This window comes from Scleropages formosus, chromosome 23, assembly GCF_900964775.1.
Source record: "Scleropages formosus chromosome 23, fSclFor1.1, whole genome shotgun sequence".
In the NCBI taxonomy this organism is placed as follows: Eukaryota; Metazoa; Chordata; class Actinopteri; order Osteoglossiformes; family Osteoglossidae; genus Scleropages; species Scleropages formosus.
The window spans coordinates 14,258,916-14,535,903 of record NC_041828.1 but is presented as its reverse complement, the minus strand read 5'-3'; the positions used below and the strand labels follow the sequence as shown (position 1 = coordinate 14,535,903).

At 43.8% G+C, this 276,988-nt stretch overlaps 4 protein-coding genes across 6 annotated transcripts; 1 reads left to right on the top strand and 3 right to left on the bottom strand.

Annotated features, from left to right (window-relative positions):
- Positions 1–21,299: 21,299 nt before the first annotated feature.
- On the bottom strand, positions 21,300–47,291 carry kcnk9 (potassium channel, subfamily K, member 9). Its single transcript, XM_018731824.2, has 2 exons — positions 46,640–47,291; positions 21,300–22,304 (listed from the first exon to the last, which is right to left on the bottom strand). The coding sequence occupies exons 1-2, from the start codon at positions 47,235–47,237 to the stop codon at positions 21,490–21,492; spliced, it is 1,413 nt and encodes a 470-aa protein (XP_018587340.1). The 5' UTR covers positions 47,238–47,291; the 3' UTR covers positions 21,300–21,489.
- An 18,695-nt stretch (positions 47,292–65,986) lies between these two features.
- trappc9 (trafficking protein particle complex subunit 9) lies at positions 65,987–263,322 on the bottom strand. 2 transcript variants are annotated; one of them, XM_018731819.2, is made up of 23 exons: positions 263,211–263,322; positions 261,373–261,974; positions 257,724–257,869; positions 257,089–257,214; positions 255,491–255,517; positions 252,419–252,540; positions 250,301–250,426; positions 249,159–249,375; positions 243,000–243,143; positions 231,864–231,990; positions 230,301–230,446; positions 219,772–219,857; positions 212,303–212,429; positions 209,352–209,484; positions 206,069–206,232; positions 192,164–192,316; positions 184,571–184,689; positions 156,593–156,735; positions 149,739–149,849; positions 134,398–134,551; positions 128,073–128,163; positions 67,597–67,820; positions 65,987–67,289 (listed from the first exon to the last, which is right to left on the bottom strand). In XM_018731819.2, the coding sequence occupies exons 2-23, from the start codon at positions 261,957–261,959 to the stop codon at positions 67,122–67,124; spliced, it is 3,441 nt and encodes a 1,146-aa protein (XP_018587335.1). In that variant the 5' UTR covers positions 261,960–261,974; positions 263,211–263,322; the 3' UTR covers positions 65,987–67,121. The 2 variants fall into 2 exon arrangements, with proteins under 2 accessions (XP_018587335.1, XP_018587336.1); XM_018731820.2 differs by lacking the exon at positions 255,491–255,517 and having other exon boundaries at positions 263,211–263,321.
- Positions 263,323–264,057: 735 nt separating this feature from the next.
- Positions 264,058–266,099, top strand: chrac1 (chromatin accessibility complex subunit 1). Of its 2 annotated transcripts, none has more exons than XM_018731835.1 (3): positions 264,058–264,378; positions 264,489–264,615; positions 264,706–265,569. In XM_018731835.1, exons 1-3 carry the CDS (start codon positions 264,238–264,240, stop codon positions 264,753–264,755), a joined length of 318 nt encoding a protein of 105 aa, XP_018587351.1. In that variant the 5' UTR covers positions 264,058–264,237; the 3' UTR covers positions 264,756–265,569. The 2 variants fall into 2 exon arrangements, with proteins under 2 accessions (XP_018587351.1, XP_018587350.1); XM_018731834.1 differs by having other exon boundaries at positions 264,063–264,378; positions 265,487–266,099.
- A 2,125-nt stretch (positions 266,100–268,224) lies between these two features.
- LOC108922012 (uncharacterized) lies at positions 268,225–271,365 on the bottom strand. Its single transcript, XM_029248353.1, has 3 exons — positions 271,287–271,365; positions 269,175–269,676; positions 268,225–268,648 (listed from the first exon to the last, which is right to left on the bottom strand). The coding sequence occupies exons 1-3, from the start codon at positions 271,297–271,299 to the stop codon at positions 268,507–268,509; spliced, it is 657 nt and encodes a 218-aa protein (XP_029104186.1). The 5' UTR covers positions 271,300–271,365; the 3' UTR covers positions 268,225–268,506.
- Positions 271,366–276,988: the final 5,623 nt, after the last annotated feature.

The following is a 276,988-nucleotide window of genomic DNA, read 5'->3' as shown; positions in this document are numbered from 1 at the left end:
AACGTACCGGAGAGCACTGTCCTGGGAGTGGTTTGCTGCATTCCCAGCGGAGACCTCCTGCATGTTACAACAGGGATACGTGAACAGCGCCACCTACTGGCCATTGTGGGGAACCCAACATTATTTTGAGGCCGATGGAAAAAAGGCTTCACCACGTTCGAGGAACCGCACGAAGAATCATACTTTCACAGTTCAGTGACACAATGCTACTCACACACACTCTGTCAAACATGCTCTCACACACTCACAGACTGTCACAGAGGAGGTGGTAACATGGTTCTCACTGACTGCAGTGACAGTTTAGATTGGCAGGTTTCACCGAAAGCGAGACACCGACCTGACCGTGGGTGATGAGACGTTGGCGAGGAGGGCAAAGTTGCTTCTTACACATCGCAGACTTGCCAGAACCTGGAAAGAGAGGAGAGCCCGATGAGTGATTGTGAGCGACGCTCTAGGCTGGATGAGTCGTCCTCAGGGATAAACCCAGCTGGAATTCAGGGCTCAAGAACCGAGGGACTCGGATCACCGACTCCGTGTGCAAAACAGCCTCACCTGAGCAAAAGTGGGGACAATGAAGTCTTCTGTGAGCCTGAGGAGAGGAACGACAAGAACATAAAAGTCAAGCATGCAAACAACAATTAGTGAATAAAACAGAGTACATAAAATTTCCTCCCACACTGCAAAGACATTCTGTTCAGGTGAGCTGGGAACTCCAAACTGACCTTTCTGAACATCAGCGCATGTGTGAGAAACGTCCAAAGAAAGGTCAAGAATGAGGAAGGTGATGGCACGTGAAGGTACAAACAATGGGACTTCAAAGTCACAGTGAATGAAACACACAGTATTGGAGGAGAAGTGATTACTAAGCATTTTATCCATAGGCTCCTCAGATTTTGGATGTCTGAGCCACAAATTGTTAAAGGCAAAAACATCTTCCAGTTTATTTGTGATTGCACTTTTCTTTAACTCTTTTTTAAAAACATCTGTGGAGCAACAACTATGACCTGCGTTTACCCTCTGAGTTGAGAGATGGCAGTAAAGAGCAGCCAAATGGAAGAGGAGTGTGGGACCACCTGAATTCAGCTCACTTCCACAGTGTTTACAGCTCCTGCCTGGGGATCCTGAGTGTCAGCGATCAACAGCATGATGAGGAACGCTACGTATGCTTACGGGATCAATCAATCAGTCATTAACTGGCATTCAATGGGAACTTGTGGAGGTCACATATTTTTATTTACATTTATTCAATTAGCAGACACTTTTCTCCAAGGCGACGTACATCCCAGAGAAAATACAATGTGCTCATTACATTAGGAGAAAGAGACGCGTGATTCTTAAGCACACTTAGTTTGTTTCTTTCCACCATATGAACCAATGTTCAGTCATATTCTGAGTCATTGTTAAATTCTGCAACGGAGTGTCATCACATGCAGAGTGTACCCTGCCTAGCCTTGGGCTCTGTGCTTCTGGAACAGGCTCTGGACCACCGGGACCCCAAACTGGCCAAGTGGTTAACAACAGGAAAGGTGAAGTGGATCATTTTTCAATTGGAACACATCTTGAAGTGCATAAAAATATTAATGTCTCTAGAGGTTTTTTTTTGTTTTTTTTTTACCTGTTATAGCTATCTGAGACATTTACAGAAACCAATCAGCAAATCAATCAAGTGACACCTCAGTAACAATTAACCTTCCATGGATTGTGACTCAGTGGTGAAAAATGACTTTGGACTTACAAACAAAAATTCCAAGGCCTTCGGAAATTAATCAAATACAATAAAATAATACGATCCATCACATACACATACACACAACCAAAAACGTAACCTCAGCCTTAAGGGGGGGGGGGGGCAATACAGACACTAAGGAAAAACAAACACATACTCATTAAACTGGCAGGCAAAGGTTCTGCAATCGTAATAATGGACGCACAACAGGACAAATACGAGGCCACACGACAACTAAGTAATACGGAATATTACACTCCGCTCCCGCATCCACTGGGACCGGAAACGAGTCGAGATTTTAACACAGTTACAAATCAAACAGTACATAACAAAGAAACAAAAACATTACTTAATGGGACCTGAAATTCCGCGGGCCCCAAATTTCGACCTCCTCCCAAAAATACACGCAGACCCCGAAACATGGACGATCCCTGGAGAGATCCCCAAAGGAAGACCTATAGCGTCAGACTGCCATAGTGAAACGTACCATAAAGCAGAGTACATTGACAGCTACCTGAACCCTCTGTCCCAGCTACATCCCCGCTACCTGAAGGACACATACGACTTCATTAGCAAACTGGAGAACGTTTCCGTTCCAGAGGATGCAATTTTATTCACTATTGACATCAACAGCCTGTACACAAACATTGCCCCAGATCTGGGCCTAGAAGCGGCAGGAGACTCTTCAACAAGTATCCAGACCCGAATAGACCAGATGTGGAAATACTAAAACTACTGGACATAAGCCTAACCAGAAACGACTTTGTATTCGACTCCAAAAGCAACTTACAGATCCAGGGCACAGCAATGGGCAAGAAATTTGCAGCAGCCTATGCTAACATATATATATATATATATACATACAGACAGAACACACTGGACGATTCTGTGGAACCTGATCAGCTGCAGTTTTATTAGTCCTTTGAATGTGTGCTTAGGGTGATAACTGGATTTGTGTAACAGACAATGTTTGTCTGTTTTTTTGAGAAAGACCTTAGTTTTTCGTGATTTAAGGCCATTCTGAGTTTCATATATTCATATATTTATATATGGCAGACTGGGAGCAAACATTATTTGACAAATGCCCAATCAAACCACTTCTCTACTACAGATGTCTAGATGACATTTTCGCAGTCTGGCACCACAGCCTTGCAGACTTCAACACTTTCACAGCTATAATGAACACACACCACCCAAAAATAGCAGTAAAACAACACTGGGACACACGTGAAGTAAACTTCCTGGACACCACTGTATATTACAGTGAATCTCAGCAGCCGACCGCTGCAAAACACACATACATTGACATTGTGCCTGAAGCGCTCGTCCCATACGGGGTCCCGGGGAGGCGGAGCCTAACCCGGAAACAGAGGCGTAGGCTGGAGAGGGAGGAGACACACCCAGGACGGGACGCCAGTCCATCACAAGGCACCCCAAGCAGGATTCGAACCGCAGACCCGCCGGAGAGCAGGATCCGGTCCAACCGACTGCACCACGCCCCCGTGCTATAAACAACTTTTTTTTAAAAAAAGTTCACATTTTTTCCAAGAACTTAAACGTGTATACATTGCAGCATATTTAAAATACACAGAGTTCGAATTCCGAAGCGTTCGAGTTCCGAGGCTCCACTATAGCTGTCACATACTGTAATGTGTATTTTAAATATCCTGCAATGTATACAGGTTTAAGTTCTTGGAAAAAATGTGAACTTTTTGTTTAAAAAAGAAAAAAATCTATTTATTCCACGGGGGCGTGGTGCCTCAGCGGGCTTGGCTGGATTCGAAGCGTTTGAGTTCCGAAGCGTTCGAGTTCGGAGGCTCCACTGTAGTTGTCATACTGTACATTGTATTATAAATATACTTCAATGTATACACGTTTAATTTCTTGGAAACGTGAACTTTTTTTTTTTTTTTTTTTTTTTAAAAAATGTGTTTATTGCACGGGGGCGTGGTGCCTCAGCGGGCTTGGCCGGGTCCGATGAGTACGAGTTCCGAAGCGTTCGAGTGCCGAGGCTCCACTGTAGTTGTCATGTACTGTACTGTGTATTATAAATATGCAGTGCATACACGTTTAAGTTCTTGGAAGAAATGTGAACTTTTGTTAAAATATAAATCTATTTCTGGCACGAGGGCGTGGTGCCGCAGCACAGCAGGCTTGGCCGGTCCGAAGAGTTCGAGTTCCGAAGCGTTCGAGTTCCGAGGCTCCACTGTAGTTGTCAAATTCTGTACCGTGTATTATAATTATGCTGCAATCAATGTGTACACGTTTAAGTTCTTGGAAAAAATGTGACATTTTTTTAATATTCTAGTTACAGCATGGGGGCGTGGTGCCGCTGAGGGCTTGGCCGGGTCCGATGAGTTCGAGTTCCGAAGCGTTCGAGTGCGGAGGCGCCACTGTAGTTGTCATATACTGAACTGTGTATTGGAAACTATGCTGTAATGTGTACACGTTTAAGTTGTTGGAAGAAACGCGAACTGATTTTAAAAAAAATCGATTTATAGCACGGGGGCGTGGTGCCGCAGCGGGCTTGCCGGATTCGAAGTGTTCAAATTCCGAGGCGTTACAGTTCCGAGGTTCCACTGTAGTTCTCATATACTGTGTATTGCAAATAATGCCTCAGTGTATACACGTTTAAATTCTTGGAAAAAATTGAACTTTTTTTTAAAAAAAAAAAAAAATCTATTTATAGCACGGGGGCGTGGTGGGGCAGCGGGCTTGGTCAGGTTCGAGTTCCGAAGCGTTCGAATTCCGAGGCTCCACTTTAGTTGTCGTATAATACTGTGTACTGTGTATTGGAAACAATGCCTCAATGTATACGCGTTTAAATTCTTGGAAAAAACTGAACTTTTTTTTTTTTTTTTTTTTTTTAAAAATCTATTTATTATTGCACGGGGGCGTGGTGCCGCAGCGGGCTTGGCCGGGTTCGAATCGTTCGAGTTCCGAGGCTTCACTGTTGCTGTCATTTACTGTACTACTGTGTTTTGGAAACAATGGCAATGCCTCAGTGTGTACACGTTTAAGTTCTTCACTTCAGTGAATGAGGCTCCCACATTTCCAGCTACAAAGGCAGTCAAGACGACTCTGCTTTATTCCCAGCAGGTTACTCGGACTTCCTTGCGTCCCCTACTGCACACATGCTGCACTTACAACTCAAGAGACTACTAACGTTTATTTATGAACTGATCTTTATTCTTTAATCCTTAGTTAATTGCTTTCTCTATACTTCTAGCAGGGGGATGCAGGGGTGCGGTGGTGCAGCGGGTTTGGGGTTCGAGTCTCACTGGGGGTGCCTTGTGATGGACTGGCATCCCGTCCTGGGTGTGTCCCCTCCCCCTCCAGCCTTGCACCCTGTGCTGCTGGGTAGGCTCCGGCTCCCCCCAACCCCGTATGGGACAAGCGGTTCAGAAAATGTGTGTGTGTGTGACTGCTAGGTAAATAAATGTATATGTGAAGAATGGAAGCAAATGAAAGTGGAGGTGAGTCCAAGCAAACCTGCAAAAACTCCTCTGGCTTGTGTGACAAGGCCTTTCCTGGAAAGAAGGTGAGGTCATTCAGGGTGGCCCTGCTCCATCCACACATGGACTGACTATAGCAAACACCGGACGCCTGCTGCAAGAGCACCGATGTCTGCGAGCACACGCGCTGGCTGAGGGACAGCAGGCACACTATTTCGAGTTATTTAAATACGGTGCACAGTTATATGATGTTTTCATCATGTTAATATAATAAAATATGTATTTGTAATAAAGTACATGTGTTATGTTTAAGAATTTTTAATAATTTATTAAATACTGGAAATCCTATATGCACCTGCTAAATAACTGTATGTATTGGTTCGTACAGCAGTATGTGACAAATGGACTGTACTCTAGAATCATGTGTCTGCATCCGGGTCTCTCCTTCATTTCGTGTTGTTCTCTGGGATGCACTTCGCTTTGGAGAGAATCATCTGCTAAATGAATAAGTGAAAATGTTATAATTAATATATCGTATTGATATAATTAATTAAATAATTGAAAAGCGCAACAGTGACACCGACGGCACGTTCGCGGTCACTGAGCAGCTGTGAAACGCACGGGAAACCTCTGCACAGCGTGTATTTATGACTTCGGTTGCAGCAGCACACGTCATGTTCAGGTCCTTGCTGCGGGGGGTCATATTTACGTGTGCGTATGTGTTATGTGTGTGTGTGCGTGTTGTACTTTTGCATTTCCATCTCCGCCTACTGTAGTGTAATGTGTTTGCGTGTCTATTGACAGCGGGTTCAAATGTACATGTCCTTCTATTGTTGTATTTCCATCTGCATTTACACTGCGGTGCATCGTATTTACATGTCCATTTACGGAGAGTGTGTGTCTGTCGCTGTATGTTTACGTGTGTGTCCCTTCACCCTTTCCTCCGCACATGTGCGCTCAGTGGACTGCTTGCTGCACACAACTAACTGCTGCAGCCTTTCTCGTTGCGTCCAGGATGCTCCTGCACTCGGAGGACTTTGGGTTCTTTCTGGACGCCTCGTCCACGACCGGGCCGATGCCCCTCGGAGCCCTCTGCGTCTGCTGGCCCGTGCCAGTGGCGCCGCGGGAGCGCTCGCCCTCATCCCCGGATAATCCGCCTGCTGTTGACGAGCTGCGCTGGCCCTGATCTCCGTCAAGGCCCTGAGCCCTCGTGAGCCTGCGCCGCCTCCTGCTGGCCTCCTGCAGCACGGGATCCTTGTCCTCACGTGTGCCCAGCATCCTGCTGTGGGGGTTGGGGAAGTGGGGCAGGCTGGGGAGGGGGGATGCCATCTGCGGGACAACATTGGGCTGCACCTGTGGCATTGGGACAAGAGTGGTCTTCTGAGTCTTGACCGCCTCCGCTCGCTCCCTCCTTGCGGGTCGCTCAGGCGTACCTGGCTTCACCTTCTGGGGACCTGCTCCATTTCCCATGATGTCCAGCTTCCTGGCGGCAGCCTTGGCCTCCCGCTGGACCACCTTCATCTTCTCCTTCTGGGCCTCTTTCACCTCCCTGGGGAGGTCCAGAGGTTCCAGCCTCAGCGGACGCCTGAGCGGCTGGTTCTCGTACTCTTTTTCCGGCTCCGTACAAGGACCTCTGGACACGGGGCCCTCCTGCGAGGCCTTGTAGCTGGTGAGTGGACCCCCTGACTTCTTCCCTCCCCCAGGTGACAGACGCACGCCAGCCGTTCTTGAATCAGTGCCATTCTTAGCCACCAGTCTGAGGTTTTGGCAGCTGAGGTGAGTCACTGCATTTTTAACCTGTGGGGGCAGGGGCTCCTCATGGCGAGTTGCCCCCTAGTGAACAAAAAGGATTAACACAACGTAATGAAATCAAAACGCTCAAACATACCATTGCATATACAGTACCATTCCTTTCCCGTTACTCGTACTTTTTATTTATTTCTTCAGCATTTCACAGATGTACTGCTGAGCTCCTTCCTATTTTAGCAGCAGTAGTATCACCGCAGTGTTTCAAACCCACACTCAGAAATGGGCCACTTGAGCGGTCTCTCCACGATGCTCACTAACAACCATGCTTCGTTCTGACCCGCTGAGTAGCCCAGCGGTACCACCACATCCAACAGACCTTATGATGCACGAGCAACACTCCGGAACAGGACACCGCAACCCCTTCGGGCAAGTTTCCAATGTTAGTATTTGCTCAATAATTTCCTAATCCTCCAAGGGACAGATCAGCAGAATGCAGATGGTGTCCTGGTCATTCTTAGTCCACTTTCAGAAATGATGCTTAATAGAAGTGTGACCATCACTGCAGGAGAGCTGAGATGGAAAATAGTATCTAAGAGCCAGGCTTCATTGTGCTGCACCAGTGTTCAACATCACTTGAAATTAAAAGTGCATTGGACATGTTAATCATGTTTTTGGTGAAGTAGTTACAGTGTTCTGACTCAGTTATTATTAGTTGTTAAGTTTATTAGAGCCTTTCAATGAAATAGTTTAAAGAATATTGGTTTAAATGGTGCAGACAGACACTGTGTGTATTTAATATATATTGCACAATTTCCAGTGCAATACATAAGTTCTAAAAATCTATCATTTATAATATTTACACATTCCCCATTTATGCCCTCATTTGACATTATTTGTATTAATAATTTAAAGCTTTTCTTGTTAGACTAACTTTTTCGTGAGCAAATTTAAATTCACACATGAAGCAAGGCAAAAAAAATCATCCCTTCATTTCAAACAAACTTCACCCATTCTGGTCTACAATTTTGTTGACGTATTGCACTCAAAGTTGGACTCTACTTACAATTTCATCAGGCACCTCTCGTCTCAGTCTTTGCCGAATCATGTCGCAGGGCCTGAAGCTGAAGCTGAAGCTGGTTCCCTCAGTCCTCTCCTGCCTGATGCTGGTATCACTTGGATTTGGAGAGTGACACAGCGAGCAGCAGAGGCTTAATACTGTACCAGCAGGTAAGATAATTACAGAGATTGGGGTCAGTGGGCAAGCAGGGAGATCTTGGCTCATTTACAATCCTCAAGACAGCTAAGACACTGGAAAGTACTTGCTATAACTCTTATTTTAGCATAATTCTTGGAGTGTTAACTATTTTCTGTTAGAAGCAAATTATATACAGTATATATAGACACACATTGACTGAAACTGCTTGCCCCGAGCAGGGTCACGGCGAATTGGAGCCTAACCCGGCAACACAGGGCACAAGGCTGAAGGGAGAGGGGACACACCCAGGACGGGATGCCAGTCCGTCGCAAGGCACCACAAGCGGGACTTGAACTCCCGACCCACCAGAGAGCAAGACCCGGCCATACCCGCTGCACCACCGCACCCCCCCATAGTACATTTAAAAAAAGATAGATAGATAGATAGATAGATAGATGAAAGTTTATTTTCTGGGTGCAGATATTATTTGACCACTAGGTGGCGACAAAGTCCACTAATAAATCAGTTCTCATCCTCTATGAACCTCTTGAAAAAATAAAATCTTCAGACCTTCAGTTTTCCATTGTAGCTGCCTTAAATAATCTTGGCTCACTGTATTCTCGCCAGAAATATCTGGTTTATATAATTTAACAGAAATCTGTAATGTAATCTCATAGTATATGATGTGCATAAAATGTTGGTGCGTACAATTTTTGAGGCAATATGAAGGATATATGTAAATCTACAATTTAATGACCACATTAGTGGAAAAGAGTATTCTACATTACATGTATTCATTTAGCTGACACTTTTCTCCAAAGCAACTTACAACATCCTTACAATTATTTTACCCATTTATATAGCTCTCTAAGGTTACTGGGGCAATTTTAGGGTAAGTACCTTGCTCAAGGGCAGCATGGTGGCGCAGCAGGGTCCTGCTCTCTGGTGGGTCTGGGGTTTGAGTCCTGCTTGGGACGCCTTACGATTGACTGGCGTCCGATCCTGAGTGTGTGTCCCCCCGCCAGCCTTGCACCCTGTGTTGCTGGGTTAGGCTCCGGTTCACCGTGACCTCGCTCAGGATAAGCTGTTTTAGACAATGTGTATCTATCTCAAGGGTACTACAGCTGGAGGTTAGGATCAAACCTGGGATTCTTGGGTCCAAAGGCAACAGCTCTAACCACTACGCTACCAGCTGTCCCCATATTTCAGTGCTGACACTGGACACTGTTTGAGATCCCCTCCTGTAGCAGTGTTCCACATGCACACATTGTATACACCTGGATGCTTTTGCGTACATTGCATTCACTAAGGTCCGTACAGTATAGTAGTGACATCATCTTATGTCTCATGTTTTTTACTGCACATCATTTACTGTGCTTTTGTCGTTTAGTTTTAATGAAGGCCACAGCTCTCCGTAGCTCCACGGCAGCCATAATGTCGAACCACATAGCGAGGGTTACAAATGTGTACACATCATATTGTGTGTATGTGTCAATGTCTACAACAGACATTGTGTCTCCGTATTTCAATTTCAGCTGTGAACTCTGAAGTGATCTTCCAGCTCTTTGAAGGCAGAAAAAATCCACTTGTTTCCAGATATCGATTGATTTCCTTGACACGCGGGTCAAATATTCCTCCGCACATCTGATTTGATGTTTTCACTCTACACACAGCTCTACATGGTATCGCGGACCTCACCCTGGAGTCCTGCCCTGGGGCCAGAACAATATATTATTCATGAGGGTAAATTCTCTGTACTTTCAAACAAACTATTAGTATCCTGTCTGTGATTTTTCACATCCTGTGTGAGAGAGAGAACGAGGTGTGAAGTCAATGCTTTGGCTATATATAGCGCTCTATCAAGAGGCTGCAAAGTAGATTTTTTGGCACGACAACCAACACTAGTGCTGACATGTACAGTGTATCACATATGAAGTTCAATTATTATCCGAATAATTAGCAGACACCCTTCAGGCAGGTGGGCGAGACCCCGTCCTTACCTATAATTCTAGTCATCTATAATAACCAGGAAAATCAGATGGCAACACACACACAAAAATAAAGAAAAACAGTAGAAATAATAAATAAAATAAAATATATTATTTTTAAATCTAAATTCAGTGCTTATGCAAATGACCTCGAAAACATTGTGGAGAGATGCAGCAGCCAGTAGAATATTATCATATTTCAGATCAGTGGATATGACCGCGAAGGTGATAAAATACATAAAAAAAAAAAAATACAGTGAGTGTATCTTTGATGTATTGGTGGTGATGCAGTGCTCCTATGACCTATGAATACACACATTAAGCTGTGTCCTATGACATAAACATTTTCTATTCCGAGAAGCATTTTAGAAAAAGAAATTGCTTTGTTTCTATAAAAATATTCAATTCATTCCAGTTTAATTTATTTTCACAGAGCGCTCCTCTGGCAGAGTGACAAAGAGCACCGAACAAGGTTACTGAAAATGAATCAAGGTTAGAGTTATAACCCCATATATGCAACATATTAGCAATAAATCGAGTTCAATTTTTTTATTATAGAGCACTTCTCCATGTAATATATGAGAGAGCATACTGTAAATAACAATAGACAACGGAGTATATCTGTAACGATGGAGTAAAGCAGCTGGCAACAGCGGAGAGGAAAAGAAAAATCTCCCAGACAAAGACAAGGCTTCAAGGCTTCAAGGAAAGCGAGAAAATTTTTACTGTACTAGTAGTTATCCGTTCCTCTTCCTTAAGTTAAAGAGAGCTGAGGTCGCACGCACGGAATTATTGCTGCTTTCTTTCTTTCTCACAGTTACAGTAACGTCATTTTCTGGCGGGAAAGCTTTAAGTTAAATTAAGCTGCAGCGTGAACCGTGCGGTCGGCAGCCCCGCTCAGACGACTACAGCTGAAGTTGCATCGCCGAACGCGGCGCTTCTCCACCAAATCCGGAGCCTACGCGCCAATTAGTGCGCTTCAAGCGCGCTCTTCAAAGCGCCGCGGCGCCGCCAGCACCTGTTTATTAAACGAGCCGCTCGTGGCGCGCGGACCGTCCTCTCCGGCAACGGGTCCGGCCAACGTGATCATTTGGGATGTGCGCAAATTACAGGCTTAATGCTGAGAATAGTCTGCGCTCCCTCCGCCACTGTTCTTATGGTGTCCCCTCTCGGTCCCGCGCGTCCACGCCTGACAGCTTAATTGCCGGGGCCGAGCGAAAGGGACGAGTGAGGGGCGGCTTTGCGAAGCGCCCGCCCACTGAACGCTCGCGGGGGATGGCGACAGCTGCTGCAACTCCTCCCCCGAACCCCCGGCCTCCTTTCTGTCAGCTGTCGATGCCGGAGATCTCCATCCCACCCACAAGACCTCTGCCCGCCCCCCCCCGGCCGTTCCCACCTTCGTAACCACTGACATTAAGGGCGGCGACAGTGACTCACTGGTGTACATAGGGGACACCTGCAGGATCAACGCCCCCCCCGACCCCAAGTGTCTGTGCTGGGGAGGCCCGTTGTCAGTGTTGGAGATGCTGATCATTCTGTACAGATGTGCATCGCCAGCATCCCAAAAACAGCACCTGGCTGCCTGGCTGAGGGACGGGACAGGGACGATACTGCTCGTTCACACTTAACGTGACTTGAAACGTTTAAAAGGAGAGCGAGAAGGCGCCAGGTTCGGCGGCCTGCTTTCATTCAGTCGTGAGGTGACGCGGCTAGATCAGCGCCGGGATGACTGGGAACAGACTGAGCTCATCGTGGCCGTTACAGGTGCGGCCAGGCCTCCGCATCAAAGCGCCGAACGTACTCGACGTTCCACATTTTACTCTCGGTTGAAAAATACCTCTGTGGATGTAAAGCCTTTATCAGACACCAAATACTGAACAGATATAAAGAAAATGTTTAAGTGCAGAGAGACAATTCATTCTTTATGCAGTGACTTTATGTTACCTTTGTATACTAAGGTATCAAAGTTAATTTACCCCTTTATCGGCAAGATCATTTTTACTCTATCAAGTTAGGGTAAGTACCTCGATCAAAGGTATTACAGGGCGAGCAGGGTCCTTCAGGTGCAAAGCGACAGCTCTAACCACTACTCTACCCCAGTTCCACGCAGTAGCAATACATAATGCATTGACAGTATATTATATTTTATATGACCATTTTATCCAGTCTTCCCTCTCTTGCATTTAAATGTTTGCCTATTCATTCACTTACTAACTTATTCATGTTTTATTTTCATACCTATTTGACTTTCTACTGTTAATTAATTTTAATACTAATTTTTTTGGCATATTTATGTGTTTGGTTACTTGACTTGTATCTCTAGGTACATGTACATACACACACACACACACACACACACACACACACACACACACACACAGCCTGAAGCCACTTGTCCTGGGCGGGGTCACGGCGAACCGGAGCCTAATCTGGCAGCACAGGGCGAAAGGCTGGAGGGGTAGGGGACACACCCAGGGCGGGACGCCAGTCCATCGCAAGGCACCCCAAGCAGGACTCGAACCCTAAACCCGTCAGAGAGCAGGACCCTGTCTAACCTGCCGCACCACCATACCCCCCTATGTACATATACAGTATGTCATATATGGCAAAGTAAATGCATTTCCCTCCGGGATTAATAATGTTTCATTCATTCATTCACTATAAATATTGTAACTATGTTCCTTTAGCTGATGCATTTGTCCACAGCAACTTATTGTGTTATTCCTATATTTAATATAGCTCCAGTGGTAAAAAGGGAAGGAAATTTCTCTGGGGGGCCACAGCACATTGCTACAGGGACGTACGCAGTCGAGGGACCAGTACCTCTGAGGTCACCTGTTGGACAGGAGCAGTTATGGTGATATCCCTCTCAAGGACCTGTTGCTTTGCATTAGCCTGATTCTTCGCTCTTTGAAATGTCGAGGGGCCAGGCTGACTTTGTCAAGTAATGCGTACAAATAGCAGCGAAAACACTATTTTGTGGAACATCTACAAGGGTTCTAGTTATTCTCCTCTTGCACTTTAATTATATTCCTTTGATGTTTCTTTTTCGCTCGCTGGTTGTTTGTTGCCGGCCTGATGCTGAGTGACTTCGCCGCGTACACCACAGTGGCTTTATGAGTTTCCACAACCTCGTCACATAAATTAAATCCGGGGGAACGAATTTCATCATCCTCACTGTCGCTCATTTTTACACCATCTGGCAGGAGTCGTCCCACAATGTGTGTTTGATAGGAAGGAAATTATCCAAGAATACGAGACGTGCTTTGAACCATCAGCATAAACAATTACTTTTCGCTATCACAGCCGATTTCATTTTGTTTGTGTCTTCCGAAGTTAAGCGAGTCTGGCATGCAGCACGGATTTGCTTTGTCTAATAGCTGTACTCCGTGTTTTTGGGATGGAATACATAAATCTCCTCTCTAAGCAACAAAAAGGCTTCTTCGGTGTGTACAGTGCTGACAAATGTAAAGTAATGAGAAGCCATCCGTTCACGGAGGCCTCCTGCGGAAAGATCAAAGTCTCCACTTGAAAACAGGCCTAAGCATAATGAAAAAAATGGGATCCGAGCACAGCTTTCATCTTTGTGCCCAAAACACCGACCCAAGCCATTATCATGTTAGGACAAAGGGTCTGAAGATAATAGATTAAGTCAATCGATTATTACACTTATTTATTATATAACCCGTTATTCTCATAGCTGGTCTTGTATGTTACCATGGCAGGATTTTGGAGGGTGTTTGCCAAAATATTTCTTTAATTGCTCATTAATTTTTAAATTAATCAGAGCTAAAAATTAATCAATCTGAGATTAATCTATTAATCTTAGTTTGAGCGAAAAAGAAATTTCGTAAAAACTTCCAGAACTCTCATAGTAACCCTACTAACAGATTTTTCATAAAGATTTACACATTTTAATAAACTGTATATGCTCATAAGTGGTACGTTCTTTCTGGTTTTACATTTGCATTATTCATTTAGCAGACATGTCTCCAAAGCGATGTGCAACTGAGGCTAAAAAAAGCAATTTTGCAGCAGATAAAGAGCCTTAAACACAGACACATGATGTCCGAGGCACAGCCGGTCCATCCAATTCCATCGTTTTTGCCTGTACACATTACCCCTGTATCTGCATATAGTAAATAGAGAGGTGATCATGATGGATAGCGTGATCCAAGTTTATGGAGAGGAAAGAAGTGGGTCCAAAAAGACCGAGAACCAGTGGACTTTTGATTTTGGGTGTGTTGTGAGGGGGACCACCAAAGCATACTTTCTGGGGGTGCAGGAAGTGATCAGTTTCTATAGGTGTCAGGGTGTACATCCTTTGACAGTCTTTTAGGCTGAAACCACAGTGTTGAACATGCTGTAGGCAACTACAGGAAAGCAATGGAGAGAAATGAGGAGGAGAGATGCATGGGAATATTGTGACAGGTCAAACACAACTGGTTCCATGGCATACTGGACCAGGCTTGAGAGGCTCCACGGCGAAGGCCAAAAGAGCGACAAGAGGAAGTTCCAGCAGTCCAGGTGGAATATCTTGATGGCCTGTACCAGAAGCTGTGTAGAGTGTGTGGTGAAATTTGGGCGGATCCCATGGATGCTAGACAGGAGGTTCCTGCAGGGTCGAATTATGACTTCAGCGCGCTGGTAGGAGCAGGCGTGAGTCGATCATCATTCCCAGGCTCTTGAGCGATGAAGCAGACAAAATGATTGAATTTTCCCGACAGATGGGACGACCCTGCTTGTTAGATGGAGGTTTGATTCTCAGTCTTCGAAAGACTTGTTGAGGAAAGTTGTGGATGTTGACGGTCAACCAAGCAGAGATGTCTAAGAAGCATCAAGCCAACATTCCAATCTACAGCCCAAGAGCTGTGGAGCAGCAGAGTCACCAACTACACTATCCCATCGCAGCCTCATCTTTTCACATTATCATTAAGATAAAGCTATAATATTCATTGCATATTTCTCTAGTGCTGCTATTAATACAGAAAATGTGTGGCACTATATTTCTTTTGAAATATGAACAGTTTAAGACGCCCGGTGCGCCGTTCCTGCGTTGTCGTACTGTGGTCTACAGAATGGCGCCTGTACAGTAAATCCTAAGAAACTAATCCCTTTGGTACCGTCAATGTATCGGATAAAGAAATATTTACTCAGACGAGGCTCAAAATCTTTGCCTCGTAACCCTCGCAATTCGTCCGCTTTTAAACGCTCAAACTCGACTTGGCTTTTCAAATCCATCCCGTTGCAATGCTGCACTCGATTAGCGGGTGGTAATAAATGCACCACATATTCTGAAATGATATTTAGAGGCCACATAGTACGGCGGGATCATTTTATGCGTGTGCGTTTTAGGGCAGCGCTAATTACACTTAATTACTGCCGTGTCGTCCCTGGGCTCTGGCGTCCTTGATCATCTGGTCATCATCTACTGTGTGCTGTAATTGCTTGTTAGAATGCTGCATGGCACACACCTCTGCCCGTCTCCCCCGTAGCGCCCCCACCCGAACCGCCCGCCAGGGGTTCCACTTGTACTGCCGAACACCGTTCAAAGGGCCTTGTCCTCAGAGCAGAATGTAGAGCGCGCTCACATTTACATGTATGTCTGCTCATTCCGCACACACTTCTCTCCAAAGCGACACGCGGCTCGGAGTAAACAAGAGCGCACGTTTACGGCGACACCCTGACAAGCAGCACCCGCACGGTCCCGCTGCGACGCTGTGCGCTTTTGAGTCTGCAGAGCCATCGGAAGAACATACATTTTTCATCAGGCTAGAGGCACAGAGAATTCTGCCGAACATATATAGTGTGTAATTTTCGACAAGAATTGGTACGTGTGCTTAATGCGAGAAAGCCCTGAGCAGGGAAGGAAGGGGGTGTCATTGCGACGACTCATTAATGTTTCAACGTTTCACCTGCTCCTTCGCTTTTCCGCAATATGAGTCGAAACCTGCCTAAGACTGAAAAAATTACCTCCAATTAAGGCCTGGCGTCCTTATGTTCGCACTGGCTGATATTTCATTTCTGTGGGAAGTCATGCCTTTCAGATTTAAAATGAGTTTTTCAACTCAGTCGTGTGCATAAGTGTTTAAAAATGTGGAAATTTCTCCTTAGTTTATTAAAATGTTTCCTTTCCCGCGGCTCTTACGAACACAAGTAGCCAAAATAATGGAGATTTAATGTGGTCATTTTTACAGCCGGTTAACTTTTGTTGAGAATTGATCCTTTAAAGCAGAGTAGTTTGATTCAGGACAATATTAAACTGCAGAATAAGGCGTACAGTTTGGAAAGATATTATTTTTAGAGCGTTAAACACGTACAGTACGGGGTGTTAACTCACTGCTGTGACAAATCTGTTTTAATAACAGCTCCTTGAGATGTGTTACTTTTTCCAATGGCTTCTGCTTCTTCCTTTTTTTTGGAAATGGTTTTTTACTGTTAAGAGCCACTTATATGACCAGATCAGCTAATAGTGACTGTTATGGTACTGTGTTACGTCTTCATAATGAAGCTACAGACAATCTGAGCAACAATTTGTTAGACCAGTAAAGTCTGTATTATCACGTAACTGCAAATTCATAAACTCATAATACAGTGTTATATTGTCCGACAACTGGGTTACATATGCAATACATTGTCATATATAATTTAGCTGCGTTTTAGTCATGAGCGTATGGATCCTGATAAGGAAAGAGGGTCTGGAAACCTGGATCCTCCTTTGGAAATGCAGGTGCTTAGACAGGTCATGCACACACACGTGACCGGTGAACCGGAGCCTCACAGAGTACAAGGCTGGGGGGGGACGACAAACACCCAGGGTGGGATGCCAGTCTGTCACAAGGCACCCCAAGCAGGACTCGAACCCCAGACCAGCCGGAGAGCGGGACCCAATCAAACCCGCTGCGCCACTGCACCCCCTACAGGTTATGTAAATTAAGGAAATGAGTGATTCTGTAGCATCTCATTTAATTTACCTTCTGCTTGGTCCATCTGATAGAAGTGAGCCAAGTGTTTTTTTTTTTCCCTTTTGTCTATTTTTTCAAAACAGTTTCACAGGGATAGCAACGACATCAGTCAAACAATAAGAAACGTTAATGTGCAATTAATGTTTAAAAAAGATAAAGAGTGAACAATCAAGAGCTGATATGCCTTTTCACAAGCAGCTGAGGTAGGGAATAATACATAAGCATAATACAGAAGGGCTTTTCTTTTGAGAGAAAAAAAAATAATTTAAGACAGGAGCCACAGGAGGACTCTTCGGTGTGATTTAAGTAGTGAAGATTGACTTTTAGTGGGGCATGTTGTTTGCTTCCTCTACATAAACTCGCACTTCTCAAAAAGGCCCAGAAGCAGAAGCGATGAATGTGCTTCTGATTTCAAGAGTAAAACACATAAATGTCAGTAAGAATCAATAATGCAATGATATGTAGCATATTATATCCAGATATGAAATGTTCTGTGTTTCTTCAAATGTCATAATGTTGAGGGTTTCATTTCCGCACTTGGATTCATTCCATGTTTGTGGAACAGCGTTTTATCAGAAAACGCAACGGCTATACCAAAGTTTCATTACGTTTGCATTAATTTGCTTTACATTGTTTTTTCTTCCAGAAAATTGTTGATGTTTTTGTTTTTATGGGAGCTGATGTTGCTGTTAATAAGGATTTTCTTCCGCTCCGTTTTTTCATTATATGTTTTATTTCTAGTTGTGCGTTTCACAGTGAAGAAAAGGCCCCTCGGCTTGTTCTTCTTACATTTGTTCTTTCGATTCGATAAATGTGCCCAGTCTGTGGTAACTAGATGTGCTTGGCTTTTTGCAATATGATTTGTTGCCCATTTCCAAATAGACGAAAACGCTTGAAAAATACGGTTCTCTTCCAGCTTGATGTGAAGCAACATGAGAATAGAGATGTATTTGAGACCTGCTGTATGGACTTCTTTTCTCCTCATCCTGCAGCTCACTGACTTGAGACGTCAGGGTTTCAGATAAGAACACGGAAAACAGTGGCAAAACAACACACAAGGGGAATAATAATAATGGTGGGGGAAAAAAATCCATAGATCAGTTACCTGTTTTTGAAGAATATTTTGGGTTTTAATCTCAACAAACAAGAGATGATGCAGCTTTTACCATTGCTGTTTGTGTCCCAAAGGTTGTTCTCCATCCACAAGGCGACGGAGCAGTGTCTCTCGAGGCTGTCGGTTAAAAAAATACTGTACATGTGTGGAAATACCGTTTCCTTCACATTTGCTCCGAAGCAGAGAAAAAGAAAAAAGTAAAAGGACACTGAAATATTTACACAGTAACCTCAATCCAAGCATTCCAGAAAACAAACTTCCAATTCATGCACAGAGCCGAGTAACAGCAATTAATAAGCAAAACAACCGAATGTATTAATAAACAGGTACTTAAACAAAGCAATTAGCATTTGACAAAATAAACATTGTCCACGCGGAGATGGTGAACCCTGCACCACAGTGGTAAACTATGGCATCTCGTCGTTTTGGATCTTAATGCCCGTAAGCGTAAAGCACAATTGTGTTGCCTTGCCTGTCTGGAGCTCAAATGACAGAGTGCAAAATGAGCAATCCTGTATCGCTGAGTGACGACTCGTCTTCCCCTCACTACGTTATTCCATAAGAGAGCTGTGATTTCTTTCCCACACGACAGCGAGAAAAAGCCACAAGTCGGTGCCGTGTTCTGAGGGGTCACGTTCGTCTTTGTCCGAATGAGTCGAGTCTCCAGATGGGTACGGCTACAATTTTGTACCAAAAGCGCTATAACGTAAATTACTTGAATTCCCGGTGACATTAAGGGACAAATCTGTGAACGATCCAACATTTATGTACAATTACAAACATGTATTTTTCACCGAAATGGCGTTTTACGAAAGAAAGCCAACAGAATCATTGTTTGAAGAAAAAAAAAGCATCATTGTTGGAAATGATGCCAGCTTCATCGCTTGTGTACAATACAGGAATTTGAAGAATTAGTGAATATGACATTCACTTTCAAGGACACTCAGCATTAGGTAGTACTGGCTTTAGTTCGATTGTTAAGCCATTTTAAATTTAAATCATAAATATATATGTTCAGATAAAGTGTATCTCGTAAGGCAGCAACAGTAGTTTCACTTAGAGTCGTGTAAACCATACAAAAGTTTTGGTGTCCTACAGCAAAGGCCTTTCGCAAAACTCATATTTACATCATTATATTACAAGTGATTCTACATTAGCCATGCACAATCTTGTTCTGTAGTTTTGGTGAGAGAATTTCTCAGCTGCGTGCGGTGACTGAATGCACGTTGCGTACAGCATGTTTGTACTCTGCACATTTCGAAGAGGCTTTCATGATGATTCGGCATCTACATTGTGAGGGTATCGGTCTTTTGTTTTAAATTCTCCGGAAGCTGGCTACAAGGCTCTCTGATTTTTTTTTTTTTGTTTGTTTGTTTTTTAAATCTTTTCTTTTTGGTAGAAACCTCTGTTTAAATCCCTGCGGCAACAACTTATTTGCAGCTGAGACGAAGCACACGATCAAATGTGAAACAGCGCGAACGGACATATTGTGAAGAGGATCTCTATGGTGAAGAACGCTGGCCAGGTCAAGTTACAGAAACCTCAGCAAGGCAAGAGCATTGTTAACAAAAAAAAATTGTATAACAAGTGAAAAAAACGACATACGGGGGACCAAACGACCCGCACCAGGACTAAAGTGTGGTAAGCGTGAAATTATCCATTTCTCCCAGCATCCTCTCCCATCACCAGAGAGCATTTAGGCATCAAAAGATAATTACAACATCATTAAGCAGAAAGGTGGGCTGCTCCTTGCAGCCGATGTAATGTGATGGGGGGGTCGGCCGTTAGCGTTCGGCTGCCGAGATTGCCGGCGGCCTCGCAGGATCGCTCGTAAAGCTCGATCCTCGCTTCCATGGGGATCTGCAACACTGCTGTGCTATGGAGATGGTCCCACTTTATCTGCCAGGATAGGAAATCACTCACATCACAATTTGATGGGAAAATGTTTACATACTCAGAAGAAAGAAAGAAAGAAAGAAAGAAACTGATACACGAGTGTGTAGGTACGTGTATGTATATATGTATACACATATTTATGTATGTGGATATACATACATAAATATAGGTATAAATATATATACTGTATATATTTCATGATGAAGGTGCGAGACCCCTTTATTATTACTTTAAAACACAAGAGCCTTATGCCCCCACAGAGTTTATGAATGTACTTGGGAGAAGTTGAAACGTTTTCTCACTCTTTTTTCTCTGACCTGAGAGCAAGTATCAAGTAGCAACACCCCCATGACGAATTGTTGAACTCTTAGAGAAACGAGATGCTGTAATCAGCACTCTGGAAAATCACTGCTCATAAGTACAGTGTAAGTGATACTCTTCCCATTATCCTTAGTTGTTGGTGTTATATAAAATGGCAAAAGAAATAAACATCATTGTTCTTTTTAAGAAATCATTCCAAGGTTATTTGCTTTTAATATTTAATTCAATTGCGAGATTTCAGTTCTTTTATTTCCTCTTTCTCAGTATGCATACCAGTTTAATAAAGTACATGCATTCATTAACTGGCAAGCTTTAGAAAACCTAAGATCCCCCTTTTGTCTATTTTACACAACTTGAAAAAAATCATATGTACAATACTTATTCCATATATATGAAATCTCCTTTTAGAAAATTAATGATGACTTGAAACAAAATCTAATAAACATGGCACACGCTTCATATGTCATTTAATGCACATGCTCCAATGAACCAGAGTACTTTGACATGATCACTTTGTCATGTGAAAGAAACCAGTCCTCTTTTTTTTCTAAATATAATTGCTTGTAGAAAATAATACCTGATGCTTTAAGTAATTTTAAAATTATTATTTTTCGGCTTCCTCTGTGGCACTGAAATCGCGCAACTGCGATCAAATTCAAGTCATGGTAAAACAGGCATACAACCTTTAAAAATAATGCACCCCACCCCCACCGCAGTGTTTCTCAGTGTGCAAAATTTGGTATGACAGATAATGCATCGTTCTCGAACCCGTCCCAAGCGCAGGCCGGAGGGGTAGGATGAAGAAGTTATTTTCTTTTTTTTTCCCCAAATCCTATGAAAAAATAAATAAATAATAAGTATCCATGCTTCATGCTTTGTATCCACCAGGTCTTCAAATGAAGCAATAAGAAAGTCAGTGTTGGTGCTATTTCAGCCCGTCTTAAATTTCCGCCCAGTGCTCCGCACCTTCCCAGTGAGTGTACATATACATTTAACAAAAAAAAGTGCTAAAATGACATTTGGTGGGAGCAGCATTTGGAACCTAATTTAATAATTAAAAAGCTAAATGTTATTGGAGGCTCAAATGGATTTCCTTCTCTTCATTAGTCGGTGGTTGTCCGTGAAGCTGTGGAGGCCGGGCGACACGGAACTGACGGGCGAGGGGAAAAAGCTGTTCTTCAAGGTGCTGGGGGAGATCTCCTCGATCTTGTAGGAGACAGAGTGAAAGTACTGGGGGTTCAGCTGAGAGCTGAAGGAGTTCTGCTGGGAGCGATAGCACATGCAGGAGCAGACAGAATGCAGGTCCGTCACCTCCCCTTTGTAGCGCGGCCGCCCCCGCTGCCCGTCGTCCTGCACGTGGACCACCGTGCTGTTGCGGTTTCCCGCCAGAGAGGCCCGCTCCTCCGCGTCCCGCCGCTCATCCTCGCTGTTCATGGTCAGGAAGCGGAGGACCACTAGGTTCAGGAAGGCCCCGATTACCGTGAGGCCCACCAGGATGTACATGAAGCTGAAGGCCACATAGAGGGGCTTCTTCTGGAGAGCCCGGTTCTTCTGCAGAGCCACAAAGTCCCCGAAGCCAATGGTAGTCAATGTGATGAAGCAGTAGTAATAGGACTGGAAGAAGCTCCAGTCCTCATAGTGAGAGAAGGCAGCTGCCCCGATGCACAGGGTGCCGATGCAGGAGAAGAAGCCCACCGTCACCATGTTCTCCATGGAGACCTCGGTGATCCGCATGCCGCAGCACTTCTTGATGCGCTTCAGGAGGTACTTGACAAAGGTGTTCATGCGCTCGCCGAGGCTCTGGAACATGACTAGCGTGAGCGGGATACCCAGCACGGCGTAGAACATGCAGAAGGCCTTTCCGGCATCCGTCCCCGGGGCCGCGTGCCCGTAGCCTGCGGGTACAGAAACACACAGCGGTAATGAGGATGTATCTGCTGGAGGAGAGACGCACGGCGGACACTAGAGTGGGAGGAAAGACTACTCAAATGATCTGTCCTTCAGGTATCAATAACTGCTTCTACGGTGCAAGGTTCAGATCCAGAGCCTATCCCGGAAGCACAGGCTGCGAGGTAAGGTGCACCCTGTATGGGATGCTAGTCCATCACAGGGCAATCACGCGCACACACACTCACTGACGGATACACACACTAATGGCTATTTAGAGTCAACAATTCACCTATGACGCGTGCCTTCGAATGTGGCAGAAAAGCGGAGCACCGGGAGATAGCGCGCGCAAACGTGCCGAGGACACGGAAACTCCACACGCACCGAGACACAGTCAAACCTCCACTCGCACTGTCCAGGCGGTGGTCAACAACGGCACTACCCACTGCGCCACTGCACCGCCTTTAAAAGTATTATTGAACATATTTAAGAATGCCAATGTTCTGAGAACACAGCACAGCATTTTGTTTTTGAACAACGCGTTGTTGTTGCAGCGCTGGTCAAATTCATCTCCTCCATTTGCAAGGAATCAAAGATCCACTGACAAGAGATTGAAACGACCCATTTATCTTATTGGGGTTCAAAGTTTAGGAGCATGTTCAATTAGTCGGAGATTCCCTCCTTCATTCAGTGCTGCGGGTGGACAAAGGGGCAGGAAATGTAGAAGTTACCGATGAAACAAAGTGGTCAAGTAGCCAGTAAAGCTTTTACACTAATTGGAATTTGTTCTCAGGCCTCCTGGAGCCCAGAAAGAAAAATGCTGACTCACAAGGAATCATCATCATGATATATATATATATCTATATTATATATATATATATATTTTTTTTTTTAATGAAACTGCTGCTGATATGAAAAAATAAGGGGCATGTATAAATACTAATTCTAATAATAATAAAAAAAATAAAATAATAATAATAATAATATTGTATTGTAGAAGTACATGTGACGAAGATTGCATCAATTATCTAAATCACTATTTTATGATTTCTCCATTCCCAGTGTATCCCAGTCTTCCCATTGATGTATAAACATCTGTGTGATATTTTGTGTAAAGTGTGTCATGTTTTAAAGATACTCAGGTTTACCTTCCACAATTGTATTAAATGAAGATTTGCGGGCTCCCCAGGAAAATTATGATCTTGCTGCTCGACAGGGAGAAGATGGTTTGTTTTTGTATGATTGCGTATGTGCACTTTAACACATTTATGTAAATTATAGATCAGTGTAAGAGCCTGACAAATTTTCCATCATTTTAAGTTATAGAGCAACAAAGAGAACAACAGTACAAAAAAAAAATCACATAATTTTGCTACCGACCGCAATATGATTCAAAGACTTGCATGCATGCAATCGCAAATTTACTTCAGTTCATAACATATTTATTAGCTCATACTTGAACTCCCAATCTTTTTCAGCCCTCTGGTGCTAATAAAGTCAGCTTTATTATTAATCCAACATTTGCCACATTTCTTTTCTATATTTACAGTCCTCCCAGATCCCTCTCCATCCACCCTGGGATGTAGACACGCGTACTCAACAATATCTTTGTCCACCTTTTGACAAACATCTGCAGAGTAACGTGTGATTATGTGTTGTTTTTATTTCGCTTTCAGCAAACAATGAAAATTTCAAACTTTGACTTTTATTACTCTTTCTCAATAAAGAATTCAAGGGAAAGCTTAACGACTCACAAAGGCGATGGCTGACCATCATACAGGAATAAAAGGCAATTATCAGAATGTCACTCTTGGTTAAAGAGTAACGGTGAAATGCTAAATAAAAACATGACACAGTTATCTTTTTCTTTTTTTTTCCAAATCGGAGGGTCAGAAGCAGAGGTGTTTAAAGCCAGGCTAATTATACATAAACTACAGGGTTACCACTGAAACTGCCGAATATCTGTCTGTTAATATTAAGGTTTTAATATTAGTGTTGCCCTGTAAAAGGACTCAATGGGAAAATGTTACAGCCCGACTTGTGGAAAAAGATCTACAATCTATGGGAAGATGTGGTTATTAGTTCTCAAGGTATCCAAAAAGATAGTCAGCAGGTGCAGTAGTGATGAGAGTCATCTTATCTAACCTGGGTCTGATGGGGGCAAGTTTGAATCTCCCTTCCACTGTAGCACCCTTGAGCAAGGTATTTACCCTCAGCTGATACAGTAAGAATACCCTGTTGTACAAATGGGTAAGTCATTTTAAGTCACTTTGGAGAAAAGCATCGGCTAAATCAATAAATAATTGTCAAAAAATAATAAAGACATTGAGCTGCCTCCTGTTCACCTGCTCATCTCCAGTAATGGGTCATGTCCACTTTTAGTGCTGGAGGTCTGGGGCATATCTTAATATTCTGTAGGTACCCAACCCACAAATTGTGTAAATGGTGTGTGATGTACAGGTACCATCAGCGGGGCTTTGGGGCCAGTGGACACATGTACATTGGTATGGTGGGCCAGCTAGAGTACAAAGATAAAAACTCGAACCTGACACATTTCGAAAACTTCAAAACAACTGCATTAAATGTCTGTTGGAGGGACCTAGAAATCTAGTAAAAAAAAAAAGTAGCAGCTGGGAGTCTCACAGAGAAAGTTCTATGGAAATGATGGTGACCACTGGGCCAACAGGTAGCACATGCCAAACTGCTTCTGCTTTTTTATTCATCAGATTAGCTGGCCCATCTTTGCTGGCAATGCTTGGACCCTTCCCAATATGTCAGCTCACGGTAACTTCAAGGACAAGGACCTGCCACAGATATAAACAGCGAGGAACGAAGTCCGGGGATCCAGCTTGGACCATAGAAACCGTGTCGTAAATTTTGATGCATTTCTGAGACAATGGGGTATTTTGATGGGGAAAAAGATTACAGGTCACAGGTGGTAGAGAGGGATGGGAGCCAACGAGATGCTGCCGCCGGTCCTGTGGGTGCTATCGGGAGATCGGCAGGCAACGTGCGCAGCCAGCTGCTCGCGGTAGCGGCCCGACGTGACAATCGCAGCCACATGCCGGCAGCTCCCGGGGGCGGGCTGTTATTAATTTGTTTTTTCCGCTGGGGAGTGAATTCAAGATGCCACGTTCCCCGAGGAAATCAGCCTCCTAGCTCCAGCGATTGTCTGATAAAGTGCAAGGTCATCAGGGCCACGACATAGAGCCTCCTTCGCTCCGCACTCAACGGATCCGCCATGGAGTTATCTGGTTTGTTTCTGGCGTAATTACAAAACCGATCCCAAAGGGGTTATCGCTTCTAATAGTTGCCCAAGAAAGCATGAGCCGTCAATCGTTACACATAAAATCTAGGATCCAGAGAATAGCCCCCGGTGCACTTCACCTCCTGGGACTCTTTGTCGTGAAATGTCACAGTCATGAGCTCACTTCAAACCTTGTTTGACAGCTTCTGCAAGCCGTGATGCATATGAAAGAGTAACGAGTGGGTACGTACCGCACTCTCCAGCCTGCCTGAGATCAAACTCTGCTTTCATCACACCCGCTGACCACACGGTTGAGTGCAGCCCTCGGCCTCCAGGTACAAAGCCTGGGGCGAAGGTACTCTGCGGCTACCCGCATGGCAGACAGCCGTCCCACCCACCGTACGGTCCTGTTCCTCATTCCGCGAGCACCGGCATCGGTTGTCCGGCACCCATCATCACACAGGAGCGGGATGGTTCACTCGGCTCATCCTGTCAAGCAGGACAGCGCCACCCTTTGGAGCAGCAGTTCTGAGACAGGCGGATCTACCGAAGCCTACGAATCCCTGCCTTACAAGCCCCTGGAGCGCTCAAGGTGCCGGTATCCGTGGAGTACTGACACTCTTAATGACATCATCGTATTCTTCAGCATCTCGTTCAACCTTGCTCTCAGTAGCTTCAAACAAGAGCGAGATCCTGACACGCCTGCTGCGGCAGCACATCTCACCTTCCGGAAGACTCTTTTCATGAACGCTTAATGGTCATGAAACAGTCGTTGGAAAATTGTTGCGAAACACCCACAGTGCCACATGATAAGCTCTCGTGAGCATTCTCATATTTGTTCATTAACATCATTTTATCTCTGACAATTAATTAAACATACCTGACATCGATTTTTTTTTTTGTTCACAGACTCATTAACCACAATAATTATTATTGATTATTATGGTCTTTATGATTCCTGAGCAGCACGTATGGCTTAATTAATTATCTTGACATTTGTAATGAAATGAAAAATCATATTTCGTTGGGGCTCAATCACGACTGGCATTCACAGCGCTTCGACCGCTCACGACTCGCAGCCGTAAAGATGACGCGTCGCCTCTCGTTTCTCCCACCGCTTGCTATTGTTCAAGTGGTGCTTGCGGCGAGGACGTCGGCCCGTTCTTCCCGCTGCCCGCGCAACAACAGCTTGCGTGTTTAAAGTTGCTCTAATGATCGTTTGCCTCGCAGGAGCCGACGACCCCCCTCCATCCAGAGCATTCGTCATTGCGTGAGACACTAGACCACGTGCGCTCGCTGAGTGGACGGGCTGACACTGAAGCTGGCCTAAGTGCTTTCTCACACCCAGCACTCTGACACCTGCAACGTCCTATAAGAAGGATGAAATAAGATGCACTTTTAGATCTTTATTACACTGAGGCCATTTACCAGGTGTCATTATGGTGACAGGCCTTACAGTGGCACAGCAGGTACGGCAGGTGTCTCACATCTCCCGGGCCGGGGGTCCAGATGCGTTTCGCTTTGGCTCAGTCCGTGTAGCGATAGCGTCTTCTCCCTATCTTTGCGTGGGTTTGTTCTAGGTACAGCTGCTCTGGTTTCTTCCCACAGTCCAAAGATGTGTTTCAGGTGGACTAGTGATTCTAATTTGCCCCTAGTTTGTTTTGTGTGTGTGTGTGTGTGTGAATAAGAATGTACGACTGACCTGTGATGGACTGGTGTCTCACCCAACCTACTTCGAACCAATGCCTCCAAGTCCCTGGACTAGCAAAACCCTGAACTGGACAAGAAGTTACAGAAGACCAAATAGCAAGGCACTGGATACTCACACACAGTAAATGTATTTTTCCCGCTACTGCTCGGAGTTCATGGGAACGGGATGCTCATGGAATAAATGTTAAATATGAAAAAAAAAAAACAGCTAATGAATAAAAGCTGGAATGTTCTGGAACGTACTTAGTGCTGCATTTAAAGAAACAGGGTATTTAGTGTAAACAGCACGGCCGTAATCCCATAGTAAAACGCGAAGGCCCAATTTAAGTAATGAAAGGTAATTTGATTACTTCTTTCTACTGTCCTCATGCATTTGGCAGGTGGTGTAATTATACCTCCATTTATCCTTGCTTCTGCTGCCTTCCTAGGAAGCATCTGATGTTGTGGATCAGCACGCAAAGTTTCCGTTGCAGAGTTGCCGTATTGTGCAGGTCCTGATATTATAATCCTATTCCCCGTTGTCAAGGGAACTGAGCCGTTTGTGCTGCTAAAAAAGCCATCCCTAGACCTCAGGTGCGTCCGCAGGTGTTAGACTGAATTAATAGAATTTAAAGCGCAATCGCATGCAGGAGCCCACACACCCTTCTTCTACACACAGTGCATGCGGACTCATTCTTATATTTTCAAAAGTATATGGGTAGCAGATACCGATCGCAAATCCTTCCTGAAAGCACCATCAGTGTGTTGTTAAAAAAAATAATGAGAAGAATAATTCATTCCTCCTAACATCAGCATTGAAAGATAATGTAGGAGAAAAATGCGTTCATCGGTTTACCGACAAACAAAAACCGTCTTTATTTGGCTGAAAAAATTTCCGTTGACAAACACACCTGAAATTTGCGCTACGAGATACTTTCTCTTTGTTGTCACTTTTCATACAGTAGTTAATTTTTCACCCGGCGGGTTTACTCAGTTTATCTTTTACCCTTGCATTTGTACTTGGGCTAATGAGTGTGACCAGCTATAGTGCACCTCAAAGTGTCTATCTATAAAGTCCATCTCTGTATTTGCTTCCACGATATTGCTAAAATAATAAATAGTGGCTCAGCCGAACTCGTACAATGACGTCCGATATGCCGGAGCCGATGCTGAACTTTGTAAATAAATCTGACAGTTTAATCACGTTGAAATAATGATACACAATGCATCGAATATCACAAAAGTTTTATTCATTAAGACCGCAGCTGCCAGCGATGATACATATTTCAACGTTCCTCCCACTTAAGATCTACAAATGAGCAGAGAAAGAAGAGCAGACAATTGTCTAGGATGCATGTTTCATAATTGATGTTCTGTAACAAAGAGAAAACGGGTTTGACTGTGACTGAAACATATTGTAGACTAAGCTAATCTGTAATACTAACAAAATTCATTTCTAAAATTTATTACAAGATTAATGTAAGATTTCCAATTTCCTCGACTATTATGTTCAAGGATATTGACACCTTAGAGTTAAACTGCAGTTATCGTATGATTTTACTGACAACAAAACACGGATTTAACAGGATATTTAGGTGTCAATGACAATCAACCTAAACGGTATATATATTTACAGAAGTTTAAATACATACAGTTTCATTAATTTTTCCCTTCCTTGGCACTCTTATTCTTTTCATCAGCAGGCTTACTAACGACAAGATGGGGGTTTGGTGTATTTTTTCTTTTTTTTTTTTTTTGCATGTCTATTTCAGAGGTCATGTCAACTGTAATTTTCATAATAACCGAGTGACATTAATTGCAGTGTGACCTCACATTAAAGTGAGAGATGAGAAAAATAGGGACTTGTATACTGTTCTTGTGGCAGAACAGGCTACATTACTGACAGTGGCAGCTCCTTCGCCACACTGAATGCAGAAAGATCCCTTACACACCTCTTCAAAAAAGATTATGATCTCTGTTCCTAAAATTACATAGATAGATAGATGTTTTATTGCCCAAAAATATAATGTAAATGTTTTCACATTTTTGTAAGGCAGAACAATGCATTCATCTTTCTATTGTATTTTATTGGGTGGTTTAGCAAATAATAGTTTTGTTAAATGGAACTACAACGGTTCTAAGCAAATTAAAAGCTTAAAATGAGAGTTTTTCTGGGATAGGAGTAATATAAAATGAACATGTTGTATGTTCATTGCTGTGAAACTTCAGGTGTTAAATACAGTTAACATTTGCAACTATAAGGTTCTGCGGGTGTTTCAATGTAAAATAAGTCTAATGCTGGTAAACACTACAGAGGTGTGTGGTAAACAACATTTTTCAATTTCAACACCACGTATTTAGTGATTATTGTCCATTTTGTATATTGATTTTAAGGAAAGACATGTTAAGATACTATTCTTTAATTCCAAATACTACAGCCTAATTTCTACTACTAGAACTCCAACCGTAAACCCTGCTACTAAACAATAACCGCAGATATATTACATTTCGATTACACCTTTCTCACCCAGAGAAATACTGGTCATATGACCACAGTAAAACCGTTTATGATACAGCAACTCATTTACATTTACATGTATTCATTTAGCAGACGCTTTTCTCCAAAGTGACGAACGTCTCATAGACGATACAATTTGTGCGCTACATTATGAGAAAGAGACGCTGCTGTAGATGTGCGACTCTCTTCTGCTCATTTCAGCGTTTACTCCTGCTGCGTCCGGGAATTCTCCTTGACAAATAAATGTTAGTGGAAAATCTTATTTGCGCGTCATCGGACATGTTCGCGTGCAGCGTGGCGTGAGATTTCATACAACTGCATACAATTCTGCATGTAAAGAAGAAGGTGTTGAATACCGAAGTCCGGAAGAGACTCGTACAATCGCACCGACTCTTCCCTACACCGCAAAGGAACACTTTTTTGCACAATGGCCTGCTATACGTCCTGATCTTTCCATTTTGGCTAATTCAATTTGTGCAATTTACGATTTTAATTCACGATTAATCTGTGAGTCATTCTGCTGAACTTGTACTATTAAAAGTCCTTGGCTCCAGCACTTGGATGTAATCAAGAGAGAGAAAACACATCTTGGGAATCAATGATGTGTAATTCTAACAGGAAACAGTTCTGACGCGGGGGAGCGGGGGTCCTTTCGCTCGTTGGCGCGCTCGGGGTGAAGGTTTTCGACTCGCTAAACGGACGCTGAACGGCACGGCGCTGCGAACAAAGAGGGGCGACTCAGCAATCCGTCCGCGGTGAGAAAAGCTCTTCCACGCCAGCTGGTCCCGGGAGGGGGGGCGGGGGGCGACAAGCCGCAGTGCACACACATCAATAACGGCCCATCTCCCGTCACACCCCGTTACATCACTTATCGGCCGTTGGAGCACTTCCGAGGAACGTCCGGCGACGGACCCGGTAGGCAGAGCATCTCTGAAGGTCCCCGCCGCTGCGCCGTCACGTAGGCGGCATTTCCCACCTGCTCCGTACATTTCCTAACTGTCATTTTTTGCTGAAGACACAAACAAAATTAGTTGTGCCCCGCTGAGATATTTTGCCTTTATTTAAATTTTTTTCCCGGCTGCGCAACTCTTATTATTCCTCGTCTCCATCGCTGCGAATGAGAGACCTTTCTTATCCTGAGTAACTTTCCCTCTGTCGCATCATGCGGAGGCCTTTAAGTACTGCTAAGCAGCGAGGATTAGTGTGCCACCTCCCGTGACGTGCCACGAGAAGCTCGGTGCCTCTGCACATTGTTTTTTCCCCTCCGTTTCTCAGTAATGAGAAGTTGCGCGAACTCAGCTTCTCCGCGGTCGGCCCGCCCTCCGACTTGGCCCGACACGGATTCAGGGCGAGACTCCTGGAAACCATCGATTAGAGCCTGCTTTTAACTCCACGTGGCACGTTAAACATTATACCACTCGGCCTCGGCGATGCCCCTGCAAGCGTGCGCATGCACGCGTGCGTGTCGGGCACCGTGCGTGTGACGCAAGGTTCTGCGAAACCCATTGGAGCGCTGCTCTTCGCCATATCCCAGCAGCCAGATCACTTAACAACATCTACCCCCATTGACCTCCGTGATCTAGTCGTTTATCTTATCTTGGTCCGCCTGCCCTCATGAGGACAAAAGCTAGAAACAGAAAGCATAGCCAAAAACTGGCAACACAGAGCATGATCCACTGCGAGACAATCAAAATGTCCCATGTGTCTCCCCTCCTTGTCTCTCTCTCTTGGCTTCCTGTAGCAGCCCAAGTGAAGTCCAACACTCTAGTTCAATACTCAAGGACCATCAACGGATGTGCTCTCTGATAGCAGCAGGACCTGATCGCTCACTAGGCTGCGCTCCTCCACCTCTGGGAGCTTGGCGGTGAACACCTGAGATCCATCATCAAAATCCTGAAGGTTCTAAGTTTGGGCTGCAATGTGGTGGAATGGGCTCCCTCTCTCCCTCAGAACTACTGAATCCCCCTCAACAAGAAGTGTCTTAAAACACTTTCAGACACACTTCTCTCCGGATCTCGTAACTTCTACTTGTTTGCACTACATTACCTGTCATAATTACCCCTGTATGTTCTATTTTTCTATCAATTCTATATGCAGCTACTCATGTAATGTGCACCGGTAAAAAATAATGGCATTGGACAAACTGACAGTGCTTCGACATTCGCATATCTGGATTTGTAGCTCTGTGTCAGTGAAATGCACTTCTATTTATTCTGAGTTGTATGTTGATTTAGTGAAAAGCGTCTGTTAAATGAATAAATGTAAAAGCGGTGTAGGTTAGGGACAAGGGGAAGTTCACGGTGTTAGACCTGTATGCCCATCACACTATATTACCTGTCACTCCATGCTCTGTGTTCTTGTCTTCAGCTGCTATTGTTATTCCACCGACAATGTATAAGAACAGCATCGCTATTTTAAAGTTTCCACAGGATGCCTTTCAGTAAAGCAGGTCAAGTTTGTGTCAAAACCTCCAGCATCGCATAGGCTATCGTCTAGCATACCTTGTGAGATTCCACCTCAGTGTTATTCTTTCAGTAATTAGCTAACAGCGCTTGACCCGTGTCATAGGTATCATATTGGATCTGTTCAGGACGATCTCCTTTCTCAGGGGTACTACAGCATTAACGGGAAGTTTAAAAAAAACCTCTGAACCAGCAAACATCAGGCTGCAAGTTCATGCCTTTCAGAGAACGCTATCAGCCAAAACTGTTTTCAAACCACAGCTGTTGGAAAGGAGATGTGTGATAGGTAGGGGGCGACCGGTTTCATATCACTTTTTCACCAGGACTCCAGTGATCATCATTTAAACGGGCAGCACAGTGGCACAGCAAGTAGCGCTGCTGTCTGACAGCGCCTGGGTGGTGCAAGAGGATATGGGTTTGATCCCCGCTCAGTCTGTGTGGAGTTTGCATGTTCTCCCTGTGTCTGCTCTGGTTTCCTCCCACAGTCCAACAACATGCTGTTCAGGTTCCCCATAGTGTATGAGTGACAGAGAGAGTGTGTGTATTCCACTGATTTATGGATGAGTGACCCATTGTAAGTAGCATATCTAGCAGTGTAAGTCTTTAGGTGCTCTGGTTTCCTCCCACAGTCCAAAGACATGCGGTTTAGCACCCTGAGTATGTGTGTTCCACTGATGTATGGATGAGTGACCCATTGTAAGTAGTGTATCTAACAGTGTAAGTCACCTTGGTAGATAAGGTGTGTGAGCTGATAACACTACATAGAGTTCATTAGAAGTTGCTCTGGAAAAAAGCATCTGCTAAATAAGCAAATGTAAATACACAGGTATCGATGATCTAGCAGAGCAGAAAAGTTGACTAATCCTGATAATGATTAATTTCATCAGCGAAATGAGCGAGTTTTCCATCCCTTGGCTAAATTGAGTCATTACTTCTCCTTACAGATATGAAACCTTACAGATGTGCTTTGAATAAATAGGGCACTTGTGCTTTGCCAACCAGCTAAATGAATGTAGTTAGTCAGTGTCCTCTACAGTGATCAATGAGTTTGAAGACTGTGACAGTGATGACTGTAATAATGACTTTAATTAATGTTTTCATTCAGTGCAAATCCATCTGTTGCAATATAATGTGCTTGCGGTCCACTGTCTATTATTATTATTATTCAGAGTCTGTGTCTTGTGGACCTTCTCCAGGATTGCTACCCCAAAGGAAGACCTTGCAGCGCTTTCAGAGGTCCTCGTGTTCCACCTGTCACCCCTGAGCCGTGATGCCATTACGCTGATCCCTCTCCCACCCGGACCCATACCGCTGACACCTCCCGACTCCTACACTCCCGTCTCCATCTGTGCTGTAATAACATGCTGAGTGACTGTGACGAGGCCCCAAAAGTGGGGCTTCTAGGAATTGTACAATCAGAGGTTTGAACCCACAGCGTATCTCGCCGCCCGCGAGGCGGTAACTCTCCGGACAGCTATGAAAAGTCCGGAAGTCTGAGCGAGGTTCGCGTGGCCTATCCTAGCGCAAATTGCTGATTTTCTTTTAGCCACTTTGGAACTTGTGCTTATAGCATAACTGTTCTCATAACTCCTCAGATCACAAGCATCATCTGAATATGTCCGTTTTTCTTTTCAATTTCTGTAAGCAAGATTTCTTTATGAAGCTTTGTCAGTGACCTTCATAGACATTTCCTCTCGAGTTACTCTACAGTCGGCGAGGAGCCGGTTCCCACACGCACAAGTAATCGCAGAATAACGTCTAAAAGCGGGTGGGACGACAGGTGGCAGAGAGGTTACAGCTACTGCCACGTGCTCAAAGGACCCAGGTTCAAATCCCACTTCCTGCTGTAGCACCCTTGAGCAAGGTATTAGCCCTAAAGCCCCTCCACTAAAAAGTACCCAGCTGTATTAATGGCTAAATCATTGTAAGTAGCTTACTTTACAACCCTATCGCTGTAAGCCCCTTGGAAGAGGGTGCCAGCTAAACAGATGTGATGTAAAACAAGGGGATCCCTGTGATTCCAGGAGCGGTTCGGCTGGTTCCGAGCACCGATGGCGGCGGCGGCGGCGGCTCTGTCGCGTTCCGACGATTCAACGAGGACGGGCTCGCTGCGCACAGTACCCAGGTACCAACAGCAGGGAGCGCTGTGAGCCCAGTCTTCGCTCCGCTCGCGTCCTATTGGCCGTGCCCCGCAGACAGACGTGCAAAGCGTGGCTTTTGTCCGGCTCTGCTTCTGGCTTTTTTCTTTTTTTTTCCCCTCTTTTTTTTTTTTGTTAAACAGGGCCTCAAGGACATGCAACAAACCTGCAGGACATCACTGTGGGAACGCAAATAAGGTAACCTGAAAGGCTAATCTCCGCGCTCTGCTCTGGCTCTGCGCGCATATCTGATTACCGGCTCCAGGCGCTTGGGCCGCATCTCCATCTCATCTCCATCTCGCCTCCATCTCACCGCGGAGCCTGAACTTTAACTCCCCCCCAGACCCATCCGAGGAGCACGGGGGGCGGTGTCCGGAACATGCCGACGGCTCTCCCGCGGGGCCGACGTGCGGTTTCCCCCTCTCCGCTGCGCTCCCGCACTTGACGGCGCCGGGAGCTTCGCTCCATTACCCGACCTTTTGTCGGAAAGTTTGGCACAAACTCAAACCAGCATCCCACACGCAAACTAATAATTATTGACAAGAAAAGCAAAACTATTCCTCGCTGTGCTGAAACCTTTACAAGAAAACACAGAAGCTTCCCTAAGACTTCCTTCAGAAAAAAAAAAAGGAAAATCAAATATTTCCTATAAAAACATGACGGGGTGGTGTGCTGGGTCTATTTTCTCTGCACATATGGTGTATGATCAATGTAGGCAGTAAAAATATGGCAAAGAAAGTCAAGAGTCTCTAGAGGAGATACTGTCACCGTGGTAATAACACCACGGCCTCTCACTTCTCCGTTCTGCCATTACTTTCAAATAAAAGAGAACCCCCTAAATAAAATAGGGAGAAGGGAATAGAACATTTCCTCGCAGCGATCGTCGCTCTACAGACCGGGGGATCGGGGGATCGGGCGAGGCCGTGCAATGGCGGGGAAGAAATAATAGAGAGCGAGACGCACACAAAGCGCAACGGTGCTTTCTTTCTTGCGCTCGCTTTCAAGCCCTTCCACACGAAGTCATTAGCGGAGCAGCCGCACATCCAGACGACACGTTCCGTCGAGGGGCTGTGAATCAGAGGCATGCCGCCATGACCTGACAGCAGCGCCGACTTATCAACTCATTTCTGTCATCTCCACTGAAGAGCTGCTCATCGCTTCTTTATGTTTCTCTACTTTTTGCGGGTTAACGCTCCTGCCAAACGCACACACACGCACAGTCTGAAACCGCAAGTCCGGAGCGGGGTCGCGGGGAGCCGGAGCCTAACCTGGCAACACAGGGCGTAAGGCCGGAGGGGGAGGGGGCACGCCCAGGACGGGACGCCGGTCCATCCCAAACAGGACTCGAACCCCAGACGCACCAGAGAGCAGGACCCGGCCAAACCCGTCGCATCCTGCCGAACGGAATACCACAATGGGACCGTACGTCTCCGATGCCGTTTGAATTTTCTTTTCATCGCACTTTTCCTTTGAGCGTCGAACGAAGCCCGGGGCGCAGCGGCCGGCGGACAGTTTTACCGTAGTCCCCCGCCCCACCCCCTACTCCTAGCCGCACGGATGCTCGGCCAGAACAGCGAGGCGTGCGGCGCGGCCATTTGGCAGGTGGACCGCGCGAAGAGCGAGCGGCACCGAGAGAGGAAGCGACAAGGTCGAACCCTAACGGCGGGCTACCCGTCAAGGACGCGCACGCGTGCAGGGACCGGTCGCTACGTGCGTCCCGCCTCCCTGAGCGTCTGCGAGATATTAACTTCACGGATCGATAAGTCGCTTGAGACAACAGGGCAAAGGCTATCAAGGGCACCGCTCCTGCCGCTGCTTCCAGTTGGTTTAAAGGTTAAATACTGCACGCGAGCTTTCTTTTGCCAACAATATAACAAGTTGTGACGGAAGAACCAGATTGGCCTATAGACTGTAATATAATGCTGTAAACGTAATAAGATAGGATGAAATAACCTCCGAAATGCGAGGCCACGGACGCAGCCGCGTCGCAGGACAAAGACCGCTGACGGAAATGAAAGGCACACCTCAGGAAAAGGCTGTTAACACGGGCGACGGGAAACGTTAAACGTGGAAATCGGCCTTAATGGAAGAGAAAAGGCTTCGTCGACCGAAAAAGCGGAAATCGCCCCCTTTTTTCGGTTCCGAGAAAAAAATCTGGTATTTTTATCGGTACTTATTTGCCTGGAAAAGGCGCGAACAGCTTCGTCATGAGATGAATGCCAAAGCCTGAATGCATTATGTACATTATATGTAACTTCAATAGAGTGTAGCCTAGGCATCTTTAGTTTGACAAACATCACGCTGCTTTAAATACTCTATCTCAGCGTCCGAATACAACATTAAATATGTGCCGATGACTTTCTAATCTCAGTCCATTTCTGACTCTATACATGCATATTGAGGGAGTCATAATTACACAATAGGTTTTTAAGTGCCTCCGCTCATAATTTTTGCTTCTTCTTGCAACCTGAAGGTCTCCACCGTGAAACCCATTCCCTACCGCGGCTGCAGTAGCGCCCGTGATCAAGGTACTTACTCGCAATTACTCCGGTAGAAATACCGAGCTGTAAAAATGGGTCACGCTCCATAATTTGCTTTGGATGAAAGTGTCAGGCTAAGGAATAAATTCATAATAATAATTACTACACATGTTAAAAAGTATTGTAAAAATCTGGAGTGCATATATGAATATTTAAATGTAATAAGTGCGCACTTTATGTATTATTTATCAGCACCCTTTCCAGCTAGCGCAGACCACGGCATAAAAATGCGAGCACACGTCAAATGCGTTTTCGATAGCAGCGCTCAAACGTTTCCTTGCGATTTACCGCAAGGGCCGCGGTTGCTCGAGGATCACGGGAGCGCTCCGCTCTGCGAGTGCGCAGGCCTCTCCTTCCGTAATCCCTTCGCACATTTCGTTATGTCGCTCTCGCCCTCGAACGGGATCGGGGAGCGGTTTTGCAGTACCGCACATTCGCGTGCTTTATGATCTTGCCAAATCCCCAATTACCTCATTAGTTTATTTAATGTGGTGCAGATTGCTGCGTTTAAAAGCGCTCCAGTCCACGCTGGCCGGCGCGCCATAGGGCCTGCTCGCTCCCTCTAAGGCCGCGGTGCACGACGATGATCTACGGTGTGCTGAAAGGTAGAGGGAAGCGTGCGCCGTTCCAGGCGCTTGTCTTTTTCTCTTGTTTTCGCTTCTTCTTTTGAAAATTTAATGACGGCTTCTCGCCGCTTCAACTTAAAACCCGTACCGTTTACGTACACGGAAGCGGTGGCTCAAGAGTTCACCTTGGGGGAGCAGCGCTCGGGTCTCTGCTTAGGTTCTTCCCCCAGACGCACGCATTTAAATGCTGAATAAGAGGCAGGGCTGAAAAGGCAACAACTTACGGTCTGGACTGCAAAGTGGATTTTCAAAACAATACTAATTACTTATTTAGCACATAAGGTGCTCATAAATAATGGCGCGGCAATGTATTGCCAACATGATGCATTGCGCAACTTCTTGAAAGTTTTCTTTGAAAAAGCTTCTTCCGTTTCCTTCCTTTCAGTTCGCCGGCACTTTCGCCGCTGCATCTCCTCCCACACTTTTCAAGTTACAAGTTGAAACCTGGCCAGCAGCTTCAGCAATTTAGGAATTTGATCGTTTGCCAAATGTTCTTAATATTACTTCTTTTTTAGATAGTTATGATTTAGGCGTTTTAAAAAATCCCATTATTTTTACCGCTGTAATGCTCATAATAGTGTACTTCACCTTCCGGGCCAACAAATGTTTGTTTTTACACTTTTCATTTCTAGTTCAGCTCAGCAAACGCACACTTTTCAGTACATGGACAAGTTGCGCCCCGTTTCTCAAACTTCTTATTCAATGAGAAAGTAAAACCGATAGTAAAATCAACCAGTGAAATCACGTACCATGGTATATTTGCAAAGCATTAATGCAAGAGCGACATCTCAGAATTAAGCGCTAACCTAAGCGTGTTCTACATTCCTTTGTCAGTGAGACCTGGCAATGCATCCGTTTTTATATCGTTCGGAGAATCCGCCACGAATCTGGAGAAACGACGAAGAACCGCAGTAATTTTCCACGCAACGTACACAGCTGCACCTGCGTGATCTCCCATCGCTTGGGAAGAACGCAAAGACGATATACAAATACATGCAGCGTCACTTAGAGATGCCTGCTCGTGGTGGACGTTGCTTCCGGTCTCTCCTTACTTAGCAAATGACTGAGAAATGCTTGCCAAAAATGATCAGCAAAATTCCCGCGATGCTTTGTAAAGAATATTGAGCCCCCCTTAATATGCCTCAAGTCAGTGGTTTTCAAGAATTTGCTGTTAAAGGTTACAAGGCGCTGATTTAACCTCGTGCTGTAATTGCAGCGCTTAGGACACACACACACACACACACACACACACACACACACACACACACACCGTCCAGGTTATGTTTCTGCGGAGCATTCTGTTCGGCCCACTGACATCCTGTGCCGCACACACAGCGTCAAGCTTGAAGAGGGGAAAAAAAAAAAAAGAAAAACCCACTGTGGCTGAAAAATGGATGATGGTCTCAGTTGGAATTTCGCAGCGTGGACGAGCAACTGGTAGGAGAGAGATTCTCACGCTTATAGCAGGCCTGAGCCGCAGACAGAGGGGCTCGGGATGGGCCCGGGGTGTGGCGGGGCCCCCCGAGGACGAGCGCGATCGTGCCTCGAGGGCAGTCTGCCGCACCAGCGGGGGCGTCTTTACACGCCTACCCAATCTATAGCGCTACACATAACGACCGCAGCATTTCCCATGCTCTCCGAAGGCCAGCAGGAATTTTACCGGCGAGAAAATAAAGGTCATTTTTGACAATAAGGTGCTAGGTTCATGACCTCTGTTTCTGACTGCTGTTTGCCCTCTTAAAAAGAAAAATTATTACTCAGATGTTAACAATCCACACAGCTATAAAACTATTTTCAGTGGAGATCCATTTCTCTTTTAGAACATAGTTTATTTGTAATATAATAAAACAGTAATTCATAGTGTTTTCATTTAAAAAACATAACAATAAAAATATATATTTGGCACAAGGTTGCATGGCACTGGAATATATTATTGTAAGAACTTCTCTGAAGATCCCTGTATGTTGGGGAAAAGGGAAAATGTGGGGGGGGGGAGGAAGGCCAACCAAAATGTGGCAGGAGGGGTTCCTACAATCAAGGCTCTTCGCCTGAGATGAAAGCGGCACAAACAGGTAACGGAAGAATGCGTTAAGTAAATGAAGACGCTCTAATGCGGGCGGTGACAGATGGCAAAGCCGCGACGAAGAAATGTCAGGATAGCCGCGATGCTCCGCCGGAGACATTCTAAGTGCAGTCGGCAAACAGGCCAGCCTTTGGTCTGAGGGTTTATGGCATCTGGCACCTGAACAGCCGTGCAGAATGAGCCACTGAACCCGTGGTGTCACACCAGGAAATATATGGACTGCTTTTCCATGAAGGTAAAAAAAGGTAAGGTTACCTCAAAGACTGTAACATAATGACAGCCGCCATGTCTGACTTCCTTGGTTAGTGAAACATCCAGCAGACCCCCTCAAGTTATGAGAGCTGGATAAATAAAGGATCACGTAAACCCCGCCTTACCTGGGTAAACTTGACCTTTTTTTCCTTTTCACGTGGGACTGTTACTGTAACGATTCCACAGAGCACTTTGTCGGTGAGCTCTGCGGCAAGTATTTGAATTCAGACGAGGGAATCCAGCAGAAGCTCAGATGATGGACGCAGGTTCGGTAACAGTCTACATCCACCACGACCGCAGCCGAGCTCGTGAGCACGAAGCGCGAAACGCGCCAAACACAGCGGCCTTAAAGTGAAGCTTGCCTCAGCCGAACTGACCCCCTGCTTCTGGGGTCAGTAGGGTGTGTGTTTTTCTTTTTTCATCCGCCGGGAAGCGCGAGCTGTGAAATCAGTGCAATGAGCAGTGAGAGGGACACTGTCAACATGCACAGTGCATACAAGGCAAACATAGCTCATTACCTCCAGACTGCCAAACGTGAAAAAAGAAGTGAGTGGCCACCTCCAAATTATGTTTGGAATTTTTTTTTTTTAAGGAACATACTACAAAGTGGGGGGGACACGGTGGCGCAGCGGGCTTGGCTGGATCCCGCTCTCTGGCGGGTCTGGGGTTCGATTCCCGCTTGGGGTGATTGCGGCGAACTGGTGTCCCGTCCTGGGTGCGTCCCCTCCCCCTCCACCCTTACGCCGTGTGTTGCCGGGTTAGGCTCCAATTCGCTGCAACCCCACTCGCGACAAGCGGTTTTGGACAGTGTGTGTGTGTGTGTGTGTGTGTGTGTACTAGAAAGTGTTTTCTAAAATCCAGCTCTAAATATCTACAAAGGTTTCATGGGAACTTTCCAGAACGCTGAAAGGTGTCATTGCAGCACAGTTTGCACAGCATCTGCTTACAGGGTACAGTACTTTCTTTGAGCGAACTCCTTAACGCACACAGAACCCGCCTGAGCTATTTTCAGTTTGACGGCATGTGGAGCGCACACTTCTCTGCATGATTTCTTTACCCGAACCTTGACAGCCTATCTTAGCATCAGTATCTTAATCCGCGTGTCATTTTATATACGTCACTTCTCGACATTAACATTTACAGCACATGTCTGGTGCGAGTCAACAAGAAAAAGGACTAGACCGCAATGGGAAATGTCAGACTTCATAGACGGAAAATGTATACCCTCATACAGTCCAAGATGAATCACAGGGAATGCTACTCATTTATCAGAAAGTTATTATATGGTTTTTTTTCCTTTTTAAACTGCAATCACTGCACTGATGTTTAGAAAATAAAACGGTTTTAACATCACTTACTTCCCCTTGGAGTCTCTGCCTTGTATCACCGTTGGCTTGCTCATCCTCAAACCATCTCTCAATAATTTCTAGGAACATCATACCACCCATCAGAGCATCACCTCACCCTGGATAAACTGACTCATTGCTTTTTGCGAGCAATAATTTTATTTCAAACGACTACGACAAGCACAAATTTTGCTACAAATCCAGTAATGCTTTAATAGCTCCATATTGTCCTGATGTTTTCTGGAAATGGTAACATATTAAACTTCCATTTCTTTGTATTTTTTGTCCTATATTACCACAACTCATTTCCATTTCATATTTAGGGCCATTTGCTCAAAATTAACACTTCACCTCTCAATAGCTGCCATGGTCGATTGGGTATCAAACTGTTGTTTCATATTAGACAAAGAATACACTTTGATTATAGACAAAGGTTACAGTGATGGTAACATGCAGATCAAGCAAAAACAAAGCTAACCTTCAACTGACACATAATCATGTTTTAAAGTTGCTGTTCTTATCCATTTTGGCTTAAATGAATGAGCACTCCAGAATTTACATGAGCGTATATGTCTCAGTACATGATCTCAGTCTGTTCGGTTTAAGAAAACACACTTATTGACAAGTGAATTTGCATTCATTAAGAGTCTATAAATGACCTAAGAAGCGAATGCGAATGACCCAGGAGACAAAGGTCAAATACCGCTCCAACAGCTGGTGCCCTCTTGATTTTAAACCGGGACGGAAACAAGCCGATCGCTGAACACCGAACCCCCCACCTTGGAAAAATTGATTAAGTTCACCATGTTCCTCTCAAAGCAGTCGTGGCTGATTTGTTAAGGCAACAATAGGAAGACTGTTTACACAGCATGTGCGCCTCTGTATTGGCTGTCACGTGGACAGAGGACGTCAAATAGACGTCTCGGTTTACCATATACGTGCCCCCAAGGTACAGACGTTTAGGAACCGCAAAGCTGACTTGTTCACTTATTCACCTGTAGCGGCTGAAATTTAGTGAAGAGAGTGGGAAAAAAAACATAAAAATGATATGTCACACAAGCCTTTGGCGGGGACAGCACTTGAGTTTAATGGCGAGAGAACGCAGCTTGAGGCATGTTCTTCAGACGGTCACAATAGGACTGCTGGGAGCGCTACGAAAATTAAGCAATCCGCCCTGTGCTCAGAACTAGTGACGCCGTCACTCTGCGTCTACAGGCAGAGAGCGGAGATGAAAACCCATGGCGATGGGCTCTTAGGCCCATCTCCCAGATGATCCCGAAGCTTTTTAAAGATGGCCAGTGGGGTCCGTGAAAAGGGAACCGTGTGAGTGTGCCACGTTTGCGGGAGATCCTGAATAAATGAGCTTACAACTATAACTGGCTATATCACACACACACACACACACACACACAGGTCCCCTTCGGCATGATTAGACGCAGTGCCATGTAAGCACTGTTATTATACTGACACTAATACATTACCATTACTGTTGTTAGTAGTAGTACGTTTACTTTTATTCTCTTAGCTGAGGCTTTTCTCCAAAGCAACTTACAATGTTAAGCTACTTACCATTATTGACCCATTTATACAGCTGGGTAATTTTACTGGAGTAATTTAGAGTAGGTACCTTGCTCAAGGGTACTACAGCTGGAGGGGGGATTCAGACTTTCACCTGTTGGGTCCAAAGGCAAGAACTCTAACCAGTACACTACCAGCTGTCCCTAGTAGTGCTGTGGAATGCCATAAAAACAGTATCAGATTATTACATATGCTGTCAAAAACTTTCATGAGGCACACAACTAGAAACATCATTGCTTTGGCCAAAATTTTCCCTTATGATCTCCATTATCATCATCATCATAATTATTATTATTTATAGTAGTAGTAGAAGTAGCAGTAGTAACGGCAGTAGTATGAGAGCTGTGCAGTGGCACATGGGAATAGTCCGTATTAATAAAGTTGCTATCATCTCATGGCACAAGGGAAGTGAAATAATGGCTGAGGGAATTGCGTTTTTAAAAAGAAATTCTTCAGGTTTTCTTCCCCCAGAAACTCATAACACATCGACATGTTAGCCAAATATATTTCAACAGTATTTAATCAAACATTAAACGATTACATTGGCCTACAGCATAATAATAATGATAATAATAATAATAATGAAAGAGGGACAAACGAAGAAAGAGCCCTTTAGACAGCAGCGCGGGGGGGGGGGCCTACGCGGGGGGCCCTACGCGGGGGGCCCTGCACGAAAGTGGCAGACGAGGCAAACGCGCCACCTACGGCAGGGGGCGCAAGACAGGAGCGCAGCTCCACTGCGGGGGGTCACGGGTGACGCTCCGGCCATCGCAGCCCAAGCACGCGCTGCACGCAGGTGTCCCAAAGCTCCCGGCATGCAGCACGGCGGGGGCTCAGCGCCACCCATAGGCGGGGCAGCACAGAGGCAGGTGTCCCCTGTGGAATCAAAAAGTATCTATCTACCTGTCTGTGGATGAGACACTGCGACGCGGGAAGGTGTTATGCAACGTGGTGCCTCGAGTCACCGCCTTGCACTCCATGGACCCGGGTTCGAGTCCCACTTCTTAAGTTACTGTGCGTGTAGCATCGCAGAGTAAAGTTGTTACCTGGCAGCTGGCTCGAGTAAACGTAGGGTGCCGAACAAAACTGGGGTAAATCGCTGTAAATCGCTGTGGAGGGCGAACAGATGGATGAGGGAAGGGAAGGGAAGGGAAGAGGACGGAAGCAAGACGCAGCGCATGGAGACACAACCACACAACGCTGCTTCTGTCGCCGTGTCCGGGTTACATGCACCGACTGCGTGTTTCACGTTCATCCGCTCTTTCCTTTTTCCGCGCTCCTGGTCCAGACCCTGGAAGCGGCGGAGCGCTGCTCGCAGTTCGAGAACATTCCTCCGTTTTATATACAGGGATCCGCACCGCCGTTTACTTCCCGCATCGACAGAGTCGCGTGTGAGTTTTAGTGCGAACGGCGAGCCGAGGCGCCACACACACACACACACACACACACACACACACTTGTTGACTCCTTTCACCAAGAAGTTCTCCCTCGGGTAGATCAGTGTGTTCATGGGCCAACTCATTCATCATTGCCTCCAAGTGACACGAAGGAGCCCACGAGCCATGCGTTCCCATATGTACAACTTGTACACTAGAGACAGTGTCAAACTGTCTCGAGAGATGTCTTCTACATGTCCCCTATGTGTCCTTTTCCCACTCGAGTCCTTCTTTTCTTCACTGAGACTCTGCACCGTGAAAAGAGACCAGAATCACTGCACTGCTCATGAAACAAACATCTCTCCAGCAGAGTGAGAGGCACAGAAGCGCAGTTCCAGGCAAACCTGCTCAATGTGTACATTGCTAAATATATATAATCATAATATATAATATGTATTAATAAATACATCAGAGCCATGGAAAAGCGAGCCTACCGCGGTCGACATAGACATTTTCTTTTCAGGTAATAAATTAAAGTTGAAATTACAAAAGTGAGCTAGAAGTCTTATGTTTAGAATACCAAGGGACTTGGAGAATAATAATAATAATAACAATAATAATAATAAGGCAGTGTTAACTGTTCAGTCCCTGGTCCTTGATGTGCTCCTCTCCAATTAAATTTTATTTCGCTCACAACCAAAAAGGACTCTCCTATATGACATATCCAAGAAATAGTTAGAAAAAGTGCTGATTCATTGTGAATAAAGGGCTATTTAGAGAGCAGCTGGGAAGGAAGGGTTCGAGTGCGCTGCGTTTCAAGGTCCAACAGCCGGTGACCACTGAACAGAACGACTAAACAATGATTAATTGCTCCACTTTAGTAAAGAAACGGGCGCATTCAAGTCGTGTTCAAGAGAAGCTCCCCTTCCCTTCTCACTTTCTCCTCTCTAAAGCGTGGAGCTTTTACATTTGGTGGCGGGAACAGCGCAGCCTTGATGGCATCACGTTGGAAGAAACACACCTGTGTCCTTGATGCTGCTCTTTACATCCTTAAGTCCACGGAGCGTTTAAAGGAGCGCAGCTCATGGTGCCGCACCACACATGGCTGCTCGGAGCACAGCAAATGGCAAATGTACTCTGACTTTACCCTATTTCGTTCTTCTTATGGATTCTGATGTTTCACAAGCTCCGAGTAGTTCACTTGGTGCGGTTCACTTCAGTGGTGGGAGCGGAAGGAAGGGGAACGTGCGGTGTCGGTGTCCTCATGTGAACTTCTAAGGAAGAGGCAAAATGTGACATTTTTACTGTGTTTAATGATGTCTCAGTGGGCGGGCTCAGCCCGAGGTTCCTCGTGGAGAGCCGCGATGATGTGATGATGATGATGATGATGGTGGTGGTAGTGGTGATGATGAAGGAGCTGTTCTTCAGCACCACGCTTTTACTGCGTCGTTTTGTGTTTTTTTGCGCCTGGAGCCTCTTGTCCCCTCACACACACACACACACACACACACACACACACCCCTCTTACTCCCAGATTACGTTGATGGCCGTAGGTCAAGGGCATTTACAGCGTCCTACTATTTTCACAGTTTATTTAAATATTAATTATTTGCGATTGACATTTCTAATAATAATAATAATAATAATATGAAGAAAGCCTGCGGACAGCCGTGAAGTAGTCTTGCCTGGTTTTAACAGTGCTCCCTGAAGAACGCACTATGTTACGCACTGTTATGCTTATATTAAATAATTTAGAGCGCACATTTAGACATCTGCTACTGTACATTATTCATATGGGCTGTGAAATACGGTCAAAGGACGCGTTCGCGTATCTGCGTAATGAAAGATGCGTCCTCTGAAGCTGTTTACCAGGCTTTTCTCCTGCTGTAAACTTCAGACGCACCTTCACAAATTCGGAAAGAATTGCCAAAACACGGCCGAAGTGTCATATTGACGGCTGTGCCTGTGATTATTATGTTCTTATAGATGAGACACGAAATATGCGCAATAATGGACACGTGGCATTGCCGTGTCCCTGGATACAGTGTGTTCACGTTACTTTTTTCTTTTTTTTTTACAAACCTGTTTATAACCTACAGTTCCTCATTTGTTACGATACTCGTGGGATGAAGAAGAAGAGCAGCAATGACAACACGCTTCAGACCACGCAGCAGACAGAAGCACCTGTTAAACCTAAATACTGAGCTCCGTCTCAGGAGCAGTTCGACACAGACAGACCAAGCAGTGCTCGGCCATAACCTGCAGGCCATAGGCGGCGGGCTAGAACATGATATTCCGAGCACCACGCACCTTGGGTGACGCTTCATCATCGCTGAGATCGCTGAGATTACAGATCATTATAGGCGCAGAGAAAAAAAAGCCCCGCAGAAGCGACTCTTCCCGAACTCCAGCAAGACCGGCGCGCCGACAAAGAAAGAGCGAATAACAAGTGAGCAACAAAGGCGAGAAACTTGGAGAGCAAACTCACCTATAGTTGTGATGACTGTGATGGCGAAATAAAAGGACCCCGCAAATTTCCACTGAACCCCCGCTCTGTGCGGCTCGGCCTCCATGATGATGCTCTCCAGTTTGCGGTAGTCGTCCTCGCTGATGTTGTATTTCCCTTGGAGACGCTTCTCCTCGGCCTCGAGCTGCTCCTTCTCCCTCATTTCGAAATCCGATTCGAGGGCATCGAAGACCGCAGCCCCGACCAGCAGGTAGGTGAACGTGCAGATGATGAGGGACAGGGTCCGCACGTTCTGCCGCTTCATGGCCACCAGGAAGCGCTGAGTGAGGGGCTCATGTCCCCTCGGATGCTCCAAGAAGGCGCAGCAGTTGGGAAAGCTCTCGCAGCGGTGCGGACCAGGGTGGCGGTGCTGGAGATGCTGGTGCTGATGGTGCTGATGGTGGGTGTGATGCGCGCCGGAGCAACGCGTGTGGTCCCTGTGGCTGCAGCTCCCCAGATCCTGCTCCTGGTTGGAGGACAGACACAGGAGGCTGCTGGATCTCCGGGACCAGGTGCCCTGCAGCCGCGAGACTCTGCGCAAGACCTGGCCAAACCAAGTCCTCCCGGTGCGCAGTGCCATCAACAGCCAGCCGCCAGAGCAGAGGGGCTGGATCTGTCCTGGTCCAGCGGTCCGCGGGGCAGCGAAAGGAAGAGGAGGCTCCGGACCCGTCTGTTATAATATCATATTAATCGCGGAATGACTCATCTTTAGACCACTTTCCTCGTGTCGCTTCCAGAGGCATCCCTGCGAGCTCGGAGGCGCTTTGAAGGACCCATGCCATGCGTGCCACGCCACGAGCCGCCAGGGCGGAGAACGCGCTGCGTTTTGCCCCAAACTTCCTGGCGCTGTGCGTTACGGGCGCGTCGGCGCGCGACACATCGCGCGCTCTGGGAACTTCAATGAACTTGGGCTCGGAAATGTAGGGATGGAGCGCGGGCGGCGTCCCCGGATAAGAGGAGATGGATGGGGAGATGCGGAGATGCGGAGATGCGCGGTCCGCGTTCAGGAGCTCATGTGGAGCGAGTGCAGATGGCCGATGGAGTTAATGGACGAAGAGCGGGCTGGGAGACCTGCTGCTGGCTGGAAGGCGGCTGGGGTGGGGGTGGGGGTGGGGGTGGGGATGGGGGGTGCGATCGAACACCACAGCCTGGGGACCGTTAGTCTGTCCGCTCAGCGGTCCTCAGTCCTCAGTCCTCGCCCGGGGGTCGCATCACTCACAAAGTACAGAGAAAGAAGGAAATGAGCAGGAGCCAAGACCAAGTGGCGGCTTCTCAATCCGGGACCATGGGCATGCATGGCTTCGGGCGGCTGAGCAGGTGTGTCTTTCCAGGGCTCGAGCGCAGGAGCCTCGCACGAGACGGGAGAGCTCAGAGCATCCCTTCAGCATCGCTGGGGGTAGCGCGAGAGTCTCCTCCGCCTCCACCGGGACTTCACGGATGTGACCGCGGCCAGCGGGACCTCAGACATGAGACGCGAGTGTCCAGACTCTGCCGCTCCAGCGCGCGGGGAGCCACGAGGCGAAGGACAACGTCACTTTCCCGCAAAGAGAAGCGCGTTTCTTTTCCAAAGCGCATGATGATGATGATGATGATGCCGCAAAGTGCCCCCCGTGTGTCTCGCCATTTCTTCGCTTCTTACTGGGAACAACCTGCCTCGTTTTTCATCTTCCCTCCGTCCGTCCCTCCCTCTTTCCTTCCTTCCTTCCCTCCTTCCCTCCCTCTCTCTTTCTCCGTCTCTCCAGCCGCTCCCGTCGGACCTGTTCAGCGCGCCGCTTCGCCCGCTTCCCTCGGCATCCCGGAGCGTCGCAGAGCGGAGCGTCGGAGCATCAGAGCGTCCCCGTCCAGCGACACAGCCCGAGCAGCCACTCCCACCTGCGCGCAGACACACACACACACACACACACACACACACACACACAGAGTGTCATCGCTGGGGCATTTGGCCTTATAATATATGCACAAACACATCATGTATGTACAGTACAAATAGAAATCACGCACATTTGATTTGTACTATAATGTGCACTAACAGTCAGGGACGTAACGACTCTTGGGCACTAAGGGCACCTGAAACATCACTGGTGCTGAGATTTCGAGGAAAAAAGCCCTACAACATAGACTCATATACATGACCACACTACTTACCCATATGTGCTACAGATGCATCAGATAGATATTACAAATGTGTATCACAGTTATATCGCAAATGTTTATATATGTCACAAATGTGAGTCTGTATTATGCATATAGTCATGGAGACAAAGAAGGGGTTTTCTACAGTGCTGCTGAATCAGGTGTCCTCACTTTTTATAGACTGATTAATTGATTTTGTATTTTGCCTTAATTTGTGTTGAGCAACAAATTTCAATTTATGTGTTATTTCACTTATATTTGCCTACTTTTAGATCTAGATTAGGGTGAGTAGTGCCATTTCATTTTCATGTTACTTAACAATGCATATACGTGCCTTTTTAATATACACCCATACTAATTTTTGTAATAACACACACAGACACACCCAGGGACAGAGTAAATATAAGTCCCAAAAGAATTAATGGGGGATTAAGAGTTTCATTAGTATTCAGAGGAGTAATAGAAAAATATTGAGGGAACAGTTACCATTTTTTTCTACAAATTTGTCTCCATATTACATCTTCTGTATGTTGTTTAAATATATATAGATACACACACCACACACTAAAGAAATAACTGCCTAGTTTGCAATTCTACTTTTAAAAGCGACACAATGCACAAATATTCAGTACGAAGGATCCAACTAGTACTATGGTAAATGATGGTAGCTGTATAGCTGTTGACACAATAACAATCATAAAAAGAGCGCATTTTGGCATTTCAGTTCCACTTTGACAGGTCTTTGTGTTGGCTGACAAAGCTTTTACAAAAGGTTAGTAGGAACAGATAATCAAATAGGTGGGATATTAATTCATTCAGTACCTTTTTCCAAAGCAACATACAACAATTATTAACTAGTATTAAGCTGAAAGTTTTAGATGCTACACTGAACTCCCTGCAGCCGTTGACCAATTTATATAGCAGATCGATGTAACACAAGCACACACACACATAGTGGACAATTTAGAGTCACCAGCGCACCCGAAACAAATGTGTTCGGGCTGTGGGAGGAAATCCATCCAAACACAGGGATGGAGAAACTCCACACAGACTGAGCAGGGATCGAACCTACACCCAACAGCACAGCGGTGTGAGACACCAGAGCTGCCTGCTGTGCCGCTGTGGGATATGACAAAGTTCAACAACATCCAAGAGGCTGGATTAAATCAATTAGGTGCTAATTTGGAGTTTTGAGCTGGAAATCCAGGCGGAGACGATTGGGGCTCACAGGTGAGTCGTGGACCTACCTCGCATCTGGGCGCCCAACAGTCAAGCCTGGTGTCCATCAGCCTCAGAGGAAATCAAAGGTCTGCACTCTGAAAGAAGCAGCGCAGGAACCACAGGGCTCCCTAATTGAATGTCTCACAGACACTTTCATTTGAAATCCATTCCTCTCTCCTAATTACTGCAGCCTGGATCTACACACACTATATTTAGCTGTTTTTCTCACATTCAAGTTCCCGCATCCCACCCACAGAGTGCATATTTGCAGATAAGTGTTATAAAAAAAGTTGAACCACAGCAAGTATTTAAAAGCTTCCTATGGCTGCGGATGATACGGTGATGTTCTCGTTGTGGGACGTGCGCTCCAAGTCGATAACGCGCCTTAAAACACCATGTCAGGTTCGGTTTCCTCTGACATTGTCACCCCCCTTGAGAGTCACACTTTTAACAGAAGATTAATCTCATTCCAGCTGCGTAGGACCCGGTGTTGTAGAAAAGGGAAGACTTGCAGCTGGAATGAGCACAGCAATAGGACACACACACACACACAAGTGGCATACGGTATAGTGCAGTGCAGTGTAAACACGCGGTGTCATGTTCAGGGCACACACGATCTGCATCAGATGACTTCATGCAAAAAGAGCAGCCAGCTGTGTTCAAACTCTGGTGACGTCAGTCAACAGATGTGTTATGAGATGGCTTCATGCAAGGACGGCGCGTGTGCATCCGAAAGAAAAGCATCGCCAACAGGGCACTTAACATTAATTTCTTATAGCCGAGATTTCACTCATTCCCAGTGCAGCTCTGCTGTCCCAAATTCTGCACGTGATGCATCACTTTTTTGTGGATCTGAGCGCCCGCAATAAACACTTCCTGTATGACGTGGAAAACGGATAAAAGTTCGGATTTGCTCGTGTATTTTTGCACAGAGAGCTAATGATCAACACAGTTGTAAAGTTTTTACGTGCCCACTTGACCCCAGAGACAACAGGATGTTTGCTTTCCATGCATCTAAAACAGTTCTAAACAGTTAATCAGCGACACTTGAGCGAAATCAAATTTAATTCACCACTGATGAAGCAACTACGGGACATGTGACATAGAAACAATAAATCTTGAAAATAATATTGTGGAGCGCTTCATTGTGGGTTCAGATGTGGCGAAGAAGGACACACACACAGCGTTCATAACAAACATTTATTAGAACACTGACACACAGGGAAATAATGCTCTCAGTCCATGGACCCCCTTTCCTCAAGGACCTGCCTCTCAAGCCAGCATGCCTGACTCCCCTCAGGTTTTCTCTCTCTTTCCTCCTGGCAAACAGTCACTCCCTTAAATTCCCTGTAAGTCCCGACAACGGTTAAACACAATTCCGTTTTACCCATAATCCAACTATTTACACACATACACACATTGTCTGAACCGCTTGTCCCATACGGGGTCGCGGGGAGCAGGAGCCTAACCCGGCAACACAGGGCGTATTGACAATAAACCCATTTTCCTGCCCATACTCATGGTAACGCAGGTCGTTACAATACGATGCACATTTTTAAAAACTTTGAAGGGATGGAACGTCACTTGCACTTTGTGGAAGGAATTAAATGGCCAGACAGTGCATTTACAACACTAGCCACGAGGAATGTGGAAAAAGTACAAATATAATCACGGTAACCAATATCTGCTTGGGTGATGAGTATGAAAAACATGCAGTGCATTAATCTATGTGAAGATGAACATTTCCACGTCATTAGCTATGATTCCACAAATGTGATAATTATCTTTAATAATTCAGCTCTGATAACTAATTTAAATGTTATTGTTGTTCTATTGACTTGATGAAGGTGCACTCTGCAATCTGCGCTTGATGAAGAAAGACGTTCACGGGGATAATAATGTTGACAGCAAATAGGCCTTTGTGATTCCTGTGTGCCTTAAATGTCAGCAAAATTATGGCGTGTCACAGTTGTGTGCCAGCTCAGCCTTTGTTGCGCGTGCTGCTTCATAGTCAAGGAGGAGAATACATGAAGATGTGTGTTGGTGTGCCTGCAGAGATCTGATAGTGATTGATTGTATTAATAATGCCAAAGATAGCCGGCCATTATTTGTTTAATGCTCCGTTGATTAATCTGGACGGTTAAAGGCAGAAGATTGAAAAACTTTATCAGCATCTCACAGGCAATAAACTTTTATCACTCTGTGTATTTACATACACACTATAAGCCCACGCCCATTAGGTAAGAGCTGTAAGGTGATCGCTGCAGTACCGAGCAACTGGATTTTATCAACGTACTCTTTATGAAAGTATGGGCTTTCAGTTATCGGAACTATCGAAATCAAATCCGCTGCGTTTCAAGTGTACATCTGACATGCGGACAAACAGATTTCACACTCGCACCGTATTGTTCCAATGGCAGCGACAAGTCATTGATCATCTGAATGATCTCACTGGCAAATGGGAATGTAGAGGGCTCTACTTCATGCGATGAGCAGGGTGCATATAGTGGAAGGAAACTAACTTTACTTAATCACATGTTTCTTCCTCCTAACGTAATGCACACACTGTATTTTCTCCGAGACGTACGTCGCTTTGGAGAAAAGCATCTGCTAAATGAATAAATGCAAATGTAAATGTAAGTTGCTTTGCAGGAAAGCATCAGCTAAATAAGCCAATGAAATAAACACCTATGAGATGTACGTCGCTTTGGAGAAGAGCATCTGCTAAATTAATTAATGTAAATGTAATGAAAGCTTCAACTTTTAGAACTGTAACAAGGAGAACTGACTTGTTAATGTTGCTCAGACGTGGAATTTGAGAAAACGTACTTTAAAGTTTGGGAACTGCAGCAAGAAACAAGGAAAAGAGTGGCGCGTGTGCAGCGCAGGGCACTCGGTCACCCAGGCCAGGGTAGGGCGATCGCTTGGCTTCAAGACGTTCCGTATTTCTATCAGACACAAAACCACTCCTCTCTTTCAAATGGTTGGGGAGAGAAGGAAATGTAAGTATGAGCTGGTGTAACTATCAAGAGAATCTCTCCTAGGATTAGAACACATTAAATTCAATTTCTGGGGATGTAACTTTTTAGAGCTCATCGTGGATTTCCTAGTTATACGAAACGACGTAGTCGGGCACGGATTAATACCGAGAAAATAGTGTCGCGAATCCGTATCGGACCGAAATGTCTGACACGATACGATTTAATTCCGATTTGCCACCTTGACACCATGTCAGAACAATATATTTCGGGAATAGAATCGCCTTTCCCATTTCAAATGCATGATTCCGTTTCATTTTTTCATGGATCACGACATGCACTGCAAAATTAGAAATACTGGAAGTGCCTCTCAGCCTGTGTGTGAAAGTGCCAAAGTACTGAAAATAAAGATGAATAAAATATACATCTATAACATCCTTATGGTAATGTATAGCATTGGCTCAAAATTCATCTTTTCGAGAGCGCGTCTCTCTCATTAAAATGTGAACGTCAGCGGCGCAGTGCATTTTGCGGTGTGTTTTGCAGTGTGTTTCGTGTGCACGTCGTCTGCCGGTACGTGACGATAATCTGAATCTCGAGGCTCCTGCGGCTCCATCGGCTTCGGCTCCGGTACCCACGTCCCATCCCATCCTACCCCATCGCCACGGCAGCCGCTGCCTCCATTATTCATCACTCTGATGTCCCGTTCATCTTTTAACAGGGCACCGAGCGCTCTGTTTGTCAGGGAGTCATAGACCTTGTCTGGGATTTGAGTCCCAAGCGTGTCCCCTGCAGCGCAAAGACAAACATGCCTCCACCAAAACATTATGGTGCCCATTTGTTCCTTGGCCGGCAGCAGTCCGCCGGGACTCTCGCAAACCGAGTGGCTTCAGGTCGGCGTGCGTCACACGCGACGGCGGCAAAGCGATTCCTGCCTCGGTCGTACCGTGCTGTATTACAGAGTCCCATATGCTTGCTCTGCTCACCACTTCCTGGTCGACATTTATCTTCTCTACTTAAGAGCAGCGGGGGCGCCGAGATGAACGGAAGCTCTTCCTCTCATGTGCTTATCACAAGTACAGATGTGATCTCTGCGTCGCCTCAGGCCAGGACACCACTTCACCTGTGCGTGTCACCTGCAGATCACTGGAGGAAAAGCAGCTCCCCCGCAGGAGGTTTGGCAGCGGGGCTTCGCAAAAACACACAACGAAGCTTCAAACCTGAAACACCCAAACAAGAAATGTTATTCACACGATGAATTTCACTCTCTATCCTTGAAGGGCTTCGATGCGTTTCTTTGCCTTGCTTTTCATTGCTCACTTAAGACTAATGAATTGGAAAATAAAAGGAAAGAAATGTGTCTCTTAACAGTGTTCGCTCTCAGCCAGGAAGAAAAAACTCAAAGAGCTAAGAGTTAAACAAATGATCATCTTAAAATAATGCCCATTTCATTTACTCCTGGTTACCTGATTAAAAACGCTTTGCGGACGCTCCGTATGTTTAAATCAATTGCAATTATTCTTCATCCATGAGACTGCACACATTTCCCTTGGGAATTATAAAAACATCCATTCATTTATTCACCTGGTCTCAGGAACAATGAGCAAAGTTTACATTTGTGTGTCTATTGGCGCACGAGTAGGAAAATGCCATGGAGACGCCACACAAATCTGCAACAACACAGCTGGGCGAGTGGGAAACTTTCGGTTCAGTCGCGGCGACGAACAAATCACTGAAAAGGCACGTTTTTTGATAGCGGAGCCCCTGATGGTTCCATGTTCCACTTACACTGAGCCTGTTCGCCGGAGAAGCTGGGAAAAGAGTTTCGCTGAAATTGACCAAACTCGTGAGAAGCAAACGAGGAATCCATTTCATATCCAGCTTTGCAAATGGAACCGCGTTGCAAGGATATTGCAGTGGTTTCAGAGAGACGTTAAAGGAAAAGGAACCGCCGAGGAAGGAGGTCTCCGCAGGCATTCGCGGGGCACACGTGAAACGGTGGTGTTCTCCTTCCCAGATTTCAGCCCTGAAATAAGAGCGTGACCCCGATGCAGAGCTGGCAGTGACAGGGGCGTGAAAGCGATGGAGTCCACGCGCAGGACTGGGACTCCTCAGCGGTGGCGGACGGGTAGCGAGTCTGAGCGGCACCGCGAAGGTCCGTCACACTCCTAACCCACAAACGCACACTCGGCGGAGAGATTCAGCTAGGCCTTTTCGGTCGTTCACGTTAAGACGTGGGATGAATGTGGAAATACGAACACTTAGAATCCACGCACTATTGGCACTGTAGCACCGGCTGACCACTCAGCCTAATCAAAACGGAGACAAAACTGGAGATGTTCAAGTCAAAGACGGACCGTGATCCACAGCGATCTGTGGAAACCTGTAAAACATGTCAGTCTTAGACAAGGAGCTTCACTTTGGCTGGATAAATTATGTAAACCCTTATATTTAGTAACCGACGGAATGTCCTTTGGCAGCAATACACACACACACACACACACACACATTTTCAGAACCGCTTGTCCCATACGGGGTCACGGGGAACCGGAGCCTACCCGGTAACACAGGGCGTAAGGCCAGAGGGGGAAGGGGACACACCCAGGACGGGACGCCAGTCCGTCGCAAGGCACCCCAAAGCAGGATTCGAACCCCAGACCCACCAGAGAGCAGGACCCGGTCCAACCCACTGCGCCACCGCGCCCCCTTGGCAGCAATAACCTCCGTTAAATGTTTCCTGTAGCTGCTTATCAGACTTGCAGAGGAATTTTAGTCCATTCCTCCTTTTGAAACCTTTGCAGTTCATAGATATTTCTTGAAGGAGGTATTTCTAGCATCTCAATGGGGTTCAGGTTCAAGGTCTGGACTCTCATTGGTCATGCAGAAGTCCAGGTAATTTCAAAGGGGTCACAAAGTTATTCTTGCATCTGTATGTTTACAGGTCCCCCACAGGGGGGATGGAGGGACGTGACCCCCTAAAGTTCACAAAAGACTAATGTGCCCCCCAAAATGATGTAACTCCAATGAGTACTACCGCTAGGATTATTTGGCCCTAACATGCCGTCGCACTGCATGATGCTCTTATGTGTCAGCGTGGCCTTGGGTACAACGTTCACAGTGCACAATTCCATCAACAGTGAGCTGCATCCCAACACAAAAACAATCCTTTATCGTCTCATGTGTTAAAGCATTAAGCAAAGTACCAAAACGGTGAATATTCCACACTGAATATAACTGTTCAATATTTTTAGTTTGCTAATAGTGCCTCTTAGTGATTTGTACCACTTTTACAAACACTTGCAGCACTTAAATACACCCACAAGTTTTGCACCCACTAGCATGAATTTCATTGAGAAGGAAAAAAAAAGACAAGACATTTTAATATTTTAAATTAAGTCAACAAAAGCCTCGCCATTTCAGCTCCACACTTCTTACACGTTATTCCGATGACACATTCCGTGAGCAATAATGCAATTTAATTAAGTGATTCCTCTCTACGAGTCGTGTGGATAAGGTCTGGAGAATCAATCAAGATAAAGTGAAAGGGCAGTTCCCTGGTGAGGCGAGAGGCTACATGGAAACCGCAACGCTTTGAATGTACGGGGTGAATTAGTTTCATTCTCATTTCCAGAGGCCTTTGAAGAAGATGAATGTGCCTTATCTGCACACTTTTTAAAGGGAGCTGGTCATTTACAGTATAGGGAGGCGTGAAATGACAACCCGTGGGGGTAGCACTTAAACTCAGCGGTTGTGGGTTTGACCCCCACCTCTTGCTGTAGCATCTTGGATTGAGGTATTTGCCCTAACTTGCTGCAGTAGAAAATACCCAACTGTACAAATAGGTGGATAAGAGAAAAGGCTATAAACATTTTATAAAAGGACATCAATAAAACCTTTGGACCAAGAGTGCTGGGAGGATTTTGGAGCCCTGAAACCTTACACAGAAGTAAGCGTATTGTAGATTGAACCCAACCAACAACATCAAGAAACGCTTGTCCCAAGCGGGGCTGCGGCGAGCCGGAGTCTTTCTAGGAGGCACGGAGCGCAAGGCCGGAGGGGGAGGAGATACACCCTGGACGGGACATCAGTCCATCGCAAGGCACCCTACGCAGGCCTCGAACCCCAGACCCGCCAAACCCCCCCTAGATTGAACCTATTCTATTCAAATACATCCAAAGCTCGCTTTAACAGTCCTCATGCCTGACTACATGAACTTAATTAGTACCTGTTCGACTTGAATAAAAAAAAATCATTTGGAAGCTCATGCTACCATCAGCTTAGCAAAGAATCGTGTACTAAAACCAACATATGACGGTATTCAGGGATGCATTATTCATTTAAAAGTTTCAACCCAAGAGGGAATCAATGAGAACAGTTTTTCACCCCTCACTTCTATTTAAAGGCTTTTTAGTGCATTCTGGAGTGCAGGATGTAAGAAATGCATTTAAATACAGGATTAAATACACTTGGCATACAATTAACCTCTTTAAAGCAATTTATTGGTAATTACCTGCACCAAAGACAAAGAGCTCATTAAAACCCAGTTAGAATTCTTATCTTTTTAAATTTAATCTAAATATTGTCTGTGGCTTTCTTATGCACACTGCGTAGGGGTTGGACTCATAACCAGAGGTGGGACTGTGCAAACTGAGACGTTTGGGACCAAGAATGACAGTGCAAGTAAACATCTGTGCCATAGAGGGTAAACAGTTTTGCTTCAAAGTGAATTCATCTTGTGCATGTCTTCTTTCATGCACTTTTTATTTCTATAATTCATGCCCTACAGTTTAAAATGTACATTTTAAACTGTCAACCCCCCTCCATTTCTAATATTTTAGAAATTTTGCCATCAAGATATCGCCTTACTCACTCCCTTACCAAGATATTTCTCACCTGTGTCCATCACTGGTAGTGAAACTTTGAGGGTGTTTCTCCCTGACATCCTGGTTAAGTCACAGACGTGGTCACTGTCAAGAACTTTAAATCAAACCAGATAAGAAAACTGTTATAATAGTGAGAATCATTAGTATTTTGCTCACATTGTTGCCATCTATAATGATGCAGCAAAAATTTTGCTCATATCGTCTTGGGCCCTTTGATTTCTTTCAAAATGATTAATCGTTTTATTTAACTTCCTTACGGTTTTCAAAAAGAGCCCGTTACAGTGATGAGAACCCGTGGTGTAGTAGGAGATACAGAAAAAACAGAGGTGGCACAAAAAAACAACAAAAAAAAAAATTCAGCTCATATTGTCTTCATCTTTAATCTTGGCTACTTGACGAGGCATCAAGGAAGAATGAAACTGTTTATTTAAACCTTGTCTATAACTGTGACTTGAACAAATGTAATGGTAATGAGAATTGTGTCCAGACACCATCACTTCACTTAGAATATTTTTATTTTTAATAGCGGACTGAGATTTTTAACATGCATGTATTATTTCACATTATTAACAAGAAAAAAATCTGGGTTGCCGTTAAAAAAAAATAAATAAATAAAAAAAAAAACAGTTATCAGAAAAAACTACATTCATTTGATCATAGATATTTAAAATCTGGACACATATCAACAATATGATTTTTAGCTAAAAAGTTACATTATATATTTTAATATTAAATTTTATCAGTAAAAATATGAAAGGTTACAGTATGAAAAGTTTGTTTTCAATATAATGTTAAAGACTGGTAACTCGTTGAAGGCCCAGTAACTGAAGTCACCACAGACGTCATTTGTCACTGGTTCACGGGACTGGCTAAACCTAGATCGGCACGCGTGGAAGCCCCAGCGGAGCAGCGTTGGCGGGACCTCTGGGGGATGTTGCACAGTAAAACTGAGCGCAAATGGTTCCCTGCATTAGGAAGATAATTAGTAGAAGATGTAAGACGAGGTAAGGCGAGGTGGTCTCTCTCAGCCGCCGGAAAGTTGAAAAACCAGAGGGGCGTCGCCTGTGTTGCGGAACACATTGTTACTGATGTCACGGTTGTTCCATAGGCATTCGAGATGAAAACATCAGACAGCATCCAAAGTCAATCGCATACATGCATTTAGCACCTCAGTGGAGGACTTTATAGAGGACATTATTTCTGCAAAAAATTAGAGAATTGAATGTGAAAGCACGTCAAAGCTATTACAGCCATATTCAACACAAATGTCTTTTATAACGTCTCTTTGGCATCACATTATCAGCTGAACGTTCAACAAAACTTCCTTCCATGGGAAATTTCTGTTGAATTTATCATTTTCACATATCTTTATTATTACTGTTATTATTATGTTTCACAATTTAGCTTGCATCATTAAACAATCATGCATCTCACTAAGAATTGGGTAAAGTCTCAGCAATTTAGCATAAATACACAACATTTACTGACCATTACAATAAATACAAGTATTAAAGCTGGTATGCAAAAATTAGCAGTTATGTAATTTCAGGGAAAAAAAAAACCCATTTAATAAAACTCAGAATCTGAACCAGATGCAAAACCTATTTGATGGTGAAAACTGATAATCAAACATATGCAACCACGAAGGTCCTGCGAGCATATCCCAGATGCGCGCGTTTCTCGGAATGCCGGGAAACACGGCCGCGGAGCCGACAGACCGCCGCGGTCCCTAGCGGACTACCGAGAAGTGGCACTTGTACCAGGGACGCAGACACACAAGAGGGGGAAGCGGTTCATTTGAACCCAGCGCAGGCCCCCCCAGCTGTTTGAGAGTCTCTCGCTCATTCGACACACATTTCATCCGTCTGGAACCTTGCCTTCATGCAGTACACCTGCAGGCCAAGCTTCAGCAACAGGAGGGCTGGAGGAGAAGGCTACGGGTGCAGCAGCCCCTTACGTGCGCTCAGCACTTGTGCGCTTGTAGCTCTTTTCTACAGTTAATCACACTGTCAATATATGACTGCGAGTAGAGTTACTATAGTAATCTCACCATCGTTCCACAGCGGCAAGAGCTCATGAGAGAGTTGTGAAAAAGTACGGTCTGTCGGCGGTTTCTATTACGCTCCGTTCTGGTGAGCACGCGTGCTTTTTTTTTTTTCCATCGCTTTTCCTGATTAACCGCAAACGGAGCCTCGGTGCTTGAAAACTACCATTCATCCGATGCTTGATTGTGTTTGATTGTATTAGACTTAATTTTTTAATTAGGGTTATATTAAGCAAGTCGTCAAAAATGCTCACGGTTTGCACAATGACGCATCAATTCCTGCACGAAGCTCGTAAGTACTCAAAGGTTTCAGAGCCGAACAAATAAATGCCTGTGCGGCAGCGGGAGAAGCAAACATTCGGTAACACAGCACTAGCATTCGTCAACATTCACCAACACAAGGCTGAAATGCGTCAACACGACACTAACATTCACTAACACGTCAAAATACCCAAACACGACGCCAACATTCCCGAATACGTCAACATTCGCTGACACACCACCGACATTCACCGACACGACGTCCACATTCTCTAACATAAGGCCAACATCCGCTAAGGGCAAACCCACGTCCGCTAACGCGTCGACGCTCGCTAACACCAACGTGACACAAACGCTCGCAGTAGAACCGACCTCATTGAGAAAGTAACAAGGTCAGCCTTAGCACCCTTACTAAACCTAAGGTCGTCGTCATTTTAGAGTCGACAACACTTTCCTCAAACCCTGGCAGCACTGTCACATGCTAAAAATGCAAAAACAAATGTTCTTGTCTAGGAAATTTGGAGATATGAAGATAAACCAAATCGACGTGCACTGCAGAATCCACGAAGTCTGAATTGCGAGCCATCTTTTCTCAAAAACACTTCTGGCTTCACGAGGTGCCGAGATGATGCAAAAAGAGATCTTTACGCGAACGATCAGTTTGTCACCTCGATACCCCGATTCGCGTAGCCTCATATTTTGACATAACAGGCAGGTAATTTCCAGATCATAGGGTGGGTGTGTTGACATCTTCAGATGAGAGCTTCCATCTTTTAAATAATTAACCTCAACAGACATCTAAGTCCTAGTGCTCTCGAACTTAGATGAAAGAAGGGTATTTCTGAAAAGATCTCTGGCCAAAAATCTAAAAAAAAAAAAAAAAAAAACAACAAAAAAAAAACAACACACAATTATGCTAATTATGGTAACGCAAGACTTTCTGTGTCTGAACCAAATGGGGCAAAAAATCTGGAGAGAGAGAGAGACACAGAGGATTCAACACGAAGTGATATGAAAAATCATCTCCGCAATGCTCAACATCACATTTACACCCTTAAGCTAAGGACCATCAGGGACACGTCTTATTTCAGCACAGGCAACTGACAGGGTCTCATTCCGACTTGATGATGTTTCTATAGGGTACAGAATAACATTTTACTATTTGTTTGTTTGTTTATTGACTGTTTTATTTACTTGCAGAAAATAAAAACACACTGGGATAAAATTAAGGAACTACAAACAGAATGTGGCAGGGAGGTCAAACAGCTGTCAGAGGACCTAAGCTGAAAAGCAGAGAAGGGGTAGAACTCAAGACAATGGCAGCGACTGTGGAAATTATATCAGCAATTCATAAATAATTGCTTGTGAAACAGCTCCGTAACAGTACATTTAAAATAAACGCATCTTAATTTTTATTTAAAAAAAAAAAATAATATATATATATATATGTATTTGTATAGACTCTTCTATACAGGCTGGTCATTTCTTAAGTATTCTGTACGATGCCTGTGACTTTTGTTGAGCAAGTCATAAACAGGAGGTGTACTGTACATTATTAATTTTTTATTACAGGGTGCACTATCTCAGTAATCCCTTTTACCATTAGCGCGCTTATTAGTCTGCAAAGGGGCTGTGCAGAACCCAGCAGCCCAAATCAAAAGCATGGCTGCAACTGATAAGGGCTTTAATGTTGTTTAGCTCTCATTTCCAAGCCAGCGCCATAGTGCGTGTTTAACTTCGGGTTCAGAAGAGCACATTAACCCCTTTCTGTCAGCCACGGGGTCAAGGAATAGGCACCGACCCAGTTGGGCAGGTGAACATCACAGCTTCTCTCGCCCGCTTCTCTTAGCTCCGCATAGGAGACGCAGGTGCCGGAAGAGAGAGGCAGCTCGACGGGTGTCAGAAAAGACCGCAAACATCAAGCCTGAGCAAATTCCTTAGAGCGGCAGGTGCTGTACTTCAAAGCCGTAAAAGCCAAAGAGAAATTCCTGGTGGCGCAACGGATGCCCCGAGGAAGCTCTGGGAGACTGCAAACGAACAGGAAAGGTTAACGCCCGTGACTTCGGCATCGTTAAAAAGAGCGCGGCGAAGACGGACCGGTCGGCCCACGAGGGAGAAGCGTTTGCGGCAGCAGAACCGGAGTATTGTGCACGCCCCCCGATTGCACAATCTTTCTTCACTTTTTCACTCCGGCTTACGTATTTCACCAATATTTTTATCATCTCATATCCAGATACATATCCGTTATCAATAACCGCTTATACAGAGGAAGGTTGTGGAGGCCTGGGGTCTATCTAGAAGTGCGGGGTGTGAGGAAAGGTACGCCTTGGATGGGATACCAGTCCATCACAGGGCAACTAAAGCCACACAATCATTTACACGCTGATGCACACATCAAGGGTAACTTAGAGTCACCAGTTTACCTGAAACTCATGTGAACATGAGGACAACACGCAAACTCCACACAGACTGAACCACATTCGAACCCATGTCCAAAGGGGCTGTGAGGCACCAGTGCCACCTGCTGCCTCTCTCTGCTGGCCTTATCACACGATAATACAGCATTTCTGAGTTTTTCAGGCCCATCCGTGGGTCGTGCTCCTCGTTCCAGGCCTAACGTGATTAATCGGGTCTAATTTTCTTACCGTGCAAAAAATGGCTCTACTCTCCAACCGTCCATTTTTTTCATTCAGCGCAACAGCGCTCCGTCCCACACAGCTGGAGATTTGGCCTTGGGGCTCAGCGTCTGTCCCAGCGGACCTTGCTGGCAAGGGCCATTTCACTGTGCACTCCTTTGATAGCGCACACAGGGACACTTGCACTTCATCTCCTTATGAATCCATTCACCTCCAGCTACGAGGGGCTCCTCGTGTACAATAAAGCGCCGTTTTGAATTACGCCTAATTTCATTCACAGCCCACGGCAGGTGTTGCCTCTCTTCCGCGTGTCCGGGGCTGTTCCGTTTCCATAGTGGCTCCTTGTGCGGCCCTGAGGTCCCAGGTAGCTCTTAGTCGAGGACACTTTTCTATTATTGAGTCTAAGTATCCTGTTGACATTTTGTGCGATTCGTAATGAACACAAAACCACATCGGGCCTCAAAAGGGAGTCAAACAAGGGGATCGAGCGCATCTGCCGCGTGGGCGGCTCACGCGCTAATGTCTGGGGTTTTCTCATCCGCACGCCACCTACCTGCACCCCGCCGCGGCCCGGCTGCTCAGAGCGTCGCGAGCGATTCCGACGGCGGCGGGTGACCTTGGCCGAGGGCTGCGGCAACAGTGGCGGGGAACACCTACAGTTTCATTTACGTGTGTGTGTTTTCATTCAGCTGACAGTCTCGGGCAGCAGTGAGACAGAGAACCCTGGAAGCAAACTGTCCAGAGAAAAGAGACGCCGCTCCGCACACACTGCACACACTCGCCGTGCCGTACGATGTATTGACATTGCCGTTTCTCTGGCGCGGAGGACATCCCAAGTTAAACTGGGACCAGCAGGTGGCGTGGTGATCGGAGCACCGTCTTACTCCAGATCCAGGTACTTACCCAGAATCGATACAGTAAAGGTAACCTTGCTGTATAAATGAGTAAATCATCGTAAATACAGGTAATCCTCGGCTGAAGACGGCCTTCCCATTAACCTCATATCGTTTTCGAGCCCCAAAGCTTGGCTGTAATCTCTAACAAGAACGTGCCGTATGATAACATCAACCGGATGGACACTTTGTGTCTGACAGCGACGGCATTTCATTTAAAAAACACATTGGTTTATTTACTGAACATTTCCTTTGCAAATCCATCCCATTTGCTTTTTTCTTTTACGAAAATGACAGTGCTCTGGTGGCGGTGCAGAAAAAACGAAAAACAGATTGAAAAAGGGAAAGTGAAAATAGTGCAGCATGGAAATATAATACTGTACTGTGTTTATATTATTATTATTCTATATTAGTATTATTCTAACACAAATGTGTGAAATCAATGGAAAAACATAACAAAAACCATACTAGGGAACACAGCGTTCAGGCATGTTAATTGTTTTCGTATCCTTATGGTTCCTATAATATAGTATAAGGGGATTTGAGACCTACAACAAGGTCATCGGAACAGAATCCCGTCACAAGTCAAGGACGACCTGTAGTTCAGCACACAAGGCTAACATTGAATCAGGCTTTGAGAAGAGTGTCAGAGAAATTAATATGTACTATTACACGAGGCAGCTGGAGGCACGGTGGATTAAAGGCTATTGTTCTCATAAGGAGGGTATTCAACTTAAATAAGCAAAGTAAAATTTTCTGCTGTGTAAAGAGGTTATAAAAAAAAAAAAAAAGTGAAATTAGCTAGGACACCATGCGACTTCTGACCTCTGGGGGAGTTTACAATCTTCTCACAAGGTAAATGTACGTAAACTTTCAAGTGGCTTCAAAGTGGTTCAACTGCAGTGGGTATTTTGAAATAGGGTTTGTGTACCATGCTGGCAGGTGTAAAAAGCCTTTCCTACTCCCCAGTGCCCAGAAAGAATAACAATGTGATGGAGATTGTCTGTAGTGGTCTGTGTTCAGAGCGAAGGCTCTTAACCACATACAGACAACTACCAGCAATTACCCAAGATCCTATGGCTCGCTTAGTATCCGTACTGTTTCTGATCGTTGCTGAAAATCGCTCGGCACTTGGACCGGATGAACGAAAACACTGCAGAGAAAATGGCTCAGAGCACTTTCCTGCTGAACGGATGGCAAGTATCTCTGAAACTTAAACACACCGTATGATATTGACTCTATTCCGAAGCATCCTGACAGACAGATGTGCATCTAGCAGAGAAAAGCGTGCGCTGACAGGGAGAAGTGGAACAGGACAAAGCCCGTGCCACTTCTATTCTGAAGTGCGGCAATCTTGGTGGCGATGGTGGTGTAGAGCCTATCCTGGAAGCACAGGGAGTGAGACGGGGATCACCCCGGACAGGGTGCCAGCCCATTGCAGGACGATCTCTCTCGCTCGCTCTCTCTCACACACACATGCACATAGACATAATTACACAACTGGAGTCACTAATCCACCTGAAACACGTGTGCTTGGACTGTGGATGGAAACCCATGTGAGCAAGGGAGAACATGCGAACTCCACACAGACTGAGCTGGATTCGACCTCATGCCCTAAAGCACAGCTCAGGAGCTGTGAAGCAACAGCATTACCTGCTGTGCCACTTGGTGTCTGTTTCAGCCAAATAACTTTTTTGCATTTAAATCCAAGTTACTTTCCAGAAGGTCAGATCTTACGGCACTAATAACTTACTAGGTCTAAGGAGAGAGCATTTCAGCTTCAAATCGATTACTAGAAGAATGCATTATACACAGTGAAAGGGGAGAGTGAAGAGACAACACCAATCTGAGACAGAGCCAATGGACATGTTCTTACTGATAGAGTAAGGAGCGCAGTAAAGCAAGATAAACTGTGCCAGGTCAGCCCTTTTGGGTGCCAGGTCAAGCCTTGGACAGATAATGTGGATGTTGTGTTACTTATAAATCAAGATTCCATTATGGGCTATCATATTTCCCTCTTGAGAGCCCTTATCGCTATAATTGGCTTCAGGTTAATTCAAATTAAACTTCCAAGCGCTTGTCAATTTGAGCCATACTTCGGTCGAAACGGCACAATGTTTAGCAAATTGAATTCTATTACTAAAATTAATTACACCTATAGGAATGTTGTTAGGGAGACGGGAGAACAAGGCCATTACAAGCAAATGTTGCTAATTTCCATACTGCATAGATCACTACTCTGGAATGAGATTTTCAAGAGACACAAAGAGTTTACGCACTGTGACATTTATTATTTACAAAAATGCAGGTATTTTAAGAAGTAACAAAACAAAGGGAAACAAACATGGAATTTTCTTTTACAGGATATAATTATGATCTTTTCCTGCCCTAGCCAAAGAACTTGAGCTTTAGCCTCACAAGCTGCCTAGGATGTTCACGCTCACACACCTTGGGTTCTGGGACAAGTTTGGTGTGAGTCACATCCCTCAGCCAGAGGGACCGAATCTCCGCAGCCTGTTCGGTTGCTTCGGACACACCGGAGGTCAGGGGAGCCAGGGTTAGCGTGTCGAAGGGGGACTTCGCCAATCCTAGGGTTGTATCCTGAAACTGACACCAAACTTTTTATCTTCGGTTCCCTTTAGACAAAGTGCAGAGACACCCACAAGCCCATATGCGCTTGCGTTCAAAGCATTTGGCAGAACACTCCAAATGAAATAAAGATCCACTTCACTGTGGATGACTGTTTCTGACACAGCGGCCAAACGGGGACATCCTTCCCCAGCATTTAAACGCACAAAACAATTTATATCCAGAGTGATGAACACAACAGTTCTCACTAGTCCAGCTGTGCACAGCTGAAAGAGAAAAGTTTGAGACGGAGGCCGACAGTATAACACCTAAAAGCTCGATTACAAGGTCACTGAATATTTAAGCATTTAGTTACGTTGTGGTGGAAAAATAGTTATTACACAGCTTGATGGCGTCTCCAGAGCTGCTGGGATCCGTTCTGCAGAGTGGGGCACAGATCTACTTAAAAAGCTGAGAAGTGAGGAAGGCGTGTGCAAACAGGATGATATCTAATTTTAAATTCTGTACATGGTGACCGTTGTGTGGAACTGAATTACCGCAACTGAGCAATTTAACAAGTCAAAAAAGTTGAACCGCATGCAGCTAAACCATTTATAAAGTTGTGTTAAGCTTCATCACCACCCTTCATACATAAGTAGAGTAGCTGATAGAAACCTATTTACATAAGAATCTGTGATACTGACATGTTCACCCAGAGTCCTCAGGGTGAAAACAGGGTCACCTGCGCGTGGGGCATTTCAACTGGGACCAGGCGGGTCTTCCACAGGTGAGAGAGATCAGTCCCTGGAAAAAACTGCATGTGGGATCCAGGCTCATGGATGTTTGCCTAATAACCGGGGTCAAGAGCTTTAATATGGACATTTGGTAGGCAGAACCAAGCCAAGGGGAGCTCGCGACTGCAGCTGTCATCCTGAAACTTGATGTTCAAGTAGAAGTCTCCGGTGTAAAGGAAAAGCAGAGCGCCGACACAGATACGGTTTTCTGCCGGGTTGACCTGGAAAAAGAGAAGAGTAGCTCAACCCGTGCAGGAAAAATATGGTACAAAAGACAATTTAGACCCATAGGGCCTTGTTGCTTCACTGAAGAAAAATCATTTATTTCAACTTGAGATGCATAGACTCTCTTTTGGAAAACTTGTAACACTGAGTAGAGTAATACAAGTAAATGTCATGCAAATATGATGAGGCAAGTCTTTATTTGAACAAGTAATTACTTACAGTGGCGCTAACCATAGGGGACACCTTAATAAATACATAAATAAAGCACGTAGATCCCCCCCAGCTGATGCGATGCTCACTCACCGTGTCGATGTGGAACGTGTTGGAACCGATGAAGGTGACAGCGTCCTGCAAGTCGTAGTTGTGGACGCCGTTCTGGTAGTCCTGGAAGAGGACGACGGTGAGCGCGAAAGGGCCGACCGCATTCTTGCTGCGGTTGGTGAGCTTCACCTCCAGGGGCACCGTGTCTCCAACCCTGCAGTCGGCCACCATGTCGCAGTCGCAGGCCTTTCCGTTGACCAGCACATCTGCAGGGCAAAGAAGAGGAGCACCGTAAAGAAACGCAACCGAAGCTCTCTTCTAAGCACCACACTGGTAAGTACTGACATAGGCGCGCGTGCATGCACTTACAGTGACATGGTGACACAAACACTTTGGCCCAAATGCTCAGATCAGCGTCACCGTGATTAATACATATGTCTGACCGTTTCCCCAACGGGCGCCTATTTTAGCACTATTGCTGTTTACTTTGTCACTTGTGAGCTGTTATTGTCGAGGTTCCAGGTACCAAATGGGTGACATAAGTTCAAATTCATAAAGCTGCTGGTTTCCACTTTGGGTCCATAACTTGTTTTGTTTTATATGACTGTCAGAAAACAGCACAAAGCGAGGGATATTGCTAAGCCGTCCTAGCGGGATAAAAGAAGGTTAAATAAAACCAGAGAAAATAACAACACCGGGACTAAATGTGTGCACTGTGTGCGTGGATCTTACAATGGACCTGCACAATGTCTGCCGCTGAAAAAAATTATGTGGGAAAACAGATCTCTTCAGCTCTGTCCTTAAGTAACATACATACAAGAGCCACAGCATTCAAAGCATCCCTTTTCTAAACTCATTTACAATCCTTCAAATTCAACTGCTTATAGAATTCCATTAAAGCATCCCCAGTGAGGGATCAATGATTTGCCCTTCTAAAATACACTGTATTGACATAAACCTGAGGAGCGGGAGCTTGGGGACCCAAATGAATTCAAAGTGCATCCTATCAATCTCATGCATGACTAATTTCTGTCAAGAAGGGACAAATGAGATTGTTGGAACACCACCCCTCTCCCACCTACACACTCGCAGAAAGCTGTCTCCCTGACATTTCAAGCCATGTTGAATTAGGAGTAAATTCAATTTCGCTAATGTGTCACGAATCTCGATGGAGCGTCGTCGTCGTCGAGCTGGAGTGGAGGTGCCGCTGTTTATTTTTCCACGAGAGGGTTTGCGTCCTCCGCCGCCGGGGAGAGGCGAGCGCCTCCTCTAATTGGAGGAGCACGGAAGGATGGCGGTGCGAGAGGACCGAAGGGTTTTTCTCCAATCGGTTCTCTACATGCGCGCACACATTATGCACACGTTCACAACCCAGGCTGCCGTAGAGTCACCTATGCATGCTTATACAAATGTAACTTTAGGGTGTTGCCACAAAATTGTCGAAGGCACCTAAGATAAGATGCATTACAGACACTTTCCTGTCTTGGGAGGCTAATGTCACAGAGAGGAGCGAGGAATGACAGGGTTCGAGCACCGAGGTGGTGCACACAGCTTACAGTTCTAAAGCCCCTTGCTTCACTTGATGACAGGATATTGAAAAACTGTTCCGTATACAGCTTACCATTGACTCATTGACTGAACACCCATCGCCATGTCTCCGTGAATAGATCTGCGCTAACCACAGGGTGATTAAAAACAAGGGTTCGCTCACTTCTCATTTTCTTAAAAGAGTGTTTCATTTAGAAAAATAACCGTGTACAAAGAAACTGACAAAAATCTGCTTTTAAAAACAAATTAATTTCAGATGTGGAAAACAGGGACTCAACAGTTCTTGTTTACCGCGACAGGTAGTTTATTTTGGTGACTCTGGCACTGCAGGTCCTGGATGCGAGGCTTGCGCACGCACGCACGCACGCACCACTGGCAGCCAGCCGAAGGAGCTGGACCTGAGGGTGTGCGGTTAAAGCTGGCCATTTGATCCTTGGGATGTATGGCACCCCATCCACTAATCTTAACCCAGGACACATTGAGGTGGTATTGGTTCACAGGGAAAACAATAACAGGCAATCTTCTTACAACTGAGAGAACACTGTGTGTGTGTATATTCCGGTGCTGTAGAGTCGGAAGCAATTATTGGGTTACTGGAGTTTGGGTTGAAGGTTTTGTGTACCGAATCCACAGCCCTGATATATTTACTGTCCTCGCCTCCTTGATTCCTGCTGTACACTAATGAGTGTTTCATCTCCTCTTCCACAGACACAACTCCCTCTTATTGGAAATGAAAAAGGCAACACGTGTCATGATAGAGTAGATATGTGACCTGTGGGTTGCCAGTCCAAGTTGCCCTGCAGGAGGGGCTCTACTCTGGTGCTCTAAAACAGGGTACAACACTAATCCTGAACTGCTTCATAAAAAAAAAAAACAAAAAAAAAACATGAAGGTGTGTCAATGGGTAAAATCACCACTAGCTTTGATTAAAAGCATTGGCTAAGCAACAGAAAAACAATAGTAAGCCCCGACTCTCAGCGATGTGTTCTTCGCCAGCACTGTGGACACCGCTAATTCCCCTTCCCCCACCAAAATGGGATGGTGTTCCCGCTCGTCGGCCACTCGCAGGAACCACTCGGCCTGCTTCCCGCACGCTCCACTCGTGGACCTAAGGGACACGGCGCACATATTCGTAGGCGATCGTGCCAGTCCTAATGCCACACATCACTACATGGTTATATTTAGTCTTCAAAGGCTTGTTGCTAGGAGATGTGCAAATTATAGGCACATCTGCTCTAAACAAAACACATTCCACTACATTAAAAGTAGTGTATGCGTGAGATGAGCTCAAAGGAACCGACTCAGGTGACCAAACGGCCAAGTCATAATGAATTAATAAAGTAAGGTATATTACCCTTAAGTCCTACTCTTGTGACAGTTTATGTGACAAAGCATATGCAAAAACTTATTAGAACAAAATATATTACACACAATGGGGAACCAAATGCACGACTGAATAATCCAGCAATTAATACACTGACATTAATACATTTCCTGTGCTGTAGTTACACTCAGGTAACAGCAGTCAGTCTGCAACACGTAAGGATTTCTCATAAACAGCACTCTACGCTCAATTTATTTGCAGGAGTTCACAGATTAAAAGCTCCCGAAGTCTCACCGTGCAATATTCGGGCATAAGAAGGCTTCATACTAGCTGTAAAGAAAGCAGATGAAATTATACTGATAACTAAGAAAATATTTTCTTCATGGATAAACAGAATGGCAGCTGATCGTGTCCAAACGAAGCTGGGCAGCACTGCTGGGTGACACCCTTAGGTCAAAACAAATAATTTTTTATTAGAAGCCCCCATCTACGGCAAGGAATGTGTTGAGATTATGGTGCTCCACTCACCTCGATCCACTGCCAACAGCAAGGAACAGCGCTGGTGCGGCAGCGGTTAGCCCTCCGTTAAGCAGGTGTGTGATTTAGAGTAAACACCCTCCCAGGGATGGCCATGATACAAACCCAATGAGCTAGAATTAACGGTGTATATGAAACGACTTCATTTTCAGATAGAAAGTTTAGGCTCTCCAGCAAGGGTCTGGCGGGGGGGGGGAGTTGCTTTACCCCTTTAGAACAGCACCCAAAAACAAAAGGTGTAAATCATAGCGATCCCTCTGGAGTACAACCAGCTTCAGTTACAAATGTCTAAAAGGGCCCCAATTTGAGCCTATTGATCCGTGCGCTCGGACGACGCTTTCAACCGGGAACGTTTCACGTCGCTCTCCGCCGCCGATCGGAAAGCCGCTCACTTTTGAAAGCGTACGGAATTGGTGTCCCGACAGAAAAATAACCGCGCGGCAGCGCTGTCACAATACAGATAGCAGCAGGAGCACGCTGCTTCCAGCGCACGGGCCTCACCTACCGTTCGCCACACAGCGCCAGCTGTCCGGCGCCGAGTCCGTGGGCCGCGCCTTAAAAGAAGGGATGCGGTTGATTGAGCGGGCAGATCCGCCGGGAAGCCGTGCGTCCTTGCGTAACGTGCTGCTAATGCTGCTGCTATTAATCTCCTAAAGAGTGTTTAATCTGCGACACACAGCTGCCTGCAGCGCGGTGCAGGAGCGGCGAGCCACGGCGTCACCACAGCAACCGGCCCTCACCCAGCACGCGCACCGGCTTGGGCAGCCTGCACCCCGGCACACGCGCGGGCCCCCCACGGCGGCACCCGCTAATCCTCGTGCCGCCATAACCGGCGGAGCGGCTTCGTTGAACCGTGAAACGGGGGTAATATCGGCAAAACGATTTTAAAAACTCATCACGTTTCCTGGTTTATCAATAACGTCTTAATTACACATGGAGGCGTGTGCGGTCGTGGATCTTGCACACGCCTCCTTCAAACATTCGAGCATCAATAGGCAGGCAGTATGCTGAGCAACAGGTACATTTACATCTATTACTTCTTCGGACTCTTTTCTCCAAAGCTACTTACAATGTTAAGCTACTTATAATTACTTCTCCATTTATACAGGTGGGTAATTTCAGCTGGAGCAACTTGGAGTAAGCGTCTTGCTCAAGGCTACTGCATAAGTGAGACTCGAACCTGCGGCCTTTGGATTTTTAAGGTAATTTTTCTTGCCTCGCTGTAGAACTAAGGGCTATTACAGAGGATGAGTGGACAGCGTTGAGCATGAAAGACACGTCAGGAGTGGTACAGGGATGTCTTTGTCTCGCGCCTGAAGGTCATGTGTACGGCCCCTTCGTTGGAGCACGGGCTGTTTGAAACGTACGAACTGGGACTGTGTCAAAACCACTCCACGTCGGGGGGGGAGAGAAAGAAGAGGGAGGTCTGAGAGAGCACATCAGAAATTCACCGAGGAGTGCTGCTAAATATTTCAGCTTGTTCTTCGCAGATTTCTGGGGGCAGGTGGGGGCCAGCGCCTACCCGAGTGACCAGGGGGGCGCTTCGGCAGGATGGCCGGTGCTCCAGGAGAAGAGCGGCGCAGCCTCCGGCCTTGAGCTCCTCCAGCGCAGCGGCACGGCAGAGTCTTACAGCACTGCCGGCGGCGAACACTGCCCCCTTCCCGCGCGGACTCCTACCAGGCGAGCCCAAGGAGTTTGAGCAGTTCCCGTAAAGGTTGCAGGCATGCCGTAGCACGGCTAAAAATAACAACGCAGCATCTGATGCCTGCAGCCATCTGCTCCTTTTATAATTATCGCCATAACAACCGCTCGAGTTATTTCGGTGGTCTTTTTTTCCAACAACTGGCTTTTTAAAGAATTGGCTGCAATAAGAGGCATGACATGTATCACATTCTATTCAGGAATGCGTGAAATACTGGAAATGATCTATGAAATACTACTACAATAACAAAAAAAAAAAAAAAAAAAAAAAAAAAAAATCCCACGCATTACTGGTGATTGCCACAGAGTAGATATCCACTAGGTTTATGTTTTGTCTGATCAGGTCGGGTTATGAGAAACCTATTAGCTGCTGCCCGCTGTGGTCTGTGCCCCCCCAAAAGCGCACACTGCAATCGCATACTAATCTCCAGAGGGACAAAGGAAGTGCTGCTAAATGCCAGTCAATCTGGAAGCCCTCAGGTTGTTCACAGAAAAACAGGTAGGAGCCGCTGGTTCGAGCGATACGGCCTATACGCCTGCAGCGCACCCACAAAGCGCCAGCAGTGGTGGCTACAGCTGACATATGTTTTCTTGTTTCGGACACCAGATACACCTTTTAAAACAATGTCAAACTTCCCAGCTGTCCTGTAGCATAATTGAGATTAAAGATAAATACAAGTGTCGCCTGACTGCAGGGTTTATGCCTGTGACTTTGCATCCTGTGCTGCACACACTCTCTCTGAGAGATGCTCATGCTGGATGACTCCTTGCTGCCTATTGTTGCCAACTTGGCAGGGGATGATGCAACATATGTTTATTTAATTCCAAACCCAAAGTGCAATTTAAGCCATTACTTACTTCATTAATTTTGCAACATTACTCCGTATTTGAAAAAGGTCACCAATACACTCAAATTCTGAGTCTAATTTAGCCATCTGTGCCTCCACGTATTTTAAATCAGACTCCCTGCCGCACCAGTGCTGCGATCTTAAAGTGATCTGGAGAATTCCAGCTCACAGATCTCCTGATGCCCCTCATGTGAGCACTTGTTCAGTTATTATTATTCAGTATATTAATACTCTGAAGTCAAGAGAGATTTTTTCCTGTGGACAGATAGTTACGTTGAGCGCAGATCCAAAGGAGGTGATTGTAGATCTGGATTCAGAGAAACATCCCTTGCGCTTCGCATCATTAGTTGAGACCACAAGAGATCATTTATCTCTCCCCAAGCTTCATCAGTGCCGCATGTCACATGCTTCACGTGGTGAGCGTTGCAACATCAATACATGACCGGCATCACCTTAGCACCGCTGTCATAACATTGTCACCGTAATGCTGAAATCGCGAAGGCATATACACTCTGGCACGGCAACAACATCGTCAAAAAGCACCCTCTGCTCAATTGCATTTTTCCAAGAGGTTCATCACCACAACCCTGCAGCTTTTCTCATCCACACGTGTCTCTACATTGGGCACGTATGGATTTTAATGACGATAGTTACAATCAGTTCTTTATCAGCATCTTTACTTAAACTGTTTTTTCAAGGGCAATTTTTTAAAATAGCTGGTTTACTTCCATAATGTAAAAACAACTTTGACAAACTGAGAGCACTGACAACTGAAAATAAAACTGATTCTGCACAAATTCCACTTAATATATCTTCCGACATATCAATTTCGATATACCTGATTCACTGCAATACAGTATATTTATGGCGGCACGGTGGCACAGCGAGTAGCGCTGCTGTCTCATAGCGCCTTGGTGGTGCGAGAGGACGTGGGTTCGATCCCTGCTCAGTCTGTGTGGAGTTTGCATGTTCTCCCCGTGTCTGTTGGGTTTCCTCCAGGTGCTCTGGTTTCCTAAGACATGCTGTTCAGGTTTCCAAGAGAGTGTGTTCCACTGATGTATGGATGAGTGGCCCAGTGTAAGTAGTGTATCTAGCAGTGTAAGTCATCTTGGTGAATAAGGTGTGTGGGCTGGTAACACTACATAGAGTTCATTGGAAGTTGCTTTGGAGAAAAGTGTCTGCTGACTATATAAGTGTAAAATACTGTACATTGCACTATATGTTTTTCAACTTCATTACCACACACGGTTTGCAGGGCATGATGGTAAAAGGAGGCCCACTGCAGCTGCTCACTACACACTCCGCCATCTGACTGATCACAAAGGGAAGGAACCCACTTAGTTCTAACTGCGGCCAATAACAGTCCACCAATTTGAAAAACAGTGTTTAATAACCGCGGTCAAAGGGAACGGTGCAACTCCGGCTATGCAGTTAACCAACTGTTTTCATGGCACTGCTGTTTAATGTCCTTTGGGCTGCTGCTTGCTGGAAGCCAAAACTGCACGGATAAATTTCGTAACTGCCCCATCAAAGCCTGAAATATCCTACTGAGCTCCAACACGTCCTGCCGTGGTTCCTCCATGGGCATTAAGATTATAACTTTTGCCAGGAATTACTGAGTGATCACAAAAACAATAAAATCCCAACACAAAGGTGTGCAACTTTAATCTGCCATAGTAATTCAAATTCAGTCCTGCTGCAATGTCAACCCTTCCACATCTTAAGCTTTTTTAAATTTTTTTTTTTTTTTTTTTTTAAATTTCAGGAAAGCATCCCGACATAAATCATGAATTCCTGCTTAGCAAAGGATGACCTAAGCTCATGGGGGGTCAGTGTATTAATGAAGCTGGAAAGAGCAGTGTGAGCGCAAACAGTCTCAAATATTCACAACCTTTCAAAAACAAGAGTGATGTTATAGAGTAAGTGGTACCTCAAAGGGCAGGTTTTCAGCAGGTCAGCATATTCAAGCGCACATTTTTGTTAAACCTCTACAACTTTTATTACAACATCATTTAGTACATATGTTTGAGGGTGACCTCTGTTTCATTTTTGTTTATGCATGAATGACACCTTTAAGAATGAGACTTAACTGCAGTACTAAAGTACACACCTGTCTCCAGCAAACACAGCACACAGTATTCACTGCCAATTAATAATTGAAAATATAAACACAATAATTTAGCAAACACAAATGATGGTGCAGGATCTCTAAATAATTGCCAGGGAAAGGCTACGCGGAGCTATTTCAGTGAAAACTCTGTTTACCCCGGTGAGTGCACGTGTGGTACTCGAGCAGGGTAAACATGGCTCTCCAGTGGGCTATGGGCAGAAGCCACTCTATTGAGTGACACCTGAGACCCACAGTGGACGTCCAATGTCCATTAAGCCCTTCCCTCCCTGCTCACAGGTATAAATAAAGCAGAGCAAATCCTCCCTTAGAAAAAGTCCTGAGGTCCATTCTGGACTCATATGAGACCGCAGCGATGTGGAACTGTACTGACCCACTTGCAACATAGGACTGTAGTAGTAAGCAGGTGTCAAATGTAACGTTACAGTGGTGATCAGCCAGTGCCAGCGCTGCAGCCTATCCTTCTCTGGCTCCTGCATAATGTCCCAGCCCTCATGAGTAATTAAATGGCAAAGTTAGCACTCCATTGAGCTCCAGCCCACTAAGGATATTACTGTAGAGCAGCAGAATTGTTCTCCTCAAACTGGGAAGAAGGCCAGCAGCCGCACGCTCTTGGAAAAGCACTGAACGATAACCTACTCTAGCAAATTATTTTTCTTTTTTTTTTTCCTTGAGTTTTTTCCTACTGATTTCAGAAGAGGCTGAAGACTGATAAAATGATACAACCGGAAACTCTACGAAAAACAGAACTTTGAACACACAAGTGTGCAGAAGGCTAATGTTGATAAAAGGTGTGAGATTATGTCTCATTTCTGGAGAGAGATGCTCGCATCCTGCTGCAGCTCCTGCTCGTGGATTTTCTCCTCCAGCAATGCCATGGGGTCCCATCCAAATGCTTTAGCAGTAATTCATCAATGTTTGGTTCTTTCCCACACCAGTAAGAGCCCCAAAGAGACCAGTTCAGCTCCCCCCCGCCAAACAATCTGTCTCCATCCAGTACTGCTGCCTGGGTTTCAACACAGTACCTGGGGCCTTTCTGGAACCTTCTGTGGTGGCGCACTTCAGAACTCACTACTGATATCCAAGTAACTGGTTTAATTTTTCCAGTATATTTCTGTTATTCTGCTGCTATTGTTGATGCTTTCATCCAAAGCAATTTCAAGGTTATATTTCATTTCATATGCTGCTGGAGAAATTTAAGTACCCTGCTTACCGGTAGCACAGCAAGGCCAAACGTGGATCAAAAATCTGAAACTTCCTGGATATATGTTCATTAAAATTAATCTAGCTGACATTTGTTGAATACGACATACAATATTAAAGTGGTAATGATTTACCAAATTATACGCTGGGTATTTTTTTTTAGTGTATCATAAAAAGTAGAGGTACCTGGCAAAAGGGTATTACAGCAGGTGGTGAGATACAAACCTGTTTTTTTTTTTTTTTTTTTTAGGTAGTTGCTCTAACCACTATGCCACCTGCTGCCCCTCTTCATGACCACCCTTAAAGTCTCCAAGCAGTGTAGAATGATGCCAAAAAAAAAAAGTTTGTACATCCCTGTTTGACACCACTTGGAAAGGTAACCTTAGTATAAACTCAGCCCAGCCGTGCAAGTGTCACCCCGCTGCCTGGCGTCCCCCCGTAGCCGCCCACACACCTACTAAATTTAAACCAAGAACTTGGAGAAAGCGGCTCTCCGGCTGCCGGTGCCTAGTGGCTGTGCCTGTGCCGTTCTCCACATCCCGCGCTCGTCTGCGTGCCCTGGCTCACACAGCGGCTTATGTTTTCAATATTCTATAAAGTTGCATCTGTTGTCAGCCCCGTGCTGTCGCTGTTCCGCCGCTCCTACCCAAGGAACAACTAAGGAGTGGATTAGCTCAACCCCGCTGGTGTACGGGTTTCAAAAATCATCTCATGTTCAGCAAAAAGAAGACTTTCATTAGCCTGAGATGCCTGGCAGGCGGCATACCCTGGGACTCGGCCACCAGGGCTGCCATCGCTGGCAAACGGCCCGTTTCCTCTCATTTTACAAGGCCATGTTAAAAGCTCTCGTTTACGAGGATTAGGAAACAGGCGGAGAAGTGGAAGGAAATAGAAAAGGATGCTCACAACTCCCATTGAACACAGCGCGCATCCCTGGACCGTTTCTCAAACGCGCTGCTCTCAGCACCAACTGCTGTGAGACAGTAACGGTGGAAGCAACAAAAAGAGCGATGTCGTTTATTTGGGCAGCACCACCTCTCTTCATCGGTGGGCAACACAGCAAGTGCTCCGTATGAAATACAGTGCCATTAAGAGTAAATGCAGAAGAGGTACTTGGGAGGAAAGTAGCGGGGAAGACTGTTACCTCCAAAGTGCACGGAAGACAACAATAGCCCATCGGCATGCGACATGTCAGCCCTGGTGCTGCTGCCATTCAAACTGTCCCTCCAAAGTGTCACTCGAGAGGAACTGTTAAACACCACACTAAAAAAAACACAAATGCTATTAATGTGCTCCATTCAATGAGGAAAAACTTGGCACAAAGGGCTTTTTCACACCTACAAACTGAAGACATAAAACATACTGGATGATTCACAATAAGAGATTAATCATTTTAATTACATACACGTAGATAATTTTTTTAAATGACATTTTCTGCATTTTTTAAGGGCAATTATCACTGCGGATTACAGTTATGGCAATTTGGCCTGATACAGTCATCATAAAATCTTGTGTTGTTACATTCCCAGCATCAGCACTCTTAATACCAGCGTAAAACATAAAAGTTAAGTTTTATAAACTGGAAAAGTTTTTAAGAACACAACTTTATTACAAGTTTTTTGAGCAGCTGTTTTCTATCTAGAATTCCCAGGAGGGGTATACAGCTACTTGCACTTGGACCCTGAGAGGTTTATTCTTCTCCCTTGCCTTTCGATCGGGAGTTTGTTTTCCTTTCCTCACAGACAGTTTGCTTACTTGATAGCTTTATACCTAGTATAGCTCTTGTATTAATTTAATGTATAGCTAACCTTTTATTTAGCTCACTGTCTCTTAATCCTTTGTTCAGTGCTCTGTGTCACTGTGTGACAAGAGTGCTCCATAAAAAAATTAATTGAACTGAAATTATTTTAGCATATTTACCCTTTCAAATTACTAAATTTGAGTCACAGCATCACGTGCATAATGATTTCTCACAGGAATACTTAGCACAATGGAAAATATATTGAAGTTTAAATTATCTGTCCGTCTGTGTGTTAATCTATTCATCCATCCAGCCATTCTCCTAAAAGAGTTTGTGCCTGATATACACAATAAAAGGAAAGTTAATTTTTACACATATTTAAAGTTAATACATCACTTGTTGTGTTTTTTCCTTTAAGAGCATTTATTTATAACTGATTACGTTTCTCTGAATGCTATGAAGTACTTTTATCATAAAAGTGTTGTTGCTCATATTTCAGACATCAGCATCCCTCAACTTGGACAGTTTCTTCAGTCTTAACTGAGCAAAGTCACCCTGGAAAGGAATGGCACGAATGCAAGCGTGATGCTCAAAGTCAGTCTTAAGTGTTCACGGCGTATGGGTTTAGCTCCGAGCAGCCCACGGGTTCAAGTCAGCCGGCACGGGGCAGCTGACGGGAACAGTAACCCGAGTGTTTCATTGACGAAGCGTAGGGGTCACAGATCAATCGAGTACAACGCAGAGCGGCCATTATGCATGCAACACGCTGGCTGCGTTGTGAGAGTCCAGCACGGCCCTCCTACGCCAGCAGGAACGGCTGCCGCACGCCCACGCGGAGCCACCCGCATGATCCTCCCCCCAGTGTCCAGAGCGACCCCGCAGGCTCAGGAAGAAATGTGGTCCACTCACCCTCACTGCCGTGCTTTTTTTTTTCCACAGAGCTATTTCAGTACGGGAACTCGTCCAAGCGGCCTGGAAGGAGCTGGAGTAACATTTACCCCGTCAAATGTGTAAATCCGAGTCAAAGATCACAATATCACAATAGTAAGATGACTTCTCACTGGAATATTTAGCACAATGGAAAATATTTTTTTATAGTATACATAATTAATAGCAGGGTATGGTTTTATACCACAGGCAAATAGATAAATTACAGTAATAAACATAAAAGCAATTAAAACTAATTATGTGTTTGGTAACAAAACCGTTAGATTACATATTGCGTTGCAGGAGCTAAATTTATATATTTAGCTGGCACTTCTTTCCAAATCACTTTATAATTTCAAGCTATTTTAAAATTATTTACCATCTATACGGCTGGGTAATTTTTCATGAGTCAATTCATGGTATCTTCCTCAAGGGTACTACAGCAGGGGGTGGGAATCGAACCTGTGTCATTGAGGTATAAGGAGGCAGCTCTAGCCAGTACACCATCTACTGCTAAAATAAAGCAACCACTTAAAAAAAAAAAAAAAAAAAACTTGCCTAAAACTAAAAAGCCAAAGACATTTTTGCAGAATAATAATTCAGATTACTTTTAAAAAAAAAAACAGATTGTTTGCAACTTGAAATGTATACCCATTAATACGTATTAGTCATCTTTGGCTCTCAGCAGGCTGGAAGGGTTATCAGTCTTCAGTCTTCATTAACAATCCGCAAGCACTGGTTTACCAAATATTGGCCTGAAATCCATAGATCTGCATGCATTAAATTAAAAACGTTAAATGAAAAAATAACTCTTGACTTAGTCATTTCACATCCCATTTTGATTCATATGAGAAGGTAAACCTTCCATCCACTTTCCCTAATAAAAGACGACACAGAAGGTGACACACACAATACACAAAGCGAGTTTAAAAATGAGACTGACTATATAAATGAAGATTGAGATTAACTGCTCAGAGCATGACTGGGGTGGAGCGATGCAATGCTGGAGTAAGCAGATGAATGAGCATCTGCAGGAGAACAAAAGAGTACACTTCATGAGGGTAAATGTACACTTTATAACTGTACGCTTCATAAGGGTGAACTTGTGGTTCTGTACGTTTGCCCAGAGCGGAGCGCCGCGCCCTTTGGAAGGAGGACTGTTTCATATTCGGCAGCTCTCAGCTCTTGGAAGTTCTTTGGTTGATGCACCACGAGGGGCTGCAGGTGAAGGCGGCCCTTCCTCACACTCTGAGTGCATGGATTCATCTGCAAGTGTTCTGAAATCAAATATTTTTCATAACTTCACAACAATATTCCTCCATAAAACCATCCCCGGAGCTTCTCCCGACTTCAGTGAGTATACAGACTCTAAACAAGTCAACAGGGCCATAAGCTAGCATGAGGTAATATTTTTAATGCACTTTTAAGTATAAATAGAAGAAAATACTGAATTGAGGAAAAAAAATACCAGAGTGAGACAGAATCATGTAGCCATGGAAAAAGAAATAATGCTTACATTATTGCTGGCTTTTGAAAGGTTTATGAATACTGGGATTCATCCCTTTACGCAGTACCATAAGATAGAAGTGTTATAAAATGTTATTCTACAATATCAGGAGGTTGCTCGGCTGGAGCTGAGGGTCGCTATATCGAGCATCAGTGAGTGCCGACGATCCAACTTCCACAGTTTCTCCCTGGCCTTATACATTATTAAACACCGGTGGGTTTCACAAAGAAGACCCCCTGAGGGCCTCTCCAGTTTACCACAACCAATAAAGTCAGATATTGACTAAAATGTTTAGAAATGGTTTTGACTTGCATGAAGTCTCCCTGAAATTTCCATAAATCGCTCTCAGTTATATCGAGTTCACTGTTTTTCACATTAGGCAGGAAAGCACGTTGAAACGGAACTGTCTGAAACATACAGCACCGAAGAGACGTATCTTGTTCAGTTACCATGAAATGGTCACATCAGAGTTACTGCGTACTGAATATCAACCCAGAGCATCTCAACGTGCTCATGGATCCTAGCTGACAGGCGGCCATTAGAGGAGGTTTCATCACGGCGAAGATGAAAACTCAAGCTCATCATCAGGGTATATGAACAATTTCTGGAACACCATTCCACAGGCATTTGGCATTACAGATACAGATCTAAACACACCAATAGGTAGTAAATTTTGGTGACCTCAAAACCAGGGGCGCAAAGTGTCTGTTGTTCCTGACTTCCTACAGTTAAGTGATTACAATAACTAGCAATTTATTCTGATAATTTCATCACTTATATAATTTTGAAGAATTTAAAGAATTTTGCAAAGGATCATACAAACGTTTTTTTTTTCTTTCTTTTTTTTTTTACATACACGACTACAAACATTTTATTCCTGCATTCTGGTTTATTATGCTTATTCTGGCAACCCACGTTTTTGTTCAAACTAAGCTCGTATCATTACAACCTTGATTTGAATGGATGACATCAATTAAAATATGCTACGTACACTGATTTTCTGAATTTTTTGGTAATTTCCAGTCTTACCCCTTTATTTATTCATTCAGAAACATGCAGTACTTTAGTACTGAGCTTAAAAGACTGAATTTTTTTTTTTTTTTTTTCAGAACCGCTTGTCCCATACAGGGTCACGGGGAACCGGAGCCTACCCGGCAACACAGGGCGTAAGGCCGAAGAGGGAGGGGACACACCCAGGACGGGACGCCAGTCCGCCGCAAGGCACCCCAAGCGGGACTCGAACCCCAGACCCACCGGAGAGCAGGACTGCGGTCCAACCCACTGCGCCACCGCACCCCCATAAGACTGAAATTATTTAATAATAAATAATTACTTACTCAAAGAGAATGGTGGGTTCTATATTCACTGCAAAATACAGATTATTCAAATCACAGACCTCGTATTTGAACTGAATGTTGTACAAAAGTAATATGGGGAGAAGAAAAGCTATGGGTGTAGCACGCCGAGGCGGCGAAGGGGGGTGGAGCCCGAGGTAAGACAGCCGCAGCTGGGACTGATCGCTGTCTCTATTTCTTCCCTCGGACCCGCCCGTGAGGGGAGAGAGAGAGACTGACCGACAGAAACCCTGTCCCCGAGCACAAGCACGCCCGAAGCCCCGATCCCGAGCCCCCGACGACGCAGCCGTCCCCGGAACACTGCCCCGACCCATCTGTTCCCGGTTCCCCCGTTCCCTCTCCCTTAGTCTTGTCCTGTGCACTTCTGTAAATAAACACCGGCGGTAGCCGTGCACCGACCTGGGTCCGCCTCCATCTGTTGCAAAGGGTTAAGGTTATGGACATGCACAATGCTGTGTTGAGCCTGACTGCCTGCTACTACTCTAGTGGCCTTACATTAAAAATTACTGCAGTAAACATAACAAATGTGTGGCAACAGGTCACATACCATATATAGATGTAGATTAAAGACATCAGGCAAACCGAAAATTAATAACTTTCCCTTATTGCTTACCAACTGCTATAATTCAGGCGCTAATTCATTCTGCATCGGGTGTACATTCCTAGTATTTACTGTAGCTTTGACACAGTAAAGATCAGAAAACAGTTCAGCATGGGGACGACGCAGAGAAACAACCTGAAACACAAGGAAGCCCTGGAGTTTAGCCAGATCTCTCTCTCTCTCTCTCTCTCTCTCTCTCTCTCTCTCTCTCTCTCTCTGCAAGTGGTGGAAAATTCTGATGCTGATGACATCATGTTGCGCTGCGTCCACTATGCAAGGACAGCGGTTCTCCTCAACTTTAATGTGATCTATCCAACATGACAACTTCAGCAGTGAAAGCAGAATTATTGATCATGAATACGACACTGAAAATGGAAGAAATGTTTTTAAAAGAAGACTAAGTTTAAAGCGCTGAACAGCAGAGAAAAATTACGAGGAGGCTTTTACATGAGACGGCACTACACTGTGCAATGAATGCTTACGACGGGCACTCTGCATATTAAATCAAACAGTTAAGAACGGCTCCAAGATGACCCTTTAAAGAAATAACGTATACGTTTTTTCACATGCTGAAATACAAAGCAACCAAATAGTGGCTCTAAAAAAGTGACTTTCCAACTATCTCTGATTTAAACTTGAAAGTGCTCAGCAGCAGGGCGCGTTGGTGTATACGTAAGACTGCAAGTCTCTTTTCAATCATACACAAGTTAATTAGTGAGGATATTCTCTCTTCAGTTGCCTGGAGCAATGAAGGACTTGAAACCAAGTCTATGTCAAATGTTTAAAAAAAAAAAAAAAAGAGAATGGCTCTACTTTAGCATTAATATGCAGCACAAACAGACCTCCTTCCTCCCTCCACCCAGCAGTCATACAAGCGGTTCATCATCACCCTCAACGTGACCTGAAACATAATAAAAGTAGCAGTAGCATGAATGAGGTCCAGCTAAGTCCTGCACACATTCTCTCCTACCCCTTCCTGTCCATACGGAAGGCCGCATCAATCTGAAGCCTAAACAGCAGTGAAAATGTAATTATCCAATTATCCCCCCATTCAGCTTTGTGTGCAATTTGCTGCCGCTTGCCCCCGGATCGTCATGACAATGGATTTCCGCCATATGGGGGATTAATGGCTCAGACTTACAGAAATAATTAAAGTGCAGGATCCCATTGTGGCATGCTGTCCATAGGAAGAGTGGGAGGAGGAACGGCACGACGAGGGAGAGGAACAATCCCCCATGATGCCGCGGGAGGAAAACACTGTCCTGCTCCATTCTTCAAAGGCTGCATCTTTACTGGGAAGCAGCCCAGGACTCTAATCCTAAGGTTAAATAAACAAACTACCTAAATGTTAGTTAGTAGTGGAACTGACTAAATGTACATTTAGCAGACACTTGTATCCAAAGCAAAAAAAAAAAAGATTAACAACTAATATTTGGTTGACACCTTTGTCCAAGGCATCTTACAACCTTAGATACACCCAAGCGCCTACAAGGGTTCACTAATTCACTAAAATATAGAATGTAAATATAGTGCATTATACTTTTCAATCAGCAATTAAATGTTTTTTTCTATTTCTAACACAGGAACAACAACAACACTAATATCAGTAGTAGTAGAGAGCAGCAGCACTAGTGTTGGTTTTTACTTTGTAATCAGTGTTGCCATCTGAGAATTATTTTCTCCCATGTACGTTTAAGGCACGGTAAAGCCTGTTCACACTTTAACGTATACTACTACCCCATTAATCAGTTACAAGATGGATTTACTGCAACAAGTGTTTCACAACTGATCTGTTGTCCATTATACAGATGCTATACTGTGGACACAGCCTGCAGGGATAATTCAGGCTTCTAGGATCCTGACACTGGAAAAACTGTGTTTTAAAAGTAACCCATGTGGGGTCAATACGGAATTAAACACATTATGCAGATAACCCTCAATAACCGATTCTGTTGCTAACTAATTTGCTTGATCAAGAAGATATGGAAATGCTACGCTGACTTGTAACACAAAGCGTTGAATGGTTCTGTAAGCACACGGCAGGAACACAAAATAGCACATAATGGTAAAACGTAATGATAATGGGATGAAATGAAGCAAGCGGGGCTTGACCCACTACTAGGGTTAGAACAGCATTTCTGTAGAGCATGTTGCTCATTGAGAAGACCTCATTAAGAGTTTATGGCTTCTATATGCATTTATTGAGTTGGACTGACAGTCACAGAAACCTCCATTTGCCTGTACGAGTTGAATACCGCAGTACAAAAACAAAAAAATACAGCCAATTTCACTGTTACAGGATTTAAATATTACTTTGCACTCTGTCTATTAGTCTGTATGCTTCAAATAGGCTGTACTTTGGATCAGTCTGCATTAATAATCAAAACATGACGGGACAGCTGGTAGCACAGTGGTTAGAGCTACCGCCTTTGGATCCAAAGGTCGCAGGTTCGATCCACACCTCTGGCTGTAGTACCCTTGAGCAAAGTACTTATCCTAAATTGCTCTACTAAAATTGCCCAACTGTATAAACGGACAAATAATTGTAACCGTAACACTAAGTCGCTTTGGAGAAAAACGTCAGCTAAATTAATAAATGTAAAACGTGTGCAACACTATCATATTCATGTACAACCATACATGGTTAAGGCTGCTGCCTTTGGATTTGAGGGTCTCAGATTCAAATCCCACCTCCTGCTGTAGTGCCCTTTAGTAAGCAACGCAACCTAACCTAAAAGGCTCCAGGAAAAACCACCTTGCTATAAGTCACTTTACTAATTTTACAGTTTCTCCAAACGTATCTGCCTATATCCACATGCCAACAAATGAGCTGGCCACTATATATATATAGTTTGTGTTTAAACTACGATTAAAAGTGCTTCACTAGAGCTAGTAACATACTGTTGCTGTATAGTATTTCCACAGGAAAGTGCTTGTGGTATGACCTTTAATTCACCAACTTCTATTATTGCTCACTCACTCAAAAATGAATAATATTGCTGCTGTTACTTGCTTCAACAGTTTAAGTTACACTGATCATGAAGAAAAATTAAGAACTCATCATCCTGTATTTTGTTAATATACATGAAGGTCAAACTACTCCATAGTATGTTTTGAACATGGAATAAAAAAAATTAAATTAAAAAATGAAAATAAGTTACAGAAATGCCAAATTTTTTTTTTTTTCATTTACATATTCTGGATTTACTGATTTATGAAAATTGAAACTAGGAATGAAAGAAACCAGGACATGAAGCTTGACAAGCCCATAAATAAAAACCTTTGCCAAATGTATCTCTTTTGAATGCACTGTACCTTGACCTTTCGGTGGTTTCTGATCACACTAGTCCTGGACACTGCTGTGATAAGCAGTTGCAGCTAAAAAAATGAGTAATTACATCTTATAGGTGGCTTACAGCAAAGTAAACAGCCTTGCCATTCACAAAACAAACATCGCAAAGCCAATATGCTCACAGGCCACAGAATGAAATGAACGAGAGCAGAGAGCACAAATACAAATGCGTATTCAAGCGCTTCTGCAGGAAAGGTATTGTCACTGTAGGTGGGGTATGGTTTTCTGAAGATATAAGGCCTGCTTTGCAATTAAATATTTACAAACCCAGAGAGGGCAGAGGTTCGTTGTTCTGGAGATGTATTGTGGAGAGGAGCTCCTCTTCAGTTACACGAACTGGGAAAGCAGAGTTGAGCAGGTGAGCAGACGGAAAGACTGCTGTAAACACGAAAACCAACCACCAGCACGGCTGCTCCTCTCATATACCTGACTCAACTGGCAAAACAGTAAAACGCAAAGCAGAACAATAGATGACATTTGTTTCATCCAGCGTTTGCAGACCAATTGCTTTTACATTTATCCGTTCAGCAGATGCTTTTCTCCAAAGTGACCTACAGTGAATCCTCTGTAGGATTTAGCAGAGACTGAGATATACACGAGAGCAACACACTCTCAAAACCACCACAGACAATTTAGAATCACTCACTCAGCTGAAGCACACATCTTTGCACTGTGGGAAGAAATGAGGAAACCCAGAGGAAACCCACGTGAACATGGGAAGAACATGCAGACTCCACACAGACTGAGCGGGGATCGAACCCACATCCTCTTGCATTGTCCAGGTGCTGTGCGAAAACAGTGCTATTTATGGCTTCGCTGATAAGTTAAAAGCAGGCAGTGGAAAAACTACTGTGGAAAAAAAAACACTTAATTCCATTACTCCAATCTCACATAATCATATCATTATTCCCACTACAAAACAGTGAGTGCTTTTGGATTGTTCAGGACCAGTCAACAGTGTGAGTCCACTTGCTGAGAAGTAGTCTTTCTACACAAGGGAGCTGGTGAACAAATTTGACCAGGAAATGAGCCCACAAGTCTTCATTTCTTCTGCAGCAGTCCCCAGAGGTGTAAGACACCTGTGTGTTGTGTGTTTCACTCTTCTGTCCAGTTCATGCTCATATATGTATTGTCCAGGTTGCCCAGATGTCCTCAAGCTTTTGACTGGTACTGTATGTCACTATAACATCATTCATTGAATAAGAGGTGAAACTGCACACCTCTGCCAATTTATGTGCACTCAACAATTCTGATAGTCTCAAAAGACATCTCTTTGTGACCCAAACCTCTCCTTTTGTTATTACAGCAGCAGCTCCATAAACTTTCATCACACCATCTGTCATGATCAGCTCTGTATCTCCTATTAGTTCTATACGCAGCTACCGCTATAAAGAACACTGGTAAAAATGATGGAATTGGACTGTGTTCTAACAGTGACATGTCTCTCTAAAGCTCTTCACCTACTGGTCAAATGCAATGTTGTTTACTCTGAGTTACATTTACATTTATTAATTTAGCTGATGCTTTTCTCCAAAGTGACTCACAATGTTAAGGTACTTACAATTATTTGTATGTATGATACTTTAAAGAAAAGAGTCTGCTAAAACAATAAATAGTGTAAAGTTATTTTTTATGGAGGTCCTATCTACAGTTTAATCTGGAGTTAAGCTCCTTCATATAACTTCATATAATGTTGCTTGAAAAGAATTGTTTTGCATGCATTGGGCTATGGTGTCTTCTAAGAAACACAGTACAACTTCATGAAAACAACAAAAATGTACACAAACCAACCTATCTATTTATGAAGATGTTCCTTGCCTCCGTGCCGACTCATAAATCTAAATTTTGCTTAATGAGTTTGCAGTCCTGTTAACATGAGTAAGGTGAGGGTCTACACTGAATACTTAATGAATCGATACGCCAGTCAGCTGATGTGCCATGCTAATGCAGGAGAAAACGCTGACTTGGCGGCTTCTTCAGACAAAAGGAGCTCATCGTGACCATGCCCCAATCACCACTCACCAGACACTCGCAAGAGAACCCAGCATTGATTTATGGAGAACAGGTATATGAAAAACACACCTGGCTTGGCAACTTTATAAATACACACTTGGCCAGTCAGAGTCAGAAGTAAATAAATCACTCTAATAGACTAGGAAGAAAGGATTCTTTAAACATTATTAATGAAAAAGATAATGTAAGGTGGTCAAGACTGACCCCATTTTACTTCCCAAGTGACTGCAAAATCATTTTAAAACAGCACACGAGTAGGATTATAGATTTTTCCATTGTCTATATACAAACAAACAATCTGACAATTTTTGGATTTTAACTTTCTGGGCAACTTATAAATGAGCTGCTTGGGGGTGACACATTAAAGCTAAAGTGAGTTAAGGCACCGGTGGGGCTTCTGCAGAGCCAAGCGGGAGTTTTAACTCCTGTGGAGCCTGACTGATTTGGCACAAGGTGTTGGTGCGCCGCTCCATTTTGTAAGTTTTTTTCCTCATCTGCAAAAGGAGGCAGCCCTTTGGGTTCCTGCGGTTACAGAGAACTGAAACACCAGGGCTCCACCTCCCTTCCTACTCCTGCATGCACGTCCCAGTGTGCTGTTGGGATCTGACGCTCATTAAGTGGGACTCGTGCCATCTCCTCAAACCGTGTGAATATTCCGCTATGGGGTTGTTTCGCATCCAAGTTGCGGCAAGCTGCATGAAAACCTCGACCGTTTCAACCCGGCCTCCGCGTATTGGCGCCATGTGTGTCACAACATGGGGAGGCTGGAAATACGATGTCGATCTACACATGGGCACCAGAGACCAACACAACAATGGCACCTGGTGATGCTGGCACAAGGTCTAGCAGATGGTATTTAATATGTCCAGAAACAAACGTCAGAAAACATAGCTACTGTCATTAGCAGGGACAGCCAGAATCTTTGGCATCATATAAATGGTGTCTGCTTGAGGTGCTGCTGTCACACCTACAGAAAGTACTGATACCACTGCAATGCACGCTGCATGGAAACCTTGTGATGGCACAGTGTCTCAACTTAAAAGCGACAGCGAGTCAACCAAAGAAATCGAAAATAAGCAGGAGCTCATCCCTCATCTTAGAGTCATCCCTATACAACCAACCTAAAAGAGAGACTGAGTGTTTGCTTCTGTATGTATGTGAGAGTGAGAAAAAGGAACGCAGTGGCCCTGTGGATAGAGGATGTCACGCTTTCCGAACACTAAGTATGTCCGCGTATTTTTGTGACCGTATATGGGTTTGAGAGACTATTTCTGACTTTCACACAGCCCTCCCTATGTGGAACCCAAGTTATGTTTTGATATGGTAAAGAGGTGCTTGTTTCGTGTCGGTTTAAAACACACGAGACCAACTTTTCCATTAGACTAGGTTCAAAGCGCTCCGACACAAAGCTGGTGAAACAGCAGGATATGCCATCAGCACGGCGATCAAAATGCTTCAAGAACAACTGTGGTCTCCACTTAACACATTTCTCACCCACGCAAAGACTGGAAAACACCTGGCTGTGGGAGGCTCCGGCACAGTCGCAAGCCACCATCTATGACTGGCCTTGCAAGCCAGCTTGGCCTGGTGAATGCTTCTTGGATTGTGCAAATTCGACATTTAAATACAAATTATGCAGTTAAAAGATGAGCCTTCCAAGGAAGGACATTTAGAGCAGTAAATTATAGATGGTACAAACTATAATAAATTCAAGCCCAGAGACTTCCTTGAAAATTTGTCCTACAAAGATATTGTCTTTCATGGTACAGTATGACATCGCCAAAGAGGGAACTGTTACAAGGGTACACTCTGAAATTAGCTAATTTATTGTTGTTTTTTCCCCTTGTCCTATGCACTAGAAACCATAATTTCACCATGCCCGACATAATTAAATAATTCCACCATTTTATTTATAACACACTTATAATTATAACTTCCTCAGAGTAAGGAGATTATTAGTGCAAATTTTCAACAGCAAAAAGTGCAAACAGTGCCGATATAGCATATCCTTATGGAAACATACGCATCCTTGAGTATGGGCCTAGAAAAAAGAAAAAAAAAAAAAAAGAGAAAAACACATGGAAAGATTTTAAGGATTTAAATTGCACAATAACCTCTGAAGGAGAACAAGTCTGACTATAAAGAGAAGAATAATAATCATGGGCATGGCATGCTACAAAGCCATGTGTCGTTTTTCTGGTCTGAGAGCAACGGGTCAAGACCTACATCAGAATGCCATCATGCTTAATTATGAGCGCTGAAGGTGCTGCAGTGAGGGGTCATTGCTAACCAGTTCCTGGGAGTAGAAAGTTCTTCCCACCACAGGGCAGAGGGTGGTCAGGTCTCATGTGCGACAGTGAGGACAACCTGTGCAACAGGTATAAACTAAGCAGGAAGCTGCATAAGGAGACAGATACGCAGGGACAAAATCATACGGAGAGAACAGAACGATTAGGTCCGGCAAAGATCAAACTGTTTTGTATCACGGAAATACTACAGGGCAAAATGCCAAGGAGCATCCAAATAAAATGTTTTTTTTTTTCTTTTTTTTTTTTTAAACACACAAAGTTTCAAATCTCAGTAAAAGAATGTACAGCATATTTTGAAGTAAGTTGGTTCATAACATTCTGAAATGTTTTCATTTCTTTTGCCATGGCAGTAAATTGCAATAACAGTGTTTTATCATTTTTCAGGCTGGAAAATTACCTAAAAACAGGGCTCTAGATTTTCTCGAAACTACCTTGGTGATATGATATTAGAATATGACACTGCTGATGACATTGCAATAACTCAAAACTGGTGCTGAGTCGCTGTAATGTCAACAAGTTCTACCGCTCTTTCTGGAAGCATTTCCTTCCTCGAGATATTACTCAGTGGTATAAGCATCAAATTAATCTATGAAACTAAAAAAATAAATCTATAAAGTGGCATTATCTCTGTGTAAAATCAAATGAAACGCTGAACACCCCTCTGAATCTGTTAGTTCAAGAATCAAAACTGACATTTGGAATAATAAAAGGAAACTAGAAATTAATAACATTTTCTTAGAAGTGTTACTTAGAAATATTCCTCAGCAAAAATGAAAACACAGAACAGAAGAATAATCCCTGGCGTTTCAGCTACAGGTAGCATGACCGACCATTTATGGATCAATCTAAAGTGCGTTTCGCTGACAGGCGGACAGGAAATGTGCGCTGGTGGATCTCAGCTGCGGTTCCAGCCGGTGTGTCACCATTAAGTGTTCAGGTCGATTCAGTTCTCAGTATCCCTCCAAAACCACACTGTAGCGCAAGACAACTTCATTCATCTAAGCAGTACTGAAATAATAACATTCACACATTACTGTTCATGTCCGCACAGTAACTGCAGTTCTTTCAAATAATGAATATGCACATTTCAATAATATGTGTTTTACTTATGCAAAATCACATTCAGTTGCAGACGCAATTCATGTAATTTTTTAAACAAAATGTGGCTGTCTTATCTTTCAAGCTTTGTCCATTTTGAAATAAACAAATTGTCAAGATAGGTGCCAGAGCCTGTTTTTACGATAAACTCTGCCTCCGCTTTTTTAAATAAAAACACTGACTACTGTTGCAGTATGTATATTATGATTGCAGCTGAATTTATTTTGGTTTTGACCAATTATCTTTTTGTGAAGGAAATGTGTGGCCCAGCCAGGGACTGAGATGGAATATTCTGTCATTATACAAAACACATTAATCTACAAAAAAAGCTTTTTTTTTTTATTTAATTGCAATCAATAATTCCATCTACAGGACAACACACCTACACAAATTTTAATAACAAGCAAAGAATTCTTTGTAAATGACTAACTTTCCTCCAAGATATCATTTAAAAAAAATCAATACCTGAAAAATGAATCAGGAAAAAAAAAGGACACTTTATTCTACATTACAGTATACTGAAAGATCGGGGATGAATAGGCTGATGTAAGGATGTAACAGAGATGACTATTTTGAGCCTTTCTGGGTACAGTAAAAATGCTCCACAAAGCAAAATAAATGAGTCTATATGTACTATAACAATAGAACAGATCTCAGCTGGCTTTCTCTCCTACTGTCCTTGCATTGCTCAGACTGTCAGTCTTTCTCAAAGTGGAGTTATCAAAGTGCACATTTACTGATGCACGCATTCTTAGATTATTACTATCACTTACTGTTATTTAACTGACATTTCTCTACAGTAACTTACAACGATAAATGATGAACAGAACTAGCAGTTTGAATAATTAGTATGCAGTATTGGTACAGAAAAATATTAACAAAGGACTGCATTTTCAAAAAAATACAGGGTCTTTTTTTTTTTTTTTTTTTACATCAAAAATATGTCATTTGTAGCAAAATTCAACAGATGGGGGGTCAACACAGAATTCACTTGTTACGCCATTTGATATACAGGAAGCATTTCACAGACCCGCACAGCACTAAAACTGAGTTATGCAACAAGCAAAAAAGAAATCAGCTCAAGTCTGATAGATGCAGCATTTACATGAAAAGTATTAACATTCTTAACAGAGCTAAAAATGCACAAAGATCTAATGATACATATTGTAATTTTTAAAACTTACTGACATATCTTTGAAAATGCATTCTTTTTAAATATAATAAAGACGGGAAAGAAAAAAACTGATTAACACACACACACACACACACTGACAGAAACCACTTGTCCCAATCAGGGTCGCGGCAAGTCAGAGCCCAACCCAGCAGCACAGGGAGCAGGGCTGGAGGGGGAGAGGACACACCCAGGACGGGACGCCAGTCCGTCGCAAGGTACCCCAAGCGGGACTTGAACCCCAGACCCACCAGAGACCAGGCACAGGCCCAACTCGCTGCACCACCGTGACCCCCTCTGATTCGAACACCCAGTTAGAATTCCCAGGATCTCTGCACTAGCTGAGAAGATAGACCCCAGACCATTTGTCAGGGCGGACGTAAGAACACGTGGATGATGATAAGCTGAGTCACAGAAAGACACAGAGATGGATAATTAAAATAACAGGACCTGACTGCAACTCCTTCCATCACTGTCAATGCCTGAAGAGATGCACACACAAAATAACTTTTTCCCTAACCCCATTTACCCTTTCCTTCCTCATGTACTTCAATTATTTATATGGATACAGACATGCGTGTCTGTGACTTCTTTAAACTTCTAAAAACAGCTGAGAGGCACCCGAATTACAAGCAGCCTTATCAAGTATTTATATTTTTCTGTCTTTAAATAGAGAGGAGGTGCCAAGTTAGCTTTCGGGTAGCGCACACAGATGTAATAGAAGCAGGCTCTCGGAAGCCTGCCCTCAAAAGGAGGAGCAGCAGAAACTCATGAGAAACACGACCTTGCAGAGCCCCAGGTTTGGGTCAGCACCAGGAAGAACCATCCCGACCAGACCCAACGTTGTCTGGCTGCTTGCCAGCGCCAAAAGGAAGAACCCAGGTGAGACCTGACTCAATAGCACCTTTCCAATAGTCACTACATGTTCAACTCCAGGAAGTTGTACCGAACCGACCTGCAAGCACCCGCGGCAGAATGAGCGCAGAGGAGGAATTAGCTATGACCACAAGTGTGGAAAACGGTGCTTGGCTGGGCACAGGCCTACTGGCGCATTCTCAAGTGAAACTGCAGAACAAGGTGCCAGCAGCGCGGCATTTCCTCAAACGCTCCTTCACTTTCGCGCCTCTCGTCTTTTCGTTCACACGTTCGTCTGTTTGTTTGTACATTTGACAGTAATGCAGACACTGATTAATTACACATCCACACAGAGAGCATCAGAAGCAGGAGACTCGCCCTTGATTAGCATTGGCAGCAAAGTGGGCACCGAAGCCCAGAATCGCTCTTCCAGCAGCAATAAATCGCGCTTGCTCTGCACCGGAGGTCTAATTAACCAAAACAGCTACAGAAACAGATTATCGGCGTGTACAGATGTCCACCATGGCTCCCAGCAGAAGATATATGGATGATTCAACTCATTAAAAAAACGATGGCCATCTCCGTGCTGGACATGGGCTATGACACACTCGTGGAGCCGTGTGCAGCTGTTGGACGTGTGGGTTGAAGGGAGGTTTTGCGTATCTTTGCCAATTAAGTGGATGCGACTGCAGCTAGAGGCAGCAGTCCCTGAAGAAGGCTACCAGCCGGCAGCCAATCGATCACGGGGCTGTGATGAGAGCGTTGAGAGAGGTGCTGCTGAATATTCATCGATCAACAAGCAGGCGCCCACAGAGCCATAAGGCTGCACCAACCTGCCTCCCAGTGGAGCAGAGGCCAACCACTCCAAAAGGCCCAAACACATCTCTAGCCCTGCTAATTGTGTACCTTGGTGCCAACCTGAATTTGTGCCCTGCAATTAATCCGTCCTTCTTGAAAGGAGCACATCGAGTTAATGGTTGGTCTAAAAATACATACCTAAGGACCACAAAATTTGGGCCACCCCCAAGTTCATCACCAAACTCTAGCCCAAAGCCTTGTAATAGTATAGGAACAAAGAAACACAACCAAGTGTTCTTCAAAAGAGTTAGAGTCCCCATTTCTCCTACTTCCATGGTTCATGGTGATGGGCAGCCATCAGGACCTCCTCCTCCTTATCCACCCCTACCTCTGTCTCTGTCTCCTCCCATTCTACCACCCCTCCTTGCCGATCTGCTCTATTTCGCGCCCCCGCCTCGTTGTTCCAGCCAAGTTATATCTTTGTGGTCCAAGCAGCCACCCTGCATTAGCCACGCCTGGCTTCCTCCGCCCATGCAGCACTCGCATCAGCATGGGACTACAAGCGAGGCCAAACGGTGAAGAAGCAGACGGATAACTTCCCAGGCCGCACAGAAGCCAGACCCTCAGCCATCTCTGAGAGGGATAGGGGCAGCTAACTAGATGGTGCAGACAACTCCACCTAATAGAGCACGATATAAGACTGCAATATAAGTCTTTCAACACAAACACCTGACTGCTTATTAGATCAGATGCCCCCCAAAAAAACATTGTTTATATCACAAGAAGCATTTAAGCATTGATTCCCCAAAAAAGGCTCCAATAATAAAGTTTAGTCATGACAATAGCCATTGTTATTTCTTTGCATTTTTTTTGTGTGAGTGATACTAGGGCAACATTCACAATACACGTAATTTGTTTCAGTCAATTCAAATATGGTCAGGAAAAAGCAATGTGTTCTCTGAAGACATTCGTCAACACACTCAAGTACATTAGTCTTTCTAAATCAATACTTAACCCCCATTCTACCCAGTACCAGAGCATGAAAAATGAGACATGTGACTCAGCTTCAGTGACTCTGATTTCAACAGATTTTCTTTCTTGCAACTACTATTATATTATGGTGACTAGCAGCTCATTCCATCAAAACAGCTCATTCTGACAGTAGCTAGGTGACATATAGAATAAGCACATTTCTATTTTTCCAATGACAATACTGTGGCATTCGAGGAAAGCTATTTAAATCATTTCAGATATGCAAATAACGGTAATAATTTAATGATAATAATCTTGATATTTTTAAAAAAAAAAAAAAAAAAAATACAGATTTAGGTTGCAAAAAGTCCAACAGACTGAAAGAGGACATTTCTAATCTCCAATGGACCTTCTTGATAAAGTGTGAACTGGTATTGTCATTTTAAAACCAGGCACATTTTAACTTGCAAATACATACAGCTGCATAAATATATAATCTAGTAGTTTTTAAAATAAAAATTATATGCTGCAGGATGAATAAGGCTAATGTGCATTTTTTTTTTATTCAAAACTCCCAGTTTTTGACTGGCAAATAAACCTAAACTGCCTACCAAAGTTATACACTCATGAAAACCATAAATGCTGTCTTTTGTCTAACACAGACACTTGAACCTTCAGCTGTGATTATTCCACAGTAGACAGCCACGGATAGGAAACATCTGCAGTAATGAATAAAAGGACACCCAGACAAGATTATTAATGGCTGGCTGAATGAATGCACAATTTAATGGACTGGACCCCATGTGCCACTCTGCAAGTGCGCGGAAAGGCAACTCTGCTAAAAATAGCGTTAACAGCTTTCTACAACAAACATTGCGACGGCAATTAGGAGTTCTGGCGTAATATGTCATTGATTTATCTTAATACAGCTCACTGAGTGACTTCTGGCCTTTAAGTAGATTGTCTTGAACTCTCCAATCTCCCTGTCAAGTGTGGTGCCCAGTTGCCTAGTCTACACACACCAGATCGCCCATTTCAATGAGCTAATTAAAACATATACTAACATAGGGTCACTTTTAATCAACAAACACCGAAGACAGAACTAATAAGTAATGTGGTCCCGTGGTGTCACAACTCAAAGTTTAATTATGAAATCGCAGTCAGCAGAGAGTGAGCAGTTGGGATGAGATCGCCCTCAATGTGGTTTGAACTGCAATCTAATTTGGACTCATCGCATCATGCGGGAAGCCTCCCACAGAAACAACCATAGTCAGACGCAGCACAAGGGCTACGATCCCATCAGGTGCTGTTTATAGCAATGTGAATAAGTGCAACAGTGCAACTTTTTGAACTGAGTTGAATGGACCTGTTTGGCAGAGGGGTTCCTCACACCATCATGTGGAGAGGGTTACAGTGGAATTGCGGGATACCGTACACTCTATTGATTCAAAGTAGATACTGCTTGGCTCTCCTGTCAGGAGATCTCAAGTTCCTCAGTTTTCGCCCTTCGTGCTCCGCAGACAGAAACCGCCTCGGCACGATATACATTTTTCGGAAAGCCATAAGAGAAACACAAATCCTGAAGGTGTTTACTGTAGACCACATCCTGGACAGGTAGCCAGGGTGTGTGAATATGTCCGGTGTCATTAGGGCAAGCGGTGTGTAAGGAACACCTTGTGTATGAGCAGGAACCTCTGCTGCCAGGGTCACAGCTGAGTTTTAGTTACCATGGCCAAAGCTGCTTGGTGTCACAACATTACAGCCTTTCCACCGGATGAATGTCAAACACATCAGTTATTAGCTTCTTTTTCCCCATCCTAACTGACACATGGTAGCCCACAGCAAAAGATTACAGGCTCCCAATTGCCATAGCAACCACAAAGTGTCTCCTTCAGGTTGCCAACCAGTGTATCATGAATCAGCCTATAATGGTTAGGCAAGGTCTTCTCAGTGGAGGTGCCAGCATCCTTCATAGAGTGTTTGTTTATACCCTCCATGTCATACAATCAACAAGACGTGAAGGATGAACCCACATGGCTTGAGCTGAGTGCCGAAGACTCGGAACCAGCAGAGGAGGCTGGAGGTTGTACTCACTGATACACTAGTTCCTCTGTGTCCCACCTCTCCGAGGACCTTGTGAGACATCCCGAGCCATCTGAATGCCCCCGGCGGCATTGCCACCACACACGGGTCCCTGGCCCTGAACCTTTTCCAGGCGCAGTGGACCTCTGTCAGGCAGAATCACCGCTCCTGTAGAATGTCTTGCGCTGCCCCCCCTCTGTGCTATTTATAGCCTCCCTCCCATCCCTCTGGCAGTCGACTGTGTCACAAGCACACAGGCTGCAAATGGCTGATGGGCATGCTGATAAAAATGCCCGAGTGGCTGAACGCATTGCCACAACAAGACCTCTCTCTCACACACACACACACACACACACACACACACACACACACACACACACACACACACACACACACACAAACTTTGCATCACACTACACAACAAACACTGAGTGGTTGTGGCCTGAAATACAGATTGCAATCTTTTAAATTTTATTTAAGTATCAACGGTTATGGATTTATGTGTATTAACAGCACTAAAACAACAGTTTCAGACTGTTACGGGCATCAACTGCTGGACAACAGCGGGAAGATCTGAAAGACAAAGCAAAAATGACGTGGAAAAACTGCGTTTTCTGCGAGAGAGCGGCGCGCTGCCACTTCCAATATTCTGACTTCACACCAAAGGTAACACAATCATCTAACTCGTTTTATCTGAAGTATATTCAGTTCAAACACTCCAGAGGAATATTCAGAAAATTGACAGAATATGAAGACAAGGAAAATAATGGAATTTTCCTTTATGTTTGAAATTTACTTTCCATCAAAGATTTTGAGCTTTGGGTACGATATTGTCTTGGTTAAGTGTTTCAATACTTATAGTTTATCATGACAACATCACAAGGATTACTGCACTGTGATCATTTCCAGGAACTAACTTAAAAAAAAAAAAAAAAAAAAGGATCAAGACCAATTGAACTGAAGGAGGACATTTAACAATTGATAGAGACTGTAATTCCTTCTGCTGGATTTCTCTCACACAAATGGAACATGTTTAAAACGCTAACATTACATCTGAGGGTCACATGCTGTGCCTCCTTCCCACATGCATCCATACGGCTCGGCGTACGTCCGAGGCCTTGGGCTCCTTAACACCCCACCTAAAGCTCCCTGGAAAACCGGCGTGGGGAGAGAGAGAGAAAGGGGAGCGTGGCGATGCTCCCAGTCACAATTGTTGTGGCGGCCACATTGTCGCAGAGAAGGATGACGTCAGCGCACGGCTATTTTCAGCCCTGTGGAGTGACAGCGGGGCAGATGCCGAATGCAGAAGTAGCCCCTTGGAGAAGTCTGCTGCACCAGAGGAGAAGTGAGGACCCTCATCCAGGGGGCAGGGACTCATGGGTAATGCCCAGGCTAAAATTAGCACAGTAGCCCTGTGTCTTGGGAGGATGCTACGTTAACAGAATCCAGTGTTACAAGCATTACGGCGAATGAAGTACACTGTAGAGAGGTCGGACCTCCGGTCATGGGGGGGGACGGGGGGGACAGGGGATGTCACAACACACAGCAAAAGCAAAATACTCCAGTTTGAAATGTGTGGTTCATGGTTGGGTTTCAGCAACAGGCTGAGAGACAGGGCAGGCTCAAAATGGCCTTCTTAGAAATAACTCCAAGGGTCTTTATTGCACATTTGAAAGTCAAACAACATTAAAAATGAACATGGATCACAGACATGGATATTTTTAAATTCTCCATTTCAAGCAATGGCATTTAACTTTAGTTATTTACTGATCTCCATATTCCTGCACCCTACAGCCAGGTTCACAAAATGCAACGCTTCTTTGATTTAGTAACTTAATATAATTTCTCCCAAGAGTCCATGCAAAGTAAGCAATTTAGTGTAAATTGCTAAAAAAACAGCTTTATAATGAAATATGTAGCTATACATTAAAGAGAATCACAGAATGACTGCACAGAACAGAACAGTACATTCAAGTTAAATGCACCATTCTCATTTGTGTGCTGCATATATTATAGAGGGATATATTATTTATGGATAATCATTTGTGCACAGTATGCTTATGGATTTTCTGATGTACTTGTTTTTCTTGCCTTATGCCTGCATTAAAGCACTCTGTCACTGCATGAGAAGAGGGCTCTATAAAAATAAATTGAATTGAATATGGATCTATAATAAATATATAAGATACACATTTGTGTCTACCATATGCTTATGGACATACTCTTATTACTACTGATTGTTGCACCCGTTGCCCCAATGTCACTACTAATCTGACAAAAGGTACACAATGCCATTACATTCAACAAAAATGTGTGTGACATACACATATAATTCCCTGTCCACGTTTAGAGTGCGGAAGACCATTTGTTAGAAAACGCAGTGCAACCAAGTGTGACAACAGAGCCCCCACCTTGAATGGGGAGAGCGAGTCCAGCAAACCGAATAAGAGCCAGGTTGTAATTAAATTAATTCTGTTCAGAACGGGAAGGGGAACGTCACTGCATGAATAATGAGCTACCATGGAATTCAAACAAACCTTAGGCTAAGTTGGGTTATAAAATGTATAAAATGGCGGTGATCTAACAGTAAAAGCTAGCGGTAGACAGAGTCACTGTGGTAAAGCAGCACTGCATCATGGGCACTGCGTTTGAGAGACATGGGCAAACGATCCCTGATCGTAGATATGCTTGCAGGGACTTGAGCATCACCCGTTAAGGGACATTTCCTAATTTGTATTGTCACCGTACTCCCCTCCTCTGCTGGCTCATTCCAAAAAACAGGTTTTAGTAGTGCCTTCGGCCTCGATGGCTGGGAAAAACATTAATGTGCAGCGACAGGCGGCTCCTTCTGCGCAGACGGGGCCCGGTCCTCCGCAGGGCCGCCCGTGTTAAGGAGCTTGCCTAATTTCACAAGCAACCGCAGCAGCACGGCTGACTGAGGTGACATGTTGTGGCGGGAAAGGAAACAGAGCAGGCGGGAACGAGGGCGTGGCGAAAGCACGTCGCCCCAGCACATTGCAGTGCCCTCTCTGCATCCTGATGCTCTGTGACAAAGGGACTAATCACGAGCGGCGGGAAGCCCGTCTCTGTGTTGATAAACGGCAGTCTTGTTTCACACACGAGGGCCAGACAACAGTCCAACAGTCCTCACCCCTGTGCTTCCCATATGCTAAGGAGGAACCACAGCGATGCACCTCAGGTGACCTGGCCAGTCCTGGATGAAGCACTGCTTACACAGGAGGGCTGGCTGCTTGAGGGCATAAAATGAAAACCTCCTCTGAGATTTGAACCCACAACCCTCTGTTCACATATCCAGTTCATTAACTGGATATCATCCTGCCCTCGAGCAAGAAAGTGTTTTTACTAGCAAGAAAGTAACAATGGAAACACAGGGAGGAAGAGAAAGAACTGTGAGGGTTTAGCAGAACATATATATTTTTTAATTATATATACATATATGATGCACGCACACACACACGCAATATGACATTTATATGGTAATATACAGTATACAAGTTATATACACACACACACACACACACACACACACACACACACAAAATATGGCTTATACTATGTAGTATACTAGTTAATAATCATTGTATATCACTTTGGAGACCATCTCTTAAATGAATAAAAGTAAACGTACACACAGTGTGAATGTAGGAAACTTTGCTGTTTTCTACACCTACGACAGATAGTGAGTAAATCTGAGCTTCGGGAGAGATTTATGACATCGCTCCTGAGAGCGGAGAGAATGATGGCACAGCGTGCAGCGCTACGAACCTCTAAATAACAGTACGATGTTAAGGGCAAATATCTCCTATCTCTTGGGTTTCAGAAACACTGAGATGCACGCACGCACGCACGCACGCACGCATACTGACTCGCAGATGCATACACACAGAAACAGGCACACGCATCACCACACACAAACAAACACAGACAGAGACAAACAGAAACACACACTGCTCTACCGACAACGCGCCACAGCGAGATGGAATCCAGTGGCTGCCGTGATGCTCTAATGAAGCTGAACGCAGCCTGTGTATGGGATTATGGCGTTTCCTTAAAGTCCACACCTGCAGGTGGGCTCTGCCTAACCTCACATGACACTGTGCATGCTGGGAAAAATCTAATTAGGCCTGCGACTCAGAAGGCTACTATACATTATTCATCTTTCTTAATGTTAAGGCCTTCTGCGTCAAATTGCTTACCCTATGTATGGCATGATGAAGTCACCCTTGGGAAAGGCACTCTGAGGGAATGACATGAGTACAGGTCCCCGACTGGATAGCTGTAAAAACCCAAGGCCCATGGTAGGTCAAACTGCCGGAGGGTTAGGTGTGCATCGCTATTGTAGCCACATCCCGCATTTGCTGTTTTCAAAGATAAAAAAAAAAATAGCTAGGGGCAAATTTCGCTATTATAAATTCAGATCTCACAAAGCACAAAGTGTGAGAGCTGGGCCTGTCTAAACAGGCTGTATAATCAGATGTGGTTTGCATTGCACAAACATAATTGAGCAATTTTAATTTTTCGCCATTCTCTGGCTTATCCCTTTTCTAATTACTGATAGTGTGATTTGCAGACCTTTGCTTCCAATTTTTCTGACCTACAGCGTCACTAAATTAGTCTTCTGCAAGGATTTTTGAAGAACTTTGCAACGCTTAGAAGAGTAAAGAAAGCTGTGTTTGTTTGAGATTTCGTTCGAGATCGTCTACAACTTGTTTACAATGAACAGCATCGTTGCGTAGAGCTATTTTATACCCTGCCACATTTCAATTAACAGCTAATTATTTTTCCACATGGCATCAAAGAAGCAAAAACAGTGACAATGTATTGCCACAACTGGACAAAACTAAAAAAAAAAAATTATATTTACTACTATTCTGCAGGTGGGTAACTAAAGGACTTACTGTGGTTTTCACAAGTGGAACATGGATTACAAGTAAATGAGCATACTAATTGCAAATCATTGTTTACACAGCCAAGGGGGTGCAGTGGCGCAGTGGGTTGGACCGCAGTCCTGCTCTCCGGTAGGTCTGGGGTTCGAGTCCCGCTTGGGGTGCCTTGTGATGGACTGGCGTCCCGTCCTGGGTGTCCCCTCCCTCTTCAGCCTTACGCCCTGTGTTGCCGGGTAGGCTCCGGTTCCCCGTGACCCCGTAAGGGACAAGCGGTTCTGAAAATGTGTGTGTGTGTGTGTGTGTGTGTGTGTTTACACAGCATGAAACGGTATGATCACTAGAAATTTGACTTAATTTACTACATAAAATGTAAATAATTTTTCTATATGGTAAAGTCTGCTTATTAACTACATTCAAAGACAAGCTCATTAAAGGATTAACACTGTTTCAGCAACCAAATTTTTCCATTAATTCTTCAAATGAGAATTTGCATTTAGGTTTCCTCTCTGAATGCTAAGAATACATATTCTAAAACAAAGAATTTGGTGGAACTAATTTGGTTGTGGAATTATTTTTAAATCCGTTAATTAACATGTTTCTTTCACAGGCATCTTACTAGTGTCACTTCACAATGCAAAACGTTTCCTTGGTGGAAACAGTACTTTGAAGGTAAATAGGCATTGTTCAGTTTCTCAGCAGGTGGTTTTACCCTGAGTGCCTTGTATACTGCAGCTTACAGTGCAACCCCTTCACATTCACAGCAGGGACCTTCCTGGGACTCAAACCTGCAACCTTTCGGTCACGCATCCACCTTTACAAGCACAAAAGCTGTGCCTGGCCACCTGAGACGCCGGACGAGGAGTGTCTCTGTGTTAATTGGAGCCGTTGTTGAACGCCGTGCCGCTAATTGGGAAACTGACGTTCTGGAGCACATCGATCCTTAATGGAAAACCTAAATGCACGAGTCCCTTCTGTGCACGCAGACCAACACTAATCCACAGATCAAATGCTGCAGGTTTCTCTCGGAGGAGGGGGTTATAGCAGGGATTAGCCTTAGTGCAGTTCAAGGGCCTCGTGTCTCAGGTGTCCTCGGCGAGCTCAGAGCTGGAATGGCGGCCTGCTTCCGAAGACTGAGGTTGCACAGACTTCAAGTGCTCCAATCAACGCTTCCATAATACATACACAAAGGAGTAAATAAAAACACTGAGTCTTGCATCGTTGGCATCCAGAATCATAATTTGATCATTCTGCATTTTTATAATATATAGAGTATGCCTTCATGAGCTTACCGATCATAGAAAATAAAACGTGCCAATTTTCGTTCGCATGGTCGTCATGGACACCTTGCCTCTGCACCTGCCCCTCTCCCCTCCACCCCCCACAGAATGATCTGTCAGCAGAGCTGTCAACACAGGTCCTCTCAGAAGAACAACAGAAACTTCGACCCTTGGCACGCAAGGGAGCCCACCGTGGTGCCACTGCCTCCCGGCAGACACAGCGTGACTCAGCGGAGCTGCTAAGCCAAAGGGATGCCGGGCATGTAAACAGAGCCCGCGGCCCGGCGCCAAATTCCACCTGTTGTTTGGTACGCTGCTCACGGCGGCCGAGCACTGGGGCTGACTCACGCTTGGCCAGGGAAGCAGAACAAAACCCCTTCTGCTCTCATCTATAATGCAGGAGGACGTCTCCAGACATTCGTTTCTGCCCCGCTTTACATCCGGAGCAACTCCATTACAATCTTAAATCGCGATCGGCATTTCAAATTATGGAGAAATTACAAAAGGATCAGAGCTCTTTGGAGTGTTAAACGTTTCCTTTTTTTGCTAAGCAGAGTCCCATTATTCTGGAATAACAGTCAGACGGTGCTCTCTGAGCTGGCCACAACGTTACTCATGCTTACTCATGAAAACATGCTCAAGTTTTGCAGGAAACGGGGAGGGAGGCCAACTCATCAGCCCTCAGAAAAGAGGTGACATTTACAAGAAAAATTTTGGTTTGAGGGAGTGTATTCAGCTTGAAAGGTGCTCAGATGCATAGGAGACTGTGGAAATGACACTGGGGTTAGATTATGGTGACCCGTTTTATAATGAACTTCCTCTGAAAGGGTCTTTGGTCTTTCATTTTAACCTGATGACAAGAAAATTAAAGTCATTTGAGCAATAAACTACGTTTTAACAAGAGCCATTATATCATTCAGAGATGAAGATAATATTGAAAGCTGAGCAGTGCAGAGGTGAAATGCTGCTCTCAGTCCATGATGGCTGTATCGCAAAAGCTTTCTCTAAATATGCACTGTATTTAATGTGCCCTGCGGGCATCAGTGAAGCCATTATTTTCACTTGCAGTAATCTACTCAACTGTATGTCGCTTCTTTTGTGTTATAAACAAGTGCATTGTAATTCACAGTAATTTTCTGCATGACATCTCTCATATTGTCTGTAAACTCTTGGCTAGCTGCAGCTTAAAGGTTAAAAGACAGTTAAACATCAGAAAAAAGCAAGCATACAAAAGTTGTAAAACACATGCTAATACAAGAACATATACCCTACGGTGTGAACTATAAACGGAGTAACCACCATCGACTAGTTAAAGGTGGCTTATGAGCATGGTATACACAGATTCTGTGATTTTTGTCTGTTGTTTGCCCTGCTTTGTGTGCACAAAATGACACAACGCTTTCTGTTTTGCAGTTTTGATGTGTGGTAAAAGAGAAAGAACCTAGAGGCCTGCAGCAGCTGGCTGTAGAACAGAGTTTTTACTCTAACTTTGTAAGACAGCGTGAGCTTTGAAGGCAGAGGCAGTTTGCAAACGTGCTGCTAATCCAATATGGGTTTCCAGTGAACAGCACTGGAAGGCAACTCCTCTGGAGCCCCTCTGACAGCGTGTGAACGGCTACTCTCCAAACCATTGTGTACTACAGCACCTAGCTATCCAGCCAAAAGTTCTTCTGACTGATATGATGTTCATAATATTCATATGCATCATGTAGGCATGCATGATGCATATGAATATTACACAGGTACTGCAGTATAATGCACCTCTTGTGGTACTCGAACCAACTAATTCTGCCATATATTTTTATTACCACCATTGAGTGCAACGAGTTACATAAACAAAATAATGTAACACATTTGAACACACCCTTTTTACAGCAACTTTGATTCACTCAAGTGTCTTACATATGCATGCACATAACATTAATTCACTTAAAGTTTTACACTTGTTATACCCAAGATGAAGATCACTTTACTGTTTTTGTAGTAATTTGCCAAATCGCATACATGTATCAGTCAAAATGTTACACAGCGAGATTGAGGTTGTTTATGTAGCCTCAGAACGTTAGAAGTGACGATAGCTTCAAGAAAATCCCTTCTCTTAGGAGCATGTGTTGTCAATTAAACATTCCATACATCAGCTGCACTCTTCCTACAGCCTCATATAATCAGTTGCAAACTAAAATGAAGAAAAATGCCATTTTTCAAACAGAATATTGTATAAAATTAAGTTCTGCACTTACTTGAGCAAATATTCAATACGTGAAATATTACAATCCCCAAAGAACCAGACAGTGCTCAGTGCTGCTGCTGATATTATACACCTGTGTTTTAGACAATACATGCAAAGTTAATGTATCCCAGTGAACATACCAACAGCAGAGACTGTCATAATTCACTTTGTGGCCAGTAGCACATCTCCCTTCTCAGTACTGAGAACTGGTGCAGCAGGACACCGATTTCCCTCAGCATCCAACAGCAGAACTTCTGCTTGGGCACAGTAATGAGGAAAAAAAAAGGTATCGCTGAGAAGATACATTTAAAAGCCACAAGTGTCCAAGAATAACACTCAGTTACTGAGTATTAAAATATCAAATGTGGTTTTCAGTCCTTTTTCACTGCCCACGCACAATTATGCAATTACACTCATTTCATTTCTGTTTAAGCACTTATTTGATTGAGCTCATGAGGATGGCTTTGTACTGTACTTTACGCCATCTTTGAGGGATAACGGAATTTTCATAGTTCACATTTCATGTTATAAAAATAAGGTTCACTGGACTTTAAAAAAAGACACCAGCACAGCGCAGAGTGCTGCATCGGCACTGCTCATCAAGTGGCAGGAGGCCATACGGGACTCTCAATGAGTACCCCACCCCCCGATCCAGAGATACACAACTCTGCTCAAACCAGTGTCAAAAGACCTACTAAGATTAACAGAAATATTAATGCCTTGTATAATAATTTTGCTTTAGCCAATTACAATATCAAGGTCATGCTGGGCTTTCTAAAAGTTCTGCTCCAAAAACCTTAACTGTGGTGCAGAAAAGTGCGAAAAGGCACAATATGGATTTTCTGCATGTGTTAAGCAGAACCCTCATGAGCCCCCGCAGATCTGAATGCTGATGAGCGCTTGCTGGTCGGCTAGCTGGGCTCTCCTTGAGCTTCCTGTGGTTCAGATATCCAGCAGTGTCTGAGCTAGCCATGTACCTGTAGGCTCTCTGCAGTGCTACTTGCTCACCACCCAGACACCACTAGGCACATGGCACAGTCCACACAGTCCATCACCACTGGTCACCCATGACAACTGGTTACCCGTTGCCTGCTCCCACCCTCACAAACCAAGGCCAGCTGGCAAAAAAAAAGCAGCTAACAAATATGTACAGACACATGTACTAAGAAAACCACAGGCCATTAACACACAGAGAACATGAATAAACTAGGCATCTTTATACTGAACCTACAAAGAGACAAGCAAGAAGTCAAAATGTGAATAGAGGGGGGGAAAAAAAACGAAAAAAAAACTGATCAATAATACAGAGCGATTAAAATGATGAAAACCGATAATTAATGATCTCACAAACTAACGTTTGTTAATTTGGGCAGAACTCATTTTCAGGTCAGGAACCACCCCATGTCAGCGTCTTGATAATAATCAGCAGTATCGGGTGTTGTCTGATTGCCCGGAGCCACGTTGGAGTCCCACTACAGCCAGTGATGCTGAGTCAGAGGTTAACCTCTCAATGCAAATCTTCATCTGAAGGTCAGAGTGCACAGCCCAGGAGACAGAGAAAGCCTTATCGTGGCCATGTTAGAAAGCAGCTCTCAGGTAGGCTGTGACTCACCTGCCAGCTCAAACGGCTCTTTTAAAAGACAGTGAACCGAGGTACTCCAGTTATAAATAGCACCATAATTTTAACTTAAATTTACATTCATTTATCTGACAGATTTCTTCAAAGTGACTTAGTATTAAGCTGCTTACAATGATTTACCCATTTATGCTCCTGGGTAACACTTAACTAGAGCAACTTCAGGTAAATCCTACTTTTCGACAGAGTACTACAGTAAGAAGTGGAATTTGAACCTTGGACCTCCTAAGTTCAAAGGCAGTGGCTTTAAGCACTATGCCATCTCATGCTCATTTACTTGTAGTTAATTTTTATTTTAGTAACAGAAAAAATAGTGAAAAATCCAATCAAGATTATCTCCACAGATCACACCAATATCCCTATTATTTTACTCAGATTAATAGATGAAACGGTACAAGTGATAAAAATCACTGCCCTGGAACACCAGGTCACTGCTTGAGCAGTGTGACTGAGAATTTGTACAAATCATATTTCAGAAAAAATAACCAACAGATGAGGTTGGAAACGGACACCTATGTCCTCAGCAATGAAGCGTGCCAGTTTGAAGGGAACAGTTCACTGACACAAATGAACTTTGAGATGGTGACATTTACGTTTATTCATTTAGCAGACGCTTTACTCTAAAGCGACGTACATCTCATAGAAAACAGTTTGTGCATCACCCTCAGGTAACAAGGCTCTTCCTCTTGTCTGGATGCGTAGAAAATTGAGTCTCCTTGATAAAATGTCTTGTTTTCAACTTGGTTTATGAAAACTCTTATCTCTATCTTGTTCAGCCATAGATCTAGGGGTTGTGTTTTATATATGTATAAAAACACCACTGTGGCATCAGCTTTTATACACCAAGCTGGTTTATTTTGTTGTCTATACAGTCTGTAGAGAAAGAAAGTATCGCATGTGGATGAAGCACTGAGAGTCCCCATTCCATAAGTGTTGGGTTGGAGGTGCGGAGAACCACTGACCTGAAGCATGGGAGAGGTTTTGGACACACCATGGGTACAATGGGTCAATAAGTCAAGTAGGTAAATACAGCTCATCTTTCCCACCATTAACACACAAAGGCAGCCCACACTGTCAGAGAGGAGGCAGTCATGGTAGCAGTCTGTAAACAAGGCAAAATGTGCCTGTCGAGCTCCAGGTCTGTTGGGTGGCTTGGATGTGAGGATAGTGGAGCATGATCCCAGCATGGCAAAGATTAAGCCACAAACTGTCTCCGCAGTGCACGACTTGGTAATGATGCAGCCAAGAGGTGATTTAGCCCTATCTCTGGCATACACATTGTACGGCACACAAAACTGCAGAAGATCCCAGTTCGCAACACAACGTATACAGACATCAGAGGGCCTGCTTGTTATCAACAAGTAACAGCAACTGGTACCTGGCATTCCACCCACCTTGTCACAAACAGAAGACGCCATCTGAAAAGCCACCGTCTGAAACAGGCAGCTAGCTGGCCTTAGGACATAGGAACTGGATCAAGAAGCTGAAGGTTGCTGGTTCAGTACCCAGGAAGGGTCCTGTTGTTGTACGCTTGTGCTTCACATAAGCTGCTGGAGTGAAGGCTGCATATCCAGCTAAGCACTGAAGCCATACATGCATGATGCAGTGGAACAATAGAAACATGAGAGGCGGCTGCACGGTATTAATCTTTGAAATATGCATTGTGAGGGTTAGCAGACAAGCAATGCCACGCTGTCGAGTTAAAAAACGAGCATTTCAGGATTAAGTTTTAATATGGCAAAATATAGACTGTTATTATGCTTGCTCTAAGACGGTTGCAGCCGGCATATTAAAGTGCCTTAAAGGATGATATGCCTTGGCAATGTGTGTGTGCGCATGTGTGAACGTGGGAAATATGATGCAGCAGCGTTCACCGAACACAATACAATACTTCCGAGCTAAATACGAAAAGCAGAATAACACCTTCGGCCACCCCTTCGTGAGATGCGCGTGAGACTATAGCAGCCGTCGGCCTGTATGACCATCTCCCGCACATTGCCGCTCGTTCACGCTTTTGTTCACGGCCAGTGGACCTGAAATAGAACTGGGTGGGATAGCGGCGGCTAATTACAGCGCGCTGTCTGTCTTCAAATACCAGGCCAGGAGAGGAGCGCAGGCTGAGGGGTGCAGGGCAGGGGGAAAAAAAGAGCCGTGTTCAGCAACAGAGGAACAGTCACCTCAAACGATAACGCAACAAAAGACCTGCCATTCCTTTTCATCCAGGGAGTTGTGAAGGCACCACATGCATAGTTGGCCACAGAGGCAGGACAGGCCTCATGCTGCTGCAGACACCGGCATCATTAGCATTTTAGCTGGTAGCGCTACTTCCTTATTGTTTTTTGTCCCGTTAGAGCTGGATTGATGAAATAATCACAGAGGAAATGAAAAACGATTGCATATCGCACAAGTGCAGAGTGGGAAATGTGAATATTAATGACGTGATTGTCCTCTGGTTCAGTACTTGGTCACCTTAATACTATTTAAGCAGCAGAAAATGCTGACGGTAGCCGACGCTGGCTGATAACTGCTGCCCTCCAAATGCCACCAAAGAGAGCCACAAAAACCCACCCTTCCTCCATCTCCGTTCACAGACTGGTTCAGAGCGGACAGTGACAAACTGCGGTGAGCTGCTTGAGGGCCATCACAGAACAGAGTGCCACCCATCAGCCCCACTGAAACGGGGGTCCATCCGTCACAGGTCCGAGGCTGTCTGTGTCTGCCCTATAGGTTACAGCACAGTAAAGTGCTCGAGATAAATCTTCCGCTGCTACATTTGTGACAGACTGAAAATCTGTTTCCACACCACTGTACATAGCTTTCGTATCAGTCCTCGCAGGGAAACAAAAATCTGGCAAACGTGCACATCTCTCTGCTCACTTAACCATTTTTCTGAATATGGAAGTGCCCTAATTGCTTAATTTTTGCTTCCAGGAGTCTGGGGTCATGCAAATAAACTCGATATTTCTTATCACATACAGTGATCGGCAATGGGCAGAGAGAGAATTAACATTTTGGATTGTTTAAACTGTGCAGAGAATCGGATACAAGGAGCCCAGATCAATAAATCCCGCAGTGCAAACCAATTATACCAACCCGACGTGAACGAATGTGCAGAGAGCGCAGAAGAGGATAATACACTCTCATGTGGCAGACAGGTTGTTTTAATTATACCCACTAATCAATAGCTGTCATATTCAGAGACATATTTCAGCAGAGGAGGATCGATGGGCCTATTGCCGTCAGCTAGGGGAATGGAGCAGGACCCCGCTGTCCAGCGGCCTTCATCTTAGGTTGACCTAACTGCTTTACACGCCTCCTGGAGATAGAGCACGACTCTTCCTACAAACTGGTGTGTCAATGTGGTGTCTGAGCACATTGACGGAGAACCACGTTACCAAACATTTATGTGTTACTTTCATGTGTTATTAGCCTCTACGGCTAATTTAGACACCCACCCAAAAAAAAGAAAATCAAAAAATAAACATACTCCATGATCTGCTGCTTTATATCCTATGAAGGGCAAGGTGGTGAGACCAATGCTGTCCTGACTGGGATCAGAGCAAGGAATCAAATTACCAGATTAACTGTACCAGTAAGGACGTCAAGTGCCTTTTCAGGTGACACGCCACCTTGGCAAAGAACCCTTGTCAGACTGACGATTAGAATTTCTAATACACTCGGCCTTGATTGCGCATTCAAATTTAGAATCAATTTACAGGAGTGGGCCAATTGAGTCAAAGGTGGCACAACAAAGTGATGAATGAAGTTCTTCGTGCCTACAATATGAAACACATTACACAAAATGAACGTACGAAAATTGCCAACATTTGCAGAATGATAAATCTTTTAAAGCTGTATGAGAGCAGCATTCACTTACTTTAAGGGCTTGGGGGCAGCAGGTGGTGTAGTGGTTAGAGCCACTGCCTTGCAATCTCTGCTCCTGTACTACTAGTACCTGACCAAGTTACTTCCCTGTTTTTCCTCAGTTGTATAAATCCAATAAAGAATTATGAATAACATAATATAGTATAACTGACAATGTAAGTTAACGTAGGCAGCTGTGTCAGCTACTGAATATATGTAAGTGTAGTAAAACTTGGGGAAAGTGCAAAAGAAGCAGACTGATCATAAATCTGGTTTCTCACGGGTGTACAAGTGTTTAGCACGTGTAGCCTTGCTGTATCATTCGGGTACCTCCTGAATATGTGACTGTGTGACACTTCTCTCTGTTTCTTCCCACAACCACTTTAGTCTCCAAACACAAAATCTCTCCAGAATGTACATGCCTCAAACATTCTGCAAGAGAAATTTGTAAGTGGGTTAGGGTATAAGTAGGATTTCCTGCCATCTCCTGCTGTGTGATGTCATTGGGGGGGGCTCTGGTGATGGCCTTAGGGGCGGCAGGTGTGTAACGTCAGCCCATGGCACAGGAAAGATGGTGGCACAGGGGGGTCCAGGCACTGGCAGCTGGACACGGAGACTAACCAAGGAAAGCGGGGTGTCTCAGGATGGCGTCTGCTGGGAATTCACTCTGAGCCTGAAAGCAGAGCCTGTCAGCCAGCTGAAGGGACATGTGACAGGGGCTCTGGGACAGCAAGGCCACCGTGGTCCTCAAAAGCACCCCATAAAATGTCTCTTTCCCCTCCAAGCCAGTCTGTGTGTGATGTGACCCGGACAAACACAAACTGTGCCGTGACAGCACACTCGGAGAACAACACACAACACCTGCTGACACGAGTCTGTGTCATTCCAGACAGATGGGGAGGGAGTGTTCATTTGTATTTTCTAAGAAAGGAAATGTGCTGAAATTGCAATTACAACTTTTTTTTTTTTGGCAAAACTGTCACAGCAGGAGGACAAAGTCCCAGAGGCAATGATCCGTGTAACTCCTCCATTAAATGATTCATACGCAGACAGCCTCCCTTATTCTCTGGGCTGGTCCGCCTCTGTGTCTTGCCACTGTATTCAGTTTCCTTCTGTGGAGCAACATCTCGGCACAAATGATGCCCGTAACGTGTGTAGCCTGGTGCGTGCCCTCGTAGCACATACACCCTGTGGTGAAGGCCACACCTCACACTGCCACCCTGTGATGCTCTTCCGTGAAGAACCAACGGCAGGAGGCCATGCTGCTGTATTCTGTTTCCACAGCCTTCAAACCCCTTTTGTAGCACTGCCCTGTGCTCCAGCATGCTGCGTTGTTCCATCCAAAGGGATGTTCTTCAAATTTAAACTGACGTTCAGAAAAACAGGGGGGTTCAAGATGAGCTTCAGTAAGACCTCACAAGAAGCCCAGTTCAAAACCACACCTTTGGTAGTATTAAAACTCAGACACTTTAAAACAATTCCAGACAAGATAAATGTCAAGTTACACACCAGAGAAGACCATGACAAATTAAAGACTAACAAGACCTTGAAAAGCCAGAAATGTCTCTGAGGTTCATATACAACACAGGAATAAAAAGTGAGCTTGGAAACATAGGGCTCCATGGGAAGACAGAAGATCTAAACGTGTATCATCTGTGGCACCAGTTTAAAAAGTGTAGCAGGTGCTGCCATGAGACGTTCACAAGGCAGCGTTTTTTTGAATTTTTAAAGTGCTTTCTATTCTTGACTTGTTCCTCTCACTTGGAGGAGCAAGCAATGTGTGGTGCCACGTGGATGTGTAAAAATGATGAAACGCCATAAACGCTTGAGAGCAGAGTGTGGTGTCCGGCACAGCTCCTCCACCGAGACCAGGGGTGCGCTCACATGTGTTTTACACTGAGATGTCTTACGCTGACTATACTATAGCAACCAGGGATGGGAAGATGCCCCAGATGCATTTAAGTTACCCTGTGAGGGGAAACAACAAAAAAGGGAAAAGGAGGTAAATGTAGTGTAGTGTGGAATTCACACTGGCTGTAAAATCCAATCCAACAGAAAAACATCAAGGAAAGGATGATACAATTGGAAGAGCTCATTAAACTTGGGTTTGGAGGTCACTGGCCACAGAGTTCACAGAAGACCAGGGTGAAGAATAAAGGGAGGCATGAGGGAGCGGAGGGCTCTCAAACACAGACGGAGGATAGACTACAGTCCACCCAGATGTTTCTCGTACTGATGGACACCTTCGCACTTGTTGGGAAACACTCGGGATTTAAGCTGCATGCTGTGCTCAACAAGAGTATAAATACTTACTCTTACCCAGAAATAAGGACAATACGTTCTTTAAATGAAATCCACAATCCGGTTCCGACTTTAACGATGAAGTCCATGTTTTCTATAGTAACACACAGACAAGTATTTGTGGCATTGCAAATGTCATTTTTACTACTTAATGGTAAAATTTTGCAGATACTATAAATAACACAGGCATAGAAGATTGCTTTTGTATCATGAAGAAATGTCATTTATCCATTAAGGATGAAAAGCTACCTATTTCAGGGGAAAACACAGTACACTTATGTTGTTATGTGACATAACATCTCAGCCAGAATTGGCCTGAATTTGCTCCAGAAACGACTGCCAGTGAGTATGTTCATAATGCAAAGGTTGCGTTGTGCTGCACTGTGTGGGGTGGTAATACAGCAACACACTGCATATCTGCTCCGTCAACATTCCAAAGACACACACACACACATTTTCAGAACCGCTTGTCCCATACGGGGTCGCGGGGAACCGGAGCCTAACCCGGCAACACAGGGCGTAAGGCCGGAGGGGAAGGGGACACGCCCAGGACGGGACGCCAGTCCGTCGCAAGGCACCCCAAGCGGGACTCCAACCCCAGACCCACCCGAAAGCAGGACCGTGGTCCAACCCACTGCGTCACCGCACCCCCTTACATTCCAAAGACCCACTTTTTAATTTACAAATGATGTTTTATAACTGTTTGACAAATATAAACAGACAAAGCACTGACTGTCTATTCAATTAGATTTAAGAAATCCACTAAATGGAATTTTTTGAAGCTTCATAATGGATTTGTTATTGTAACCCCAAGCAAAAACCGACAAAACTCTCTCCAAACAAAGACAAACCAAGGATATGTAGCGCAGACAACTGTATTTTGCCCTGTATGTCTGTTGGCGTAGAGGGCCAGTGTTTTTGCCATTCATCCAGGTTTACAAGGTGACCAGACAGTTTGTTCACAGCCCATAATGTGTGGGAGAAACTGCCAGGACCTGTACCGCACATCACCATCCCAAATTCTGTACATGTGCACAGGTGAAGGAGTAACTTGATAAGACGGAAGACAGTGGTTCTGATCCTTACTTACAGTAAGTAAACTGGTATCAAGATAAATCAAGAACATCGACTACAGTATGATTCAGACATTTTACCTTTCTAGACACTTAGGGCACAAACAACGGTAACTGCTAATTAAATCTTAAAACTAAAACACTGTGAGCTTTAACGAAGGTATCCCATCCAGCCATCCATCAGTTATCAACAAGCTGTTGTTCAACGCAGGGTGCGGAGTTTATCCTGGAAACACCGGATGCAAGACAGAGCACACCCTACACAGGATGCCGGTCAATCACAGAACCCACAGACACACTAAGGGCAATTTAGAGTCACCAAAATATCTCAAACACACGTTTGGACCGGAACATCTAGAACATGGGCAAAACAGGCTCTCTCCATACAGAATGAAACTGCCAAACCTACAGCTGAACCCACAGCCCAGGAGCAATGAGGTACCATTGTGGCGCACTACACCACTGCACTCCCCATCAGTACCAGGGCAACTTTTGCAGTATTTTGCCTGTTTAACCCTGCACACAATATGAAATTAAGTGTCATACACTGTGCATAAAAAAGAGCTCCTGATGTTCTGTGCGCCTTCAATAAGTTTAACAGTGTACACATTACTAAACATGGTTCAATAGAGTGAAAGAGGAAAGATTACTTTTAATCAGTGAGTGAGAGAGTACTCGGGTCAAAAAACATTGATAGGTTATCCAGACCTGGATTCCACCTGGAGGCCTCATCTGAATGTCTGAAGGTCACTGCAGAGGAGACATGCAAGACGAGGCAAGTCGGTACTCCAATGAGACACACAAGGAGAAAGAGAGAATCAGAGACTGATTCGCTGAGTGTGACCTCTTGATACCTGAGGGGGGCATCACACATATGGGGAAATAAGGAGATTTCTCACTGTCTTGCTAGCCTACGTCCTCCCCGGCGCTCTGCATCCGCCAGCCTGCCGCCGTGACGGAAGAGGTGGATGTCGGAGACAATCAGCATCAGTGTCTCCCCTCCTTTCCTGTCCTGCAAAGTCAGCCTGCTCAGCATACAGGGAAGCTTTCAATCACGGCTGAGGGACTGAGAGAAAAAGTGGGAAGGGGGCGAAGAGAAACTACTTCATGCATCTCCGCAGGAAGCACAGGCTGCCAGGATGGACGCCACCGTGATGACAGGACTGAGAAACCAGCTGACGGATCTGCCGGCACGGCTCCCCTGGGCTCAGTCATGACAGCCGTCAATCTACCTGGCCGGGCAAAAGTCGGCTCCCGCATCGAGCAGGGGTTGATTTACGCCGCGGCCCGGCTCACGGCTGGGGCTCTCTGCCCTCCTCCACCTGCTGGCCCCAGGGCCTGTTTGTCACATCGTTCTGGAACAGCTCCATCTCCCTATCAGTGTGAGCAATGGGAAGAGAGATGGGCTTGGACAGGCACCCGCAATGTGAGCACTAGGAGAGCAGAAGCACAAAACTGTACCTGCAGAGCAAGAACTTTTCCATTCGCCTCTTATAATCCATTCAATGAAAAAAGCTTTCATTTTTGGAGGATGTTCATCATCATTATGGAAAAACTTGGTCCTTTGTTGAAACAGACAGGAGATAAAACAGTCCTGTGTTCCAGGGACAGGCACAAATATCCACTCTTCAGCTTCCCAGCTCAGCTGCTTCCCCCAACGGCTGGTCTAAGAGAAGGCAAAAACCCCACAAATCTACTCTCTTCTGCAGTCCCAAGGTCTCTCAGTATTTGGGATATGAACCTCGTGCTTTACCAGGAGCAGCTTTGTGGCAGAGGGAAGCGTGATGGCAGAGGACGCTTTACCTCGTCCTCAAGAGGAATCCCATACTTCATCATGGTTCAAAAACTCCCAATTACACAAAACATCAAATCTTTGGTGGATTATTGCATTACATACGAGTATATAGGCTTTGTGGCCCTACATAGTTGAGAACAGAGATAAAAACGGAAAACTGGAAGCTCAGGAAGATGTTTGATTGACCATTGAACTCTGAGCATGGTACTCCCATTAAAACATTTCACCAGCAGTCTGGGTGGCATTATCACTGCACTGAGAGCTTAAAAAAAAAAAAAACATCCATAATAATCAACACTGAGATTGTACATTATGTGGTGCATTCCAACGTCCAAGGCTCATGCTGCATTGTGGCTGGACAGGACATCATGGAGCGATGAAGAAAGGAGATCTCAGACTACTGAACTGCCAGTTCAAAACTACCAAGAGTGTTCTGCTTTATTAATTTTTCAATGCCTTCTTTTCCAAAGCAATCTACAGTTCTTACCCTTTATTTATGTGGGTATTTTCCCAGAGCAATGAAGGCTAAGCATCTTGCTCAAGGTTACAACCAGTAGGGTTATAGAAATGGATAAAGAGGCAACTTTCAGGTTAAAAATCCTTGTCTTTAACTGTTGTGCTAATCTGCAGCCCCTATAATAACTTTTGCTGGCAAGATACTTAACCAAAAGAGCTTCTAAGTGCAGCTGTATAAATGTGTTCTTGTTTAAGTCTAAAGCTGTAATGAATGCAACATCAGGGGGCACCCGCAGTATGCTCTAACGCTTCATCCGATGCCACTATGCTCTTCGCTTCAGCTCTCTCAGCCCAGCCCAGGCTCCCGAGGGGCTTCACTGGCTTCTTCATGGCACCACGCGTGCAGGGCCTTCCCCCAGTGGACGCCGGCGATCCACGGGGCTGCAGCCACGGCGACCGACCATCTGTCTGCGCAGGAAGTGTGTGGGCACGTCCAAAGGAACCGGCTTATTAAATTACCGCCTGCCTTTTTGCAGTCCTTAGCCTCCCCTTTCAGGCATGTCCCAGCGATGCCTTCTTCCACTCACTGGTGATCCTACTTTCATTTAAGTGTCTCCCAGAGAGCTCTCATTGACCTGAGAGGTAAACATGCCACTGCTTCCCCCAGGGACTCATTACTGTCATAATCTAAGTGATTCTGATGATCTTACACTGCTCAGAGCTTTATACTTCCAAGCCTATATATATAGTAGGAGGTCTTCACATAGGCCGTACCACAGGCACACAGGGTCCTTTCTGGGACTCTCAGCGTTTTTGTCACAAATTTGTTTCTCCACATATATAGCATACAGAGCATCACAGTGGAGGATGCAAAACAGAAGACAGGGACATGCATATCCATGAAGCCATACAGACAGCTGGACACACACACACGTGTCACTAACACACAGACAAGGTTGTGGAAATTAGAAATAACCATGTTACACCTTGAAGCGTCCCGTAGCTCAGAGCATACTCAATGGCTTGGACAGCTTTTCTGTTATTGCGATCGCCCGGTCAAGACTGACTAAATGGATTTTCATGGCAATCAAATACGCAGACACTGAGCCCAGGTGGACAAACACTTCCACAGTGAGAGGTAAAATGAAACTGAACACCATTATTTCCTTGTAGACAAAGAGGCCACGTCCATGCTTCTCTCACTGAACCATATGGGGGTCAGGCTTCCCACAGGACCAGGAGCCAGTAAGGTCGCTGGTCATGTGTTCAGCCACACAGAGACCGCAAACACAAGGTGGGCCGTCTTGCTTTTAATTAAAATGTCAGCAGGCAAGGGGTAACCGACAATGTGATTTGCATAAAGCCAGACGGGAGGATTCGTCTCACCACCTGTCCTGGGTGCTGCTGCCCTTTTAACTGAAATCAAAAGGACACCATGGACAGAGGGGCATACACTGCGCTGCAAGAGGCAGCAAGCAAGAGTGTTGGACATGGACATTGTTGGAGAGCCGTGAGGAGGCCTTTGTCTGTGAGGCACTGGCGTGGTGTCTATCACAGCAAAAGTCACTGTTCAACAGCAGTGCACTTGCAATTAGGTAAGAGATCTGAACTAAACTAGAAGTGGCTCAGATCCCATCAGCAGCTCAGCGCCTTCCTTAATGGCAGCACTGTTAGCGTTAAAGGTCTCATCGGCAACAGGTGACACCCCGGAGCTTGTATGACGCACGACCGGGAAGCCAATTCACAGACAGGTACCCTTTCTTCACAGCGTGGAAAATAAGGACATGCACGTCCAGTCGCTGCTCACCAACCAACATGAGAAAAAAAGTAATCTCATGACAGCTGGAAAGAAAGAAAAAAGTGTCCGTACAAAGGCAAAGTTTAGAAATTAGAGTTAGGAAAGGCCAAGTCTGAATATACTAAAAATTCTAATTGATGGTTCTTGAAGTGACCAATTTAATACATGTTTTGTTTGTTCTGCATAAGGCTTTCTTACAAAGCCCAACCTTAGTGACCTTTTAATAAAATAAAATTCAACTTCATATTTCATAACTAATTTGCTATAGATGTGTCCAGTCTTTGACAGTCCAAATCAGCGCTTGTTCAGTAACATTTAGCATCATTTCAGAAATGTGCTCTTTCCACCTACCTCATGGTCTCTGCATTCATATCACTCTTGACATCCAGCCCACTGCATTGTCCACACACATACATCTGTGTGGCCTTAAGATCATTTTTCCTCTTCGACTGGAGGGTGGGGGCACGCATATTTTTAATGAAGGCAGATGTCATTAGTTTCCAACTCCGGATTACTGATGATGGGTCTAAAGTAACCTGCCTGGTTTCAAATAAATCAAGTGCTCAATTTCCATACACAAGACAAACTCATCGTGACACTATCTGGATAATAACGCTTCCAAAAAAAAAGAAAAAAAAATTGGCTGGATTATAAGGACACAATTTATAAGACACAAGATGAAACTGTGCAGCTGGGGTATTTAGGCTGGCCTCTTCAGACACTGTTGGCTGCTGTGCTACCCTGATGACTGGCCCAGGGTTAGAGGCCTGCTGATCATTGCCAAGGAAACTCTGAAGGTCCAGCGTTTTAACATGTCAGCAAATTATAAAGCTTACAACAAATGGACGAAGACTGACTTTTTTACATGCCATGTTTCTGGACCTAAACTCAGTCCAGAATTATAAACCAGTCTCCCTCCTCCATTTATATTTATTAACACCCGCCCCCCCAACCCTTGATGTACCCACTAGTCCGCCAACAGGTGTTCCACAGGGCTTAATGCTGGGAACCTTACTCCAGTGTTATTACAGATAGATGGCACACACTTCTTTTTCTGTTCCCCCCAAGTATCACAGATATATACTTACACACTGCAGCATGTCTCTATGACATCTTCACCTGAATGACCCACCATCATCTATAATTTAGTCTTCCTAAGAAGACTTCCTAAAGTCCTCCAATTCCCTGATGGCCCCTTTATCTGCCACAAGCTTTCTGTCAAACTGGACAACCTGCTAATCTCATCCACTTTGTCAGCCAAAAGCCTGGGAGTAACAGCTGATTCATGACTATGCTTCTCCCAGCACTTAGGAGCCATAACGCCCATACCACACATGGCACCCTACACAGCTTCTGGTTTGTGCTATGGTGGCATCTTGCCTATACTCTTACAGCTCTTACCTTGTCTTCCCACCTTTGCCATTAAACCTCCCGTAATGATCCAGCAAAGGTCTCAAAGTCCAAATTTTCCAAACCCGTTTCTTTCCAGATCTCCTAACAGCTACTTAAATTATTCCAGCACCATCTGCTATGATTATTTATGTATATACTAGTTAAATGCCATTACTGTAGACAGCTATTTTAATGACATGGACCAGAAAAACTAAAAAGAAACAAGCTGTGTTTGACCACCTTGCACCTGTATCTAAAGCTCTTACCCATTAGAAGCAATCTTGGATGTATTTCTGGAGTTGCATGTTGCACGCAGGACTATATCTGCTAAATGAATAAATGTGTCAGGACTGACCAGGAAAGTGCAGTGCACATAGATGACACGGTGCATGTAAATGGATGCATTTCAATATCAATTGAATATTTTCGAATAGGGATGGTTTTTGCCAAAATTCATATTCATTCATATCTACTGATCTAGTTCAGATGCTGTACTATGAACAACTTGCGTTGTTAGAAAAAGTACAGTTTTTGTGACATATTTGCACCCCTACTCCCATGATTCTCAACTGGCAATCGCATATTATATACTTTTATATTATATTTATACGTACATTAACGTAGTACGTTGTAAACCAATAATTAAGCACTTACTTCTTAAATGCTAATATTACTTATTAATAGTAATGAGATACTCCACATTATCTTTTCTTTAGAAAACATTGATTAAGTGAAAAATCACTCAAGTATAAAAGCAACCTCACCTATCAAACGCATCCAATCTTTTTTCCCATCCATATATTAATGATAGGCACTTATCCATAAACTACTTAGCTAATGGAGAATGGCCTGTCATGAAGCCAAACACAGCAAGTTTTTATGGACTCCCTGGAGGTGGAGGACTGGTTGGCTATTTACAGCCATGTCTTAAATAATATTGAATTTTTTTTCTTCTCTGTAACTTCAACAGGCAATAAACGTGCTGCATACTTCCAAACATGTTCATATATTTGTACCACACTAGGAAAGAAAAATAGCACATTTTTGTGTTATGCTTTAAGTCTTTGGCCAACTGATAAAACATAGATTGCGACATGAGAAGGGTAGCATAAACTCCCTCTCCATCACACCCAACTGTGGTGGACAGGAATCCCTGAAGGTGCTCCGCTACTTCAACAATTATTTGTCACAGATAATTAGCCACGCTGTCAATAACCGTGTGCAAAACAATGTGTGAAGAAGCAGCCAAATACGCCTCTGCCTAAGCTGACATTTACACAGGGTCTTTTTTATTGTTATTATTACTTGGTGTGAAAATAGCAGGCATAGAAAAATATATTTCCTACAACCGATCACAGCGGCTCACGAAGACTTAAAGAAGAAGCCTAGAGGAAAGGTGATGTGAACCTAGATGAAGCACAGTCATCCCACGGGTTTTGGATGAGTACCCAGAATCGACAATTTGTTTTAACATCTCCCCACTGTTCAAATGCAGTAATCCTTGGAATTGTCTAAGACCACTCAAAACAGTACTTTTGCATTTACTGAATTTACGTTCAAGTACAAACCTCACCCATCTTAGCTAGGCTTATGGGATTTCAGAGGTGAAACGCTAACAAGCAATGCCTCACCCAAAAACCAGCCGGCATAATCATAGGAGAACGATACAGGAGTGATACAGAGATACAAGCAATAGGTATTTTACTTAATTGTTCAGCAATTATGCTAATTTGCATTTCATGAACATGCTCTGCCCCCATTTAAGTGATGTAAATTAACAGTACTTCTTTCTTTTGTCATCTGAATATCAGCTCCGTGTTTGTGCTCTACCATCAATTATTATACAGCTCGTCAATAAGTGGGATGTTCAGATGTCAAAGTCAGCCAAAGTTCTATGGAATTTTGAGTGACAAAAACTTCTCAGATGATGAATGACAGGCAGCAAGATGGAGAGCCTCACAGTAAATAGAATCTTCAAGCATCTCTTACAAAACAACGCAGGAGGGACCCGACGGTAAATTGCTTCGCACTGCCAATCAGCGTTTCAGACCTTGGTCGCAGTCCTTTCATACAGTAGGTGAGTAAGGGCCAAAGTGCTTCTAAGTACTTCGAAGACCCAAAAACAGTTTTCAAGTACGATTAACGCAAAAAGAAGAAAAATCCATATTTGTTGAAAGGATGAAAACTGCTATATTGTATTGTCATTGCTAATTAATTTAAAATGTGTTATCTCAACCTTGTCTATGCATGACATGGCATTTTATCAGTGCCTGTTCTGATTTAGGTATGATTAAAAATTATTTACTACATCTTTTGAAAGGCTTGACAGAGTATTGCAGATAAGCAATAATATCATAATTTTAGACATAACCATCATCCCTTGTGATGTGAGAATACCTCACCAATGAGAGTGGGCATTGTACTGGGTCTAATGAAAAGGCAAAAAACACAGATCAAGAAAAAATGGAGGCAGCGGGTAGTGTAGTGGACCCAAAGGTCGCAGGTTTGAATCCCACCTCCAGCTGTAGTATCCTCAAGCAAGGTAATACTTCCCATAAAATCCTCTAGTAAAATTAAAATGACATGTTTAATGTGTGTGTAATTAACACTGTAAGTCGTTTTGGAGAACAGCATTAGCTAAATGAATAAATGTAAATGTAAATTAACTGTGGTATAACATTACACACTGGGTACTGATTTCTACCTGAATTCAAACGTAAAACATAAGCAAAGCTATTAATGAAGACAAAAGTTGAATGAATCATCAACAGGTAGGACGTAAAATGAATATCATGGGAAAGAAGGAACACATCATATAGAAGCACAAAGACGAGGCAGACTGAGCCTGTTTTACCTTTAAAACAATGAAACCCTCTGAAAGAGGACAGTAAAATACATTCATCTGTAGACACTCGGCTCCACTTTTTTGGATAAACTAGAGCTTTCAACATGTGTGAGTAAGCCAGCAAACAGGTGGTTCAGTTTGAATTCCGAGTGCATGTATTCAGACAGTGAATTGTGCTTTCACAAAAAACGACACTGTTGCATAACTAACAAACTGACATACAAGGAGACATGACTCTCGATACTTTCATTTACCTGGTGTAAATAAAGCTGATTATTGCGGAAGGTAATATATCGGCTGAAAAAGGGCAGTGCCATCCAGTCTCAAGTTGCTATGGCAATGCATGATGACCAGTGATTACTGGGAAGCCAGGAAAATATGGTACAGATACAGAGGCTATTCTGTTTAATGGATAGAATGGTTTTTGTACTCCATTTATGAAGGTTAGAAGAACAGGCATTTCCATTACTATTAAAAAAGAATTGCCCAGTTGTAGTAATAAGTAAATAAATAATTAGGATTCATATGTTGATGTGTATCACACAGTTCACTGTGAATTTCCATTTTCTAACATGTTCACACACCTGAGTGAGCGCCTGCTCTGGGAAGCATGATTTGTCACTGATTGAACAGACACTGGTAATAAGTATTAGTCTGCAGAGCAGTAACAGATCTGCTGACTTGAAATGGGTACACTGAGTAAAAGGACCTCTTTATGCTAAAGGAGAACCATTTCATCCAGATTCCAAAACAATATTTATGTGGGGGGGGGGAAATTATCTATACAACTCATATGAGGGCCTTTAGTTATTACACCTGGAAGAGAATATTTGACTGCAGAAAAGATAGCAAAACTATCACAACTCTAATCTGCAGAGCTTAATTCTGTGTTAAGTAATAGGCAATAATTTAGAAAGAGCAACAGCAGGCAGATAAATACTGACATGAGCAGCTTTGTGTCATAGCTGTACTGCAGGTAAGAAGTGCTAAGGTTATTATATCAGATTATGAACTTTATGCAGTTATTACTGTCAAGTGAAACTGGAGCTATTAAAAACAGACTGCTAATGGGTTTCTGGTTGCGACAACTACCACGAAGCGTTATCCCGAGTGTTTGTTTTCTTTGGCATTTCGGAATCCAAGCTGAACTATTGTGATTATTTTGCTAATTATTTACTATGCTTCAGAAAATCCTTAATCCTGCAATTAAATAACCAGCTAAATTGCTCTGTTGATTTCAAACATAATCATCAAACAATAACAACCCAGCCTTTTAGTGTGGAGCTACAAAAACTGTGCAGCATTATTGCAGCATTATCGTATTCTTTGCCAAAACACAATGAGTGCGTGCTCAAGGTGTCGCTGCCTGCATCGTTACTGAATCAATTTCCATTTGCCACACCATTAAATACCGAACTGTACCATGTATTCAGGTTTATGTTAATGTGTGAACAGTGTTTGCTCATTATTGTTTTCCCTGGAAAGGGAGCAGCCAGCTGGAACTGTGTTCAGCTTTCATGTCCAGTAAAAGTCCATATATTAACAAAACAAAACAAAAAAAAAAAACAGGTACTTTAGGTGCACTAAAAAGCACGCAGACAGGAAGCCAGCTGCATGTAAATAGGTGTGTTTTTTTTCCCCCCATTGAGACTTTTTTTTTTTTTTAATGGTAAATTCATTAAATACAATCAGCAGTAAGAACAAGGTTCTGCATGAGGAAGGGGCAAATAAAGTACATTACGCTGTCTAACCGTTTTGTACCTGTGACAGTATTTGAATACTTTCTGTCTGGTACAGTTAATGCCATTTCACAGAGGACACCGCTTCACCGGGAGCAAGTGCAGAGACATGGTCCAACACAGAAGCCTTCCCTTGGTTCTTCAGGACCAGGTTTTTTCGTGAGCTTCTTTCACAAAGGTACTGTATATCACACGATTATCAACATGTTTCATTTCTAATACCCATCAGCACATCACATGCAGACTGAACACGTAATTTAAAATTACTGAAGTGTAACAACCAGGGCTACCATATTGTTGGCAGTAATACTAGAATTATTATTATCAATTTCCAACAAACTGCACTTATAATCTAATGAGCTCGCTTATGCAATAATGTCTAATGAAACCGTCTGGCAAAGAGACTGCTATCACTGGGTACATAAGCAGATTATCATCTAAAAAGTTTCTCCTTCATTAACCTTGGTGCAATATTCTTGAAGAGAGAAGAGGGAATTCTGAGCAAATGAAAAAAGGCAAAGTCTTTGACGCCTAGCCAGCAATCTGGAGCAGTACAGCAACAGCAGAGTGCTGGAGACCTAGCGGGCCAGGTATGCTTGGGGGTTGGACATTAACCATCAAAAACAGGACCCAATCCCATGCCCAACACCTCCAAAGTGTGCAGATGGCCTCTAGGTGGAGGAGAACATGAGAAAACTGTAGTACATGGACTGTGGTCACTTCCAGCATGCTCTTCTACTCATTTTAGTTGGAGCGACAGCAGCTGGACTCTGAGAAAGAGCTGAGTCTGAGTGCCTGTGTGAGAACGAATGGGTTTAGATACAGACAGTTCTGATGACTGATATCTGATGGACTAGGCCCAACATGTCAGGGAGCACCCCGTGCCCCTCCTTCAGTCCCGTGCAGCTGAGAACGTCAAGGAGACTGCCCTGAGACCATCACTCGCACTCCTGTCCGGAAACAGTTGCCCGACGATCCATAGCTCTTCATCTGAACAAACCCAGGCAGAGCTCGGCACTTCTGAGACACGTGCCGTTTGAAGCTTCAAAGTATCAATAAAGAACACGGATGAGGAGCTAAACCACATAGGATGGCTGGCTTCAAAACAGAGCACAGTATGTCTGCAGAGGAAGGATGTTCAATTTACCACTTACAGAACTGCCTTCAGCCTTGAACACTTCGTGGGTTTTATTTTATTTTCCCTTCTTTTTGTAACTGCTGTCTGCAGTAAAGTCTGACACATGTAGACCTGGAAATGGATCAGAAGTCTAAACCACTCTTCATTAAAACAAGCGGAGCACATGGAAGATGTTTAAGGTGCTCAAAGGTCCATCTCCATTACAAAGCAAGCCTAACATTATAACAAATATAAGATAACAGAATAACATAATTATATTATTGATCGAGGGCAACTTGGAACCTGCCGTGTTACAGTAAGGATTTTTAAAAAAATCCAGTTAGAGCAATGTACAGCAACTTAGTGGAAACATTGAAAGCAAGTGCAGATTCAACCCTGGCTAAACATCTCATGTTTCCAGCTCTCAGCCGTTCTCTCCACCATTTTTAGTTAATCAGAACCCAGTCATTTTAAACGCTTCATCTAATATTGTTACATGTAAACCAAAGAACATAAAACAAATAGAGTGGTGAAGACAAACCTAAAGACCCGGAAATTATCCAACAGCAGACACAGGGGACAGCAGAGTGACTGCATGAACCTCACCAAAAATCAATGAAAATATAATAGAAAATGCTATACTGTCAGCTATTCATTTTTGCAAGTTCACAGGAGGTTTATTCTCAGCCAAGCAGAAGTTGGTGAGACTGAATCACCAATATACCAGACAATAAGCAGTACATGAACTTTTAAGTTAAACGAAAAACCGGAGCCATGTGGCTGATTAATGCTGACGGATCTCCTTAATCACATTCCTGCTCACATGAAGCTTACAGCACTGCTGAGGTATCAACACATCCAACCTTTGTGAAGATTATTGCTATCCATGGGGAAACTGCTTGGACAGGGCGGCGGAGGATGGGATAACACTGGCAACATGGATAGAGGCCTTCCAGCTGCTCAAAGGATATCAACTCCGGAGCAAACACCCGAAAGACCCAGATAGAGGTGTTATTCACATTTATACACTCTCCCAAAAATATATAAACATACACTTTCTGAGATGACCATTATTTATACTACATTTACATTTATTTATTTAGCTGACACTTTTCTCCAAAGCAACACATAATGTTAATCCACCTAAAACCGGTGACCCATTGGTACAGCTGGGTAATTTTTACTGGAGCAATTTCAGGGTAAATACCTTGGTCAAGGGTCCTACAGCTGGAGGTGAGATTCAAAACCGTGAACTTGGGGCCCAAAGGAATAAGCCCTAACCACTACACTATCAGCTGCCCACCATATTATTTACCACTTGTACATGTGCATTGTTTCATTGTAACGTAAGTCCAAAGTGATGCTGCATTCATCGCTCATTCAGTGAGTATTCACACAGGAAAACAAACATTATGCTGAAACACAGAACAGAAACCGGTACAACAGTCCTGACAATTTCACCAAGCATCGCACACCACGCAGAAACAAGGAATCCTAAGAGCCAAATCTCAGGTTAAAGCCTGCCGTTTATAGAGCTAAGGAAGATAAAGCCCACAGCAACAGGCAATGTCACCCAGCATCACAGATGGCCTTCTCAGCAAAGCAAGAGAGACAAGCCGGGCTAATTAAAAATACTGACCCAATAAAGCAGGGCCAAGTCGAGTAAATCTTTTCAATAAAGCAACAATCATTTCCTGGGACGGGCTACAGATGGCGAAACCCAGAAATATCCACCCCAGCTCCCCCCGCTTGTACTGCTCCACACATCTCCCAGTTTGCCTTTCACCAGAGCAGTGGCAGGGGGTGATGTGCCTATTATAGATGCAAATAAAAACACAGAGGTGTGGGGATCCACTTTCAAGCCAGGTGCGGGGGGTGGGGGGGCAAGGGTGTTGGTACCCAAAAAGAGCCGGCGTCCATCCAGCAATCCTTTGAGGAGTAGGCCTGCTGAGTCTATACACACGCACACGCACACACCTGCCCATGGTGGGTGGGGAGTGGAGGAAGCAGACACTTACCCCATTGCAGCGGGGCCAGCTGCAAGTGCTCCAGGACCAGCTGGTTGAGAACGCCCTCCACGCTGGCCTCTCCCTTCCGCCGCAGAGATGGGTGACATCGAGTTAAGGGAAATCCTACAAGAGACTTTTCATGCACACATTCACATCTGCTGATTAGACTGACACTTTTATACAATGAAACTTACTGTAAGTAGCCAACTCGAGTACTCAAGTACACCCATACTCCTAGGTTTAACCAACAGAAGGGCTTTTCCTGGGATTTGGGCATGTAGCATCCTTTAGATGCATGGATAAAGGAATACATGAATAAAAACGAGTACAAATGCGCATCATGTGTGAGGCAGAGGCACTTGAAACTTTCGTTAGGAGAGAACAACTACACAGAACAGGGTGCGTCAGTGTAACCTGTCTGCGGTACTCAAGTGTGAGAAGTGAAAGACTGAACTACTCCCAAAGTCAAGGACCCCACCAAGGGAACAAATGACAGTCAAGGACCATGAGGGAGTGAACCAAAAATGTGCTGAGATTGATAATGACTGAGCAGAGGATAGCCATCACAGCATCTGCATTTCTATGGTGATTCGATTGACTTGATTCGCAGCTGGATGCCTGCTGTCTTTTTTCAAATTAAATCCTTCATAAAGAAGAGAAAGATCATACAGTACCTTCAGGAGAACCCAGACAGGTTCCTTTGTTTCACCAGTGGTGTTATTAATGTTTTAATTTTTTTTTTTTTTTTTTTAAATAATATTAATTCAGAGATATGACCTGTTGCAGTGAAAAAGGACAATGGTGGAAAAATTCTGCTTCGGGACACAATGAAAGCCCTCATCTTTTCAAAGAAAACTATACCTCCAGCACAGAGAAGGTTTTGCGGGAGAAACATTAAAATAATATGGAGTATTTTGTAGAATTCATAAGTTTGTCCATTGTCCATAATAAGAAGTGATTTTCATATTAAGCCCCATCCTAGCAGAGAAACTGAAAAGGACTTTTGCAGAAACAGCAACTGTATTTAAATAATTTTAAAGGAGTCGGTAATGGGATTTGTGCGTATGAAGCTATCGCCTAATAAACACAAGAAGAAGTGCTCTCCGGCCTGCAGGGAGTGTGGAGCTGCAGGTTTTCTTCCAGCACAAGAGCGGCTCATGTATCATGAGCTCACAGCCCTTCTCGCAGTATCTGTTCGGAAACACGGTGCACCCAGTTAAATATTGAAGGGGTGAAACATGCTCGGCGTGTCTTTTCCATATTAATGCTACAAACGGCTGGCAGCGAGGCAGCAGACGCTCCAGCTGGGAAGGTAGCTGTGGCTCCGTGCGCCTCACTCAAGCGTGGGCCGCTCGTCTCCGAGACCACAGCCTCGTCGACTCTAGGATCAGAAGTCGTAAACACAAAGGCTCCTGGGAAGAAACGGCTTGCGTGTTGATAGGAAAGGCATATTTACAAACAGCAATGATTGAGTTAATGATGACCATCAGTAGGGCGAATGCAACATACAGGGGCTATTCCAGCACTTTGCTGATGGGGGGACCACGGGCACCATGCCCCCACCCCCACGTGCCACTGCAGCTGGAGCACAACCCCTGCGGGAAGAGCCAATTTGTCCCCAGTGTCCACTGTCCTTGCCGTGGGAAGCGGATGCCTCCAAGCCTGTGCAGAAGTGATGCACTTGAGCGCACTCTCCCAGAGGACATGCCATCAGAAGCCCTGCAAAACACTACACCACCTCTCAGCGGTCGACTGAAAGGAGAGGCCATTATGTATGTGACCTCATGCTACATCCTCATCTTCACAATACCCCTATCGTAAGCCAAATGATTTTTTTTTGTTTTTATTTTCTCAATTTTTATTTTTTTTTCTTCCAGTAACTGACAGAAGAGAACAGAAGTGTTAAGGAGAAAGAAAACAGTGAGCTCAAATGTACTTTTGGTGTCCTGTTTTAGAGAAGAATATAGCATAATTGAATATTGTACTTCAGTTTTTGTTGCTATTATAGCAGTGAAAACGTCAAACGGTTTTGCCTAAGCGGTGCGATTGTCAGCCCTAAATAACATTTCTATCTGAAAGCAGACAGGTGTGTCTGAAGCTCTTCTCGGCCGCATTACTGGCTTCAGCGAAGCAGAAAAGCACCGCTCTCTGAACTCCGCTGACGCTTATGCAGGAGTCACAGACCAAACCTTTGTTCACTACACAGAGGTAGCAACACAGGTATGGTGGGGAGCACGTAGCTGTGTGTGACAAAACTTGCACTAGCTAAACAGCACAAGTCACCTTGTTTTGATCTTGCAAAAATTTAATTTTACAAAAAGAATGAACAGACCACGGAAATCATAAGCAACACTCACTATAGTCCAAGCCTACTGTTCATCACTGACCAAATGTCTCTCAAGGTAAGAAACATAACTTACTGCAATGAGATATTCTGGACATACTGTTCAGGACAGGACCTCCTCAGGACAAAGACAGTTTCCACCCACAGTGCAAAGATGGGTGTTCCGGGTGAACTGGTGACTCTAAAACCAGCCTCTGTGTGTGTGTGTGTGTGTGTGTGTGTGTGTGTAAATCAGTGCATGCGATTGCCCTGTGATGGACTGCATCACATCTTGGGTATACCCTGCCTCATGCCATTTTCCTGTATGGGACAGAGTCTGGACCACTGTGATGCCACAACAACCGATTATTGATAATGGAAGGAAAGAGTAGTTTTACTGGGGTAAAGCTGTGTTGGAGTCATTATTTTTGACAATAATTCTGAATCACTATGATAACTGACCACACGCCATATTGTATTCATCTTTGCAATGCATAAAAATATATCAGAAAATTACTACATGTAACTGTTGATTCTTTGGACTGGATTATTGTGAATATCCTGGTCCCTGGACTTTGCTGTCAAAACACCAGGATAATAAAACAAAAGCACATCATTTTGCAAGGCTGTTCATGAATTAATAAACTAGAATTTATGGAGTTAAGTTTAATACTGTAGCAGCAGAGCTAATGATTAAGTTCACATCCTTTTCAACATTTTGAAAAGCAATTTTAAACAAATTGTCTATAATTGTCTTCATTACTTCCAAGCTTAAGATAATAATCTCCTGCAGTTTCACATCCCAGTTGTTAACATATTTTTCTATCAATTAAAATAATCAGTGTCTTAAAAAGGTCTCTTTGCTGGAGCGGTGACGGCTATGCCCAGAGAAGAGTAAAATGGCAAAAAGCACTTTTAGGAGGAAGATTACAAGAATGGAGTGGGCATCTACATTGGTGGGTAGCAGCACTGACCTACAGGAACGGGTCTGCTGCTGTACACCTTCTCCAGCAAGAGTGGACACACACAGCAGGATCGTTGGGTATGACAAAATGAACCACGTGGAACCTAAAATAAGGGGGTGGGGGGGGGGGGGGAGCTGAGACAAATACAACCTGCCCCCTCAAACCCACTCAAGAACTAATTAATAACTGCGTATTCTGAGACAGGGGGCCAAAGGAAACGCAGGCTGAGCAGCACCACATTCCAGTGCCCGATAAAGCTGGGTGTGGTAGTGTCCATGCTGGCCCATCTGTTGCTCCTGCATGGCAGTGAGTGCGAGCAGCAGAGGACCAGATGTTGTGGACAGATGCTGTGCTTTACTCCCAGGAAAACAGAAACAAACAAACAAATAAATAAATAAATGCAGAACAGAACAGCCCGCACACCTTGCCCCTCTCATAAGTCAGAAGCCATAAAAAAGCCCTTTAACTAATACCTGGGCGCCAGTGGGGAAAAGTCACTCTGGCAAAGATCAGTCGCTGAACGTGCCTTTCGGTAGAAAAGAGGCACCAATGCAACACGACAGTCTAACATCCTCTGCTATTCCCAGGAACGTGCGACTTCCAACCTAATGAATGTCTGGAGGCCAGTGCACTTGTTCAAATGAGACCGAGCTCCTCTGTTAATCACTGCAAAAGCTAATGTGTTTATCCTTGTGCCGATAGCATACAAATTTATTGCCAGCGCAATACCCAGGCCAGCAGAGGACAGGTGTTTTTGGAGTACTTGTTCTTTTTCTCTGACACTTTGGTCAGAAAAGCAAATACATTTAGCCGTAGCTCATGTACTTGCCGTCTTGGGCGAAATGATTTCAAATGAAATCAATGATATTAAGATCTTTATGCTAACAGTACTAAATGGGTGAAATGAATGTAAGAGAAAAGCTTCATCGACTGAAGCACTATATTGTTGTTCTCTTTGTCAGCAAACTCAATTGCTGCCTGAAGAAATCACCAATGGCTCTCATAAGACTTTACTGTGTTTTGTTGAAATGTACATTTTGAAAAATTGCTATATACAAACTAACACAGAACCAGTTAAAAGACTGCATTTACTATTCTTCTCCTTGGCAATTTTGTATATGATTTTTTTCTCTATGACTATTAAGCAGGCAAGAAAATGTATTATGAAGCTTATTCTGCAGCCGTAACTAATTTAAACAATGATTCAATTCCGAAACAAGAAGAGCTCATGTGCACCAATCCTATGTTTAAACCGTGACCTTGAAAAGTCATATTGATTTATAATAGTGCAACAGTTTGGATAAAACGGAGTTAACCAAAGTCTGTGTTCTTTGTTTATTTTTTCCTTCAAAAGGATGGCAGATTAAGTTAAAATCAGCAGTGCCATCCATCAGCTGTGTCCCACATTTAAGCCACAACATGACACTCTCAGACACAATTCCTGGCCTTGCTCCACAATCTCCTCGCTATGCAATGGAAACTTTGTGACTGAGGGCAGCGTTTCCAGGCTCCATGTCAAAAAAACCTGCGGCAGAAAAATGCATGCACTGCATTTAAAATTTCAGCAGCAGCTAAGAAAAATCATAGGGTACAAAAATAATGACTCGTAAAAAATATTAAACATTTAAAAGATAATGTTTTAAATATTTAAGTTTGCCTCGGTTTTTTAAGTTGACTAGCTCACTAGCTACTAGATTATTTCGCATAAGTCACAGAATTAGTGGCTTAATCAAAAAGCGATCCTAGTAAGATCACAGTTAGTTGACCTGTAAACCAATGAAATCGGTGTTTGACCTACTATTAGTTAGCCATAAAGTTTCTGGCCATTGCTTAGCTGTTTGATCAATATCTAAACTCCAGGGAGACCCTGTAAAAATGGTACATGGTGTGCTTTCTTGTAAAACAAAGTCATTCTGGAGTGCATTTTTGAGTAAATCATTCATAATTCAGCGCCAGTCACCTACAAATGGGGACTATGGCAGACCACAGCAGACTACAGCAGACCATAGTGGTAACGCAGCACTAAGGAGAGGAGTGCTAACACTGAGGTCATGTGAGAGGCATTATGCCCATCCCAAAGCTTACCTCCCCAAACAAAGAACAAGAGTGAATAACGTCTCACACACGTCAACGTATCGCTAAATTTCTCCATTTTAAAAATCCATTACTTAAAGAGCTTTAATTGCTGACGGTTTGGGTCAACTATCAAGTTGTCCTCTTTTTTTGTAATTCAGTCTTTATGCATCACCTGCCTGGCTGTGTGATATAATCAGATGTAAAATTTTCATTTTTATGTTTCTGAGGCTTCCCACCTAGAGAAGCCAGACACCACAGTAGAAACTGAAATAACAGTAATTACGCTGGACTCAGGAAGCCACAATAATTCCTCTGAAATACTAGCAAAGGAACAAGTTGCATTCAGCATATAATTTTAGTGAAAGGTAGAGATGCATGTAATTAAATAACAATCAACATTTCTTTTGCTTATTTTGGTAGTGTAAACCATCACTGCCTCAGACTGCAATGGTAAAAGCAGTAAGATTTAGTGTACAATCAAAGACAAAATGCATCTAATTATAGTGTAACAAAAAAAGACACACTAGCTAACCAAAGCCTTGTACTGATCCATTTTACCTCTTTTGAGGTAACTTTTACCTCATTTGAAGTTAACGTGATAGAATGTTCAAAATTAATTGCACGTGGGTGCAAAAGGGATTTTTTTTTTTTTTGGCAAATTGCAAATATGCAGCAAAGAAGGTAAGCAAGAGATAGCATGTATAACTGCCAGGAGACCCCCATCCATGGAACATCCAGCCATTCAATCAGCTCAAGTGTAAAAGAGTAAACTGTCAACGCCATTAGGTGAAAGGCATTTCACTTTCATCTACTAAGCAACTTATTATTATTATTATTATATTGTCACAAGCTGGGAGCACATACACTCCATAAGCTGTAAAAGCAAACATTTCTACAAATATATTCATGAGTCCAAAGGTGTACCAGTATAAGACTGTGAGCTACTCCTGTTTTGGAGGTGAAAGGATATGATGCTCCAGGTGATACCCAGTTTGCTGTTGACCTGGTAGCCCTGAACCTGCTGTCGCTCTTCCTCCAGCTGTCGAGGGCTGGCAAAGCGTAGTGTCTCCTCGTCCGGCTCTGGCAGGCTGTCCACGTCCAACTTGTCCACCTGGATGGCCATCCTACACGATGCAGAGGGACATTGGTGGAGTCACGCACATGGCCGGCTGGCCTAGTACATACAGGCCTCGCTCACGTGACCCATAGCAGGACACGACTTTCACTGTAAGACTGGAAATACGATGGCATCCACTCCACTGAATGCTGCTGTCCATGGAGAAAATTGTGACTACATTAACTTTGTCTTCACTCATTATGTTGAATCTGAGTCCATACATGCATTCACACAAGAAAGATGAAAGGGAGATCATCTGAAAACAGAAGGGGGCGGTTATTAATGGTGTCATATTACAGATGTGCACGTGTGTCTTTTGAAAGGTCTCTCTGCAAATCATGTTACCCACATAGTCCTTTTTAGGAAGCCAATATAACAAAAAACTCTCATTCATAGACTGGCAGCTGTCATACCCGTCAAGTAACTGATTTCTCCAGGCACTGCCAAAAAAACGTGAAAGGAAACAAACCCCTGACACAACAAAAATACAAATATTAAAGAGGTCTGTTTGTACCTTTTCAATAACCAACTGCACACGGTACAGACTCACATATATACACACATTTTATTTGGGAGGTCAACACATTGCCTGGATAATCGTGGGTAACACAGCTGAGGCCTGAATCAGTGTCGGCACACTGGCAGACACTCAACCCGAGGATGGATGAAATAAAGCCAGCATTTCCTATGTGCCGTTCACACTGCGGGCACCTCGAACCTAAGAGCTCCCAGTCTACGGGGCACTGTATTTTTCCATTATGATCTCCATTGTTCTTCATCTCAGGTTCCTCTTTTGCTTTCTGCCATCAAAAGAAACTCGTCAAATATTTCCTACAATGTCTCCAAATTATTAAAACCCCAATTACTAATGACATCACTAATTTGTTTCCATTTCAGGCATGTATCATTTAAGATTCTGTAAGATACACCCCTTTTCCATATCATTTACCGTAGAATATTTAAAACAACTGCACATGGTGTTAGTGAAGACACAAACAAGGTGATTTTTTCCCCATATATTAATAGCAACAAGAAACTTGAAATTCAGTTGCAGGGAGTTGTCCCTGTCGGGAGTGTGGATAAGGTCCTGCATTGCTAATATGTAAAGAAAAGCTAACAAATCCGGTGGCCGGTGGTGCTGGTGCCGACGACCACATTTCAAATTCCCCACGTTCACTTGTAAACATGGCTAAAACAAATCCAGCCTCCCTGACAAGTCCTACTCGAAAGAACCAGCAGCTACAACAATGTATTTTCATAATACTGACATTATAATGGGGGAAAAAATATTAAGCATATCTTTTCATGACAGAAATTCAGGGCAGAGAAACTACCCGAAATTGTCCTTTACGTGTGCAAAAAAAGAAAGCATCTCCATCACTCAGCGGTAACTAAATCAGCTTTGGGACCTTTGATGGTAATGACATTCAGTAACTCAACAACTGCACACTGCTTGATTATGACACACTAATCTAGTTGCCAAGGCTGGGCTCTCATGATCATCACACAGGACACAGCTTTCAAGTCCAGATATTCTCAGTCCAGGCACACACTGCAGAACGCCAGGGGGAAAAAAGCACAACATCTGCAAAACCTTTGGTCGACCACCGCTCTTTGATTCAAAACCTGACTATCCTTTTAAACATCACTAAACTTATGTTCATGTTGACAACTTAAACACTTAAGAGAGCGAGGATACAGGTGCTTTTGAACTAATAAATGTACCGTATTCATCATACCTTCCATAATGTTTAAGAAATGTTATCTATATTTGTTTAGGAGATGCAATTCTTTAAAGTTCTTCAAAGCTTGCACCTTCATCCAAGAAGGCTGAGATACACTACAGTAAACTCCCTAAAGCCACTTTTTTTTTTTTTTTTAACAGCAGAGCAATGTAACACGCACACACGGCAATTTGGAGTTACCTACTCCCTAAACCACATGTCTTCGGACTGTGTAATCCCACGCTAACACAAGGAGAACAAGTCAACTAAACACAGACTGAGCAGGGATCAAACCCATGGCCAAACCCACATCCGAGGCATTGTCAGACACCAGCAATATCCACTGAGGCACCGTGCTGCCCCAAATACAAATTTTATGTAATGATAAAAACAGATAAAAATCTGAAATCACTTCTGCATTATACAAAAGAGGTTTATAAATAAGCCAAAAAGGGGTGTACTTTTTTCTTCAAAAGAATCCATCTCGACAATTGGGGATATAACAAGGACAATCTTCGGAAAATGGTGTGGTTATGGAGAAATTGTGTTGTTGTGGCTCTGTCCATTGATCGCCACCTTCAACTCTGGTGTCCTGTGCTCTCGAGCCTCTGTGGTGCCTTTATTTTCTGCGACTGGACGGCCATTTGTTATCAGCCATGGAAGAGCGCGTATAAATCGGCTGTCGGCCTGATCACCCATTCCTATTCTCACATAAACCTACACCAACCTGAGGCTTCAGAAAGTCACATCTTAATGTCCTCAGACCCCACAAAAGCAAACACAGGGATCAGAGAGTGAGCGGAGGGGACATTACTGAGATGAGACAAGTCTGTCCCTACACACTGGGGGGGTGGGGGAAAATAAATAAAAAAAATCTGTAGAGAAAGAGGACAGAAAAGGTAAGAAGATGGGCTTCAACCAGGAGGCGAATGGCTAATTAGGATGCACCTCGCTGTCTTTGATGTGAAAGTATCGTTTTGTTTTGTAAATGAATTTCACATTCAAAGGCATAATTCTCCTCGGCTTCGGTTCGCTTTCTTACCTTTGATGCAATATGCAAGCCAAAAAAAAAAAAAAAAAAAAAAAACTTATTAAAAGGCAGCACCACTCTGCATGCTAAGGACATATGGTAAACAGACCGTTGGGGCCTACATTTCATAAGCTGTCCTGCTGAAGGTCTTAAACTCAAACCTCTCCTTGAGCCCAATGAGGAATAAAAGGAATTATCATTTAACAGGCCTCTGCTACAGAAGAAGGCACAACTTAAACTACAATTAAGCCTGTATAAAAAAGGCCTCATTTCTATGCTAACCTTCAACATGAATAAGCCACAAAACGGCAGCTTCGTACCGCTGACTCGTGTTACAATTTCAGACAAATATTCCCAAGTCATAAATATCATCCAAATAATATATTAATATATATACTTAGTCCTTCTCTGCCTTATAAGACATTTACACAAATAAAAGCAGGTAACCGTCGTGATGTAAAACAAATACACAAAGCCTGAAGTGCCTTGTTTGCATTTAGCAACAGCAGATAGATGAGGACCGACCACCGTGGGATGGAGCGACATTCTATCCAGGGTGCTCCCTTGACTAGCCCCATGTCCTATGCTTCCGGGATAGACCGTGTACCACCGTGACCCTGCCTTGGACAAGCAGTTACTGGTGGCGAGCAAGTGAGTGAGTGAGTTCAATCATTGCAATGCTGTAGACATCTAATGTGTGTCTGGCAGATTAAAGAGTGTTCATGCAAAACACAATATACATTGACCAATATCAAAACAAAAACACAAGTTGTTCAAATATACAACATATTGACTGCTTATAATTGCACTTGGGTATTTTGATGTCTTATTTCCTAGATAAACTGCAATGAAAACATGTAAATACAGAGCTCTGTACTGAACTAGAACCACAGTGACCCTGGTGCAATGTCCTTCTTGATGCCTGGCGCAAAACCCCTTAATTGTTGCTGTAGAAATCTGTAGAGATCCTGTAGATAAGATGCAGTGTTCACCACTTAGGAGTTTAGCTGAGAGCGAAGATAATCCAAATTATTACCAAGCCACATGAGCACCCACCGGAGCTACTGCTGTCTTAATCCAAGAGCTCTTCCCCTAGACCATCAACACATGACCCCACAAACATCTCCTCCTACTTCCATCACATCTCCACAGTCGGGAAGGCAATGGCCTCAACAACAGGGGGAGTACATCAACATCTCACTCGGCTCAGTATATGACACTGAGGTGTTGAGAACGTGGTTCAAAAGAAAAAAGAAAAAAAAAAAAAAGTACTGGATTAAAATCAATGGCCTGTGTTTCAAAGGTGCTTCAACACCTGTACATTTCCCTTTCTTCTTTTGCCACAAACGATTGTGTGTTTAAACAGAACCCGGAGGTCAATAAACCACCCGTTGAACATATACCATCCTGCACACGTATGACACCACATTAGAAATGTTACATAGAGGTTTGCCTTCGCCCAGGACATTATGACGAGGGAAATCAAGCGTGGGACGCAGTGTCAGGAGTGTCAACGCCCCTGCAGGAAGCAGCAGAGGGAGTGTATCTGCGCGGCTCTGTGCCGACCACGGCGGAGGCCATGCTGCAAAACGTAACATCGGCACCCCTGCTGGCTAGCGGAGGGAAAGGCCGACTAGCCACTGCAGAGCTGTCACAGCGGACCGAGCGAAGACACGCCTTCTCTTCCAGAGGGACATTGGCCATTGCTCAGGGTAGAGCTGTGGCTCAGACCACCACAGAACCATACCTTTTCCCCCCACATTTTCCCGTGAGAAATAAAGAGAAGCGAATATCATCCTTCCTAACATTTCCTGCCCGGATCAGACTAGAGGCAGTTTACTCTTGTTCCATATGGACAAGAGCATCAGTAGACAGGTGTGAACGCGAACAACTCTGTGTGATTCCATAGTTTCACGAGCAGGCTGCTACAGCAAACAGCAGCAGCCTTTTCCTCAGTGACTCATCAATCCGCCATCAATAAATAATTGCCATAACTACACAAGGGTATAAAGACACAATTAACGGGACTAGAACAGAGGATCTAAAATATGTAGGAATAGTATAACAACTCAATTTTTTCCTGGCATGATTTGATTACCATATCCATCACCCAAGCTTTGGGTTTAAATATAGCCCCTTGAAAATCCCCTTATCACAAAATAAAATGTCTTTTTTCCCTCTGCTGTCACATGCAGAGTCGTCACTCAGCCAGCACGCCCTGCATCCCCCGCAGTATGGCAAAGCCCTAAAAGGCTTTTGATGTGTTTCACATCTGTATTTGTCTTCCCTATCGGTGCTCTTCTGGAGAGACGCCGCAGAACCCGCGCTCTGAACCCGTGCCGGGGCCCATTAGGGCGAAAGAGCCCAAGGGAGGCCAGTATTTTATCAAAGGCTTTTGCACCCGCTCCAACAAGCCGTAATTGTGTTATTTCGCTGGGGAGAGGGCCGCATGGAGGACAGCGGAGGCTGGAGGAAGGAGGAGGTGGGAGTTGGGCGAGGGCGTAGGCGCATAGCTATTTTTAGCTCACGTGCTGCGGCTCAGCGGTGGGGATCAGTGGCGGGCTGCGGCTGGCAGGCTCACGCAGAGCCTATTTTTAGACCGCCGCCGACTCCCACCGTAACCCTCCGCTAGCAACAGCAGCCGGACCCCCGTGACTCTGGCGAAGCAAACAGATCAGTGTGCGCTGCATTTGCGGTGCGTGCACGTTCTGTGGGGCGGGACTGCACCAAAACGTGCAGTACAGGCGATACATGCAGAACACGTTACATCCCTCCGTCCTCTATCCGTTCCAGAATTTCATCACTAGCAATATTTAACTGTCAACACACATGGAAAAATTATTCAATTTAGTATAAGGCACTGCTGCGTTTGATTCTAGAATAATGATAATAACACCACTGCACATGTGGAACTAGGATTTTTGGATGGATAGATAACTAGAGAGATGATTGATAGATGGATAGATAGATAGGAGGCAGATGTCTACGTTAGATAGTAGATCAGGGACATGCCATAATCTTGAGGCAAAAAAGGTAGAATAATGCCAGAAAAATGGACTGCAATTTTATACTAATACCTTGCAAAACTGTCACTTCATATCATATCATGTTTATTATGTCATGCTATTTTAAATATGCATTACGTATGACTTATTTTTACTGTGCAATTGTTATTATATGATTAAGGGACAGGGGGGTGGTGCAGTGGTTACCCACCTTGCACTCAAAGGACCCAGATTGACATCCCACCTCCTGTTGTATTACCCTTGAGAAAGGTATCTACTTACCCTGAATTGCTCCAGTAAAACTGGAAAATCACTATAATTACCTTAACACTAAGTCACTTTGAAGAAAAGCACCAGTTAAATAAATGATGTTAATTGTCTTAAAGGTTATGAGACATGTTGCTCACACACCTGAAGCACCTCCTTGCTTGAATCTGACCGACACAGTGGTTCTTTGCAGATTAAATAAATCCCTGCAGCATCACCTCTCCCTCACGAGACCGAGTAAAGGCAGAAACTCAGGTGTGGGTATGCGTTTCAGTCGCACGAGCTGAACTGATGAATAAAACCCACCAATGCGTGTTCCCAGCTCTCGAGTCACGCTCTCAAAAGGGACAGCTGGGGAGTGTGTTAGGTGGAATGTGAGGGCAGCAATCTCACAGCGGGGGTCTCTAACTGCCTCCTACCCCTGTGCAAAAAGACATCCTCCAACACGCTAACACTAGCGCCCCGACAGCCATTAGCCCCTCTTCTCGGCGAGCCTGCGAAGCAGTGTGTATTCATGAGATTGATAGCGCACAGCGACGGCGGCTGAAAGAATTTCACACACAGCCGTAGAGAAACAAAAGAGGAGGGTGATGTGGAGCGAGAGAATTATACATCTGTGGAGGACTTGGAGTGAAGACATCACAATGCAGGAACAAGAGGAATGGAAAAAAAAAGCACATGCCTGATTCCCGCACATAATGAATAAAGCACAGGAAGGCACTGACAGAGGGACTACAAAAAAAAAAAAAAAAAAAAAAAATCCTGTCTCCCTTAATGCAAAGTGCACAGGAGAGAAGCCATCTCTATGGCAACCGTGGGATGCAGGTAATGACAGAGGCGGTCCCTGGGAGGGGACAAGGCCATGCAGGGCACCAGATGAAAGGGCCAGTTGGACAGTGGGCCCCCGGGACCTGCACAGAGCACAGGGTCCAGCGGGAAGCAATACAAGAGCAGGATGCATCAGGTGTGACTGAAGTGCCGCTCCTAATCTGCACAGCATCACCCTGGTGGAGGGCACTGCAACAGAATGCCCAATGTAGACACATTATTGTAATATTTTGTCTAAAAAAAATTACAATAATTAACAACAAAAATAATTTCTAAACAAAGAAAATAATTTATGATCTTTACCTTGCTATAAATAAGGCATAAGACTGTCTGGCTGGCAGTTTCAGCTATTCCATATAGACAGGAGCAGGTGGCGCAGTGGTTAGAGCTTCCGCCTTGCACTCAGACACAGATGTGATTCCCACCTCCTGGTAGAGTACCCTTGAGCAAGTTACTCTGAACTGATACAGTAAAAATTACCCAGCTGTACACATTTACTTACAATATTAAGTTACTTACAGTTCCTTACCCTTTTATACAGATGGGTTATTTTCACTGGAGCAATTCAGGAGTATCACAGAAGAGGTAAAACCTGGATCATTTATGTGTAAGGAGGCAGCTCTAACCATCAGGCCACCTACTACTGTATAAATGGGTAAATCATAAGTAGCTCAAAGCTGTAAGTCACTTTGGAGAAAAGCATCTCCTTTCCACCCCTGGAGCAACAGCATCACTGCTTGCCTCTTGGATACCTCTGCCTGGATGTCTGGTTAGCACCTACAACTGAACTTCTCCAAAACAGAGATTCTTCATCTCCTAGTTGGTCCATCTTCCTGTTGAGAAGTCTCTGGACAACTCATTTGTTTTGCCTACGTCCACGGTTAAGAGTCTGGGAGTGACGATTGACTCAAGTCTGTCTTTCTCTCAACACATCAAAGCCACAACTCGAACCTGCAGGTACATCCTGCGTAACATCTGCAAGATCCATCCCTATCTAACAGACTCTGCACAACTACTTGTCTAGGCCATGGTGATACCCCACCTATACTACTGCAACTCTCTGTCTGGCTTCCTCAAAACCTCTCCAGTTGCTCCTGCACAGGTTGTGTTCGACTGGCCGACGCGTTCCATTATCTTCCTTCCTCTTCTCTTTGCACTGGCTTCCTATAGCTGCCCAGAACAAATTTAAGACTCTGGCTACAGCCTTCAAAACATCAAAAGACCTGCTCCCCAGTATCTACAAGATCTGATCACATGCTATACCCCAACCAGATTGTTACGCTCCTCCATCTCTGCCAGCTTGGTGGTCACATGCATAAAAGGTCCAAAATCAAAAGCACAAAGGTTTTCAGTTCTAGATCTGAAGTGGTTGAATGACCTCCTCCTCTCACTCAGAACTGCTGAATCCCTCTCTCTACGTTAAAGAAGGCTCTCAAAACTTCTCTTTCAGGCTCACTTCTCCCCGATCTTGTAAGTGCTCAGTACACGTGTACTGTGTTCAATTAACAAAACACCCGATATGCGGCTACTCTCGTAATGTACACTGGTTCACATGGTGGAATACGACAAATTGACTGCACTCGGGAATCACGTGTCTGAAACCAAATCTCTCCTTCTGTTGATGTAATGCACTGTCTTTTCTCTGTGATGTACATCACTTTGGGGAAAAGTGTCTGCTAAATGAATATATGAAAATCCTTTGTAATAATGTATGTATAATAACGCAACAGTAATGTAAAAGTAAAATTTAAAACATAAATAAATGCTGATGGACCCTCTACGGTATAATATAGCTATCTAGCTGGTTATGTGCCCAGTGTGAAGAAGTGTCAAACAAAGCAATCTGAAAGTGGTACTGGAACTGACTATTCCAATAAGAGCTAACAAAATGCAACTACTGGATAATGTGAGTGAATGTGTTTGTTGCGTTCGCATCCTGCCCTGCGGGAGAACGGTGAGGAGGAAGCTGGGATTTCACTGGGAGCTCCAGCTGGTGGTGAACACATTAGTGGTGTAACTCACATTTAGTTGTTGGCTCAGTTCATTTTACAACAGTAAGCGCAAAAAAGTACTTGAAAGTCCACATCACGCAGGGGGACTGAAATTTGTCGTCCCTGGACTATTGGTGAAACAGCTGTACGTCGTGGAGCGAATGGCACAGGCAATCCAACACGGAGCCATGGGGGTAAAGAGAAGCAGATCTGAACGGCTCTGCAGACAGACGTGTGCACTAGGGAGCGCACCCTTCAGCTATCATACTGACAGCAACTGCGTGGCACGTGCCGCTTCCCCATGCGACACATACCGTTCTAACGCTGCATCGGGAACTAACTCTCTGTAATGGAGCAACAAGAACCGGGAGGCAGTCATACATCTGTTCACTTTCCACCTTATCTGTATTCCTTCCTCTTCCTGGAGTTCTTGTAGTGTGCGTGTGTGTGTAAATATGAAGGAAACATCATATTTAAGTGAATATTTTGTTTCGACTGTGACCTCATGCATGGCAACAAAATTAAAGAGCAGCATGTTTGAACCAGCCCTGAGGGTTCACAGCTTAATTTAACGGAAAGCAGACAAACTAATGACAGAAATGGAGCCATTTGGATTACATTTCCTTAGATTACTCTTTTTCTTTTTAAACCATCTTAAAAGCATAAAGCACTTACAATTACCATTTACCTTACTACTAAGCAGGCTACAGAGGTGGGTAATTTTAAAGGTAGCAGTTCACGATAAGTACCTTGCTCAAGGGCACTACAGCAGGAGGTGGGATCAAACCTAGGTCCTTTAGGTTCAAGGCCAGGGTTTGAAAATTTTTTATTTTTTTTTGCTCTTTGTTGTCCATGGGACAGGTATATTTTACCTGCCCCAAGAAATTTTGCACCTTTCCAATTCTGGTACATGTGAGAAAGAGAGAAATAAGTAAAAGTCTCTGCCTGAAACATCCTCGTAAATTGTAATTGCAGAGTACTGTGTGAAAGGAAGCATAATTACAAAGAAACCCCAAAAAACGAAATTGTGTAAAAAGCAAGATGGTAAAGCTATTTTGCTTTTATTTTCAACAAATCCGCAGCAAAAAAACACTTGAGTAACTGAAAGGAAGGTGACAGATGTATTAACCTTACTCAGTTACTTTATTATAATGACGGTTGTTCTTTTGCATCAAATTTCTTAATCTTCTACCTTATTTAATGTCCACCTGTCAATCGGACAGCTATCAGGACAAGTCATCCTGGTCAGCTATGAAAATTTAAGCAAATGACCTGTCCCAAACAGTCAGACAAGCGTTAACGTGGAGTGCTGAAGGTGGTGGCAGACAGGGGCTGAGTACCTTGGACCTTCTGATTCTAAGGTGATGATGCTTCAGTTAAAATAACAGTAACAGGCACAACTATAGGGCCTTGTTGATCCACTGACAATGGAGAACATTTTCCCAGAAAACCTGCATCCGTTCATGCTGATCAGCCTTAGCGCTGTGAAACAGGGATTCGTACAGGAGTGTTTAACTCTAGGCACCTGGCCGATTTAGGGCTGCGAGGCTTCACCACACACCTGCTGGAGTGATTCTTCATAGTCAGAGGGAAAAACATGCTGGAGCAGGCTGAGACTCTCAAAAACTGTGATAAGAGCCTTTAAAAAGCCCACTGGTACTGCAGTGAACCACATACCGGACGCACAATCACATGGTTGCAGGTAGCGGCACCAGGGTTCCCTGCCAGCGTAACTTTGAGAACAGTTTCTGAACCCCTTCAACAGAACAAGAAAATATACTTAACAAGACACTTAGACAAGTGCGTCAGGCAATGGGGGCAGGACTTTATGTGCATGTGTGCGCATGCATGCACTCAGCACATGGAGGTCACAGCCCGGACCTGCAGACACATCCTGTTTAACATTCGCAGGATCTGTCCTTACCTCACGATGACTCTGGACAACTACATGTCCAGGCCACGGTAACATCCCATCTGGACTACTGCAACTCTCTCTTGTCTGGCCTTCCTACTACTGCCATCAAACCTCTACAGCTGATACAGAGCACTGCTGCCCATGTTGTGTTTGACTTGCCGAAGTGTCCGCGAATGTGTCTCCTCTACTCGTTTCTCTGCACTGGCTTCCTATAGCTGCCAGAATCAAATTCAAGACCATGGTTACTGTCTACAAATGTATCAATAGAACTGCTCCCAGATGTCTACAAGACTTGATAATTCGCTACACCCCAACCAGAGCGCTACGCTTTTCCACATCTGCCCGCTTGGTGGTCCCGCGCACGAAAGGTAAAGCACGGAGGTTCTCGGTTCTGGCTCCGCTGTGGTGGAACGACCTCCCCCTCTCACTCAGAACTGCTGAAACTTTGTCCACATTTAAAATTCCCCTCTTGCAGACTCACTTCGCCCATGTTCTCTTAAGCTCACGTAAGGTGTAAATGTTCATGCACCATAACTTTATGATCATGCTTGCATAAGCCTCTACACAGCTCCTCCTATAATGTATGCAGATGTTTGTATCTCCAAAAAAACAGTAGGAAGGTGATCAGGTGTTCTATGCAGCTTGAGTTTTATACAGCTACTCATGTGATGAACACTGGTGAATGTAGTGGAAACTAACTCTACTTAAGAATAACACATCTGCATCTATGTCACTTTCTCCTAATGTAATGCATAAATTGTATTTTCTATGAGATGTACGTTGTTTTGGAGAAAAGCGTCTGCTAAATGAATAAATGTAAAGGTGTGTGTATGAGCGTGTGTGTGTGTGTGTGTGAGAGACAGAATAAAATGGATACAGTGGACCATGTGGTCCCAGTCAATTCTAATTAGAGGAGACCAGCGAGAGGAAAGCTGCCCTAATGCCACCTCGTCTCGCATTCAACCGCAATTTAATACACTTCAGCTCTCCGGGAAGTAAATAGAAATCTTTTGTGCGGAGGGCAGTGGTGAACTTGCACTGCTACCGTGCGTTCCCTCACTCGGCATGGAGGAGGCACCTTGGAAAATGGATTTAACGACGCGTCCCAGAGCCGCTAAGCAGCTCCTTATGGTGTGCGAACTTGCCGCGCAGTGACTGGCAGACGGCCTGCGCGCACGTGGCCTTCCTAAAGGCTCCGAAAACACACCCCACACCTGACACCTCATTTATCAAAATGTCAGGGAATGGGAAGCGACAGTCCCGTCTGCCGTCCGCGAAAGATGAGTCTCTCAGCGCGGCTTCTGGAGAGCTCCATATGGAAGCCGTTCTGAGAGAACCCGCTTGGAATTAAATTTGGAATTTGCTGCAATATTATCAAGGCTACGGCACGTATTTAGATAAACGCCGCCGTTGATAATAGCAGTCCCTCTTTATTATCTACTGATGAAAGGGTAATATTTGGCAAATCCATAAAAGGAAATGTACAAATGCAAAGTGGATATCAAAGTTTGTGGATTTTTTTTCTCCATGCCAGTAACAGTATAGTACTGAATAAAAAATGGCTCTTAATGCTTATGAGCAATGCACTAATTGGAGACACTATAACAAGGTGTGACAGGAAACATGTCAAAAGATATTAGTGAAAGTGACAAGCGTGCAGCAGAGGTTGAGGTAAATAGCAGTTAAACACGGTACGTAAACTGGAACTAGGTGCCAGATGCAGGCCTTTGCGAGTCCCGCTGCGGACGCTCTGCTGCAGACTATTAAAAAGGAACCAATGACCTGACTGTGCACTTGCTCACGTACACGTTTTTAATTAATATATCATGGAGGTGAGTAAAGTTCCAGCGCCGATGCCCTGGAAACTGACTCTACATTGATGAGCACTGAAAACTCTGTCTGAGATCCTCTACCTCACTATGATACTCTGGTATGCTGAAATGACCTGAAAATGACCATGCTTCATGCCTTCATACATGAGAGTGTTGCACATGCACCACACGCATACCCGCAGGCACACACCCATACACAGAAAGGGCAATTCTGTGTTACTTACTCACCTGAAATAAATGTCTTTAGATTGTGAGAGAAAACCCAAGGAGAGAAAGGAAGAACATGCAAACTCCACACACACTGAGCCAGATTCCAACCCACACCCAAACCCAGAGCCCAGGAGCTGAGGCACGCTTCCCAGTACCTCTGTATTTTATGTGCATATTTATTCACCAACAGCATTATGCCTTGAAAATCAGATGCAAAGTGACCCCCACATGTGGTTGTAGACTAAATGCTGCAATGTGCATAAAGAAGGTCCTAAAAGAGTAATGTCCTAAAAGAGTAATGTCCTAAAAAACTGGCCGGTGGAACATGGAAGATGGCTAGGGGAGAAGAGGAGACATTCTGGGCAGGTGCTGTGTGTGTCGACAGTGACGGGGCTTACAAGATGGCTTGTGGCGATACCAAGGGACATTCCAATCAAGAAACGTTCAGACAACTTAAGTGTCAATAACATTAAATTAATTTAGGCAAGAAGACCCTGATTCAAAACGCAAAAATCAAAACAGCTACACGCTGCTTGTTTCAAATGAGCGACGGCAGAGTATGAACACAACACTTGGTCCCTCCGAACACCCAACCGGGCAGTGGAACTGCTGTAGAGCAGGAGCTATAAATCACCGCAATCACAGCGGCGACAGGTCTGGGAAAGCAGCCGTGTGACACCAGTCCTCAGTGCTTATTTGGGAGCCGAGCAGTAGGGAAACAGAAGGGCCTCGTAGCCCGGTTCAGCAGGCAAGACCCAGCGCCATCTTCATCTATTCACAGCATGTGCGAATTGCAAAAGGACGAGCGACTGAGCCATCGCAACAACACAAGGTTCCTTCAGCTAAGGGTACGGCTGACAAACAGGAAAAGTAGAAAGGGTCTGAACTCCTGACAGCAGTGGGAAACCCTGGAGAGAGAGCAAAATTAAATGACTAAATCCTTGCGGCACCCAAGAACGCAGTACAAAGTTTCTCCTAAACCAAACACCCTCCAGAAAAGAGCAGAAGTGCAGCTCTCACCACTGCTCGAGATTCAGAAAAACAGAACTTGGACGGAGCTGCGGCACCTTCAATACATAGCTCTAAGGAGGACGATAATTGCAAACCATCCATAAAGAAGGCAAAATACAAAGATTCTGGCCCAGGGGAGGAGTATGAAGAAGCGTATGCTGACACGGGCACAGAAGGGAATCCTTTGGGGAGGAGTGTCAACAGGGGAGGCGAATGAGAACAAAAGAGATTGAACAACAGCATTTAAGGTTTGGAATCTCACTGATACTACCAGATAAATCCATAAGAGCAATTACTGTCTCATTAGCCCCAAGTAAGCTTACTAAAGACATCTAAGCACACTTCACCTGAGCAGATGCACCAGTACTTTTTTTTTCCATTTTTTTTTTTTTACCCCAGTGCAGTGAAGAAGGAACTGAGCCTTATTTGTTTCTGAGGACAGGGTGAACATAGTTCAACAATGCCACCTGACAGGGAAAGCAGGCAGCAGGCTGGTGAAATAAAAGGACTATATCTAAGTCGAACGGCAAAGCTCGGAGGTTCTCGGTTCTGGGTCCGTTGTGGTAGAATGACCTTGCCCTGTCACTCAGAACTGCGGAAACTCTGTCTATTTTCAAGAAGGGTCTGAAAACCCACCTTTTCCAGATGCACTTTGCCCAAGATCTCTTCAGATCGTCTATGGTGTAACTGTTCACGCATCGTAACTCCACAAGCATCCCCACATACAACCTTTATTCAGCCACTACTCTGGCATTGTACTTGCTCATTTGTCTATCTTACAATATTTTTAAAAAAATTGGTGGGGAGGTATCGGGATTTGTATATCCTGTGTCTTATGCACCTACTTGAACGATGAACGTCGATGCAGCAAGTGGTAGGGAACAGACTAGGTTTGCTTGAGACTTTCATGTCTGCAGCTATGTCTCCTTCTCTCAATGTAATGCATAAATTGTACTTTTGCTGAGATGTACGTTGCTTTGGACAAAAGCGTCTGCTAAATGAATAAATGTAAATGTAAGTCTAAATCGACCCCTGAAGGTGAGAGGTGATTTCCACTTCTTCATCAAAAACTTCCAGTGTGTCCACAGCAACCTTCTTTACTCGCCTGGTTTCAGCCAATCTTTTCTCAGTCATTTCTGCTTTCTTTCTTTTCTTTTCTGCTATGTGGCTGCAATAAAGGGACTATTTTAAGAAGATACTACTTAAGAGATTATAATGTCATAACACAAGAACCTCGAAAAGGCACAAGTATGAAAGCAGCACCAGTTTGCACCAGCCCACACAGTACAAACCAACACTTATGTAGCATATGTAGCGCATTCATGTTGACTCGCTGGTTACGGTACAGGTGACGCAGGACACGTGACACGGAGCGGCCCACCTCTGACACTCGCTAGCATGGAGCACCACGTCCTGGTTGTTGCGGGCGCTCACGGTCAGCTCATGTTCTGTGGAGTTGAACACGTCCAGCAGCAGGTGGCACTGACGGGTACTGTGGAGAGAGAAGAGGCAAAGAGGCAGTCAGTGGGCCTCTGGAACCAGTACTGACCATGTGACCATCACCAGCCTTGCCTGGGGCTCTACTCAAAGTAGCGATCCCAGTCAGTCACTGCTCACTGTACCCAAAATACTAGTGACACCTGTGGAGTAAGTTGTGAAACAAGACTCCTGCCGTCACACTGGAGATGTTTCTAGCGTTTCTGAATCCCCTCTCATGTTCATCTGAGCGGAGCTTCAAAAGTGATATGACAGGAAAGGGCGGGGCTTGTGGCAAATCTTCACACCCCAAACCCTTATCAAATGTGACAGGGATTTTTCAGGGCTTCAACGGCACAGCAGTGGGAGGAAACTTTCTGTTCTCAAAACACGAAGAGTGAAGTTACATGAAGAAATTCTGGTAGGGGGTGTACAGAAATGCGCCAAATAAAATATACGTCTTTCCCCAAAACAATATACAATCATTGTTATGGGTATTCTATGAATGTGAGTGCTTGTGATTCAACTACTGTCCTTGATGCATCACAGCAGCTGGCCAAGTATAATACAACTGACCGGTAAGACATGACTGAACAGATATTGGAATGTCTAGATACATTGGGCAAAGTGACACAATTAATTGTTAAAAATCAATATTTCAATATGTGTGGTTATTAACTGGCATAAAACTTTTCACAATAACAAAGTTTTTTTTTTTTTTTTTTTTTATAAATGCAGATTAGGTACAGAAGTTTTATCTTCCAATATGGCACTGTGACTAGATAATCAGCAAAATGAAACCAAAATTTTACTTATATATAAATCTTTTACTATGTAGCATGATGCCAAAATGATTCACAAGGCCACTTATATTATACATTGGAATGAATCATCATTCAAGGATGGGGGGTGTGTGTCTGGACAGGCAAGAATGTGTCATTTTTACTAACCCCCCCCCCCCCCCCCCAAAAAAAAAAAACCCAGTTCCTTCCTGTAGTTCAGCCTTAAGTTTCACAAATGAAATTTTCGGAAAACTTTTCGCCTATCATGTTTACGGGATTAAGCCAAAAACAAGAGAAGGAACCACAGAAGAGCAGCCAAAACTTTGACAACCGTGTTACAAGAACAAAGCTGGTGGCCATGCGGCCCAACTTCAGTCCAGTCTGTCTGTACACGGCACCTTTCTCAACAAATGACACACTGATGTGATCTTCCCCACAACGCCGTGCACGTCAGCTGTTTCCAGACCCCTGCCTGCTGGACATCCTGTGACTGCAGGTGCACAATGGGAGGAAGAGACTGCTCGAAACCCCCCAGGCTCAGTGGCTGAGCACGGCCCGGTTGCACTGCTACAGACTACTGTAGGCACACACACGTACACACACGGCTGAGCGAAAAACAAGCACTCAAATCAAGGCGTTAGAATGAAAGTGCATCTTACACAATGGCAGTAAAGGTTCTGGCTAAGTCCACAACCAGAGCACACCACTCCATATGTTCATTCCAATCTACAAATGGCCCATCCCAGCTGGGAAACATGCCAAAGTCACCTTACCGAGACACACACATGCAGGGTACAGTGTTTATCTCTCGTATTTGGGGTTATGCTGCCTTTTGGAGGACCACTATGTCATCAAGCTCTCATGATGTATCAATACCACTGATCATCTTGTCAGACACATCGCTCTGCCAGCGTGCGCGCGCACACACGGATGCTTTTGTCTGTATTATCTAGGGACCTATAATTACCTTAATTAAAGTCAAGATTTTCACTTGTCTCTCAACATGCAGAGCACCTGTGAGCCAACATGTTCCATAAAACACACAAGATGTATGCAGAACGCGTGAAACGGGAAGTTAGCCTCCTATGGAAACTGTGAGTCTCCCAAGGACACCGAGTAACATAATACCTCAATAAGCTGGACATGTTACACAAGGGTGCCTTGCTCAGTAATAATCAACAGGATGTGGTCACTGGGACATCTGCCAAAGCTCAACACAACAGTATCAGATAAATGTTAATATTTGTTTTTTTTTTTTTTTAGGGGGTGCGGTGGCGCAGTGGGTTGGACCACAGTCCTGCTCTCCAGTGGGTCTGGGGTTCAAGTCCCGCTTGGGGTGCCTTGCGACGGACTGGCGTCCCGTCCTGGGTGTGTCCCCTCCCCCTCCGGCCTTACGCCCTGTGTTACCGGGTAGGCTCCGGTTCCCCGCGACCCCGTATGGGACAAGCGGTTCTGAAAATGTGTGTGTGTGTGTGTGTGTGTGTGTGTATTTGTTTTTTTTTTTTTTTTAATAAAAAAAAAAAGCTTGGGGATGTGCCACGACTATGTGAAATAATCTGTGTAATATTTGTACACTAAAGATTTGACTACAGCATTTCCCAATAAGCCAGAAACACACAGTCAAGCTGAGCATCTGTGGGGATCAAATGCGACCTAAACCTGCCATAAGTGTTCTCAGCTCAGGTGCGAACTTGTGGACTCCTGCACTTCTCAGGTCATGCGCTTACCCAAACGACCTTTGTGCTGTCTGGGTAAACAGATGACCTGAGAGGTGCACAAGTAAGTGATCACTCGCTGTTCACTGCTGCGTAATGTGACAACAGAGAGGGGCGTATCATCACCACCTTCCTCAGGCCAGCTGCGACTTCACTCATGTCATCTTGCTGGATACCTGAATTTGTTCAGCAAGAGCAGCTCAGGGGCTCTGCTCCATGGTATTGCACCATGACCTCTGCTGGGCCTTGACCCAGCAGCCATCAGTTTGCAAGCCTGGCTACTTCACTACGGCACTACCTAGAGCCTTCAAATGTCTTCACTAGAGCACAGTGTTGTCAGGACGTTGCTGTTAGAGGCTGTTGAACTTGCACAGCTGATCTCTCTAGTAAGCTACACACGTGCTGAAAGCACCACAGCGTCCACAACATGGCTTTTTGCTCTGCCTCCCCATCTCATTGCTGGTACTGCTGAGAAAGACACAACACAATGTTTTGGAGAAACCAAAAGCATTATATTGCGGCACAAACAGAGCTCCAAATAAACTGCTCAGCAATTAAAAGCACATTTTTTTACCGAGGAACCCGTGTTATTTTAATTGTCTCTCCACCTTTATTAAGGGACATGATGAACGATGGAGTGGGACGGAGCTGTGATTTATATGCTGGAGCCCTCAGTGGCTGTAATCAATCATGGCCGCCCGCCAGACTCTCCAGGTTTACTAACAGGAGCTCATTGCTCAGGCACTAAGTGGTCCAGCGGTGACGGCATGGGTACAGCGACGCGTGACGTGATTACCTAACAAAGCACTCCATGATCAGCGTCTCCATGATTCCTGAGAACCCCCAGCCTTCAACCTGCAATTTGAGCTGCTTGTGGCTCAATGGGTTGAAGTTGTGACACGTCCTCACCGATTCTAAGAACAGGATTTGGAGGTTGGATGAGAAAATTTCAAATTAAAATAAACTATTATTAATTTATTTAGAAAATACTTTTCACAAATATTACACTACCTACAATGATTTACCCATTTATAGAGCTGGGCAATTTTTACGAAGTCAATTCAGGTTAAGTACCTTGAAGATGGGATTCAAACCTGGGCCCTTCAAGCGTAAGGCAGCAGCTCTAACCAGTACACCACATGCTGGCATTCGAGAACAATATCGACGCACGCTCGCTCACATATGACGGGATACATAACCCGAGCAATTCCTCGATCAAAAGTCCTACAGCAGTGCCCTTCAAGTTACAAAACTGTGCTCCCACCCTGTCTTCTCTGCTCCTTTAGTCTAGAAATACAGCGTGTTGCGAAAAGACCCCTTGGGTGAACCATTTAAAGTATTGACAAAACAAAAGTAAATGTCAGCACAACGAGAAATATTAAATGCTGAGGAAACCTTCATTGCATTAATATGAACCAAGTGATGAGAAAGCAGCACTGACTAATACTATATTAGCTGTCTATTTTTAGAATGAGCTCTGTCACACTGCGTCTGGAAGCACCAGCTATTAGCTGCTATTGATCAGAGAAGTCTCACGGAGCTAAAGCAGCGAGGAGCCCAGGCGCTCATTTTGCAGGAAAGCTTCCCGACGGAGCTTTAATCAAACATTAAAGTTTATGATGTGGATAATCTACCTGTCAATACCTGGGACATCACAAGGTGCTGTAAATTAAGCAGCAAATCTACAGGCAAACTCTTCGCACCTCACACTTTAGTCAAACATTATTTCCAGAGTGACGCCTCCGGGCATCAATCTGCCCCAAGGGGCAGACGGGTGCGGGGGGGGGGGGGGGGGTGTCATGGAAGTTTCCAAGAGGAGTACAAAGTTGATGGGACAGGAGGAGAAAATTAGATGAACAACAGATCAATGCAGCACGGCCCACTGGTCAGTCAGTCGTCTCTGATCGATAAATGCTGATTTCGCACTTGTCTTTGGCACGATGTGTGACGTATTCCTTCCATAAAATTAAACAACCACAGTTTAGCTGAGGACAGGTTTATAAGGCCAGTGTTACTAAAAATGGATGCCAGTTAATCAGGAAATAAAATATTTTTTAGTGTGCAATTCTTAGACACAGCGCTTCACTCTGAAAAGTCAATATATTGGTCTTCCCACTTACACTATTTGTTAGCAGAGTACCCAAAGCAATGTAATCTTCCCCTCTTCTTCTCCCATAGGCAGGCAGGCAGGCACACACACACACTCACACACATAGACACAAGCACACGCAAGCCAATCGATATTCAACACAGGAAAACAACTGCAGGTCATAAACTGGAGCAGATCAGCGATGACTCCACACAACTGCTCTAATCCCCGTTACCCTCAGAACCTCACGCATCAGATAAAGAGTTTACAGAGATCCAGGGGTCGTCTGCGTCCAGCAGGTCATTAGACAGGGCACGGTGCTAATGAGCTGAGATAAAACACAGACACAGATGTCAGAGGGTTTCGCTGGAGTGTGTCCTGCACAATCGCCGCACCTCAGCAGCCTCAAACGCTCCCTTGGCCGAGGAGCACCGCGGGGGTAATCTCTCACGAGTGAGCAATGAGGAACCCATGGAAACATCCTGGACACGCTTGTCCACTCAGGGAACAAATCACACAACTAGACACAAGCTAGAGGCAAAGAGAGAAAAAACAAAATAAAGCAGAGATGGGTCTGAGGATTATCCACAGAAGGGGTTTTACAGCGGTAAATGATTCCTCGTTGGGCTCCACGAGGCAAACATGTTGCCCTGCCTTGGTTTAGATGGTTCTGGTGCATCAGATGACCTCCCTTAAGAGGGCGATGCATCTGCACCGGAGGACACGCGCTAATGAAACGCACTCAGCTGAACTGGTCCAAATAATTGCATTGGAGGGAGACTCTCCTTCCTTTCGTGGTCAGGCACCTTCAAGCAGATGGCAGCAGTGTAAAAATAACAGTTGAACAAACAGAATAAAGGATCGACCGAGCCATTTACCCATGTCTCTGCTCTGTGCTGATCTGAGTGCACAGCTTCATGGTGCGTGGCTTTGTCGTTGTTTTCAAGTAGAGTGGTCGAACGTAGATGGCTTCACGCATGTCTTCTGTATTTTTCCGGAACCACCAGTGCCTCCCAGTAAAAGCGCAGTAAGTCTACCACTACATGTATATCCAAGAAAGAATCCCAGTCCATTGCAGGACAACCTTACACTCGTCACTCACGCACGCATACACTTGAAGCACACGACACACCGATTCACCTTCACATTTATTTATACGGTGACGCTTCCCTTCAAAGCAGCTAACATTGTTAAGCTACTTGCACTGATCTACCTGTTCATATACAGTGTATCAGGGTAATTTTACTGTAGCAATTCAGGATAAGTACCTTGCTCAAGGGTACTACAGCAGAAAGAAGTATTCGAAGCTGGGTCTTTCAAGTGGAAGGTTACAGCTCTAACAATTATGCCACCTGCTGTCCCAAACTCACTTGAAATACATGTTCCCATAGAGGACAATCTGTTCAGACAGACAGAGAGATGCAGTATTGATCCCGCAGGAAAGGCCTTTATGTTAGTCCTTTCCAGAGGAAGAACCACGTGCTACACACCCTGACTTCGTGGCTTGTCACTTTTCCAAGCATACAATCCAGCTGTGAGACTTGAAACACAACCACGGCCCATCCTGAGACAGGTCCTTGTCCACTCATACATATTGATCCCTGCCTGCATGAGGACTGCAGCTCAGCAAAGCTTCAGCATGCATCTGTTGCCTGGATACAACAGACCACTTTCCTACCTGAATCATGCATTCCTCCTAAGGTTCCGTCAAGACAAAACAAGCATGTTCTCTCAAAATCTCTGGATGACTAGAGGAGGCTATTAACCAGAGTGCACGGCAAAATGTCAACGCTTAAAAACACGCGTCGCATGCACATCTCCGATCCACGGCGTGACAGTCCCATGGTGACGAACAGCAGAGAGCGAGATCCATCACTGGAAAAGATGGATGGGTTACACTGCAGATATTATTACTGCTAATGATTCACTTCAAGTGGCAATGGCCGGGCTACGATCTGTCTCCCTCACCACCCGTTTTCCCGCCATATCTGAGCTGCTGACAGGGACGGAGAATATTCATTAATTTGCGCTCCCGTCCTGTCACCGGAAATGTCATCCTTCAATACCGGGACGCGGCAAGAAGATTCCAATCATTACAGCTGTAATAACGGCGCCGGCTGCGCGGCAGGCACCGGCGCCAGGTGTCACGGCGGCGCTAACGAGCTATGCCTACCTGGTGGCCGGGAGGGCGCTGACGCGGGTGAAGAAGACGGACGGCTCCACGTCCACGTGCACACCGAGCAGCAGCTCGCGGTAGTAACCCTGCATTTGTCCCAGGCCCCCGGAGTACTTGAAGTGCAAGATGGCCTCCAGCGTCTGCAAAATTAGGGGTTGGGGTTCGGGGGGAGGACAGCACCCATTTTAATAGTGCAAACACCATAAATTACACCCAGAAAGTCCCATAAATTATGCAGTGCAGAACAAATTGAAGGACACGAGGCTTTGCATGTACCCTCGCAGAGCTGCACAAGTGATACGTTTCAGGTGCAGGTATGTCCATGGCACGCTGTTGCCACGTCACACCCAAAATCAGACCTGACGGACTAGCTGTAGGTCTAGATGTTACATTCTGTCCAGAGCGGTGGTTATTTATCACCTGTGAAGCATAAGAGACTGTTTGATCCTCTGTACTGTCGCACCCATGTCTCCATTATCAGTGTGCTGTGGAGCACTGATGACTTTCCTTTGGAACAGAACCTCTCCTCAGCCTCCTGCGGTAACAAGTCAGTCGTCACTGCGTGAACGTGAGCGGTGACAGGAGCAGGGAGATGGTGCGGAGGGACTGCGAATGCCATCGTCGCACCACCCTCCATCACCATCCTTTCAGTTCCCTTCCTCCCAGCTCTGAGGCAGCGCAGAGACACTACTTATTCCGCTGTTGAATGCCTCTTAGAAGAAGACACACATATATATTAAGACTGATTCTGCCCTGCCTCCGTGCTCCTCGTGGGCTTCAGAGGTTGCTCAGTGCTACACATACCTGGCACTGCAGACCCGGTGTGTGTGTGTGAGACTGAGAGCCAGAGTGCTGGGACCAGAATCTGGAAAGCTCTGTGTTTGTCACATTGTAGATGCAGCTGTACTATCAGCAGCTGCAGCAGTACAGAAGGGTCTGGTACATTCCATGGTGGGGGTGGATCTCAAAAGCCCCAAGACTCCTTCAGGGGTTCACTTGCAGGAGGAAAGTGGGGAACAGTGCGCCCTTTTTGCACAGACAGTGATTGGGATCTTACTCCCCACAGATAGAGATGGAGACTGGAAGTGTTGCCTGCAGAAGTATTGCAGACACCTGTGTGTATGTGTGTCTGTCAGAGAGAGGGATGGGTGGGTCCCACTCTACTTTGTTCCTGAATGTGAGAATAATTTCAACAAACCTGCCAATTTGTCATGACAGAGCTCAGTGGGGTGAACTTCCTGATCCCGCACAATCTCCACGTGTTCACAAAGTAGCACAGTGAGGTCCAAACACAGGCTCAGGCACCACTTATGGAAAAGTGGCGCAGCAGCGATGTACCTGAAGCTCACTGCAGACACCATGGTCAAAGTCAGTACACCACACAGGATCATCACATCTCTGATCTACCATTGATTTGGGGGGGCACTGTGTGATAAATGTAATGGTAAAGAACCCGAAATCTGCAGAAGCTAGTCTCATTTCTGCCTGTTACAGCCAAGGTGTAATGACAGCACACAATACATCTGGTTATGAACGTTTTGTGATACAATAACGGAAGCCACAGGTAGCATAGCGGTTACAGTCACATCCTTATAACACAGAGCTGTCCAAAGAGCCAGACTGGAATCCCTCTTCCCTCTGTAGTATTGCAGATCAGCGTACTCATGTCCAATTCGTACAGGAAACAGAACACAACTACGTTAATTGATAGATAATTTCAAATATCAATGTAGAACCCTAAGTGGCTTATATAAGCAACTTACATCAGGACCCATATAGAACCCTAAGCTTCTGATGTAAGTTGCTTTGGAGAAAAGAGTCAGCTAAATAATAAACAGCAGCAGCAGCAGCAACAACAATAATAATGAAAAAGGCCATGTAATTATATGTGTATGCAGACATATAAGGCATTCAGTTAAGGACTCCGTGAACTAAATCAACCCCAACAATTTAAAGAGAATCCCCAGAAAACTGCCCTTGTGACCAGAGTAATCATTAACCCTGGTTTTCCATTTCATGGCTGTAGTGAGGTGAAGACATATTCCATTTATTCTGGGTCAGCTTGAATGCACTGCTCCAACATCAGACATAACTTGCCTGTTATGTGTTATCCTAGGAAGCAGTAGCAAAATACTAATTAATCAGGCCAAGACAAGTGTGTTTTGCTGCTGCCTGGTGACGCAGGGAAAATCACAGTGGCTGACTGCTGCTCTGATCTGATGGGATGTGAACAGCGCCCATCAGTCACAAGCTGAGCACGCGGACTTTCGCACAGAGCGGCGATGCCATGTTCTCTTTCCCCGTGATGGCAGAGTGACAAGCTGATGGAAGGAAAGCCATCAGGGAAATGGATATGGCCGCAGGGGAGCAGATGAGGACCCAGACACCGTGCCAGGGAGGCAGTCTGAGGAGCCTCTGCTGGTCCACTGGGGGTCTCTCGTTATTGCCATGGAGCTGGAGGTGGCCTGGGTCCCGCCTCCGAACAGCTGTCTACCGTTTCACCAACGACAATAAGCCTTTCATCAAGAAAACAAGGTGCTGCCGTACACCTTCGGTACTCTCACGGCAGACATAAAGAACAAACTCGGTTAAATATGTTAACAAGAAGTGGCATTAAAATGTTACACATCCAAATTACCCCAATTCTTAAAATATAAAATACACCTTGAAGCATGCATAGGGCAACTTATCTTATCCGGCTGAAGTTAGAGGTTCAGTTACATATCTCATTATCCACTTGTTGCCCGTGATCAAGTCCTTCTGTCTATCACGAACAAGAAACAAAACAAAACTCTCATCACTAGTTGTCTAACAGTGATTCAAGTCATCTATCATGAGTTTTTCGAGATATAATATTATAACAGGGTCACGCATATTTGCCATTACCAATTAACAAATGGGGAAAATGGCAGCATCCCTCAAAGGCTAATTGGGTGCTGTACCAGGTTCCAAGTGAGCGGAACAGAGAGTGCAGTGCAGCGCAGCGCAGCCCAGGAAAGGGGAGGGATACAAACAGAACCCAAAATTCGCACAATTATCACCCATGTATTTCCATGTACGGCCCTTAAAACACAGTACCCACAGCAAGTGCAAAGAGGAAAGAGAGAAGAGAGAGAAAAGATGGCAATGCAGGTGTCAGGAAGAAACTCACAGTAGTTAGGGCCACTGGCCGACAACCTGAAGGTCTCCAGTTCAAACAACACTTGCTGAGTTCTCTTGAGCAAGGTGTATATCCAAAAAAATAGCTCCAGTAAAAATCACCCTGCTGTATAAATACATAAATCACTGCAAGCAGCTCAATATCATAAGTCACACTGGAGAAAAGAAACAGCTAATACATGTAAGAGGAACATAACTGAATGAAGGTTAAATTTTTTTTTTTTTAAAAAAAAAAAAAGCTTACTGAACTTATTTTGTATATATTCTTAATTTCCTTAAAAGACTTTGTACGATGTTAGAGTGATCACAATTCACCATACCCTTAATAGTGCACCTAAATGAAGTTAATATTATGCATTGGGTGTGACTCTTCCTTCTAGAGATGTGCTGTAACTGAAGTCTCAGTGCTCTCAATGAACATATCAACCCACAGAAGTTCTAATGTGAAACCATCCAGCCTTGCTGATTGTGCTAAACTTGGCCTGGCTATGCAGATAACTGTTACGTAAGCCAAAAAATTGAAGTAAAGGAAAAGCCATACGCAGGCAACGCTGTCAGTTCAGCCAGCAGGAGGAGAGATTTACATATATATAGCATAGCAGGAGAGCATGAAATGAGGTGAGTATACATTTCTACAGCAAAAACAAATGCACAGCTAATGTGTCTTTTTCTGTATGATAATTACTCATACTGAGGAAGAGCGATATTGTTTCAACATAAGAAAGAAGCAAATGAGAGAGGTTCTCGGAGGGGAAACTTGGCCCATCTCTTCGCTTCATTCCCCAAGCAGCTCTGTGATCCCATCATCTCGTCCAGCGCACCCACGAATGAGCTCAGAGATTTGGTTTGGACCACACTGCTGGAGAGTTTGCCAACTCCAATTACTCTGATTTAAAAGTATTTGTGCAACTACATGTTATAAAACTCCAAAATTTCACTTTTGAAGCACACGCCTGTGTCCTTTACTCCCAAAGTAAACCGTCATTTGAACAAATTATGCCACGAATTTTAAGTACTCTGATAACTTGTCTTTAAAACCAACTGAAGCGATAGGGTTCGATCTTCAAATTATGCTTTTAAGGCAAACAAAGAATCAATAAGAACTGTCAGGCCCAGGGCAGGGATGAACACCCAGTGTTCATGACAATAGAGTGATGTTGCTCGCAGGCACACATTAGCGACGCTGTCATACGAGTGGTGTGTAAGGAAGAGGTTGTGGAGAACAGCGACAAGACAGAGCCCAGGGTTCTGTTTATATATTAATGCTGAAACGTTAATGTTTCAGCAACTAAGATTATGGTTTTCACTGTGGAGGATGTTAAGAAGTGGTCATCGTGTGACCCCAAACAAGCAGAAGGTCTACTCCAAGGATGTTCCAGCCAGTTAATACAGAAATCGCCCTGAAACGACCTGTTATGATGCACCAGGCATTAATCCCGGCGCTCGACAACAATGGTTACGAACTTATTGGCTGTACAGTGTACAGGTTTTGATGAAAATCCCATGTAGGAATATAAGGCCTGGATAAACCTTAATTATCTGGATCAAGAATTCTCCATCTAAGGTGCATTGACTAAATGCATTAGCTAAGAAGTTAAAAATAAAAGTATGAGTGCTCCTGCTGTTTATGACGATTCTGTGTGAAGGTAATCAAACTTGAGTGCAATAAAGTGAGTGCAAGATTTTCTCTGAATTTATTTATTTCTGTGCGGAATCCTTATCTTTCATCAGATTCTTAAAAGAAGTTTGTGACCTAAAAAGGTTAAGAACCTCTGCTCAAAATTTGCATAGCATCACAAAGAGATGTGACACTCTGCAAGTTCTGAATATTTAAAACGGAAAATTACGCAGAGAATTAAAGGACTTGAAGCATTCGAGGTCGTAGACTCATAATTTCAACATGTATAATTTAATCCTTTCTAAGGTTGTGCAGACATACAACACACACACACACACACACACACACACACACACACACACACGTGTGCACTGGGGATTGGCGTGGCCATTCCTGTGTGGATCGCTGAGGGCAGTTTGGCACAAGTGCACGGTGTACAACACAGCGGGACTGAAAACGGAACAAAGCTGGTCCTGTGGCCGGGTACACGGCAGTGCCGGGGGGATCGAATCTATGCTGTGCATAAAGACAGCGGTTGTGCCGCCATGAGATTAACATGTATATATTGCTCTATGTATTTGTACTGGGGATGTATTATTTCAAAACACCCAGCTTTCAATTACAGAAGGTAACCAAAAACATTATCAGGTGGTGTCTAGGGTATAAAAACTGCACTGAGCTGATCCTTTCAGTGTCCCCGTCAAAAGCAATAGAATGACAACCTTGTCACATTCCTCAGAAAATACTACAAGTAATCTCTCCGTTATCAAAAACTCCTGCAACTGCAAAGCAGAGAAAAAAGAGAAGAGGAAAAAAAAACTGTAACAACCATTTTATAATAGAAAGCTTTATAGATTTTGCTCTGCGAAATGAAATGTGGTTCTGTTTCACCCCCCCCCATCGTTGGGAGGACTGTTTGGTGAAGTGCGTTTCGCTGTAGAGTGGTGCAGCGAATCCGGTCCGACAGCCGGAACTCTGCTCCTGCAAGTACGCCCAACCCTGCCTCTGTGCACGCGCACACACACACTTATCCATCATAAGGCCATACAGCGCAGCCTAGCAGCAGGTTCACAATTAGAGGTGTGTACTTGCTCCTTGGCTCCTCTGATTAGCTGGGCTACAGTTAATGGTACGAGCAGTGCTACCCACAGCAATATGAATGAACGGATGAATGAATGAATGAAACCTTAGGACAGAAATTCACTGCAGCACACAATAAACAGCATACAACATGTATGTACACGAATACACATGTAACCATACATAAATAAGTAGAAAAATAAATATGTTAACAAATGAACGCAAACGCCAACATTTAAGAGCAAGACAAGGAGCAGCGGATCGAAGTCAGATGACGAGTGAAGTGAGGTGGTGCGGGATGCACGTAATAAACGTAACTGTTGTGCTACGTGTTTTTCATGTTAGCAACTCATATCTTTACTGTATGGAGTTTTGATTACAGGCACAGATCTTTCACGGCTCAAAGAGCAGCTAGTGCTTTAATCAGCCATCTCCAGCAGCTCCATGCTCTACATGGGGATGCAAAGGGTGAGAGAGGAACAGTCTCAAGTGCTGCGTGCAAGGTGACCGCAAGGTCTCGCACCTCCCACAGTGACGTGCCACTCAAGTACAATGGACACCGACAGGGTGGGGCCCTTCAGGAGAATGGAGCTGATGCTGGAGTGCGGGGCAGCGCACGCATCCCGGAGCGCCGATCCACTGTCAAAAGCAGTGGCAGACTAGCGCCACGTTGTTCTCCAGTTCACAGCTCCTCAGTAACACCCCCAAGGAACCAAAACCACACACCTAACGCACTCTTCTGTAAGGTTCTCATATTCTGTTTGTGCCAAGATGCCCCTCATGAGAATTCAGTGATCTTATTTCAATTAGCCCAATTTCACATATGAAAATATACTGTACCTTTAAAAGCTGAGAATAGACTGCTTTTATGTCATATGTTTAATGTTTATTTTACACCTTTACCCAAGATGACTTACAATGACAGGTTATTAATTTTACAGTGATTCCCCAAGTGCACAGCAGGATAAACTTTAAGAAGAAAAAAAAAACAAAAAAAAACTATTATTTTGCCATTTGATTTTTTAATAAAATGTACAAATTGCAAGGTAAACTGCAGATGTATTAAAAGGGTTTCATGCTGCATATGAATTCATTAAGGATTATAAACATATTTAGGATCTGTAGTTTTATAACAGTAATAAACATCCCTGCCTGCTATTATTATTATTAGTATTGCTACTATTGTTCAGAGTAGAGGCAGAGAAACCTCATGGAACCTGATCATGAAGAAAACACGGTTGCCCGAGTAATTATGCATTTTTACATCAAGGGAAGCAGTTTTCCAAAGAACATAAACAGAGCTAATTGACTCCTGGCACCAGCTCCCCGAAAAGTACATTAACCTGTGCCATAAGTATTTGAACAGCTGTCCCGAATATAATTTATTTCCCTGATGTACTGCAGAGCAAGCTATTTATAGGCAGCTGTGCTCGGCAGAGCGGTGCACTGAGGCTATTTTAAGGCAGGAATAGCACACCTGTGTCACTGTGCTCTTGGTCCCCTTCGAGGAAGGCATTTGACAGATTGCTCTTTTGTTTATACTGTATGTCACCAATCAGCCTTGTGCGAGTACAAATTCAGGAGTTTAAAATAAAAATAATAATAAAAAAATTTATACTTACTTGGGCATCTACGGGTGATGCTAGAATCCCACCCAAAAAAAAAAACAAAAAGTTGAACATATTATTTTTGCTTGTATAAATACCATTTTATGGCAGCATGGATGAATACAGCAGATGTCACTGTGCTGAGAGATTGAGAGCAAAGAGCTTCTCTGTGCATCTCTCCTGATCATCAGGTTTCAGCTGGGAAGGCAGGTAAGGCGGAGAGCTGGGGCACACGAGGCTTTACAGCACAGTGTGTTTAGTGACAGGCCACTCGCTGAAACTTGCGTGTGTGCGCGTGTCTTTCTGTCTGCCTCTATCCGGGCACGACAATGTGTGCCGTCTCAGTGGCATCAAGATACGGGACTCCCAGGATCCATGTTGTGGTTCCAAGCTGGGATCGGCTCCTGAGAGCTGGCCCAGCAGCAGGAGCAAGAGGCTCAGAGACACGATGTGTCACTCCCACGAAGGACCCCAATCGACACTATTGCCAGGAGTGGGCAGATTTACTGGGGAACTGCATTAGTTAATGTTATGAACTTGGCAGTTTCATTCAGTCTTCACCTTTTCAATTACTGCCTGTTTGTGGTTAACATTTACCTGTTTCTCAGTGTTCCATGCAGAATGTTTGAGTGTGTGTATGCTCTGGTTTCCTCTCATGGTTCAAAGATATCAGAAAATTGGTGACTCAAAACAGTCATCTCTCTGCCTCTACATAATCTCTTCCTTAACTCTAAATAGTGCACGTGCCTTCATCCCCCCACACTTCTGGGATAGGCTACAGCTGACAGCGACCCTGAACTGGACTACAGATTTTTGAAAAGGATGGATGGAGAAACTGATTACGTGCGTCAAGGGAGTCAGGAGGGGAAAGATGTTCCTCGTTTCAGTGGCTAAGCTGTAGAACTACAAAAATTAGCATATCGAGGGGGGGGGGGGGGGAAAGACTGGGCTAGGCAAACTAACTAGCTATTACTGTACTTGATATACCATAAAAATATTTGGAATTAATACCATCATTGTAAACTCTAGTAGATTAAACAACTATTTTAAACCTTTAACCATTTAGCCTGTTGGACTAAATGAAGATAACAATACATTAAACAACCACCTGAACTGGCAAACTAGGCAGTAATTCCATGACACAAAAAAAAAAAAAAAACCTCAAACTTTTTAAACAAAATTATTTAGCTGTCAGCTCTCTATGTGAAGAATAATAAAACAAAACTACAGATCTCAAAGATCGCGTTGAATTACAGACATTCAAAACATCACTTGAATAAACATCAGCAGTTTCTGTTTATTCTAAATTTCTACATTTCCTACATTTCTACATGAATTCACCAGTTCACCTCTGCTTAGACAGGCATATTCATTAAGATGCTACCTGGACCACCTGAGATAAGGGAGAACAATGTGTCCTGCAGTTTCTGAGCCCATACAAGACGTGACGCGAATAGACGAGGCGGCTGCAGACGGCGGTGTATGCTCGTCTATTTGTGGACCCGCAAGGACTTATATCACATGGGGAAGGAAAGGGGGGGGGGGGGGGGGAGGGGAGGAAAAAAAAAAAAAAAAACAGTGTATCCAGTGCCAGACAGATCATTGCACTTCCACCATCTCATTGTGCACAGCGATAAGTTCTACATGGGTGCCTTTTATCTACGTAAAGCGGGCCGGAGTGGAAGAGCTCCTTCGGCGAGACGCAGAGCGGTCAGCACATCGGAATTCATGCGAGTTCCAGGCAACGTCCCGTCAGCCTTTTTCGTTCGGATGAAAAAGACATTCTAAAACACAGCCTCTGGCAACTACCCTCAGTGCTCCTTCTGCATTTATTCATGAAAATCAAGTCAACGTCCTTTTTTTTTCCCCCTCATATTTTTTGCATTTCTGACTGCCGAGAACAGCAGCAGAATAGTTCATTTGAGCTTAAAATTAACTGTAATGCACTTGTCAAATACCAGAATTAAACTTTCAGGAAACAACAACATTATTAGTAACAACAACGATGACAGACACAGAGACAAATAAACGCAGATAAGGACGGCAAAGACCAAACATTTTCCCTAAAATAGGATGTTGAGACAGCTGTAGAGGACACCAGTTGTCACATGCAGCCTGTGGTTTCTCTCAAAATCAGCCTGGGAAACTGGGAGTAAAAATTCCACATGTCATGAATTTCGGGAACAAGCCTCCCCACAGACACAGCGCAGCGGCGATGCTGCAAGCTAGATGCTGGAGCAGGACACACACAGTAAGACTAGAGGATGAACAACATGTCCTCGCTCCTCAGAGGGAAACGTGCTCTGGCACTCAGTTTCTCGCCAGCGGCTGGCCGCATGTCACTGTTCTGGAACTTTCTGCCGCTCTGGCCTCTAATTGTGGGCTTGCGTCAGCTTGACATTATCACACTCGCGTTGTGCGTATCTGTGATCCATGGTGGAAAATTGTACAAGACCGAAGGCTGCGTGAAACATCTCAGTCCACGGATATGTCTGAGCTGACAGGGGAGGCCACAGCCTGACAATTAAAGCCTTTTCAGGACGGCACAGTAACCAGACTTACTTTTTAATTGCCCATAATCAGCTGTACAAGCTCAGTATTATGGAGACAGTACAGGTACATGGAAGCCTTAAGAAAAAGTGCTGGAGCGCAGCCAGCCAGGGGTCTTGGAGACGCTGCTGACGTTTTATCAGATCGTTTAAATGTCATGCTCCCTAAACACGCTCCATTAGCTGTGTGACTGATGTAGCCATAACAATGTGCAGCACTGTGGATGGAGAGCGACCTGCCCGGCGTCAGGGCTCAAACAAGGCCAGTGTGGGTGGTGGACCGCACGGCGCAGAAGAACAAACACCCCGCTGTCCAATGGGAATAGTCCTGTCGAGCCTGTCCAGGGGACACTCGCTCAGGTGTGCGGGTCACATCTCCCTCCAATGCAGCGATGTCTTCAGGGGCTTCTTCAGATGTACCGTAGGTCTCATCACGAAGGCTAGAGATGCCCTGTAGCAGTGCTGAGACCGCAGGCCTGATATGCATGAGACTGTAGAGCTCATGAGCACTTGTCTCTACCCTGGGGAGACCGAGGATAGCGTTGCACTTTCCAAGCCCTGAGTTCTGCTAAATGGCACTCGCTCGGACTGAACTTCTGCACAGGGGGCCAAACCTCGAGCTAAAGCCATACATTTCAGCCCAAGAACATGAGCACCCTTGTACCCCATGCTGACAACACATTGCTCCGACAGCTGTGACCTCTAAACAACCTACAACTTATCAAGTTCACAAAAATAAACAGCTCCTAATTATGAGATCCAAAATGATCCATTTTGTGCTTTAAATGCCGTGCATGTCTGCCCTGTTGGAATCTGATAAAGTCAATAGCGCTATAGGTGGAAACGGTGAGCACTCACCAGCTCGCTGGATTACACTTTATAGATCTTTCACTGAGCACCCGATATACACCTCAATTAGCAAATCTCACTCATAACCTGTCAATATTGAGTATATAGGAGCACGCGCGCACACACACGGGCATTAAAATTCACTTGGTGCAGGAGTATTGTTCGGGTTTCACCGCGTGCCTACGGCGAAGTCTGCAGCATTGCGCCGGACTCTCTAAATAGAAAATGTGTAAAGAAACAAAGCCATATTTCAACACGATGCTTATTGAGTGTTAGTTTTTGGCTCAGCCAAATCCTACAGTTTCATAGTCAGAGGGCTAAAATAATTCAACTGCGAGACTGTCCTAAAACACGGCAATAATAAAAGCAGAAAGTGGTTCATTTCAAAACTGGCTCAAGACCAGCTTCTTTGCAGTAATTAATGTGTGCAACTTTATTAATTAAAAACAGGCCTCTAATAGGCAATATATTCCATAAAGAAAGTTGACATTTTCAATTACAGGAGACAGAAGCGATTAAGGATGGAAAGCACACGGCTCCACTATTTACATAGGCAATTAGATTTTACTGCTGCGCTGCTGAAATGCTAGGAGTCGCTAAGAACAAACTTGTTCTGCTATCAGTCAGGGAGACGCTGGGAGCCCAGCTCACCTCATAATGGGTTACTGCAGAGGTGAATGTGCTCTAAAAGAAACCCTTTAGAGCTCATCTCGGTAATAGTCTCCCTGTCATTTCTTCTTTTTGTGTGTGTGTGTATTTTTTTTCCCCCTAAGTGACTAGGCACCACACCTAACCGTCACAGCAATCCCGCAAGTGCCAACTACACAGCACTAGTAGCCTTACCTCGGCAACAAAACATTAATCCTATTCAGTGGGACAAGACTGCAAATCCAAATGGTAATAGCTGTTTATGTTCAGCAAGGATGTGCTGGCTGGATGGTGCCGCAGCCGGTAGCGCCCAAGTACTGGGTTCAAATTCAACTCAGTCTGTGTGGAGTTTACATGTTCACATCGGTTCCCTCCCACTCTAAACTGCCTGTACTGTGTGTAAGTGCCCTGAAATGGACTAGCGCACATTCCAAGGTGTACCCTGCCTCATGCTCCATGCTTCCAGAACCTCAGGACCACCATGACCTTGCACTGGATGGATGGATGACCTAGTATCAAATTCAAAATGCATAATAGATCTTTTATTATCTTAGTTTTCCTAATGTTTGCAAATGTCAAACCATGAAGACCATCTGCAAAAAAAAAAAAAAAATTCTGTGGCGCAGTACTTGGAGTGGGATAACATCTAACACAAAAAAGGACATTAAAGGAAAATGTTCTTTAGAAGCCATCCGAATCAGCAGTGATCTTATTATTAATAATGGCAAACGGAGTTAAAAACAACGCCTGGGATGTGAGCATTCAGATGGGACCAAGGTACGGTACGAAAAAGAAGTGACTTCTAAGAAGCAGTCATGTTTAGACCGATGTGTAAGAAGGCACTTGCACTTTGCTTTTAAGGAAATTTCTCATAGTTGGCTTGTAGTAGATCAGGCATCCAGTCTAATTTTTGGGATTTTTTTTTCCCATCACAAGACATTGCTGAAATTCCAGTCATTGAAATACTTTTCAAATTGTTTCCATTAAACTGTTTGCAAGGGAATCTAAAAATATTATTCAACTGTACCCTTACAATTTCAAATATAGTTATGCTTTCAAATTTCAAGGGCTGTAGCCTGCAATTCCTTTTCATTTTCTGCTGTTTCATTTAACTAGCGATGCGTGTGTTTAACACTTACGCAAAAAACTGGGAGTACCACGAAGGAGACATTAAAAAAAGATTACTTTGATGACAGCAAGAGCTTGTGAAGGAGAACTGGGATTCTGTAAGAGTAACAGCAGAGTGAACTCGGTGAACTCCAAACTCCCAATTTTCATGTAAACAAATAAAGGCACCTGAGGGGACGTGGTGTCAGAGAGGTGCGAACATGTGTTTAACCGATGCTCTCGCACTTACACAGCAGTCACATAGAACAGGAAACACTGATCAGCTCGTGTTGCCACGATGGAGTCCCGTGAGCCTCCGGTAAGGTCTCAAACTCTTCATCCCCATCCCATTACAGAGCCCTGCGTGTCCTGCACAATTGTGCCGGCTTTCCTCGCTGTTTGTCCTCTGATAAATAAGGGCTGTCCATCAAGAGGGAGGGGCTTGTGCTGCCACATGTCTTTGGCTCTTCAAATGTACTTGTTTCCATTCCTTGTGCCAGAAGGACCACTCCAATTTGACCGCAGGTCTGGGCATCAGTCTCCCACTTTTGCTGGAGACCACACTGTGGCTGCCATGGCGACCCTGCTCGCCTACCAGGAGGTGACCGATATAATCTACTACACCACCCCATGCAACCTCGTCTTGTTGCTCACGTTCATTTGCATAATAATGTGCCAGTCTTGCATGTTGCACGAGTTGCTCACGGCGAAGCACGTGCTGAGAATTTTAAGGTGCGGCATCTCTGGCCGAACGGTGCGCTGCATCAATTTAAAAAGCTAATTTAACAACATCAACAAGACTACGCGTTGGGTGATGCTCTTGTCAGGTGATCAACCACAGCGGTCATCAGTGCTGAAGGGCACCAGCAGGGGCTCTCCTTGTGGACTGCTTCTGGTCAGGCGACAACATGGCACCTGTCCCTGTCCCTGAGGGGCTGTGCGGGATACCGCCACTGTCACGTGAAAGGAAGGAACGTCCGACTTGCCAGCAAGACATGCAGAGCATAGGCATCACTATGAAAAGCCACAGAGGAGCTTCCACTCTACACTAAAATGTCTTTGCACTGTCACGCAACAAACCGCACCTCGCACACATTAGATTGGCACCATCACGCATCAAAGTGCCCCTCACAAACCCGACTCCGCCATGGTTGCACAACTGAACGCCACACTCAGGTCTCTTGCAAACACCATTCTGAGTGTTACGCTGTTGGCTTTGCATGTCTTTCCAAAAACAGTGCAGTCATTGTAGCTCTGTGTCCATTAAAACAGATCCATTGATTTGACTATAAATTGGCAAAACTGTTTTTGAAACAAAAAAAAAAAAAAAAAAAAAAAAAAAAAAAAAAAAAAAAAAGTTAATTTTGCTGACAGAGTGAAAGACATGTTTTGCTAAGCAATTATCCACTTGTGGAAGCAAAATCAATGTAAGGATGTGATTAATGTGGATCAGTGGTGATTTGGTTCCTAAGCACCGTAGCATATGGACCCACAGCTGGCCTGGCTGATTACATCACAAACATGGTCAGAATTTCAACCACCCAAACTGAAGTATGATCATGTCCACATTTCACCTGTAACAACACATAAATGTGTATAAATGCATATAAAAAAATGCCTTGATAAAAACTGCTATCACCAGAATGGTTAATTTCATAGTTACCCTTGACTTGTCACCAGCTGTACTTATTTTAATCTTCAAAATTAGTCACGTATACTAGTGTACCCACAGTGGCCTCTGGGGCATTATAAGGGATCTGTTTTAGTGACCGTATTGCAATATTCCCATGATGCACTTCTCTTACCCAGGCCAACTCTCTGCTGACAGAAGCGGCCAACTGAATTCGGTGCCAGCGCTGCCTGACTCCTCCGCTGTTTGATCCCCCCCACACGCAGTGTAATCTACCAGAAGCAGGCGCTGACTGCCAAGCAGGGGAGAGAGAGCGCGCCCGTCCCCAGCACGGTCCGGCGGCAGGGTGGACAAGACCCTCCGATGAAAGGAGACTCGTTTTGAGCCCCCAGACGGCCCAATCCAATTAGCGAGCTTTCCGCACATTCTGGGTTGGGGGCGGGAGGTCATCGCACACCTGGCACACGTGAAATTAATTTACGGGCAAATCTCGAGAGCTGGGGCGGCGGGGTGCAAACACGGTAAATCGAATCTTGCTTACGTCTCTGGTCAGAACTTTACGATCAGCTTCGAGTGTTAAAGAGCTCAGAGCAAGGTTACATGGCAGAGCGGGCGACCGTTTCCCATTGCCTCACCATCGCACGCAGCTGGTGAAGCCTCGCGTCACCATGTAGGCGGGAAGAACTGGCACTGCCACCTGGTGCAGACACTGACTTCCTGATGAGCTCTCTATTGTGCTCAACTCCTTGCATTGTTCAACCATTTGTTTAAAAAAAAAAAAAAAGTGTGTTGGGGAAGTTAAGCTGACACTTGAGACACTTCATTTGTGTGATGTAACACAACAAGGTTCATTATGAAGGCGGCAAAATCTACATGACATATATATGCTGCAGTATGTTAAATAAAGATGCTAGTATGTTTTTACGACACTTCCACCATCGCCATGGTAACAAGACCTGCTGTACTACTCATGGTCCAGCCTGTCGACACTCCTCTTAAGGTTTTCCAGACAGACTAAGTGAAAGTGCAGCAAATCTGCATAAATAAATAACATCACCTGGGCCTAGTAATCTCACAGTAATGCCATCTTTAAGACGCCAGCTGAAAGCGTGGATTATTATCCAATATTGCGGCAAGGCAGGGCTGCGCATCTCATGGCCTCTATCATTAACACAGACTGCACGACAAGTGGCACGCTGGATTCAGGCAGTCAGGCCACACCTGAGAGACGGGCAGGACAGTAACCACTCGTGATGCAGAATGGGATTTTCTTCACTTCTGATATGAACAAAATGAAATGAAGCTTTCAAAAGCATTTGCTTCACCTGTGTGCTTCCAACGTCAACGTTTTAAAAAGTGTACATTTAATCGTTTCGCTTCACTTCCGTCAATTCCTCATTTTTGAAAAGAACTTAAGAAAGCAACTATCCAAGTAGGTGGTTATTATAACAGAAATATTTTATATTAGTATTCACACACACACACACACACACACACACACACACAGAAAAACCCCTCATATACTGGGGTTAATTTGTTCCATGATATTGTACCATGAGGCAAATTCCCGCTGTGAGGGGATCAAAGTACGATAATACACTCACTTTCGCAAATTTCTTGTTCGGATCAAGAAACAAGAAACAGTCAGTCGGAGCCTATCCTGAAATCGTTAGGTGCAAGGCTGCGGGGGGTTCACCCTGGGCAGGACTGCAGTCCATGGCAGGGTAGCCACACACACACGCTCACCCATTCACACTATGCAAATTTAGCATTGCCAGATCAAATGCACTGCATATCTTTAAGCTTCGGGAGGAAACCAGAGCACCCTATGGAAACTGACACAGGCACAGGGAGAATGTGCAAACTCCACACATTGAGCCAAATTCAAACCCAAGCCCAAACAGCCCAGGCACTATGGGGCAGCAGCACTACCTGCAGCGACACCGTGCCGCTCACCACCATTATTCCTCATGTAACAAATCATTGGTGCCCAAACAAAAAATGTGATTAACTTATATTTAAACAATGTTTTATTTTTAATTTATCTTTCTCTGTCTTTGCAGCTTTCCCCAATGCCTTTAGCACTTTGGTTTCTACCTCTCCTTTTTGGAGACAATTCCATGATTTTGCTCATGGATGTTTTGGACACAGAACTCACAAATCACTGCCTACATCTTTCACTTTGCAAAGTATGCAGACACTGATGTGAAAGGCACTGTGCACCATTAACAAATGTGAGCTACACTAAGGCTTTATTTATGCTAAATCATAGTTTCCAGGGTGCCACAGAGATTAATACACTAGAGTTTAGGCAGAAAATAGCCAGATTGACACTATTGAGGGAGAAAGACATTTTGGGGCTTGAGATTCCAAGGCTGTATCGGTATCCCAGAACATCGGAAGCAGGAGGTGATGCTGGTGTAGAGAATAAATTACCAGCTGGGGGGGCCTAATATTAGAGCAATTTACATCAAAATGGCAGCCATGTAGTCACTGTTTTTCCTTTCAATTCAATATTTTTCGCTGTGGTCTCAAAATTAAAGTTAGACTTGTGTTCCTGAAGTATGACTGATGATGACCATGTGATGAATGTTTTTGTGCTCTTTGTCATAAATCTCAAGTCACAAACACCTTGAGTCAGGGCCGCAGGAAATTTCCATTCAGGTCTTTTGACACACACCTTTACATATAAAGGAAAATGTGTGTAATTCACAAAACAGGACGCTTCTCATCACGGATGGAAATAAATGCTAAGAGCCACAAAAAGGCATTTCACAGGAACTTACTATTTCACACCAATCTCTGCACAGCACAGATTCTATTTTCGAGAGTGTCCGAATGATTGCCCGTTGGCAAAAAAAAAAAAAAAAGGGGGGGGGGGGGGGGGGGGGTAAGTGTACCGTAAATAATTCAAACCTAACATTTGAGCCTTTTCCTTCTGCTTATATTTGAATGTTTTGGGGGCTTGAAATTTTGGATTAACATAAGTTGTGTGCATTTCAGTGCTACTATTCCACTCAGTTTTTAAAAGCAACGTAGAGTGGCAGGAAAATAACGCAGCACGAGCTGAGCGACTGCACATTAAGATGTGCCGGAGCATGAATGCACGGTGGAGGCTGGTCATTAAGTCTTCAGCTATCCTTTACCCGTTTTTATCGTTTCAAAGGAAAAAGCTGGACCTCTTGCCCATAAAAAGTAGAAAGAACAAAGAATTAAATTTAGAAAAATAAATCCACAAAGTAAAAAGTTTCTTTAAATTGCTTAATGATACTTTAACAGTGAAATGTAACCCACTGGGTCCCCAAGGAGCCCCAAGGCTGAAAGCAGGAATCGATGTGGTAAATGAAACTGAAAGAACTGGACATGTGACCGGGTGGCTACGCAAAGACAAAGCACTTTTCGTGAACATCACTACACTCGCACTCAAGGCTTCGGAAGAACCACGAACCTGCAGTCCTCTACATGCCACAGAGTCAGACCTGACTGGCAGATGATGCTTTGGCATGTCTCTGCTAATACACATGGAAATTCACAGATTGTTTAATCCATGTCAAACAACTGGCATTTATATAACCCAGCTGAAATTTAAGGCATCAGCTAATCAAAATAAATAAAACACAATATTGAAAAAAGCAGAAAAAAAAATACAAATTGCAGTTATTAAATTTATGAATAACATGGTAGGGCTGGATCCGGGCTGTGCCCAATCCTCACCTGAACTGGTGGCCATATGTGAACTAGACACTTCAACCAACAGGTGTGGTCAAGTGCACAAAAAAAAAAAAATTTTAAAAACTGGTAAGAGCTTGGTAGGGATGTTGGGATAGTCTGAGGCCCTGCCATGCACACTTTGAAATTTGAAAGGATGTCTGAAAACTATAGATGTTTAAGGAAGTGCTGAGTTGTGGTGAACCCCATGTTGCTTCTCTTTACTGTGTAGCTGGACCTTTCTTCCCTGTACCTGACACACCTCAATACCACACACTGTTATATTTATGTTTATCCTTTCATCCCAGTAAAGCTCACCTGGGTGCTCTTACTCAATTCACAGATGGCCAAGATGGCACAAAAACACTGAAGCATTAATAAAATTTTTTTTTAAAAATCTCAATCACAATCTCAAATGCACGCAGTATGACAAAAAGAAGAATGTAATTAAAATGTTTCCCTTCACATTACATTGGAGCAGGAAGTATGGTAATAATGGTAAAGGAGAAGGGTTTTGCTTTGGTGTTGCTCATCTGAAGAATAGCAATGTATTGGCAGAGGAGCTATAACATATTCCTATCTGCCTGCCCCATCCTCTTCTGCACCTTCTAAAGCCATAAAAAACACTTAGTACTTGGAGAAAGTGCTATATTACTGGAGTCAGAGATTAGCCACAAGAACGCAAAGTGTACACGTTAGTGTTCTAGAGCCTCGTTTAATGGCTACGAAATTTACTGGTCGGCCATAACAGATAGGACGTGCCGAGGCTCCACAGCTTCCTTCTGCTGACAGAGCAGCAACAAGCAGTGGGGGGCGGGGGTCGGGGGCATGATGCAGTGCTCTCCCTCTCCCTGTCTGTCCTGTTCCCGTGGATGTGGCTCCACAGCTCCAACTTCGCCCACTGAATCATCTCCTTTCAGGCGGTGCGAGCTTATCGCACTGTCACGACTGCAGTAGAAGGCAGTGGGTGACACTTTTTGAAAGAAAGAAAGGAAAAAAAAAAAATCTTATCAATGTAGACTCTTTATGTGGACCGCAACTCATTAGGGTCTAATTCAGCCTCTCCATCGGCCTGGGCCCTCCCGCTCGTTACTGCTCGAAAATCCCCGCTCTTCAGTCTTTTGCCCATATGCTCTGGGCTTTATTTCAGAATAACAGCGAGCAGAAGGGCAATAAGACATGCATATTAACTGCATGCTGAAATATTCAGACTTGGTCACAATGAGATTTTAAGAGCTTTTTCTTTATGAGTTATGTCGTCCCAAAAGCCATTCTGTAGGAGAGAAATACTACTGAACTCAGGAAAGGAAAAAAATATTTTAAAACAAAAACAAAATCACAAAAAATATTTTAAAAGAAAAAGAATCAAACACTTGAGTTATTTTACATAACCACAAGACACAGAATGAATAATAGTGTATTTAATCACAACTTTCAACATGAATTTTCTAAATTCCCTTTGGGTACAGACAAAAAAAAAAAAAAAAAAAAAGTTCATGAAATGTATAATTAAAAGGAGGGTTGATGAAAGTCGCTCGTGTTAAGTCCGAAAGAGAAAGGTAGTTACGCATCAATTCAGTCTGTTTGGGTGTCCTCAGAGAAATCACGTGTATGTGAATGTATAGTCCATCACGGCAGTAAGTCACTGCCCCGGGTACACATCACCTATGAAGCCGCATGGCTTTTACATCTATACTGAAACTTTCTCCTCAGTGTATCCACCGAGATCCACTGTGTCGCTCATTTCAATCAGCTCTTGTACACATCACAAGCAAGGCTTCGAATTACTTTTGATTCCTGAAATAATTAGTTCTTTTCTTGTGCCGCTTATACATCAGTAATACGCTCAAATTCCTCTCGAACCAGCCACACAGAGTAAGAACGGGCAATTACTGTTGACTCCTCCATGGCAACTCAACAAAAGCCCAGTATAATTAGAGTTCCTACTGCCCTATCCCTACAGTCAACTCTCGTACACAGGGTGGCTGTCGAGCCCTTGACAGCTCCAGTCCCTTCAGCTAGGAACGTTCATGCCGCGTTTTCTTCCACTCCAAGTACCCAGTCAAGTAATACAGGACCAGGCAAGAGTGTCCGCTTGCTGGAAAACCAGGCCCTGCTGTGCAGGGGGTCTCGGGTGGCCTGTTTTATGGGTACCAGAAGGTAAGAGAGTGTGGGGGTATATAAGGGCCAGAGGGAAGACTGCAGGTGCGCCTGTTTGTAACGAGGTAACACGTGGGGAGACTGGCTTATTACAGTTCTGCACATTTTAAACTTATTTGGGTGTCATTACTGCAACTCCAGTGAACCTGGAATTGTCTGAAAAGATAAATTCCAATACAGGCACTGTCCAGGTATACTCAAAGTGCTGACTCGTAGTGTACGTAAAAGCCCCTTATTACTGGAATTTTCACCAGAACTGCTGAACAACCCAGAGGAAAACTGATATGATGCTTATTTTCGCAACACATCTATCAAGTGCCCATTTCAGCTGCTGAACAGTCAGGTGGTAAATCTTTGCTTCCTTTGTACTGCAAATAGCTTCTTGCCTTTAACAAGAAAGACGAGGTACCTGTTGTGTACTCAACTAGAACACAGAAAACAGGAGGGTGAGAGCTTTGTGCAGAAGCACATATCTATGGGAAACCGCTTTAAATGTTGAAAACTGGAGTCAAAAAAACGAACCAGGAAAACATGGCACAGCCAAGAGAAGGCACTACGCTGTTAGCAGAATGAAGAGACAAAGGATGCATCGATCAGAGCCCTGCTGTGTAGAGAATGTAAGGAAGAGGATACATGTTTTGCCTCCGTTTTCCACTGCACCCCAAAAGCTCAGCGAATGAAGGGAAGGTAGGAAGCGGATTGACTACGGCTCGCCTCCCCAGCGCACCCAGATACACACGCCGCACTGGGACTATATGGATCTGTGGGTAATCAAGCAGGGCCACATGCAGCTGGTAAACACTGGAGAAAAGTGAATTAAACACTTCATAAAGGGGAACAGATTGGAGAGTAATGTTCTCGGCTGTCTGCCAGTGCCTTCGACAAGACATGGAATATATGTTTTTATAGACGCCTCCTGATTGCTCCACCTCTGCCTCTCGCTGCTGCCTCGTAAATTCCCAGCTAATTGACCATCATTATTTTCGGCTCCTCGATCAGTGCTAGGAGTGACGTGTTCGATCGGAGCGCTTGCGAGTGCCGCAAGCCATACCTGAAACACATTCTTAAGGCAGAGGGCTGTGTTAACAGTGGTATCAAAGACGACTGCGAATACACAGTGTAATACGCTGTTGTAGCATTAATATCTCACCAAAATACAAATACATAATCGCTGACACACTGCACGCTTTGTTTTGCATTCGCCCGAGTCTTCCATTACGCAGCCAATTTGGTCACAAGCTTTACTTTCATATCTTGTGTTTTAGGATTTGTTGCCTCGGTTTGGTACACCACAGTGTACAAAGTGAAAATCAAAAAACAAGAAAGAACACACATCAGAGGAGATCATCCTAGGGCAGCAAGAGGCAATTTTCACAAGAATTATAAGAAATACAAGTAGGCCTTTGAAAAAAAGCAATATATCAGGACCAATGTTATCCCAGTAACTTCACATTGAAAATTATGAAGTTATGAAGATAATTATGAATTATCCTCTTTGGCAGAGAATACGTAGCAAGTATTACTGGATGCCACATTTGAAAAACTAAAATCAAGACTCCTCTGGAATGTGTATTTTGCCAAAAATGTCTCCAGTTTCAATAACTAATCATGATTCTGTGACAACACACACACACACACACACACACACAAGTTGGCCCCGACTTATGATGGTTGGACTTATGATTTTGTCAACTTTACGATGGTGAGCTGGAGACAGAGATTCAGTGGAAACCATGCTTCAGATTCTGAATTTTTCTCGGGCAAGCAATGTGCAGAGCGATACTCTCTCGTGATGCTGAGCAGCAGCAGTGATCCGCATCTCCTAGTCTGCCACGCAGAGGTGTGCATTAGGTCTATTTAATTGCATTTTCAACTTAATATTTTACATTTATTCATTTAGGGGGGTACGGTGGCGCAACAGGTTTGGGCGGGGCCTGTGGTGTGGTGGGTCTGGGTTTCGAGTCCTGCTTGGGGTGCCTTGCGACAGACTGGCATCCCAAGCTGTTGTAGACAGTGTGTGCATGTGTGAAATTCATTCATTTAGCAGATGCTTTTCTGCAAAGAGATGTACATCTCATAGAAAATACAATTTATGCATTACCTTAGGAAAAAGAGACACAGCTGCAGTTGTATGATTAAGTACAGTTTGCTTCCAACACCATATGCACCGATGTTCATCACACAAGTAGCTGCATAAAACTTTACCAGAATTTGAGTTATGACAGACGATGGGGTTACATTCCGCAAAGTAAGTCTGGGACCGTCTGTCTGTGTCTGTGTGCACGCACACACACACACACACACACACACACACACACACACACACACACACACACACACACACAGTCTGAGATCGCTTGTCATGAGCAGTGTCGTGGTGAACCAAAGCCTAACCTGGCAACGTAGGGAGCAAGGCTGGAGAGGGAGGGGACACACCCAGGACGGGACGCCAGTCCACCGCAAAGCAGGAGTCGTACCCCAGACCCGCTGAAGAGCACCCCCCTCTATATATATTATTTTAGCTTACATAAGTAAATCATGGCAACATTACACAATTCTTGGAGCTATAAGAAAATGTATTTGCTTGCATAAATATTTACTTGCAATTGAAATATTACTCTAAGAAATTCCCAAAGGAAACGCTAAGAACCAATTAAGCATCATGAATACTATTTTTTAATCTGATGTATATAGAAGCCTACACTAGGAAAGTACCAAACAAGCAATAAAATATGTATCAGCTTGAAAATGGCAAAACACATCCTCAACATCCCTCTGTACTAATGCCTCAGGACCCATCTCCTGCTTAATCTACATTTAATGGGCTATAAACTTGTTTTTGATCAAGTTTCATTACTTTTTAAATGTGCTTATGTATCAATTTGGACAGTAAGTCAGTCTAAACTTCTGCTTCTTATTAATGCTCAGAAAAACACTAAAAGGCTGGTAATGCTTTCAAAAGGGCAACGGACATGTTTACATTTAGAGTTAGTTATAACTGTACTCCATGTGTTATTACAGTATGTGTGGAAATTTTCTCAATTTGACAAGCTAAAGCAAAATGACAAGTTGGGTGGAATGTCAGCGAAATAAAGTGGGGCCAGTCAACACTGTGCCCAGCACAGTGCTTCAGCTTTCAGGAAGAGTTTGACTGAAGACGGTTTAATGCATAATCTGTACTTTTGCTGAGATGTACGTCGCTTTGGACAAAAGCATCTGCTAAATGAATAAGTGTAAATGTAAATGTAAGGCAGCCGACCACCTCAAGCACCATAATGACGGGCTGCAAAATACAGCTCCTTTACCAAGTGCTGAGGGAAGAGCTCATTTAAACGTCAGGAGAAGGATGGCAGAGATGAGCAGACAGACAAGAGCCAGTGCCCCATGGGAGAACAAGGGCAGCCCACCTGATGGAACAGCCAGGTGAGGAAGGCCTTAGTTTCCCGCCCCTTTGGACAGGGTAACGCACGACGGGTCAACACGGATGGAGAGACTGTCCGTGCTGTAGAGTCACCACCCTACATATGGAAATGGTTTCTACAAGTGGTATCGTGATATATATATCCTGACATGAAACTGCATATATAAAAACACACACCTCATTTGTTTCCAGATATGCAGTACCAGTGACAAGTGGTGAGGTGTCTTGCTGGAAACCAGTTTGTTTTCACAGGGCATTTGGTTAACATGTTAGACAGGACATGAGCTCGCATGTCTTCCTAGCTCTCCTGCAGCAGTTCTCAGAGATGTAGGACACTTGTACGTTGCTCTGCTTTCACTCTTGTCCTGTTCATCCCATACAAGTGCTGGCAAAGTCGTTCAGGTGCACTCAAACTTTTGATTCAAAAAGTAGACCATTAGGAAAAGGACTATTGTAATTGACCCTCATGGGATTGCAAATGTACTACAGATTTTTTTTGTATTTTGTTCAGGACTTATCTTAGCAGGATGCAGGATTCAGTAACATTAAAATGCACAGTTGTCCCCGAATACCCTTTCAGCAAGAGCCTATGCATTGCATTTACAACTTTAATCTGTTCCCCTTTGTTGTGGAAAAAAGGTGTATGCAGGGGATGATGAACAGATCCCATTAGCCAGGTTTCACTCTCACTTGGCTTTTCCACAGATAGAGTTAACAGTAAACAAATGAGAGCTTCCTAGGGAACATATTTATCATTTATCAAGACACTCACACTTGGGCGGGCAGCAGCCGAGCTATAAATAGCCCTCATCAGAAGCAAGATCTGAATCTTTAAGCAGAGCCAGGCACAGGTCCTGGGGGAGGCTAAAAATAGCAGGCCACACTCTCCTGGTTCCCAGCCTTTGTTCAAGGGAGTATGGATCCCCTGCTCAAGTATTCATTAAAAAGAAATAAAGGGGGGGGGGGGGGAGGGGAAAAAAAAAAAAAAAAAAAAAAAATCCTTGGCGCAAATGAAAGACCACTCGACCTCACGAGGGAAACGGCAATACTGACTAAAAGAAAAAGAAAAAACAAATATATCTCATAGGCTTGTACAAACGCTAATGCCCAAGTGCAGGGACATAGGACAGAGTATTTGTACATCCGTAACACACGCGCTCTTGCCTCCACAGCCCTTAAACCTTGTCTTGCCGTGGCGCTGAGGGGATCTTTAAGGGGAGAGAGGGTACCAGAACACACTTACAACCTGTCCATCAGCACCTCCTGTTGAATGGCGACTGGGAATCAGGATTCACCAGGTAAAATTTACCAGGTAACCAAAAAGTTACATTCTTAAGCAAATTTTTGAGGATGCACAGGGAGCCTTTTGACAACAGCTTTTATTTTTTTTTAAATTAATTTCTTCATTGTACCTAGAGCTGCAGGCTGCCCTTTTTTTTTTTTTAATTGAAACGCAATTCATTATGCTCTTGTAATCATAAATGTGTGGGATACTTCATTTTATGTCTCATTTTTTACCTTCAAAACCTCCTCAGTGCTCTTCTCTGTGTTTTAATGGGGCTTTAAGTGGTTTTGTCACAGCAGCGCGCATGCGTGTACGTGTGCGGTGTCGGAGGGAGCCAAGCAGGACAACACACCAAGTTCAGAGGGGAGGACAAAGTATCGTTCTGAATGTGTGTACAGGGCGTGGCTCACTCCCCACCCTCGGAGAACAACCTCCAACAGAAGGGCTGCAGTGTCCGCACTAATGCGTGTGCGTCACCTGGACTGCAGAAGCATTTTTTGCCAAGGGGTAGAGAGTCTTGATGATGTCCCTCTGCTGCACCCCATGAGCAATCCACTTGACTTCATCCTGCGCTTCCCATGATGCAGTGTGGAAATCTCATTTGTGTATGAAAGCTACAGGCTGGCAGCCTATTGGCGATCACACTGTTTATCATTCCAGTACACAAGCAGCACTGAAAACACCCCCTAATACAGGGAATAATACAGGTAAAAATAACTGCGGTCAAGCACAGCCAAGCCTTGTACCCGAGGCATTTGCTTTTTTGAAGATAACGCTAGCCCGTCCGAGGGCCTGCACTTTGAATATCAACCCTTCCGTAAATTACTGTGATAGCATCTCCCAAAGGAGGACGGGTCCATAAGAAAGGTAAATAAATTAATGCTGCCGTGTGCCTGTGCTGCAAGCCACGGGCGATGCCGAGGCGTGAAGATGACTCCCGCGCTCCCAGGCTGCCACTCAAAGCCTCACCTTTCACCCTCCACTAGCTGTGCTGCGAATACGGCGCCCCGCTGGAGCTCGCTGTCAGTAATGGGCACGGTGGGAGCTGACGGCAGAGCAGGGCACGGCGGAAGCCAGAGTTCGCCGACGAGATCCACACAAAACGGGGGCACGCGTTGGGGAGAGCAAGAGCAGGACCGTTTACCTGCAGTCAGCCTCAAAGAGACAGAGGATAAAGAATGAGAGAAGAAACAGACTTTTCTCCCCACCTGACCTGCGAGTGGAGAGCAGGGGGGGGAAGAGGGGAGGAAAGAGTGATTTAGTAAGAAGGAAGTGTAGCGCTAAGCTCTGTAGGTCAACTTAATGTGTTTCCAGAACGCTTGTTGATTTAGTGCAGGGTTCATTTCCTGGGTATTTCCAGATACAAGCGCAGTCTGGCAGCCTCTCAGCACCGCCTGTGTGCCTGCCTCAGCATCACTTACTGTCAGTCTCTAGCAGACTTGCGGTATTTCACTCAGTGCCAGCCTTCTGCAAGGAGGAATCCAAAGTAAAATATGAGCATGCCCAAAAAGGATGTTACAGTCGAAGCCCTTCAAAAAAAAAAAAGACAGAGGAACTTCAGTCGTCTTCCGCAAGTCAAACCGATAGATGAGTTAACGTTACATTAAATATTAAATTAGCTACAAAGAAACACTGCAGTATGAAAAGCCAACACACATAAAAAAAAAAACACTTGTCAGAATATAAAAAGTAAAGGAGTTCATGTTCACGCAGAACTGATTTAAGAAGAAAGAAGAACAGAGACGAGGCTGTGTGAGGCGCGGCACCCATGTCCATGCTCGTGGCCAAATCTGTAGCACCGGCACCAGCCTGCCGGTAAACAGCTGTACGGCAAAATGGAAGCACCCCATTTATCACACACGCTGTGTGATCACCCCGTTCCGCAGCCCCTTCGGACAACGTCTGTTGGCACTAACTGACAAAAGAACCCGAGTGCAGAGTCTGACGCCAACACAGCAGTAACCTGGCATTCTGGGAGAGGCTGGCAGAGCATAAAAAAAATTTCTTGAGAAAATAATTCCCCAGATATTATACATACTTTTGCCTAAAGCAAAAATAATTGGTAAAGCAATGGTAAGCGGAGAGTTAAAAATTCCAGCAGTCTAAAATGTCTCCCCCATGGACCAGGGCTTCCTCTACCGAAATAAAAAGTGTTGCTCACAGGTCACCTGTGACACAGGTGGGACCTTTAATAAAAGCGCTACAAAACCCCACTGAGGAAGGGCTGTTGCTGGTCTGCCCCTCAGCCTAGCAAAGGACTCAGAACTTTTTACATCCTGTCAGTGCACGTGGAGAAGTACTCCAGAACAGCGTGGAAAAACTGTACCTTAAACCATCTCCCCAACACCTGAGTGCTGAAACAGCGCAGCATGCTGACCACGCGTTGACCGATGGTTTAATTAGACTCATTAATGTATTTGCAGGGATTTTTCTTTGCAGCTGAAAATAGCTGCTGACAGAATGCACTGTATGACCTTTTCACAAACTACGCAGTTTGCTAATTGTGCTACATGGAAAGTCCTCAGCAATCTGGACAAAACCTGTGAGATGGGAATCGGCAGCTGATGGCGCGTGCATGTTTGTGTTATGCGGACCATTCGGCTGACTGCCCTCCATTGATCGAGCAAGCAAAACGGACAGAAATAAGGTGTCGTCAGTCTCAGTCAAATACGCTTACCCGCAGCAATTGAGTCGTCTCATAGAAGAGACGAGGATGGGCCCAAACACTTGCCCCCCGTGGACAGAACCAAACCAGGTCACGCACAAGCACCCAGCATGTGTAGCTCCTGCTGCTTAAGAGTCAAGATGGTGACAGTTCAGTAGCACAGCTACAGTCTATTTTAGCGAATTGCCCTGTTGCTGCTTGGCTTACGTCGCATGTCAAAGTCACCATCTCCACCCAGTCAAGTGTTCCAGGGTTCCAGGGTTCCTTTCAGAAGATTCAACCTCTGCTAAATGGGAAAGAAGACAGTCGAAAAACACCCAGCACTAATCTGAAACCAACGCTGTCTGTTCTCAGTGAGAGACGTGGCAATGCCCAGTGCCAGAGTGTGTGATCGTACGTACTTTCAGCAGGGACTCTCAGAAAATGCAAAATACAAACTGCAGTGCTGCAGTGTCAGGGAGAGACAGAGGTCTTGTCAAGGAGCCTTACCTTGATATGGTTGTACTCAGTCTTGTTGGCCTCGGCACTGATGGGCTTGTTCTCTGCTCGCGGTTTGAGCACTTGTCTGAGCGGGCTGGAGATGGGCAAGCCTGTGATGCTGATCCCATCTGAAAAGACACCATGGTAAAAGGTCATGGACACATTCACCTGTACTGGATTCGTTAACCTATCCTCCAGCAGCTGTTAATGTACCCGTGGCCCTGCCAGACATCCTGCTGTTGTGTCTGCTCCTCAAGCTTCAGTGTTGTTCAGTGGTACAAATTCAGAACAGCCCTCGGATCCCATTCCGGTCTCTGCTTAATCCATTTCTCAGAATAAAGCTGAACTCGCCCTTCTCTATATACATTATGCATTGTCAGTTATCCTTCAGCGCTTCTCTAATGAACCGTCCTCTCTAATTGGAATCCTTTGCTGGTACGGTCAGTCTTATATAAAGCAAGCATTTAGGACATACTGTTCATCGAACATTTACAGTATTTGACACAGCGGAAATGCCCTGCAATTCCTGAAGAAATACACACGGTGGTAAATTGCTGCAGATGGTGCAGTCTGTTACTTCTCATAATGAAAAGATGGCAAAAGACCTCACAGAGTATGAATCTGATGTCCCAGCAATGCCTGCAGAGTGCTTGTTTCTAAAGTAGCACTTCCGTGAGAAGGAAATGAGATACATGGGATGGCTGATGGGAGTCCAGCAGTGCGGACCACTTCCCGCTACGCTTCAGCCTGCCCCCCAGTAGGGTCCAGCTCTACCCCCCATGAGCAGAAACAAGGCCCCGACCAACAATACTTATTACATATCAAAAACACTGATTTTTCACCATCACTCCTGATGTATATTTTTTCCCCTCAAAAAGTTTTTTTTTTTTTTTTTCTTTTTTTTAAAAAAAAAAAAAAAAAAAAGAGGGTGGGGGCAAGAAAACTATGAACAAAGTCAAAAGGTGAATGATGAGTGCAGCATAACATTCAACACAGTACATTTCATATCATTTTAAATAAATTCCATTTAAGCAAGAATTCACTGCAGCATCAAGGTGGAAAAATGACTAATTCCTGGCATGATAAACAGAAACCCAGCAAAGTTTAATTCTTCATTTAAATTCATTCCTGAAAGAAAATAGCACAGCAAACTGAAGGGCATAAATTGGAATGAAATTTTAATGTAAATCATACAAAACAAAAACTTTAATCTTCAATCAGAATTCTTACTTACAGGTGGGCAAACAAATTTTAAAAGTAAAAGCAGACAACATGAAACAATGAAAATTTAATATGACTAATTCATTACTTTTATTAGAGTTTTATTGAATGTTGGTGGCTGTTCTATTCTAAATGAGAGGGAAAGTGCCCGGAGCAGAAAGAAACATTATCTCCACCAGTGACTAATGGCTCTATTACAGCCCTTTGCTTCTAGAAGTTTACATAAGTCCTCGTGTCTCGCCGAAGGAATGGAATGAAACTGTAAAGATTAATAACAGTATTAGTCAGTAAGCCTCCCTCCACTGTGAAGCAAAGTCCTCTTGGCCAAGCGCAAGCTGTTGGGAGATCACACAAACCCTACAAAAACAGGACAGCTCTTCCAGACTCTCTTTTGGGCATTTAGGTGTGGTCTTCCAAAGCCTCCAAATTGCCCTTTAAAAGATCTGTGGGCTAAAACTCAGTTACTCATTTTGCAAGTGCTTTTCTCAGAAGCAATGCCAACTCAACAGTAAACAAAACTGCATTTCAAAACAGACAAAGAGCTTCAGATAAAGATATAATGATTATTGGAGCACAGTCTGCTGTCTGATATCACCATTTGTGGGCACACATTACGCTGGTAGCTGCCTATAGGATTGAATCAGACATAAAATACAAAGGTATCTTTGAGAGAGGGTGCGAAGCAAGCATTTTGGAGCCATTTAGAAGATAGGAAGAGAAATGGGTCAGAAAGCGATGGGTTTTTAGACCTTTCTTAAATGCTGGAAGGGATTCAGCATTTTTGAGAGAGACAGAGATCATTCTCCCACATCAGAGCCAGGTGGCCAGAGGTGGAGGAGCACAGTGCTCTCGCTAGGGTACAGGGAGTGCTCAGATGCTATAGGGATCAGAAGCTCATACTCAGATCAGGATTCCAACGGATGCAACTCGAAATTACAGGAAGCAGCACATGTGAACTCCACACAATGACAACTCCTTTCTGTCCACAAAATCCTGTTTGTGCACCTCTAGAAAGAACAGAAGTTGACAGAATAATGTGTAATGAGGAAATTGCTGTAATATGCAAAACACCTTGCTTTAAGGCATCTTCCCTGGCCAACAGACCCCTCTGTTTTGCAGATTTAGAGAGCTCACTGCTTGAAAAGAACATGCACTGATCACGACGAAAAAGCAATTGGTTTCAACTCCACTGCTTGACAAGTCTGCTCATGTATAATTTTGCTTCAATTTTCATGTCTTTTTTGCCTTGCATTTAATACCAAGTTTTGCTACTGACATACTGGAAACGAAGAAGTTCTAAAACACCACTTGTTTCCTCCAAACCAAGCTGGAAGGAACAAGATATTAATAATATTAAAACATAAATGAGTAAATAAACAAATAAATGTGGAAAATGTTTTCTGACCTTTGTCGTTCATATTAAGAAACAGTTCTATCATCTTATTCGGCCTTGTACGCCAACCTGGTATTACCTCCATTGTGGCGTACAGCACAAAAGAATCAGCAAAGCAAGAAAGCTCAGACTGCTTGTCTTTAATATTAATCTACTATCAGGCCTCCTGCTGTGAAAGAGACAGGAAAGAAACTAAACTGTGCCTTGTGCACATGCCATTCCTTCAATTAGCAGCTCACACTTTTACACCCAAAGTGGTATTTCAGCAGCAAACCGCCAAATTTAAACTCCGCTTTTCAAGTACTTTTCTATTTAAAACGTGTTTACAAATGAAAACACGATGCGAGTGTGAGACTGCTTACCTAGTGAGACATATTTGCCTGCCTTATTTTCAGCCCGATCCCAGCACAGGATAATAATAGCAGAGCCGAAAAGAAAGTAACACTTCCAGGATGGTGCAAATTAGCTGTGTTTTCTATTTTAAAAAAAAAAAGTAACATGGAGAAATTGAGACTACAACAGTACAGTGATACATCGGAATAATGGAAATGCTTTTTAATAGAAATGCAACCAAGTCAAATTGCAATTAATACAGTGGATTTTGAATTTAATCACTCTGGTATTGTAAATGCAAATTAAGTAGGTTATATCTCACATCTTTAACATGCTCATATTTTAAGCTTAAGATACAAATCTAGTTCAATTTAGAATACAGCCTGAAAGAAAATGCCTCTAAACACTACAGACACACAGATTTTCTCATAAATAAAGTATATGGAAAAATGAATGTATGAAAAAGATATGAATAAAATTGTTTGACCTACATTAATGTTGTCAGCACATGTTGCATCATTGTCTGTGTAAGCTGTCATGGGCAAAGTCGGAACCACTTCCTGGTGGCCACACATACACTCACGCACACACGCGCACACCTGTTCCAGCCACTACGATTATTCCACATATAAAAACACGAAGCAGAAGTGACGGATTGAGCCCAGTGACCTCCACCCTCCCAAACCAACACCTCAATGGCACACAGAAGAGACGCAGATGTCCCCTTTGTCTCACACCCTATCAAACAGCCTTCCTTTCAACGCAGCTGCTCCAACTGTTTGGACACATTTATTATCCGTTTATTCCTAGAAGTGAATTATCATTAATACTATACTATAGGACACTATAGGAGGAAAAATATAAATCAGATATAAATCAGAAACTGCTCAATTAAGAGAATTGATGAAGCATGCAAGTTGTCACTGAAATTTAAAAAAGTTCCATCATTAATCTACGCAAAAAAGCAATTGTCAAAACAATGAGAAAATGCAGCTCAGCGTGCACAAGTTCACCATTTCTCATTATTAGGTCTTACTGCTGTGTTATTTAAATTATTTCCATTATCAACAATCAAATACAACATGTTGAAAGCACAATGTATATGATGAACAATAGCAAGAGAAACAATTCAGGAATTCAGACAAAATGGCAAGAAAATGGGACCCTGCTAACCATGTGAAAGTAGTTTCTTATTTCTCATTATTGGGTCTTAGAGCACAGTTACAATGATACTGTCTGGTTTCTGACATTTAAGAGGGGGCCTCTGATTGAAATGCTGTGAGGGATGACTGTGAAAGCAGGTCCGAATGAAAGGCGTACGGAGCACAGCTATTTCTGTGAAAGAAAACGCAGAACGTGGTGCTGCCGAACAAATGAAGGCTTAACCGTACAATGCGGCAGACTCTGCAGCATTCAGCTCCAAATTGGTTATTTTACTGGTGAGAAGAAAGACTCGGACACATTCAGCACCGAGACCTTTTTTTAATTGTACTCATTGGGGAGGAGGTACTGCTACCAGGATCTATTATGATGATTTATGCAGTCACCAGTATTACTTCACAGTGACATTTGTGATCTTCACAGAAACAGTTGTTAAATTGTTATATTTTCTTTAAAAATTATATTGAAGTCAGATTCAGTTTAGAGATCCCATTATACCACATACATGTCCAGTGCTATTCTTGTACTCCTCATATTGATCATATGATTTCCAGGAAATCCTGGGTTTTTTAATTCAGCGCCGCATAATATGAGATAATTAGTGTATTAACTCCTTCAGGTCTCCTGAGATTTGCAGAAAATTCCACAAAGAACACACTATATTAACAAAGACAGCTTCAGTAAACAACTCAAAAGGACCAATACAATACATGCATGTGGGCTCCATGGACAAATAATGACAACGAGCAACTCCTCTGAAAAGCAGGGAAGCACTCGCACTCCACTGGGTTTCAGTATACAAGTCCAATACGAGCCAGTTGAGCTTTGCTTTAGACACTGCTAACACACACAAACACAATTTGACATTTACAACCTCACATTGAGAGACTAGGTATTAATATTCATAGAGATGTAAAGTCTAAAAAATGTAATCCAATGTAAATCAAAGCCATACCATACCATACTGTACAAATATTACTGACAGTGAAAACTTAATGTTAACAATCGTGACTCTCATAATAGTATGTCACTTGACACAAAGCAGGTACAAATCATACAAAAGAGCAAGCCAAATGCCAGTTGTACTCACACTGGCTCATATGATCTTATGAATCCAAATGTATCATCATTTCTAGGATAGGAATTAAAGGCAACTGTGCACAACATTGAGATTCCAAATTCAGAACAAGCTCTGTGGAGAAAACACAGGAGGATTTTCCCAAAGCAACAAGGAGCAAACTGACCATGTCAAAATGTGCGTAGATACTTATCACAAATGCTAAGGAAAGCGGCAACATACTCTGGCACTGAAGAACTTACAGAACAGCACAAAAAATGGGTTTAAATGAGATCGGGGGGGGGGGGGGGGAGAATACCCTCGAGGGTAGGACCCAAAGTTTGCTTCAGAAACGAAAATCGAGGACTATGTTAAATCCTAAAAGTAGGAAGAGAACATGAAGACAACACCAACAATTTGTATCTCATATAACAAGAGCTGCACGCAGCCTTACAGTCTGAACTTCGTCAGTTCGAATCCCACTCCCTCTGTAGCACCCTTGATCAGTAATTATCCTGAATCAACACAGTAAGAATACCTTGTTTAAAATTAACAAATTATTTTAAAAGCTCGGCGTTGGACAAACCGAACATTGTAAGCTGTCTTGGACAAAGGTGTTAGATAAAAGCTGGAAATAATGCAGTGCTGCGTATATTGTGTTTACAAAGAATTAACAAAAAGGCTCTGATATTGCGAGCAAGACATCAATGATCAGTACTAAAGCAGTCACCAAAAAGGCACTGCAGTAATGCACTTTTGATCTTGTATTCAGCTCGTAGGTGTAACTCCTCCCCAGTCCCATCTCAAACCAGTATGGACATGAGCATCTGTACTGCCTTTGAGAATAAAGAGGCCCTTCAGAATATATGACATTCTGTTGTATTCCATTCAATGTGGTTCTATGGATTTTCCAGAAGAATTTATTAGGAAACAAGGTGTACTCAGTAACTGCCCACAGATATGTTATTACTGCTGTAGTCAACAGCATTTCTGTTAATGGTACCCCATAACAATCATCACACTAACGTGTGCAATACGTCACCGAATTGCCGCAGCAGCACCAAAACAATAATGCCTGTCACTAAAATAAGAATAATGTACTATAATCCATGAGAACATTAATCTGCAATGTTCAGAAATCGCTATACTCCCTGCACTCACCATTACAAAACCACTCCGAATCGTTTTAAAAGAGCTACTGCTTATCTCTAGTGTTCAGAGCTCTGCGATTATTACTACAATAATTTAAATAAAAAATAAAAAAAAAAAGGGTATCTCTAGAATTACCCAACAAAGATTGCAAAGCAGGGTATTGTTTACATTGCAGACCACTCTTCTGTTATAAATAATGCCACACCAGTAGTCACAAATGCACTCTCAGGTGCTCAAGGCCATTTTTTCTATCCTATCAAACCACAGCAGTTAGAAGGGAAACAGACAGAGGCCAAAAGCCTTTCTGACTGATCATATAGGACATATCAAGTACTAGTAATTCACCACCAATGAGACATTATGCATATTGCTTAATGACCTGTGGCTTTAAAACAGAAAGCCCAGAACGTTTCTTTGGTTTACATGTCAGTAATTGAATTGCAGGGTGGTGGGTGGGTGTGGGGGTGTGTGTGTGTACACACACACACACACACACACACACACACACACACACACACACACACACACACACACACACACACACACACACAGAGTACTGACCAGGGCAGCTCTATGAGTAGCATCAGATGACAACAGGTTCTGCAGTATTTAGAAGTATCATTTTGAAATCAAAACAACTTTTCGAACCCTTGCTCTTGTTGGACTGCCACTGATGAGCTACAGTTTAAAAAAAAAAAAAAAGTTCCATTACTTGCTTTTGATATGCTACCATCATTACCATCTTCATTACAGTCCAAGTACTGCTCTTGTTTTCTGTGATTTACAGCTCATGAACCTTTTAATTACAGTGTTCTTTTTGGTCAAATAGTTGCTCAATAATTATGATGCCAGGATACATTATGCGTTCTGTACATCGGAGGTCTCTTTCAATGTAGTAAATGAGCATGCATCCGCGTACCACACAGATTAAATTTGTTGTTGGCATTCCAGCACCTTTAACGTTTAAAAATGAGTTCAGAGCCTCATCCTGATATTTTCATTTCAATTAAAAAAAAAAAAAAAAAAAACACACACACACTGACGTATGCACATAACTTAAATTTAACACATGCAAACATAACTGTGGAATAAAGAGCCACTGCTCCATTGCACATGACCCTGGGGGTGTTCAGAACCATGGACAGAGTTACAAACAACCGCTACATAGTAATTAAGCACCATGGACAGAGATCTAGCGCCAGCCTGGGGACCCCTTCAGCACCATGGCCAGTTCCGGTCTCAAGTCTACACTGGTGTTTACAAAGGAGAGAGAGGGCGGACTAACCATCATTGAGGTCCTGCAACAGATTCTCCTGGCCTGAGAAATCCAGCTTGACTCTGATGTCGACTGCGATGGTGACCGTCTGGCTTGGTTTCAATGGCAGCTGAGAGAGGGGGCCCTGTAGGTCCCAGCTCAGAAACTCTCCAAAGATCTTCTCTGCAAAACCAAAGGGAGAAGCAGCAATGTGACATAATGTGCAATTACAGGCCATCTGGGAGGATGATCACACATCAGAGGACATGACAAAGAAAATCCTCCTTAAATCATTGCCCAGCTGTGAAACCAATCTGCCTGTGTAGGTTCTGGGACCATACATTTGGTAAGTAAACTTTTACCTTCTATTCAAAAAGTGGTTCCAATAAATTTAAACTGAGATTCACACACTCAAAAGATATGCAGGAGTGACAACAGGCTGACGCTGGGCCAACTAAAAAGACCTGACCCCGCTAGTGTGTGTGATCATTAACCATTCCAACCACACTGACATTTGCAATGCAGTCGGCACAACCTCTGCCTTTGCATTATTGAGGAGACGGAGGCAGAAGCCACAATCTGAGAGTGAGGCCCGAACCATGACAGAGAGAAAGAAGGAAACTCCAAATGGCATATTAAAAAAGGCAAGAAAGAAACTATCATGCAGGCCATAACACAAAACAATGTTGACGTTTTTAATCTTTTTACTTTGTTTGAACTAATGGCGCAGTAAATTGAGGGAAGAGAGTGAGTCTTAGTATCTCCTTTCATGTGTCGCATTCATCCATTAACTCCCTTAAACAGCTACATTTCTCCTGAACCTTGTCAGGACCTGCTAAAAATAGCGGCCTGTTCAGACACATCTATTTGGCAGGCGAGCACTAAATCTCATCTGTGTGTCTTGCGAGCGTCTGCATGATAAGTCATTTTTTTTTTCCTTGACACCACTGCTCTCTGCTAAGGTGCTGAGTGTTCTCAACAGAACAAACACATCGGGAGCAAATGCAAAGACTAATGGAAATGAGTGCACCTCAAGCTCTCAAACACACACGTGTGAGTACAATAAGAGGGACACACGCAAGCGAGCCATCGGCTGAGCTGCGATGAGGGCAGCGATAAGCTCACTCGGTGGTTTTTCGATGAATACACATTTAATATTTCATGGGTGATATTCTACGCGTGGTGAATCATGGAGCCATTCGTCAACCTCCCTTCCTCCTTCAACCACAATTTGGACATTTCTCAAAAGCAGCTCTTTTCGCAGACCCGCAGCTCCATATGAGAGCAGACTGAAGGAGCACAACAGACAGGTGAACTACCACTTACATGTCCATGGAGCAAATGAGTACTGCACTGAAGCTGAAGAAAATTAGTGAGTTTGGCAAACTGCTGTACATAAATGAAAAGTAACAGGTCCACAGTGAGCTAAATACAGCTAAAACGTACAAAAAAGGTCCATGCTGAAATCTGGCTCAGTGTGTGATGAGTTTTCATCCATTTTCTCCATCTCCGAGGTTTCCTGGTGCTCTGGTTTCTTCCCAGAGTCCAAATACATTAGTTTCAGGTGGATTGGTGACTAAAATTGCCCTTTGTGTGCATTTTCCCTGTGATGGACTGAGGTCATGTGCAGAGGGTACTCTGCCTCACGCACTATGCTTCCAGGATAGGCTCCGGACCAGCACGACCCAGACTCGGACAAGTGGTTATCGAACATGGAAAAACGGCAGCGAGCAGTCAGCCACTTGCAAAGCAATGACTGTACTGTTTTGGTGTTAACAGAAGTGAAGGGTAATTCCCACAGCCACTGAAGAATTCCTGTGAGCCTCTTTCACCCATATAATGTTTCAACAAAAACCATTTAAGCAATAATACTGCAAGTTCACCTTGCAACCAAGAGGTTAGCATTTATGTTGAACATTTTTAATACGGTATTGACCAAATGTCTTGAGCAAACGATTTTTAAAAACAAAACACAATTTGATATTTATTCATTTCTCATCCAGCTCTGACTTATATTAAGTGCCACATCCATGGTAAACAAGGTAGCAAACGGCAATATAATATGAAGATGGAAATTATCAATGTCTTTTGAAATTTAAGCTTAATAGTAGTGCATGTGCAACAACAGTTACCAAAATAGTTTTGAAATCGCTACAGGCCATGTCAGACACATTGATAGGTGTCTATACAGTGATCAGCCACAACATTAAAACCACCTGCCTAATATTGTGTAGGTCCCCCTCGTGTCACCAAAACCGCTCTGACCCGTCGAGGCATGGAGTCCTCAAGACCTCTGAAGATGTCTTGTAGTATCTGGCACCAAGATGTTAGCAGGAGAACCTTTAAGTCCTGCAAGTTGGAGGTGGGGCCTCCATGGATCAAACTTGTTTTTTCAGCACATCCCACAGATGCTCTATCGGATTGAGATCTAGGAAAGTTGGAGGCCAAGTCAACAACTTGAACTCTTTGTCATGTTCCTCAAACCATTCCTGAACAACTTCTGCAGTGGGGCAGGACGCATTATCCTACTGAAAGAAGCCACTGACATCAGGTAATACCGTTGCCATGAATGGGTATATGTGGTCTGCAGTAATCTTTAGGTAGGTGGTACTTGTCAAAGTAACATCCACATGAATGCCAGGACTCAAGGTTTCCCAGCAGAACATTGGCCAGAGCATCACACTGCCTCTGCTGGTTTGCCTTCTTCCCACAGTGCATTCTGCTGCCACCTCTTCCCCAGGTAAATTACGCACGTGCATCCGGCCATCCACTTCATCTTAAAGAAAACGTGATTCATCAGACCAGGCTACCTTCTTCAACTGTTCCGTATTCCAGTTCTGATGCTCACGTGCCCATTGTAGGTGCTTTCGGTGGTAGACGAGTCAACATGGGCACTCTAACCGGTCTGCAGTTTCGCAGCCCCATACATAGCAAGCTGCGATGCACTGTGTGTTCCGACACCTTTCCATCATGGCCAGCATTAAGATTTTCAGCAATTTGTGCTACAGTAGCTCTTCTGTGGGATTGGACCAGACGGAGCAGCCTTCGCTCCACCTCGCGCATCCATGAGCCTTGGGCGCCCATGACCCTGTTGCCAGTTCACTAGTTATCCTTCCTTGGACTACTTTTGGTAGGTACTAACCACTGTATACTGGGAACACCCCACAGGACCTGCCATTTTGGAGATGCTCTGATGCAGTCGTCTAGCCGTCAAAATTTGGCCCTTGTCAAAGTCGCTAAGATCCTTATGTCTGTCCTTTCCTGCTTCCAACACATCAAATTTAAGAACTGACTGTTCACTTGCTGCCTAATATATCCCACCCCTTAATAGGTTCCATTTTAACAACATAATCAGTGTTATTCACTTCCCCTATCAGTGGTTTTAATGTTATGACTGATTGGTGCAAGCAAGCTACTGCACGCGCGTACACACACCCCCTTACACCAGTTTAAAAGTGTAAACTACCTTGTACAAAATGTGGTCCAGTGGCAAAACAAATCCACTCATTCTCACCCAAATGTGTTAAATGATTGATAATATATAAAGGAGAAACCCACTTAAATGCTTAGCATTGGTTATCATAACTTAAAAGTACATGCCTCTTACTGTACCTCACAAGACTTATACCCCATCATTAAATACTTCCTGATTTTTGGGAAAATGTTAATCATGACAACAAAATCTACTAAAACCCTGCAGCAGAATACAAAATTGAATGTTTCATTAAAAATCAAGAAATAAAACACAGGAAACATGGATACTCCAGGACTGAGGTTAAAATATGTTTCTGATGTTGCCCACAGTCAAAATGTCTTCAACTTGTATGCTTTAAAATACCTGCTAAGACAATGTGCAAAATCTGACAGCAGCTGCAAGAAGCTGGAACACAAGGATCATGGACCCATGGGATCTGCTGTGCACAACCCAGTTGACAAGAGTATAGGAGATCACTTCTCTCACTGAAGACCACACTGAGCTGTTTGGGTTATAGAAGCCAAGACACCCAGGCACCAAAGCAGCATGTAACAAATCTGAGAGCAGCCAAGCATTGATGATTTCAGGCTCCAGAGTGGACAGTGAGCTCCACAAGGAAATCATTGAGTCCACTTTGTCAGGCATGTGACAGACCCTGACTCTACCATGGGTGCCACAGGAGTCCTGTTGGGTGACCTCCACCAGAAAAAGGGCAGCCTCAGCACCATTCACTGGAGCCCACAGTCACTATTCCACATTTCACACAACAGCTCTGATGCCATTTATTGAGGACACATACTTCCCGTGATGGTGAAGAGATAGAGAGGTTAGAAATATTTTACAGGACACTGTACACAGTACTGTTAGAGGGAAAGAACAAAAAATTTTAATTTCACTCTGCAAGCGGTAAGAATGAAGCAAGACCTAATCGGGGTAACGATTTTCCAGCTCCTCAGCCCTTACAGAGAAAGGCCAAGGGGCAGTTGCTTGAAGGTGGTGCTCAACTGGAGGTAAACCAAAATCAAGCCAGTTGATCCACTTATGTTAGGAGGGCACGGACTGACCATGGGCAGCAGGGGAACTAGGACAGCTGGTAGTGTAGTGGTTAGAGCTGTTCCCTTTGAATCCAAGGGTTGCAGGTTTGACTCTCACCTCCAGCTGTAGTACCCTTGACTAAGGTACTTACCTTAAATTGCTTCAGTAAAATTACTCAGCTGTATAAATGGGCAAATAATTGTAAAGTAGCTTTACATTCTAAGTTGCTCTGGGGGAAACACCCACACATACAGGCTGAAGCTGCTTATCCCAAGTGGGGTCGCAGTGAACCGAAGCCTAACCCGGCAACACAGGGCATAAGGCTGGAGGGGGAGGACAGGATGCCAGTCCATCACAAGGCACCCTAAGCAGGACTTGAACCCCAGCCCTGCCAGAGAGCAGGACCCACCCAAGCCCACTGCACCCCCCCCCCCCCCCCCCGGGGGAAAGCGGCAGCTTAAATTAAAGTATTACGCTCTTTACAATGGTTTATCCATCTATACAGCTAGGTAACTTCTATTGTGTCAATTCAGAGTCAGCAGCTCAATATACAGTGCTACAGAAGGAGATGGGATTTGAACCTGAGGCCTTTCAGTGCAAGGCAGTGGCTCTAACCAATATGCTACCTGTTGCTAATTCCCCTAATTTATCACATGCTAATTCCACTCCATGCATGCCCAAACACTATGTCAAGCAGACAAGTAATACTGTACTTCTGAAAAGTGGCTGGAGATGGACTTCAGAAATCTGGGGGTGCCAATAAAAAAAACAAACAAGGGACTGATTCATTCCTGGAGTAGTTTTCAGATTTGTACATCAAGTAAAAACTTGAAGTAATTCTCCCAAAGTTGAAGGCATGCATGTGCCAGATATTGCCTTAATGAAACACAGTGGGAAATAATATGAGCAACAGGCCCTTTGGCCAAGGAAGTAATGGCAGGCAGAGACAGTGAGACAAACTGAGGAGAAGAGAGAGGGTGCGTGCACAGCGATGTACAGGGCCGTACACTGCATTTACGCGTAGCACTACTCAACAGGTGGCTGATGTCAGCAAGAGGGAAAGTGAGTCACACGTTACTGCACACTAATAGCAGTAAATGCATGATTCACATGAAAGGCTTTGTCTTTTTCTGTCTGATGTGTTCTGGAAGCCCCCTGTCCTATGAGACCCTTGTAGATCACACCAGAGGACTCAGAAGCAAACATGAAACAAGTCTCTACTGAAAGGCTTTTAGGGGAACCTTTGCGTGAACATGTTGCCTTTGAGGCCTTGTTAGACGTGACTCTGTGCCACAGCGGAGCAGCAACACAAATGACGAAACATCAGAAGAGTTGCCAGAAAAGTGAGATGATTTCACAATAATGTTTGAGTTATACTTAGTGTTTCCCTCCAACATGCTTTTTCTCGTGATGAGGATTACACCTTTCACTGGAGTTCAGTGCTTCACTTCAGCATGAGAGATACGCAGTCCCTCTGAAAGTGACATGCTAAAAAATGGCTGATGGGGGGGAATCGACTAGTGATATGAATTGAATCCATCCATTCAACCTTCCTTCCATAATCAATAAGCACTTGTCCACCACTGGGTTTAGGTGGTCCAGAGCCTATACCAGCACAGGACATTGGACATGGTACACCATAGACAGGATGTCACGAATTGGTCTAATATGCAAAATAGTCTGAGATAAAATATATAACTTTTGAGACAAAAATTTCCTTTGTAAGAAACTAACTCATGTAGTGCATTAAAAGCTCACAAAAGCTGTTGAATGATAATGAAAAAATTAAGTTAAACTATCAACTGTTGTAGACGAGTAGCCATGCTAGAGGCCACAAGGTTAAGCTACGGGAGACTCACCCACTGCATACACATAGAGTCTATCATAGACACTAAATTGCATTTGACTCGCTTTCTGCAGAAAAAAGATATACAAAAACAACACACATCATAAATATTTTCCTGCTGAAGAGCCTCTTCCAGCATGCAACACAACACAACAGAACACAACTGTTTGGAGCCACACACAGACACTGCCTTAAACATACAAAGGTTCTTTTACGGTAGATGAGATCAGAAATGCTGCTGTACATTCTCTTATCACATTATGGTTGCAGTAAAAATAAAATATACTCTTCTGTATGGACACTACTATGCAGCAGAATCCCCTGAGACACAGAACCGGCACAGATAGTCCGAGCTGACCTCTCCCTCTATGAGAGCCCACCATTTCAGCCCATAACCTGGACCTCCTGCAACTGTCCAACTCCTGCTTTCACATTCTCCCACAGCCTGATATAAAGCTCTAGTGGTAAACACCTTGGCGGTTGAGGTCAAAGACTTCCTACGGGAAGATGATGAAAGAAGGTGGGAGGAAAAGTGCGGAGCTGCCATCTGCCAGCCAAATGGAAAGCCATTTGCCTGTCATTCACTTATAATGGAATATACAGCATATAGTTTCTAAAGAGCAACAAAATCCCTTTAGTCCTGGTCAAAGGTTGACTACAGTGCCTGTTTAATACACCTTTTCATGTTGACTTTGTCCGCCCCCTGTCGGCAAAGAAAGGAACTATTGTAGATGCATGCAGACAACATGTATATACACACAGGAGCAGGGTGTTCCATGCACACTCTTCCTGCGATCAGCCAGTTCCCCCAGTAACGCTACAAGGACACTGAGGATATGATGTTTGCTTTTCCACAGCCACCTCAGAGTGCCACATCTTTCATGAATTTGTGTCTCCGCTGTGGACAGGCCTCTAGAAGAGGACGCAGTGCAAACACATGTAGGCACACTGCGGCCAAGTTGCCAGGACAACTTGTGAAGTGTATAAAGGTCCAGAAGGATGCTGCTCAGACAGACCTCACCTGTGGCGTCGCAGGGTGAGACGCTCATTGGAGCACTCCTCGGCTCCACTGTTCTGAAGAAGCTGCAAAAACCCCGCCTGACCCATCTCCACGGCAACCGCAATATTCCCTCCATCCAAACTTGTAGTGAAGAGCCCTGCACTTATTATTACACAACAGGAATACAAACACACACCATATGTGGCCAGATTTCACACCAGTGTAATAAACTCCTGTATTACAATGATAAAAAGAAAAGGTATAGGAATATAGGCTTTTTTGATTACTGTCCAGTTATTACATACATGGTCATAGGCACATTTGAAAGAAAAAAAAATATATATATCTTTGTGGCACACCCAGACTGGGGGAAAGGGAACTGGTGAGGAGGAGTGATTTCACCCCACTCACCAGTAATAATCAGCCTTATTTTTCTCCATCCTCCCAAACAGTAGGGAAGACTGACTCAGGAGTTCCAGACAGTTGCTGGACCCAAAAACTTGAGGAATACAAGCCTGAAACCCTGAAGGCTCAACGCCCTGCACCAAGGGAACAAGACGGCACAAACACAAGAGAGCACTCCTCCCCTGTTCAGTTTTCCTTCACTGATGCGGCGAACGTGTAAATAAAAAGCCAAATCACCTACCAAACATGTCCTGCATGTTTGTGCCACACTTATGCGCAGATTAAATGTCCGTTGCTTTATAAAAAGTAAGAAAAGTCCACATGTGGTTCACTGTTGCAGTGGTGTAATATTCCAAGATTATGTGGATTTGTGTTAAAACATTGCACACTAAGCCAATGTGGGTTTTTTTGGTGAGGGGGAGGATGGAAGAGCAAAAGAATTCCAACTTTAAGGTCTCAAAAGGTTATGAACCCAAACGTAGCAAACACCAGGACTGCACTACCCTGTGAAGGTAACGTAAGGTACTACTTTAGCAGTAGTTTCCTCACTCCACTGGGCAGTGATTTGCACTAATTATGGGCCACAACAGAGGGACAGTTTTCAAAGGCAGCTCATTTTCTCAGCATCCCGGGGGTCAAATCAACACTACTGAAGTGCATCTCTGTCAGAGGCTTGCGTGATAGCTGAGCGAAAAGGGGAAACAACATGGGGGATGGTAGGGAGCGAGCGAGATGATACTGTGAATGGGAAGGTGGCACAGCATTATGAAGAATAAGACAGACAGCGATCCCCACTGCCAGCATCCCCTTGCATCTCAACTAGAGAGCACAGCAACTCTGACATCGTTAGTGTTTTAGTAGTTTTGCATGATCATAAACACACAATGCATGTGTACATGCATTTCCACATGAAGTCTTACAAATTCATTCTAAATATGCATTCCCACCTTTGCATTCTGATGCAGTGTAATGTTGTACCTGTTTTATAGTGCCTCGAAACTACAGTTGAACATGGTTACTGCTTTGGCTTTCTCCATTTGCTCCGAGTGCTCTCTTTAGTACCTTGCGGCTGCTTGCTGGATCCACCGGGGCTCAGTGTGGTAATCGCAGGCCGTGACGACCACAGCCTCCTCTATCTCCTGGGAAAACTCTCAACACAACACAGAATCTTGATGGGATTCTGAGCAAGGCTCTGGCTGCAGAGTGTGCAGAGGTCAACATGGGGACATTATGCACACCAGCTACAAAGCAAGTTACGTGAGGCGTGATATTCACAGAGTGTTGCATTGCATCTTTTCCTAGGTTTTTCACATAGGAAATGTCTTAGAGGGCTCTCGCTTTGAGCTTTGGCAGAAAGCACCCTGGACTCAAGCTACAACGTGGGAGATGAAGCATCAAGGCCATCATCAGTCCAGAAGGCAGCTGGATACCTGTGAGAATCTTCACTTTAATTTTCATTTCCTGGAAATTTAAAAGAGGGAATGTAATAAATATATTGAAGATCACCCAACACTGAACATCTTGGCAATAAACCAACTTAATTAAGACTGTCAAGCTACCAGTGAGAAAACCTGCAAAGCCCATCAATACAGAGCAGTTTTCATGCCAGGACAATGCTGAGTGGATCCACAGCAGCCCCAGGGAATAAAAGGGACTGCACTGGATGGCATCGCCCCTTCAGTGTGGGACCCATGTGAGCATGTTTTGCACAACACACTCCAAAGTCACATCCTGTTTGCCACTGTTTGTCTCTAGATAATCATAGCAAAAATAAACCTTTTGTATTTTAATGTGACTAGAGTGCAAACTGACTCTTCTGATTTCAACAGGTCCTTAAATTGATGAAAACAACTGACTATATAAAACTAAAATTCGCTTAAAAGCTGAACACTTCTGAGCACATGGAAGTTGGTGGCCAGCACAGGGAGGGTGTGCATTACCTAGTGCAGAAGCCCCTGCCTGTTCCCCAGCTCCACAAGTACTACCCTTGTGCTCACATTGGAACTATTTGAGAACAACAGCTTTAAGGAAGAACGGGAAGGTCAAGAATGAGAGAGAAACATCACCCATTGCCACTGGGGAAGCACTGGCCCTACATTTCATAGAATCTGGATGGAGGTCCCCGATTTGACTCCATGTTAGTAGACATAATTGATTCGGGCACAACTGTGCATTAGGAACAACTAAAACACCCAGAAGGGATGGCCAGACACTTATTTGTACCCCAAGAGGTTTATTTTTCTGTAATTTCGTTGATTTGGGAATTTTCCTCTCTTCAGTTGTCAATTGCCTTTCTTACGTTCTGATTGCTAGCAAAAAGATGTGTCATTTATCACTGTTCACTGCTCTGTATCATTGTTGAGATGAGTGTTTTAGAAAAATAAACTGAACTTTACCAGAATGCTTTGCATAATGGCCTCCAGGACCACCAGCACTTCTTTTTGCTCTGAGCCAGCACCATGATGTCTGTCATGCCTTCCTATAGCTCTGTGCAATGGGGATGGACAGCTCAGTAGAGCGGTGAGGTTCATAAATCCACAACCGAGAATCACTATCAGATACAAGACAGGACCATCAAAGTGAAGCCCCGGCCCAAAGACACAAGGAGGAGCCTGTGCAGCTCAGTGGAAACACACAGACTTCATTATCTTCTTCTCCTACTAAAAACTTATTAAAATTGTCAGTTCCCAGAAAAAACAAAACACGTAGCTCCTCTCACCACCATATTTCAAATGAGTCACAACACAACATTTTTATCTGTCATCTCGCAAGGCATCCCGCCCACTTGACATTGATTGTCTTTGCGAATCGCACAAGACAATCGCTCAGATTGAGTGGACGATGTGGCATGTAGCGAGACCAAGCGTGGTGGTACAGCCAACTCTTCCACGTTGTTATAGGAAGGACTGCCGCAAAAATGTCTCTTCCACCATCTGATTGTTACATCAAGACTGTCTTGCCATTCACCAGTTCCATTACTGACGGTTCCTTTATTACACATTAAGCATTGGGTGACCACTCTTTGATTCCATGTCCATTTTGTTCGTGTCCTTTTTTCCTGCCTAGTTACACTGCCACAAAATGACTGGCATTCACATTACTCCAGGGCCCAAGTGAAAACGAGTCTTGCTTCATCTCAGTCCATCGCGGGTACCATGACTACAGTCAAACACAGGCTACTACATAGAGATCCTGCAGCTTCCCAATTAACACCAGAATCCCATTCACAAGTCACACCTATCACTTACAAAGGAGGCAGATATGATCAGACTGCAGGAAATGTTGAGAAAACCACAACCGCATGAAAGAGCAGTTATTTCTCGACAATATCCAGAGTACAATAGTGACTGACAGCACTCTGCTCACAAAGCAGCATCAGGCTGTATTCACCTAGAACCATCCACTCTGAAAAAGATGAGAGCTTTGCCTCATAACAATGGCCAGGCAGATCTCCATTGTCAGCAACTGCTAATGTGTCACAAGGAATGAAATACAGTGATGAGTACATTAGGACTGCGATAAATCATGGACACATAGACAATCTGCCATTGCTTTCTACAGTTAATCACCAATACCATTAATGCGCACATTATCAACCCCACTTACAAAATAAAGATTTTGAGTCCTTCCTGCTCCAAAGCAAAATCACTACAATTAAACAGTTCTTTTAACAAGGCCTCTCCTCCATGTTTAAATTTTTAATTCTTGAACTTGGCACTTGCAAATGTCACAATGGTGCAGCAGATAGTGGTGTGGGGGCGGTGGGGGGGGGGGGCGCACCAGTTGCACCAAGATAAATTCCAGGAAACATGTGCTGAGTAGATAGAGTTGATTCTTGTCATGGTTTTGAGCTTGATTTTCTGTCCACTTCCTGGTCATCGGTCCACTCAGATCTGCCAACCATACGCAAACTGCACAGCACTGCACCTGCACTCCTCCCCACCCCCTCCCTTGCAACCACACACACACACACACACACACACACACACACACACACACACACACACACACACAGTACGAGGTTCACCAACATTCTCCAGCACTAATGTAAAATGACAATGAATGATAAAGATTCCTCAGTCAGCAACCAATACAGTGGCATCCTGAAAAATAAAACATGCACTGTGTTGAAATTATAATGTATCCTCTCATAGGTCCTGATGTCAAACTCTGCGATGTAATGTAATGCCACTGTAGTGCAGGCCCCAATGAGCGCTGGGAGAAAGAGGGCAGTGCGGGAGCAGTTTCTGAGGACCCCAGGCAGGCTAAGCCCCAGAAGCAGAGGTGGTACTCAGTTGGATGTACTCTCCCTGACTGAAGCTCATTATGACAGCAAAGAGTCACACAATGGCACACGTTACTTGTATGGGAAAGCGTACCAGACTCCAAAGTGGAATGGGAAGCCGTGCCCAACTCTGGCTTCCAAACTGTGACAGGTGGCTGAATCCTTTAGCCAGACATATGGCAGATTTCTGCTATCATTTTCTGCCTGGTCAGCCTTACAATGTTTAATTCATGATGGGCACTACATCTCAGGTGACTCTTTGCATGACACATATATTGCATATAAGTATTTCCCTGTTGCCAGGGTCCACACTTCACAACCATGTACAGTATGAATGCTAAAAAGCATTTCTTACTTTCATAATCATACAACGTGTTCAAAGTTGCCACAGGCTTTTTTCCATTTTTATGACAAACCGCTGAGACCCGACTGCTGTTGAACAAACAGAGATCTGAACTAGCTAGAAAGAACAGGTGTTAAACAACTTGGCAATGAAGACATTAGGCCAATGGTACAAAGATGGAGAGAGAGTGGAGAGAGCAATGACCAGTCACCTAACCGGCAGGCAGTGATTGGGGAGGGGAAGGTGGCACACAGCCACATTCAAGGCAAATTTGAATTCCATTATAATGTGAGTACCTAGTAGTTCAGTCTTTTTGGGGGAGGACTTCTAAATTTATGATCACACTATACTGTATACATTGCTGCTTGAAAGCATGTGAATCCATTGGGTCCCTTAGTTTTACCACAAAATTGTTATTTATTGAACATCAGTCTTTCTCATCTGACATATTACATTCATTCGCTTAACAGACGCTTTTCTCCAAAGCGACCAACAACGAACACTATGTAGTGTTACTAGCCCACACACCTTATTCACCAAGGTGACTTACACTGGGTCACTCATCCAGACTTCAGTGGAACACACTCTCTCTGTCACTCACACACTATGGGTGAACCTGAACAGCATGTCTTTGGACTGTGGGAGGAAACTGGAGCACCCGGAGGAAACCCACACAGACACGGGGAAAACATGTAAACTCCACACAGACTGAGCAGGGATCGAACCCACAACCTCTCGCACCACCCAGGTGCTGTGAGACAGCAGCGCTACTCGCTGTGCCACTGTGCCAAAGTGTGTAATGACCAATTCCATATGTAAGCATGGAAGTCCTGCAGGTGCACAAATAAGTGAAGCCCAAGTTGCTTCGGATAAACCAAGTAGGTAAGTAGAATCAGGTGTGTAAATCAAACATTCATTTGATAAGTTTAAGATTTACATTTCGTTTATTTTTTAATATTTCATAAAAAAATAATGACTATGCCTACAGGGTTCACATACTTTCAAGCAGCATTGTAATTTCTAGTCTTTCCTCACAGTTCTCACACACACACACACACACACACACACACACACACACACACACACACACACACACACACACACACACACACACAGAAGCCACTTGTCCCAAGCGGGGTCACGGTGAGCCAGAGCCTGAGCCAACAACACAGGGCGCAAGGCTAGAGTGGGAGGGGACACACCCAGGATGGGACGTCAGTCCATCGCAGGGCACCCCAAGCGGGACTCAAACCCTAGACCCACCAGAGAGCAGGACCCGGCCAAACCCGCTGCGCCACCGCACCCCCTTTCCCCACAGTTGTTAAATTAAAAAAAAAAAAAAAACAACCTTATTTTCCTGACTGAATACTCGTCTTGGCATAAAGATAAGCAATATTTCTATAGAAAAGTGGCAACAGAGCCACATTTTCTGCACTACTGAGAAAAATATTCCAAGAGGTTTAACCTAGGAGCCTATATATGAATGTGTCAAGACTAATACAAGCCAAATCAACGGCTTACATAGCTCCACTGGAATGGCTCATACCTTTAGTGTTGACCATCTTGTAGGTGACCTCAAGGGTCTCCAGGAGTTCGGTGCCAATGTTCTCCAGTGTGATGAAGAGTTGCTGAGTTTCCCCGTTGAAGAGTTGAACTGACACGCTATTGGACAGCTCCTCTCCCGAGGGGGGCATGAGGCTGTGAGCAGACCTGCGGACAGAGAGGACACCACTGAGATACAAACAAGCATGCGCTATGGCCATGTGTTTGCAGTGCACTTATAGTTACAGCAACCAGGCACATCCATAACCAGCAGACAAAACCAGTTAAACTGGACCGCAAGCTCTGAAACAGAGGCTCTGCATCCTTTCAATGACACTTGTGAGAAAATCTGTGCCAGTGAAACTTTTATGAACCAATTAAACTGCTAAAAATTGAATCAGAGACACAGCTGAGACAGACCACTTGTTAATTACGCTCATCCTAGATAAACCAGATGTCTTTAATGAATGACTGTGAGCCATGGCACCGAGACTTGTCAGCAGTCACATGACAGGTAGAACATCTGACACAGCAGTCACTGTCCTCCAGCAGCACTACAAGTCTAATATAGAACATCTCCACACATGAGGAGACACACGAAGAGCTACTCCATGGTGAACGCTGAACACATCACCAGCTTTGCCAATTCCACTACTTTTTTTTTTTTTAAACTACATATCAGATTAGATGGCAGTGACAAGTTACAAGGGGAAATAACCCATGCAGAAACTTCAGTGCAGCTCTTTTGCAAGAACATTGTGAGCTGGAGTGAAGCAGAGCCACGGCTTAAGCAGAGGATGAGCATGACTCATCACCCTAGTATGTGCACCATACAGATTCTTCAGGCCAAGGAAGACCAGCTACCTGTTTCAAGGGATGAACTGGAGTTGTATATGAGGCCTCTCGTCTGAACACAGCAGGTGGTGTGGTGGTTAGAGCTATAGCCTTGTGCTTTTAGCACCCAAGTCTGTTGTATTCTTGATCACATTACTTATCCTTAATTGGTCCAATAAAAACTACCCAGGTGTATACATGCTTAAATAATTTTAAGCAGCTCAAGACTAAGTCCATTTGATGAGAAATATCAGCCAAACAGATGCAAGATGAGGACAATATTGAAAGAACCGGTAGGGAGGTGCACCGCAAGCTAAAATGATTGTTGTGGTGTGTGGCTTTTTCCTTTAACTGCAATGGACATACTGCATGTCTCTGCATTGCTTGTGTCCCCATTGTCAGTGTGCACTTAAATTTAACAAAAGAATTGTTTAGAACTGTTTTCCTACACCTGTATAATGTCCCATGTGGCCTTGACAACCCCACAAACTAAAAGGGGAAGGGGAGAAGAAACACACACACACATACATATATATATAAATGTGAGGAAGTACCTTTACCTTTCTCTTCAAGTAATCAAAGGTAATTTAAATTGTGCTGGCAACCCTGACAGCCCTTAATATGACTGTACGGAACGATGTAGTTGAAATCATGTTTTCAGAGGCTGTCGCAGGTTAGCGTGATTTGATGGCAATCTCAAACAGTGCCTCGTGCCAGCTTCACAGATTTGGCTGAAACTGGTTTTTGTGTGATAATTAAAGAGGCCCTTTATGCATGAGGATGTGAAACGAGCAATTTCCTGAAGCAACACAATACAGCACTTCACAACTGATCTAGCAAGAAAGCAAGAGGGGTATCAGGATGGACCAGAGAAATTAGGATTAGTTGCAGTTTATGGATTAACCTTGGTGAACATGCTGGGATGAGACACACAGGGCTACAGGCATGGACTTAAGAGCAGAAGTACTCCATAGCAGGAGACTCAAAATGGATGGATGAGGGAAAGAACCAATAATCAGTTTGTTTTGAAAACTGAAAGTGCAAATAAACCTTAAGAGAAGTGGTGCTGCCAGCCTCGTATTTACTATCCATGACAACACTGCCAATGCTACAGCCCAAGTGGTAGCAACACGTTCTTTTTATGGTTTTCGCAAACAACTCCCACGGTAACATAAAAATGAGTGCTTCCATGATCAGCAAGGCAATCAAAGATTTCCTTCTGAGGTCTGATACACAGAGACTGCTCTAAGGCTGCTCTTTGTGGTGCTCCACTAATAAAGTACCGCCATAGCCATGCTTTGAGGCCAAATTATAAATGAAAACAATAAAGTTTCCGTAATTGAGGGGCCTTGACAGTTGCTCCATTAGCAAGAAGTGCTGCTGGGCGATGAAGTTAGGGGATGCTCCCACGTGGTCCACGCATCCTGCCAAACCTCCCACAGCCAAAACAAAAGGAGGGAGATGCACAGAGGAATCACTAAATCTGCTTCTTACATCGGTCCGTAAGGCTCTGTGTTTGGCTCAGCGGGGCGGGATTCTACACTTGTTGTATTAAAAGTGTCCAATGAGAGCCAAACTACCCTTTGAAATGACCCCAAAATGCAGCTTATGATTCCCTTTCATTTCACAATTTAAGTAACCCTCCACACTCACCTTCCTACGAGGAGAAGGAAAAGTAAGACTTAATGCAACGTTAAAAACTTCTTTTTATGCGGCATATTCTTGTTATGACAGGATAACACCAGGCAGGAAACGAAACAAAAAAAAAAAAAAAAAACCCACACACACGCAAACAACAGAAAAATGGTCTTCGAGTCATGGTAGATGTAATAAATGTTTTGGATGCAAGGCTCAGTTGATTCAGTGTCATGCTAGTACATCTGCTCAAACACATGCGTCTTAACCCAGATTCACAGCCCAAGTCCCTCTCTAGCTGTCTTTCTTCATGTGAGCAATGACTAATTCAATTGCTGTTATGGCCTAAGATCAACGTTAAAATGAGGCATTAATAAACCCCACTGCGAGTACTGTATAATATAACAACAACAACAGATGCTTCGTAATTTGTGAGGTGTAGTACACATTTTCATTAAATCGTAAAACCGTTGTCCAAAAATACTTCACACAGTGGCTAAGTGCCCATTAATCATGACAATATGGCAGCTGCTTAAAATTCGCATGTCTTGTTATCCTCATTTGAGCCCCTTCCATGGTCAATAAAGCCTTTCTGTATTAATTGCAAAATTACTATGCGTCACAGCACACAGATTACGCTGCAAGGATTTCTCCATTTCGCGAGCAAACAAGTGTCAGCGAGAGGACGATACACATGGGTGATAAATCCAGAATCAGAACTGTAAGAAGTAAACTGGAAAGTCCATGGCACTTGGTGGTTTTCTCAACAAGGTATGATGGACACAAACACTGGGAAACGCTACTACAGAAACACTAACCGAGGCAAGGAGGTGCTGAGCTGGAGGCGAGGAAGGGCTGGCACCACCTCCACGGCACAGCCGCTGGTCTTGAGCCCCGGTAGATTGTCCAGCAGGCAATCACTGGTCACTCCGAACACAGAGGTGTGGTAGCCTGGAGCACAGAGATGGGATAGTTGGTGAGCTCATACAAAAACCTTCTCTCGTCATTCTGGAGAGCTTCAGTGCCACAGACTTCACTGAGGAATTCAGAAACAAAAAACACGGCAAAGCCACAAGGATGACCAACTGTGTTCGTGGACTACAGCACAAGAACAGGTCATTCACAAGAAAGAACAGCTAACAAGACTCATGTCAACATTCATAAGGCCCTGAGAGAAAGTTAAACACTGGTACTGATTTACAAAGACCAGGCCCCGAGTGCAAACTACAATTAAGATGAGAAAACAGAAGACAATTCTGTTTCCCTGTGTCCACTTCACAAGCATTCACACTTGGGAACCGATTTAAAACAAAGCCCTTCAACAACGAATGGTATAAAAACATACATTACTTCTGCACATGTAATTAATTAGCACTTCTGGTTTTCCCCCCTTTTTTTTTTAAATTAATTATTACAGCACTTGGCGCTGCAATTTCCCCAGACATGTTTCAATTTCAGCAGGCAAGAATAAATTAACTAAATTATTAATCATAACAAGTAATTAAAAGTTATGAATTAATGTACTATGTTTGTCTAGCAGAGGAGCACTAAAATATCTCTCTCATAGCATTTAAGAGAATTGTTTTGGTGACAAAGACTCCAAGACACTTCTGCAGCATGCAGGTTCGGGCAGTAACCAGGCAAGGAACAACGGTGGGCGGATTTGCAGGCATGTTTATTTCTTTTCTCTATAATTAGCAATTATGCTCCTCGGCTTGAATGTTAAAATTGCTAGAAAGCACCGAGAAGTAACAAAAAGGACAAAAAGCAAATACCAGCTCAAGTTAAGCACAACTGAACTTCTCAAACTCAAACTACCGCTTACATTCACATTTATTCATTTAGCTGACACTTCTCTCCAAAGCGCCTTACAGTGTTAGGATACTAACAGTTATTTACCCATTCATACAGCTGAGTAGTATCACTGGAGCAATTTAGGGTAAGTACCTTGCCCAAGGGTACTACAGCCAGAGATCAAAGCTGCAACCTTTGGATCCACAGCAGCAGCTCAAACCACTACGCTACCAGCTGGCCCAGTTGACTGGCAATGTGGAATAGGGTATTTCTCAATCTCTCCATCATTCTAGTTATCTGCACCTGGTACTCCTTTCTCTAAGAAGCCATTGTCAGGTGTGGCTGTCCATCTGCGCCGGGGGAGGTCGGAGCGGTCAGGCTCCCGCCTATTGTCACTTATTTCTACTATTTCCACTTGCATCAGAACATAGAACTTTTAAAAATAGTCCGCAATTCTTGAAATATGAGCGGAATTGTTCATGTGTGGACGCTACCCTCTTAGCTTGACCCCATTAAGCAAAAATAGGTCCATGTCTACAATCATAACATAATCACTGGGCCACGGAGTGCAGGGAAAGCTGCTTTCTTGCACTCATTTAACACAGCCGGCGGAGCCAACACCCTCAGTCGCCGGCCACTCCCCTCGTGACGGAGATGTTCACAGTGGTCTGTAAAAAGGCCACTTTTCAGGGGGTCTTTCTTAGCTCATGCTGAGGAGCAGAGAGCTGGGGACTCATCCCGTTCGTTCTTTCGTTTACGTGAAAGCCCGACCGCTGGCAGGCCTCGTAATTCACACATCGTTCACTAACGTTTCTTCCAGCAAAAGTGGAAACGCCTCCCTGCCCTCTTTCAAATAGCCGTAATGCCATTAGCAGCAATTACAGCTGTGCACGGTGTGATTACCACACGACTATACCGATTACTAAAATTAATGGGATTTTCAGCAAGCTCTAATGAATGCAACATGACGCGTAGAATAATTCCGTTTCAGTAACGGACATCTGCGGACTCATAAAAAGGCAATGATCTGATCAGCTTTCTCGACATTAAAAAGGTCAGAGGACAGAAGGAATGGACCATACATGCGATGGGGAGCCAAGCCGGATCCACTCAGCTGTTCGCATACAGTTTATCACAGCCGCTGCAGAGAAAACCCAAGTCTTAAACCATGCATGGCGCTTTGGAGAAAAGCAAATCAAACGACATAAATATAAATGTGAGCCTATGGTATTCGTACAAGTATAATAAATTAAACTAGGCAATGCCACAGAAGTGCCTATCAAATGCACAGGGGGCTTCTCACACTTTTAGAGGGCAGTAAAATAGGGTTCCAAAGAACCCAGCAAGAAGAGCTAGCAGAGGACAGCAGGGCACGAGAGTGGTACTGTGTCATATATTTGTGTCTGGTACACAGCACTGACTCCATCCCTCAGTCATGGAGAAGAGACCACAGTCAAAACCTGCAGGCTTCTGATATGGTACAGCCACAGGGCGACCAATGTGAGACCAAAACTGAACATTTACAATACGCACAAAGAGCACATTAAATGTTTACGAGAAGGTCAATCACCAGAAAGGGTACGCGTGTTTTCGTGTAGGATTCATTCCTCTACATCAACTTGTTCTCATATAAGCCTTCATAATCATATGGTACTTCAGGCAGCAGATGACACAGGGCAGAGGTTGAGGTTCCAGGAAATGCCCAGAAGTTGTACACTTGTGCAAGTGACTTACCCTGCTTTGTCTCTTCCAATCTCCAGCTGCGTACATGATTCAAACTGTAGGCTATGCAACCCATTTTATGCATTCCCCAAGCAATTACAATGTGCAAGTCAGTCTGGGTAAGCATGTGAGCTGAACAGTCAAGAACGTAAGCAGTGCACTTATACACGTTTTCCAGCTAGGGGAATTAAGCAGACACTGATGGAACGATGTGAAGTGTCTGGAGAGGCGGGGCTGCGGTTGCTGGGCTTACCATTGACCGTGATGCTCCCTGCTGTGCGCGGGACCCCTACCAGCGTGACTGGATACAAGCCAGATTCCGCAGGCAGGGAAAGGGCTGCCGGCAGGGATTCAAACTCCACCCCTGACGTCAGAAGGCCCTGGAACATAGCCATTGTCAAACAATTAAAGGATCCGCAAGCAGAGGTCTTAAAATAAACCCATCACTGACACATCTGAAGTGCCATGTTCATAAACAGCTATATAGGAACATATATAAGAATAACTCATCTGTGATTCATTCAGGTTATTTCCTTTTTGGGCAAAAGAAACTGTGTCAAGGACAAAACACCATTTTCCCCACTATAAATACTTCCATGTCAGCATATACAACATGTTTAACCACATACAGAAAGTATGACAATAAATACATGGTTTTGTGTCAGCATTAGACATACTCAGGTACAATTTGAGGAAGGCACTATAGCACAGCAAGTAGCACTGGTGCCACACAGGTCCAAGGCTGTGTGATTGGACATTTGTTCAAATATGGCTTGGTCTGCATGTAATTTGTATATTCTCCTCATGTTTACCTGGGTTTCCTCCCACAGTCTAAAGACATGTGTATCAGTTGATCTGGTGTGTGAATGTATGAGTGCACGTGTGTGTAGCTACCCTGTGATGGACCGATGTCCCATCTGTCTAAGCTCGCAAGCCTAGCAACCTGTGCTTCTGGAACAGGTTCTAGACCACTGCGACCTCGCAATAGGACAAGTAGTAAGAAACAGTGAGGAAGAGATTGAATATAACAACACTTTTTCAGTTAATCCAAAACTGATATTGACGCAACTGTCACTTCATTAGCCTACATGCTTCATTATCTACGCGTGTAACAAAATGTTTAGAGTTCTTTGAAACTACTCCTAATTAATCTGGAATATAAGTGGATGGGGGTGATGCTATGTAAACGGAGGAGGTGGCAGCTCGGACTGCAAGGCAAACTTATACTCCTGGATTTTCATGAAATCTTAAGACTGGAAACATTTTTAAATTTGTGATGGAAAAAAGGCATGTAAAAATTCTGAGCATTACAGACATGGACATAAATCCCTATTACCAGATGTTGGGTGGATGGATAGATGGATGATATTCTATAATTGTGCTTTCCCAGTGTATACGAGAGACTTCAGCAGCATCACCTGACAGCATATCCTCCAATTCCCATAATACGCTCTAGATTTAATCACTCTCAGCATGCCCCTCTTGCACATAGGGATCTCCTGTTTCCATTGCTGCCTAAAAATAATCAATGTTCACACAGGCACACTGAAAAAGGAAACGCAAGAACTGGCCCAGGGATGTGTGTGCTTTCACACTGCTACGCACCCTCCGCAGGCCTCAGCGTGATTCACACAAACTCAGATGGAAGCCTGCAACTGAGCGGCGCAAGATGGACACCTCATGCTACATCGGAAACGGCTCATCTATACTGGCTGCCCAAAAAGTCCAGCACAGAGCATGAATACGGGGCCTTTTTATGAGACAACGAATTAAAGGGCTTAAAACAGGACTGTGATATCCTTACAATCACAGTTCCAGAGGGCACACAATGTTCTTACACAGTGCTCCACAGGATCTGTAGGGAGGTAGTGAAATCAAAAGGTCTGCACCAGTCAGCAGGATGCAGAGAGCTCATAATCTCACTCTGCTGACAAGATGAGTATAGATGTTCCTCTATCAGAATAACTTGACCATAAAATTGTGTGAAAAGGTAATGAGCCGCTGCAAAAACTTTTAAAACACGATTTTGCAGACAGCTAGCTTTGTTCCCACCTGGCCCTCTCTCTACACCCTGAGCACACAGACCCCAAAAGCCCCAAAACCCTTCGCTGATGATCTGACACTTGAAATAAACACTCCTATTTGATCCATCAATGTAACTCAACCACAGAAAAGTGAATTCTCAACACAAGACTCCTCAATTATTGAGTCTGTTTTCTGTTGGGAAAAGTGCTGAAAGAGAAGATTTGAAGACTTACTGCAAGTCTTACACTGATGTGTGCCTTTATCGCGATGATAATGCAAGCACATGGCTGTTTTTACACTGCAACAACCTAAAAACATCTAAATCCCACCATTTACTGTCAGTTACACCAACATTACCAATGGGTTTAAAATGAACCGACAGTGCAGAAAACTCCCTTTCTTGAAGGCACATTCAAAAACCACTACCAGAACTTTTCTCTTAGATTAAAAAACAGAATATCAACATTCATTCATTCATCGTGTTATGCATGAGTTCACACTGTATGTGTACAATGTTAAAAGGCTTAGGACAAAAAGTTACATATTAAACTGTTAAACTTTATGACATTTGTAATTAAGCGTGGTCTGCTCATAGCCCTCCTGTATATCCTTGGGCCACCTAACGCACATTTAAACGTTCCAGCTGAGTGATGCCAAGAGAAACTAAGATTCAGGCAGCTCTGGATTTATATAATATATACTCTGAACACATTTAAAATTATTTTGTTTATATAAGCTTCCAATTTTCCATGAAGAGATAATTATCATTACTCTGCTGGTTTAACATTAGTGTATATAAATGCACACAGCCTGCAAACTGAACTGAAGCAGCATGAGATGCGTCTGTATTAATGTTTACACGATAAATTAATATCTAATTTTACTGTATACTCACTGCTCTTCTACCAAATCACCTCCAACTTTTAACACTGCGTGGAAGAATACATATTTTCACCCACATCTTAGCAGGAGGGGGGGGGGGGGGGACAGTGGAGTAGCGGGCTTGACCAGGTCCCATTCTCTGGTGGGTGCGAGTCCTGCTTGGGGTGCCTTGCGATGGACTGGCGTCTCATCCTGGGTGTGTCCCTGCCCCCTCCAGCCTTACGCCCTGTATTGCTGGGTTAGGCTCCAGGCTTGCTGCGACACTGCTCATGACAAGCAGTTTCTGACAGCGTGTGTGTGATCTTAGCAGGATACTTCCCTTGGTTTATTTTGGCACCAATATGTCCTCCAATATATAACAGTATGAAAGAAGACATACAACCAAGCAGGACAAATTAATTGTCATACAACTCATTCCCTCAGAAGAACATCAGAAAATCTGCACTGTGGTTTATGTATAGTTAAGAATTTCTATCAACAGATTGCACTTTAAACCCAGTATGAGCTATGAATTGAAATTTGAATCAAAGTTCAGTACTGGGAGAATTATTATTCTCCATCTAGGACGCTTTGCGTAATTGGAAAAATAGAATTAAACCCCTTTACATTTAAATTCATACAGGTTCACGCACAGTTGCAATTTAAAATGACAAAATAAATGGTACCTTGCAGTAAAGGAGGACATCAATTTCCAACTATAGTGCTGCAACTAATGAAGATGATGAGAGGCCCAAGAAAGATACAGGTGCATTGCTGACTAACGTGAGCAGAACATGTGCAGTGTTCTGAGCCCCTCGGTGACATCCGATAATGACCATTGTGCCCTAAAGGAGCCGTGCCTAATGCAAATAACATCATATCATATATGACATATATATTACAGGCAACCGCATGGTGATCAGTGAAGCAAATAAAAAAATTGAGGAATAAACATGTTTGCCAAGGCTCCTCACCTGAACAGAGAAGAAAAGCTACAAACCAAAGTCCATTGAAATTGAAAACTCATGTCAAAGGACATATCCACCTTGCATAAAAAAAAGAAACCGGTGATGAAAAGATTTTGTATTCTTGTTTACTCTGAGCTGTATGTCAAACTGGAGAAAAGCATACGCTAAATGAATAAATGTAAGTCTTAAGGTAAAAATCCACAGAATCGTTTTACAGAAAGTGGTGATCACCAGTTCCCGATAAATCAATGACGCAGCACATGTGCATTTCAAGAAAAGTTAAAAACGTATATGGAATTAAGTATATGTAGAATTAATTACTACTACGCATGTGGTAGCTAATGTGATAGCAGAAATTTATACTCTGATACGCAAATATCCACCAGCAACGGGGGGGAGGCAGCAGCAACAACATTAATGGGAGCAATAATGTAAGGAAGTGAAAAAGTGACACGAGAGGTGTGCAGGAAAATGGTCTGCGCTCAAATGAAGCCCAGCACTCACAATATCTCAGTGGCATTTATGGCAAAAATAAAACAGATACAGCCAGCGGGATACTGGCAGCCGGAATCAGCCCAATGACTGGGTGAAAATTACAGCGAAATGAAGTTACTGCAGAAGATGGAAACAAAAGGCGCTCCCGTTCACAATGAAGGATTAAAGCGGACCCACAGCTGTCGAATAATTCTAACAGCTCCGTTCTGTTTTTTTTTTTTTTTTTTTTTTTTTTTGTGACTGTGGCAAGTCCAGCAGACTGACTGAAGCAGGGCCATTTCCAGCAGGACTCATTTCAAAGGAAGATTTCCTTGCTTACACTGTAAGGGACACATTTTTAGTAACAGCATTTCAAGGTAATTTCATTAAAAGCGCAAATGCTGTCAGAATGAAGGCTGGAAAATGGGATAAAACAGACCAGACAAATATATACATATGCCTTCAGGTGTTCTCATCTTTGACGTTTAGAACCAGCCTCACAGGGGGTTGCAGCCATTTAAGTTACCAAGAACATGGTCTCATATTTTTTCCCCTCAAGTAATGCTCTAGAATGGGGGGGGGGGGGGGGGGCACAGTTGAGCAGTGGGTTTGGCCGGGTGCAGGTCTCTGGTGGGTCTGGGGTTCGAGTCCTGCTTGGGGTGCCTTGTGGCAGCCTGGCATCCCGTCCTGGTTGTGTCCCCTCCCCCTCCAGCCTTGCGCCCTGTGTTGCCGGGTTAAGCTCCGGTTTGCCTTGACCCTGCTCGGGACAAGCGGTTTCAGCGTGCGTGCGTGCTGCTCTAGAAGGCGGCAGAGTGGTTCAGTGGGTAGTGCTGGTGCCTCACATCTCCCGGCCGTGTAATCGGACATAGATTCGACCCCGTTCAGTCTATGTGGAGTGTCCATGTTCTCTCTGGGTTTGCATGCGTTTCCTCTCAATGCTCAGATGTCCTCCCACAGCCCAAACATATGTTTGTTTCAGGTCAGCTGGGGAGCTTAAGGTACCCTGAGTGTGTGCGATTGCCCTGTGATGGATATGATCCCATCCATGGTGTACCCTGCCTCCACCCGATGTTTCCCGGGTGCACTCTGGACCACTGCGACCCATCTTGGAAAGTAGTTTTTAAAATAACAGGCACATGGATGGATAGAAGTAAATATTATATTTTAATAGCCACCCAATTGCTACTGAGTGACTGTGAGTCATGGACTAGCTCAGGTACTAGGACAACAGTTGTCACAGGAGTGTGGACAGCAGAACCATGTGCATATTTAATAAGCATACGATGTGGAGAAGGCCACTCCAATAAGAAAATGGCAATGCAAATCACAAAAGTACAATGGCTCTGTGGAAGAACGAGAGCACCTCTTCTCCAAATGTAATCCTAACACACCAACACTGAACTCATTTCATTTCAACTATTTGGAGTTTAAGGTGTTCTACTAATACTACTTATCTCTGTAACTTGGAAAAGACCCCAATTAAATAACCCAGAGGAAAATCTTATTAGACACTTGTTCAAGCAAAAAAACGTTTATACAGTAGTTCCCAAACACGGGAATCTAATCACAACCCCTTTGGTCCATTTTCCTCACAGTGTGCCACAATGTGCACTCAGAAAAGTGTAAATATAAACTCAAAGCATTCCAGTATAAAAACATTTCACCCGAGAGATAAACACCTCCTTGACAAAACCAATTTCCTCCAGTGGAATGGATAAAGAAGAGGAGGATGAAGAAATACTCTTGTTTTAATGAGGGTGAAGATGACAATCTTCCACCCAAAGGCCAAGCAGTCACTGAACTCACGTAAAACAAGGCACCAAAACCACCCTCCTCATTGCTTCATTGTGCTTTCAAGCAAATGCAGATAGATGGAAAGACAAAAACAGCCACCTGAAGTTAATGGATTCTCAGTTACCGTAACAGAGACATTTTTACTCTGATGGGGCAGCACAGGAAGCGTAAAACTTTGGCACCGAGTGGTTTTTTTTTTTTCCTTCTTTTTTACCTGACACCAGTGTCGGTGACTCAGGCTTCCACACGCTATAGTGTCACTGTTACATACAAATGTTAAAGTCACTCTTTTCAGAAGACACACATCTTCCATTAGTGCTAAACATACTACAACAGCAGGGGAAGAAGAAGAAAAAAAAGGGCGTAAAGACACCAAAAGGAGCCAACCAAAGAAAACATGAAACCAGTTTTATATCAGCTGCCAAAAAAAACCCCACTGAGATGTTACCATAACTGGATTTTAGCATCAGTTACAATTGGTTCAAAAAAATGTAAATACACTGACTGAGGAAATTCTGAAAAAGACCAATAAGAAAAAAAAATTAACCTTTAATACTGAATGGTGAACTCTGTTTACCTTTTGCCTTATAGTCAACAGCTACACAACTCGACAATTAAATGTAAGACTACAATACAATCCCCAGTGCTGTAATATTCTCCAAGGCTGCATGTATTTACAAGATTTCTGGGACAGTAGGAATAAAATCTGTGCTGACAAGCTATTAAAAGAAACTCCTCACATGTGGTGAAATGAGTCACCATGAAGTGTGTCTTTCTGGTACAAGACAGTGAGATTGTGTTTTAGCTTAGTGAAGGTCTATAATTTGAATCCCTGCACCTACTGTAGAGCCCTTGGTAAAAGTACTTACCTAGAATCGACACAGTAAGAACTTTGCACTTTAAAAAGGGGAACCAATGTAAGCCAACTTGAACAAAGGTATCGGCTAAATGAAGGCTGATACTAAAAAGTTACTGGAGAAATGTAGCAACGGTTGCGATCCATCTCAAAGGAACATGTCCAAGTTCATTGTAAATGGTGAAGCCGTGGTACAGTAATGCAACCAAAACAGGCACTAAATCTGCAAAAAAGCTAAGAGGTATTGCTTATAAGCAAATCAGAAACCCTGGAGCTCCAAGTCACAGAGGCATCTCTAGGTTTTGTTCTCCATAGAAGAAATTTTGCATAATTATTCAAAGCCAGATGCTCAGTAGTTCACCACATAGAGAAACTCAAAAACATTAAATAAATAAAAAAATAAATAAATAAATAAATGAGTAACAGCACCATCCCAAGTTCAGGGCTACCTCCTAGACAATATCTTCAAAATCATAACAGACCTCCATATGAGGTCTGCTAAGAGGTAACAAAACTACTATTAATGGAAGATGTATTAAAAATGATTGATATGGTTTACTAGTTATGAATGCAGTCCATTAATACACCTAATATACTAAAATAGTTGCTCAGCTTTTAGACTCAGACATATCAACACCTGTGTGAGGGTCTGAATTTCAATGACCACAAACGGCTAAATTAGTTAACATGATTCTTCTCTAATTCACTGGTTTCTTCAACGATTAACTTTGTTGCTGAACTCACCATGTTTTCAACTCGAAGCTCAAAAGGCATGGGGTTGTACACCATCAGCTGGACTTCACACACATCACCCTGTACCCACTGAAAATCTGAAAGAAAAATTGAAATAAAATAAAATGAATATCGCCCATAAATGCCTGACAAACACATTCAATTCAGCATTTCCTACTAGTATGAGGGTAGCTGTAATAAAAGGGAAGCAAAGTGTATGATTTCCTAAAAAAGAAGTCCTCCTGAAAGTGAAGGATCTTGGTTTAGTCAGCAAGAGGTTAAGGCTTGGCTTATTTCTTGAAAATCATACTAATATATGGCATCCACTGCTTCATAGCGACAATGGGCTTAGGGAAGATTAAGCTCAGGCCAAAAAACCTAGATTTTTTTTTTCCACCCCAGAACATGTGCAGAATATATGAATGTTGGCAAATATATTTCATTAACTCAAGTTGCTTATTCAGAGTGCAATCTGAATTATAATTAGAACAGCACATGGGAGAAGAGCTCAGGTGGGATATTTTCAGGTTCACTGTTTAAAGTCATCCAATTTGTATTGCAAAGAATACAACGCAGCAATCACCTAGAAATGACACGGTTATGAAAGATACAATTAGATGAAACAAAATGTTTGCATTGAAACTGTCAAGGGAACTGGCTGGCTGACATCTTCCAGTCGCTGCAATAAATCTTTCGTCTATATTTAGCTTTATATTTGAGGCGAGTGCCCACTGATGTCTACCTCTAATCCATCCATCCATCCATCCATCACTACTTGTCCAGTGCAGGCTAGGAGCATTGTATGCCAGGCTGTTTTGCATGCTCACACACATAAACTAATGGTAAGTGAGTCACCAATTCAATGAAATACATGAGCAAGTTTTTGAGGAAACCCACATAAACATTAGAAGAACATGCAAGCTCCACATATGTAAGATTCAAACCCACACCCCAGGAGCTGTGAGGCACCAACACTACCTGTTGCACCACCATGCCACCCTGCTTCTACACACAGTATGTGAAAATGTAATTTCCATTCATTTCTGCTGAGTCATTCTCTAGAGGGGTCCAGCATTCCATCTCCCACCTCTTAGCCCACTGAGACTACCAGCATGTACACTGAGGGAAGGTTATGACAAAAATCCATGGAGTAATTACCATCTACGAAACCATAAGTTGTACTGATTACATGTGCAATATTTTATTCAGACACAAAGGTGTACTGTTAAGAAAAAAATTCTAAGCTGAGCAAGAATGCAATCCTCAAAGTTTTGACAGCACTTCTTATGGATCCATTTTGAGGGTCCTAAATGCAGTAAATTGCCTGAAATGGACGAGGACATAGCCTTGTCAAAACTCAATAGCTGTTAGGATTTATAGTGAGTAAACCCTGGCCGTGCACCTGGGAAATTAAAACGCAGTCAAAGAAGCTTATCAATAACATCAGCGCTGCAGGACAGACCCAACGTAAGTTCAGGTCTCAGAAGACACCACTTCTCATGGAGCCAATTAAAAGCAGAACACAAACTGTGGGGAGTGGGGGGGGAAGACTGGCAAGTTACTACACTTTTTACACCCACTGCTCTGCTCTCTTACAGTCCGACATTCAGGTAGGTCGCAGCAATATACCTCAAACCACGAGTGCTTCCTGTTCATTACAGTCAACATAATTTCTTTATATAGAGTATTTCAGAAACACAGTGTACTGCAGACACTGCAACCACAACATCAAGCCCTCAGAAAGAAGCCTTGGCCATGGGACCTTCCCTTTTGAGGAAACAGTGAGAAGCAAAGTGTTGCATGGTTACATCTGAAGAAAGTGATCAGTGATAGCCTTGAACTGCTCACTGCTAAGACCCTTTGACTTCTCTGAAGGCCTCTTCAAGAAGCACAGGAGGCCTGCAGGAAAGAATTGAAACGATGCGTCACTGCCAGTTCCACCCAAAGGTGTAAGGTGTCCTGCTGCACCACTGAGTTATGTGAAAGTGAGGCCCACTTGAAACCATCAGATACGCCACTGCAGGCCACGAGTCCACTAACTGTGCCCAAGCACTCCAAACAACAGGCTCAATGTGGGCGGCCGCAGCGAGTACTCACTGCCAGGGCACACAAACTACAACATGCCTCTTGCAGACCTTGCCTAAATCATTACCACACTGGTAAAATGACCATCAGAAACATGGTTCCAGTACTGACAGACAGAGAAATAAGTCCATCTATGAAGATAAATGGAAAAATTGAGACATACAGGGTCTGTACGCAAACACAATTACATTTATTTATTTCGCAGACACTTTTCTCCAAAGCAACTTCCAATGAACTCTATGTAGTGTTATGAGGCCACACACCTTATTCACTGCAGTGACTTACACTGCTAGATACACTACTTACAATGGGTCACTCATCTATACATCAGTGGAACACACACACACTCTCTCTGTCACTCACACACTACAGGGGAACCTCAAGAGCATGTCTTTGGACTGTGAGAGGAAACCAGAGCACCCAGAAGAAACCCACGCAGACACAGGGAGAACATGCAAACTCCACACAGACTGAGCGGGGATCGAACCCACAACCTCTCACATCACCCAGGCGCTGTGAGACAGCAGCGCTACTCGCCATTCCACCGTGCCGCCCGTGAACACCCTCATTACAGTATGAAAACTGGTCATCACAAGAAATTCTGCTGAAAAGGAAAAATATATAAAGTCTCAGTGAACTGTTGGCTTAGAAACTAGAAATGTAGGTGGCGTGAAGTGTCAAGTGAACGCAGCTTGAATGTTTACTGCTGTCTCCTTGGAAGTCAATGGTCTGCTATGGCTCCTCCTCTTTTCCCCTATTCCTGTTTACAAGAATTGAATGCTTTGTTGTGAACCACCGCTGAACGCTTACAGGACACTATTTCTGCACTGTGCTTTCTCAGTGATGGAAGCCACCTTTGACCAACAGCTGCTGAAGGGCTGCTCGTGGCAGATATAGGAACATGTGCACACACAAAACTGTGAGCACAACTGTACATACCTGCAGAAAGAAAGGGCATGTTAGGTTCTCTACTAAACATTTATGGCAACTTTAATCAGGCCAATCATTTATGGATGTCCTGTACATAACACACAAGGAGGTCCTCTGGGAAACACAGCAGCAAACTGCATGGCACTTGCGGGTCTTCATTTGACCAAGAGAGAATGAATGGAATAATCCGTATTGTAAAACCCACAAGAACCATTTTAAGCCATCCACGCTCCACCTGTCAGAAGTCATTAAAAGCTTAGTTATTCCTGGCGACTATGACAGGTGGCTTGTTCTATTACAGGGGTGTTCTCACACACACACACACACACACACACACACACACACACACACACACACACACACACTTTCTGATATATATAGATATAAAAAGCCCCACAGAGACATAGTCAGCATTCTCTGCAGTGTCTGCTCTCTTGCTCCTGGAGCCTCGCCCAGCATCCACCTTCCACAACAGCCTGGGGGACACCTCAATCAGCACCGTGATGGATCAGCTTTCTAAGCGCAGATACGAGAGACCCGTGAACTCCGCCAACAGCCAACATTCAGTCGACGGGAAGCCAAACCGCCGCACCCTCCCATCTCACCAACCCTGTCTGCCGTGCCAAGAGAATCAATGCACATGAACTCACAATCACTAATCTTTCCTCGAGGACTTTAAATAACACGAATAAGCAACTCAGCACACCAGTGGTGCCATATGAATACATTCCATGAGGAGTAAAACATATTTGCCTATTTTACAAGAGCAATTAAACTTCTCACTCAACATGCACGGATTCTGCTACTAGGCAGACGAAGCCAGCGTACAAACGGTCACTTCCTCAAAAACTGTTAAGGTAACCAAATTTTACAGTTAGGAACCAGATGACCCCCCCCCATACCTTTCTGCAATGTCAAAGATAGACCGCGACTGCTTGAGTCAAGCCATTAATCCCAAAAGCTTGGCAGAATCCCGTTAAACTGCCGCGTTAAGGATAATGCAAGCAGAAGAAGGGAAACTGATGAGTTCATAAAACAGAGAGGTGCAACCTGAGAACCGAGAGCACTCAGATCAGTGGGCCTTAAAAGCCGCGATAAATCATAGTCCAGTGGCTGACAAAGGTAGACGTGTGCGAGTCATTCACAGGGCCAGCCAGCTACACCGAAAAACACTCAGAATAATAGGGCTATACATACAGCCACCGCGTATCCATCTTTGCACAAAGTGTATTTAGACAATAAAGAAACAGAAACAGAATACAGACTGAGAGGGAGAGGGAACAGCAGCTGTGCTCTGCTGGAGAAGGATGCAAGGAGCAGCAAAGATGGATCTTGCAACAGGTAATGTCTCAGGCTCATTAGATAACTAATGAGAGGAACGGCAAAGAACACATTCAGACCCCTCCCAATACTCCCATCCCGTTCGTGACAGGCAAGGGAGACGCAGAAACCTTGGAGGAATGCTGCCGAAGGGACCGCGTGAACCATTCCACTCTCGGATGTGTATAGAACAAAAGTAAACAAAAATAAGAACTGCCAATGGGCTCGCACAGCTCTGGCCATCTGTCTACAGCTGTTTACGGAACTGCAGTGGCTGCTGATGGAAAACATCGCCGTCTTTTCCATCTCCAGAGAAAAGGCCCGAGGAACAGCACCCAGTCCTTTTCTCTTGTGATCTATTTCAGAGCTTTCCACCCAACTAAAAGGTGCACAAAGATTCTACCTGGACAGGACTTTTGATCACCACACCCCTCCTGACCCTTTGCTCTAAAGATGGTTATAATGATGTTATACAAGCAGAAAAACAGCTCTTGTTCTTTCATAATGTTACCCAGCAGTACCTCAGCTCTATCTTTTGTTGCAGTTTTTATTTTTTGCATAACCACCTGGCTATAATGAATAATACAAAAATCTGTGTAGGACCACACATCCATGTAAACATATCTTAATAAAGACAAACATCTTCCATAACTACCTGTGGAAAGCAGGGATGAGGTAGTCCCAAAATCAGGTATGAGGTGGGGTAAATCATAGACAAGACACAAAACAGTCCATCACAGGCAATCTCACACACACACACACACACACACACACACACACACACACACACACACACAGTAAATTCAGATCCACCAATTCACCAGAAACATAGGAGAAAACCCACACGAACACAGGGTGGACATCCAAAACTCCACATGGACTGAGCTGGATTCGAACCACACCCAAATGCACAGCCCAGAAGCTGTGAAGACAGACTTATCTAGCACCAACCAAACTGGGGCAGCTCAGTGTTGTTCAACCGTACAGTTATAAGAGGACAGCATGCCGACCAGAGAACAGCCCTACTTATCACTGGAACAGAAGACATGTTTGGTTCAACTTTGCTTTCTTAAATGGAGCTCTTGGAGCAGACGAGGAGCACGAGACCAACGAACCAAGAACCAGTCCGGAGCCTGCCCAACTGGACCTACCGCCTTTTACCAGGGCCAGCTATGGCACGAGCAGACATGTATGACATACAGTGATGGAGGGAAAGCAGCAGGAGAAATGCTTTAGACTTAGGTTTGTTTGCTGTTTTTTTTTTTTTTGAGTCTTTAGTGTCTGGTCTATAGCTACTCCTCAGATTTTGATGATGACCTCCCATGTATATTGCAGATCATTCTTGGTCTTATAACTGTGTGCATATAAGCTGAGTCTCAAGCAGAAGGTAGGTGAATTTCTATATGCTTCCCCCTCTCCCAAAAAAATATATTTAAACTAATGCAATGAGTCTATGTGGCTATGAGATCTCTCTTCAACATGAATCATAAGGGCTTCAATTTTATTTTTTTTGCTGGTTGCTTTGTTAGCTCTTGTAATTGTCCACACCAGGTCTTTTATACAGGGCTAATTTTAGCAATTGATTTTGTATGAATTCTTAAATTCAAACACAGTCAGTCTGCTGAGTACAGACACAGCGAGCCAAGCAAGGATAAGTGATGAGGACTGCTGCTTTAACAGCACTTCTATCAAAGGCATCTGTTGTATCACAGAGGAACAAAAATAAAAGCTTTTTCAGGTTCTTCATAGCACAGCAAGGGAAGATAATTTCTTGATTGATAGTCATTCCTATGTTTCCATTAACTTCAGTGAAAGTCCACCAAATCAAACGATCTTGTTCAGTCCATGGTGCGTCCATTTAGCGAGACGGCAGCAGTTCAGTCAGATCAATCATTTTCAGTGTGGAAGCGGTGAGGAAATAAAGTCACAACCAGATAATAGGCTCAGTTTCCTGGAGCTCATACTTAAAATGTACTATTTTACAAGGCAACTTGTTAGCCAGATTTGAAGAAAGGAGCAGATTTCCCACCACTTTGACCAGCACGCAAGATAAATATGCATTACAAGAGCACAGTAAGTTCCCAAAATAGGGCAAAGAAGTTGAATAAGCTCGATTTTGCTGAATGATTTTTTTCTAAGCGACAATTCTGCTCAGCATGCTGCCACTTCCCTCATGTGCATTTTACAGTTTCTTAGCTTTTAAGATCAATGCTGTCCTTGTGAGTCATTTAAATATTATGTAGAATTGTGTAGCATGTACCTGCTAGGATAGAGGGTCAATGCTGGCATTTTAATACATGATTTGCATATTGTTAATAAACCCATGCCATCCTGGATAATACATACTGCATAGAAAGTGAGGGAAAGATAAAATTGTGCTCTCACAGTAAGAAAGCGGTGTTCAACATATTCTGATTGTTGTGCGATCACAGTGGTGCACAGCCGTGGGTCTGTCCATCTGAAACCTGCACATGGTCAAATAATACAGCCATGTGTCCAGTTTAGTATAATAAAGGAAAGCAGGTAAATCTAAATCAATTCTTGGATAAAGGAGGTTACTACGAGTAAGGAAAAGAATGTCAAAGAGCCACAGCACCTTAATAAAGCAACAATCCCTCTAAATCCCATTTCTGAGTAACTTAAGTATACAGCAAACAAATATTTGTAGTGCAAATTAAATAAATTTGGTCACCAGCTGACTTGGAAGTCTTTAAACAGAGACAATCATGGAGAAAACAGTCTCTTGTACAGATTCTCACCTGGTATCAATCCACCTCATTATATGACATCTAACAAGCGACAATCAGATTTTTAAGGCCCAACAACAATCTCTGATAGCTTATAACTGAATGTCCATTGATGAAAAATATATAAAATACTGGATATATTGGACCTTTTTTTGACATCTACAATAGCCATTTTATGATTGTCTAGACCTTTGCATTTGACTCATAATGGAGCAGTCAGATTTTATAGGCTCCACAAAAGGGACCATTGAACCATAATATGAATAATTTTCCTACTATCAAACAGTTTATGTTTTTACAGTTTATTTCCTACAAGTGGCTTGTGGGAAAGACATTATTCACAGTAGAAAGAGACAGAAGTAGCACAGAAAACTGTAAAGATAATCAGTTTGACAAGTGGTACAGCAGTAAAGCCAGGGCCTCACAGTGCATATGTTCGAATCCAGCTCAGGGTATGTATGTTCTCCTGGTGCTCATAAGCCAATGAGAAGTATGGAAGAGGACAATGGTAAACCACTTCCTCCCGTAACATGAAAACTAGGTGAGCGATTACTATGAGTCAAAGTCTTATTAGTGCCACTAACCCTAACTAGTCTGAGCAATTTGCTTGGGAAATGGTCACTGTCAAGCAAAGTCCATTTTCCATGATGTATGTTTCCAGAGTGTAGAAATGCACTGATGGTTAACAAATCTAAAGTCAGAGAGGGATGTGATTGCACTACAAAGAACATGACGCCTGACAGATGACCAGTGAAACTGAAACCAACCTTACTGCTCTCTGCAAAGCAGCTATGGCAATGAAGTACGGTACAGTGAAGTGTATTTTCTTCCTGGCTCAGATGTCTCCTTCCTCGCAAAGTCCACTAACTCCACATGCAAAACCTGCTTTGACGCAACAGAAAGCCCCTCCTGCATTAAATCTGCAACCCATCATTTTCAGTCTGTCTTCTGAGAGTACTGGACCACTGCTTTAATGCTCAGCTGAATTTGAAGTCTGTTTCATGAGATACACTAGGAATTAAACGATATTTAAACAAATGCACCCGTTAGACACAAATACAAGCAGCTTTTCCAAAGTGAGAAAAGTTTGTTGCATCAGGAGAGATGACTCACTTCCTTGTGGCCTCAGAGTGATGCCTGCCTGCATCCCTGATGGCAGTCCCTACTGCCCCAACATCCTGGGAAATTATGGGTGGAACACATGCATCCATTGGGAGGGAAGAGATAACATGCCTTCTTAACAAGGGTGCCCTGGCAGACCGTTTGGCAAGGCCACGGTAAAACAAACAGCTATGAATAATTGAACACATTAAGACCACAATCCCGATTGAAAAGATATTTCCATTCGTTATGCCTTTTTTGTTATTTTGTTATCGTCCTCACAAAGCTGTTCGGCACCATTCTAGAGACAAAGTCGTGCATCTTGTTTGCGTCAACGGTGAAGAAATTGCAGAGATGCATCACATATAGGTGACACGACAATTCCCTATGCTAGTTAATGCGAGGAACCGGGCACGGGCTATGTGACATGTAACTTAAAGACCGCCAGATAATTTTGTATAGAATGGAAGCTGAAAAGGGACAGTAAGCAACAGGAAATTCTCCACTTAGGACTGAATAACTCATATCATCATCATCATCATCATCATCATTATGCACATTTTCAAGAAACAAAGAGGTGTGGGTTGCCGCTGGCACTTGGACTCAGAGCGTTACTTTCCTCCCATTCCTTCTATTGGGTTTTTTTTTTTTTTTTTTTCCTCCCCTCTCTTCAGTTACCACTTGATTACTTAGGAACTGTTTCCAATCATTATCTTTGCCTTTTTGTTCTATTTCATTGCTTCTATATCACTTGAGGCCAACTGTTCTGCACTCTGGGTCTTTTTTGTTGACAAGATCCCTCTACAGAAATACACTGAATTGAACTGAATTTTGGACCAAACCGGGGGGGGGGGGGGGGGGGAATCCACTGGAATATAAACAATGAGACTGAGAACACATCGCGTGAAGAATGGACTCTCAGAATGTGTGTAACGCTTAGGACAGTTGAAGAAAGAAAAAAAAAAAAAAAAAAAAAAAAACAATTAGCAACCAGACAGATGGAAATAATCCCCATGGCAACAGAAACACCTGTCTACATCAGGACAGGACATTCTGTGTTGTGACCAAATCTCAACAACTTGACACTTAAAAATAATGACAACATGCATAACTTATAATAGAAGGTGAGCTTTTAAGTTTGCATGTTACACATTTCCCACAATTTTATTAAAGCAGAGGGTGTTGTATCAAATTGAAATCAGCGTGTCCAGAATTATGACAGAGACCCAGATCTTGAGTTTAAGAGAACCATGCAGCCTGGAGACACAGCATGCCCATCTGGGGGGGTGGGGGGAGAGAAGGCATTTGCTGGAGGCAGCTCTTCAAGAACAGGACACTTTGATGACAATCTGCTTGTTGTCACTGTTAGCCTATCAATTGTAAAGGGCTCTCCAGATAAGAAAACAACCAGGAAACATCACTGACATCAGGAGTCCACTCACAGAGCAGGACTGCATATGGGTGACTTTCACTTACTTGTGTAGTCACTTGCGTAACTCGCAGAAGGCAAGGCTGCAGAAGTACTCAGAGTTCGCTTATGCGTCAGCAATGCAAGGGACATTAGAGGACGTGAGAGAACACTGACAGACACAGGAAGAGTAACAGGCTGCTAAGTGTGCTTGTACTTCATGGATTACCAGTCTTGCCAACGCTCTGGATTTATCCGGTAACTGGACTTATTGACCACACTCAAGCCCAACCTTATTTTTGCCCTGCCATTTCAGAAATTGCACATTTATGCTTTTCCGTTGGTCTCAACTGAACACAAATTCCCTTAAAGTTTTACAGGATTTTTTTCACCCCCTGTAAATAAGTAGCAGTCAGGGCAGTATGACAGGCACCATAGTAATGCAAAAGTGTATGTGTTCAAACACACTTTTAAGAATTTTACCCTGTAAAGCACTTAACTAGGGCTCTACTGATATTACACTTTAATTGAGCTTGGTGATCGGTCCTATTTCACATTCCTTTTCAAAAAAGAAAAAAACATAGAAATGTTTTCATCCAAATCTTTGAGAGAATCTTCATTTTAAATCATTTGTGACAGCTAGCAATGTGTTACGTACCAATGTTTAAGGCTCAAGCTCTTAGAAACTTGACAAGAAACTTATTAAAAAACATTCAAAGAACTCATGAAAAGATTTTTAAAATTTAAATTTTTTTTTTTTTTTTTAAATAAAAGATTTTTCTGAATTAGTTTCAATTTTCATGTCACTCTTGGAGAAGTGAAAACATTCCACGAGTTTAAAATGTATTTGAATTAATGAGATTTTAATCTACAAATGATAAGGAAAAATCCTTAGTCTAGTGCTTTAGGGATAAATGAAGCACCTGTGAAGGACAGGTGCTCACTCCTACCTATCTTTTTGCAGCGCTCCTCCCCGCGGCTGTGCATGATGATGGGAGAGTAAATGAAGGGGCTTTTGGTGGTTACATTCTGTCCAAGGAGACCCTTTACTTTATGGGGCCGCAGGCTTACTGGCAGGTTCAGAAGCTTCACTGACCTGAAGGGAGGGAGTGAGGAGAAACACCAAATCACCATGGTTGACAGCACTCATCATAGGACTGGAGAGAGTAATCCTCCAGTGAGACACCATCTTGCATCTTCCGTCCATCAGCCATCAGCCCTCTGGTCCCCAACGGTGAACGGGCTGAGAAGGAAGTACTCCTAGCAGACTAGTGCCGGCATGCTCTGCTGGACCCCACGGACATGTGCAGAAACCCCACAAGGAGAAACAGCCATGGTGGAGACAAAACAACATCACTGAAGATGAATCACAGCAGGGAAGACAGATAAAACCCGCTGGACTGACAACTCATTATACAAAATGCAGGAAAAGAAAATGAGAGTAATCCCAAGATGATGCAGACCAGATATCCAGCAATGCAAGCCTAAGTTCAGTAAAAGAAAGTAATTTAATATTTTAAAAACCTGTGTTTAATTTCCCAATGCAGGATCTCACCATCATATCCCTAAAAAAAACAGCCTCCCAGGCACATGAGCAAAGATTGTTTAATTACAAAATGAAACTACAATAAGCTAAATAATTAGCAACCCTTCTATGAAGTTGTCTGTACTTATACAGTATATAGAAGTCAGCATATGAGCAACACGAAAAAGGAAACTGCTAGTCCAAGAATCATCACCTCATCCTGTGCAAAAGGTTAGTTAAAGCCACATGATTATGACAACCCATACATTCCAGTGACGCAATTACTACAATAACAAACTCTGATTTTAAATACATCACAAACAACATCTCTTTGCTTTGTTTCCTTTGACTGCAAGCCTTTTGGTGGTTGCGATGAAAATCCGTTTATCTACAGCACGTGCTTCTCCAGCAGCAATTTCTGATTAAACTTCTATATTCATCTTAAATTAATTTTATGTGGCAGTAAACAACACAGCTGGAAGCAGTCTCACTGAAATGGGACTTGAGATCAAGGAACAGAGCTTTTATTTAAACTCAATGTGACTGCGAAGATGCTATCAATAAGCCAAGTACAGCAGGTTGTGAAAATGAATAACAGTCATTTGTGCAGTAAAAACCAAATTAAAGCAGGAGGTACAGAAGACAAAAGACTGCTTCACCGATCCATGCAGAGCCGATAGAATAGGCTGGGAAGTTGAAAAACAAAAGACGAGGCGAGATAAATCCTGTGTACGAACAGTTGAAACTTGGTGTATTAACGCAGTGTACCAGAATGGTCAAGGTGCCGAAAGTGGCACAAGAGGGCGACCAGCTTCCAATCCCAGGTAAGGATATGCTGCTGTACCCTTTGTACAAACACTGCATTGCTTCTCCAACACATCTACCTGCATATACAACATGGGAACTTGTTGAACCAGTGTGAGCAGTTCTGGAGGAAATCATCCGGCAGGTGACCAAACAAACACGACCCGAACATCAGAGTACTCACTTAACGATGGGAAGCTTGGTGAAGGGCACAGGAGGCAGCTTGAGTCCATCTGGCAGTGTGATGATCTCCATTCCTCCGGGACACTTGGAGGTGTAGTTCTCCAAGCTCTGGGTGACTTCCTTTTTTTCTGTCACAATGGGAGGATAATCTGTCATTAACAAGGGCTCAGGTGATCTTGGAGGCAAAGAGGCCTCCACTACACAATCAAGTGGAGAAATGAAAACAAGTGGGCTTTAAAGAACGGGGGTGGCACATGGTCATCTCAGAGCTTTGTTACAACAGCAAAAGCCTCAAGATCCTTCATTTGCACTTTACTGCCACAAATGGGCTACCTTTTCCTTTCTGACCTGTAACCATTTTGAAAAGCATTTTGCGAGCATGGATTTCAACACAGTGCAGCTGCTAAGAGGCCCTTGCACTCCAGAAGGTTAATCTGTGAAGTGCAATATAAGTTTAACAAGGCAAATTACTTGTGCTTGTAGATCATCAGGTGTGAATTTCCCCGACAGCCCCGTTTCAGGCCCAGCATTCAGGTGCGGTGACAGAACTTTATGGCTTCGTCTATAAAATGTTTACGAGCGTACTGTGTCATCACCACACTGGTCTGGCACACTTTCAGACATGACAAACAGGTCACTTTTCCAGTTTCACTGGGTTGCTACAAACAGGGGATGCTTTTCTTCTCTTCAACTTACCGCCTCTGTCTTTGCTTATCAATTATTCACGCGCACATCTCTGGGCACTAGAGAAACACTGGGCTAAAGCGAGAACTGTCGAATATCAACATTACTGCTGATTTTGGCCCATTGACGTCAACTCCTGCAATATGGTATTGCATCCCTGATGCCCTAAAGCCTCCGAGAGAAAAGGAAAAAAAAAATAAAATAAAAAAAGGGCAGAAACTGAGCTTCACTGAAATACCCTATAAACAAAAATTAATATTTCCCCCTTGCAATAAAAATGAAGTAAACCATCTCTAGAGTGGCATGATTGAAACAGGATCATCTGCCGAAGCTCTTGATTTGCATATTATGTATCCCACTTGCATTTGCAAATTGTGAACATGAGTTATGAAACACCATTGGCTTTCTGAAGGCAAGCTCATAATGAACACACTGCCTTGTTTTTGGGACCTTAAAAAGCTAAGAGACTGAAAACTGTACTTTCAAAATGGTGATTCCCCTTCTGATGTTTTTTTTCTATATTTAGTAAATATTATTCAGCAGAGCTTTTTGTAACTTTTTTTATATTATGGGATGCACGAGACATGGGAAAAATTCTGCAGTGATTTGCATAAAGAAAAACTGCATTCAAATTAGAGTGAAAAAACAGTTAAGTCACAGAGCATTATTCCTGACAGCAACCGTTTCACTGAGACAGAAAAACATTCTGTGCATCAAACCTAGTGCTCATTTCAAACAGTCACACGGCATGGCAAAGTCAGCTGGGAACTGATAATACATTCAGTCAATAAATCTAATTTCATTTGTAAACTGTGATGCACCTACAGCAAACAAGCAACAACAACAAAATTTGAGTTGGGAAATTTAAGAACAACTGGAATACACTATATTACTGACTGCTTTTGGGGATGATTTGCCGCAAATAAGGTTAGTCGGCAAACAACAACATTATACTATGTGGTAGCGCCTTCTCTGTCCCATTATGTGCAACTGGCAGATCTCATACCCTCATATTTTCCATAAAACTTCTGAGGGACCTTACTGACCTTGCGTTCACCTTTGTTTCTTAAAAGACAGGGCTTTTAGAAATTTCTTTTTTCCTAAAAAAATTATAGAATTCTGCATTATGCACACAATAAACCTTCAAGTACTGCATTTCAAACCATTTTGTCACACTCGCCAAGGTATCTAATAACACTGGTTATATTCAGAGCAAACTTTTTTTTTTTTTTTTTTTTTTTAAAAACAAAATAACCAGACTTTCATCAGCGTTTGGAATCGCAGAGACCAATCCGCCCAAAGCAAAGACCCAATCTGCCAACTATACCTCTGTGCTGATAGAATTGGACTTTCAATAGATTCTTCTCCTCTTTTCACTCTCCTCAAATTGAGCAGCTAAGCGTGACATTAAAATTGCAATGCTAATGCACAGCAGCCCCTCTTCTGGGGCCATAATTTACACTGAAGCTGATCGGAGAACTGGGAGATGGTCGGAAAATGTGCAACAACGAGGACTTGAGCAGAGACTAGAGATGAAAACGGGCTCCACGCCAGCCTGAGAGAAGGAAGAAGATTAAAGGTTGCTAGTGCTTTTTGTTTTTAATACCTTCTTCAATTTCATCTTTCCCCGAGTTATGGCACAGAGGCATTGAAGCGATCCGGGCCAAAACAGCAAAAAGATGTGCAGATCCGTTAGGATAATCAAACCCCTGATAGTCATGCATAAAAGGAGGAAATCGCTCTCGGGATCCTGCTTTCAGCATATAGCTGCGGGAGTGGCACGTTGCATCAGATGATGTGTCCATACAAAACAAGGGGAATGAGAGGAGAAGCACTTCATCTATTCCCACACAGAAATCAAAGTCATTTCATAAGTATCAGACAATATGATTTCAAGATGGAGCATTAAACGCTAACTAGCATGTCAATGTGCATGCAAATAACGCAATTCATATTAGCGCACATGAAGGACTTGTGTATTCTTAAATCTGATCACACACTTGTAGCACCTTCCCTACTTGTGTAACATACCCAGGAGGAGCGTGCTGCTAGTTGGCCTTCGACCCCCAAGGTTCTCTCTCCCGTAGCAGCCGTAGGAGATGTTTCCAACCCTCTGCAGTCTTTCACAGCTCTTGTTTTTATCTGTGCGTCATTGCTTTATTACAAATACTACTTGTTGTATGTTTCTGTATTTTTTTGCACTTGATCTTAGGTTAAGGGCTGCAAGGAAAGCATACTGGTAAGGGCACAGTATAAATTTATGTGCATCATTTACTAGAGATCTTTTTTTGTTCAAGTATTTTATAAGGAAATGTGTTCAAAAAATAGTCAGCAACCTGAACATGGGCATAAATTTAAATTCTTTCCATGGGCTCACTGTTACCTGGATATGCATCTTACCAGATCTTAAACATCAGCTTTCATGTGGCAACCTTAATTTCCTGTACCCCTCAAGCACCTGAAGAGAATCAGCTGCCCCAAGAGCATTAAGATCTCATGACCAAACAAGATACTGGAGATGGATAGCTGTGAACCCCATACAGACTGAGTCTTAAAGAGCACAGCAAACCTACCACAGCCGCAATTCTCTGTCAGCCAACACAGAGGAGTTCAAACTCCTTCAGGAGAACTGTGCCTGCGGAGATGGAGTTTCACACGGTTACAACTCCAACATGTTCAATCAGTTACCGACGGGAGAGGACAATAAGACAATGTTGTCTGGCAGGCTGGAGTCTAGAACTAAACCAGCCTTTCTTACACTCCCTGCACTCTCTTAACTCCAAGAGTGAACCTTACAAGGCGAGCAACAAGTTGACAAAACAGCTCTATTGTGAATCTCCCAGTACTGCCAAATTCAAGCTTCTTACCATTGAGCATATGGTGCAAATAGCTATACAATATACTTACATTTATTAATTTAGCAGATGCTTTTCTCCAAAGCAACTTCCAATGAACACTATGTAGTGTTATCAGCCCACACACCTTATTCACTGCAGTGACTTACACTGGGTCACTCATCAGTGGAACACACTTTCTCTGTGTCATCACACACTACAGGTGAACCTGAACAGCTTGTATTTGGACTGTGGGAGGAAACCCATGCAGACATAGGGAGAACATTCAAACTCCACACAGACTGAATGGGAATCAAACCCACATCCTCTCACCCCACCCAGGCCCTTGAGACAGCAGTGTTACTCGCTGTGCCACCGTGCTGGCTATATAATATACTTACTCTGTTCTATGATCACATGCATGTCATTTTATTCAGTTATCTACCAAACCAGACTGGAGCACATGGCTGAAATGGACAGTACAGTACCTTATCTACAATTTATTCCTTATATTTCTTTATTATACACTAGCTTTTACGGTATGAAGAGCAAAAAAAATTGCTGGTCCAAAGAAAAACAGAATATACAACATTAAGTCATTCAGTACTACTACTGCCTTTTTTTGTCTGTAAGCAAATAAAAATAACCAATTCTGACCACAAATGAGAATAATCCTTCAACATACTTCCAACAAATATCTGTGTGCACAAAGGCAACTCAGGACAAAAATATATTTCAAAAAATGCCCGGAAGTCACAGAAAATGCCACTACGGCAAAATGAAAATATAACAAGGCTTTTACAGATGCATCAGGATGTGGTCCATTATGTTGCAAATAAGTCCCTGCTCTGAAAGTCTAGTGACATCCAGCAGAACCCATATAAGGTCACAACCCCTTTCCACAATCCTTGAGAACAATGAGCCTGAATAAGAGAACAGCAAATAAGTTTGAACAGCAAACACGGTGGACTCAATACAGCTCAGGAAAGAAGCCACAAGCACACTACAATACATGGTAAAGGATATGGCTAACAGCTTACAGTACTTCTACTGATACCTGTAGAGGTGGGTGAAAAGTTGATCTGTCATCTATCATGTATTTTATGTTCAAATTAAAAATGGAACTTTTAGCTATGCAGAAGCAGAGTTCGTTTAAAAGTCTTCAATAGACCTGATCTGCTCCATTAAGGAAAAGCACACAGGTTCATATTTAAAAATGACGAGACACTGGTAAAAGCAAAAAGTATACTACGTGTAAATATAATGGAAAACAATAAGAGGGCAACACGATTAACTTTGCTACGATATTGAGAATGTGTCTTTATGAGGCATACAAAGCAAGGTATCCATGCTTTCAGCATAGAGGAAAGCAGACTCTTTTTGAGTCATACGGCCTGGTAGGGAAAGTTGCAAGTTTAACTAAGCCCAGGTCTTAGGCCACAGCAGACACTGATAAATGGCACTCTATAAATAAATGCTACCTCCACTTTACTATGTGTTGGGGTGAGCTTTCTTCTAGCAGCGAGGTAATGAACTGCACTGGTGAGTAAATGAATCCTGGCAATTGCCAGGGTCCAGGACAGAGCCTGGAGTTCCTGCCGGCGAAGCGAGTGCCCTGGTCCCCAATTCTGGACACGTTTCAAGAGCAGTTAGGTCCAAAAGAACTTACCGCTAGGTGTCTGCTGAGATCACAGTGAGCCAAAAGTGTTTTGCTGACCTTCGGCGACACACAATACACTTGCAGTGAGCCTGGGAGCAAGTGAGGAGAACCCAAATCGCCTGCAATGGGCTAAAGCCTCTCCTCACCATGACACTGCAGTCTTCTAGCTGAAGCGAACCCCAGTTTAACTATATCAAGCAACCACCTTTGAATCAAAAGCACTTCTGCTCCACATTTTGTGCCACATAAAAAGGTTCACCAAAAAGGAATTAAAATGTGAAAACATATGATAATGATTTTTCTTCATTTATTCATTCAATAATCATGTGTTAAATGCAGTTCAGAGGCTATGCCAGAAATATAAAGGTGCCAGACATGGTACAGTGTGGATGAAATACTAGCCCATCACAGGCCAATCTCTCTTTCTCACACTCACACAAAAAAAAAAAAAAAAAACAAAAAACAAATACACTATGGGAAATTTACCATCACCAGCTGACCTGAAACATACATTTTAGGACTATGGGAGGAAAGCAGAGCACCTGGCGGAAACCAATGTGAACAATGGATTTTAGTTCAGATTTGCACTACTGTAGTTATTACACACAAAGTTTATAAACAGGATATTACTAAAGTGAATTTCACAGAAAGTGCTCTTGAGTTGTGTATCTTATAAGAACCTCCCTGCTGTTTCCTTTAGGAGGCCAAATGCGACCTGGAGGTGTGGGACCCGACAGCACGCCGCTGTGCACAGTAGCGGGCAAAAGCCCTGCACCTGTCAGGGAAGATAAACTGCCTGCCACCATCTGATGTGAGAACTGCTGACAGAACACAAACAGTTATAAATGACAAATGAATTATGAATCGTCCCTCATTTCATCGATTTGGAAAACACAAGTCAGCCACAATAAAAATTCCACATCGTGGATATATGACCTTAAAGAAAGCCAACAAGACAGCTCTGTGGTAGGGCTCGGGTACAGAAAAAAAGTTACGAGCTAAGTATGTGCACAGGGCTGATGACTGACAAGGGAACACCGACAGTGGCCCTGTGTACTGACAAAAGATGGAAAGTATGTGCTTTATTGTTTACCCTCTTTACCCAATTATCTTCCAGAAACTTTAGGAAAAGGCACCTGTGCAATGATATCTCTCCACATGAGGGAGTAATAGGCCCTTACTAATGATTGTTTTGCAAAAGCACTGATAAGAGGCAAGTCCTGGGGTGCATTAAAAGGTCAGGGAGAGCACACTTGTACATCCTTCCAAGTGCATGATGGATAACACCTGGAAATTCTGCAGAGAAACCATAATAAAACAATTAAGCTTTATTGTGCCCCATCATTAAGTCTCCAAAGAACCAAGAACTTTCTAAAAAAGACATAAGAGCTAATAGAGTCCCGAGTACATCTCACACTGCTGACCGCCAGCTGAAATGAACTCAGTCCTCACAGCAGCCCAGTAACACCAATGCCAACGCCACCCTCTCCCTTCCCTTACTGTGAGCCCAGAGTCGTACAGACATCAGCCGGGCACCCCTGAGCTGCTGTGCAGGTGTGATGCGGTGTTATTGCACATTCCTTGACGCACCTGGTGCGCACAGAACCTCTGTCATGGAAATGGCTCACATCAGCAGCAGCACAGACAACATGTACTTTGTGTAATTAAGTGTTAAATATTTTACAATCCTTGAAGCCATTTCTCCCCAGAAGCAAATACTAAAAAATATATATTTAACAACAACGTTAAAACCTATCTTGTCAGACATGCATTTTGCTCACTTCAGCAGGTAAAGTACAGGTCATATTCTGGTACTGCTGATTAACATACTTATTACACTTCCTGCATGTAGATCTGTCTTTAGCTGTTGCTCTGGTTTAAAGTAAAGTAGAGAACAGAACACTGGAAACAGATCTATGTAACTACATGCTAACACAGGTAAAGTGTCCCAAACCTGACACCTATGGAAGGCATGCATGTAGACACTCATGGAGGGAAACAGGATGAGGTTGGCGGCTGAGATGACATGGATACATTCACAGCTACTCTGGCATGTGTCACAGCCGTGTCAGGACTCCACACACACACACACACACACACACACACACACACACACACACACACACACACACACACGTCGCCAAATCCAGGTTCTCAGGGCAACATCACTGTACCCTTGTTTTCTACCACACTGCATCTGCTGTTAAACATGGAGCACAGGGTTGTTCCTAGAAGCCTGGGTTTCCCACTGCAGCTCCAGTCACAGACTGGCTTTGCTCTCCGGTCCTCTCCCTTTGTGAACAAAACATCAGCTTTTCAGAATCACCCACAGCAGCCATTTCCTGGATCAGGTGCATGAAGAAGAGCGATCTGAAGTAGAAAGAGAATGGGCCTTCCCAGAAGTCCTACTCTCTTGGAACAAGTTCACATTCTGTTCGGAGCCAAAGCAGTTTAGAATGCAGCAAGGACAGAGCTCCAGCAAACAGCTTGTTTAAGAGCTGCCTGTGAGCTGGATTACTGCCGGGTGCCGGTGATACGGGGCGGGGTGGGTCACCAACTACAGCACACGGGACTCTTCTCTTGATAAAACATCACGTTCTTGTGTCTTTGCTCTCTCGCTGCGGGGAGAGCTGCATGACTCAGTCACTGAGATTTTTATGTGCAAATGACTGTGCAGCTTAGGGAGCATCCAGCCATTGCTTATATTGGTATCTTTCGTTGCCATAAGTCATAGCTCCCATGTGATATCTTTATCATCACAATACTCTAAAAGTCCTATAAATATCTATCAGTTGGGAAAGTACCCAAAAAGAAAATCTTATGAAGAAACTGAAACCTTAGTCCTGATGGTGCAAAACTTGAAATGACCAAATGACTGCAACAATAACTTTAGCATATTATCCATTTATAATCTGTATCATTCTTTTATTATTCATATTCCTCCAAATTATAACGGTAACATTTATTCACTTAGCTGATGCTTTTCTCCAAAGCAACTTATGATGTTAAGCTATTTACAGTTATTTACCCATTCATACAGATGGGTAATTTTTACTGGAGCAATTTTAGGGTAAGTACCTTGCTCAAGGGTATTACAGCTGAGGCAGAATTTGAACCTGCAACCTCTGGGTCCAAAAGCAGCAGCTCTAACCACTACGCTATAAATATCTTGTTCAAGGGTACTACAGTAGAAGTGGAGATTCAAGCATGGGACCTTCAGGTCCAAGGTGACAGCTGTAACCACTACACCACGTTACCCATCTACCTGACTGATTTGTCATCTTACTTATCCAGCTAATAATCTGACCATCTATACCATTCTATTTGAAGATTAGGAATTGCATACATGAGGTCTCAGTCGCTACTCATGATCTTAGAGCTACTCATTATGACTGTCAGCTGGGTTATTAAATTTTACTAGAATAGGAAGAGTGACTCGGCACCAATTAGCAGCTGCGATTGCCCTCCCCTCAACCTGAGAGTGCAGTTAAGCGCTATCTTCCGCCCTCTGGCACCATCAAGGCAGACCTAAATAAAACATTCAAGCTGTGGTTTTTAATGTCACAGGACGCACTTGAAAGGTTGCCCCCTCAGACAGTTCTCCAAATGCCCTGCCCCAAATTCAAAGCTTTACCTTCTTGAAAATGTGACATTCAACTGGCACTAATGACATTCTGGAATTTAAGGAGGACAAAGTGCCACCTGCAAAAACAGCCAAATAATATATGGTGCAAAGGCAATCATATTTCAATCCATTAACATTAAGGTGATATTTTCTAGCCTGTGAATTTAAGGTCCTTCTGGTTCAGGTCAAGGTGTAAATGATGGGAAGAACTTGGAGGGTTGTACTATATCTTAATACCTTACACTTCTCCCTCTTCCCATCTGTCCCTTTCATTTGCAACAGAAGCACTAATCTCTACCCATAAGGCAACTTCAGCATTTAAAATAAAAAATAAAAAAACCCACCACACTCCAAACTACCACAGATGCAAATGTTTACATTTCAGCCACTGGCAAAATTAGGAGAATATCAACTGGCAACAGATTAGACAAATGTCAGCATTAACAGGAAGAGAGAAAACGCCAAAGTTTGACAGAGCTGCGCAAGGACTGTAACTCCAATGCAACACTGAAGTACTTGTTGTCTCATCTGAGTTAGCATGTGTCACTGTGGGGGCAGAACAACTGGCTACAGTCCATGCATGAAGTGTCACCACCTCGGTATCAGTGGCTAGCACGGGACAGTCTGCTCTAATACTGTTCTGGAGTTTGCGCTGAATCCCAATGAAGTCACTGTGGGATTTCTGTCACTACAGCACTAGTAGTTTATTTCTGCTAATGGGTACAAGGGATTGCAGGCTCATTGTATTGCCTTTTTTCCCCCAAATGTTTAGCAAAAAAGAAAGCAGGCGTTTAGAAACCAAGGTGTTAGTTACTATGAGTAACTGTAAATCCATTTAGCTGAATCAGCCGCTGGAAGAATGTCGTCTCCTCTGATCACGTGTACCTCTCCTACCTCAGTCGTGACAAAGCTGTGGCAACAACATGCCAAGCTTGGGAGGATTTCAATGACAAATGGTCCTGCTGGAATCAGAGGTTGTCCCTGAGGACTTGCGAGTCATGATGCTTGAGGTCTTTCCATCCTGGAGAGATTAACGGCTTGGTGTGATTTCAGAGATGAGGAAGCACCACTAAGAGGGGCTGTTCCACGCCAGTGAAAGAGACTGGCTGTGAGGTAAGCCAGTTTCTAGTGAAACATGGGAGCACTAGATACTCTTTCAACCACATCACACATTACTACCCTTAATGAAGTGCACAATAATAATAATAATAATAATAATAAGGGAGCACACATCACTGAGGAAGAAAGCAAGGAATAAAGGATCAAGATGTTCAGGTACAGATAAGTTGGACTAAAGGCCCAGGTGGAGAGAGCACTGCAGAGGAAAGGAGTAAGGTCATTAGAGCACACCTACAAATGCCGAATTTTACACCTCAGTCACTTTAGGCATACCTACCTTCTTGGGAAAGAACTATAGCTTCAGCTCCTGCCATTTTTATTTCCATTCATTCCACTGTACTAGGTTTCAAAAACATAACAGCGGAGGACAACAGCCAGCATTTATAGGCTGGTAAATGAAGGTGCTTTGGTCACTTTTTTTAAATTAGAAAAAGCTTCTTTAGGTCACCTGTCCACTTTCCCTCTGAGTACTCGGTGAGAAACACCTGCAGCACCTCAAGGAGAAGCAAAAAAGAGTTCGGCTGCAAGCACACCTATGCACGGGTGCTCAAACATACACTGCTGAACTGCAAAATAATGTGACACTGAATAAGACTTCATATTCCTACCAGTGACACCACCGCAAAAAACTTGTTTGTGAAACACAGTTACAGCTTCTAGTAGTCTAAGTAGTACACTCTGCACACATTAAATGGGCGATGGCCTTCAACTGGCCTTCTAGGGAATGTTACTCTTAATAGCATTAAAATATGACAGGTTTTGATCCCAACTGCCCCATGATGGACTTTCATTCTTTCGTGGGTGTACCGTGTCTTATATCCTAGATAGGATCCTAACCACTTTCACCCTGCATTGGAAAGTTGGTAACTAAAAGGAGATGGATGAACGAATACCTAATTTTACAAAAGAAATATCCACAGTTACACCAAATCTTCAATCTCCCAGCCTTTAATGTTTGCAGATTCCAGGTAACTTGTTTCCTCTGAGAACTCTAGTGTAATTGAAACTATCTTCTGGCAAACACCTGGTTACTCAGACGCTCTCATGAGCACCTCTGTGCATACTGAAACATTATATCAGTGGATGTACAATCAGAAGGTGGTCATACGGAGAACTCTTTCACTGGTATGCTTCCTAAGAGCTGTGAAACAGAGAGCTGTGAATGAGCCTGAGTGTGTACCGCTTTGTGTTCTTGTAACAAGGGCGGAGACTGACCTTGGTCAGATAGGAAGTCCAGCATGGTCTGCAGTAGGAAGGATAGGTGTCGCACTGACAGGCCGGGGTTGCCCATGCGTCGCGAAGCGTACACCAATTCGTGAAGGAGTCGCATCTGCACAGCCGCCCAACCCCGATGGGTGCCTGCAAGAGAGGGGGACACACACACACACACACACACACACACACACACACACACACACACACACACATTAGAGCTGCTAGGAAACTCAGGATCAGTAGCAATGTGGACTTGACATCAAAATGCCACTGATGACAAAAATTTGACAAATAAACATGGCCCCAACCACTGAACACATAAAACTATAAGGATGTAAACATCAGAAAAATACTCTACAGTTGGAACAAAAAAATGCTCCTTCACCCCAAATCTGTTGAAGTGTGTGAATCTCTCTCACTAATTTGTCAAATTTCCCATGAAATTGGAAGCATCTATCTGAGGTTGGAAGGCTGAACACATATGTTTAAACTCTATATTGCTTCATTTTCCTGTTGGAAAAACCTCCTAAAGCCTTGCAAACACGACACCTGTTTGAAATAAAAGCCACATTTTTACTTTACAAAAGGTATATGGCACGCTCTTCATCAGCAGCAGGTGAGCTGAGCACTTATTGCCTCGTATCTTGAAAATTTACTAAAAGCGAGCGCAGCCTCTTGGGACCATCAGGACTACCTGCATTACAAACACTACTGAATGTCTATTTAAAGCAGCTGTTCCAACAGGTGTGAAAAATATTTGAATAAATCATCCTGCCTTACCAGCCAACACATTCCACATGGTAAATGGAAAAATATATTCCGAAGAAATATTCAGAATCATGCATCATTCCTGGTGCAAAATATGAACGATGTGAAGCTAAACTGCACGTAGTAGTAGTGGTGGTGGATAGTGACACCTATATTTAATATGACGATGCTGTCAGATTAATAATAAACAGCACCTCTGCAAATGAGAAATACCCAGTTTTCACATTATTTCTGCTGTCAGTTCATAAAAGTAATATGCCTTTATGGGTTCGACACGACCTCCAACAACTGATTCTCTAAAACGCTTTGTCTTTTCATTTTTTATGCAAATTGCCATCTAAACCATCACTGCATGTTTACAAATGGATAGATTTAAGGCCACTGCTGGAAACCAAAATAAGCCATCCTTTCCCAGAACTGCAGGATTTCAAATCGTGACCACGACATTTTGAGACACTGCTCGTCTCAGAAATGAATGCAAATCCGTTTTCAAGCTCTCCCCCCCTCCCCATTGTAGCTGCTAAGCACTCTAAAAATAGAGGAACGCCACCTGATGGCTGTGATGTAAGGAGACATGAGCTTTCTTTTCCAGACAAGGGAGGGGTAGTTGAGGGGAGACCAGGTTCTTAACTGTGGTGGGCTATGGAAATGTCTTCATTGCCATTATTTTAGGCCAAGACTGAAGGTGTCTGGCAATCCAATTAGCACACTAGAAAGATGATGAGACAGTGCCAGTACACAGCTATCACCATGTCACACACCACGGGAGCCAAACCCACAGCCTGCATCTTCTGGGCGACTCAAAGGAGTACATGGGTTTCCGAGATTCCATCTTCTCTCTTCCCCCTAGTACTGCCTTATAAAAATCTGTGGCTTATGTGCATTTGCAAGCTTATGCTCACATTTATAGACCTGGGTACATCTCACTGCCTCTCTCCCTCTTCAAAAATGGAATTATCCATCCATAAATCATTCTTACTTATGATACCACCCATGGTTGGTTTGAACAGTATTCACAAACTTGCAAGTCTTCTAATTTCTGTTTTCCTTATTTTATTTTCTTCCCCCTGCTGCTCCGTTATGTTTGATTTGGCATGAGGAAGGAGATGAAAAATTGCTTTGGGGTTTCCACTGTGCTACTTGCAGAGTAATCATTTTCTTTTCCCATTCGCGTGCTGTCTGTTGTCATCTTTTCGCCTAGCACTGTAGACACAAGGACGCTCTTATACATTTGGTGCCCTGACAAGTGTTCACCAATGCTCACAACAACCTGGAAATAAATTGTTTGCACTGCATACAGTACAGTAGAGCCTCGATGCTTCCTGGATAGCTGCTTAACTTTGAAGGAACCAATATGGAGCAGGGGCTGGACTCTACCTACACCAATGAAGTAGCACCCTAGTGGACAAAAACCAAAACCTTGGTCTCTCTCTCTCTCTCTCACACACACACACACACACACACACACACACACACACACACACACACACACACACACACAGTCTGAACCGCTTGTCTCATACAGGGTCACGGGGAGCCAGAGCCTAACCTGGCAACACAGAGCATAAGGCTGGAGAGGGAGGGGACACACCCAGGACGGGATGCCAGTCCACCCCAAGGCACCCCAAGCAGGACTCGAACCCCAGACCCACCAGAGAGCAGGACCCGGTTCAACCCACTGCACCACTGAACCCCCTCTTGGTCACACCCAACCTCATCTGTAAATGAAAAATGAGTTCAAGAGCCTATGAGCAAATTAAAACTCCATGTGCTCTTTGATTTCTCAAAGCATTACCATCTCTTATTGATACCCATTTTTGTTCTTTTACTAAATCTTGTTCGCAGGCAGAGATCTCAGCAGCTCAATAAAACCCACTTGACAACCTTCCAAGGTGCCTGCACATTTGTTGCCAGGCCGCAGTGAGGTACGCGAGTGTTGCAGTTGCCGGACCCAACAGTGAGTAGCCCAGAGTGACATCCTGCTGTCAGTGCAGCAACAGTTAGACGGAAACCAGAGTGGCACCTCACTACTAGTGTGAGGGAAGGTTTCCAGGCCCAAACAGTGGAACCCAGGGAGACATTATTACCAGGTTTAGGAGAGGCTAGCAGGCATGAATAGCAGAATCATCACCTGACATCTCACCCCCACATTGAGGAGGATCCAAATAAACAAGTTTGGAAACCAGACCAACATCCCACCTCCACATGTAGCCAAGACTGTTCATCTAACCGGTGCAAGTTAGAGTGACACATAACTCCCAATACAGGGGAAACCATAAGATGCAGGTAAGCCTGAGAACGAGTGTGGCCTCCCCCCATTTTTTTTTTTAAATTAACACTTGGACAAACAGGCTAAAGATATAACATATCAGGTCAGCTGCTTGAAACTACATAGTCAAAGAAAGGGACGGCATATGGCATTGTGTGATAAGTAGGAACAGGAGGAATCCATGAGAAGGGCCACTCTCACTGTCCCTTTCAGAGCACCTGCCCCAGCAACTCTAAACATATCCCTACAGAGAAACACAGAGGGTCCTGCTTTCATTACCTCTCAGAACCTACAGTAACACTTCCCTTCAGCCCTTAAACTATTTCAGCCACAGAGAAGGTCAGTCAATTAAGCATCTACACATCAGCTGCAACATCCAATTGAGGATTCACCAAGATACTGCAACCTGAGCACAAGCACACATACTGTACCTGTAGTGTTGCTTGGTCTCAGCAGTTTCATTAATTCACATCTTGTTTTTACGCTAAACAGGTAGGAAATTTTTTTTTTTAATCTGACACTTGACATTCTGCAAAAAGATATTGACAGATGGGACTGCAATCAGCCTGAAAAGATATTTTAAAATGACGAAACTGCAGTGTGTGAAAGCATTGTGAGAATACATTGTTCCAAAGGTGATGTCAGCCTGAGAGACAGATGGCAGACATCATCTTGCAAGAAACCAAATGCAAAACTAAAACATTTCATGTACAGTATTTACCAACGCTAAAGGTCAAAACCAGAGAAGAGAGTAGAGTCTAGTGGACTGGGTCTGCCCTTACTATCAAAAGAGGACAATATTCTTGCGGTGTTAATCATAACCTTCTCGCGCCATAGTGCCAGAGGTAACGACAGTGTCTCACAACTCCTGGGCTATGGGTTTCGATGTGGGTCCAAATCCAGCTCAGTCTGTGTAGAGTTTGTATGATTTCCCCATGTTCATGTGGGTTTCCTCCCACTGACCAAAGACATGCAAAGAAGGTTTCTGTACTTTACCATACCACGAAGACACCACCAGTGGTCACCAAAAGTCAATTTTGACTCATCCCCCATTCCATGAATATGAGTTAATCATAACACCTGAACAAGCCTGGTTTGGCATGTAGGGATGAAAAAGACTGCTCTGCAGCAGGGAAATCTGTTTTTATTAGTTGTGGATTCAATACGTGACACTGCTGACATTGAAGAGTTCCTCGTCAGCGTCCCCAAAGAAAGCAGTCCTGCATGAAGAATGACTGACATGTTTTCTCAGCACAGCCGCAGTCTTCCAGTTGTATTCTATGGCCAGCTGCTGTGCTGAGCAATCATCTGGATCCCTTGATACAGCTTTTTGCCCTACTGGGAGACATGGAGAAAGTCTCCCCGGAACACAAAGGTGAATGACACATGTCATACATTCTCCTTAGACAAACAAAGGAGCACGGAGTTGTAGTGGATGGCCCTTTTTGGCAGCACAACACTTTAGACCTCAGCCTTATAAAGCTCCACTCAGATTCTCTGGAGAAATGCCCAACAGGAACAATTGTGATCTTGTGCAAAATACTGCACGAGAAAATTAAGGCAATGTTTCTAGAAAACCATTTTAGATTCTCTAAATCAACACCTCAAGGTGAAGGTTAATCAACTAAGAGCTCAGCTGGAACAAAACCCAGCCTACTGTTGCAGGTAGAGAAACCTGGAGTTACCCAACCCTGACAAAGGGCGTGTAGCACATCTTTCTGACAGAAACACTTCCTGCTGCCTTTACAGGCATCCCTCATTATGGCCCACAAGACTCCAGCACCAGCTATACTCTGTGAGCAGCTGATGCCTCCAAAGGACAGGACACGTGTGGTTCTTTTTTTGAAGTGAAATGCATATACACAAATTTCTAAGAGAACAAGCACAGAATAATGGAACACTGCTACCCTGAAGGATGGTGGAAACCCTATCTTCCATCAAGACATTACCAATAACTGCTCATGCAAAGCAAGGTCACAGCGGTCTAGAACCTAACCTGAAAACACAAGTTTGTGAGGTAGGAGTACACACTAAACAGAATGCTATTACACACTAGTCACACAGACACTCACACAAAATTGGTCATAGTTATCCCATGTCTTTGGATTGTGCACCCTGGATGAATCCCAAGTAAACATGAAGAAAATGTCCAAAGTCCACACAGACTGAGCTAAGATACAAACTGAGGTCTGAACTCACAGCCCTGGAGCTGGGAGGCACCAGTGCCAACTGCTGTGCCACTGTGCTGCCTGAGACATTATTTTGCAAACCCAGGTTAAACAAAGAGAAGCAACAGATTATCAATCCACAGCCAAGATTTCTCAATGATCAAAAAGAAGACTGAATAGGTGAAAGAACGCAAGAGGCATCACAAGATTTGGAGTTAAATCTTAATTCAAACAATGATCCTGGACCTGCGCCAGCTGAAAAGGCTTTGAGCTTAAGAGCCTCTCTTCCAGCATTTGTTCTCTGAAAAATGCAAGAAGATGAGACCGGCAGAGCCTCCATCGTTGCTTTATTGTGAAATGTTTTCAAAACCCACTGTCAAGTGTGTGCGCAAAGTGTGGCTTGACAGCGAGCAGTACAGAAATGCTTACATGGAGGGCTGCACAATACATGGATGGAACAGAAAAACCTGGGTCACGTCAATTGCATTTTCTGCTAAAGTGGTGCTATGAGTGCTTGTTACACTTAAGGGTTGCTCTTTTAAAAAAACCTTTAATCAAAGGTTGCCAAAGGACACAGCAAAATGTAATCCTCTCTTCGTGATAGAATGCTGAAACAGAGAAAAAAAATCCATTTATTTAAATGGACTGTGAGTGAGCGTGTGTGTGTGTGTGTGTGTATATTGTCAAACTGTCATGTTTTCTGGTTTTAGACTGAAGGTTTAACCCAACATCAGGTCCTTTATGGGGTTATTGAAGCACAACGGGCCAATCGACACATAAGCTGCAGACCTAATCATTATTTGTGTAGCTAACATATTGTTGCACTTGATGCTAAAACTAATCTGTTTTTATAACTGACCAGCAACCTTATCCTGCCACGATAAAACATGAACTAACCATGCCCACCCCCTCAAAGGTCTTGCAACATGAGCCCCTCAAGCAGAAGAGTCTTACCTTTGCAGAAATCCTTGGGGTCCAGCGACAGGCTGTAACCAGGTAGCGTTTCCAGCAACAGCTTGTAGCAAGCCCTCCAGCCTGGCTCAGAGATGGTGGGTGCCACACATTGCATGGCCGCCACACGCTTGAAAAACGCAGACTTGCGGTGGAAACCGATGAGCTCATAGAGCTCAGAAAGGATGCTGTAGCGCTGGATCTTCTCCTCCTCTGAAAGCTAGGCCACAACAACAGAAAGAGAACCCTAACCTGATTAGATTCTTATTCAAGGATTTACATTACACTTAAAGTAACAATGTTCATACCACTAACACCAATTCAACTCAGACAGGTCTGTGTGCAAAGAGGTACTCAATTAGCAAGTGGATCAGTTTAACTTCTGAAAGGAACATAATCTAAACCTTGATATGTTATTTTGAATTACGGCTACAATTAGACAATCAAGAGTTCTACAACAAGAAAGAGTCACAGAAACCAGCACAAAATACAGTCACACGTCTCCAAAGAGCTCCTCAGGGGGGTTTGGGAACACTCCATCCTTCCTGTCGGGCGAAAAGGATCCTACTTGAGGAGGAGACAACCGGCTCCCACACACATCGATCCTTTCTCCAATCGCAGGAGAGCTCCAGCAACCACGCACAAGTTTCATCTGTTCCATGTCATGTGCCCAAAGGTGCCTACAGGTTCAAGAGACACTGCAGTCTCCTTCTACCATACTGATGACAATACTAGGCTTCCTACCAAACCAGGAGCCTCTTCAGTCACCTAAAAGGGAACCCTGACATAAAATTTGTTATCCGCTGTTTTGCCCCTCCGACAGGTTTGTGATGCATTAGATCACAAGAATTAAAGGGCAGACCTACTATATTTATTAACTGAACAGAAACGGGTCATTTATCCAGAGGACAATTTGCTTCTAGTGAGACATTCCTGGACTAGGCATGACTCTCCATTTACTTGCTGCCACCCCTTTCAGCAGACCAGCTTTCTGTGCCAGCCAAGTCATTAGAATAAAGCAAGGAAAGATTTTAAGAACTTTGTTTCTGACAGAGACTGCGCAAAGAGGAGCTCACCTCATCGAACTTAGTATACACTCAACAGGGGACCCAGAATGGCACAGACCGAAAGGTGGAAAGGCTCACCTGGCCCAGGTTGATGTAGACTGCATTCTGCAGGAACTCGGAGGCTTCCATTGCCCGTTTCTGAATAGCCAGAACTCGCACGGCCTTCACACAAGCTTCCAGCTCAATAACACCCGCATTTTTGTACTGGAAGACACAGAGAGAATTGGGTCATTTGTTAAAATGAAAAATTTAATGCAAACGTAAAAATGCAATTAATACATAGAAACGCCTCCAATAAGGTCTACGCTGAACTTGCACATCTATGGAGAAATGAGGAAAATGCTCTCTGCACATCAAGTGCAATGCTCCACATAGGTGTTATGGGGGTCAAGTAAGCCTCCCTCCTTCCACAGTACAGTGTCTGGCAGGCCCATGAAGGCATGCATGGAACCATCCAGAGCTTAAACAGGCTGCATGTGTTGGACTGCCGCTGCCCTGGCTCATGTTTGTGTGTGGGACCCAGCAGAGGCCCCGGAAGCATGGCAGCGGGACACAAATAATTACAGCAGCTCCTTGCTGTGAGAAGGTCCCGCCGGTTCCGGAGCCCCGCCTTCCGTCTGCTCCACCAGCTACTGAAGCAAAATACCCAATGTCTATTCACAGAGCAAAACATCAGAAAGCCCATTATTTATTTAGAGTTTACAGGCACCTTCCATACTGAACAAACTCGGCCTGAACTGTACAAACGGGCATGAACGCCATACTAAGTATCTTTACAATTAAACCCCATTACAAGCTAAAGAGGCCCAGTATCAAGGAAACAATTTGAAATGGCATAAACTAGTTAGAGGTAAGTGAGAGGACAAGATGTGTATACAAAAAACAAGCAATTAGCACTGCAAAACCTTACATTTATTGCATTTGTTTGCAATTTCCAACTTTGTTGTGCAAAATTAGCCAATGAAAATCCATTTACAGCCTGGAAATGTGACTCCTCACAAAAATATAACAGACACATCAGGAGCATGAATAATTACTGTATGGACAACTTATCTATCCAGAGCTTGAGGCAAAACAAAAAATTGAAATGTTTATATAAAATTATATTACTGACTGCACTATTTTTCATAATCCTGTTCTGTGGTTGAAACAGCTGGAAGTATACTGGTTAAAGCTGCTGTCTTTGGACCCAAAAGTTTCAGGTTAAAATCCAACCTCTGGCTTTAGTACCCTTGAGCAAGGTATTTACCCTGAATTGCTTCAGTAAAATTGCCCAGCTGTATAAATGGGTAAATCACTGTAGATATACTAACATTCTAAGTTGCTTTGGAGAAAAGTGTCAGGTAAATTAATAAATTTAAATGGACTGATTCCAGTTTACAATGCTGTACTAAAGGTATGACCATTAAAAGCACAATTTTAGGCATAATGCTAACTGCAATTTCACTGAATTATCAACATACTTGGGTACCAGTTGGAAACTGCTGCAAACAAAGTTCTGCATAGCTCTACAGCTTTAAGGGTAGTATAAGTTTAACAAGTCAGCAAGTTGTAGCTGATAATGCTTTTTAAAAAAAAAAAAATTAAAAAAAAATCAGTAGGCACACAAAGTCATGAATTACATGTGAATACAGGTTGATTCTGAGCTCAAACGTGCTGCAATGTAGCTATTTAGAAATTTTGAAAATGAAAATGTTAAAGTGTGACCAAGTGTCTGATGGGAAGAGAGTCTCCTGAACGTCATCCCATAAAAGTTAAATATTTTTCTAATGATCAAAGTAGTGAACATTTTTTTTAAAAAAAAAAAAAAAAGGAGTTGTGTTCAGCCTACCACAGCACACCTGTTGCAAACCTAATCAGTTTATGACTGAATGCCAACTCTGAATTTTACTGCCTACTACTGGTAAAAGTGTGTTAAAGTATTCTAGTCTAGCTTCACAATCACTTTACCACATGCGCACACACCACTTTGTTGAAATCTTTTTTTTTTTACCATGCTACGTAATGAAATTGTACACCATTACCACAGACATTACTCTACATAGTTATATATAGCCATATACATGCCATTCATTACAATTTTGATGTAATTAACCTTATGTTAAATTTCTAATTTAATTATCCAACTGAGCACTGTAAGTATTAGTGTCTACAGTATTAGCGTGACGTGTGATGAAGCGTGGTACTGAACTGCACCTTGCCATAGTAGGAAATGGCCTCCTTATACTTCTCAATGATGTCTTCCGGACTTAGGCAGTTCTTGGTTCGGCCGATCTCACTGCTGGTGTCGGCGCTGATCCCGTTGGTGGTGAGAGCGCCTGGGGGAGAGGGGATGACATTGTGGAGCACATTAATAGCTGAGGAACACGGCACATCCCCACCCACAGGGAGGCGCAACCACCGCGGCATACAGAGGATGTGTGTCAGAAACAACGCCTCCTGCCCGTTCACACAAGGCTGGCAGGCATTCGAGAAGCAGGGCCTGGTGAAAATTATAGCTGAGACCACAAGTTGCTGTAGAACAGGAACGGCTGGATGTTAACGTCCCGCTTAGATGAGTAAACAGTTCAGGAACAAGAACGGAAAGGGAATTAGATAATAAAACTGAAACAAATGAACATTAACACAGGCCCCAACAGCTAGGCAAGGTTAAGAGGCCCAAAGAAAAAGGGTTCTCCAACCCTGAGTAATACAGCACTACCTCCCCACTGACAAAATGTCAACACCTTGCTTCTACATTAATAATAAAGAAAGAAATCATAATATTTTAATGGGACCCTGCCATCACATTTAGGGTTTCACAGCCAACATTCAGCACTACAACACTCTTCTCATCCTTTACCTCAGTCACCACTGCTCACAGGTGACGAAGCCTGATACAGTTCACGTCTAGCTACAAGGCAACCAACTAGAAAGAACATGTTTGATGTTCTTGCAGCTCATGTGAAAACCTTTTTAATTCTGAGAGAAGATCAATAATGATTTTCTGTAATAGAAACTGCTAAGCCAGAGTGGCTGCAGTTTTTACCACCACCACCAAGAACCCACAGTTGCAGTGTTTTAATCGTGACGTTTTTACCTTAATATTCTTAATGATGTTCTACTGTGTGTCCGAGTTTCACAATAAATTTGCCAGCTAGCAGTACTTTGTAACTTTGCCTGTGTTTGCATAATGAGGATGCACTGGGCAGCAGTGCTGGAAGGGCAGGAGCAATGTCTCTGATCAACCTCTGAACCCGTGTGCCCGCTGTAGTAGACGGGATTTCACTCAGGGTCAATGACACATTTGTCAGGTGTCCTGTGCGTCTAAAAGCCACTCCCAAACAGAGAACCAGGCTAAGCTCCGTTTCTCAAGTCCTCCAGTTCCTGCTTTCAGACTTTTGAAAAATTTTTAAAATTTTTAATTTGTTAATAGTATCAAAACAAGTACTCTTGAAACTTTTGAAAAGGGGAAGGAAAAAACAAAACAAAAAAACCCCAGAACACCTTTTTTTGCCCAGAATCGCTCCCAGGCAAGTAGGTGTACAGGAGACAATTAATGTCACAGCACTGCTTCCCAGGTCTGACTGCTGTCCCAGCGCCACAACAGTTCTGTCCAAAGGGGGCCGTGCTTGCAGTTGACAGAGCCCAAGTTCTCGCGCCGACTGTCCTCAAAACCATTTTAGCTGTGGCATAATGCCCTGGTACTGGCCATGGAAAGAAAATCAATTTCCTTAACACAGAAATCATCTTCCAGTTCAAGAATCCACTATGTTCAAAAAGAAAAAACAGGTTTCGCATTCAATCCTACTTGGCATTAGCAAAACGGGGACTTTCTCAGGCAGTACAATCTGAGGATGCCGGTACCAGGTGTGCATCCTGTGCTCTAAACACTGCCTGAATTCTACTTCAACAAAAACTAGGAGCAGGACTTTAACTGATTTTTTCACTGAGCCAAAGAAAAACCTCATATCTAAATGTACATCAACATGTTGTTCCAGAGTTTTAATGAGCTTTGATTTTGGACTGACACCTTGAAAATGAGTTAGAACCCATTTCCAAATTTATGGGGTCCATACAAAAATTTTAGCAGAGGAGAATGGCATGGTCCTCAGGGGGTAAGACTAGTGCCTCACAGTTCCTGGGTTGTGGGTTCGGACCTGTGGTCAAATCTAACTCAATCTATGCAAAATGTGAAAGTATAAATCCGGGTGACGATGAAATTTTACGTACTACTGTGAAGTTACACCCTGTTTTTGCAGGGACGCATCTCTACATTGAGCAGAGCCCTTCAGCACAGTGCAGTATTGCATGAGCTACAGGGTCTTATGGCTTCCTGGGAACACACAATTCTGAAGGACCATTCCGATGCCCTATCTACCACAAGATGTTCTGCGCTGTCATTTACATCATTCAACAAAACAAACACTGATCACTCCTTGGGGGGCCACAATGTTGAGCAATGGCAAAACAATGTTGAGCATGGAAAAGACTTCACAGGAAAATCTCTGGACAAAATGCATGTAATTGTAGAGGTGTGGAAACGTGGTAAAGAGGCAATAGTGAGCATTGTGGCAGTGCTCAAAGGTATTCTCAGAAAGCATTTAGTTCATTACTAAACAACAAAAGTGTTGCCTCTGCACTGACTCTCATGCATTTGCTGAAAAAGGAATCTTATTAATAGCCAGTGCATACATGAATCATTAATCTGAAGGGTTCATGTGTCTATATGCAAGTCAGTTCAATTTCGTCAAAGCCATGCGTTGCTGCTGATGCTGATTTACAAAACGGCACTGCCATCCTCTGGTCACTATGGGAACAACATTCGAGATGCAAGACTGGTAAAGCAGTTAGTTTAGAAGGCAAAAGCCTCCAAATCTCCAATCTGCTCAAAAACACTCAGTAAACATTTTGCAACATAAATGTTGACATCATCATGCCAGTAACCTGCTGAAAATAAACCATGACTTACAATTCTGTGATTACTTCAGTTATTGGTCTACGCAAAACAAGTACTAAACACCATGCAAATCATGCTATATACTGTGACACACAGCAGGTTCCCAAACAAGAGGAACCAAAAAAAAAAAAAAAAAAAAAGAGAGACAGGAAATCATAACTGTTCAGGCATTGTTTGATTAAATATTTTCAAGTGAGTGTATCCCAAAGTTCGGCGCAAAGGCTGGGCGTTCAGACCACACACAGCAGATGAGAGATGTGAAGGATAGAGACGTAAAGTGTGAAGCAGAAACGAGCATCTCTACAGTTATGAGCCAATGAGTACAGTACCTGGGTCAATGAGAACCTCCTGAGCCCCTACAGACAGAGAGAAAGAACGCAGGTTCACTCCATGGCACAAAGCGCAGTTAGTTCACGCACTATGAGCCCCACACTTTCAGTGCAATGTCCAGATACACTCCTCGTTTTGCCTCGCAGTGTCGCACAACTACAGAACTCAAGACACTGTCGGAGGTGACAAAGACAAGTAACATGCTAAACGTCATACAACAGTATGACCAAAAGAGTACTTTTTTTCAAAAGCTTCATCTGAGTAAATGCAGTACATTTCTGGAGCTGCATCATTCTGTGTAGAGTCAAACAAGGTACCCAAACATTTATGTAAAATCTGTTACATATTAATGAACAGAGGATGCATTAGCCACCAGCACTGAAAGTTTCTGCCCCAACAATGTCACAAAAAACATACATGAAAACAAGCATGCAGGTTACAGCTAGCCAGCTAAGATGGCTGGAAGCTCAGGCACACGCTTTAAATTCATTTTAAACGTTTATCTGGAAAACATATAAGGTTCTACACTGTATCTTCACATGACCCTTTAAAGGCTGGATTGTCAATCTAGAACAATCAGGTATTCTAGAGTACCATGTCACTCAGACATGAAACAGCATGGATATGAGAATAAGGCGACTGTTTGTAATGGACGGTTAAAGAGAACACAATGGTTACAGGAACGGTTAAAAGGTACTTTGAGATGACGCCGAGGGCCGGCTAACGTGTATGCCAGAAAGTGTTAATGCACACAAAATAAGAAAAACCCACCACGGCATACGTCCAAATGGCCCTCCTCTGCCTCATTATCATCACTATTACAGTAACCAAGGGGGGGGGAAAAAAAAAAAAAAAAAGTTCAAAACTTCATTCTACACTTTGATTCCTTCTAAAACACTCCGCTGAATCATAAAAAGTGAAAAATAACATTATGAGCTGGCGAGAGGTGGTACTCCCCACTGCATGCTCATGCCAGCTGTAAATACTGAAATCCAGCTGCTCACTGCTAAGAGACAGTCCACACAGACATTGAGGGCAGCTGTCCTGAGGACTCAGGGAGAGGGTAAAGAGAGCAGAAACACTGATAGTAGTTTTGTGTTTTGAAATGGTTTCTTTTTGGCTATTTGGCATCAAAAAAACTTTTTCCTTCATATATAGCCGAATTACATAAATGAAAACCTTGGCTAAATCTATAACAGCAGACATACAATGCAAAAACTAAGTGAAACTAGACCAAACAAGAAGAGAAGTAATCTATTTAAATAATATCCAATGATCCATTGTGAACATGCTATTTAATAGGTTAAATCTGTACAGTTGTGAATCCTGCCATGTCCTGTCTACACAATTCATTGAAGATCAATAAAAATCTCACTTTTAAGAAAAATAGAGGAGATTACTGTTTGCCTTTGGGGTAATGCAGTGATCTAGTCTCATCCTCTGACCATACCCATGCCTCACACTCCTCAAACACAGACATGCTGAACAAATGTACAACGGCACAGAGGACAGCTTGAGAGGACTCTGTGCAGCACAAGTACACCAGGGGAGACAAGCAGGGGAACAGGCGAGACCGGAGTGGGGAAGAGGGCTTTACCTGGCCGGTGCCTCTTGCCTGCATCAGCGGCCTGGGAGATGCTGGGCTTTCTCCCGCTGGACTTGCCCGCTGTGCCCCCTGGGTAGTGGTAGATCACAGAGGCGGAGCACAGGCCTTCCAGAGCAGCTGGAACAGAAGGCACACCAACAGAAGATTGGAATTATGCACAGAAACAGCTGGGAAAGCCATTCTGACCATGGACATTATTCAAGATTTCACAGTACGTTCTTATTTTTTCACGTCTTATCACAAGATACAGTATAATTTTAACTCAAAGGATTTTATCACTCGTTATCGTTTACTCACTGGCCCATTAAAAGTCAGTGGTGCATGGCGCCGTTTTTATTCACTCACGACTCAGTGACAATAATTGGAAGCACTTCCATCTCACAGCCAGATATCACACATTCGCTCTCAAGGGCAGACAAGCTTTGCCATTTAGAATCATCCTTCCCGCAAAGAATAGCATAGCGCCGTCTGTCTGGAACAGATCACGTACTGCTCCGTTTAGCAAGTTTTTCTTCAAATAAACTGTGGAGACACCTGTAAAAGATCTGGGGGCCATTTCCAGCCACAGTGCCAAGACAGTAGTGACACCTGAAAGCAGAGCCCCCGCAAAAGGAGGCCAGACTTACCCCCCAGCCACAGGAAGTCATTGACTGAGCGTAGCAGCTCCACAGCCATGTGGTAGTGGACCAGCGCATCCTGCAGCATGCCCGCCTGCAGACACAGGTCCCCTACATGCTTTCGCATGCGGCCCTGGCAGCGTTTCTTGTAGTGCCTGGCGGGAGTGGGTCGTCGGATGTGGGGGTAGGGGTTAGATCACACTCAAAAGCAATCTGCATGAGTTCAGACATTATCATGTCATATAACGGTATTCAGCAGTCTTACAGCAGCCTATTCATAACTTCAAATAAAAGCAGCTTTTAAAAAGGAATTCCGAGTTTAACCCTGAGCAAAGCAGATGTAATGAACACTCACCTCTTTTTCTGTAAAGAATGAATGCAAGGGCAAACTGGATTTTTACTTTTACGATCTTTTATATCACCAAATAGCCCACAGGCTGCCAGTGGAATGGACAATACTCAGTTGAGTGGTAAAGGGGCAGAAAGGCTCAAGCAAAGCACAGTGTCCTGTTACTAGGCTACCAAAAAAAACCCTTAACCTCTATGGCGCTAATAAAATGTACATAAACACAGAGGTGGGGAGGAAAGAAGACACATCCCAAAGGAGAACTCTGGTCTGAGTCTATAATTTGATTAATTAACAGTGCATTTAAAGGCACCCTGCAAATCAGAGCTTGCTTTGAAATGCAGCATTATGGTCTCAATGTCAAAGCATCACCATCACGGAGGACTCGCGCAAATGTGCCACTGAAAGTGTCCTCCGTGAGTCGAGAGGCATCCTGGACGGTAACCTTAAACTACATTTTCCCCGAAAGGAGTTCACATATTCTCTTCTGTATAGGAATTGTGCCATTTCTACAGAAAAGCACAGCTTTATAACTGCTGTGAGACTCCAAACTTGCCTGCTGACACAAGAGGAGCAACCTGTGGCATGTAGGTTGACTAAACTTAAATTTCCCCTTGGCTGTAACCCTGCAGACACTACTTCGGCATCATTATCCATCACACCCAACTAGCAGCACTGACCCAGAGCTCTCCTTTAATGTGGTGGACTGGAACAAAGGGAGCCCGTCATGCAAGACCTCTGCTGTTCCTTACTCGCGCCTCAGTGCATTGGCAGGTTAAGTGTCACCCCATTAACCACCTAACTGAAAACATGGCAGGACCGTGGGAAGGACAAGTGCTGCAGTGACAGAGTGGAGAAACCCTTCCATGGTATTACACTCCTGCTTGACAGCTATTCTAGGTACAGAACACCTGGGAAAAGCGCATATCCAGCAGCCCTTTGAAAAAGAGTACGATCAAGAAACGAGATGATATACACAGACCACCAAACAAAGCTGTCACTGCTACCATCCAGTAACCCTAGCAACACAGATCCTCATTAAACCAGCGATTCCTAATCTGTCCAGGGGACTTCAGAACAACTTTGATGTGACAGTTCTTGCAAAAAGAGAAAACATTCATTGAAACTGTACTTAAGACTCTGGGAAAGGTCATAAATCCAGTAACAGAAGATACAAGGAAACCATTCAAACTGCCCAGTACATGGATACCATATTCAAATTCATGCCGTCATAATAAGGAAGATGGTACGCCAAGCTATGGCAATGCATCACCCATGAATTACTGTATGAAATCCAGGTACCAGTCAAGGCGGCAGTACTTTGGACAGATGAGGACACTTAACCAGTCTTGTTCATTGGGTGTCCGAGAGCCTTTCTAACTCATCACAGCCTTCGGTCATACTGTGATCTTTATGTCAAAGTTGTTCTGAGACTTAAAGATCACAAAATATTTCCCATAGTTTTTAGAGACTGCATCTAGAGAAAAACCAAGTGAGGATTTTAAAATCCACTAAAATGACTCAATACACTTGCTCCTCAAATTACGAATACAATTAGGAACTGAAGTTTGTTCATAACTCAATATGATCGTAACTTCTAAGCCACTTTAACCACTTAAGTAGAAAGAGGGGGAAGGGAGAGAAAAAAAAAACTATAGAACACAGGCAGCCCTCCATGTTTTCACAGCTTGGGTTCTACAAAAACAGAGAAAATTTGAAACTAATAGATGAATATATATATATATATATATATATATATATATATATATATATATATATATATATATATATATATATTGTATATATAAATACCCACCTCCATCCATCCATCATAATGTCCCTATCCAATGAAAATAATAATGCAGGCATTCCTTGAATTATGAGATACATTCTGTAAAACTACTCAAACGTGTTACCTTTGAGACACAATAAAAATAAAACCAATATAAAATGCATTAAAATGAAAATACATTCCATCCATAAACGTCTATTCGGGGCCAACATTACTAATCTTTTTATCGATTACCAAAACTCACGAACACCAGACATGAGCTGTAAACAGACTGGGAGCAAGTTTAATTAAATCGGTCCTATAAACTGGAAAATGCACGTGCAAAAACTAATAAAATTTACGTTCTTTACACGAGGAGCCAGTGTATATAACATTTAAAAAAAAAAAAAAAAAGTTTTTACTAAATAAAATATAGGTAATTATGTGCAATTAAAAATTAATCAGCTACCAATTAACTTCAGGCATTTTTGTATCCTCCTGAAATTTACCAAACAAGGCTTTTGGTTATTTTTAGGATTTCCAGGAAGTTGTCTAAGGTCCACCTGCTAACATGCAGTATCATTTAAAATTATAAAATGGTTTCATCATCAGTATGTACAATTTGTGAGATGTTTGTGTCCTCTAGAGTACACAGAAACGAATGGCTGAGTCTCAGGAGGATATGATCTGTCAAACATAAAAACTGATTAACTTACACATCCCAGGTTCTTTAAGAATGTGCAGTCTAACATTTCCTCAGACATGGTCAGTATGTATTGACCCAATAAAGTCCGTGTTCAGCTGATTAAGTCCACAGCAGAGGTCTTTTTGTTCTTTCATTCGAAAAGAAGAGTGATGCGTTTGGCTCTCGGCTATGAACCAAGACACACTAGCACTGAGACAGAGTTTTCTTCAATGTGGGGGGGCAAAGCCAATGGACCGGGGTGGGAATAACATTGGGCAATAGCCATGTACTGGACTACGGCTCACCTTTTTACACCCAATAATAAACTCACAGGACAGTATGAAAGAAAAAAAAGAAAGACAAATAAACCAAGACAAACAAACAAAAAGTAAATAAGGAGAAATTATGATTCAGGAGGAAAAACAGGTGACTTTTCTCAAGCGGCATTAATGTCACGGTGTCTTGGGGAACGCACAGGAGAAACATTCAGCCATATTGCAAGTGACAAATTCACAGCAAAGTAAATTCTTCAGAGGCAGTAAATTCTAAATACAAAATATGACACATTTCGGCATCACCCTTCGGTCCATTTCAGGTTCTCATTTCTTGACTTCCTTAATCACAGGCCATTCTGGTGTGCAACAACTGACCACGACACCTCAGTCAAACTACTCTGATAATGTTCTTCAGTTATCCAGTGAATGACTGGACATTGTATGCAAATTGGTGCATTACAAATAAGGCATTACTACTATAAGCACTGTGACACTATAATTCACTGTCCCTTTAAAAAAAAAAAGAAAAGAAGAAACAGCAAGGTCTTTGTTCACAAAATGTACAAAGGAAAATAACTCACCTGCTATCAGTGTCCAGCCCAACGAAGTCTTTCTTCTCAAAGGGAACGCAAAGCAGAGGGATTTTGTCCCCCGATTTGTCGGTGGCCCTGTCAAGCCTCTTGGACTCAAGCACAATGAAAATAGATTCCACAAAGTCCTCCACCCTCTTTTCAACATCCTCGCACCTGTCGAAGCTGGGGTAGAAGGCCACATCGGTGCGGCTCTGCTCTGCGATCTCACCCTGCAGGCCAAACACCAGCAGGCGCGAGTCGTACAGAGTGGCCCCGAATACCTCCCTCTGCCCATGGAAGCGGTCGAAGGTCTGGGGCCACTCTTTGGCCGAACTGCACGTCGTCACAGCGATGAGGCCGACCACCTTGCGGTGCGTCTGAAAGTCGCCCCAGTCGTTATTCTCCGGTGGATAGTGGTGCCGGTAGCGGATATACAGGAGCCTCTGGGAGTCACGGATGCTGACCTGGTTGACGCTAATGATGCGTTTGTAGATGCGAAAGAAATGGTCCTCCGGCACCATGCCCACGGGCTGCACCACCACCAGGACAGTCTGGTGGTCCTCCGCACACTGCATGTAGTCTGGGACGCTCATCATTCATTGAGTCACAGCCTAGATAAGAGAGAGAAGACACTGGCATTCTGCAAATCTCATCTATCGTTACCTCATCTTGCTACCGAGCTGTGAAACAAGCGCCGGCTCAGCATCAGTTTTCTAACTAAGCTCACTTCTGAAGACATCTCTCCACTTGCTGTCAGGGGAACTGCTTAAGCATCTCTTCCATTACTCGTGATCTTTCCTCCAGCATCTCACCGTGTACTTAAATGCGTGCCATTCGTAAAAGTATGATTTACCTTTAAGCTGTTGCACTTGTCTTTTCTAGTAATATTTCTGTTAAACGATTGTCTAGCTCAGTCTTTTTGGTTGAGCAGAAGCAAAACGTCTCATCCTGGACTATGATCACCTGTTATGTTGTGACCTTGCAATCATTTCCCGTGTTGTATATAAACCTACCACTGTGTCCTTAGAGAAAGGTACCAGCTAAACAAACAAACAAACAAACACCAATACATACATAATTAAGTTTCCCACATCAGTAAGACTGCGTTAGATAGTAGGAGGAGAGCAGAGATGTGTTCACGTCCCAGTGTCATACTTTCGCTCCCTGTTCCATCCATCAGCTCATCGAATACAGATGGTGACAAACAAGAGATTAAGTTTATCACATACAAACTCCTGCTGCACAGCACAGGAGGTAAAACTCTCAGGAGACTTGTAGTACAGTGACAGAAGAGACCAATAATACAGTCAAACTTCGTCTTTCCAGGTAAGCAAAGAGACGAGAGGACTTGTCGTTGTTGGGAAATTGACAAATAAAAAGAGGTGTGTGAGAGAGAGAGAGAGAGAGAGCATTCAGCCGTGCCGTATGTTAACACATCACGTGATGATCCCAATCAGGTAGCAGCACCAGCTAGCCACCACCAAGCTAACCGGCACGAAGTGAAAGAGCCTCGGAAACCTCCGCTCCGAAGGTACCGGCGGCAGCAACACACTAAACCACCAGACGTCATCTGACACAAAATCGAGAATTTAGGACACTTTTACAACACAAACACAACACGCCACGCCACTGGAGGGAAGCTCGCGGTTTGCACCGCAGCACCTGACCTGTCTGTCACTCACTGCCACACTGGCCGAGCAGCGGGTTAGCCAGCCGAGCTAGTAGCTAAACACACTGACTCTCTGACTCACGCGGCCCTGCTGCTGCTGCTTTCTCTGCAGCGCTCAACTCCTGTTTCCTACGATACCGCAACAGCATCTATTTCATAAAACACGTGCCGTACTCACGGGTCCCTTTATATAATGTATTTTCCTCCGAAGTCTTTCTGTTGTCTTGTCCTGCTTCGGACGGCTCTGCGAGCTGTGCCTCCTACTCGGGCGACGGCGACCACTTCCGGCATCAAGGACTGAACCAACAGCTGTGGCCGCGAGGGGAGGGGGATGACGGAAGGGGAGAGAAGAGAGAGAGGGAGGGCTCTTTGTACCGCGGCGCTCCCAGCCCAGCGTCCTACTACGGTTCAACTCTTGTATACAAGCCAAGGTTATTATTTTTTTCTTCACCGATGTCGTTTGATAATCGTCTTTAATACACACAGATACAAAAAGGAACTTATTCCTGAAGAAAACTGCACCAGGCAGTAATATGAAATCAGCAGTGAAGCCGCTGGAATTACACTGTCGTAAATATCACATTTTAGCAAGAACTAGTATGTTTGCACGAATGAATGAATGAGTTCATTCATTCGGGGTAAACGCCTTCTGAAGGGAACAACACAGCGGGAGTGCGATTTGCGGTGAGAACCTACAGCAGCAGGGACTGTGTGAAAGCCCTAACTTAGACACTGTCTGCTGCCCGTATTTGTTCGGAGTTTTCCAAGTTTTCTCCTGAGGAATATCATTCATTGTCATCGAAAATGGAACAGACATCTTGCGACAGGAAACGCCACATTGCTTGAAACATTCCTAAATGTGTGTTGTTAAATTTATCGTCCAGCAGCCGCCTGCTTACTCTCGAGACCTTCAAAAAAAAAAAAAAAAAAAAAAAACGCCCGCTAAATGAACGATTTTTGTATTTATAATAACTAATGCAAATACAAACATCTCATTGGTCCGGCGACGCGGACGCAGCGCGAGAGCGTGGTGACGTCACTGAGTGGGGTTGGGGGTGGTGACGCTCCTCCACGCGGCCTGACAGTTTGAAAACTAAGGGAACTTCCGCCGGAGCCGCGCTAACCGCTGTTTCACTTCTCCGCCGTTTCTCTTCGTGGCCGGTCGTCGTTCTGAGGTCCCTCGAAGCCGAAGTCGTACTTGGAACATGTCGGGCAGCAAAGAGGAGGAGAAGGTGCCCGGCCGCAGCACGTCGCTGCCCATGTCGCGGGTGAAGCTGATCATGAAGAGCTCGCCGGACGTGTCCCACATCAACCAGGACGCGCTCTTCCTCACCACCAAGGCCACGGTAACAGAACGCTCCGCGGCCGGGCTGCGCCTTCCTTTCCCCGTCCCTTCCCCTCACCTCACTTTGTTTGCTCGGCGTTTTGTGCCCAACCCCCCCCTCCCTTCCCCCAGGAGCTGTTTGTTCAGCACTTGGCCCAGTATTCCTTCAGAAAGGGCTGCGGCGGGGAGAGCAACGCGCTGGGCTACAGCGACCTGGCCAAGGCGGCCGAGGAGTCGGAGCCTTTCCACTTCCTCACGGGTGAGGAGCTCCGTCGTCCACACCATACTATAGTATACCCCTTCTGCTACAGCGATTTACCCTGTCATACATGCTTCCTTCTTACCGTAGCAGTCCAAGGTGCGTGCCTTCTTGAGCCTAGGGTACTACACCAGCACTAGCAGCAGGAGTGGGATTCAAAAGAGCAACCTACCTTCAGACTGCGAAAGCGAAGCCCTGACCTGCCTGGCCGCTGTGCTGTCTGCTGCTGCTGCTGGCGCACTTTGGACATGACAACATGTGGCGGGGCTTTGAGCCCATAAGGATTCCTTGTAAGATGCAGCTCGGTGCCTAAAGCAGCCCTAACGGAGCTGGGAGCTTTTTGAAGACTCGGATGGCGAGATCCAGTCTGCTACTGTAACGCTGCCGCCTTCTGATTAACTACAGTGATGATATGGCAAAGACATGGAGTTCGGTCTCTCGGCTTACAGGCACAAAAACGTGGAGACGGCTTTAATTTGCGTCGAGAAATGTTACCGGTTAGAGCAGGTTCAAGTACGAATTCCCCTCTGGCTCTTGTATCCTTCATCAAAGTAATTACCCTGCATTGATACAGTAACAATAACCTGTTGTGTAAATGAGTAGGTCGGTCGTGGTAAAATTACCATAAATTCTACAAAATATTATTAATGGTAATTATGATCGTGGGCTTTTATTGCAAAACATGATGAATCTGTACATTTATCTGAATCATCTGAAGATGTTGCATTTACTGTACGTTCAGAATCCATCTATGGCAGTGGAAAGTGATCGCAAATGTGGGTATTGTCTCCAAGGACTGCGGCTGTAACATTCTGACAAAATAGATGGCAGTGAGGACAAATGCTTAGTATTTATTGTTTTACCCTTCCAGATATCCTTCCAAAAAAGATTTTGGCACGAGATTACCTGAGGTCTTTAGAGGAGAGAAGCGAGGACAGTGATTAACACGGAACGGAACAGACTGCAGGAGATCCTGGAACTTCCTCCTCACATTCTCCTGCATTCCTCCTGGATCTTCCTCCTCTCACATGCATTTGTGGCCCAGCCATCAGAGGAGCCAGGTTACTTCAGTTCAGTCTAAATGCAATGAATGTGAACTTAACTCCAAATTGGATTTTTTTTTTGTATTTAAACAAATTACGCTATCCTCAGGGTTGCCATGCAATGTGATACTTCATAAACAAACTGTACAGATGTTGGGTCAGAGCTGCAAAAATAAGTAAGTAGTTGACCTGACCAATGAATCACAGTTATTTATTTCAGGGGCTAAGATGATCTTCATGCATCGGTGAGGATTACGGATGATGATGTGGAAACGATCAAACACCATTTGGCTGATGCTTCCCCTTTAGATGACAGATAACTAGATCCAAACTGCCAAAGATTAAGATGGTTTGGCAACAGTGTATTAGGTACAAGTTTAAACAAAATGTGTGTTGTTACCTGTTTGTGTAAAGCAGGAATACAACTTCATCATTACTTAATAGGGCTGTTTTTTGGTGGTTTTTTTTTTTTTTTTTTTTTAAGAAAATGAGGTGCACACACAGTAAATCCACAGTTCAGGAATGCAAGCACTCAGGTGAAATGTAAGCTGCCTTTTGCTTAACTTCTGCTGTAACCAGACTTAATGGAACTGACAAGCACGATTCCTGTTAGAAGCACACAGTTGTGCTCTTTATTTGGTGTGCTTTAACTTCATATAGTATTATATCTTGTGCTTCCCTTGTAAATTTCCCATCAATTCAATGGTAACTGCAGATGGTGCAACATATGGTTCAAGAGCCAAACCATGCACGCCATACGTGAGAAGCTGTCTTTTTTCACCATGCTTGTGAGTACATGTCATTTGACTCTTTACTGCAGCCACACACCTCTACCTGACTGGTGCATAAGCATTGGTTTAAGAGCTGAGCTGCTTATTTGTATTGGATGGCAATATGTATGGTGGGAATAAAGGGACACATGACACGCACCCAGAAGGAGTGTGAATGAGGACCAACTACAGCTGATGAACCACTGAAATAACCTCTAGAGCATGGAATCTTGGCCCTTGATTGTCCCATAGTTCAAATGGCATGAAAAAGAGTCAACTGTTTGAGCTTTAATTCATTTTCTAAATTGTTTAAACTACAGTATAGTAAGAAAACTTGCCCTTTCTTTGCTGTTTTGTAAACTAAAGCAGGTTTTTGTTCCTTTATTTCTTACCCCTAAAAGGGTTAAGAACAGTTACTAATTGCAAATATTCCTAATTTTTAGGGGTAAAAATAAAAGCATTAAGAAACATCTGTGTGCTCAGGATGTATGCTCCTCAAATAATGCCAGTTAGGTATAGCACAAGTGGAAAATGGTTGGCAGGCTCTTACCTAATGCATTGTTGTGCTAAAACATGATCTGGAATTCGCAGTACTGTCAGTATAGTCCCAATGTAGGGTGAAGAATTTAGTGATAGACTAAGGAAAACCAGCATGTCTAGCGGGTCAAGATCAGGGTTCTTGACCATTACATCGAGAAGATGTCTGTACTCTTAGTGCTCAACTGAAAACACTATTTTGTGATTTTATTTTTACGGGAGAGGACTTCTTGTTGATTTAATTTTTTTAAACACGTCAGCAAGACATTACTTAAACCTAGCCAAAGTGAAGACAAATCTGCTCACATTAATTCAGAATTTACAGGCAGTGATTCATTTCTAAATGTATTCAAGAATGAAATTATTTTCATATTTTCTTTTTAAAGTGTTTTCTTGGTTTGAACTCCAAAGCAAAAATAGTCCAGACTTCCTTTGGTGTTTTTATACATATAAGGCAGGTGGCCTATAAATGTAAGCAAAAGGGTGAGTAAATGCCAAAGAATTGAAATATTTACAAGCAATTATAAGTGATAATTAGCAATGAACAAGAAGACCAAGTACAAATGTCTCAGCTTGGTTAAAAACTGAAAACGAACTTCTGCAGCATTATATTATGGACTCAGGTAATGTAGAGTTAAAATGGTTAAGCTCAATTCAACAACCACAGCAGCCCTTCAGTCTTCTGTGTCAGTGACAGGTTTCCTACAGCTGACACACACTTCTGAACATGTAACAAAACATGCTCTCTGTGCATTCCAGTTAGATACTTTTAACACCACGTAAAGATGTCAGTACATCTAGGATGTAGGATAAGTTTTCTTTCAGATTTTTTGTAAACAGCAAATACCAGTAGCTGTAAATATTTTTATTAAATGCTAATTATTTAGGTCATGCTCATTAGTTTTTTATACATCTTGTATAATGACATGGTATGATAAATTTGGGTTATACTGTTGCCTTTGCTGTCTCCTTTTTCAACATAATCGAGGTTGATGCAGTAATACAATATTAACATCAAGTCTCTTCAAATGAATTACCACAGAAAACATTAATTTAACAGCAAACATAATGGGGCAGGTCAAAATTTCCAAGTTTTATGCCAGTGTCTCCAAGTAAGACTCAGCGCCATATGCGTTTCATACTGTTTATTGTAACTAATAAAACACGTTAACTTTATGGAACAAATATGTGAATTCAGGTTATAAAAATACATTTTATTAACAAGAGTCAAGAGAGGTTTTATTGTCATTTCAACCACATACAACAGTACACAGTGAAACAAAACAACGTTCCTCCAGGACCAGGGTGCTACATAAAACACAGCGACACAGACGTTATAACTGGTATTGGAGATGCCTCTGTGAGGCTGAAGGACTATACAGTGTCAGTGTGGAATCCAGACATGCAGAATAATGTGTACCTGAAGAGAGCAGGGGCCATATGTTTATAATGGGGGAGGGGGGGTGAGCGAGGCTAGCATGCATTGCAGGCAGATAATTAGCTGACATCTAATGGTGGTTCGAGCACCGGTTTGGCTGCAGTCATCGGCCCAGTAGCCTGGCCAGTCGGAGCTGCAGGATGTGTAACGATCCCTCCAGGCGGGATAACTGTTTCTCCAGAAGGTCCACCATGTGCTCTCTGCTATGGATGTAATCCTTCGTTGAGCCAAGCTGCTCCTTTAGACTTTAAAGACAATAAAAAGTACACGTCTCCCCACTGCACTTTCACTCTTTTACTACATTTTGTTTTCTGGATAACACAGCCATTTGAAACTTGGCTAATGCTCAGCACTTATTTGTTTTTCCATGCATAGTCATGTACCAGTTGCCAAACTACACTGAACTGTGATTTCTTATAATTATAATATTTGCAGCTGAAGTCAAACATTTCACAAAGCCAGATGTGCTTAAGACATTAATCACATAAATATGAACCATTTCCGTTGTCTGGACAGCTGTTTTTGTTTCGTTTTGGGCTCCTCCGCCCAGCAGTATGGGCCCTAACTCGTACTGCTGTGTGACATCATCCTGTAAGAATCTGTTTGCTGCACAAACCTCAATCTTGTTATTTCTCACAGCTGTGCGCTGCCTTCTACAGGCCACTGGCAGCACGGCAGTGCAAGCAGCATGGTGGAGCCCATGTCTGCGGCTGGTTTACCCTTTGTTATGAAACTCTGAGGGAAAGCCTCCTTCGGTGCTGCGGCGCTCACCTTGAGAAGGCCCAGAGCTCTGTCCCGTCTCTCCTCTTCTCCTCCAGGGAGTCAAACACCTTCTGCATTGTTTCAGCTGTCTGGGTGATGCTGTCATGGTCTGCCTGGATACCCCGGATGTCCTCCCTGGCCTGCTCATTGTACGAGGCACCCCCTTCCGCCACTCCGCTGCTTTCAGCCACTGCCCGGAGGGCTGCCCTGTTCTGCAGCACCAGCAGGCGGGTCTGCTCAAACTCTTCGGGGCCCACGATGTCATCCCAGCAGATGGGGGACGACGGGGGCAGCCAGAATCGCTGGGAGCAGTTGGCGGGCGTCCCTGCAATCTCTGTGACAAAGGGACTGTCAGCTGGAAAGCTGTGGAGGAGCTCCTGTAGCCCAGAACCCCAGTCCCAGGCATGTTCCGTCCAGGGCTCCAGCTCCAGCTCCACGTCCTCCCCCTCGGCCAGACACAGCACAGCCAGAAGGACGAAGCGGGACAGCCAAGCCCACCTCATTGTCTCTCCTGAAACGACAAAATCACGCTTACCACGTCCCGATACTCTCAAAACGCAAGTCTGTGTACATCTAAACTTCTTACATAAACTTTTAAAAGGAGGCCGTTTATGTAAGTCTGTAGTTTGTCGGTTTTGGCTGTGATGCGGTGAAATGAGCTCTCATCTTCCTCAGACCGTTGCAACATTGAATAAGGGCCTCAGAACACATCTTTCAGACCTACTTTTCTCTGTATGTCCTAACAGATCTAATAACCTGTCTCAGACCATCTGTCACAAATATCTTTGTATTTCCTATCATTTCTGTATATACAGTAGCTACTCACGAAATATGCGCCATCAGAAAACCAAACTCCTTTGACAGTCGTCTGTCCGCACCTATAACGTCATCTGCAGTGCAACACACTTTTGTTTTCTTGGGAGTTATTTGTCATTTTAGAGATGTGTCTTCTACATGGATTAATGTAAACATATTTATTTTACTATGGTAGCCACGGTGGCATAGCACATTAACCCATAGCCTGTGGGTTCAGACGTGGACTTGAATCTGGTTCGTTCTGGGTTTAGTTTGCATATTCTTCTTGCGTTTACATGGGTTTCCTCATGTGTTCCAGTTTCCTCCCACAGTCCAAAGACATGTTTCTGGTGAATTTTCTGTGTGTGTGTGTGTGTGCGCGCGCGCGCGCGCGCGAGTGAGTTACATTGCTTTGTTGCACGGATGAGCAGATATAAGTAGCCCAGTGTGGTGTATGTAGCACTGCGTCACCTTCCTTAAAGAAGTTATCTAATATAAATTAATAACAAAAGTTGGGAAAACATTCACTTTGTGCAGTTATATTAATCTTAGATTAATACAGTCCACTCATCATTAGTAATCACTCGTCCAGTGCAGGGTCCAGGTGGTCTGGAGCCTATCTCACACGCATGGAGGGGTGTGGTAGGGTACACCATGGCATAATTGATGGAACTGGGCTCCATCGCAGGGCACCTCTCTCTCTCACACACACACACACACACACAGAGGGAAAAATGAAGTCAGCCCTAAGTCTGAGGCAGTAAAATTTGACTCAAGGTAGACTGCAAAATAGATCTTCCTGCCAAATGAGCTGTAAACACATATGTACTTGATTAGTTTAGTTATTAAACAAATTGCTTTTGTAAACAAATATATATATTTGTGCTCCGATTACAAGGGTGCCGATCGTTCATTTCCACGCGTCCAAGTTTATGCGGGAATCAGTTTTGTTCCACGGAAACGGGTGTGAAGGAGCTTTTCCACAAGTGCGCCGTGGTGTCTGAACAACCGTACAAGAACGGGAAGCCTTTTTTTCCACACACCGGCAGTTATAACACTACACTACAGCATCGCCCTTCGAGGCAGAAAAGGTTTTAAAACGTTTTTCTTTCACGCTTTGTAAAATGTACACCAGCTTAAACGTATATAAAGCAGAAAAAAACGTGCGCGTCCAGATGAGATGATGAAGAACTTGGCAGCAGCTGTTCTGCGAACTCTCTCGCGTTTTAACGGGCAAATTTCTCTGCCTGTCGCGAATAACAGACGAAAAGTAAAAGGTTAGTGCGATTTTCTACGAAAAGCAAATACATAAAAAAGGTATTTTACCTGAGGCGAACATGAAGGTGTAAGCGGGAGGCGGGAGGCGCGAGCCACACCGGAGTCGCGAGAGCGGACGTGTCGGAAAGAGTGAGTCGCCGCGAGAAGCGCTTCCCGCGGCGACCGCTGAGCGCTCGCGCGCCGCTTGCGCTCGTTCGCTGCCGTGTCGCGTAAAACGCCCTTTCCTCAACTCCGATTACTCACGTGAGCGAGACGAGCTCGAGACGAGCTTCGCAGCGTGACGTTAACGTTTTCGGCGCGCGACTTTTCCGTAACCGGCGTTATTTAGGTGTACTTTTTACTCAGGGGTCTTAAAATAGTTTCTTTCTGTACGTTGCATTTGTTGCCACGTAAGTGTTTTTTCGTGTGTGATTCTGTGGTAAAAGTGAGTGTTGCGAGGCACGTGTTTTGAAGGGGATTTAGCAACACGCTTATTTATTATTTTATTCAGATATATCGAAAACAACACAAGTCAAGTGATGTGACACGATTTGATGATGTCGTGTGTAAGAGCGGCCTGCTGTGCTGTTTGTACCATTTTATATTTACGGAGCTCTACGTGATACTCGGTTATTACAGTATTAATCACAGCAGGGTTCCATTTTTTCCCCCATGGCGTTTTTTGCCATTTTATATTTCTGCTGTTGATCTTATATCAAGCAGAGGCAACCTTGTTGGGAGGGGATTTCAGGTTATCACTTAGGTCTTTGCTTCCACAACTCCTTCAGAGAAGCTTTAAGAATCATGATTACAGAAAATGAGAATTTAGGAACTTGGAAGGTGATATTATAGTGTACGCACACAGGGCCTCAACTCAAGTCACACACATTTATGGCATTTTGGCTTCCAGCCACCTGTCAAAATGTATAGTTTTATATAAGGAACATCATGTACGATATTAAGGTTTACAACAGGTACTTTTGACATTTAATTGTGCTGGGGAGTGTCATTTGCATGGTTTATACTTTTGTTTCCATAGAAACTATGCAAAAGTGCATAAAGAGCTGTAAAATACACACAGATGACTGATGCAGCTTTTTAAAACTTTTCCTGGACAGCACTGTGACTGGAATATTTGCAACACTAGTTTATGCATTGTGATTCTAACAGGGAATTCACCGAAAAGCCTCACTTTTGTAGCACTGCACACATTGTTTTTCAACACTTCAGCTCTGTTCTTGGTCTCCTTCACTTCCACCACTCATTCAATATAAGTTAGGGTTTTTTTACAGTATGTTTTCAAAATGCAATAACAATTACCAGAGAAACAACTGGATTTTTCAGTTTTATTATAATGCAATATACAGTCAAGCCCAAAGAGTGAACTATTACAAATTCCATAAAGTGATACATTTTCACATTATGTCCTAGCAGGGTTTACAGCATGAGTTGTCATAAATTGTTAAAAGGAAAAACAAATCAATACTTTTACTTTACAATACGAAGCTTAGCAGTGAATCTGAGGATGGGGGGGGAAATTCACCATAACAGGAATGACCATTTTGGCATGTGGAAGAGAAGAAAATCAAAAATGAAGGAGGAAGGCTTATGTTCACAGGACTTTCAACTGCCCTACTATAAAACTTTGGTCACTTTGCTTTCCCCGTGGCATCAAGTAACATGGGATTTTTTTGGAATTATCCCATCTTAAAAATAAGTGTTTGGTTTTTGAAAATGAATTTAATACTGTTCTAAAAGCTTATACATTTCCAAACTGATGTACAAACAACTACAAATCATCAAAATTGCTTTTAATAAAGCAAAAACATCTAAGGAGTTTCTAGGACACACCAGTTGAACAAAGGTAGATAAGACACAGCCAATACAGCACACAAAATTTTAGTTTATCTGCATATTGCAATTTGCAATGCAGAAATATTAGCTTTTTTTTAAGGCCAATCTGCCAAATCACATCCTTGATAAAAATTCTCAACACTCCTTAAGTAAGACACAAGGTAGGGACAAAGGTGATTTACAGGAGTAGACACAGCCCTTTATATGCTGATACCTGAGTCAACAAAATGTGATAAAATTGGTTAAATAACTGGAGCAATATTATTTCCAAATAAATAGGACAAATGCATTGTGTAGTACAATTCATTTTAGATGTAAGGTGCATTTGCTAGCAAGATGCTTGATAATGTGTCAAAACACTCCAGACTTACTGGACCCTAAAGACCCATTTGCCCTGTCACCTTCTGCCATTTTAAAAAGCAGTACAAGAAGTGTACTTCACCAATAAGCAACATGCTTTTAAAAAGGGCATCTGCAGTCTCATGTGAACATCAAACCTGATAATAAATGGGGGAAAATAATTCTTTAAAAATGCAGCATACATCAGGCTTATGAGGTACTTCATTTATATTCTCTTTAGAAAATTTCTCCAAAGTCATAGTATTCTTAGTATAATTCCTTTTTAGCATAAAATATCTTTTTTTGCCCAGCTTGTCAGGCCATTTTGTAACTGCTGGGAAAGTGCAAAACACAAATACTGATCATTCAATGCAGCATATTAAAGGTTGCATGATAATCAATGTACAAATTCTTTCATATGATGCTGCAAGTCAAAAAAGTACAATACCTACTGGGTAGCTGGAGAGGTGAAAGGCACACATAATACAAGGGATGTTTTGAGATGAGCTAGACAGCAAGAATTGCTCTATAATTTCCACACAACCTTTGTACCTTTCCATTGAGTAATCAAAAGACTTTGAAATATACCATCCTTACATGATTAAAATACCTCATCTTTATTCCCTTTATAAAATGTAGTAAATAACTACCATTAAAGGTTACTGGCTTTTAAAAGATTTTACTTCCACTTCATTCCTCTTGCTGGAGGCCACCGACAAGACGGAGGTGGGCTTTTCTGGTCAAAGACAAATACAGCCCCCATTGCTTTATTGCATCAAGATGTGGTAACATGTTATACCTACATAACTATTCAGTCCAACAAATCAGAGAGAATGGAAACTTTCTGCAAGAACCCATACAGCTACATCCCTGGTGTATGGTTTTAAAGACATTCTGGCCAAGTCATAATTATGCAATCTACTGGCAACTCAGATTTCACAACAGTGGTCGTTCAGATGTACAGTAAGCCTTTAAAGTTATCTGGAACTCCACTTTAAACTTTGCCACCGGTTACCATATGACATCAGGGAACAATGTTTACCAGAACCATACAACTGACCAGTTTTCTCCAATTATTGCTCAGTGTCTGCAGTGACAGTGACTGTTCGTGCATGTCTATACAGTCTTTTAGTTTGGAAGCCAAAAAAATATCACCCAGAAAAATTATATTGCAGCATTTGTAAATGTGCAGTACTAACAGTGTAAACGTTTACTACATTTTAAAAAGGGATTCACATGCATACACGTAAAGTAAATCCAAGATGTATTTTACACTTGACTTCCAATTACAAAACTGGTCCCCTGAACTCCTGTAATATAATAAAACATCCCTCAAGTTAGTCCATAATTAGAAATTTTTTACAAAATAAAATAATTTACACAGTATTGGCTGTTTGTTTGGTCACTATTGGTTTTTCCATTTTATAAATTAGGGATTACAATTCTAGCACCCGACTTCATTCTGAGGTAGATCCAAGTTGGTATAAAAAGCCAGGTCACTCTGAAGCTCGTAATTCCACAAGCAGGAAAAAGGAAGTACAAAATACCTGTTTCAGTCTTGCATGCTTTTGTTATGAACTTAAGTTATGGCATCAATGCTATTTTGTACAGCCCTATAATAAAGCTATCCTTGTACAACTTTCCAGGATAAAATGAGTGGGTCATCCAAGATGGGGAGTAAGGGAGAAATAAAAGGTCAAATGTTGATACATCAGTTACAACCTAGTATTCAGAAGCAGGCCTAACAAAGAGGGGCTGAGCAAAATGCACCAGAAGCCAGCCGAAGAACCAATGAAGACACAGCAGTGTACATGCTGTCACACTGAAACCAGAGTGGGAAGGGGGGGGGCCCCCAATGTCAACATACACGGTGACCCTCCCCAAAACCTAGACTACTGTAACAGATATGCAGGCAAGCACACATACACACAGCAAAATGTTCTATCAGCTCAGTTTCGGTACCACTGCCACGTGTGTCTACGTGACCTACACTTGCAGGCCAAGGAAAAGAGGATCACACTGCAATGGGGAGTTTAGTCACTTTTAGTCACGAAAAGGAACGATAAGAGTTTACTTGATATTTTGCTAAATATACATTAACAGAGTACTGCAGTTACAGGAGTTAAGTAGCACCTGTGTCAGTCTTGTACTTTGCCAGATCTTTTCAGTGCAGTTGTCAAATACCTTTTTCATTAAGTTAAAAAAAAAAAAAAATGTTTATAGGACACAGTTGCTTTCAATCTCATTAGTTAAAACACAAAACTACTCTAAAAGTTAAATTTTCCAAGCGCAATGCAGGACAAGATTTCATTAAATTTTAAACTTGGAGAGCCTTTCAAATGGTTTTGAATTCTCTGTGGAGCCAGTGTTCTTCGAGGTTAATGTTTTGCATTGTTTGTGCATGTACCCTTGTGCGTACATGTTAATTTTAGAATTTAAAAAAAAAATCTGGCTTTGCAAAGTACATTCGTTTTGCTTCTCTTTGACTTAATGTTTTACTGTGAAGGAATCTGCCCAGGTTTTGCTGTGCCACCCCCAAGGAAAAGGTGAAGGAGTACAAAGGAGGAACACTGTGCCTGTTCCATCCACAGGACTTATGTCTAGGCAGTGAGGCAGAAAAACTTTAGTTCTGCTGTTAAAATAGTATCAGCAGTATTCAATAGTGCAAACATGAAAATATGCATATCTTGCTTTCATGCAATTAGTTTAAAAACACTGCTGAAAAACTTGACAGAGCCTGTATCTATATATAATAATAACAGTCTCAGAGGGATGCTATGGTGTGCACAGTAAACTGGGGGGAGCTTTTCAGTTTCATCACCATCTTTTCTTGATCACTTAAAGGGAAGCAAGACAGAGGCAAGGGAAACCAAGTCCTTTTTTCCTTTGAGGCGGCGCAAAGTGACTCACTCAGGAGACAGTGTTGCTGAGGCCAGGACCCTACATCTTGCACTACTTAATGTGCTGCTGTACAATCCGTAAACCTACATTGTAAAAACACAGAGCCAAGTAACATACTAGAAGATGAAAAGGCAACACACTAAATGTCAACCAATAATGAGTATTCAAATATACACTTACAAACATATCCACTGTAGGTGACTGGAAAGAAAGAGTATGACAAGTAGACCATGTCAAAAAGTAAGAAAAATAAATGACTATGCAAGTACCACCTTGTCTTTAATCTGTGTTGGCACACTTTCGAATTGTAATAGTCTCCAGCATGCACAGCATCTCAGGAGCATTGTTTCATACTGGTAATGGTCACGTGTGCTCAAAATGCTTGCACCAAGCACACAGGGTTCAACCCAGACAACTGAATTATTTGCTTAAAACCAAAGAAAGGTGGGAACAATGAAAAATGTGCGCACACTACAGTATTGGCTGATTTCAAATCCAACTTCAGCGCTATCGAGCAGTCCATATTTCCCACCGTCTATGATTGACCTTCAAGTGGATGTACTGCATTTTGTCACACTGGTTTTCTGCTAATGGACCAAGCAATCTGGTGTCAACATTTGACTCACAAATATGCTTGGGGTACAGCTGTATTTGTATTTCTCTGAAATGCAACAAGA

Coding starts and splice junctions, on each gene's coding strand:
- kcnk9 (XM_018731824.2), bottom strand. CDS start 47,237: ATGGCACTGCGCACCGGGAGGACTTGGTTTGGCCAGGTCTTGCGCAGA. Junction 22,305..46,639: donor CACAGTCATCACAACTATAG/GTGAGTTTGCTC, acceptor CTGTACCCGCAG/GCTACGGGCACGCGGCCCCG.
- LOC108922012 (XM_029248353.1), bottom strand. Junction 268,649..269,174: donor GAGCTCTGGGCCTTCTCAAG/GTGAGCGCCGCA, acceptor TTGTCTTTAAAG/TCTAAAGGAGCAGCTTGGCT.
- chrac1 (XM_018731834.1), top strand. CDS start 264,238: ATGTCGGGCAGCAAAGAGGAGGAGAAGGTGCCCGGCCGCAGCACGTCG. Junction 264,379..264,488: donor TCCTCACCACCAAGGCCACG/GTAACAGAACGC, acceptor CCCTTCCCCCAG/GAGCTGTTTGTTCAGCACTT. Junction 264,616..265,486: donor GCCTTTCCACTTCCTCACGG/GTGAGGAGCTCC, acceptor TTACCCTTCCAG/ATATCCTTCCAAAAAAGATT.
- trappc9 (XM_018731819.2), bottom strand. CDS start 261,959: ATGATGAGCGTCCCAGACTACATGCAGTGTGCGGAGGACCACCAGACT. Junction 230,447..231,863: donor ACCAAGCTTCCCATCGTTAA/GTGAGTACTCTG, acceptor CCCTCCCTTCAG/GTCAGTGAAGCTTCTGAACC. Junction 156,736..184,570: donor CTGAGTACAACCATATCAAG/GTAAGGCTCCTT, acceptor CTAATTTTGCAG/ACGCTGGAGGCCATCTTGCA.